Here is a 275380-nt window from a genome sequence, read left to right as displayed (position 1 = left end):
CAAGATTCTGGCTCCAAGGCTCCCTAAAGGGGAACACATTCTATAAAGTTCTGAGAGTCAGTCCTGAAAGTCCAGACTAGTGCTCACTCCTCCAACCCTCCTAATTATTGTGTGAGCACCTAGTTTCCTGTATTAAATATCTTTCCACTTAAGATACCTAAAGTGGTTTTGTTTCCTGCACCAAACTCTGACCGATATAAATCCTTTGTCTGAGATCCATTTGGTTTGAGGTTTCTTTTTGTTTGTTTGTTTTTGTTTTTTGTATTTTTAGTAGAGACAGGGTTTTCACCATGTTGGCCAGGCTGGTCTCAAACTCCTGACCTCAGATGATCTGCCCATCTCAGCCTCCCAAAGTGCTGGGATTATAGGTGTGAACCTAGTCTGAGTTTAATAATGTATTTGATCTTTCCTCACTTATTCTCATTTTTATCTCTTGACTTGTTTTTGATGTTCTCTTCTTATGCTGCTTCTCATTTTATTTACCCCTCTTTAGCATATAACTGCAGCCATAATAATCTAGAGGAAAAGGCATACATTTTAGAGTCAAATAGATCTCATTTTAAAGTCCTGCTTTTTCACTTACAATCTGTGTCACTACAGATAAAGTTTTTAAAGTCTGCAGCCTCTGTTTTCTGATCTCTTAAACATGTCCAGGAATATCTTATCAGGTGTGATGCAGTTTAGGTGAGAGGTCCTGGGGGCCCCCAGCAGGACACACAGCAGGACTGAACAAATCTCAGTTTATTCCCCTCCTCCTCCTCCCTACACAAAGAATTCTTAGAGTGATCTTCACGCATCATTGATAATCAGTTCCAGTGCTGGGGACGGCCACTCTCCAGACCAAGGAGACAAGCCCAAGCCCCTCTCCATAGCTGGGATGAGTGAGAGCTCAGTGGAGGGTCCTTCCCATCCCCATGACCATGGACTGAACAACACACAAGTCAGCCCCAGAGTCTTCTCCCCCAGAGCTTCAAGGTCAAACAGCATTTACTGTGTGCCCTTTAGAAATATAAACCCCCATCCCTGAGGATCTGGACTCAAAGGCTTGACCACTCCTAGTCTTCCTGGAGTCCATGTGTACAGTGCCCAAGTCATCTCTCTCCCTCTCTGTCTCTCCTTAGATATCTCTTTCCTTCTCTCTTTCTTTTTTATCCATTTCTGCATTTTCTCACTCTCCATGTCTGCTCATTAATTTGTTTCTAATATCTCTCTTTTCCTCCACCTACAGGGTGTTTGGCCCTATTCTATTTGCAACCTCTCTGTTTCACTTCCTGTCATTCTTTCTCCCCAAATTTTGACTGTCCCCTAACTGCATGTATTCCTGCATCTTTCTCCCCATCTCTGTCCCCCCGTTCCCCCCCCCCCACTGACTCTCCCTGTCACAACCCCCTTCCTGAACTATGGCTCCTTCCACTTACTAAGTCCCTTCCCTGTCACATTGCTCTTTTTCCCTCCTGGCACCAAGTCTTTCTGCCTTTCGTGGTCCCAGTTCTTTTATTCCCCTCACTCTATCTGATGTATCTCCCTTTTCCACACCACTTCTGCTACCCCTGGTCAAGGTACCCCCTCCCTGCTTTGCTCCAAGTCGTCTCTGGAGAGCCCTTTTCAATCCATGTCCTCTTCTGCTGCATCTCCTGCTAATTCACCCTTTTTCTCTACTGTTAGTCTCTAAGTCCAACCTGTCCTCTATTTGTATCTCATTCTTCTCCCTCCAGACTTTCTAGTTGTCCCTCGGTCTGTCGGTTTCTGTCCCCAACCCAGCCCCGTGCACATTCACAGATATGGGGGAAAAGAGGCCCCTGCCTGGAAGCACAGTTCCAGTGGTGCTGGGAAGGCAAACGCACCGCAGCCAGCCCAGCCAGGGGAAGCGATCTGTGCAAAAGAAACACCGAGGTCACAAAACAGGTGCAGGTCACCTCCTCCAGCACGAGGGTTGGGGGGTCTCCCAAGGCAGTGAGTGCTGTGGGGAGAACTGGGGAGGAGCACGGGTTGACCTGGGAGGTCACGAGGAGCAGGGAGTCTCAAGAGATGGCGCGGTCCCCAGAATTCCAGGGTCAGGATGAAGACGCAGCATCCGGGGCTGCAATGGGTTGGGGGAGGTGGAGGGAGCGCAAAACACTTGAACCCACCGCCGACTTTACCCCACGCAGTTATGTGAGGTGATGGAGGGGGACGGGAGTCACCCAGAAGGAAAACGACGCGGCAGGCGGTGTCTACCTGGACCTCCCTCAGACAGGCTGGGGTAGCAGAATGGCTCAGAGCGATTTTAACCCAAAATAAACGCAGACCAGGCGGGGCGACCGGGCCTTGGAAAACCTCATAGCCACGCAGGACTCCCCGCGGGCCGGGTGAGCGGGCCAAAAAACTTCAACACCCGCGCTGGCTCCTGAACCCCGGCTGCGACGGATCAGGGGCCTGAGGAGTCGCAAAGCACAGATTTCAACCAGAAAGACGGAGCCTTACTCTCTCCACTCTGCCGTTGCTCTGCTTGACATCTGCCCAGTTCATTCTGAGCCTCCTGCGAACAGCGGCGATAATAAATCTTTAATTCTTTATCCCCAAGCTCCCGGTGGAATCTGGAACATAGTAAGGCCTCAGCATGAAATAAAGCCACCTCCCTGAGCCCTTTACCCCGAGGACAGGCACACCCACTCAGAGTTTGCAGATTCTGAAGACTTGGAGCCCAGGCACCTTTACCTACAAGCTGATGGCTCCATTTGCATGTCATCTCCAAGAAAATTTCCTTACAGTGCTTTTCCAAAAGCAGCTTTTACACATCCTGATCGTGTTCCTGAAACACCCCTGTTATTGCTTCTGTCACCGTGGTCAGTGGATCCTTTGAAGCAAAAATCTGCTTAAAATCAAATTACTCCATATCTTAGGAAATAAAAATGTAGAGAGAAATGACTAAAGAAAAATGTTATATTCAATAGTCAATGTTAAATTATATGTTTTATGCTTCTGACATATAAACCCCTATCTCAAGAAAATTTCTATCACACAGCTAATTTGTGTGACTACTATTGGGGGTGAGACACAGGGAGGAAAGATTATGTAGAAGTTAATATGCTTTTGGCGCAAGTAATAGGATGTTTGTCTCAAGAGAGCTTAAACTATAAAAGATTTTTGCTGGCTCATGTAAGTGGAGACTCGGAAGTTCAGGCTTTTTTATTTCCTCACTCTGTCCTCCATTTGAGAGCTCTATTCTTACAGAGGCAAGCAGCTGCCAACTGGGACAATATTCTTGACAAGTAGGAGAGAGAGTCTCTTATCTAACTGTGGAATTAAACTCCCCCCTCCTTCAGTCTGATTGGAATAATTTAGTGAATGTACTTGCTCCTGAACCGAGAACTGTCACCAGGGAAATGCCATGCACTGATTGGCTTAAACCTGTTTCCTAAAATGATTCTTGGCAGAGGAATGGAATTATCACGACTGACTCAGGCTGGATCTGGAGTCAATGCCCAAAACCACATTGTTTCTACTCTGCAGGGGAAGGATGAACCTGATGTTCACACGAGAGAGAGCTAAAGAGAGTGGGTCCGTCCCTCGTTTGGATCGAATTACGATGAAAGACTGAAGAACATTTACAAGACAAAAAAAGTCAAAATGGACATTACAGCACAAGTGAGAAGTCCACACCAGAAACCCTGAGGAGGTCTCTGAACTTCCCATAGGATATGGGAAGGGGAGTTGAAGCTGATTTTATCAAAGTCATAAAGGCAGAACAGACTGACCCAGCTTTATCTGGGTAACACCTACAAAATTTGTCTAACAATAAGTAGGCAAGGGGAAGGGGAACAGTGAGGTGGAAGCACAGTTGCACAAAAGAAAGTACTAGACTAAAAATGCCAAAATGTGCCAGTGTGGTTGTGTGTGCCTACAATCCCAGCTACTCAGGAAGCTGAGGTGGAAGGATTGCTTGAAGCCAGGAGTTCAAGGCCGTAGTGAACTTTAGACATATGCCTGTGAATAACCACTGCACTCCAGCCTGGGCAACATAGTGAGACCCTGTCTCAAAAGGAAATCAAATTTTTTTTAAAATGCAAAATATAATAGCATCTGCTATTAGGTGATGAAACTATGATTGCTTTTCTCTCTTTTTCAAGTTTTTCTGTTTTTCTAATAATCTTAAAATGAGAATATATTTATTTTATAACTAGAAAGTATTAATATAAGTAGTTAATGGTGGCTTCTAAATGTAACTTCTTCCTAAAATTCCTGTGATTCATTCTTTATTCACCATCCACAAAAGCCACATGCACAGTAATAATTTTTCCAATATTTGTTAAGCATCGAATTGTCAAGCTCTTCAGAGGCTTGGCAAGATAAAAGTCCCTAATTAACAAATACTTAAGGACCGACACATCTTTGCCATAATCATGTTGTTGTTTAAATTGTGGAATATTTGTGGTTGGAGGCTATGCTTAATTGTTAAAAAGTTAATTGTTTTTGAGTCAATAAGTGATCACTCTGGCTCCCCAAGAGAGACTAATTAACTTGGGAAATCCCAGTGAGAACCCCAACTCCAAGGGGAAGCACATTTATCTCTAGATGACTTTCCATATGCGACAGAGTAAATACTTGAAGGGCAAGGATTCTGTGCACTGATTATCACATTGGCATGCACAGATAGGTGCATCACAAATGCTTTTCTTGATAGAGATAACAACAATCTCACATGGCCCATACCCTCTTTAATCAGCTTCATTATTTTCTCTGTTTTGTACTATGTGAATCCTTTTTTCTTTTTTTTCTTTTTCATATTAACCAGGTTTTGATTAGTGAAGATTCCACTCACTGAACTCCTTGTGTATCAGAAAGTGAGAGATTTTCTGTCTTCCTGGAAAACCCTTTATTTATCAAGGACTCTGCCGTCCTCTTAAGCTCCAAAGCTGCCTCTTCCTTCCCAGTCTCGGCACAGACACTGCTGACATGCCTCTGACCACGAGCACGTGGCCAGGTCTCCAGATCCATGCCTAGCCCAAGGATCTCAGGACATAATTTTCTCTACTTGGAGTTTAGTGAGAACTACGAATTTCTTAACGTCATATTGACTGCTTAAAATGAAAAATCCGAAACCTGTGGAGGTCAAGGGTGAAAAGAATTTTAATTTTCTTAAAATAATGGAGAAAAGGAACAGTAGAGATTTCATGACTTTAGCTCCTGGTAAGGTTGAAAAAATTAAAGGCCAAAGAAATTAAACTTATCCTGTAAATGTATAGAGCTGGTCAGTGACAAGGACAGGATGAGGATCCTGGCTTCCTGGGGTCCTGGTGACACTGGACGGTCCTCTTAGTTCTGTGCCATGCAGCCTGTCCTGGTGTCATTGCGCACATGCTGCCCCACAGCAGTCACTCTCATCTAAATCCCAAATGTGGGCATATTACAAATTGCATGCAAGACAAAAGCAAACTGATGTCTCAAAAATGTGGACAGACAGGGCATGTCAGAAGAGCAGTATCAGTCAAAATCAGATGGTGTCATATAGCACCCTGTTGCACAACTACCCATGAAAATGCCTTGGTCAGGGAGAGGGGCAGTGTAGAGAATAAAACCACCTTCTGTAAACCAATTCTACTACTTTGGGAGATGACTATGTAACAGATGGTGGAGGGTAGTTTCAGTTCTGTATGGAACACAACTACTGAGAATCATGCTGATAATCATAGTAATTTTAATACACATTTTTTAAAAGGGCTTCCTATATCCTGGGTGCTATGTTGTTCCAGTTGTCCAAATGAAAGCTGAATTCTGTCCATTCTACAATGTAGGTCTGCCATCTAAAGAAACATCCAACCTCTATCTCAGCCAGCTGCCTCTGCTCATTCAGCAGGATACCAATTTTCCTTCACTGTAAGCATGCACTCTCCCCCTAGAGGAGCAAGATTCAGCAGTTTAGACAACAAGTTTTCTCACCCTTTGAATAGTCAGACACTGACTAAAAGAATAAAGGTGAGCAATACACCTTTTACCACCAAAAGCCCTGACTTCTAAACCAATTGTATTCTCCACCTGCGTCATAATATATATGATCCACCTCTCTTGACCCAAGATAGACATGAGCAATGGAGTGCACCAGCCCTAGCAGCCATTGCCTCCCTTTCCCACATTAATCCACTTGGCAGGCCAAAGCAAACATACCGCCCAGGGCTCATGTACCTGCGCAACTTCTTCCCCCACCCCCACACACATTGTCTCTGGGCTTGGTTTTAGGTCTTGCTTTGACCCATGAACATTAACAAGCAGGATGTAAACAGAGGCTTGGTAAACCCTTGCGCACTGGAGCTGCCTCTCGTGGTACACTCCGTCGCGAAGTCAGTCTCGTCTCCATGCTATAAAGAAACTCGAGCTAGACTACTGAAGATGAGAGGGCACAGGCAGGGAGCTCTGAAGGTGGGAGCCTTTAGATGGTCCACCCCAGCTGAGCTGCACGTTATCTCCCAACCACACAGGTACACCTGAGGCCAAAGAAGTGCTTGGCTGAGCCCCGTCCATCCACAAGATCATGAGAAAGAATAAGTAGCTGTTGCTCTAAGCTACTAAGTATTGGGGTGGCTTGTTACACAGCGATAGATAACTAAACTGGTGTATCTCTACTGGAGGTTTTAAAGAGTCCCTCTATATCCTCTCTATACAAGAGCAGAAAGAGAGAAGGGAAATTAAGGTTTAAAATATCCTCAATGAGTAATACTTCTACCTAACTCAGGCAAAGTCCCTTAGCAAATTAGTCTTTTTGTTTCTCTCTCTAATAATTAAGGATAATAGCAACCAATCCTATGTATGTCCACACATATAGTGTGAGGTTAGAAGAGATGATATATTATTTATTTATTCATTTACATCACAACTTGGTCAAGAGGAGATTTAGACAGGCTAGGGAAATTGGTGAAATATTTTTCATGCCCAATAAATGAATGTGGTTCATTTCAGGTATTATAATATTTATTGAAACATTTCTTCACTTATAAACCCTCACTGTTTTCCTGGTCTCCTCTATCACATTTTTATAAGAAAAAATGTTCATTGCTTTACCTAAATAATTATTAGCTTGATTAATAATTGATCCCCTTCTATTGTTTCCATTTGGAAATAGAAACACTTGGCTTTCAGCAGTACCTGATCGGTTTTGGGGGTGACGGTGAAGTGATTTAGAAAAGGAGCCAGTGTAAAGAAAGGGGCACTGAGTAGGACAACTGGGCCAATTAACCATGTGGCTGGTGACATGGAGGACTGTCTAACTTTGGGTAGGCTCTCAGCCACACAAGGGCCAACCATAAAAATCATTTAAGGTTGTCACAAAGGCAATAATTACTCATATAATGACTTCGCTTCATTCTCATCCCTTAGGCTGAAATAAGATAACAAAGGAGGTAAATTGTGTAGATAAATTAAATGCATTGCACATCCACTCATCAGTTACTGTGTCTTGTTTTAGATCATTAATGCACTATAATAGCCTATGTGCAGCCCTCCTAGCTTCATGGTCTGTTCTGAGATTTTATCTCAGAGTAAACATAGGAACCCAGGAAGGGCCAGGAGAGAGAAGGGACACAGGGGGAGGACAGTCAGAGTAGGGAGAAATTAGGGAATTCCAGATGACTTTTCTGTATGTTTTTTAACCAATAAAACCTTTGATAAATACATGAGTTAAGCCAATCTAACTATTTCAATTGATATTGCTGTGGTTGGTGACACTTTAGATATATCTGTTCTAAGTTCCTATTGAGTATCTCTTAGTAGAGATACTTGAGCAGATCCAAATTAGAATTCTGACTCAGCCAGCTGGGTCTGGTATAGTCTAAGTCCATGACAACTGGAGCGTAAAGAGTGGTCAATCTTTCTGATTTTCATGGTAAGATCAGTTCTTATATTTACTCCTGAAGCACATGAATTGTTTTTGCAACAGCCACTTACAATACTGGTACTTGTCTTAAAGTGAAACTCTGAACCAGCTATTATCTAGCAACTGTCAAAGAGTGATCAATGCAAGTGACATTTCCAAAAGCTTGTGTACTAAGGGATATACTAGAATGTCTAAGTTCTGTTTGTGCTTTAAGTTTGGACTGTAAGAATACACCCAAAACAGCATGCTTGGACTGTAAGAATACATGCCCTCATGGGAATGTTTTCTAAAATGACAATCGGCATATGCCACATTGATGTTATACCTCTTGCTGTTAGATTGAGAGGAAATGCTAGAAGCTGCTATATGGGGAATGTTTCTCCATCTTGTGCAAAGCCAGGTAAAAATGTAAAATATTCACATCAACATTTTTGGTACCCAAATTCAAGGGAAGAAAGCCAATTCCCCTCTAGAGCCTCCAGAAAGCAACACAGCCCTGCCAACCCCTTGGTTTTAGTCCAATGAGACCCATGTCAGATTTCTCACCTCCAGACCATAATGTAATAAGTCTGTGTTGCTTTAAGCCACTTACAGCAGCTGAAGGAAGCTAATACAATGAGTTAAGTTTGAAGTACCTGTGGGACATTTAGGCGGAAAGTAGCAAAGGGCAATGGGATCTTCTGCTCCAGAATGTGTTCTGTTTTTAAAGTTAAATACTGGGTTCCCAACCACATGCATCTTTCATGTGCAAGCTGTGCCTCTTCAAGACTTGGTTTTACTGTTAGTATTGCACATTGTACCAGATAACAGGGGAAACTGTGGTTGGGTGACTCGGGTTGTTAAATAATGACTGTAAAACTGTAAGAATGTGCCAGTCTGCAGCAAAAGCTTCTTGCATGACAAGAGTCGAGGGACAGCCCAGCATACGGCTGGGGAACACAGCAGATCCGTGACTTCCACATGATGCCTGTGTCGCAACCTTGCCTACTGACTCCCTAAACTACCTTTGTACACCAAATTCAGACTTCCCTGCTTCACTATCTGCAGGATTCACTTGTCAGTTTTCAGAGAGGTGGCCCACCCCCCACAGTTCCACGAGGCCAGCAGCAGCAGCTGCGGCAGCTTTCTTCCACAGAGCCAGCCTGTGCAACAAGGAGTGTGATCTGTATAATGTTGCTCTGATTTTATAAAAATGAGTGGAAATGAAAAAAATGATTGCGGTGTTATCCATTAAAAGTGTAAGCCTCATAAAATTTAATAGAAATGAAGATGGAAACCCTTAGGAGTCAATTGTCATCTCAGTGGGATGCCCACAGGGACCTGAGCTGATGGACTGAGGGTCCTGCTGTGAAGGAAATTAAAGGAATCATTGAAAGGGGTCTATTAGGAAGACCATGCAGAGTGAGCATTTACTGAGTGCTTACTGTGTGCCAGTGCTTTACATCCATAAACTCATTTGATCAGAGGATGAAAGCATCAGCTGATTGGGTAGGTGCCATGCTTATCCACTTGAGAGGTTAGAAAGTTGTTTAGACTCAGAAGGGGTAAAAGGTTAAGTAGCTTAAGGAATCAGAACCAGTAAGCGGCAGAGCCAGAATTCAAGCCCAAGCAGCCTGACTCCTCCCCATGTCCCTGGTTGCCACCATCACCTCCCATTATCACCATCCTGACATCATCTCCCTATCTCTCTCTGCACTCCTTTTATCTTTTTCAGACTGGCCTCTGGGACATACCAGGTGTCCTTCTGCCTTGGAGCCTTTGAACCTTCTTTCTTTTTAGAACACTTTTCTCCCAGATGCTTCTCATTCCTTCACTCCCTTCGAATCCATAAATGCCTTGGTGAAGCACATGGTCACCTCCCCTACAGTGGCTGGATGCTCATTCCATGTGTCCCAGGAAGGCCCGGCCAGGACATGGGAGACAGACTGGGACTGGGTGTGGAGAAACCTCTGAGTCCCTCTGGGCTGGGGTCAGCTGCCTTGTGGAGGCCAGGAAACCAGTGCCTGGGGTGCTTTTGGCACTCCCCAGCCATGTGTGGAATTAGGTGGTACAGTAGTTTCAGTTGCATGCCATGCAGTCTTCTCATTCATTGTGGCTGAACATCTGGTGGGTACTCATAAAAGTTATATCATGGCCTATGCAGTGCCATGTGGAGCAAAGTGGATGGCTCCATCCTTCATGGGATGACCTTGAGGCTGGAGGGTGAAAGCAAGAAGACTTCCAGCCCCTCAGAATAGTCGTCTCCCCAGGGTCCCATTTCCCGACACCCTCAGTAAAAGGACTGATCCTCACAGCATGATGGGAAGACTGACTGACTTCAAGAACCTGAAGAAATCACACAGAACACAGCAGCACCTCTCGGCACCCTCAGGACCTGGGAACCCTGGTCTTCAGCTCTACAGCTGGTAAGGGCTCACGGTGCCTTTGACTCTAACCTCTTTCATGGTGATTTACAGATCTTGGATGTCTCCTCTGCACATTCAGGATTCAGATAGCCTGATGAGAAAGGCAGTACTGTTTCCAGGTGAGGAAACTGAGGCTCAGATCGCTGGCTGTCTCAGCTTCATCTCACACTAGTGCTTCTCTGAGCCTGGACTCTTGGCTCCAAGAATAGTGCTCCCTCCAACACACTGGGACATCAGCACACAATCTGTGAGGAACATGTAGTCAGCGGGTGCTTATTGTCAGACGGTGGCTCCAGAATTCGAAAACCCCATGCTGAATGAATAAGCGCTTCAAATTGGTTGGAGATGCATTCCCAAAACACCTCTCAGTATAAGCCACGATGCTTCCCAACTAGTGCTGCTTCAAGATGTGGCTAAACACCTCCAACAAAATTCTTTGATAGAAAAGGCAAGAGCCATTATATCCATAAGTCAGGATTTATTTCATACCATCTCATTTATAGCATTTTCAAGCACAACATTCTGCTCAACATCATTTACACTTGAAAACAGAAAAGCACAACTTGGTAAGGCACCAGGTTACGATAGTCTGGAGAGAAGGCCTTGCTCCCATTTTGGCTTGTGTAATACCTGGGTAGTTTCTCTTGAGTCTGTCAAGCAGAGAACAAGGTTATAAAAGGTCCATTTATACATACATGGTAACAAGAGATAACAAACAGTTTTGAAGTATGCCGTATTTTTAAATTATAATGGTGGCCTACACTTGTAGTTCAGCCAAAGTGGCATTCTCTAAAGCAAAATTCTTATAAAATCTTCTCTGCAATACCAAGCTGCAAGTTTAACAATTTTTTAGCTTTGAAGTGAATCAACTTTATATTTAACTCAAACACATACTTTAAAAACATTTTCGGCCCCAAACTCTATGTTCACGAAGAAATAAAAATGGAGGAAAATCTCAAGTATAATCGTACCTTTACTATTCTATAAAATGCAGCAATATATTTTAAAAACTGTTGCATTTAAAGGTCAACCCACTAGATTTTTAACACTAACAGTCCAAGGTGTTATCAACCCCAGTTAAAATTCAACTGTATAAAGCTTTCAGAACTGGGCCACACAGGTGTACTTCACTAAGCACTTTCTACCCGTGGCCTAAAGGCAGGAGGTGTGGAAGTCCCCTCCAGGGAGACCAACTGCAGCCCCATACACTGTCACATGCATAAAACTTCTTTCAAGTTTTGTGTTCTATCTTAAAAATGAATTTGCACTATACTCCATGCCATTTACTTTAATATAAAAATAGTGTTTCAAATCGCTTACCAGTTAAATAACTCATGTTCCCTCCCACACCTCCAGACACCAGACAGGCAGCGCCCAGCCTGGGAAGCCTAGCTTTCCACAGATAGGTAAGCCAGGCACGGCAAGATGAGACTGTATTCAATTAGGTCTATTTTAAGCATTTCCACAAATCATTTTATTCCTTCAGGTTGTAACTAAATGCTTCAGGAAACTATGACCGACATCAATTCCAATGTGTTGAATAATCAATAGTTAACAGTCTATGTATTTTAGTGGTTTAAAGACTAATCTTTTGTTAAACAAAGAAATTTGTTAATTTTATTTACTAACAGGAATAAATAGAACCCCTAACCTAAAGTATAACCTGATCTTTTACTTTTTCTATAGAAAAACACAAAGTGGATTTCTTTTTAATATAAAAAAGACAACACAAAACCCACAGAAAAATAAAACTCTTCTATCTAAGTGGCTTTACAGACTTCCCTCGTTAGTCGTGGATGTGACTTTGGTGGCTCTGGGTCACCCACCGCAAGCCCGACACTGCAACTGAGTGTTTAGGCTGCCTTGTGGTGTCTCAGAAGCATCCCTACCAGAGTAAAGACTATTCTCCTGAGACGGCACTTTTTTCTCCAGAAGATTCAGCCCTAACAGCTGCCACCTTGAAGGATGTATTTCACTGTCACAGGAAGCAGCCAAGCATGGGGGCCATGGTCCCGGCATGCACCTGGCTGGCTACATGCCCCGCCCCTCAGGAGTCCTCAGAGTCCACTGCTGCTACTGCCCTGAAAGCCATCTGTGGCTTTAACTGGTTGTTTTAACAGGTTTCAAGAGATTTTTTTTAATTTTTTGTTTAGATTTAAGATGTCCTCAAAAATGTATATATTAAGATACACTTAAAAACATGCTCTGAATATAATAAAACAGATGTTGGTTCAAAAAAGGGTCAACAAGAAGAGGAAGCCAAGCTTCCTAGCATCTGTTTTTGTGGCCATGCTTTTCCCCATTAACTGTGTGAAATTCTGAATCAACAGCAAATACAGCCATACAGACCTATGTATCTGTGTGCATGAGTGTGCATGGGTGTGCACACAGAGAAGTACATCTTGGCTGACTTAAGAAAAAATGATCTCTGTTGTGTCCCACAAACACTTGCTGTTGGCCTTTCAAGAGTATTCACCTCCCTGCCGAAGAGACAGCTTGAGTATGGAAGTTTAAAAATAATCCAGATAGGTGCTCCCTGTTGCCCTCGTTACCTAGGATTGAGGCAGCTTGGTGCACGTATTACAGTACCGAAAGCAAATGTCACTTTCTGATCTCCACAGGAATCACTCCCTAAAACATGAGGACTACTGACCAACACTTGCTTTCCTCCGCATAGCACTTTGTCTATGTTCATATGTGTCAACACAACTGGTCTAGGAAAGAAAAGTCCCAATAAGCAAGTTTCCTTTTTTGTCTACAGAGTGCCATACAGTCAGTGGGATGTTTTCTGTTGGTTGTTTTTAAATCATAAGCAACTGGGTATTAGCAATTGACAAAAGTGACTGGTTTGAGGTTTTGTAGGCAGAGCTCTCTCATTTTTTTTCTCAGATTTTCGCTCCTTAAAAAAAAAAGGCATGGTTTGCATGGAGTTTCAAAGCTAAGAACTGTTGTTACCATGGTTGACCTGTGTACATAATGCAATGTGCATTAAGTAGCCCTTAATCAAGAGAGGGTTAACCATAGCATTCCTCCCTTTTGCTCTTCTGTACATTATAATGTAGCAGAACTTCATTCTTGACATCCAGATTAGAGGTGTCTTCCTCATATCAGATATAAATTAACCAGAGGTCTAGAACTCTAAATTTCCAGAGATGTGAAAAATGTTTAATTTACTTCAAAAATATCTTGCATAAGTATCTCATCCCTAAGCTCAAACAAGAAGGAAATTAAAGGCAAGAAAGAATACATAAAATTGAGGGCTCCTCCTATAATACATATACACACACTCTTGATATAGGCTCTGCGCAGTAAAAGTTGTTTCAGCTAATATAGCTTCTAATATCGATTTCATCTGAAAATAGCCTTTCTGGGTGTCTTGCCAGCATCATACGAAACAGCAGTACTTCTTCCACCAGGACTTGGAGAGGTTTTTCATTTTATCTGGAGTCCTGCTTTTAGACTTCTTTGGCTGTTGCTGAGTGTCCGAGTATTGAATGCCAGCGACGATGGCTGCATCAAAGACCTCTTTGAGGTTTTTTTGAGTCAAGGCTGAACACTCGATGTAGGAGGCGGCTTTGATTTCCTCAGCGCACAGCTTAGCCGCCTCTTCAGGCACTGGCTTTTCTTTGCATTTGTCCAACTCAATGAGGACTTTGACGTCTTCTCTGAGATCTGACTGCGTTCCAACTAGGATGATGGGGGCTTTAGGACAGTGGCATCGAATCTCCGGCACCCATTTCTCACTGACATTCTGGAAGGATGAGGGGCTCACGACACTGAAGCAGAGCAGGAAGATGTCTGTGTTGGTGTAGCAGAGAGGCCTCAGCTTGTCAAATTCATCCTGCGACCAAGCAAAGTACCCAAAAGTTATGTTTTCATGAATTCTCCTCAGTAAAAAGATCATCTTCACATTTTTCATGAAAGGGTCTGGCAGGTGATAGAAGACCCACTGGTTCTAGAAGGAAGAGCCAGCATCCTTGAAACGATCCTACTGTTTACCCAAGCGGGGCCAGCGCACCAGCGAAGGTGTGGCAGCCGTCTGCTTTCAGGGCCAGCTATGGTCTGAACACTGCCAAACACGTTCAACGTGTTCATCAACACTCAAGACCTACTTACAGCTTAACACAGAAAAAGTGCTCAAAGCAGGTGGGTTCTAGAAATAAAATGGACTTAAGCCTTCAGCTAAGTGTAACCCAAACTTACTCTCAACTCTTGGTACTTAGCTACTTTTCTAAAATTCAGACCACACCCTATTGATCCTCAACACTCCCACTCAACCCCAGTCTATGAACACAGCTCGTCTCTTTACCAATCCAGCCCTGCCTTTCTCCACAACAGCTCTGAGTGATGCCGATTTCATCCCATCTGCACGGTGCACATGCTCTGCCCACACTATACACAGCAACGCAGAGTAATGCTAATCAGACTCAAGGCCAGACCAGAAATGGAGTTGAGGACCTTTGTCAGTCCACTGTCATCAGTGACTCAGAAAACTTGTGCTTCTCAATGCCACTTATAGACACTGGTTAATACATCCTCATTTTGGCTGTATCTTCTCCTCCTCCCTCCTTCCTTCATTTTCTCCTACTTCCTTTATCCTTGCCAATACCCATGGCCTCCAGGTACAGTGCTTTGAACAGGTAAGAACTGGAGACTAGGCACACCCACCTTACCCTTAAAGTATAGAGAAGTGGATAGGATAAGTTAGAGTTGATTACAAATAAACCAACGGTTGTGCTGCCAATGCTCTCCCACGGTCATCCACTTAACAGACACACTGAACATCACCTACACTCAAGGCACAGTGGCAGACGAGGGGATTTGGTTGTGAACAGACAGATGTTGGTCTCCAAATTGCCATTTCTTTATAGAAAACATCCTATAGTTTCCTGTAGCACCATATTCAGCTAAGTGAAAACTTTTGCTCAAGTCTTTTGTAGAAAAATATTTACTCTTTCCTATTTAAAATGTTTATCTTTTGGTGCCAACCATCCTCAGGTGCAAATAATTTCCCAATGACAAGAAAAAGTTCAATGCCATTCATGTTTTTCATTACTCAATTGACACACTCCGATTATTTACCAAGTACTATTTGCATCTACATTATACTCCATCCGTGGCTTTTTTCTCTTGGTATAAAAGAAACCTGTAACTTATTTGAATGCACTTTCTTAATTTGAGGCTCCATGTTTCAATTACGGGAGGACAACCAACGAACTAATCACATTAAAGTCAACCAGCTAAAATGCTCAGCAATCAATATGGTATTTCAGAATGTCACTTGTGAGGCTTCTGTAAGCGAAAGTTGAAAAAGAATGACTTAGCCAAATGTGGTGGCACGTGCCTATAGTCAACAGTTACTTGGGAAGCTGAGGCAGGCAGATCACTTGAGCCCTGGAGTTTGAGACTAGCCTGGGTGACATAGCAAGACCCCTCTCTCTAAAAAAAATTTTTAAAAAGAAAAAGAATGACTTAAGTTTCTTCATGCCAACTTTGTGATGAATAAATAAACACAGAAACACAGCCAGGTAGACTATGGCTCAGTCATGAAGATCTTTTAATGGAATGCTCCCTCTGTTCTTAGAGGGCCTCAAAGAAAGAAGCATAAAACTGAGACCAGTATTAAGGCAGCCCCCTCAGGTAGCTGCACCCCTGGCTGTGCCCTGGTATCTGGGGTTGCATTACTGAGAAAAATAAAGGCAAGCACAAGGGCTGGGCCTTCTGAGTGGGCTTTGGAAAGCTATCTCCCCAGATCTCTTGGGATTCTGGCTAAGGGGCTTGAGAAATAAAACAGAAATTAGACCCTCCTGCTCAGCGCCTGAACAGAAACCTTAGATATCTGATGAAATAACGCAATACACACGTGCAATGAGGACAACTGGAATGCACCCTTAAGAAAAGGCATTCTGAGGCCAAGCAATTTGCATGTGCTTGCCAGGTCTGTGGTACAGACACTGCACAGGAGTCTGATCAGGGTGGGCGGGGCAGAGAAACGAGACTGGATTCTACATCCCTCTGGTCTAGCTGCAACTTGATTTTTTTTTTTTTCAGTGTAAGATTTTTCCAAGTACCTTATGGGTCAAAAGGCTGAAGAATTTTCAGCTTCTATTGGCAATTCTCCAGTGAACTACTCCTATTTCAGCAATACTTTTTTCTCTTATGCCAAAGTATGTTTTTTCAAGTCTCCAGTCTGTCTCTGATCAATCTGCCCTTGAGTGAGACTGTAAGACCAGTGTTAAAAACTCCTTTTGACATCTTATAGACTCGCCTACCCTCCCTAACAAGAAAAGCCAAAAGTACAAGAAGTGATTTCTTCAGCATGTAGAGCCATCCATACTCTGCTCCCAACAACTTCTGTGGGAAACCCACACTCCAGCTCCACAGCCCCAAGTTCCAGCCTATCTGTGCTCACATTGACTCTCCAGGCATCTGAAGCGGAGGTCAGTGGAGTCACTTAACCCTCAAGGCTCTTATGTCAACTGCCTAGAAGAGGTATGTGTTCCTTCCTCCATAAGGAAACTTGGCAGGTATCACAGCAAGTCCCCTAAAATGTATTTTATCAGATCAGGACTAGGGAGAGTAGAAAAGAACTATCACTTTGACCACCTTGGCTAGTAGTCTAAACGAAGACTAATTTATAAACGGGGGATCAGGAAAACAAAAACAAAAACAACTGACTTATCTTACCAGCAGTGTATTTTTCATAGTTTTTGAAGTTGGTTTTCTATAAATTTTTAGACAGTGGTCTTATTCATTATTTAATTGGGTATACTCTTCTAACCAGTACACAAAGGTTAAGAAATAGTAAATCTCATTGAAAATATTGCTGAGAGGCCAGAAGAATAATTTCCAAATAAACTGAAACTTACAAATGTAGCACCAAAACCTTCGTTTTTCCCTAATTATAAACTTTTTTGTGCAAAAATACTTTTAAAGTGATGCTTGTGCTTCCCTGATTTTTAAACAGGAACAATTTAACTCTTCCTTGATGATTCAGGGTCATTTTTGCAAAGTTTTTCTGGTAAAATTCCTATTTGCCTTTCAAAACTGTGCTCAGGGTTTTTCTGCCAGGCCCAATCAGCCTGCACCTCTAAGCCTGAGCCTCTTTTCTTCCCTTTGCTTGCTCCTTCACAAGCTTCCATTTGTCTTCCCTCTACACTGTAAGTCTATTAAGGGGCAGGCCCACGACTTATGTTTGTACCCCCACCACCTGGTCCTCCTCTGGTTCATCCATTCTAAAACCACGAGATTAAGCCCTGCTATCTGCCAGGCACTATGCTGGGCACTGGGCATAAAACCCCAGCTCAAGAAGCTGCATCCTGCTCGAAGAGCCAACACTTATGGGGAGCCCAGAGGACAGTGATATTTGAGTGACATCCTGGGGCAGGTAGGTGCACCGAGCTTCTGCTCCACCCCGTAAGGCTCCCTGCTAACTGTGCCTTTGGACTTCCTGTATTTTCCTGACTTCCGTCTTACCCTCAGGGTCTGACTTCAGCAAGTCAGATGGCTATGTTTACTGAAATGTTGCTCTGCCCGTGTTTTATTTTTTTTGAGACAGAATCTCACTCTGTCACCCAGGCTGCAGGGCAGTGATGCAATCTCGGCTCACTGCAACCTCCACCTCCCGGGTTCAAGCAACTCTCTGCCTCAGGCTCCTGAGTAGCTGGGATTACAGGTGCCCGCCACCACACCCAGCTAATTTTTGTATTTTTAGTAGAGACGGGGTTTCACCATCTTGGCCAGGCTGGTCTTGAACTCCTGACCTCGTGATCCACCCATCTCAGCCTCCCAAAGTGCTGGGATTACAGGCGTGAGTCATCGCACCCGGCCACCCATGTTTTAAAACTCAGAAAACCTGACCCCCTGGTAGGCAAAGCATTCTCACTTCATACAAAGAAAAGAAGCTCGAATTATAAATACCACCATGGCATTCAGAAAGATTCAGTGCTAGAAGTGCCTGACTGTATTCTTTGATTTTTCTTTTTTTTTTTTTTTTTCCCAAGAGACAGGATCTTGCTCTGTCGCCCAGGCTGGAGTGCAGTGGCACCATCATAGCTCACTACAGCCTCAAACTCCTGGGTTCAAGCGATCGTCTCACCTCAGCCTCCTGAGTGGCTGGTGGCTGGGACTACAGGCAGTGCCACCACACCAGGCTAATTTTTTTATTTTGTAGAGATGATGTCTTGCTATGCTACCCAGGCTGGTCTCAAATTCCTGGCCTCATGCAATCCTCCCACCTCAGCCTCCCAAACAGCACGAGCCACCACACCCAGCCTGACTTTTGTTTTCTACAGACAATACAATACAGACAGTGCTTGGTTTTTCCAAGCTGAAGTGCTCCCAAGCTATGGCCTGCACCAGCCCGGTGTTCCTTGGAGATCAAGGCTTCCCGGTCTTATGTCATCTTGAGGTTTAAAAAATAAGATCTGTCCTCAGCTCTGAATCTGCTATCCCAGAGTAGGTGAGCAACTTGGAAGCTCTGGCTTAGATGAGGCTCCGGGGGGCAGTGGAAAGCCAATGCCTTCATAAACACAGATAGTCATGCGATGGCACCTCAGAAAGTGAAGGGGGCACTTTCACCTGCCTATAAAGTACCCCCGGAACTTTGCTGAACTCTAGAACACACTAGAGAGACAAGCTCATTAACTATCACTTTGCCAAAATCAAGTACCCCTGGGTGTTTCCAAGGCACAGCCTGACTTCAATGACTCTAGTACCTACCAAGGGGGTTTCTTCTGGGGAACACAAAGAGGGAACCCTACACTCCCTGGCTATTTCCTCCAAGTACCCGGCCCTCGAAACAAGAACCAGCGTTCACAATTTGGATAGAATAAGCCCAGTTAGTTCATCCCTCCAGCTTAAGTCTGCTCTGACAAATGTATCTGTGCTTCAAGGGATGGGGCTGGTCCTAGCGAGTCAAACCATAGCTCAGGAAGGGAAATATTAACCCTTAATGATGTAAATTCCATCTTTCTCTTGAGCAAATTTCTTAAATATCTGACTCACTGGCCTTTAATAAAACGATCATAAGATATCACTAACTTAGTTTGGGAAATGACAACAAAGCATCACTGACATTTTTTCATAAAAACCAGGGAGCAAGCAATAGAAACTCCTACAAGAGCTGTTCTTGACACTGCTTCCTCCCTTGCCTGGCTACGCAGCTGGGCCAAACCCTGCTTTATTAGTTTGGAGGCATCTTCCTCTGCTTCCTGCCCGCCAACACCTGGCCCCTGCCCACCCTCAGAGAGGGGCCAACAGCAGGGGTGGGTCCACTTCATGAGGCTTTAGAATGACCCAGTTACTGACTGAGAGAATCAAAGGTTATTTGGAAATCTTTAAAAGGCTGTTTCCTTTCCCAGCACTGAGCTGTAACATGATACTGACCTGTCCGGCAGTGTCACAGAGTTGGAGTCTCACAGGCCGCCCATCCACAGACACCACCGCTTAAAAACAAAACCAAAATGACAATCAGCAGATGTCTTTTAACCCCTTTCGGAATACTAATAGTTTTAGCTTTCACTATCATTCTCACTCCAAACCCCTCTGCTCCTATTCTAGGTCCTCTAATGAATTAAAGGCTAGCCGAAAACAAGGAGGCCCTGTGGAGGCATTTTTGTATACAAACCCAGGCCTGGCAAGTCACTCCATTGCCATGAACCAGGCAACAAATCCCCGAACCCTTTGATGGTGCCCCTAGAAAGGCCTATGCTTTTCTCCCAGTCCTAGAAGATTTATTTTCCTGTCACATTTGTTTCAAAGGACCTACAAACAACACTGGGGGTAAATGGGAAACAACCCTGCAGTTTTAAATCAGTGGAAAACCTCACAAATAATTCTGTTTTCCCTTGGGAAAGGTTCCCCAACTTCAGGATTTATCATAAAATTCTAGTGTGTTTTGAGAACATGTGCAAACACAGGCTGCCCACATTGTCCTGTTTAAAAAATGAGGGCACTCCTTATCTCTATGTCAGGTCAAAAGGAGGATTAAAAAAGAAAAAAGAAAGCCATGCCCACCTTTCCACTAGGATCCGGGGACTCGGGGAGTGTGGAGATGCCTGCAGCAGGACATGTTGTCGAGGTTTCTATTTTTTTTTTTTTTTTTTATTATACTTTAGGGTTTTAGGGTACATGTGCACAATGTGCAGATTTGTTACATATGTATCCATGTGCCATGTTGATTTCCTGCACCCATTAACTCGTCATTTAGCATTAGGTGTATCTCCTAATGCTGTCCTTCCCCCCTCCCTCCACCCCACAACAGTCCCCGGAGCGTGATGTTCCCCTTCCTGTGTCCATGAGTTCTCATTGTTCAATTCCCACCTATGAGTGAGAACATGGGGTGTTTGGTTTTTTGTCCTTGCGATAGTTTACTGAGAATGATGTTTTCCAGTTTTATCCATGTCCCTACAAAGGACACGAACTCATCATTTTTTATGGCTGCATAGTATTCCATGGTGTATATGTGCCACATTTTCTTAATCCAGTCTATCGTTGTTGGACATTTGGGTTGGTTCCAACTCTTTGCTATTGTGAATAGTGCCGCAATAAACATACGTGTGCATGTGTCTTTATAGCAGCATGATTTATAGTCCTTTGGGTATATACCCAGTAATGGGATGGCTGGGTCAAATGGTATTTCTAGTTCTAGATCCCTGAGGAATCACCACACTGACTTCCACAATGGTTGAACTAGTTTACAGTCCCACCAACAGTGTAAAAGTGTTCCTATTTCTCCACATCCTCTCCAGCACCTGTTGTTTCCTGATTTTTTAATGATGGCCATTCTAACTGGTGTGAGATGGTATCTCACTGTGGTTTTGATTTGCATTTCTCTGATGGCCAGTGATGAGGAGCATTTCTTCATGTGTTTTTTGGCTGCATAAATGTCTTCTTTTGAGAAGTGTCTGTTCATGTCCTAGGCAATACCATTCAGGACATAGGCGTGGGCAAGGACTTCATGTCTAAAACACCAAAAGCAATGGCAACAAAAGCCAAAATTGACAAATGGGATCTCATTAAACTAAAGAGCTTCTGCACAGCAAAAGAAACTATCATCAGAGTGAACAGGCAACCTACACAATGGGAGAAAATTTTTGCAACCTACTCATCTGACAAAGGGCTAATATCCAGAATCTACAATGAACTCAAACAAATTTACAAGAAAAAAACAAACAACCCCATCAAAAAGAGGTTTCTATTTTAATTAAGCAGTCAGTCTTGTCTCTTTCTACACAACTTTCTAATTGTTTCTAAATATTTATACTAGTCAGCTGCAGGGGTAGGGTGGGGGGAGGGGAAGAAACAATACCCTGCGGTGGGAACCCACCAGTACAGCACCCATTTCTCTAGGGTACCTTTGGGATGAAAGGAAGGTCAGAGAAGCAACTTTTTTTTAAGAAGCAAGACAGTTAAGTGTTTCATACTAGCTTCTGTGAATTTTAACTTTTTCTTAAATTTCAAAAAGACCTGAATACCAAGATAGAGAATTCCTTTCTCTTTGTATCTACCAAGGGAAATGACATCCCACCCGGTACATAGGAGCTTTAAGTAGCTTAAAGGGATCCTGAAAAGATACCAACAATCAGAATCCGAGTCCAAGTGGGCAGGGAAGGTAGTGGGGCTCAGAAGAAAGAAATGGTGTTTACTCTCCAGGTTTCATCCAAACCTAAGCCTTCACGAGGGCCGCTCGCGCTTTTTCACTAAATCAAGTGTTTTCCCGGCGTCTCCGCGGCTCTTTAAAGTGGAGACGCCCCTTGTGAGCTGAGCCGCCTTTTAAAAGGAAAGGAGCGACGCTCAGGTAAAGGCACCTGCGCGTCACCTTCTGATTGAAACTCTGCAGCGGCGCCAGCGACGTCGCCCTCAGGAAACTTTGCTCTATGCAGCAAACTGACCGGGCACCCTGAACTCAACCTGTTTCACTCATGCTTATCTGTTGCTTAAATTGTGAGATTTTTTTTTCTTTTGGCAACGGCTCTGACTGCCCCTCCGCCCTCCTCTCTCCAAGCCCATTCCGCCGTGGTCCTTACGTGTTAGCTCTGTGCTTGCCCAGTCCCTGAGACTCAGGAAACGTCCTGCACTCCTCATTTGTCCGGCTTCCCAGCTGGAGCCGCGCCCGGGGCCCTGCAGCCCCCTTGGGAACCCCGCGACCCTCACGCCACCCTCCTTCCCCTGGGCGGACCGCGGCCACGCGCCCCCGGCCCCGGCCCCCCGGCCCGCTCACCGGAGAAGTTGTCGAAGGCAGTGGGGATGTACTCGGTGGGGTAGCCGTTGGTGGTGTAGCTCACCACCAGGCTCGTCTTGCCCACCGCGCCGTCGCCGACCAGCACGCACTTGACGCCGCGCCCCTCAGCACCCCCCGCGCGCCCCCGACCGCCCGGCTCCCCAGGCCCCCGTCCACCGCGTCCACCGCGCTCCCGACGCGGCGGCACCGGAGGCGCCTCGCAGCGGTCGGGGAACGCGGGGTCCCCCTGCTGCGGGGGCATCGATCCGCGAGCGCGGGCTTGCGGTCGCGGGCTAGCAGGGCCCGGCCCGACCGCTCCTCCGCCCCGGAGGGTTGCGGTAGGGAGAAGCTGTCACCGACAGCTGCGGGCGCGTCCCCGGCCCCGGAGAGTGGCGGTTCCGGGCCGCACGGCTGATAGACAAAGGCGGCCGGGGAGGGTCGTGGCTCCGCGCTCCGGCGGCGCCAGCCGCTCTGCCCTGCGCGATTGGAGGACAGCGGTCCGAGCGCCGTGGATCCCAAGCGCTCTGTCTCCGCCCGGCTTGCCGGCGACACGACGCGTGGGGGCCGGGCGGGCGGGCGGGGAGGGAAAAGAGGCGGGTCTGGCCGAGCGGCTAGATCCCCGCTCCAAGGCCACAGCGCCCCCCGCCTGCGCGCCGCGAGCCTGCACCCGCGCCCGAGGCGGCGCCGCGACCAGGCAGGCGGGGACTGCGAACACTGGCGCGGGAGGACCTGAAACACACGTTCCGGGGAACCCCGCGCACCCGGTCTGGGGAGCGGCGCCCGAAGGAGCCGGGCCAGCCTCGGCAGCCTCCTCCCCAGCTCCCGAGAGGGTGACCACCGCGCGACTGGCCCGGGAGGTTCCGCTTTCTGGCGCCCACGCGAGCCAGGAAGGCTGAGCCGCCTCCTATTCCTCTCCGTGGAGCCCCCGGCTGGCCACGGCTCCACCCAGGGGGAAAAATGAAGTGTCCTGGAGGTCTGTCCTGCAAATGAGATTGAATTAACAGACAGCTTTTTTCCTTAAGTCTAACTGCAGCTGATCGTGTGATTTTTCTCATTTTGAAGCAAAAGGATGCCAGCTCCATTGTGAATGCTCCTTTGACTTTCTCCTTCGGCATGCCGTGAACCTTTATACATGTATGCTCCAGAAAATTTTTTATAGCCCCAATTCCTTCATTTACTTAAAGGTAATTCGGAGACATTAATATGTCTAAAAAAATATTCCGTTTCCTTTTGATTCATTTCTCTCTCTGCCTTCCTTCTACATGTGATCAACAGTCCATTCAGAAAAAGGATGCCTTTTCTGGGCCAAGTCAGAATACCAACAGTCCTGGGGGTGTACAGTGTGGTGTGAGAAGGGCCACATATTATTAATACACATATTGATACTAGTGCTAGTAAAAATAACAATAAAAAGTACTGAACTTTCATAATGTGTCAGATACTGTTGTAAGCACTCTTCAAGAACTAATTCTTTTAATCTTAACATTATTTACATATGAGAACACCTGAGGCACAGAGATATTAAGTAACGTTTTGGGATTCCACAAGCTAGTAAGTGGCAGTGCCAGGATCCAAACCCAAATAGTCTAGCCCCAGAGCCTGAGTTTCTAACCAAAATCCTGGAGGCAAAAATAAGTCAGTATCATAAACGTAATCTCGAGCATATGGCCATGGTCAGAATGCAGAGATGGATTTATCAAGAAGTTAGAAGCTTGAATCCAGGACCCCTGACTTGCAAAGGACACTTTCACATTGCTGGGAGACCTACCAATGTGAACACATGGTAATATGTTTCTGTAAATTTTGAAAAAAAAAAAAGTATTTTGATCACCACCAGTTATGTTCACTGTCTTTTTTAACTCTAACATCCTCATATTGAGTGACTTTGAAGAGGCCATGAAGATTTTGGGGATCAGCCAAAGAAAGTGAAGTTGGGGAGACCCAAACAGGTTGTTTGAGTGTAATGGGATACAGAATCAGGATGAAGGTGAGATAAGGGGAATGTCAAGGATGCAAAATTTATGAAAAATTGAGCATTCAGAGGCAATAAAAAACAACAAATTTAGAGGACCCTTACTTTCAGGGTCAGGCAAGTGCCAATGTTAAGTTTTGAGCCTCAGGTACCTGCCTTGCCTCTTCCTAGCCCTGGCCGTGATGACAGGATATATTTTTTATGTGGTTTACAGTTCTCCTATGTAGATGTGTTGTTGCTAGCCATTCAGGTATAGGAATGGCTAACACTGACATACCTACGACCCTCTGTGAGAGTCACATTGGTGTCCTTAACTGTCTTACTTTCCCCAACACTAGAAGGGTTCCAGTAGCAAAAAAGTAGCAGAGCTTGAGATGGGCAGAGCTGGAAGCTAGTCTGGCAATTCTTTCCATCATAAAGCACCTAATATCGGCTGGTGCGGTGGCTCACGCCTGTAATCCCAACACTTTGGGAGGCTGAAGCAGTCAGACCGGTTGAGGCCACAAGTTCGAGACCAGCCTGACCAACATGGCAAAACCCTGTCCCTACCAAAAATAAAAAAATTAGCTGGGTGTGGTGGCTCACACCTGTAATCCAGATACTCCAGAGGCTGAGGTGGGAGGATCACTTGAGCCTGGGAAGTCGAGATCAGCCAGTGTACTCTAGCCTGGGTGAGAGTGAGACACTGTCTCAAAAAGAAACAAACAGAAAAAAACACAACATTGTTAGAGAAGGTTTGGCTCTCTCTACTATACCTGATCAAAACAGAAGTTCTCTCTTGTCAGAAATGTACCTGTACTCTAAATGCAGCAGATACAGTTATAAATGCATCATACATTTTTGGAGAAAAATCACATGAAATGAATGATCTGAATTCCCATGTTTGTAAGGACATGAGGCTGTAGTAGTACAACAAAAAGCAAGTTCACCTGTGTGTGAAATCACTTCCTATTGTTCCTACAGAAAATATCTTACAAAACTGAAGAAGTGATCAAAGGGTATACAACTGAAAAATGTAAATAGTGTCATAGAAGTGTGTCAAGCAGTGTATTAAAATGTCATGTCTTATGTATTTTGTTTAAGTTTATGGTGTTTGTTAGCCTTTTAAAATTTGTAACTTTTCGTGATGCATTTCTCACTTTAAACATTTGTTTTTGTATCTAATTTTCTATTCCTAATTTTGCATTTTTTTTCTTAATGAAGTCTCACAAATGTGATAAGCCTCAGGCCCTACAAAACTTGGCTTTGCCCCTCCATCTGGCCAGCTGTCAGTTTTTGTGTCCTATGCCTCCCCCTCTTGCTTTTCCCCCTCTCATGCTGAATATCATCCCACGCCCACTCATTTGGGCCCGTTTTCTGGACACAACTTAGTCAGCTCCCTGCATCCTTATCTAAAATGTCAGGAACTAATGTTTGCCCTATTCATGAGACTCTTCTGTAGGCAACATAGGAAATCAGACCCCACGCCAAACAGTTCGGTATTTCATCTAAGTCCAAAAGCAGAGAGATGACAGAATGCCTACCACTTTACCCCTTTACAGAATGTCTTTACTTTACCCCTTTTTATGTTGAACTGTCCCACACCCACTCATTTGGGTCCATGTTTCTGGGCTCGACTTAATCAGCCCGCTATAGCCTTATCTAAAATCTCGGAACTAATGCTACAAGAAGCCCTCCAAGGTGTGTGGGCTCAAGTTGTATGATATATTTGTTTGTTTATTTGCTTATTGTCTGTCTCCACTTACAAGCTCCATGAAATCAGAAACTTAATGTTGCTCATTCCTATATCCCACACTTAGAAGCACATGGGGCAAGTAGTAGGTGCTTAATAAAAACTTAAGCAGTGGTAAATATGTAAGTGAAAGTAAAACATGTTTTGAACTTGACGGCTCTGTAAAAAAAAAAAGAAGAAGAAAAGGAGAAGAATGTAAAACATGGACTCTCAAAACATGGACAGTTGTATTTTTATGCTTTTATAAAATATTTTTAGAATGAATGAAAGAAATTTGACCACTTCTTGCAAGTATTAATATAAAACCATGTCTTCGCTCAGTTTTAAGACAAAAAATGCATTACACCTCATGTATTCCCATTTGTTTTTCACCAAGACAGTGCAACACCGTCATTGTGCAGTGGGCCTAGAAAATTCTGAAAACCGGGTGCAGAATTTCCGTTCTTAAGATCTTGTCTCTCTGAGGCCCTCCAGCCCAGCTGTGAGCATTCATCCCCCCTACCTACCCCCAACACCTCCTCCAGGACTTCCAGCAACCCACCCCTGGGCCCCCAACAACATGTCAGAGAAGGTGTCTTCTCCTTGAACTACAGGTCTGTAACCCCTTCTTCCTTCTTCCATGAACTTGCTCTTTCTCCGCTTAGGTGTCACCTCCTCCAAGAATGTTTATTTTTGTGCCTAATTTTCTATACTTAATTTTGTGTTCTTTTTCTTAAGGAAGTCCTCAAAATGTGATAAGCTTCAGGCCCAACAAAACTTGGCTTTGCTTCTCCATCTGGCCATCTGTCCGTTTTTGTGTTCCATAGCCTCCCTCTCTTGCTTTACCCCTTTTTATGTTGAACTGTCCCACATCCACTCATTTGGGCCCATCTTTCTGGGCCCAACTTAATCAGCCCCCTACAGCCTTAACTAAAATGCTCGGAACTAACGCTTGCCCTATTCATAAGAACCTTCTACAGGCAACGTAGGAAAGCAGACCTCCACACCAAACAAATTGGTGTTTCATCCAAGTCCAGAAATGTTCCCTGACCCCTTATGTGGATATATTTGTGCTTGTCCCTCTCACAGCCCTTATCTAGTGAAATCATCTACTGATTATACAGCACCTGCCCTTGCTCATAATCCCCTAAAAGGGAGGATCCCCAGTTTACAAAACTCTTCCCCCAGCACAGTATTAATACATTTTCTAGGATTTTTTCCATCAAGTTATTTTAACTGTTCCACTAGCAAATAATTAATAGTGAATTTGTAGTTTTTTACTAAAATGGTAAAAAAAAAAAAAGGTCCTAATAGACTTTCCACTCTGTACATGTCACTTTTGTATCTTTTGATATATTTAAGAAATAAATTTTTATCTGCTCAACATATTCCTTGCCAGGTGTCATTGTCATCATCATATTAAATATAAAGCTGTTTTTCCTGCTATTGATAACATTTCACCGTTTACTGAGTACCAAATCAGAACAGCACGGTTTTTTTGGATCTTTCATTTTAGCAGGTCATATAACTCTGTGTGTTCATTCACTCTTTAAACGGTAACCCTTTGCCTTGGACACATTAATCTGATTTCTTTCCTTCAGCAGTGCCCTAGTTTTTTTAATACCCTATAAGAGGACATCAGAATAGTACTTCTCTAAAACTGGAGATTCTAAGCTGGGTTGTCTATTGCCAGCATGCCTGTCTGCTCCCAGAATTCCCTTCTTGGTATGGTTCTGGGCTAAAGTTGTCCAGCGACATGATTCTCAGAATTGAGAAGACTGAAGGGAAGTGGAGGAGGGTCATATGGTCAAACATGCCAGTGGATGGACACAGCAGTGCCCAGCACGTCCTCACTAGCCTCCCGCTTTGCAGTGATATCATCTCACTGCTGGCTCTGCTGACCCAGAGCAGCCTTCAGCCCTCGCCCAGATCCCTGGGTGCCAAAGAGGCTGCAGTCCCTACACCTCATGCCTCAAGCTTCCCTTCCAAAGCCTCCAAGGGCCACATCTGCATAACTTACTACTGGCTTTTCTCCAAGTTCCCATCAGTATCCTGCACAAGGGTTTCAGCTGGACAAGGTTGGGCACTGTTTCCCTCTGAACTTCCCCAGCAATTCCTGAACTTGTGAAAGCTCTCCTTCCTTAACCCTGTACCTTGGAGTGGCTCTGATTTCCTGACTGGGCCCTGACCAATAGTTTCTTGTCTTCCACTGGGGATGTCATCCTAGGAAAAAAAAACGACAAGGAAAATGTCTTGACATGTTTCACTAGAGAAGATGGGGAAATCATATAAATGTCACCAAACCACCAAATGGGCCACCAGTGGCTCCTTTCAGGAATCACAAACATCAGCTAGTGTCATGGTAAGGGCTCAGACCACATGGTTGTTTGGATATGCTGATACTAGTTTCCCTGCCTCCAGAAGTCCTTTTATCACCTACCATCACCTTGTTGGTAACTAGAATGGATAAATTAAGCTCTCCCATTGGTATCATGAAAGTTTAAGATGTAAAAATCAATCCTTAATTTTGATTGTAAAAATTATTTCTGAAACTGTTTATGTTGTTTTATACTAGTCAGATTAGGCTATACTATGCTGCAATAATAAGTGAACTCAAAATTTCAATGTCTAGAAACATAGGAGTTAATTTTTTGGTCATGCAAAATTCACAGCAGATTTAGTAGCTCTCCAAGGCAGCTCCATTTCAAGCGGAGACTCAGGGATGCAGTCTTCTTGCATCTTGTAACTATGCCACCTGTGACACTCATTTCTGTGTGTGCATACCCTGCATTTCTATACATGAACATGTGCATTCCTGTCTGTATATGTACCCATGCATTTGTATGAGTGAATACATGGATTTCTGTGGGTGACCAAATGCATATAATGGCAATTTTATAAGAGCTCAAAACTAAAAACCATATAAATGTCTAAAACAGTAAAATGGATGAGTTAGTTTGGAAATTCATGATATATTACTATTCAGTCAAGAAAATGAGTGAACATACAAGAATGAATCTCATCAACTAAACGAGAAGTGAAAGAAGCCAGACACAAAGGAGTATAAACTATCTTATTTGATTTATATAAAGTTTAGAAATGGACAAAACTTGGCCAGGCACGGTGGCTCACGCCTGTAATCCCAGCACTTTGAGAGGTCCAGGCGGGTGGATCATGAGGTCAGGAGTTCGAGCACAGCCTGGCCAATATGGTGAAACCCCGACTCTACTGAAAATATAAAAATTAGCCCAGCATGGTGGTGCATACCTGTAGCCCCAGCTACTTGGGAGACTAAGGCAGAAGAATCACTTGAACCCAGGAGGCAGAGTTTGCAGTGAGGTGAAATTGCGCCACTGTACTCCAGCCTGGGTGACAGAGCGAAGACTCCGTCTCCAAAAAAAAGAAAAGAAAAGAAATTGACAAAACCCATCAGTGCTAGATGTCAGAGTAATTGGGGGCAATTGTTACATTCAGGAAGGAAAGGGGTCATGGGAAGCTTCTGATGTTCAGGCGATTTCTTGATCTGAGTGGTGATTTTATAGGTGTGCACTATATAGTAATTATTGGCCATATATTCGTTTCATTCACTTTTGTGAATCATGTTATATTTTTAAATTTTAAAGATTAAACAAATTCAAACATATAAATCATATTAAATAGAACTCATGGTTATTTGCATTCCAAAGAACTGTTTGCTTTAGCTTAGCACAGTGCTAATCACATATTGTACACTTTTTGAATTAAATAACACTCTAATAAAATTTAAATGTGATTTGAGTACCAAAATCTTATTTATACAAAGCTTTCCTAGGAACATGAAGTACTGCACATCATTTACATCTCTAATATTTATTTTTAATGGGGGTATCATCTTCCACCAGGGCTATGTATAAGTGTTTTAATATTTTTAACTAACTGAACTGGTTCGGCAGAATTATCACAACAGATAAATGGCAATTTATATGCATCAGTTCTGGAAGAGAAATGAAAGCACCAGGGAGGGCGCTTAGAGGGATGGCAGGTAAATTTGCCTAGAGGAGAAAGGCTAGACTTGCTGCTAACGTGGAAAATAGACGCTGTTCTAGGCAGGCTGAGCTATACCAGTGGCACATTTCCCGCATTAGTCTTGGTTTATTTTCCTCTGTTAAATCCCCTTCTCTGGGTCTTCTCAGCTGTTGCAACCCTGCCTTTCGTCCTTGATGAGAAAGGCCATCTCCATTCCCTGGGACCTGGAGCTGCTATAGCAATCCCAATTGGTCTTCCCAGCTGTCTGACCCTCCCTTTGGATAGAAAAGCCTCCTTCCCAGACCTTCAGAGAAACTGATATGTTTCCAACTTCCCTCCCCAAACACGCATCACAGAAATTTTCCCAAACGTTCCCCAGCTGCCCAAATTCTCAAAGATGATAAGAACTCATTAGAAACCCCTCCTAGCTATTGCAAAACTGTGATCTCCCCTAATTTTTCAGTCACCCTGAAGATAAGAACTAGCCATGTAATCATTTCTCAACCACCATAATCACCCTGGCCAGCAATTCTAGAATCATGAGACTGTCCTACTTCCCTCCAGAAACTGCAGCCCTCTCCCTTTTCTAGCTCTTCCAAGCTGAGCACATGAGCACTCCTCCAGTCCTACGATGGGAAGAAGAAAGGTATTTTCATATATTCTAGTAGTTGTCAAAATTCATCGCTAGGTTTGCAATAACAATATAAGACTCAGAATGAATGTGTGGATTTCCAAATGCCATATAAATCTGCTTGTCAGTCTGAGAAGAAACGAGCCTGGGCAACATGGTAAAACCTCGTCTCTACAAAAAAATACAAAAATTAGCTGGGCATGAGGTCATGTGCCTGTGGTCCCGCTACTCAGGAGGCTGAGGTGGGAGGATTACCTTAATTCAGGAGACACAGAGGTTGCAGTGAGCTGAGATCGTGCCACTGTACTTCAGCCTGGGCAACAGAGCGAAACACTGTCCCAGAAAAAAAAGAGAGAGAGAGAGAAGAAATGAGTATCTACTGTATCAAAAGGACTGTTTTCTCTATCATATGCATCCCAGAAGAATGTATTGAAAGGTACATACTTATTCTACCATTGAAATCATTAAAGGAATTTGATTTTAAAAGAGCAGAGGTATAGTCGTTAGCTACATTATTTAATGGACCCATCTGACTCATGAACTTAGTGTGAACAATAGTCATCAACACAGACATGCTTAGAGTGTCAAGGAGTTGACAATTCTAGTAAAAAAGAAGATACCTGTAAAACATCTGTAATGCAAGACAGTGTATGGTGAGGGCAAGGGGATGTGCAAAGTGCAATAGAAATTCAGAAGATGCCTCAGCACAGACTTCTGGATGGGGATGCAATCAACCCTACTCTGACACAGGTGAGAAGACTTTAGCACAATCTTGGGTCCAAAAAGACCCTCCTCCCCCTCATCTTCCAGGTGATCACAAATCTACAACAAATTATAACCACATTGATTGTACATGCATTGTCATATTTAATCCTCACAAAATCTAAACATGTGCTATTATTTCCCCAATTTTATAGAGTAGAAGATGGCAGCTCAGAGAAATTGAGTTTCCTAACAGAATCAGGACTCAATCTCTAGAGCAGAGATTTTTTTTTTTTTTTTCTTTTTTGAGATGGAGTCTCACTCTCTTGGCCAGGCCGGATTGCAGTGGCACGATCTTAGCTCACTGCAACTTCTAGCTCTCAAGCAATTCTCCTGCCTGAGTAGCTGCGATTACAGGTGTGTGCCACCATGCCTGGCTAATTTTTGTATTTTTAGTAGAGATGGGGTTTCACCATGTTGATCAGGCTGAGTCTCAAACTCCTGACCTCATGATCCACCTGCCTCGGCCTCCCAAAGTGCTTGGATTATGGGCTTGAGCCACTGCGCCCAGCCTTAGAGCAGAGATTTTCACCATACCATATAACCTTCCCATCAAACCATTAGACTTACACAAGACAACAGAGCAATGAAGTTGTTTTAATAAGTTTGTACTGATAGGCTTTAGCAGCATGGTCACTGGACAGAACAACAGTGTAGTACCCTTGATCACTAATTCAGTCTGAGGTACACAGTACACATGAGTACGTACGGACTGGTAGTGAAAGACAAAGGAAAGACTCCAAGGTTTTCCCGTGTATATTAGGAGAGGGGAGAAAAATAACAGTGTGCATAAATAATAAAACATAAGGAGGAAGGAGAAAAAAAGAGAGAAGAAACCCATGATAATTTGGAAGTTTTTAAAAGTTTTTTAAACTCCTCCTATGAGCTATTATTTATATTTATTAAGATAGTAAGAAGATTGTAAAGAGGACCTTAAGTAATTAAGAAGTAGAACATTTATCATACCCCATTGAAACATCATTTTTATGCATGTCTCTGCTGATTTGAAATCATTTTTTTATCTACTCACAAAGTAATTCTGTGAACATTGATTGAGTCCCTTTATTAACTCCAAGACTCGTTAAACAATCAACTACTTTATGTTTAAAATTTGTTTTCTCCAATTCTAAAATTTTATTAATTCAAATAGCTTTCTAATTGGTCAAAATTTGAAAGTCTTCAATTGCATTAAAAATATTTTATAGTTGTGGCTGTCTATAGTCATGGACAGCAGCATCCTTAGGATTTCATTAGGCAAAGACCATGGAAAGGCCTGTCTAGATCTGAAGGTGCTGCCATTGTTCTGCCCATGGTGCTCAGCCCCTGGGGAAGTGCTCTGTTCTTTGGCACTCTCACAGCCTTTGGATGGCGTCCCTTGTTGCTGCTCTAATGGGCTCTGTGGGCCACAGAGGCTCAAGGGAGATGCTCAGGGTTGCTCATGACTAGTCCCTTTGAGAGGCTACAGAAGCCCAGGGGGAGGGTGCTGTGGTCACAGCCCCCAGGATTGCAGCATCCACACAGCCATCCGTGTTCTGGAACTGAATCCCAGACCTCTGTACCTCTAAAGGACAGCAGGGAATGAGCTTTGGGAACCGCTGGGTAAAAAATTCCTCTGGGCTATTCCTTCCTAGGACTATAGAGGAACCCCAAATATTCCTGGGCTCAAGTTCCTGTAAATTTTGAAACTCTGCCCTTTGGGACTCCAGGGTGCAGAGTGAATTTCTGCACATATTCCAAGAAGACACCTTCGAATTAATTAATCTGAAATAACTCAGAAGATGAGTATGAACAACAGGAAGGATTTTGTTGAATAAAAAATACCAGTTTTCTTTTCTTTTTGTTCCTATTACTGTAGTCTTGACAGAAAAATAAAATAAAATACATAAATGTCAGAGAAAGACTGCCAGGCAAGAAAGAAGTCAAGGACAAATAAGTGACTTTGTTCTGTTCTGGGAAAGAAAATGAAGCAGATCAATTTGTGTTGAAGGCCTTCTGTGTATCAATGGGTGTCTTTACTACCTATAAGGGTGGAGACCCGCATAATGAAAGAGCACCCATGCCACACCTATTTAGCATAAGGAAAACCTTCACCTTACTATAGGCCAGAACTTGAAAAGCAACACTTACTGGATACAACGTTTTCAGGGTACAAAATTTCAATTAGGCAGGAGGAATAAGTTTTAGAGATCTATCATACAGCTTGGTGACTATAGTTAATAATCATGTATTGTATACTTGAAAATGCCTAAAGGAGTAGCTCTTAAATGTTCTCACCTTGCTGGGCCTGGTGACTCATGCCTGTAATTCCAGCACTTTGGGAGACTGAGGTGGGAGGATCACTTGAGCCCATGAGTTGGGGACTAGCCAAGGCAACATAGCAAGACTCCATCTCTACAAAAAAAAATTCTTACCAAAAAGAAAGATAAGTATGTGAGGTGATGAATATGTTAATTAGCTTGACAATAATGATTGTGGTAATCATGTCATTTGTAAACATATATCAAGCCATTGCATTGTATATTATAAATAGATATGATTTTTTATTTATCAGTTATACCTTAATAACACTGGGGGAACACAAGATCTTTTTCAAGCCACTATGGGTTTACCCTTTCTTCTCAGACAGTAGGACTTTTCCATCTAACTAAGATAGTGTAGCAGGAATTGCATTAATTTGCTCATTCAGCAAATATTTATTAAGCACCCACTACATGTGAGGCCGAGAGTAGTTGGGGATACATCAATGAGCACACAGACGCTCCATGAAGCTGCTGTTTCAGTGCAACATTCAAAATAAATAAATGATGTAACATGTTCCAAGATGACTGTCACAGAGACGAAAAAAGGCAGGCAGGAAGGGGCTCATGGAAGGCCTCATGCAGGCCATATTTGAGCAAAAACTTTGAAAGATGTAAGAGAGCAAGTCCCGTGGATGTCCAAGAAAGAGTGTTCCAGGCAAATGGAACATCGAGGGCAAAAAGAGCAATTGACTGCGTTTTGGAGAAGCAGCAAGGAGGCTAGTGAACCTAACAATGCAGGAGGTGAGGACATAGGAGAAAGGAAAAAAGGCAAAAATGCATGTAGGTCAAGGTAAAGATGGTGTAAATTCTGCAGAAGCCTGGGAGCTATTGGAATATGTGGTAGGAGTTATTAAGAAATTATTTCAAGCAGAAAGAGAGGAAAAGTTTTCATTTCTTTTAAAGCAGCTCCAAAGACCTTCCTTGTAAAGGCCCCACTCGTAAAGCCCGCGCTGTTAGAGCCTGACGGCAGCCTTTGATATGCAAATGCAGGCCATTAGAAACTGGGTCCACCCAAACATGGCGATTCCCACAACCTCCTTGCCCTCGCCCCACATTTGTCTGGCAACATGGCCACCCCCACATATCCTCACGTGTGTAGAACATCATGGTGCCCTGCATTTGCATATTAAAAGACTAGGGGAGGAGGGTCAGTTTCTTCAGGGGCTACATGAATGACATGCCGGGTCAAACCAACCCTGAGCCCTATGCAAATCAGACACTGCTTCCTCCAGCCTCTATATATACCCGGCTGGTTTCCACCCCACTTGGGGTCTCCTCTCCCGGCTTTGGAGCCCCCTCCCTCTGTTTCTATACTTCTTCCTTCTGTCTTCCGTCTTTCTTGCCTATTAAACCCTCCACTCCTTAAAATCACTCCATAAGTGTCTGTGTCATTTTATTGAAACTGGCATGAGGACCAAGAACACTGGTGTTCCTCCACTTATCGGAGTGGTATCAAATAGAGCTGAGTAGTAGCATCATCTAACTCAGGCTGCCACATAGAAAGAGATAACTAGGGAAAGGGGAATGGGGAGAGGGGCTGGGACCAGGAGTAGCAGAGGTGGTGGTGCAAAGAGGTTGGGTTTTGAATATGCCTTGAAGGTAGATGCAGCATGATCTACATGGATCGTTGGGTCTTGAGTTTACATGTATAAGAGAAGGCCAGGGGCCGGGCATGGTGGCTCATGCCTGTAATCCCAGCACTTTGGGAGGCCGAGATGGGCAGATCACAAAGTCAGGAGATCAAGACCATCCTGGCCAACATGGTGAAACCCCACCTCTACTAAAAATAGAAAAATTAGCCAGGAGTGGTGGCAGGCACCTGTAGTCAGCTGCTGGGGAGGCTGAGGCAGGAGAATCGCTTGAACCCGTGAGGCAGAGGTTGCAGTGAGCTGAGATTGTGCCACTGCACTCCAGCCTGCTGACAGAGTGAGACTCCATCTCAAAAAAAGGGAGGTCAGGATAACTCCATGGATGGCCTGACAAACCGAACTTATCATTGACTGAGAAAAGGAAGATTCCAGCAAATGGCAGGTTTGGGGAAAAAGATTAGGAATTCAGTTTGTACATATGAAGTTTGAGTTGCCTAGGAGATGTCCAAGAGGAAATATTGGGCCAGCAATTGAACGTACAACTCTGGAGTTCCAAGGGAGGTGCTGGTGAGAGGTGTGAGTTCAGAGTTTCATCAGCATATGGACGAAGGATGAGAGGGCCTAGGAGGGGGTGAAGACCAAGGAAAGAAGAGACCCAAGGACTGAGCTCTGAGGACTCCCTTGTTAAAGGAAAAGAACGACATTTTAAGAGCTAGAAAGTATTAAGTAAAGCCAAATATCAGACACTGGGAAGGAAGAAATAGAAAAGCTATCTGCCAAAAACTCTGCCTGTGGGAATAAGAGCTTATCTATACAGGTACCTAGTAACTTACCGCAGTTAGCCATTTAGTCCATCTGAACTTGAAACAATTCTTGTTTCCTTTGTTTACAGTGTGGCCAGTAAAAAATCTGACATGGCACTATAGCCACCCTATTGTAAGGGCACCGGGCTCTGCCTATTTGCCAACTAATTGTTTCGTTAGTTTCTGGTGCTGGGTTGGATTTCAGTGAAAGAAGTCACAACCACAGTGGAAAACAAAGGCCAGGTGTGGTGGCTTACGCCTGTAATTCCAGCACTTTGGGAGGCTGAGGCGGGTGGGTCACCTGAGGTCAAAGTTCGAGGCCAGCCTGGCCAACATGGAGAAGCCCCGTCTCTACTAAAAATACAAAATACAAAATTAGTGCATGCCTGTAATCCCAGCTACTTAGGAGGCTGAGGGAGGAGAATCTCTCGAACCCAGGTGGCAGAAGTTGCAGTGAGCCAAGATCCCACCATTGCCCTTCAGCTTGGGCAACCAGAGCGAAACTCTGTCTCAAAACAAAACAAAACAAAAGTCTGGGTAGTCATGGGGTTGTGCCCTCAGGACACAGCTCTGAACCAAACAGTCCGGTTTTCTTTGTCCAGCACACCCACTGGATCTGGTTGTGTCGGTAAACAGACCTGCCCAGAGTTAGTTTTGCCTGATAAGGCGCACGTGTGTTCCAAGCTTACTAGAACCAAAGGGACAAGGGCTTGGCTTTGACTAATAATGAAACTGTAGTCATCTATTTCCTTTTAAAAAGTATTAAAATGTCTTGTTTCTGCTTTAGAAAGAAAAATATTCTCTTGAGTCCTCTAAATCATGAGTGAAGCTCTTGTAGTTACTGTTTCAAAAGACAAGGTGACGAATTCTATTTTTTATTTTTTTGCGATGGAGTCTCTGTTGCCCAGGCTGGAGTGCGGTGGAACCATCTATGCTCACTGCAACCTTCGCCTCCCAGGTTCAAGTGATTCTCCTGCTTCAGCCTCCCGAGCAGCTGGGATTACAGGCACCTGCCACCATGCCGGGCTAATTTTTGTATTTTTAGTTGAGACGGGGTTTCACCATGTTGGCCAGGCTGGTCTCAAACTCCTGACCTCAAGTGATCCACTCTCCCAAAGTGCTGGGATTACAGGCGTGAGCAACCGTGCTGCCCCCAAGGCGATAAATTCTAAGCCAACAGTGGGAGTTCAGAGGCCAGACATGACCAGGGAGGCAACTGCTGTGCAAACGTGGGAAGGCTGTGGAGATTTCTTTAGAGGAAAGCGCTGGTTAATATTTATTATTTCCCTGGAACATCTGGTAGGGGTGTAGGGCCAGGGGTGGGAGATGACTTCGTGGTCAGAGGAGCCTACATGTGATCCTGATAGTGCCACCTGCCTGTGCAAGTCATTTTATTTATCTGACCTCAAATCCCTTCATCTGTAAAATTAGTTTGCTAGGGCCACTGTAACAAAGCACTGGTGGTTTTTAAACCACAGAAATTTATTTTCTCACAGTTTTGGAGACCAGAATTCTGAGATCAGTATTTCGGCAGGGCTGGTTTCTCCTGAGGCCCCTGTCCTTGTCTCCATCTTCTTCTCATGTCTTCACAGGGTCCTTCCTTTGTGTGTGTCTGTGTGCTAGTTTCCTCTTCTCATGAGGACACCAGTCATATTGGATCAGGGCCCACCCTAATGACCGTTTTAACTGCCTCTTTAAAAACCCTGTTTCCAAATAAAGTCACATTCTGAGGTACCGGGGGTTAGGACTTCAACATATGAATTTTGGGGAGACAAAATTTATATATTTTGGATATGTGAATTCAAAATTCAGCTCATAACCATGTAGATAATCTTACTTGTACTTCTTCTATGCTTATGCTATGATGGTATGTATTACGTATTGAAAATTACATCTGATAATCAATTTTCTGTTGTTTTAAAATGTTTGTTGTTTGTACACACACAAAAAACAGTGCTGAAGTGCCCGTAATCCAATAGGAGTCCTTTTTTTTCTTTTAATTTTCTGTAGAGATGGGGTCTTGCTATGTTGCCCAGGCTGGTCTCAGACTCCTGGCCGCAAGTGATCCTCCTGCTTTAGCCTCCAAAGTTGCTGGGATTATGGACATGAGCCACCTTGCCTGGCTTCTAATAGGAATTCTTATGATTATACTGTGAGACCAAATATAAATGTTCATAAAAGGGTGCTTATGTCTAACTTTTTAAAAAGATATGGTGATATTTTAATGTAATTTTCTTGAATTATTTTAGGTCTGCTTGGGAGCAATGATAGTATTCTCAAAAGAAGCAATAACCAGTGCAGGTCAGGATAGAAAGCTACTGAATTAAGATAAATTACGTAAAGGTAAATCAAAAGAACTGGCCAACCTGAATTCAGTTGCAGTTTTATCATTTTTGTTGTTGTTGTTGTTGTTTGTTTTATGTTTTTTGTTTTGTTTTAAGACAGAGTCATGTTCTGTCGCCCAGGTTGGAGTGCAGTGGTGTGATCTCAGCTCACTGCAAACTCCACCCCCAAGGTTCAAGCGATCCTCCCTCCTCAGCCTCCCAAGTAGCTGGGATTACAAGTGTGCACCACCGTGCCTGGCTAATTTTTATATTTTTAGTAGAGATAGGGTTTCACCATGTTGGCCAGGCTGGTCTCGAACTCCAGACCTCAAGTGATTCACCAACTTCAGCCTTCCAAAGTGCTGGGACTACAGGTGTGAGCCACCACACCCAGCCCAATTATTAATTGTGTGATTTTGAGCCTCAGTAAGTATTAGTTCCCTTTTCCTTGATTACTGTGATAATATAGTCCAGAAACAGAATATTGTGCTAATGACTTTTGGAAAACACACGATTTTATAAATCGAAAATCCAACAGTTTTTGTTGTTTCTTTAGAGAATCAAGGCACAAAGTAAATGATCAATAAACATTGGATGAATGCATGGATTGACGAATACATGAATTGATCAACCAATGGATAGATAGGAAGGCAAAATGATACAGGAATATATAAGGATGTTTTTCTAAATCTCACTTGATCTGAACTGTAACCAAATATCGACATGGCTGGTGAAGCCATCAGGATACTCCACTCCTCCTCCTTCTACTCTCATATACCCCCTCCAATGTAAGTGCTGTAGAATAGATGCCATTAAAGGGCTTTATAAAATTAAATCTCAAACCTTTTAGACGATATATTCTGTTTTAAAGCCATACTTCCTTTTGATCTCTCAACTGGCTGATTTGGGTTGGCGCTGACACTAGATTTAGTTCACTCCCTCTCAAAACCTGCTTCCCTGCCTAGTAATGTGTCCAGAATTGGTGGGTTCTTGATCTCACTGACTTCAAGAATGAAGCCACGGCCCCTCGCGGTGAGTGTTACAGTTCTTAAAGGCGGAGTGTCGGGAGTTTGTTCCTTCTGATGTTCGGCTGTGTTCGGAGTTTCTTCCTTCTGGTGGGTTCGTGGTCTCGCTGGCTCAGGAGTGAAGCTGCAGACCTTTGCGGTGGGTGTTACAGCTCTTAAAAGCATTGTGGACCCAAAGAGTGAGCAGCAGCAAGATTTATTGCAAAGAGCAAAAGAACAAAGCTTCCACAGTGGGGAAGGGGACCCCAGGGGGTTGCCACTGCTGGCTCTGGCAGCCTGCTTTTATTCTCTTATCTGGCCCCACCCACATCCTGCTGATTGGTAGAGTCGAGTGGTCTGTTTTGACAGGGCGCTGATTGGTGCGTTTATAATCCCTGAGCTAGACACAAAGGTTCTCCACGTCCCCACCAGATTAGCTAGATACAGTGTCGACATAAAGGTTCTCCAAGGCCCCACCAGGTTAGCTAGATACAGAGTGTCGATTGGTGCATTCACAAACCCTGAGCTAGACATAAATGTTCTCCGAGGCCCCACCAGAGTAGCTAGATACAAAGTGTTGATTGGTGCACTCACAAACCCTGAGCTAGACACAAGGTGCTGATTGGTGTGTTTACAATCCGTGAGCTAGACACAAAGGTTCTCCACATCCCCACTAGATTAGCTAAATACAGAGTGTCGATTGGTGCATTCACAAACCCTGAGCTAGACACAGGGTGCTGATTGGTGTGTTTACAAAGCTTGAGCTAGATACAGAGTGCCAATTGGTGTATTTACAATCCCTGAGCTAGACATAAAGGTTCTCCAAGGCCCCACCAGAGTAGCTAGATACAGAGTGTCAATTGGTGCACTCACAAACCCTGAGCTAGACACAGGGTGATGATTGGTGTGTTTACAAACCTTGAGCTAGATACAGAGTGCTGATTGGTGTATTTACAATCCCTGAGCTAGACATACAGGTTCTCCACATCCCCACCAGACTCAGGAGCCCAGCTGGCTTCACCCAGTGGATCCCACACCGGCGCTGCAGGTGGAGCTGCCTGCCAGTCCTGCGACGTGCGCCCGCACTCCTCAGCTCTTGGGTGGTCAATGGGACTGGGTGCCGTGGAGCAGGGGGTGGCGCTCGTGGGGGAGGCCCTGGCCGCACAGGAGCCCACGGAGGGGGTGGGAGGCTCAGGCATGGCGGGCTGCAGGTCCCAAGCCCTGCCCCGCGAGCTAAGGCCTGGTGAGAAATCGAGCACAGTGCCAGTGGGCTGGCACTGCTGGGGGACCCAGTACACCCTCCGCAGCTGCTGGCCCAGGTGCTAAGCCCCTCATTGCCCGGGGCCGGTAGTGCCGGCTGGCTGCTCCGAGTGCAGGGCCCACCAAGCCCACGCCCACCCGGAACTCCAGCTGGCCTGCAAGCACCGCACGAAGCCCTGGTTCCCACTCTTGCTTCTCCCTCCACACCTCCCTGCAAGCTGAGGGAGCTGGCTCTGGCCTTGGTCAGCCCAGAAAGGGGCTCCCACAGTTCAGCAGTGGGCTGAATGGCTCCTCAAATGCCGCCAAAGTGGGAGCCCAGGCAGAGGAGGCACCGAGAGCGAGCGAGGGCTGTGAGGACTGCCAGCACGCTGTCACCTCTCAGTAAGAGATGCACTCCCTCCTGCAGTGAGCATCCAGGGTCACCTGTAGTGGACATTCCCAGTTCGTGTTCTGGCGGAAGTGTTTATAGCAGTCTACAACCAACCTGGTCCTCCTGGTTCACACCTTAGACTCTAGGCTTCTGGATGAGAAAGACAGTTTTCTAACTTCTGTCACATAGTCTGCTTCTGAGCTTTAAACCACCTTGTACTTATTCTGCATATGCTTCCCTACTTTCAGAAAGTTCCCTAAGACTCTGGGCCTCTACTTGTCTAATACTTGTTTCAACTCGTTTCTTTATCCAGTTGATAAAGGCAGTTTTGATGCTTATTGAAGCTCAGCTTTTTCTACACTCTTCTAGGCTGGCAATGGGCATATCTAAGACAGCCCCAATAATCCTGCCTCCTGGAGTTCATACCTTTGGGTAGTCCCCACCCACACTGAGTAGGTATGACCTGGGTAAAGAATGGGGTATTACAGAAATCACAGAATGTGACTTCTTACTCTGTCTTATGAAGCCAACTACCATGACAAGAGGACACTCAATCAGACCTGTGGAGAGGCCCACATGGCAAGGAACTGAGGCCTCCTGCCAAGAGCCATATGAGTGAGCCATCTTCAAGTCAAACCTTCAGAAGACTGCTGCTCCAGCTGACATCTTGACTGCAGTCTCATGAGTCAGAACCACCCAATTAAACTGCTCCCTAATTCCTAACTCACATAAACCTGTTGTTTTCAGCCATTACATTCTGGGCTAATTTGTTAGGAGGCAATAGATAACTAATATATTTTCCAAGCTGTTCAAACCTTAATTGTAGATTCCATCTGTCCTTGAAACATATTTGCATCATCCTACCATCTTCCCAGCATGGCTACAAGCAAACTTCTTGATTCTCCCTGTTTCAAAGCTGTTCTTTCTCCTAAGCCCCTTCACTAGAAACGAATGGATGCATCTTTTTTGCAGGACATGGGGGAACTCAGGGTATCACCACTTCCTGTCACCTCTCCAGGTTCTTATTATGATCTCTAATTTAAGTGTCCCCAAGGGAATGGTCTTCTGGAATCCTATTTTTAAATACTAAGTTATCTATCTTTACTATGTAGAATAAGAACAGACATAATGTTCTCAAAGGAAGTCAGCCCAGATGAAATGATTGATACATATGTCCTATCCCTTATATTCAGACATGACACTACCCAGCTGGTCCAATGTGCTTAATGGAGGGCATGGAATTACCCCAATTTTTTATTGTATCCAGTTCTTCTGATCTTGAATGAACTTTTTAAATGACTGGCTGGATTCATGGGAGCTGTCCATGGAACAGTTCCTGTGTCCAGAAACACATAACTGGATTAGGTTGAGAAGGAAGTAGGGCGCTACTCTCATTAACTGAAATGACTGGCCACCAATAAGGTATCTGTTTATGATAAGATCATTCCACTAAAGCTGATTCTCAACTTTTTCCTACATCAAGATGTCAGAGAGCATGCCTCCAGCATAACTCAGTAACAGTAGCTCACCTTGGCATTGATGTTTTGTAATGATGAGGTAAGTTGGAGTGGTAAGTGGTAAATATGGCTTTCTCCTCCCCATCCTACCTATCCCTCTCCAGAGTAGAACTAAACATATTCTAAGGAAGTGTGTGTAGATCACAAATTACTTAGATATTCTCCCTAACATCTGAGAATGTTTACACAAAAGTGATACTAACATACCACAGGGCCCAAGAGGACGAGAGGTCATTTCAGTTCTAGAGAATCTGTTGCTTATGAATAGTTTGTGTTCTAAGACTTTCTGGCTTTATCCTTGTAAAATGCTTTGTACTTCTTGGTAGCCAGGAGATTGACGCACAATGTTATTACAGAAGCAAACAGAGCAGTTCCAGGCATCCATTCAAAGTAGATATATCGAATAGGCATTTTGAACAGTTTAAAAGATCTCAAATTCTTTGTTCTTCCAAAAATCCTCCCAGTGAAAGGAAATGCTTTTGTTTCAGTGGCCCCAAAAGACTAACTCTTGACTTCAGTTCCTTCCAGCCCTGTCATCCCCACTGATAGCAAGGCCTCACCACAGCCTTCCTAATGGACAGCAGCCAGTGTCATTTCAGGATGCCCACAAGAGTGCCACCTGGTTCCAAACTTTCTAATCCCTGGAGAGGAAAATAAAAATGAACTCTCTTTGTCAAAGGTGAAAATGAGAACTAGAATTTTTCCTGAATAGAAAATGAAGCGCTCTCTATTTCTTAGTGACAGTTTGTCATGATGGATTTCAGACTGTGCCTAGGTGAGAAAAAATTCATAGTCAAACTGAAAAATACATATTTTTTGATGCATGATTGTGACCAGTTTCCAATAATCTGGAATATATATACATATACACATATATATAATATGTATATATATACACACATATATATAATATGTATATATATACACACATATATATAATATGTATATATATACACACATATATAATATGTATATATATACACATATATAATATGTATATATATACACACACATATATACACGTATATATGTACACACATATATACACGTATATATGTACACATGTATACACGTATATATATGTACACATGTATACATGTATATATATACACATGTATACACGTATATCTATATACATATATATACACGTCTATATATACATACATATATACACGTCTATATATACATACATATATACACTATATATATACACATATATACACGTATATATACACATATACGTATATATACACATATACGTATATATATACACATATATACACGTATATATACACATATATACATATATGTGTATATGTATACACACACACACACACACAAAATACATAAAATAAAATAATAGAGACATGTAGATTCATTTAATATGTACTTACTGAATGTCAACTATGTTGTGACCACTGTAATAAATGCTGGGATTTGAACAGTACAAAGTGCTGGGATTTGAACAAAACAAACACTGTCCATTTTCTCACGAAGCTTATAGGTGATAAGCAGACAATATTAAACTATAATGTGTGTAAAATGTTAGGAAAGGACAATAAATGGTGATGGTGAGCTGCCTGAGGGAAGTCCCTTGCTTTATTTTCACAATTTCTTCCTCAGTACTTGGAATCATGCCTGGCACATCATAGGAACTTAACGTATCTGGAATGATTTAATGAAAGTATATATTCATTATGAGAAAGATAAGACAGAGACAAACTGAGTTGTGGGAAGCCACAGTGGACCCCAGTGGGAAAGATAAGCAGGAATTATCCACAGGAAGGGGACAAGGTGTGGGGAAGCATTCCAGAGAGAAAGTAAAACGGGCTTTTTTAAAAAAATGTCCACCTGGAGTGGTGGCTGACTCCTGTAATCCCAACACTTTGGAAGACCAATGCAGGAGGATTGCTTGAGCCTAGGAGTTCAAGACCAGCCTGGGCAACAAAGCAAGGCCCCCATATTTACAGAAAAGATTTTTGTTAATGAGCTGAGTGTGGTGGTGCACACCTGTAGTCCCAGCTACTTGGGAGTCTGCTGTGGGAAGATTGCTTGAGCCTAAGATGTTGACTGCGGTGAATCAGGATTGTGCCACTGCACTCCAGGCTGAGTGACAAGAGTGAGACCTTGTCTCAAAAAAAAAAAAAAATTCATACTTTTTAAAACTAAAAGTCACAAATCACAATGAAGCTATTTCTATCATGAATCACATCAAGTAATGCAAAAAAAAATCCACCACACTTATAAAATAATAATCACAAGAGATCCCAAGAAACAGATAAAAACACATTACTAATGGGAAATTTTAGCACACCACTGGGAATAAGACAGAGCTAGTGAACTAAAATGAAGATATAGAAGAACTAAACAATATAATCAATAAGGTATATCTTAAGAATGTATATGAAAGTTTTCAGCCTGACAATAGAAAATACAATTTCTTCTCAAGGTACAAGGATCATTCCCAAAATTGATTAAATATCAGGTCACAAAGAAAATATCAGTAAGTTCCATAAAGTAGAAATATTACCAAATATTCTACCAATATTATCAAATATTCCATCAAAACGAATCTTTGTTCACAGTGTAATGAAACTAGAAATTATTGACAACAAAAGCAAGCAAAAAAAGCCCATTTCACCTAGAAATGTAAAAGCTTTCTCTAAGGACTCTTGGATGAAAAGGGAAATATAAAATGAAATTACAAAATTTCTAAAACATATTGATAATTGAAACACAATGTATCAGAATATATGAGATATTTGAAATATGATTATTTAAAGCAATAACCATAGGGAAATTCATAGCCTTAATCACATTTACTTATAAAAATTAAAGATTTTAAATAAATGAATTAAATTCCCAGCTCAGAAAGCCAGAAAAAAAAAGAAAACACAACAAAAGAAAAATTGAAGCTAAAAGAAAATAGTGTGACAGGAAAAAAAAATAGACCTAGTTAGATCTATTTCAAATCAAATTCCTGGTGTTTAAAATTAATTGGCCAGGCGCGGTGGCTCACACCTGTACTCCTAGCACTTTGGGAGGCCGAGGCAGGCAGATCACGAGGTCAGGAGTTTGAGACCAGCTTGGCCAACATAGTGAAATCCCGTCTCTACTGAAAATACAAAAATTAGCCAAGTGTGGTGGCATGTGCCTGTAGTCTCAGCTACTCGGGGGGCTGAGGCAGAAGAATCGCTTGAACCCGGGAGGCGGAAGTTGCAGTGAGCTGAGACCACGCCATTGCACTCCAGCCTGGGTGACAGTGAGACACCATCTCAAAAAAAAAAAAAAAAAAAAAAAAGATAATTAACAAAATAAGCCATTAGCTAACTTAAGAAAAAAAGAAGGAATTCAAAAATACAAAATAAGAAATAAGGAGAAATAACTATTGAGACAAGAGAAAATAAATCACAAGAGGCTATTTTGAAAACTCTGTGCAAATAAATTTGAAAAATTAGTTGAAATGGACAATGTCCTAAGGAAACACAGTTAGCCAAAATTGACTTGTTGAGATTTACGTAGCTTAAACAGATTAGTATGTCTAGAATATGTGGAGGAAGTTATCAAGGAACTATCCTCCAAAATGCATGAGACCTAGATCATTTCAGAGGGAAATTCTATGAAAACTTCAAAGATAAGGTAATCTCTACATTGTTCCAGAGCAAATGAAGGATATTTTCCTAATTATTTTAGTGAAGCAAGTATAATATTGATTCCTGAACTTGTTACAGAGCAGAAAAAATTAAAATTACAAACCAATATTATGTATGAAAATTGAGGCAAAATTTTAAAGTAAACTATTTATAAACAGAATTCAACACCGCATTAAGAAAATAATACACCATGGCCAAGTGGCAATTATTCCAGCAATTCAAAGTTGATTTGCTGAAAACCCAGCAAATTAGGAATAATTAGGAAACCCATTAATGTAATTAATACACCATGTTAGTCGATCTGAGGAGAAAAATCATGTGATTGTCTCCATAGAGGCTATAAAACATTTTATAATATTTAACATCTTCTGAGAGTACAAAAAACTCAAACTGGTCTTCCTCTACTTTCATACTACAATCAACACAGAAGACTTCCATGACCAAAGGGGAACATCACACTCCGGGGACTGTTGTGGGGTGGGGGGAAGGGGGAGGGACAGCATTAGGAGATACACCTAATGCTAAATGACGAGTTAATGGGTGCAGGAAATCAACATGGCACATGGATACATATGTAACAAACCTGCACATTGTGCACATGTACCCTAAAACCCTAAAGTATAATAAAAAAAAAAAAAAAAAAAGAAGACTTCCATGACCAAATGTGTGGGGATTTCTCCACACAGCAAGCAAGCAATCAAATCTGCAGCAGACACAAGCTGAGTATCCTTCAGTTCAGTTCTAACAGCATCTACCTGGAGATAGGGTCAGATCCCACAGCTGGGTCAGTTCTATAAGACTGCTCCCACTTCCAGTGCCAGTAGCAAGCCCCAGGTTGTTTTTCCTGTGCTTCTGACTGACTGGCTATAAAACAGGCATCCTACAACCTCTCCTTGGGTTTGATTAATTTGCTAGAGTGGCTCATAGAACTTACTTATGTTTTTCCAGTTTATTATAAAGAATATTACAGGCTGGGCATGGTGGCGCACACCTGTAAATCCCAGCACTTTGGGAGGCCGAGGTGGGAGGATTACTTGAGGCCAACAGTTTGAGATCAGCCTAGGCAACATAGTGAGACCCCCTATCTCCACAAAAAATAGAAATAAAAAAATTAGCCAAGCGTGTTGGTGCATGCCAAAAACAAAAAAAGGATAGTACAAAGAATTACAGAATGGCAAGGGGAGCAGAGCTTCCATGCCTTCCCTGGGCACCAAAACCGCCATATGTTCAGCTATCCACAAGCTATCTGAACCCAGTCCCTTTGGAGTTTTATGGAGGCTTTATTACATAGGTGTGATTGATTAAACCATTGGCCACTGGTGATCAACTCAACCTTCAGCATCTCCCCTCCCTGGAGATTGGGCAGTGGGGCTGAAAATCCCAACTCTCTAATCCCGCATTGGTCCTTTTGGTGACCAGCCCCCACCTGAAGCTACCTAGGAGTTGCCTGCCATCGGTCAACCCAATAGCATAAAAAAGACATCACTTTGGAAATTCCAAGAATTTTACAAGTTGTATGCCAGGAAATGGGTCAAACACCAAATATGTACTTTAAAATATTACAACATCACAACATCCATCATCCATATATTTTTTGTAAATATATATGTGTGTGTGTGTGTGTGTGTGTGTGTGTGTATATATATATATATATATATATATATATATATATATATATATATATATGTCCTAAAGCTCCCAAAGCCAGGATCTTGCTTAATGGAAAAACACTAAAGCACTAGAAGCATTTCTAATAGGATTAGAAACGAGGCAAGGATGCCCATTATCACCACCACGTTCAACAGCATACTGGAGATATTAAATAATGACATAATAGGAAGAAATAACAGATTGTACAGATAAGAATTGAAAAGAAGCTAAACCATTTCTATTTGCAGATGATTTGATCATGTACCAGTAAAATTCTTGATAGTCAATGATAAAACTAATTCAAACAATAAAATAATTCAGTAAAGTAATAGGCTATAATGCTAACATATAGAAATTATTAGCTTTCATATAAACAAATGATAACTAGTTAGCTAATAAGATGATAGAGAAAATCCATTTACAATAGCAACAAAAAGGATAAAATACCTAGAAAGGAATTAAACCAAAAAACACATAAAATATTGCATAATTAAGTTCAGCCTAAAGCTGCCTCCTTGTAAGTTTGGCCTAAAGGTTTCTCCATATGTAATGAACTGTAACCTAATGAGATGTAGCTATGTAAACAGACCGTAACCTACCCTGTACCAATCACTGAGTTCCAGCCAATCATAGGCAGGTAACTGTTCAAATAAGGCAGATGCCAAGCTGTAATCAATCTAGCTGTTTCTGCATCTCACCCATTTTCTGTACATCACTTTCCTTTTTCTGTCCATAAATCCTCATTGACCACAAAGTAGTGCCAGAGTCCCTCTGAAGCTATTCTGGTTCAGGGGGCGAACCAATTCATGAATCATTCTTTGCTCAATTAAACTCTATTAAATTTAATATCTCTAAAGTATTTTTTTAACAGACGGTGTCAAAAGTGGAATCTGAAGTAGAGGCTCCAGTGACCAACAAGAGCATCAAGTGACCAAGTAAAGTACCCCACCCCGGCCATTGAATCCATTGCTCTCTCTCAGCAGCTGGGGATCATGGGTGAATTCTCTCTCAGATTCTGAAGTTCCACAGATTTGTGTTTTGAGTTATCTGAGTTAGAGGAAAAATTTCTTTGTTTTTTTTTTTTTTGTGAGACAGAGTTTTGCTCTTCTCGTCCAAGCTGAAGTTCAATGGTGCAATCTCGACTCACTGCAACCTCCGCCTCCTGGGTTCAAGCAATTCTCCTGCCTCAGCCTCCTGAGTAGCTGGCATTACAGGCATGTGCCATTATGCCCGGCTAATTTTTTGTATTTTTAGTAGAGACGGGGTTTCACTATGTTGGCCAGGCTGGTCTCGAACCCCTGACCTCAGGTGATCTGCCCGTCTCGGCCTCCCGAAGTGCTGGGATTACAGGCGTGAGCCACCGTGCCCGGCCCTTGAGCAAATTTTTGATCCAAACTGGGTTTGGAAGCCACGACAGAAACTGGACTGGGTCCAGGATCAGATTGGATCTTATAATTAACTGACTTGGATCCAGTTAGAGGCCTCAGATGTCTGACTAGATCAGGCAGAAACGGGCAGTAAATGGCAGTACTGCAGGGAGTGTGAACTCCAGCTTTGAGAAATTTGCAGGGACTTTTGCATTTTAGCCACTTTGTTTCTTTTTCTTACATACCTAGGCAGGGGAAAAAAATCATTAGCTAAATCAATCAAGGGGATCTGAGAGCCAAAGGCAGTCAATGTAAAAATGAGAGGCTTAATTGCTTAATTTCTGAAGAATTGAATACACCAGCTTTTGGCTACACCTACACTTATATGTGTAGGAATTAGGCCCCCAAGAGCCCCCAAAGCAGCAAATGCTTACAGAAATGGCAAAATTTACCAAAAGTAATTTAAAATTACAGTGGAACATTCCAAATAAATAATACTGTACTTTTAAAAGTGTGTTATTGTAGCAGATTTCATACACACACAAAGTGCATTTTAAAATGAGGGCTCCTAAAGAAGGCTCTTCCAGGGATGCCTACTGATGTGCAGAAACTTCTAAAAAGATTTCAATACTTTTATTCCCTTATTAAAAAAACTCTTGGCCGGGTGTGGTGGCTCATGCCTATAATGCCAGCATTTTGGGAGGCCAAGGTGGGTAGATCACTTGAGGTCAGGAGTTCAAGACCAGTCTGGCCAACATGGTGAAACCCCATCTATAGTAAAAACACAAAAAATTAGGCGGACATGGTGGCATGTGCCTGCAGTCTCAGCTACTTGGGAGGCTGAGGCAGGAGAATCACTTGAACCCAGGAGGTGAAGGTTGCAGTGAACTGAGATCATTCCATTGCACTCCAGTCTGGGGAACAGAGTGAGACTCCATCTCAAAACAAACAAACAAGCAAACAAAAAACTCTTTATAAAAGGCAAATAAAAAGCTTAAGTGACTGACCAGAAACAGTGGCTCACCCCTGTTATCCTAGCACTCTGGGAGGCCAAGGCAGGTGGTAACTTGAGGTCAAGTTCAACATGAGCCTGGCCAATATGGGGACACCCCATCGCTACTAAAAAAAAAAAAAAAAAAAAAAAATTAGCTGAGTGTGGTGGTGCGCACCTATAATCCCAGCTACTTGGGAGGCTGAGGCAGGAGGATCGCTTGAACCCAGGAGGCAGAGGTTGCAGTGAGCCAAGATCACACCACTGCACTCCAGCCTGGGTGACAGGGCAAGACTCTATCTAAAAAAAAAAAAAAAAAAAAAACTGAAGTGACTAATTGGTAAGAAAATTTACCAACTTTTTGGCTTACTTACTGTTAGTGAACCCCAAATATCTGAGACAGGTCTCAATCAATTTAGAGAGTTTTTTTTGCCAAGATTAAGGGCATGACCATGACACAACCTTAGGGGGTCCTGACATGTGCCCAGGGTGGTTGGGGTACAGCTTGCCTTTATACATTTTAGAGAGACACAAGACATCAGTCTATATGTGTAAGATGTACATTGGTTTGGTCTGGTAAGGCGGGACAACTTGAGATGGGGGCTTCCAGGTCATAAAACAAAAGGTTGCATTATTTTGAGTCCTTGATGAGCCTTCCACTGAATACACAATATAGTCTGGCTCAGTGAATCTTCATTTTTACATAAACAATAGGGCAGAGGAAGCAATCAGATATGCATTTGTCTGAGGTGAGCCTCAGAAGGAGACTTGGAGTTCTCTTTCCTTTGTCCACCAGGAATTTCCTTGTGGGCAAATTGTGAGGGAGGTATGTTGCTTTTTATCTTTGTAGCTATCTTATTTAGGAATGAAATGGGAGGCAGGGGTGCCTGACATAGGTCCCAGCTTGACTTTTCCCTTGGCTCAGTGATTTGGGGTCCTAAGATTTATTTTCCTTACACATATCCCAACCAAAGGCAAAAAGAAAGCTATCCTGGATAGAGGGTTTATAAAATGTAGGCCCTCAGGTTAAATGGCCTTGATTCTTTTTCAAAGCTATCCATGCTGAGTCCAGGTATAGAGAATGCTTTAATTGCCCTGTTTCTTAATGAGCTCCATCCTGAACTCAGTAATTTTAGCTAAGAAAAAGTAGCTAAGTTAAGAAGACCACCTATTAAACTAAAACAGTCTCTAAAATACACCTTTCTGGCATTTAACTGGCTATCTTAAAACACTTTTTTTTTTTTTGTCTGAGATGGAGTCTCGCCCTGTTGCCTGGGCTGGAGTGCAGTGGCGTGATCTCAGCTCACTGCAAGCTCTGCCTCCCGGGTTCACGCCATTCTCCTGCCTCAGCCTCTCGAGTAGCTGGGACTACAGGTGCCCACCACCACGCCCAGCTAATTTTTTGTATTTTTAGTAGAGACAGGTTTCACCATGTTAGCCAGGATAGTCTCGATCTCCTGACCTCATGATCCCCCCGCTTGGCCTTCCCAAGTGCTAGGATTACTGGCGTGAGCCAACGTGCCCGGCCCTAAAACACTTTTATAGAAGAAATTTATATCTCTAAAAGAAATTTCCATTTGAAAGGATGTCTGAGAGGGAGGACTGGGTCACTAGAAACTCTTACTGTTGTTTTAAATGTACATACACTGTCTTGCCTTTAAGGTAATTTTCCGGGCCATGCTGCCTTAACCGGATCTTTATGTACAACCTTTTCCCTTGGTTTGAGCAACTGATAGTACAATATTTAGGCCTAAAATCTCAGCTCTGTGCTTTTGAGAATTTTCTACCTTGTTTCACCTAAGAGTCATCCCTTTAGAAGGCAGATTGTGGAGTAGCTAACAACTACTTAGAGCAATAAAACAGATAGTTCTAAGACTGATAGTATGAATGGGGAAAAGAAAAACTATTTGAAAGCTGACAAATGAGAATTCTTCATGGAAGCTATAAGACCTGCTTGTGTCTATATGTCTATATGTGTATGTGATACTATTTGGTGAAGAAAGCTAGTTTTTAAATTGTTGGTAAAATAAAAAATGACTTCAGAATTGTCATTTAAATATAATATAGACATTTATGCCTGAGTCTACTGGTCAGACAGGTTTATGCTATCTCTGCTTCAAGCTTTAAGGTCATAAAACTGTTTCTGTTATGTTTTTGATATTTGCTTGATTTGACTGTGAGCTTATTATTTTTTTTTTTTTCTGAGCCTCTGGATTCTGGGGTCCAGACAGGTGACCTTGGTAACATATGGGGACATGTCCTCAGCATCTATATCACCACCTACAGGGCACAGTCAAGCTCAAAATGACCCCTTTCTCCCTGGCCCAGCTTTGCCTCCTGGCCATTCTGTGAAGGGTTGAATGCTCCAGGCATCATCTTCATAGCTGTCTTCTGTCCTGAATTCTATACCTAGTATGTAAATTTAGGACCCAGATGGGACCTCCCCTTATAGCCATCCTAGGTGTCATGTGGCTACTTGAGACCCAGGATGACTGAGAAAAACATTAGAAAGGGTACCTGTGTCATAGTATTAATATTCTTTTCAGTAATTTAAAATCTTAAAGTCATATTATTTTAAATTCAGTACCAGATAATCATAAAACGTCTGAGTTTTTTACAAGTATGTTAAAATACTAAAACATTAATTATTAAATATAAATTTAAGTTTATATACTTTGGCATCTTATTTTTCTGTGATATAAAAAAGCTAAATATATATAGATCTGTTAATGAACAAAAATTTGAACAAACATATCTTTGTAAAAATTATAAAATGGTTTTCATCTATAAATACTGATATAAAACAATTCAGAATTACTTTTTAGACTTTTACTGAAAATTAGGGTGACTAAGAGTTAAAATTATAGTTAACATATGTAATTAAAACTACATATATAAGAGAATTCTATATACAAAGTGTACTAACAAAAAAGATATGTTTTGATGAAAAAAGCTGTAAAAGAATACAAATACATAGCTGTTGAGAAAAAATTATTTTGTCCAGTTTAGAAGTTACTTAAATATTATTTTACAATAAAAGAATTTTAAAAGATATAAATAAATCTAAATAATATAAAAAGTCAGGAAGAAAAAGAATTTTTTAAATTTTGTAAGATATTATAAAACATTTATGAAATCTTTGCATGGTCAAAAACTGACTGAGATTAGTTTGTTTATAAGTGTTTATTAACATCAGCTTTAATACTGATAATTCATTAATACAAAAGTAAACTTTGGTTTTCTCTCTTAAGCAAGATTTTTGTAAAGTAATAATAAGATATAATAAAAAATTTTTGTTCACTTTTAGAGACATCTCAAAAAAAAATGAGACAGCAAGAGGAGAAAAGGAGAGACAGATTCTGTCTAATGCTGTCTTTATTAGATATTTTAATCTTTTGGAAGACTGGGTCTCCTTTTATCAAAGAGTAAAAGTTTTTGCTTTTTAAAACCTTTTAATTATCACTAACAAATGGCTATTATTTTACAGTGACCTGTGGTCATACTTTGATTAAATGTTTTAAACCTTTGACATATTTGATAGCCTTCCCGAAATCAAATTTAAAATTCAAAATTAACTCTCTTTAAACCTCAAACTAAATTTGGGATGCTACAGAGGGCCCATACAGCATCCAAAAGACAAATAAACATGCTTATTTAATATATTTTAATTTTTTTTGAAACAGACTCTCACTCTGTTGCCCAGGCTAGAGTGCAGTGGCACAGTCACAGCTCACTGCAGCCTCAACTTCCCAGGCTCATGCAATCCTCCTACCTCAGCCTCCCAGGTAGCTGGGATTACAGATGAACACCACCCTACCTAGGTCATTCTTTTGTGTTTTTTGTAAAGATGGGGTCCTACTCTGTTGCCCAGGCTGATCTTGAACTCCTGGGCTCAAGCAATCCACCGGCCTCGGTCTTCCAAAGTGCTAGGATTACAGGCATAAGCCACCATGCCAAGCCTACCTAATATGTTAGATTATATGAAAAGCATTGTCAAATAAGAAATGATTTGCAGTTAACTTTCTTTGAGTTATATTTTTATGAATATATTATTTTAATATATGTTTGAAAATTGTATAATATTCCTAAAATTCTGATATGTCTTGGTATATTTTATCAGTCATAATTATGGTTATTATGTCCTTAGAAATAACTAAATTTTCTTGTCAATTGAAACCTTAATCATGCTCACAGTTAATGGCTTAATTCTGATAGAGTTTCTAAAAGCTCTTTACAAGCAAATAAACTCCTAAAGTACTGTGCCTTCAAGGAAGTTTGTGAAAAAGATAAAAAGGACTCTGACAAAAATTCTTAAATACAGAGTTGTTATGACTAGAATCGTATCATTTAGACTGGGTAAGAAATTCCCAGAACTCTAACAAAGGGGTTGACTGGTTTATGAAACTGCTAACACAAGCAAGACAAAAATTAATTGAATACCAAGAAAATACTTTGCCAGATTTTCATGCTAACTCAGCCAGTACTAAAATTGTTTAGATATGCAATTTAAATGAACTCCATTGTTCAAGTCAAATTACCTATGATAACTTATCTAATAAACAGTGCTTTGCACCTAAATTACAGAAACAAAATTGGTAGTTAAGAGGATATAAATCAAATGTTAAGCATAGACTCATGGAGAACCTGGATGGCTACCTGGTTCTTCCTGAGTCCTTAAAACTTCCATTATATAAAGCTCTATATCCATGACTCACTATAAAAAAAGATAAAGCTATCCAAATTATATACATAACTTTAGTGTCTGTTGTAGATTACTAAAACGGTTTTAAGAGTAATATTTGGTTTGTTAAACCTGTAATTCTAGAAAGATAATAAAAACTTTAGGTATATTCTGCTATCTGATAGGCCAACTGAACATTTATAGAGAGATTTTATTCAACTGTCATTTTCAATGCCTGTTTTCTGGTAGTATGGAAGCTTTCCCATGCAAGAAAACTGATGCTATAATAGTAACTAAAAGGTTATTAGGACATGTTTTTTCTTCATGGGACATTCCTAGAAAAATCTCCACCAATAAAGGTACTTGTTTCACTAGACATGTTATAAAACAGTTAAGGCACTACAGATACAATTGCATTAGCCAAAGCTAACTTAATTGACTGGATTGCCTTGATCAAAGGTTTTACAGATTAATGACAATCAGATCCTCTTCTCATAATCACTTGAAGGCCTATGCTTCTAATAACAGAATCTCATGTATCTTCTGCTCCTAAACTCTAATATGACTAAATGCTACAAGCTTTTTTTTTTTTTTCTTTTTTTTTGAGACAGGGTCTCTCTCGGTCACCCAGGCTGGAATGCAGTGGTGGAATCATGGCTCACTGCAGTCTCAACCTCCTGGGCTTGAGTGATCCTCCCACCTCAGCCTCCCAAGAAGCTGAGACCACATGCACATACTACCACCCCGACTAATTTTTTTAATTTTCTGTAGAAATTGGGTCTCACCCTTGTTGCCCAGGTTGGTCTTGAACTCCTGGCCTCAAGCAATCCTCCCACCTCAGCCTCCTGCCTCAGTTTCCCAAAGTGCTGAGGTTACAGGTGTGAGCCACCATACCCAGCCCAGTAAGGCTTTAATACATTATGCCAGAGTATATTTTCACCAGGTTAAAAAAAAAAAAAAACTTTTCATAGTCCACCGACTGATGATAACCAAACTCTTCATGATTTACAACCCTGAGATTGGGTCTTCTGGAAAACAAAATCAGAGAAAGACTACTCTTGCCACCCACACTACAACAAAACTTTTCTACTATCATAACACTCTTTTCTCTTAATTTTTTCCTTACTTATGCCTCTATAAACAATAAAACAAGAAAGGGGGTCTTGGATACACTCATGTGGTATACTTTTACTTGTGAAAGATTTTACAGTCAACTTTATACATGGACAAATTTATGCCTTAATAAAGGAAAGATAAAGGGCCAATGTGGGAGAAAAAATTTAATGGTACTTTCATTACTTCATGATCAGACAAAAACAAAACATTGGTCCACTCCTCTTAACCTTCGTCTACGAGAACATTGCCAGGAGGCCTTCACTCTCCTGGATGGGCATGATTTGTTAGTTCTTTTCTTCCATGGTTTAGAGTAAATGAGACAAAAGTTAGAAATATATCCCTCATAAATTTCTACAAGGCTGTATAATAGATTCTTCTGCAAAGACTATGGTTACACAACAGACTTCTTTAAATTCTCATACTAAAATGGTGGTAAATAATAGAATTGCTCTAGGCTACTTGCTGGCTAAACAGAAAAGTATCTGCACAGTTACTGACACTTCTGGTTACACATAGATAAATACATCAGGTATTATAGAGATTTAGTTCTAAGGTATTAACAGACAGACTGCTTGGTTAAAACAAGTAGACTTTGTATTTAACTCATTCTTTGATCTATTTAATTTTAGTTGGTTTTGTTCATGGGGATCTTGGCTAAGGAACATACTTCAAACTCTTGGTATTATCTTCCTAATAGTCATAATAGTAGTCTCTCTGGTACACTGTATTCTCTCAAAAGTTTTAAATGTTTTCATACAACCATTCATAAAATGTCAAATGGTCTCCCTTTGACTAGAATGACAAAAACTCAAAGAAATGCATGATCTGTAAAACTGTGTACTTAAAAATGTTACAACAGTCGGTTTATGTTATGCGTGTTTTACCAAATAAAAAAGAAAACAAACCACCCACAGAATGTCTGAGATTACAATTAATCATCGTTTCAACCTCCTAAGTTTTGAGATGATAGATAACTGGAACAAAACTTAAATGATTGCTGTTAAATAGATCAAGCATAGGCTGCCCACCTATTTCATTCCTAAGGATACAGTGACAAACCAGTCACCCCAAAAATCTTGTGGTACAAAACACTCAGATTACTACTTAGTTCTAACTACTCATGAAAATCATTTGCCCACCTGGCCTTTGGTGGTTTTACTGTCCCTGGGATTTCATTGTCCTCTAAAATCAGGGAGCACATTTCAATGGCAACATCTTCCACCAATACCAGGCCTGAGAACAGTGACTACAGAGCTCTTCAAGGATGTGGGTCTTCCCTCATCGGTGCATTTCTTAGCATCTTAGAGAAGGGGATGCCCTCTGGATTTGGGGACAAGGAGGCTGCCAGTCAGCATGATAAGCCTTTTTCAGCATTTTAATCTCTCTGTCCTTCAAATTCCTTCCTCTGCACTGCCCTAGAGAAGTCCTGGCAACTTGACCTTACTGATTGTTGGCCAACACTATTGGTCAACCAAGCAAGCAGATGCTGAAAACTCTCTCTAAAAATCCAAACCACACATCACATCTGAATCCTGTGCTGGCTCCAGGCCAAGCTTTCCTCTGGGTCTCTGTGCCTGTCTCTTTGCAGAAAAGAAAACAAAAGGAACGAATATTAAGGGCATTTGTGCCTTACACAAGATAACATTTCATTACAGGATATACAACTTGCCATTCCTGGGGGAGCTCTGAATCCTAAAGTAAATATGAAAGTGTTGACACGTCTCTGTGTTTCCAGCAGTTGCCATGTCTCTTGAAAGACAGGAACATAGCATATTCAGCATGCAGAAGGCTGTGAAAACGTTTGTTTTTATTACACCTAACTGTCCTGTGTTTTCAGTAATACTGGTGGCCAGGCAATGTGATCCTGAGCCAACTAGGATCATCAAACCATCTAGTCAGATCTGGTGGGAGCACTGACACCAGGAATATGTAGACCTCGGAATTCAAACTTCAGGGGAACTTTTACTCTCTCATGTCTTAAGGTTCATTATTTCTTATATGCCAACTTTCTTTACTTGTTAATCTCATCAATAATGTCAGTCATTGCTTTTGGCAAACTATGGGAATGATCAAAGATATACCTATGGCCTGGCATGGTGGCTCATGCCTGTAATCTGAGCACTTTGGTAGGTCAAGGCGGGTGGATCGCTTGAGCCTAGGAGTTCGGGACCAGCCTGAGCACACAGTGAAACCTCACCTCTACAAAATACACAAAAATTAGCCAGGCATGGTGGTGCATGCCTATAGTCCCAGCTACTAGGGAGGCTGAGATGGGAGGAATGCTTGAGCTCTGAGAGGTCAAGGCTGCACTGAGCCGTGATAGCACCACTGCACTCCAGCCTGGGTGACAGAGCAAGACTCTGTCTCAAGAAACAAAAAGAAAGATATCTAAAAGCACTTGGTTAGACAATAAACTACTAAGAGGAGAAATTAATAAGTTCTTAAACATAAACAAATACCTTACAAAGCACCTTCCTTCCAAGGAGAAAAAAAAAGCAATAGAAATTTTATCAGTTATCTCAACCATCATGATTCAGCTGTTCTGCTAATGAATAAGAAATGGAAAAAAACCCTCAAGATTTAATATTTGGAAATCTCTACTGAGTGTGAGTAAATTTCTTCTACTTCTCCTTGGATGTAAAGCAGCCTCAGAGTAAATGTTTCTAAGGGACTTCGTTTTTGTGTTTTTTTTTTAATTGTATACCTTTCATATACATAAAATAATGCAGAAAAAATAGGGGGGAAAGAGAAAAGCAGGGAAAACATTTATCCAAATTCTAACAAAACTACTATTAGTTTGTTCAAAACAGGCTTTCTTTACACTCTATTTTCCTAAATTTCAAATTGTGATACTGTTAAATATTAACATATATTTGGTTTATATGCCATCTCTTGGCATATAATTCCTAAAATCCTTAGAATCTCCAGAGTGATGTGTCTTTTTATGCTAATGAGTTGACTGATGGCTGGCAGCCCCTAGGTAGCTTCAGGACTGCTCACCTGAAAGATCAAGGCAGGATTAGAGGGCTGGTACTCTCAGCTCCATCCCCCAATCTCCAGGGAGGGAAGAGGGGCTGAAGTTTGAGTTGGTCATCATTGGCCGAGGGTTTAATCAATCATGCCCACATAATGAATCCTCCATAAAAACCCAAAGGACTGGGTTCAGAGAGTTCCCGGATAGCTGAACAAATACATGGAGGGTGACTCACCCTGGAAGTACATGAAAGCTCTGACCCTTCCCTCATACCTGCACCCTCTTCACTCCCTTTCATTTGTATCCTTTGTAATATTCTTTATAATGAACCTGTAAACCGAGTTCTGTGAGCCACGCTAGCAAATTGACCAAACTCAAGGAGGTGGTGGAACCCCAAGTCACAGAAACACAGGTGAAACAACCTGGGGCTTGTGGCTGACATTGAAAGTGGGGGGCAGTCTTGTGTGACTGAGCCCTCAATCTGAGGTTGAGGGATTTCATGCTATCTCCAGGTAGTACCAGAATTGAATTGGAGGATACCCAGATGGTGTCCACTGCAGGATTGATTGTTTACTGGTATATGAGAGATTGGTCCCAGAAGTCTTCCGTGTTGATTATTGTCAGATGAGATCAGAGAAAAAAACAGTTTGTGTTTTTTCTAGGCACAAATGTTTATTCTTAGCTGGGCACAGTGACTCACATCTGTAATCCCGGCACTTTGAAAAGCCAAGGTGGGTGGATCGCTTGAGCTCAGGAGTTTGAGACCAGCCTGGGCAACATAGCAAAACCCCATCTCTACCAAAAACACAAAAATTAGTCAGGTGTGTTAGTGCATGCCTGTGGTTTCAGCTACACGGGAGGCTGATGTGGGAGGATCACTTGAGCCTGGGAGGTGGAGGTTGCAGAGAGCAGAGATCCCACCACTGCACTCCAGCCTGGATGATAAAGTGATACCTCGTCTCAAAATAAATAAATAAACAAAGCCTATTCATTACCATTTATATTCCTCCTATTGTTTCACATGATCTTGAAACGGAGGTGTAAAATAATTATCATAATGTTGTACTTAATAAGTAAGACACCTGGAGGCAGAAATACCATTTGACCCAGCAATCCCATTACTAGGTATATACCCAAAAGAATATAAATCAAAGATAAATGCATGCGTATATTCACTGCAGCACTGTTCACAATAGCGAAGACATGGACTCAACCTAACTGCCCATCAATGATAGACTGGATAAAGAAAATGTGGTACATATATACTGTAGAATACTATGCAGCCATAAAAAGGAATGAGATCATGTCCTTTGCAGGGATGTGAATGGAGTTGGAAGCCATTATACTCAGCAAACTAATGCAGGAACAGAAAACCAAACACTGCATGTTCTCACTTATAAGTGGGAGCCGAATGAGAACACATGGACTCCTGTGGGGGAACAACACAAGCTGGGGCCTATTGAGGGGAGGGGAGGGAGAGCATCAGGAAGAATAGCTAATGGATTCAGGGCAAAATACCTAAGTGATAGGATGACCTGTGCAGCAAACCACCATGGCACACATTTACCTATGTAACAAACCTGCATATCCTGCACATGTACCCCAGAATTAAAATAAAAGTTGAAGAAAAAAATAAGCAAGACAGAAAACAGGCCACTATTCTAACTATAACACAGATTATTGTAATCCCAGCACTTTGGGAGGCCGAGGCGGGCGGATCACGAGGTCAGGAGATCGAGACCACGGTGAAACCCCGTCTCTACTAAAAAATACAAAAAATTAGCCGGGCGCGGTGGCGGGCGCCTGTAGTCCCAGCTACTCGGAGGCTGAGGCAGGAGAATGGCGTGAACCCGGGAGGCGGAGCTTGCAGTGAGCCGCGATTGCGCCACTGCACTCCAGCCCGGGCGACAGAGCGAGACTCTGTCTCAAAAAAAAAAAAAAAAAAAAAAGAAATAAAAAGAGCTCTGTACCTGCGTATTATGTCTGGAAATCTTAGTTTCATTATTAAATGTAACCATATCCGCTCCAATTGCTGAAAAACAATGTGTACAATAGCTACAAAGAAATAATATTGCTCCGAGCTGTAACAATAGCTGATTAAATACTTTACAGAAAGAAATATCTGTCCTGGACAACTCCATACCCAACAAATGGGTATGGAGTCATGGAAAAAAACACTGAACTGCAAATTTTGAGATCTGGTTCTGGCACTGTCTAGAATAAAGATCTTATTTAAGCCAATTTGTAGAACACGGACAATCTCTATAAAAGTCAAATCTTTGATAGAAAAGTTTGTTCCTTCTAGCTCTAAAATATACTAATGCTTTAATTTCATTCATCACCTGTTATTGGGTAAAAAAGAATACTACCTTGGTAATAGTTAATGTTAACTTTAAAAATCATCTTCTTTTAGCTTCACAATTGTCAATTAGCTTAAAATTATTAACATAAGGTGCCGGGCCCGGTGGCTCATGTCTGCAATCCCAGCACTTTGGGAGGCCAAGGCGGGCTGATCACGAGGTCAGGAGTTGGAGACCAGCCTGGCCAATTTGGTGAAAGCCCGTCTCTACTAAAAATACAAAAACTTAGCCGGCCGTGGTGGCGCATGCCTGTAGTCCCAGCTACTCGGGAGACTGAGGCAGAAGAATCGCTTGAACCCAGGAGGCGGAGGTTGCAGTGCACTGAGATCGCGCCACTGCACTCCAGCCTAGGCAATAGAGGGAAACTCTGTGTCAAAAAATATATATATATATTAACATGAGGTAATGATGGGACTTCTATATTTCAGCTGGGTATCAATGTCTTTTTCCTTGAATGTGTGTTAATATCTTCCTTTGCCACACTTCAAATGGTTTGAATCCTATCCGAGGATCAAAGATAAAACTTTGAAGTGCTTTATCAGCCTGGAAACCCATTGTGAGGGCACATAGGCAGCAGTCAGTTCATGCTGTAACTCTGCTACGTCACCTCAAGTGGCTGGAATCAGGTGTCAGCAACACAAATTGCAAATAAAAAACACCTTGCCTTGTACCTATTTTCACAATGTTTATTCTTATTGAAAAGCCTTTATTTATTGTTTTCTCTTTTTAAGTTATAGGTTAATAACCCATAGGATTATTACCGAAGAGAATACTTGTTTATCTTGTTAAACTTTCCCTTTGAAAAGGCCCTGTTGTACCCTTCTTAATGAAAACCAAGACTCACACTACAGTTTTGGGCATCTGCTCAGTGTATATGGTGGGTGTCCCTGCAAAGCAATATATAAATCTAATTTTCATAAATGCAATTATATATAATAATATATTGGGGAGGTTGATAGTTTAAAGAAGGTCCTTGGTAACAACTTTATCAACAACTATTTTGTTATGTAAATCTCCATTTCCTAATTGTTTTATTTGAAGTTTTGATTTTTAATGATACTAGATTTTCTTAAATCAGGGCACATCCATAAATATTGTAAAAAATGATTTCAGGGCTAGACTTGGTGGCTCACGTCTGTAATCCCAACACTTTGGGAGGCCAAGGTGGGAGGATGGCTTGAGCACAGGAGTTCAAGACCAGCCTGGGTAACATAGCAAGATCCTGTCTTAATTTTAAAATATTAAAAAATATATATTTTAGAATCACTAGAAAAGAAAAACAAACAAAAGAACAGAAAAGTAGCATCTGAAACACAAGAAAGTAAAGTCCATCGATCTCTAATCTCTGTGGCAAAGTAAGTTCTTCACTCAGCACAGAGCAGGGACAGGTGGGTGGCAAGTGTCAAGGCAGAGGGTCTTCTGTTATACTTTGATGACAATACAGTTGGGCCAGGGCATGGTGGCAAATAAGAATAATATGAAGAAAACTAGAAAATAAAAGATTTCATAAAGCCTTTGGGCCATTTTAAAATATTTAACCTGTAATAATGATCATTGAAAGATGATATTTTAGAAGAATGTATACATTTCATTAAAACACACATTGGATTTTCTGCTCCAAGTATCTGTTGGCTCTAATTCTACTCATTTACCAGTCTTGGGTTTTCAGTGCTCACCTGTCACCAGGATCTGAATTTAAAATATCTTGGGCACCACCTTGTGGTCCAATTGTTCTACCCTTTGCAAAAGTGCTTATGCAAGCTATTTACTCATTACTTCGTACATAATTACAGCTTAAAGTATTTATGGTTAAAAGCAACCACAGCATTTTTGAAGGTCTCATGCAGTCAAAGAGGAAGTTCATGATTGCATTTAGTCTGTACTTAACGGATACTCTTAGTCTAATCATTCCCAAGTACAATAAACTTTGGATAATATGATTAAATACTTCTGCCACGATTCTTTTAACCTTTATATTGACTTTGCTAACATTTGAAACGGTTACCTTGGTGAGAGGGGATAGCAGAAACTAGATTTATAGCTGTACTGCTTGGGTCAAATTTTACCCACTGTTCTTAGATACTGATGATTAAGGATGAAAAATTATAGCCTGCAAAACTTATGTCCACACAAAATCTGTACATAGATATTCATAGAAGCTTTATTCATAATAGCCAAAACTTGGAAATAACTAAGATGTCCCTCAGTAGGTGAATGGATAAGTAAACTTATGAATGATATCCAGAATATCATTCATCCCTAAAAAGAAATAAGCTATGGAGTCTCTAAAAGACATGAAGAACCTTAAATGCATGAAAGAAGCCAATCTGAAAAGGCCACACACTATAAGATTCCAATTATGTGCTATTCTGAAAAAGACAAAACTATGGAAACAATAAAAAGATCAGTGGTTGCCAGGAGTTGGAGGGAGGGAGGGAGGGATGAGTAAGTGGAGCACAGAGGACTTTTAGGCCAGTGAAACTCCTCTGTGTGATACTGTAGTGGTGGAAACATGTCCTTACACATTTGCCAAAACCCATAAAATGTACAACACTAAGAGTGAACCTTAATGTAAACTACAGACTGGTGATAATGATGTGTCAACATAGATTTATTGATTGTAACAAACGTACCACTCTGTAGGAAATGCTGATAGTGAGGGAGGCCTGGAAAGAGAGGATATGGGAACTCTCTGCACTTTCTGTTCAATTTTCTGGGAACCTAAAGAGGTTCTGAAAAACAAAGTCTATTTAAAAAAAGAATTATAAGCTGAATCCTCACAGTTAATTTAGCTTCCTTTCACAGCCAAACGTTTACAAGGAAGAGTTAAGTCGTTTCTTCCCTAATTTGAAGGCACTATTAAATGACAACATAAAAGCACAAAACACAGTACTTAAGCACTATGTGATACACTCTTTTAAAACTAAACTTCCGCCGTGTGCGGTGGCTCACGCCTGTAATCCCAGCACTTTGAGGCTGAGGAGGTCAGATCATGAGGTCAAGAGTTCGAGACTAGCCCGGCCAACATGGTGAAACCGCGTCTCTACTAAAAGTAAAAAAATTAGTCAGGCAATGTGGTGGACGCCTGTAATCCCAGCTACTCCGGACACTGAGGCAGAAGAATCGCATGAAATCAGAAGGCAGAGGTTGCAGTGAGCCGAGATCACGCCATTGCACTCCAGCCTGGGCAAAAGAGCAAAACTCCCTCTCAAAAACAAACAAACAAACTAATCTTCAGCATTTGGTCTCTCAAGTTGCCCACTTGGCCCTCTTTCAAGTGTACCTTCCTTCCTTTTCTTCCTTTCCTTACTTCTCTAAAGCTTTTTAATAAACTTTCACTCCTGCTCTGAAAAACAGAAACAAAAAAAACTAATCTTTTAAATAAAAATCAGTCTGATCAAAGAAAATACAGCAAGTAGTACAGAGAGGTAGCTCTTTAATGCTTAGTAGCCGGGCGCGGTGGCTCACGCTTGTAATCCCAGCACTTTGGGAGGCTGAGGCGGGCGGATCACGAGGTCAGAAGATCGAGACCACGGTGAAACCCCGTCTCTACTAAAAATACAAAAAATTAGCTGGGCATGGTGGCCTGTAGTCCCAGCTACTCGAAGAGGCTGAGGCAGGAGAATGGCGTGAACCCGGGAGGCGGAGCTTGCAGTGAGCCAAGACTGCGCCACTGCACTCCAGCCTGGGTGACAGAGCGAGACTCCGTCTCAAAAAAAAAAAAAAAAAAATTATGCCGGGCGTGGTGGCTCAAGCCTGTAATCCCAGCACTTTGGGAGGACGAGGCGGGCGGATCACAAGGTCAGGAGATCAAGACCATCCTGGCTAACACAGTGAAACCCCGTCTCTACTAAAAATACAAAAAATTGGCCGGGCGTGTTGGCGGGCGCCTGTAGTCCCAGCTACTCGGGAGGCTGAGGCAGGAGAATGGCATGAACCCAGGAGGCGGAGCTTGCAGTGAGCCAAGATCGCGCCACTGCACTTCAGCCTGGGGGAAGAGCAAGACTCCGTCTCAAAAAAAAAAAAAAAAAAAATGCGGATCATGAGGTCAGGAGATCGAGACCACAGTGAAACCCCGTCTCTACTAAAAATACAAAAAATTAGCCGGGCGTGGTGGCGGGCGCCTGTAGTCCCAGCTACTCGGAGAGGCTGAGGCAGGAGAATGGCGTGAACCCGGGAGGCGGCGCTTGCAGTGAGCCGAGATCGCGCCACTGCACTCCAGCCTGGGTGAGAGAGCGAGACTCCATCTCAAAAAAAAAAAAAAAAAAATGCTTAGTAAACGTCTTAAGTGTATTATTTGGGGGAAAGGACACATTGAAACAGCATTAAGAATTGATTCTGCGTGCTCCAATTATATATTTTTTTTAATTCTTGTTTTATGCACACTGGAAAGTGTGGGAAGAGAAAGTTCTTGCTGAAATCTTGATTAAATTTTCAGTTTCAAGAGACTGACCCAAACATTTCATGGTTCACAGATGGCTTATAACAGCGGTTCCCAACATTTTTGGTGCCAGGGACCAGTTTCGTGGAAGACAATTTTTCCACAAACTGGGGGTGGTAGGGATGGTTTCGGTATGAAACTGTTCCATCTCAGATCATCAGGCATTAGTTAGATTATCATTAAGAGCCAGCAACCTAGATCTCTCACACGCACAGTTCACAATAGGGTTCGAGCTCCTATGAGATTAATATCACTGCTGATCTGACAGGAGGCAGAGCTCAGGTGGTAATGCTCACCCACTGCTCACCTCTGGCTATGCAGCCTGGTTCCTAACAGACCACAGACCAGCACCTGTCTGCAGCCCAGGAGTTGGGGACTCCTGGCTTATAACAAAGTAGTCAAGTGATTGTATATTCATTTGTAGCCCTGAAATGACAACAAAATAGAGCAGCACTACAGTCAGCAGACAGTTTCCATAGGGACCAACAGGCAGATTCAGTCTGGCCATCATGGTGAAACCCTATCTCTACTAAAAATACAAAAATTAGACCATCATGGTGGCGCACACTTGTAATCCCAGCTATCAGGAGGCTGAGGCAGGAGAATTGCTTGAACCTGGGAGGTGGAGGTTGCAGTGAGCTGAGATCATGCCACTGCACTCCAGTGTGGGCAACAGAGCAAGACTCCAGCTCAAAAAGAAAGAAACAAACAAACAAAAACTAGTCTTCAACCACAGGTATACACTGGGATTCTATGCTCTCCTAGTCCATAGATCCTCAGTTTTCTCCATGTCCATAGTTTCTGGCCCATCATTCCAACTGTCTTCTAAGGATCTGGTTCTCATGGAGGCAAACCTACCCTGACCCCTCTTCCTCCTATGCTGCACAGGCAGCCAGACACTGGCATCATTTCAAAATGTCAACCTGGGGAAATCCGTCTTGCCCACCCCCACCACACAGTTCCTTAGGACCTCCTGAAACGGTGCAACTCTGGCTGCCATCACTCATATTGGCTCAGAATAAACCTCTTTAAAAATACTTTGGAAAAATTTGGATTTTGCCATCATCAATTACAATTTGTTAAAGAGTGTCCTTGTTATAGAAGTTTTTTAAATGATGCTGTCAGCAAATTTGTCTATTTTTTCCTTTATGGATTTTGTGGGGTTTTTTTTCTTTAAGTAGACATTCATTAAAGAACTCAAAAACATTTTCCTCTATCATTTTAGTATATTTCCCAAATGGAAAATTTGTTGTTCCAACATCACTGATTGGATAATTTATCCCACATATATGTAAAATTTCAATATCTACCTGATCCTGTCTCCTAAGTAAGCTGCATCGACGTATTTGGCTATTCCTATAATAGTACCACCAAATATACTTCATATTTCTCCTTCTCCCTTTTCAGAACACAAACAGGATGCTAGGGGTGAAATGCCTGTCTTGTGACCAGAAGACAATAGGGCGGCAGACAGGTGGACCGGTTGCCTCTGTGGCTATCAGAGAATGCCTCCTTCAAACCATGATTTGTTCAGTGGCTGCCTATGGGGTTTTCGGTGACTCAGAACCGAGTTAAAATCTTAACTGATACAAGGTCCGTCAGGTGTAGTTGACTCCAGCCCAGATCCCAAGGGTGGCAATTTCTTCTGGGCATTCAACAAGGATTGAATCACTCACTGAAATTAGTGGTTGAGAAACAGTTAACATCCTCTCCTAATGAGCTTAATCAGAAGATGTACAGTATGGGGCTCGTGGGGCTGCCTTTTGCCTTTGAGAAAAGTCAAAGCACCATGGGGCTGCTTCACTCCACTCACCCCCACATCTCCATTGCTCTGACTCAACCTCTCTGTGTCTCATCTGAGATTTCAGTGTCAGATTTTAGTGACATCCAACTCCTTTCCCATAATCCCTTTAGAATTACAAGTAAGTTTACTGATATTTATATAAGTGGCAATGACAATGGATGGTGGTGGGTCTGGTTTTCTGTTTCTATGTTGTGAGGTTTTTATTTGTGTTTCTATTGATCTGTCTTTTCCTCTTTACTCAACCTTTTCCCCTTTGATTCACTTTTCTTGCTAGAGTATGTCATCTAGAAATTATTTGGGGGTTTGGGGGACAGCAGTCTGTGGATATTATACTCCGTCCTTGAACATTTGAAAATGTCTTTTTGTTTTCATTCTGTCACTTGAATAACACTTTCATTAGATATTTGAAAAGTTATAGAACTCTAAGTCTAGATTACTTCCAGTTAAAATTTTGAAAAATTTGATCCCATTTTCTGGTTTCTAGTGTTGCTGTTAAGAAGTCTCATTTCCATCCTATTCTTCAGCCTTTATAGTTAGTATGCTGTTTCTCTCCGGAATATTTTAAGGTGTTCTCTTTGGTGGTGGTGTTCCAAACTTCCCCTTGCTATGCAGAAGTGTCAGTGCACACAGTGACCTAGAAGAGTGGTCATTCATGGAGTTTCCCTTCAGACACATGGTAGGGTTTCTCAGCCCATTACCTATTCACAGAGGATTATATGGGGGTTTCTTTTTTCCAGGCTGGTAGCCCCTTTAGTAGTGAAGCTCTCTCAACACGTGGATTTTATCAATTTGATTTTAGCCAGTGACCTGTGCCAATAGTCACACTCTGATAGATAGCCTTCTAAGATGGCCCTCGTGATCCCACATATTCACACCTGCATGGGTTTGCTAGGGTTACCATAACAAAATACCACAGGCTGGGTGGCTTAAACAGCAGAAATTCATTTTGTCACAGTTTTGAAAGCTAGATCAAGGGGGCAGTGGCTAGGCAAATCCAAGATCAAGGTGTTGGCAGGGTTGGTTTCTTCCACAGCCTCTCTCCTAGGCTTGCAGATGGCCACCTTCTCTCTTTGTCTTCACATGGTCTTTACTCTGTGCACATACATCCCTGGTGTTTGCATGTCCAAATTTCCTCTTACGAGGACCCCAGTCCAGTTGAATTGGATCCCACCAGATAGTCCTAGGGCTCCTTATACATTTTATTCTACCTAAAGTTAGGTATTTTAATTGTGAGATAAAGTCACCTCATTAAAATTGCAACATTTCTGAAACATGGATTTCATATTTATGTGATGGGAAGTTGACTCCCCATCTACCCAGAAAAACTCCATTGGTCCAGAACTACAGGAAGACAGCTCACAACCGCTGCTAACATGTGGTGCCCAAGCACAGAGTGGGCCCAAAAACGAAGAGCAATGGGGTTAAACTTCTGAAACAACAAGCAACTTCTTACTTTCTACATTATGAGAATATAGAAGAAAAGCATCATTTTCCTTTTAGTCCCTTTATTTATGTGTTTTTGCCTCCACCCAAGTTGCTGCATACCAAGCAGCTACGTAACTGCCCAGTGGGTTCATCTTGCTTGCTGCCCAGATAGAGTTCATTTATCAGGGGAAGGGGGGGAATCGCAAGAGAAAGAACTTCACACACGTAGAGTCGGCTAAATGGGATACCGGACTTCTATTACTCAAATCAGTCTCCCAGATAATTTGGAGGCTAGGGTTTCTCAAAGATAGTTTGGGGGAAAGGGGTGGTGGCTAGGCAATGGATGCTGTTGATTGGCTGGGGATGGTTCTCATGCCTGCTGAGTTGTTCCTGTCTCCAACAGGAGCAGTTGGCGGGTCCAGGTGGAACCATCGGTCATTAGACCTGCATAAAAACCAAAAAGACACCTTAAAAGGTCAATGTTAGGTTCTACAATAGTGATGTGATCTGCAGGAGTAATTGGGGAATTTACATATCTCATGACCTGGGTTTATGTCTGCCTTTTAGCAGAATTCAGGCTCCTCTCATCCTCCTAGACTGGTGGCCTCTCATTAGCTTTACAAAGGCAAGTGATTTGGGGGGAAGGGCTATTATCATTTAAACTATAAACCAAAAGTCTCCTAAAGTTAATCTGGCCCAGGCCCAGGGATGATTAAGGGCAGTTTGGAGGTTAAAGACAAGATGAAGGTTTGTTAGATCAGATCTCTTTCACTGCCATAATTTTCTCACTGTTATAATTTTCACAAAGGCAGTTTTGTCAGAGGTGTTGGAACCAGAGTAATTCCATCTTGAATAGGGGCTGGGTAAAATGAGGATGAGACTTGCTGGGCTGCATTCCCAGGTTAGGCATTCTTAGTCATAGGATGAGATAGGAGGTGGGCAGGACTGGTATCACAAGATACAGGTCATAAATACCCTGCTGATAAAACAGGATGTGGTAAAGAAACTGCCAAAACCCACCAAAATCAAGATGGCAATGAAAGTGACCCCTAGGAAAGGGACCATACCCAGGAGATCTCAAATATTGTAACACCACACTTGTAATTGCTGAAAGCTCAGAGCTTTGGAGAAGAAAACACAGTAGGGATGATCTAAGAAAACTGGAAGCCCTATGTGGGGGGCTTTCAGAATCTAGCCTTTCCTCCTCATTGGAAGTCCCAATGGGAATGGCAAGCTCTATGTAACCACCTTGACACATGGTACTGTAATGTAAAAAATAACACATAGGCCTTCCCAAACATTCCCCCTCATGGAATTCCAAACCCCTGTATGATGCTTGCTAATAGTAGTGGCCTACAAATCTGTGGGCAAACAGGAGACATGTGGATCGACAGCCTCTGCTTCAAGTGTTATCTGAGATACTGGCCAGAACATACTGTGGCCCTGATCTTTCAAGACCCCATTTGTCAGGTGGACGCTTCTCATTTAGCATGTAAAATTCCAAACAGCATCGTGGGTGGCTATCCTGAGTATGTATAATCCTATCCCAAAAATACGTCTATTATATGTAAGAAGGGAAAGCTCCTAAGATATGAGAAAGAACTGCTTGTGTCTCTCACAAGCCACAGCTTAGAAACACAGGCCAGGTGCAGTGGCTCACGCCTGTCATCGGAGATGGAGGGATAACCTGAGGTCCAGGGTTCGAGACCAGCCTAACATGGTGAAACCCTGTCTCTACTAAAAATACAAAAGTTAGCCAGGTGTGGCAGCCCACACTTATAACCCCAGCTACTTAGGAGGCTGAAGTAGGAGAATCACTTGAACCCGGGAAGCAGAGTTTGCAGTGAGCTGAGATCGCACCATTGTAGTCCAGCCTGGGTGACAAGAGTGGACCTCCATCTCAAGAAAACAAAAAAGAACTATCCCTTCAAGGGAGAGGGCTGTATTCCCTTTGTGGCTGCTGGCTACACTTAATCCTCCCCAGGCACTGGAAGGGAACCTGCACCATAGTGGCAGTGGCCCCTGACCTATTATTTTTAAATTCCACTGACACAGCAGCATCATCTGGGAACATCCCTAACTTAGTCTCTCTTCTAGAGAGTGCACTATCTTGGATAAACCAAACAAAGAGATCTATCATTTCCATGATCTCATATGGAGATTTAACTGAAAGAGGACTGGGGAGGAAATGCACACGACAATCTTATCTTAGAAAAACCATGGATAGGGGATTCTGTAGCCAGAGGCATATTCTGGTTTGCTGGTATTCCTCTCCTTGAAAGATCAATACTGAATATTTCCATTATGATGCAATAAGGGTGGAAGGCAACAGTAGGAGCCATAGAAGCACAACAAAAATCCATAGACTCTTTAGCCTCAGTAGTAGTGCAAAATAGACAAGCCCTTAGGTGTTCTTATGGCTAAAGTAGGGGGTACCTGTGCACTTTTAAATGAAACATGCTGCTTCTAAATCAACACCTCTAGTCAAGTAGAAGAGAGCCTACAGATGCTTAAAGATCAAATTAGAATCATTGACAGATTAAGAGAAAGTGCAGGCTCTAGTCCCTGGTGGCTACAATCCCTCCTTAATGGATTCCAGTCTTCTTTGCGGAATTCGTTAGCTCTTTTATTAGGCCCCTTTTTGCATGTGTGTTTTGTACTAATGTTTGGACCTTGTAAACTCAATACCATAATTCGAATTGTTTCCTCTCACCTAGAGACTATTAAGCTCCAAATGGTGCTGCAGATGGAACCATGCATGGGCACACCATTCTTCTGGGGACCCTTAGACTGACCTCAGGAAGAGCTCTAGCTTCTGGAACCTCAGCAACACCCTCTTTCAGCAGGAAGCAGCCAGGAGTGGTCATCTTCCACCTTCCCCAACAGCAGTTGGGGTCCCCACTCCCAAGATGGGGAATGAGAGAGGAGGAAGGCAGAAACTGGTCAGGCAGGCAGTTAGGATGGGTCCTCAGTTGAGTTCTTTCAAACAAAAAAATAGCCTGCAGGCACAGATAAGGGAACTTGCACAGGGGAGCTTGCCTAAGACATGCCCACAGATGCATAGAAAAGAAAGGCTACACAGGACACTTGTCCAGACATGCCCACAGTGGAAAATTCCCTCCCCTGACACATGCATAGTAAGGGGAACAAAGCAATATGGAGTAACTCAAGCTAGGGGCCTGCGTGTGCACCAGGAGGATAGGATGGAGCTACCAGAAATTCAGATAAGACACCCAGCAAATAAGATGCCTAGCCCTCATTGGTTTCTTATAAAAGCCTCTGTATTCAACTGTAAAATGGCAAATCTTTTTGGCTGAGTCCGAAAAGAGAGTCAGCAAAGGGTTGTGGCAGAGAGCTTTCTCTCTTTCTTTTGCTTATTAAAACTTCTACTCTAACCTCACCCTTAGAGCATCTGCACCCTTGATTTCTTCGGCTGTGAGACAAAGAACTTCAGGTGTCACCCCAGACAATAAGGCCATTATACCTGGTTGTCCTCACTGCTCATCACATGTTAATTATAATAAATTACCATGCTAAGGGATGGAGCCAAGATGGCTGAATAGGAACAGCTCTGGTCTACAGCTCCCAGCCTGAGCGACACAGAAGACGGGTGATTTCTGCATTTCCATTTGAGGTACCGGGTTCATCTCACTAGGGAGTGCCAAACAGTGGGTGCAGGACAGTCGGTGAAGCGCACTGTGCACGAGCCGAAGCAGAGCGAGGCATTGCCTCACTCAGGAAGTGCAAGGGGTCAGGGAGTTCCTTTTCCTAGTCAAAGAAAGGGGTAACAGACAGCACCTGGAAAATCGGGTCAGTCCCACCCTAATACTGTGCTTTTCCAATGGGCTTGGAAAATGGCACACCAGGAGATTGGGTCCCGCACCTGGCTAGGAGGGTCCTATGCCCACAGAGTCTCGCTGATTGCTAGCACAGCAGTCTGAGATCAAACTGCAAGGCGGCAGCGAGGCTGGGGGAGGGGTGCCCGCCATTGCCCAGGCTTGCTTAGGTAAACAAAGAGCCAGGAAGCTCGAACTGGGTGGAGCCCACCACAGCTCAAGGAGGCCTGCCTGCCTCTGTAGGCTCCACCTCTGGGGGGCAGGGCACAGACAAACAAAAATTCAGCAGGAACCTCTGCAGACTTAAATGTCCCTGTCTGACTGACAGCTTTGAAGAGAGTAGTGGTTCTCCCAGCACGCAGCTGGAGATCTGAGAACGGACAGACTGCCTCCTAAAGTGGGTCCCTGACCCCCGAGCAGCCTAACTGGGAGGCACCCCCCAGTAGGGACAGACTGACACCTCACTCGGCCAGGTACTCCTCTGAGACAAAACTTCCAGAGGAACTATCAAACAGCTGAATTTGTGGTCTCACGAAAATCCACTGTTCTGCAGCCACCACTGCTGACAACCAGCCAAACAAGGTCTGGAGTGGACCTCTAGCAAACTCCAACAGACCTGCAGCTGAGGGTCCTGTCTGGTAGAAGGAAAACTAACAAACAGAAAGGACATCCACACCAAAAACCCATCTGTACATCACCGTCATCAAAGACCAAAAGTAGATAAAACCACAAAGATGGGGAAAAAACAGAGCAGAAAAACTGGAAACTCTAAAAAGCAGAGCACCTCTCCTCCTCCAAAGGAACACAGTTCCTCACCAGCAACGGAACAAAGCTGGACGGAGAATGACTTTGACGAGCTGAGAGAAGAAGGCTTCAGACGATCAAACTACTCTGAGCTACAGGAAGAAATTCAAAACAATAGCAAAGAAGTTAAAAACTTTGAAAAAAAATTAGACGAATGGATAACTAGAATAACCAATGGAGAGAAGGGCTTAAAGGAGCTGATGGAGCTGAAAGCCAAGTATCAAGAACTATGCGAAGATTGCAGAAGCCTCGGTAGCCGATGCAATGAACTGGAAGAAAGGGTATCAGTGATGGAAGATTAAATGAATGAAATGAGGCGAGAAGGGAAGTTTAGAGAAAAAAGAACAAAAAGAAATGAACAAAGCCTCCAAGAAATTTGGGACTACGTGAAAAGACCAAACCTACGTCTGATTGGTGTACCTGAAAATGACGGGGAGAATGGAACCAAGTTGGAAAACACTCTGCAAGCTATTATCCAGGAGAACTTCCCCAATCTAGCAAGGCAGGGCAACATTCAGATTCAGGAAATACAGAGAACGCCACAAAGATACTCCTCGAGAAGAGCAACTCCAAGACACATAATTATCAGATTCACCAAAGTTGAAAGGAAGGAAAAAATGTTAAGGGCAGCCAGAGAGAAAGGTTGGGTTACCCACAGAGGGAAGCCCATCAGACTAACAGCTGATCTCTCAGCAGAAACTCTACAAGCCAGAAGACAGTGGGGGCCAATATTCAACATTCTTAAAGAAAAGAATTTTCAACCCAGAATTTCATATCCAGCCAAACTAAGCTTCATAAGTGAAGGAGAAATAAAATACTTTACAGACAAGCAAATGCTGAGTGATTCTGTCACCACCAGGCCTGCCCTAAAAGAGCTCCTGAAGGAAGCACTAAACGGAAAGGAACAACCAGTACCAGCCACTGCAAAAACATGCCAAATTGTAAAGACCATCAAGGCTAGGAAGAAACTGCATCAACTAACAAGCAAAATAACCAACTAACATCACAATGACAGGATCAAATTCACACATAACAATATTAACTTTAAATGTAAATGGGCTAAATGCTCCAATTAAAAGACACAGACTGGCAAACTGGATAAGGAGTCAAGACCCATCAGTATGCTGTATTCAGGAAACCCATCTCACGTGCAGAGACACACATAGACTCAAAATAAAGGGATGGAGGAAGATCTATCAAGCAAATGGAAAACAAAAAAAGGCAGGGGTTGCAATCCTAGTCTCTGATAAAATAGACTTTAAACCAACAAAGTTCAAAAGAGACAAAGAAGGCCATTACATAATGGTAAAGGGATCAATTCAACAAGAAGAGCTAACTATCCTAAATATATATGCACCCAACACAGGAACACCCAGATTCATAAAGCAAGCCCTGAGTGACCTACAAAGGGACTTAAACTCCGACACAATAATAATAGGAGATTTTAACACCCCACTGTCAACATTAGACAGATCAACAAGACAGAAAGTTAACAAGGATATCCAGGAATTGAACTCAGCTCTGCACAAAGTGGACCTAATAGACATCTACAGAACTCTCCACCCCAAATCAACAGAATATACATTTTTTTCAGCACCACACCACACCTATTCCAAAATTGACCACATAGTTGGAAGTAAAGCTCTCCTCAGCAAATGTAAAAGAACAGAAATTATAACAAACTGTCTCTCAGACCACAGTGCAATCAAACTAGAACTCAGGATTAAGAAACTCACTCAAAACTGCTCAACTACATGGAAACTGAACAACCTGCTCCTGAATGACTATTGGGTACATAATGAGATGAAGGCAGAAATAAAGATGTTTTTTGAAACCAACGAGAACAAAGACACAACATACCAGAATCTCTGGGACACATTCAAAGCAGTGTGTAGAGGGAAATTTATAGCACTAAATGCCCACAAGAGAAAGCAGGAAAGATCCAAAATTGACACCCTAACATCACAATTAAAAGAACTAGAGAAGCAAGAGCAAACATATTCAAAAGTTAGCAGAAGGCTAGAAATAACTAAAATCAGAGCAGAACTGAAGGAAATAGAGACACAAAAAACCCTTCAAAAAATTAATGAATCCAGGAGCTGGTTTTTTGAAAAGATCAACAAAATTGATAGACCACTAGCAAGACTAATAAAGAAGAAAAGAGAGAAGAATCAAATAGATGCAATAAAAAATGAAAAAGGGGATATCACCACCAATCCCACAGAAATACAATCTACCATCAGAGAATACTACAAACACCTCTACACAAATAAACTAGAAAATCTAGAAGAAATGGATAAATTCCTCGACAAATACACCCTCCCAAGACTAAACCAGGAAGAAGTTGAATCTCTGAATAGACCAATAACAGACTCTGAAATTGTGGCAATAATCAATAGCTTACCAACCAAAAAGAGTCCAGGACCTGATGGATTCACAGCCGAATTCTACCAGAGGTAAAAGGAGGAACTGGTACCATTCCTTCTGAAACCATTCCAATCGATAAAAAAAGAGGGAATCCTCCCTGACACATTTTATGAGGCCAGCATCGTCCTGATACCAAAGCCTGGCAGAGACATAACCAAAAAAGAGAATTTCAGACCAATATCCTTGATGAACATTGATGCAAACATCCTCAATAAAATACTGGCAAACCTAATCCAGCAGCACATCAAAAAGCTTATACACCATGATCAAGTGGGCTTCATCCCTGGGATGCAAGGCTGGTTCAACATATGCAAATCAATAAACGTAATCCAGCATATAAACAGAACCAAAGACAAAAACCACATGAGTATCTCAATAGATGCAGAAAAGGCCTTTGGCAAAATTCAACAACACTTCATGCTAAAAACTCTCAATAAATTAGGTATTGATGGGACGTATCTCAAAATAATAAGAGCTATCTATGACAAACCCACAGCCAATATCATACCGAATGAGAAAAAACTGGAAGCATTCCCTTTGAAAACTGGCACAAGACAGGGATGCCCTCTCTCACCACTCCTATTCAACATAGTGCTGGAAGTTCTGGCCAGGGCAATCAGGCAGGAGAAGGAAATAAAGGGTATTCAATTAGGAAAAGAGGAAGTCAAATTGTCCCTGTTTGCAGATGACATGATTGTATATCTAGAAAAACCCATTGTCTCAGCCCAAAATCTCCTTAAGTTGATAGGCAAATTCAGCAAAGTCTCAGGATACAAAATCAATGTACAAAAATCACAAGCATTCTTGTACACCAATCACAGACAAACAGAAAGCCAAATCATGAGTGAACTCCCATTCACAATTGCTTCAAAGAGAATAAAATACCTAGGAATCCAACTTACAAGGAATGTGAAGGATCTTTTCAAGGAGAACTACAAACCACTGCTCAATGAAATAAAAGAGGATATAAACAAATGGAATAACATTCCATGCTCATGGGTAGGAAGAATCAATATCATGAAAATGGCCATACTGCCCAAGGTAATTTATAGATTCAATGCCATCCCCATCAAGCTACCAATGACTTTCTTCACAGAATTGGAAAAAACTACTTTAAAGTTCATATGGAACCAAAAAAGAGCCCACATCACCAAGTCAATCCTAAGCCAAAAGAACAAAGCTGGAGGCATCATGCTACCTGACTTCAAACTATACTACAAGGCTACAGTAACCAAAACAGCATGGTACTGGTACCACAACAGAGACATAGATCAATGGAACAGAACAGAGCCCTCAGAAATAATGCCACATATCTACAACTATCTGATCTTTGACAAACCTGACAAAAACAAGCAACGGGGAAAGGATTCCCTATTTAATAAATGGTGCTGGGAAAACTGGCTAGCCATATGTAGAAAGCTGAAACTGGATCCCTTCCTTGCACCTTATACAAAAATTAATTCAAGATGGATTAGAGACTTACATGTTAGACCTAAAACCATAAAAATCCTAGAAGAAAACCTAGGCAATACCATTCAGGACATAGGCGTGGGCAAGGACTTCATGTCTAAAACACCAAAAGCAATGGCAACAAAACCCAAAATTGACAAATAGGATCTAATTAAACTAAAGAGCTTCTGCACAGCAAAAGAAACCACCATCAGAGTGAACAGGCAACCTACAGAATGGGAGAAAATTTTTGCAACCTACTCATCTGACAAAGGGCTAATATCCTGAATCTACAATGAACTCAAACAAATTTACAAGAAAAAAACAAACAACCCCATCAAAAAGTGGGCGAAGGACATGAACAGACACTTCTCAAAAGAAGACATTTATGCAGCCAAAAAACACATGAAGAAATGCTCCTCATCACTGGCCATCAGAGAAATGCAAATCAAAACCACAATGAGATACCATCTCACACCAGTTAGAATGGCCATCATTAAAAAGTCAGGAAACAACAGGTGCTGGAGAGGATGTGGAGAAATAGGAACACTTTTACACTGTTGGTGGGACTGTAAACTAGTTCAACCATTGTGGAAGTCAGTGTGGCGATTCCTCAGGGATCTAAAGCTAGAAATACCATTTGACCCAGCCATCCCATTACTGGGTATATACCCAAAGGACTATAAATCATGCTGCTATAAAGACACATGCACACGTTATGTTTATTGCGGCACTATTCACAATAGCAAAGACTTGGAACCAACCCAAATGTCCAACAACGATAGACTGGATTAAGAAAATGTGGCACATATACACCATGGAATACTATGCAGCCATAAAAAAGGATGAGTTCATATCCTTTGTAGGGACATGGATGAAACTGGAAAACATCATTCTCAGTAAACTATCGCAAGGACAAAAAACCAAACACTGCATGTTCTCACTCATAGGTGGGAATTGAACAATGAGAACTCATGGACACAGGAAGGGGAACATCACACTCCAGGGACTGTTGTGGGGTTGGGGGAGGGGGGAGGGACAGCATTACGAGATATACCTAATGCTAAATGATGAGTTAATGGGTGCAGGAAATCAACGTGGCACATGGATACATATGTAACAAACCTGCACATTGTGCACATGTACCCTAAAACCTAAAGTATAATTTAAAAAAAAAAAAAAAGAAAGAAAACATTTCCATCAATCCTTTTCACTTAGTTCTTTTTTTTTTTTTTTGAGATGGAGTCTTGCTCTGCCACCCAGGCTGGAGTGCAGTGGCCCTCAGCTCACTGCAACCTCTGCCTCCTAGGTTCAAGCGATTCTCCTGCCTCAGCCTCCCAAGTAGCTGGGATTTCAGGCACCCACCACCATGCCTGGCTAATTTTTGTACTTTTAGTAGAGACGGGGTTTCACCGCATTGGCCAGGCTGATCTCAAACTCCCGACCTAAGGTAATCCACTTGCCTCGGCCTCCCAAAGTGCTTGGATTACAGGCATGACCCACTGCCCCCGGCCAATTGTCATATTTTTAAATTCACATTTTCCATACTTAAAAATAATAAAAATTACCACCTTATTTCTTAAGAAATAGACTGTAAGACATCTGTATTAGTCTGTTTTCACATTGCTATAAAGAATTACTTGAGGCTAGGCATGGTGGCTCACACCTGTAATCCTAGAACTTTGGGAGGTCAAGGCGAGTGGATCACCTGACGTCAGGAGTTTGAGACCAGCCTTGCCAACATGGCGAAAACCTGTCTCTACTTAAAATACAAAAATTAGCTGGGCATGGTGATGCATTCCTGTAATCCCAGCTACTCGGGAGGCTGAGGAAGGAGAATCACTTGAACGCGGGAGGTGGAGGTTGCAGCGAGCCAAGATCACACCACTGCACTCCAGCCTGCACAACAGGAGTGAGACTACATCTGAAAAAACAACAACAACAACTTGAGACTGGGTAATTTATGAAGAAAGGTTTAATCAACTCACAGTTCTGTAGACTGTACAGGAGGCATGGCTAGGGAGGCCTCAGGAAACTTACAATCATGGCAGAAGGTGAAGAGAAAGCAAGCATTTCTTCCCACGGTAGAGCAAGAGACAGAGAGTAAAGGGGGCAGTGCCACACACTTTTTAAACCACCAGAGCTTGTGAGAACTCGCTCACTATCATGAGATTGGCAAAGGAGAAGTCCACCCCCATGATCCAGTCACCTCCTACCAGACCTCTGCTCCAACACTGAGAATCACAACTCAACGTGAGATTTGAGTGGGGACACAGAGCCAAACAATATCAACACCTATGCTGGGAATGAGGAAGTAGGAGGATCTCATCCAAGTAAGTCATCATAGAATGTTCCAGAAGAATGTAGAACTGGTCTGTTAAGTGGCTACTCTTCTTATCCTTTTTAGGTTGGCTTTTCCTAACACTTGACCCATCCTAAAGGAGAGACCTTGAGAGGTAAGAGATGGTATTCACTCTTCAGTTTTCTCTTTTCCATTGGGTCATTCTCATCATTTGTTGGAAGGACTGATTTACATTTTGCTGAATTCCTCCAGTTGATGTTTTTGTTCTCCTTAATTATTAGTGCTCTGGGCAACTGCCCAGCTAGTGGAGAGGCCCCTAATCTAGCTCTGCTGAGGAAAGGGGATGGTGTTAATGATTATCTGGGCTGGGCCATGTTTTTGACAAGGATCTGTTCTCAGGTTTTAACTGACACTCAAGTTAAAATAAATGGATCTGTTCTCACTTCTTCAGAGAGGTCTTTCCTGACCCCCAACCCCATCTAAATCAGCCCCACAAGATTCTATTTCATCCTCTTTACTGCCCTCACCAGTACTGCCATTAACTTATCTAGTTACTATTCTGCATGAAATTCTTAGTAGCAGCAACTTTATTTATCCCATTGCCAAGAGCAAGGCCAGGCCCACCATAAGGGCTTGGTGTTTAATCCACTTGACTGGCTACTGTGTATGAGCCTGGAGGTTTTCAAAAGCAACTAGTTACCTGAACTTCATGTTTATATTCTGGTGGTCATTCTTTAATCACTATCTCAGCACCCTTATGATTTTCAGTTTGAAGTGCACCAAAGAGCAAACGGCATCCTTTAAGCATCAGTATGACTTTGAGAGAATTCTGGGCAGAAATGCACTTCACAATGAAGTAGCTAAAATGCCATTAATTTTTAGGAAATTATACTCTTCTCCATACTGACTGGTCATGCCATTATTATCAGGTTCAGAAAAAGTACCCGTAAGGTAGACATGACACACCATAAGTCTAAGAATTAGGAGACTACATCTAAGTTAAAATTTTACTCAAGCAAGTTAAGGCCTTTTAGTTCTATTCCGATAACATTTCATAAGTTCTTAACCAGAGACATGCCTTAATAAAAGCTCATGGATTACCTCAGTCCTTCAGTTATAGCCTGCAGAAAGAACATTCTTAGGGTTAGCTGTGCTGGCTCTCAGAAGAAAAAATTAGGAGGTGAGAGCTTTTATTTTCCAAGTTAAACATTCCATCCAAAAAAGCACAGAGGCTGTAATGCAAGAAACATGAACCACCAAGACTGTGTTGCTGGCCCAGGCTCAGCATCACTCAGGCAATGCCTGAGGCCTGGAGGAAGCTGAGAAGTGATGACAAGTGGAGGGAGGAATCTGCTTGTCCAACTCCTGTGATGAAACCACCAGTAAGAACCACACTGCAAATGTTTCAGCAGCCCTAGGACCCTACTAGCAGGAACAGCCAGGGGTTGGAGGACTGGGTTCTTGTGGTGTTCCTTGTAGAAGTTCAAGTCCAGTGTACTACCTAACTCCTGCTTTTTACAAGCTTAGAGAAAACACCTGTTGCCTGTCCAATCCCTGCTGTCAAGTTTCACACAAACATGGCATTGCCCTGCTTAGTGCCCTCCAGGGACACCCACTTCCTACATCGGGGGATCTCAGACACCATCAAACCCCATCCTGCCCCTTTTCATTCAGGCCACCATCTGTCCCTGACTTGCCTGATTCTGCAGCTGGCCTGGGTTCCTGGGGCTCCCCAACTTTGTCATGTCTGCGATAGGACAGAAAGTCAGAAGAGGAGAAAAGTGACACTATGCCAGAACAGGCAGCTAGTCTGCTGGCTCAAGGCTTCCGGGTAGGCCTGAAAGGACAGCAGGGAGGTCAAAGTTAGATCAGAAATGAGCAACCTAGAGGCCTGCAGGTGGTAGCAGGGCTGGGTGAGCAGCCAGACACAGCTGTTGAGATGGTGTATTTTATCAATTCCAAAACAAAGCTCTTTTTATAATTTAGTGCCTGTGAAATCAGGATGTGTCTCACAACCAATGACATCTTAGCACTGTGTTATTGCTACTATGATCTGTTTCTGCCCACAGAACACTTCTGATGCCAAATGTGCGTGGTGGTTTGCCCTCACCGACCATTTCTCCGACACCAGCTAAGTGTTCTATCTACAATTGAACTCTGGCACTATCTACCCAGAGTTAGCTTGAAACTCATAGGTTAAATGCTCAGTCCCACAAGACTGTCCCCACTTCACATGCCAGTCGCAATTTGGGGCCATCCATCCTTCTCATCAACTGGCTATAAATTGGGGGTTTCCACAACCCTCTTTTTAGGTTGGATATTTGCTAGAAGAGCTCACAGAACTCAGCATTTTACTTACATTTACCAGTCCATCACAAAGTATACACATGAACAGCCATGTGCAAAGGTATATACAGCAAGGCCCAGAAGATGCTCAAGCACAGATGCTTCTGTGCCAGTGGAGCTGGGGTGTGGCATCCTCCCAGCAACTGGATGCGTCCACTAACCTGGAAGCTGTTCAACCCCATTGCTTTGGGGTCTTATGGAGTTTCCATTACATAGACATGATTGATTAAATCATCAGCCATTGGTGAGTAACCCTCTAATCACTCTGGCAACCAGGTCCCATCCTAAAGCTATCTTGGCAACCACCAGGAGTTATCTCATCAGCATAAATGCATATACAGTTGAAGAGGCTTACTATAAATAACAAAAGACTATCTATCACTCAGGAAATTCCACCAGTTTTAGAAGCTCTGGTCCAGGAACCTGGACCAAAGACCAAACCTTTATTTTTTATTATATGACAATATCACAATTATGGTTTTTATTGTATCATTTTTAAATAATACAATTAAAAAATCTTGGTGAGTCAAGTATGACTCTAGTTCTACTCCAGTAACTTTTCATAAGTTCTTAACCAGAGATATGGCTGTATTTATCACTTTATTGCTTTATTTAAAAATAGTATTGATCAAAGGTAACATCAAATGTAGTCATTGAAAACATGGGTTAGTTTCCCAGGATCAAGTCCAACATGGAGGGATAAATGGAGGTACAGGCCAGAGAGAGGCCTGGAGTCAGAAACTAGAAGAACAAGGTGAGAGAGGGGCTCCCACGGGCCAAACAACTGTGAAGTTCCCAGCATCCTACATCCCTGACTGCTTCTGGCATGGATGCAAGTGTGTTTAAGATTCAATGCCTCTGCACATTTTCCCCTCCAGCATCTGCCTCCTTGCGTCTATTTGCCTTTCAAAACTCTGTCAACATGTTAGTTCCTTGAGCTCTTCCTGGATGCCACCAGGCAGTTACTGATCCCTTCCTCTGGGCTTCCACTGTTCTTTAAACATCTGTAACGTGTTTTGTGATTATTGATTTATTTTTATGTCTTCTGTTATTTAACCACTTGCTCCAAGGATGGGGTCAGTCTCTGAATCCCAGCATCTGGAGCAGTGTCCAGAAAAGAAGAAGCACTTCCATGTTGGTTAAATGAACCTATTTAGGTGTTAAAACATATCTCTCAGGTGAACTGATAGCAAGCTCATGACAGAAGTTTATTTCACCCTGACTACAAGGAAAGCTATTTCCAACAGAGCCAGCTCAGATTTCCTTCTGTCAGAGAGCTTTCAATAGTTAAAAAATAATAACAGACAAGTGAGGCTAAATTGCCTTGCTAGATGAGGCAAAAGAAAGGAAAGTTTTGCGCTAAAAGTCACTATGCAAATCTCAGACCCAGGGTCAGCCACCTGAGTTACATTCCACAAAACTAGGTGGGGAAATCTCCGGGAGGGCTATTCTAGTCTCATTACATTCCATGAGGGAATTGCTGTAATGTTTTACTGGAAATGCTGGGTATTTATCCAAAAGCACAATAAATTTTGCTCCAGCCTACTTTTTCTCTGGTTTTAGTCCTACTTAGTACCCAAGTAGCCTGAGTCTTGTGGAATGGGGACTTTCAGGTCTTCAGTCACAGGGGTGCACATTCCCTGCTGGCTTCCAAACAGGGGCTGCCACACCACCCTGAGCAAGAATACTTTTACACTGGAGGTTGGGAAGGATAGGAAGGGAGGGATGGGGAGAGATTTGTTAAAGGATACAAAAAAACAGATACGTAAGAGGAATTAGTTCTAGTGTTCTATATCACTGTAGGATTACTATAGTTAACAATAATATATTATATAGTTTCAAACAGTGAGAAAGAGGATATTGAATGTTCCCAACACAAAGAAATGATAAAAGTTTGAAATGATGAATACACTGATTACCATGATCTGATCACCAGATATTATTTGTATCAAAACATCACTAGGTACCTCATGACTATGTACAACAACTATTTGTCAATTAGGAAAAAATAAAATAAATTTTTAACAAAGAATGCTCTTAGGCCAGGCACGGTGGCTCACACCTGTAATCCTAGCACTTGGAAAGGCCAAGGTGGCTGGATCACTTGAAGTCAGGAGTTTGAGACCAGACTAGCCAACATGGTGAAACCCTGTTTCTACTAAAAGTACAAAAAAATTAGCCAGGCATGGTAGTGCACACCTGGAATCCTAGCTACTTGGGAGGCTGATGTGGGAGGATCACTTGAACCTGGGAGGCGGAGGTTGCAGTGAGCCGAGATCGCACCACTACACTCCAGCCTTGGTGAGAGCAAAGTTCTTTCAAAAAAAAAAAAAGAATGCTTCTAGATGTTGGGGTGAAGAAGGCTTTTGTCCATCTTGTGTTAATTATGACCTTTTTATTCTGTATTTTTGATGCTTTGACATCTTGGGGCCTTGCTGACCCTGGAGGGACTGCTTCCCGTCCAGGGTAGAAGGTATTACTATTTGAACCACTAGACTGAGTCAAAATGATCTGTCCTCACCAATGTGGATAGGCATTATTCTTCCAATTCCTTGAAGGTCTCAACAGAACAAAAAGACAGGGGAAGGGCAAATTTGCTCTTTCTTCTGGAGCTAGGATATCAACTTCTGCTCTCTGACATCAGAACTGCAGGCTCTCAATCCTGGGACTCTGGGACTTATATTACTGTTCCCCACCCCACTCTACCAAAGATAACTGACTTGAGTCACTCAGAAGACTAGCTAGGGATTTATTGAGGGAGCTGGCAACCCATCCCCAACATGTGTGACCCAGCCAGAACCAGAGCAGTAGGAGCCTCACTGCCTTCACCCTAGTTCTGCCACGTAGAGCAGCTAGAGCGTCTCGTGTGGACTCAAGCCTGACCGTGGGAGTTCCCTCGGGAAGGTAGGATCACCTTCACCTCTTTCTCTTGGTTTCTTTATCAGTACAGTGCAGATGGTAATAATAGTACCTAAATCTTGGGGTTATCATAAAGATTAAAGTAATTAAAACATGTGAAGTGCTTAGACCATGCCTGGTGCATAGCAGGCACTTTATAATCATTTACTTCAATAAAAACACAGGTCCTGGAGCCAAAGGCTTGACCTTAATTGATATGTGAACCAGGTAAAAGTCACTTAGCCATTCTGAGTTTCAGTTTTCTTATTTGTAAAATGAAAATAAACTAGTACCTATCTTGAAGGGTTTTCATGAAGATTAAATAAGCTAATAGGAAGAAATCACCGTAACAGCCTGGCACCATAAATGTTAGTTAATAAATCTTGGCAAGCCGGGCACGGTGGCTCACACCTGTAATCCCAGCACTTTGGGAGGCTGAGGCGGGTGGATCACCTGAGGTCAGGAGTTCGAGACCAAAATGGCCAACATGGTGAAACCCCATCTCTACCAAAATACAAAAAATTAGCCGGGCATGGTGGCAGGCGCCTGTAAACCCAGCTACTCAAGAGGCTGAAGCAGGAGAATTGTTTGAACCTGGGAGATGGAGGTTGCAATGAGCTGAGATTGCGCCATTGCACTCCAGCCCGGGCAACAAGAACAAACCTCTGTCTCAAAATCAATCTTGGCAATGAACATGGGTTCCTCCTGGCAAAGGTTTTGGCTCTGTGGGGTAATGCTGCCCTCTGCCGGACAATTTGGTTTCTTGCTTTGTTTGTTTTAATAAACTGTTGGGTTTGTTCCCAAAGTCCCACCCCACCTAGCAAAAAGGCTAACATTCTTCAAAAAGATTATTTTCTCAGAATATGTTTCTGAGAAAATCAGTACAAACATGATTTGTTGACTCGCTATCCGCAAATGGCTTTCCTCATTTGAGGAACAAATGAGCCACTTGGAAACTTACTTGGGCTGCAATTTTATTTCCAATTTTATCTTTATGAAGAAATCCAGGCCAAGGGCAGTAGCTCACACCTGTAATCCCAACACTTTGGGAGGCCGAGGCGGGCAGATCGCTTGAGCCCAGGAGTTCAAAACCAGCCTAGGAAATATGGAGAAACCTTGCCTCTACAAAAAATACAAAAAATTAGCCGAGCGTGGTGGCTCACATCTGTAGTCCCAGCCACTCGGTAGGCTGAAGTGGGAGATCATGCGAGCCCGAGAGGTCAAGACTGCAGTGAGCCGTGATAGTGCCACTGCTCTCCAGCCTGGGCAACAGAAGATAAGAAAAGAAGAGAAGGGAAGAGAAGAGAAGGAGAGGGGAGGGGAGGGGAGAAGAAAAAGAAATCCAGCTGTGTTGGCCAGGCGTGGCAGCTCACGCCTGTAATCCCAGCACTTTCAGAGGCCAAGGCAGGCGGATCACTTGAGGTCAGGAGTTCGGGACCAGCCTGGCCAACAAGGTGAAGCCCCGTCTCTACTAAAAATACAAAAATTAGCCAGGTGTGGTGTTGCGCGCGTGTAATCCCAGCTACATGGGAGGATGCGGCAAGAGAATCGCTTGATCTCGGGAGGCGGAGGTTGCAGTGAGTTGAGATCATGCCACTGCACCCCAGCCTGGGGGACAGAGTGAGACTCCCTCTCAAAAAAAAAAAAGGGAAAGAAAAGAAAAGAAAAGAAAGAAAATAAATAAAAATAATATCAGCTATGTTGAGATATTGCTGCTTAATTTTTTTAACTTTTCTTTTTTCTTCTTAAACTCAATAGTAAGAATATGCTTAAATTTTCCGATTTTCCTTATTATTGCTTTCCTATGAGTTGAGAATATTGTGATAAGTGCCTAGTCTGGTAATTTGCACACACATTGTATTCTCTTGGCACAGTTACAGTGTGATAAAATAAATAAATGAAATGTCATAGCATGGCAAAAAGTATAGCACTTGAAACACTGTAGTGCTGTAGTGCGCTAGTCGCCTCACTGTGGTTTGTGATGTGCCCAAAGCAAGGGGAAATAATGAGAATACCACACAAGGTCTCTGTCCAGACTATTCGACTCTGATCTTTGGACCACAAAAGCAGCCGTAAGATACATAAATGAATGAGTGCAACTGCGCTGTCATAAAACTTTATTCATAAATGTTGAAATTTGAATTTCACATAATTTTCAAATACTACAAAATATTCTTTTTTTCTCAATTGTTTACAAAAGTTAAAACCATATACAAAAACAGGCAGCTGACAATTTGGGCACAGAATCTGTAGTTGTGGACCTCTGGTCTAGAGTCATCCACCAAGAGCAGCCAGATCCCGAGGGGACAGAATGGTGATTTAAACAGAAATATTATGGGGACACTATTGCTGCATTCTTTAGACCCTTGAGGGTGTCACTTATCTCTGCCATTCCCCTTGATGCAGCATTTTGTCTTATTCTCTCCTGACTAGGGATATAGTTTTTTTAATGTGCAGAACATGCAGGTTGGTTACATAGGTATGCATGTGCCATGTTGGTTTGCTGCACCCATTAAGTCGTCATTTACATTAGGTATTTCTCCTAATGCTACCCCTCCACCAGCCCCCCACCCTACAGCAGGACCCAGTGTGTGATGTTCCCTGCCCCGTGTCCAAGCGTTCTCATTGTTCATTTCCCACCTATGAGTGAGAACATGCAGTGTTTGGTTTTCTGTCCTTGTGATAGTTTGCTCAGAATGGTGGTTTACAGCTTCATCCATGTCCCTGCAAAAGACATGAACTCATCCTTTTTTATGGCAGCATAGTATTCCATGGTGTATGTGTGCCACATTTTCTTAATCCAGTCTATCATTGATGGACATTTGGGTTGGTTCTAAGTCTTTGCTATTGTGAATAGTGCTGTAATAAACATTCGCGTGCATTTGTCTTTATAGTAGCATGATTTATAATCCTTTGGGTATATGCCCAGTAATGGGATCGCTGGGTCAAATGGTATTTCTAGTTCTAGATCCCTGAGGAATCACCATACTGTCTTCCACAATGGTTGAGCTAGTTTACACTCCCACCAACAGTGTAAAAGTGTTCCTATTTCTCCACATCCTCTCTAGCACCTGTTGTTTCCTGACTTTTTAATGATCGACATTCTAACTGGTGTGAGATGGTATCTCATTGTGGTTTTGATTTGCATCTCTCTGATGACCAGTGATGATGAGCATTTTTTCACGTGTCTTTTGGCTGCATAGATGTCTTCTTTTGAGAAGTGTCTGTTCATATACTTTGTCCACTTTTTGATGGGGTTGTTTTTTTCTTGTAAATTTGTTTAAGTTCTTCGTAGATTCTGGATATTAGTCCTTTGTCAGATGGGTAGATTGCAAAAATTTTCTCCCATTCTGTAGATTACCTCTTCACTCTGATGGTAGTTTCTTTTGCTGTGCAGAAGCTCTTTAGTTTAATTAGACCTCATTTGTCAATTTTGGCTTTTGTTGCCATTGCTTTTGGTGTTTTAGCCATGAAGTCCTTGCCCATGCCTATGTCCTGAATGGTATTGCCTAAGTTTTCTTCTACGGTTTTTATGGTTTTAGGCCTAATGTTTAAGTCTTGAATCCATCTTGAATTAATTTTTGTATAAGGTGTAAGGAAGTGATCCAGTTTCAGCTTTCTACATATGGCTAGCCAGTTTTCCCAGTACTATTTATTAAATAGGGAATCCTTTTCCCAATTATTGTTTTTGCCAGGTTTGTCAAAGATCAGATGGTTGTAGATGTGTGGTGTTATTTCTGAGGCCTCTGTTCTGTTCCATTGGTCTATATCTCTGTTTTGGTACCAGGACCATGCTGTTTTGGTTACCATAGCCTTGTAGTATAGTTTGAAGTCAGGTAGCATGATGCCTCCAGCTTTGTTCTTTTTGCTTAGGATTGTCTTGGCAATGAGGGATCTTTTTTGGTTCCATGAACTTTAAAGTAGTTTTTTCCAATTCTCTTAAATCATTGGTAGCTTGATGGGGATGGCATTGAATCTATAAATTACCTTGGGCAGTATGGCCATTTTCATGATATTGATTCTTCCTATCCATGAGCATGGAATGTTCTTCCATTTGTTTGTTTCCTCCTTTATTTTGTTGAGTAGTGGTTTGTAGTTCTCCTTGAAGAGGTCCTCACATCCCTTGTAAGTTGGATTCCTAGGTATTTTATTCTCTTTGTAGCAATTGTGAATGGGAGTTCGCTCATGATTTGGCTCTCTGTTTGTCTGTTATTGGTGTATAGGAATGCTTGTGATTTTTTGCACATTGATTTTGTATCCTGAGACTTTGCTGAAGTTGCTTATCAGCTTAAGGAGATTTTTTTTTTTTTTTTTTTGAGACAGAGTTTCGCTCTTGTTGCCCAGGCTGGAGTGCAATGGCGCAATATCAGCTCATTGCAACCTCCGCCTCCTGGGTTCAAGCAATTCTCCTGCCTCAGCCTCCTGACAAGCTGGGATTACAGGCGTGCACCACCACACCCAGCTAATTTTGTATTTTTAGTAGAGACGGGGTTTCTCCATGTTGGTTAGGTTGGTCTTGAAACCCCAACCTCAGATGATCCACACACCTCGGCCTCCCAAAGTGCTAGGATTACAGGCATGAGCCACCACGCCCGGTCAGACTAGGGGTATAGTTTTAGGCTTCTGCATGGCTTTCCTTTTCTATGATGAATTTCACCTCACAGTCCTAGGATATGGTGAGGATTTTTATACATCAATCTTCATATGGGATATTATTCTACAGTTTTTTTCATGTAAAATCTTTATCTTGCTTTGGTATCAGGGCAATTGTAGCCTCATAGAATGAGTTAGGGAGTACTCCCTCCTCTTCAAGTTTTTGGAAGGGATTAAGAAGGATTAATATTAGTTCTCTAAATATTTGATAGAAAAGTCAAGTCCAAGGCTTTTTTTTTTTTTTTTTGGTCAGGAGATTTTTGGTTACTGATTCAGTCTCCTTACTAGTTACGTTACTAGTCTATTCAGATTTTCAATTTCTTCATGATTCAGTCTTGGTAGGGTTCATATTCCTAGGAATTTTTCCATTTCATCCAGGTTATCCAATATGTTGGTGTACAGTTGTTCTTAGCACTATCTTACAATCCTATTCATTTATTTATTTGAGACAGGGTCTCATCTGTCACCCATGCTGGAGTGCAGTGGTGTGATCTAGGCTCACTACAACCTCCACTTCCCAGGTTGAAGTGATCCTCCTACCTCAGCCTCCTGAGTAGCTGGGACAACAGGCTTTTGCCACCAAGATGGGCTGATTTCTCTTTTTCTTTCTTTCTTGTTTTTTTTTTTTTTGTTTTTTGTTTTTTGTTTTTTTTGGTAGAGACCGGGTTTTACCATGTTTCCCAGGCTAGTCTTGAACTCCTGAGCTCAAATGATCCACCTGCCTGAGCCTCCCGAGTAGCTGGGATTACAGGCGCCTGCCACCACACCCGGCTACTTTTTTTGTATTTTTAGTAGAGACGGTTTCACCGTGTTGGTCAGGCTAGCCTCGAACTCCTGACCTCAAGTGATCTGCCTGCCTTGGCCTCCCAAAGTGCTGGGATTACAGGTGTGAGCCACTTCACCCTGTCAATCTTTTTCATTTTGACTGGATCAGATAGTAATGTCCCCAATTCCATTTCTGATTTTAGTAATTTGAGTCTTCTCTCTTTTTCTCTTAGTCAGTCTATACAGTTTGTCAATTTTATCTTTAAAAAAAAAAACCAACTTTTGGTTTTGTTGATTTTCTCCAATTTTTTTAATGTTCTGTTTTATTTCTGAAATAATCTTTATTTCCTTCCTTCTGCTAGTGTTGGGTTTAATTTGTTCTTTTCTAGTTGCCTAAATTGTAAATTTAGGTTGTTAATTTGATATCTTTTTGGTGTTTTTTGCTTTGTTTTGTTTTGTTTTGTTTTGTTTTTGAGACAGAGTTTCACTCTTGTTGCCCAGGCTGGAGTGCAATGGTGCGATCTCAGCTCACTGCAACCTCTCCCTCCCGGGTTTAAGCGATTCTCCTGCCTCAGCCTCCCAAGTAGCTGAGATTACAGGCACCTGCCACCACGCCCAGCTAATTTTTTATTTTTAGTAGAGACAGGGTTTCTCCATGTTGGTTAGGCTAGTCTTGAACTCCTCACCTCAAGTGATCCGCCCACCTCAGCCTCCCAAAGTGCTGGGATTACAGGCGTGAGCCATGACACTCAGCTTTCTTTTTCTTTTTCTTTTTTCTTTTTATGTAAGCATTTCACGCTATAAATTTCCCTGTTAGCACTACTTTTACTGTATCCCAAAGTTTTGGTATGCTGTGTTTTCATTTTCATTCATTTCTGAGTACAATTGAGCCTTGAACAACATGGATCTGAACTGCAAGGGTGCATTTATACAGGAATTGTTCTCAATAAATACAGTTGGTCCTCTGATTTCATGAATTCTGCATCTGTAACCAAAGGCAGATTGAAAATACAGTATTCACAGAGTGCAAAATCTGAGGATACAGAGGCCTAACTTTTTTAATACCCAAGTTTTACAGGACCAACTGCAGGACTTGACTCTGTGTGGATTTTGGCCTACTTATGGGGTCCTGGAACCAATCCCCTGTGGATGCTGACAGCCAACTGTATTTTCTGATTTCTCTTGTGGTTTCACCTTTAACCCATTGGTTGTTTAAGAATATATCTTAATCTGTTCATGTTGCTGTAACAAAATACCTGAGATTGGATAATTTATAAAAAACAGACATTTATTTCTCTCAGTTCTAAAGGCTGGGATCTCCAAGATCAAGGCATCAGCCCATTCAGTGTCTAGCGAGGGCCCAGTCTCTGCTTCCAAGATGACACAACGTTGCTGCATCTTTCAGAGGGGAGGAACATTGTGTCCCCACATGGAGGAGACAGGAGTGAATGAACCCATTCCTTCAAGTCCTTTTATAAGGGCTCTAATTTCATCCATAAGGACTTCTATCCTCATGAGATAATCACCTCCTAAAGAATCCACCTTTTTACCCTTTTTTTTTTTTTTTTTGAGACATGGTCTCATTCTATTGCCCATGTTGGAGTGCAGTAGCCCGTAGCCTGATCAAGGCTCACTGCAGCCTTGACCTCCCAGGCTCAACCAGTCCTCCTGCTTCAGCCTCCTGAGTAGCTGGGACTAGAGGCCTGCACCACCATGCCCACCTAATTTTTGTATTTTTTGTAGAGACAAGGTTTTCCCATGTTGCCCTGGCTGGTCTTGAACTCCTGGGCTCAAACAATCTGCCTGTCTCCTGCTCCCAAAGTGCTGGGATTACAGCATGAGCCACCACCCCAGGCCAGTGCCCACCTCTTACTACTATAATATTGGCAGTTAAATTTCAACATATAAATTTTGGGGGACATTCAGACCATAGCAGTGTGTTGTTTAATTTCCAAAAAGAAAAAAGGTCAGTTTATCACTTTTACTTCTGATATTGATTTTTTAACTCTATTCTGTTGAGGTCAGAGAAGATATGTGATATGCTATCTATCTTTAAAAATTTACTGAGATGAAAATTGTGGCCTGAAATATGGTCTATACTGGAGAATGTCCTGTGTGCACTTGAGAAAAAAGTGTATATTGCTGCTGCTGGATAAAGAGTCCTATACATGTCTGCCAGTTTCGCTGATTTATTGTGTTGTTCAAGTCCTTGTTTTCTTATGCTCTATCTGATCATCCTATCCATTATTACAAGTAGGGTATTGAACTCTCCATTTGACTTTTATAGAACTGTCTGTTTCCCCCTTCAGTCCATCAGGTTTGGCATCATATATTTTAATGGTCTGTTACTAGGTGCATGAATGTTTAAAATTGTTATATTTTCTTGTTATTTTAAAACTTTTATTAACATATATGCCCTTCTTTGTCTTATGTAAACCATTTGACTTTGAAGTCTGTTTTGTCTGATATTAGTACAGCCACTACAGTTTTCTTACGGTCCCTATTTGCACGGAATATCTTTTTTCTTTTTTTTTTATTCTTATTCTTTTTTTTTTTTTTTTTTTTTTGAAATGGAGTTTTTTGCTCTTCTTGCCCAGGCTGGAGGGCAATGGTGTGATCTCGGGTCACTACAACCTCCACCTCCTCGGTTGAAGCGATTCTCCTGCCTTAGCCTCCGAATAGCTGGGATTACAGGCACCTGCATCCACGCCCAGTTAATTTTTTGAATTTTTAGTACAGACAGGGTTTCATCATGTTGATGAGACTGCTCTTGAATTCCTGACCTCAGGTAATCCACCTGCCTAGGCTTCCAAAAGTGCTAGGATTAGAGGCGTGAGCCAACAAGCCTAGCCACTTTTTTCAATTGCTTCATCTTCGTTTTTTTTTTCTGTTTTTTTTTTTTTTGAGACAGAGTCTCGTTCTGTCGCCCAGGCTGGAGTGCAGTGGCGCCATCTCGGCTCGCTGCAAGCTCCGCCTCCCGGGTTCACTCCATTCTCCTGCCTCAGCCTCCCGAGTAGCTGGGACTGCAGGCGCCCGCCACCACGCCCGGCTCATTTTTGGTAGTTTCCGTAGAGACGGGGTTTCACCCCGTTAGCCGGGATGGTCTCCATCTCCTGACCTCGTGATCCACCCGCCTCGGCCTCCCAGAGTGCTGGGAATACTGGCGGGAGCCACCGTGCCCGCCCGGCCTGCTGTAGGCTTGTTTGGCTTCCCCGTGGCCTCCCTTCCCATTACAGTCGCCATGCTTCCCAACCTCCCCTGACTCTGCTCAACCTTCATCGCCCTCCTACACCCCCGCCGCCGCCGGGGACCTCCCGCAGGGGGTCCGCCCCTACTGCACGCCGGGCAGCAGCATCCCACCGCTTGCGCCTCGCCGCCGCCCCGCCAGGAGCCCGGCTCCAGCCTGGGAGGGCAGGGGGCCGGACCCCAAAGGCGCAGACGCGGGTTCCCTGCCCTTCGCGGTGCCTTCCCGCTCCCGGAACGCCCAGGCGATTCGATTCACTCATCGAGCGCCAGCGCCGTCGTCGCAACCTTCCGAACCGGGGGAAGGGGCGGCCAGGGGCAGCGGGTGCCACAGACGCCAGCCGAGACCTCGGCTCCAGAACGCATGGGCTGCTTTCTCCGGGGGAAGGACATTCCTTGGCCAGCCACCAGGACAACCGTCCCTGTGCACCCGGATTCCCAATGCCCCCCACTTCGTGTCAACTCCAGTCCCGAGGACACGCCAGAGCCCCAGGCCTCCGGCCGCGCCCGGTGCCAGGGCTCCCGCCAAACGGGCGGGCGCACTCTGCAAATCTCGGGGCGCCCCCGCAAGGCAGCGAGAGCACGGGGAGGTGCCAAGAAAGGAAGGAGCCTACGAAACCCACCTGCAAAGCAAGCAGTTCATCCAGGAAGCAGCCCGTCTCAGCGCTCCGTTGGTCCTCTCGCATGGACCTCCTGGCCCCCATGTTCTGGCGCAGCCCAAGCCCCCTCCACCCTCTCCCGGCCTGCTCAAAAGGGCGCCGCCTACTACGGGAGCCCGGCGCCTCCCCTCTAAGGCTCTATCGCGCTCTCTCGCTCTCTAGCTCCCTCCGCCTCTATCTTCTAGGTTTCCCCCTGGACCTCGCGCTACTTCTGTCGTCTTCCCTCGGCCTCTCTGTCTCTCGCTCTTTCTCCGTCCCTCTCTCTCAGCCTCTCCGTCTGTCTCTTACCGCCTCCCCTGAGGGCGGCAAGCCACCCAGGCGCCGAGGCAAGAGATCGACGACACGAACTGTTCCAGGGTAATAACATACAAAACAAGAAGAGTTATACCAGATACAGATCTCCGATACGAGGAGATGTGAATAGCAGTCATCATTAGTTTGTAGCAATTACTCTTTATTCCAATATTCTAATAATCCTCGCTGTATACTCATAACCTAGGAAAAACCAGGCCATGCAGAGTTAGGAGCTGAGAGGGCACAGTGAGGCGTGACCAGAAGACAAGTGTGAGAGCCTTCTGTGATGCCCAGACAGGGCCACCAGAAGGGCTCCTTGCTCTAGCGGTGACGCCGGCGTCTGGGAAGACGCCCGTTGCCAGGCGGACCGTGGTCTACCGGTAGCGAAAAGTGTCAAGGAACAACACGCGCTGCTTAGCAGACCGGGAAAGGGAGTCTCCTTTCCCCCGGGGGAGTATAGAGAAGACTCTGCCCCTCCACCTCTGCTGCAGGGCCTGACAGCAGTCACTTATCCAGATGCGTAACCGTCTCCCGGTGATGTTCTGCTTCAGTGGTCACGCTCCTAGTCCGCCTTCACGTTCCGTCCTCTACACCTGGCTCTGCCTTCTACGTAGCAGTAGAGACTTAGTGAAATTACTAAAAGTCTGTAATATGCATAAATCATGGCGTAAGCTGTCTTTCTCTTTGTCTCCTCTCTCTCTCTCTCTGCCTCAGTTCCCCGGCAGGGAAGGGCCCCCCCGTCCAGTGGACACGTGACCCACGTGATCTTACCTATCATTGGAGATGACTCACACTCTTTACCCCGCTCCTTTTCTTTGGATCCAATAAATAACAGCGCAGCCAGACATTCGGGGACACTACCGGTCTCCGCGCATTGGTAGTGGTGGAACCCCGGGGCCAGCTGTCTTTTCTTTGATCTCTTTGTCTTGTGTCTTTATTTCTACAACCTCTGGTCTCCACACACGGGGAGAGACCCTGTGGGGCTGGACCCTACACTCCCCCTCCACTGTCTTTCTCGATGGCTGTCTCTCTCATGCCCTCGGTTTCTATCTCTCCATCCATCTCGTCCATGCTCTCCTTCAAGCCGTGTGTGTGTGTGTGTGTGTGTGTGTGTGTGTGTGTGTGTGTGTGCGTGTGTGCGGGCGTGTGTGGGTGTCTCTGTGTCTTTGTGTGTGTGTCTGTGCCTGTGTCTCTGTGTGTGTGTGTGTGTGTGTGTGTGTGCGTGTGTGTGTGTGTGTGCCGGTGCGCGAGCCCGCGTGCGAGGGCCCCCGTGTGTGTCTGTGTGTGGGCGAGTGGATTTGAGCCTGGTGGTGGTGGGGTGTGTCTGGGTTTCTCTCAGCCCCTCTCACCCAGGATCAGGCCGCCGCCTCTAGTGCCAGCCCGGGGCAAAGCAGGGCAACCCACCGACCCGCTACGCCCCACGCCCTCTTGTCCACCGGCCGGGTCTTGGTCGGGACAAGCGAGCGCGGTCGGGGCGTTGTGAGAGAAAGGCCCCGCGCGGCTGGGCCGGCTGTTCGACCTTGGCCAGCCCTGACGGCTCTGGGTGGGTGGGGCAAGAGGGGACCTCGCAGGAGCCCCTGAGCGGCGAGGGATCCAAAACGCTACCTCCGCGGCAGGGCGGAGGACCGGAGCGTGTCGCAGGATCGTGGGCCCTGGGCCCTGACGCCTCGGAGCACTCCCTGTTCGGAGCGGGCCCGATGTGGTGGAAGCGCGGGAGCCTGGGGTAGGCCGCGAGCGAGCGGCCCTCGGGTTCCGCGATCCTAGCCCCGCGGCCCCGGGCTGGCGGTGACGGCTGGCATCCGGCGGGCGTGGCTGGGCCGGGCTCTTGGGGCAGCCGGGCGCCTCTCTCGGCGTCTACGGCCATACCACCCTGAACGCGCCCGATCTCGTCTGATCTCGGAAGCTAAGCAGGGTCGGGCCTGGTTAGTACTTGGATGGGAGACCGCCTGGGAATACCGGGTGCTGTAGGCCTTTTCCTTGGCTTTTTGCTTTTTCTTTCCTTTTCTTCCAGACGGGGAGTCTCGCTCTGTCGCCCAGGCTGGAGTGCAGTGGCGCCATCTCGGCTCGCTGCAAGCTCCGCCTCCCGGGTTCACGCCATTCTCCTGCCTCAGCCTCCCGAGTAGCTGGGACTGCAGGCGCCCGCCACCACGCCCGGCTCATTTTTGGTAGTTTCCGTAGAGACGGGGTTTCACCCCGTTAGCCGGGATGGTCTCCATCTCCTGACCTCGTGATCCACCCGCCTCGGCCTCCCAGAGTGCTGGGAATACTGGCGGGAGCCACCGTGCCCGCCCGGCCTGCTGTAGGCTTGTTTGGCTTCCCCGTGGCCTCCCTTCCCATTACAGTCGCCATGCTTCCCAACCTCCCCTGACTCTGCTCAACCTTCATCGCCCTCCTACACCCCCGCCGCCGCCGGGGACCTCCCGCAGGGGGTCCGCCCCTACTGCACGCCGGGCAGCAGCATCCCACCGCTTGCGCCTCGCCGCCGCCCCGCCAGGAGCCCGGCTCCAGCCTGGGAGGGCAGGGGGCCGGACCCCAAAGGCGCAGACGCGGGTTCCCTGCCCTTCGCGGTGCCTTCCCGCTCCCGGAACGCCCAGGCGATTCGATTCACTCATCGAGCGCCAGCGCCGTCGTCGCAACCTTCCGAACCGGGGGAAGGGGCGGCCAGGGGCAGCGGGTGCCACAGACGCCAGCCGAGACCTCGGCTCCAGAACGCATGGGCTGCTTTCTCCGGGGGAAGGACATTCCTTGGCCAGCCACCAGGACAACCGTCCCTGTGCACCCGGATTCCCAATGCCCCCCACTTCGTGTCAACTCCAGTCCCGAGGACACGCCAGAGCCCCAGGCCTCCGGCCGCGCCCGGTGCCAGGGCTCCCGCCAAACGGGCGGGCGCACTCTGCAAATCTCGGGGCGCCCCCGCAAGGCAGCGAGAGCACGGGGAGGTGCCAAGAAAGGAAGGAGCCTACGAAACCCACCTGCAAAGCAAGCAGTTCATCCAGGAAGCAGCCCGTCTCAGCGCTCCGTTGGTCCTCTCGCATGGACCTCCTGGCCCCCATGTTCTGGCGCAGCCCAAGCCCCCTCCACCCTCTCCCGGCCTGCTCAAAAGGGCGCCGCCTACTACGGGAGCCCGGCGCCTCCCCTCTAAGGCTCTATCGCGCTCTCTCGCTCTCTAGCTCCCTCCGCCTCTATCTTCTAGGTTTCCCCCTGGACCTCGCGCTACTTCTGTCGTCTTCCCTCGGCCTCTCTGTCTCTCGCTCTTTCTCCGTCCCTCTCTCTCAGCCTCTCCGTCTGTCTCTTACCGCCTCCCCTGAGGGCGGCAAGCCACCCAGGCGCCGAGGCAAGAGATCGACGACACGAACTGTTCCAGGGTAATAACATACAAAACAAGAAGAGTTATACCAGATACAGATCTCCGATACGAGGAGATGTGAATAGCAGTCATCATTAGTTTGTAGCAATTACTCTTTATTCCAATATTCTAATAATCCTCGCTGTATACTCATAACCTAGGAAAAACCAGGCCATGCAGAGTTAGGAGCTGAGAGGGCACAGTGAGGCGTGACCAGAAGACAAGTGTGAGAGCCTTCTGTGATGCCCAGACAGGGCCACCAGAAGGGCTCCTTGCTCTAGCGGTGACGCCGGCGTCTGGGAAGACGCCCGTTGCCAGGCGGACCGTGGTCTACCGGTAGCGAAAAGTGTCAAGGAACAACACGCGCTGCTTAGCAGACCGGGAAAGGGAGTCTCCTTTCCCCCGGGGGAGTATAGAGAAGACTCTGCCCCTCCACCTCTGCTGCAGGGCCTGACAGCAGTCACTTATCCAGATGCGTAACCGTCTCCCGGTGATGTTCTGCTTCAGTGGTCACGCTCCTAGTCCGCCTTCACGTTCCGTCCTCTACACCTGGCTCTGCCTTCTACGTAGCAGTAGAGACTTAGTGAAATTACTAAAAGTCTGTAATATGCATAAATCATGGCGTAAGCTGTCTTTCTCTTTGTCTCCTCTCTCTCTCTCTCTGCCTCAGTTCCCCGGCAGGGAAGGGCCCCCCCGTCCAGTGGACACGTGACCCACGTGATCTTACCTATCATTGGAGATGACTCACACTCTTTACCCCGCTCCTTTTCTTTGGATCCAATAAATAACAGCGCAGCCAGACATTCGGGGACACTACCGGTCTCCGCGCATTGGTAGTGGTGGAACCCCGGGGCCAGCTGTCTTTTCTTTGATCTCTTTGTCTTGTGTCTTTATTTCTACAACCTCTGGTCTCCACACACGGGGAGAGACCCTGTGGGGCTGGACCCTACACTCCCCCTCCACTGTCTTTCTCGATGGCTGTCTCTCTCATGCCCTCGGTTTCTATCTCTCCATCCATCTCGTCCATGCTCTCCTTCAAGCCGTGTGTGTGTGTGTGTGTGTGTGTGTGTGTGTGTGTGTGTGTGCGGGCGTGTGTGGGTGTCTCTGTGTCTTTGTGTGTGTGTCTGTGCCTGTGTCTCTGTGTGTGTGTGTGTGTGTGTGTGTGCGTGTGTGTGTGTGTGTGCCGGTGCGCGAGCCCGCGTGCGAGGGCCCCCGTGTGTGTCTGTGTGTGGGCGAGTGGATTTGAGCCTGGTGGTGGTGGGGTGTGTCTGGGTTTCTCTCAGCCCCTCTCACCCAGGATCAGGCCGCCGCCTCTAGTGCCAGCCCGGGGCAAAGCAGGGCAACCCACCGACCCGCTACGCCCCACGCCCTCTTGTCCACCGGCCGGGTCTTGGTCGGGACAAGCGAGCGCGGTCGGGGCGTTGTGAGAGAAAGGCCCCGCGCGGCTGGGCCGGCTGTTCGACCTTGGCCAGCCCTGACGGCTCTGGGTGGGTGGGGCAAGAGGGGACCTCGCAGGAGCCCCTGAGCGGCGAGGGATCCAAAACGCTACCTCCGCGGCAGGGCGGAGGACCGGAGCGTGTCGCAGGATCGTGGGCCCTGGGCCCTGACGCCTCGGAGCACTCCCTGTTCGGAGCGGGCCCGATGTGGTGGAAGCGCGGGAGCCTGGGGTAGGCCGCGAGCGAGCGGCCCTCGGGTTCCGCGATCCTAGCCCCGCGGCCCCGGGCTGGCGGTGACGGCTGGCATCCGGCGGGCGTGGCTGGGCCGGGCTCTTGGGGCAGCCGGGCGCCTCTCTCGGCGTCTACGGCCATACCACCCTGAACGCGCCCGGTCTCGTCTGCTCTCGGAAGCTAAGCAGGGTCGGGCCTGGTTAGTACTTGGATGGGAGACCGCCTGGGAATACCGGGTGCTGTAGGCCTTTTCCTTGGCTTTTTGCTTTTTCTTTCCTTTTCTTCCAGACGGGGAGTCTCGCTCTGTCGCCCAGGCTGGAGTGCAGTGGCGCCATCTCGGCTCGCTGCAAGCTCCGCCTCCCGGGTTCACGCCATTCTCCTGCCTCAGCCTCCCGAGTAGCTGGGACTGCAGGCGCCCGCCACCACGCCCGGCTCATTTTTGGTAGTTTCCGTAGAGACGGGGTTTCACCCCGTTAGCCGGGATGGTCTCCATCTCCTGACCTCGTGATCCACCCGCCTCGGCCTCCCAGAGTGCTGGGAATACTGGCGGGAGCCACCGTGCCCGCCCGGCCTGCTGTAGGCTTGTTTGGCTTCCCCGTGGCCTCCCTTCCCATTACAGTCGCCATGCTTCCCAACCTCCCCTGACTCTGCTCAACCTTCATCGCCCTCCTACACCCCCGCCGCCGCCGGGGACCTCCCGCAGGGGGTCCGCCCCTACTGCACGCCGGGCAGCAGCATCCCACCGCTTGCGCCTCGCCGCCGCCCCGCCAGGAGCCCGGCTCCAGCCTGGGAGGGCAGGGGGCCGGACCCCAAAGGCGCAGACGCGGGTTCCCTGCCCTTCGCGGTGCCTTCCCGCTCCCGGAACGCCCAGGCGATTCGATTCACTCATCGAGCGCCAGCGCCGTCGTCGCAACCTTCCGAACCGGGGGAAGGGGCGGCCAGGGGCAGCGGGTGCCACAGACGCCAGCCGAGACCTCGGCTCCAGAACGCATGGGCTGCTTTCTCCGGGGGAAGGACATTCCTTGGCCAGCCACCAGGACAACCGTCCCTGTGCACCCGGATTCCCAATGCCCCCCACTTCGTGTCAACTCCAGTCCCGAGGACACGCCAGAGCCCCAGGCCTCCGGCCGCGCCCGGTGCCAGGGCTCCCGCCAAACGGGCGGGCGCACTCTGCAAATCTCGGGGCGCCCCCGCAAGGCAGCGAGAGCACGGGGAGGTGCCAAGAAAGGAAGGAGCCTACGAAACCCACCTGCAAAGCAAGCAGTTCATCCAGGAAGCAGCCCGTCTCAGCGCTCCGTTGGTCCTCTCGCATGGACCTCCTGGCCCCCATGTTCTGGCGCAGCCCAAGCCCCCTCCACCCTCTCCCGGCCTGCTCAAAAGGGCGCCGCCTACTACGGGAGCCCGGCGCCTCCCCTCTAAGGCTCTATCGCGCTCTCTCGCTCTCTAGCTCCCTCCGCCTCTATCTTCTAGGTTTCCCCCTGGACCTCGCGCTACTTCTGTCGTCTTCCCTCGGCCTCTCTGTCTCTCGCTCTTTCTCCGTCCCTCTCTCTCAGCCTCTCCGTCTGTCTCTTACCGCCTCCCCTGAGGGCGGCAAGCCACCCAGGCGCCGAGGCAAGAGATCGACGACACGAACTGTTCCAGGGTAATAACATACAAAACAAGAAGAGTTATACCAGATACAGATCTCCGATACGAGGAGATGTGAATAGCAGTCATCATTAGTTTGTAGCAATTACTCTTTATTCCAATATTCTAATAATCCTCGCTGTATACTCATAACCTAGGAAAAACCAGGCCATGCAGAGTTAGGAGCTGAGAGGGCACAGTGAGGCGTGACCAGAAGACAAGTGTGAGAGCCTTCTGTGATGCCCAGACAGGGCCACCAGAAGGGCTCCTTGCTCTAGCGGTGACGCCGGCGTCTGGGAAGACGCCCGTTGCCAGGCGGACCGTGGTCTACCGGTAGCGAAAAGTGTCAAGGAACAACACGCGCTGCTTAGCAGACCGGGAAAGGGAGTCTCCTTTCCCCCGGGGGAGTATAGAGAAGACTCTGCCCCTCCACCTCTGCTGCAGGGCCTGACAGCAGTCACTTATCCAGATGCGTAACCGTCTCCCGGTGATGTTCTGCTTCAGTGGTCACGCTCCTAGTCCGCCTTCACGTTCCGTCCTCTACACCTGGCTCTGCCTTCTACGTAGCAGTAGAGACTTAGTGAAATTACTAAAAGTCTGTAATATGCATAAATCATGGCGTAAGCTGTCTTTCTCTTTGTCTCCTCTCTCTCTCTCTCTGCCTCAGTTCCCCGGCAGGGAAGGGCCCCCCCGTCCAGTGGACACGTGACCCACGTGATCTTACCTATCATTGGAGATGACTCACACTCTTTACCCCGCTCCTTTTCTTTGGATCCAATAAATAACAGCGCAGCCAGACATTCGGGGACACTACCGGTCTCCGCGCATTGGTAGTGGTGGAACCCCGGGGCCAGCTGTCTTTTCTTTGATCTCTTTGTCTTGTGTCTTTATTTCTACAACCTCTGGTCTCCACACACGGGGAGAGACCCTGTGGGGCTGGACCCTACACTCCCCCTCCACTGTCTTTCTCGCTGGCTGTCTCTCTCATGCCCTCGGTTTCTATCTCTCCATCCATCTCGTCCATGCTCTCCTTCAAGCCGTGTGTGTGTGTGTGTGTGTGTGTGTGTGTGTGTGTGTGTGCGGGCGTGTGTGGGTGTCTCTGTGTCTTTGTGTGTGTGTCTGTGCCTGTGTCTCTGTGTGTGTGTGTGTGTGTGTGTGTGCGTGTGTGTGTGTGTGTGCCGGTGCGCGAGCCCGCGTGCGAGGGCCCCCGTGTGTGTCTGTGTGTGGGCGAGTGGATTTGAGCCTGGTGGTGGTGGGGTGTGTCTGGGTTTCTCTCAGCCCCTCTCACCCAGGATCAGGCCGCCGCCTCTAGTGCCAGCCCGGGGCAAAGCAGGGCAACCCACCGACCCGCTACGCCCCACGCCCTCTTGTCCACCGGCCGGGTCTTGGTCGGGACAAGCGAGCGCGGTCGGGGCGTTGTGAGAGAAAGGCCCCGCGCGGCTGGGCCGGCTGTTCGACCTTGGCCAGCCCTGACGGCTCTGGGTGGGTGGGGCAAGAGGGGACCTCGCAGGAGCCCCTGAGCGGCGAGGGATCCAAAACGCTACCTCCGCGGCAGGGCGGAGGACCGGAGCGTGTCGCAGGATCGTGGGCCCTGGGCCCTGACGCCTCGGAGCACTCCCTGTTCGGAGCGGGCCCGATGTGGTGGAAGCGCGGGAGCCTGGGGTAGGCCGCGAGCGAGCGGCCCTCGGGTTCCGCGATCCTAGCCCCGCGGCCCCGGGCTGGCGGTGACGGCTGGCATCCGGCGGGCGTGGCTGGGCCGGGCTCTTGGGGCAGCCGGGCGCCTCTCTCGGCGTCTACGGCCATACCACCCTGAACGCGCCCGGTCTCGTCTGCTCTCGGAAGCTAAGCAGGGTCGGGCCTGGTTAGTACTTGGATGGGAGACCGCCTGGGAATACCGGGTGCTGTAGGCCTTTTCCTTGGCTTTTTGCTTTTTCTTTCCTTTTCTTCCAGACGGGGAGTCTCGCTCTGTCGCCCAGGCTGGAGTGCAGTGGCGCCATCTCGGCTCGCTGCAAGCTCCGCCTCCCGGGTTCACGCCATTCTCCTGCCTCAGCCTCCCGAGTAGCTGGGACTGCAGGCGCCCGCCACCACGCCCGGCTCATTTTTGGTAGTTTCCGTAGAGACGGGGTTTCACCCCGTTAGCCGGGATGGTCTCCATCTCCTGACCTCGTGATCCACCCGCCTCGGCCTCCCAGAGTGCTGGGAATACTGGCGGGAGCCACCGTGCCCGCCCGGCCTGCTGTAGGCTTGTTTGGCTTCCCCGTGGCCTCCCTTCCCATTACAGTCGCCATGCTTCCCAACCTCCCCTGACTCTGCTCAACCTTCATCGCCCTCCTACACCCCCGCCGCCGCCGGGGACCTCCCGCAGGGGGTCCGCCCCTACTGCACGCCGGGCAGCAGCATCCCACCGCTTGCGCCTCGCCGCCGCCCCGCCAGGAGCCCGGCTCCAGCCTGGGAGGGCAGGGGGCCGGACCCCAAAGGCGCAGACGCGGGTTCCCTGCCCTTCGCGGTGCCTTCCCGCTCCCGGAACGCCCAGGCGATTCGATTCACTCATCGAGCGCCAGCGCCGTCGTCGCAACCTTCCGAACCGGGGGAAGGGGCGGCCAGGGGCAGCGGGTGCCACAGACGCCAGCCGAGACCTCGGCTCCAGAACGCATGGGCTGCTTTCTCCGGGGGAAGGACATTCCTTGGCCAGCCACCAGGACAACCGTCCCTGTGCACCCGGATTCCCAATGCCCCCCACTTCGTGTCAACTCCAGTCCCGAGGACACGCCAGAGCCCCAGGCCTCCGGCCGCGCCCGGTGCCAGGGCTCCCGCCAAACGGGCGGGCGCACTCTGCAAATCTCGGGGCGCCCCCGCAAGGCAGCGAGAGCACGGGGAGGTGCCAAGAAAGGAAGGAGCCTACGAAACCCACCTGCAAAGCAAGCAGTTCATCCAGGAAGCAGCCCGTCTCAGCGCTCCGTTGGTCCTCTCGCATGGACCTCCTGGCCCCCATGTTCTGGCGCAGCCCAAGCCCCCTCCACCCTCTCCCGGCCTGCTCAAAAGGGCGCCGCCTACTACGGGAGCCCGGCGCCTCCCCTCTAAGGCTCTATCGCGCTCTCTCGCTCTCTAGCTCCCTCCGCCTCTATCTTCTAGGTTTCCCCCTGGACCTCGCGCTACTTCTGTCGTCTTCCCTCGGCCTCTCTGTCTCTCGCTCTTTCTCCGTCCCTCTCTCTCAGCCTCTCCGTCTGTCTCTTACCGCCTCCCCTGAGGGCGGCAAGCCACCCAGGCGCCGAGGCAAGAGATCGACGACACGAACTGTTCCAGGGTAATAACATACAAAACAAGAAGAGTTATACCAGATACAGATCTCCGATACGAGGAGATGTGAATAGCAGTCATCATTAGTTTGTAGCAATTACTCTTTATTCCAATATTCTAATAATCCTCGCTGTATACTCATAACCTAGGAAAAACCAGGCCATGCAGAGTTAGGAGCTGAGAGGGCACAGTGAGGCGTGACCAGAAGACAAGTGTGAGAGCCTTCTGTGATGCCCAGACAGGGCCACCAGAAGGGCTCCTTGCTCTAGCGGTGACGCCGGCGTCTGGGAAGACGCCCGTTGCCAGGCGGACCGTGGTCTACCGGTAGCGAAAAGTGTCAAGGAACAACACGCGCTGCTTAGCAGACCGGGAAAGGGAGTCTCCTTTCCCCCGGGGGAGTATAGAGAAGACTCTGCCCCTCCACCTCTGCTGCAGGGCCTGACAGCAGTCACTTATCCAGATGCGTAACCGTCTCCCGGTGATGTTCTGCTTCAGTGGTCACGCTCCTAGTCCGCCTTCACGTTCCGTCCTCTACACCTGGCTCTGCCTTCTACGTAGCAGTAGAGACTTAGTGAAATTACTAAAAGTCTGTAATATGCATAAATCATGGCGTAAGCTGTCTTTCTCTTTGTCTCCTCTCTCTCTCTCTCTGCCTCAGTTCCCCGGCAGGGAAGGGCCCCCCCGTCCAGTGGACACGTGACCCACGTGATCTTACCTATCATTGGAGATGACTCACACTCTTTACCCCGCTCCTTTTCTTTGGATCCAATAAATAACAGCGCAGCCAGACATTCGGGGACACTACCGGTCTCCGCGCATTGGTAGTGGTGGAACCCCGGGGCCAGCTGTCTTTTCTTTGATCTCTTTGTCTTGTGTCTTTATTTCTACAACCTCTGGTCTCCACACACGGGGAGAGACCCTGTGGGGCTGGACCCTACACTCCCCCTCCACTGTCTTTCTCGATGGCTGTCTCTCTCATGCCCTCGGTTTCTATCTCTCCATCCATCTCGTCCATGCTCTCCTTCAAGCCGTGTGTGTGTGTGTGTGTGTGTGTGTGTGCGTGTGTGCGGGCGTGTGTGGGTGTCTCTGTGTCTTTGTGTGTGTGTCTGTGCCTGTGTCTCTGTGTGTGTGTGTGTGTGTGTGTGTGTGCGTGTGTGTGTGTGTGTGCCGGTGCGCGAGCCCGCGTGCGAGGGCCCCCGTGTGTGTCTGTGTGTGGGCGAGTGGATTTGAGCCTGGTGGTGGTGGGGTGTGTCTGGGTTTCTCTCAGCCCCTCTCACCCAGGATCAGGCCGCCGCCTCTAGTGCCAGCCCGGGGCAAAGCAGGGCAACCCACCGACCCGCTACGCCCCACGCCCTCTTGTCCACCGGCCGGGTCTTGGTCGGGACAAGCGAGCGCGGTCGGGGCGTTGTGAGAGAAAGGCCCCGCGCGGCTGGGCCGGCTGTTCGACCTTGGCCAGCCCTGACGGCTCTGGGTGGGTGGGGCAAGAGGGGACCTCGCAGGAGCCCCTGAGCGGCGAGGGATCCAAAACGCTACCTCCGCGGCAGGGCGGAGGACCGGAGCGTGTCGCAGGATCGTGGGCCCTGGGCCCTGACGCCTCGGAGCACTCCCTGTTCGGAGCGGGCCCGATGTGGTGGAAGCGCGGGAGCCTGGGGTAGGCCGCGAGCGAGCGGCCCTCGGGTTCCGCGATCCTAGCCCCGCGGCCCCGGGCTGGCGGTGACGGCTGGCATCCGGCGGGCGTGGCTGGGCCGGGCTCTTGGGGCAGCCGGGCGCCTCTCTCGGCGTCTACGGCCATACCACCCTGAACGCGCCCGATCTCGTCTGATCTCGGAAGCTAAGCAGGGTCGGGCCTGGTTAGTACTTGGATGGGAGACCGCCTGGGAATACCGGGTGCTGTAGGCCTTTTCCTTGGCTTTTTGCTTTTTCTTTCCTTTTCTTCCAGACGGGGAGTCTCGCTCTGTCGCCCAGGCTGGAGTGCAGTGGCGCCATCTCGGCTCGCTGCAAGCTCCGCCTCCCGGGTTCACGCCATTCTCCTGCCTCAGCCTCCCGAGTAGCTGGGACTGCAGGCGCCCGCCACCACGCCCGGCTCATTTTTGGTAGTTTCCGTAGAGACGGGGTTTCACCCCGTTAGCCGGGATGGTCTCCATCTCCTGACCTCGTGATCCACCCGCCTCGGCCTCCCAGAGTGCTGGGAATACTGGCGGGAGCCACCGTGCCCGCCCGGCCTGCTGTAGGCTTGTTTGGCTTCCCCGTGGCCTCCCTTCCCATTACAGTCGCCATGCTTCCCAACCTCCCCTGACTCTGCTCAACCTTCATCGCCCTCCTACACCCCCGCCGCCGCCGGGGACCTCCCGCAGGGGGTCCGCCCCTACTGCACGCCGGGCAGCAGCATCCCACCGCTTGCGCCTCGCCGCCGCCCCGCCAGGAGCCCGGCTCCAGCCTGGGAGGGCAGGGGGCCGGACCCCAAAGGCGCAGACGCGGGTTCCCTGCCCTTCGCGGTGCCTTCCCGCTCCCGGAACGCCCAGGCGATTCGATTCACTCATCGAGCGCCAGCGCCGTCGTCGCAACCTTCCGAACCGGGGGAAGGGGCGGCCAGGGGCAGCGGGTGCCACAGACGCCAGCCGAGACCTCGGCTCCAGAACGCATGGGCTGCTTTCTCCGGGGGAAGGACATTCCTTGGCCAGCCACCAGGACAACCGTCCCTGTGCACCCGGATTCCCAATGCCCCCCACTTCGTGTCAACTCCAGTCCCGAGGACACGCCAGAGCCCCAGGCCTCCGGCCGCGCCCGGTGCCAGGGCTCCCGCCAAACGGGCGGGCGCACTCTGCAAATCTCGGGGCGCCCCCGCAAGGCAGCGAGAGCACGGGGAGGTGCCAAGAAAGGAAGGAGCCTACGAAACCCACCTGCAAAGCAAGCAGTTCATCCAGGAAGCAGCCCGTCTCAGCGCTCCGTTGGTCCTCTCGCATGGACCTCCTGGCCCCCATGTTCTGGCGCAGCCCAAGCCCCCTCCACCCTCTCCCGGCCTGCTCAAAAGGGCGCCGCCTACTACGGGAGCCCGGCGCCTCCCCTCTAAGGCTCTATCGCGCTCTCTCGCTCTCTAGCTCCCTCCGCCTCTATCTTCTAGGTTTCCCCCTGGACCTCGCGCTACTTCTGTCGTCTTCCCTCGGCCTCTCTGTCTCTCGCTCTTTCTCCGTCCCTCTCTCTCAGCCTCTCCGTCTGTCTCTTACCGCCTCCCCTGAGGGCGGCAAGCCACCCAGGCGCCGAGGCAAGAGATCGACGACACGAACTGTTCCAGGGTAATAACATACAAAACAAGAAGAGTTATACCAGATACAGATCTCCGATACGAGGAGATGTGAATAGCAGTCATCATTAGTTTGTAGCAATTACTCTTTATTCCAATATTCTAATAATCCTCGCTGTATACTCATAACCTAGGAAAAACCAGGCCATGCAGAGTTAGGAGCTGAGAGGGCACAGTGAGGCGTGACCAGAAGACAAGTGTGAGAGCCTTCTGTGATGCCCAGACAGGGCCACCAGAAGGGCTCCTTGCTCTAGCGGTGACGCCGGCGTCTGGGAAGACGCCCGTTGCCAGGCGGACCGTGGTCTACCGGTAGCGAAAAGTGTCAAGGAACAACACGCGCTGCTTAGCAGACCGGGAAAGGGAGTCTCCTTTCCCCCGGGGGAGTATAGAGAAGACTCTGCCCCTCCACCTCTGCTGCAGGGCCTGACAGCAGTCACTTATCCAGATGCGTAACCGTCTCCCGGTGATGTTCTGCTTCAGTGGTCACGCTCCTAGTCCGCCTTCACGTTCCGTCCTCTACACCTGGCTCTGCCTTCTACGTAGCAGTAGAGACTTAGTGAAATTACTAAAAGTCTGTAATATGCATAAATCATGGCGTAAGCTGTCTTTCTCTTTGTCTCCTCTCTCTCTCTCTCTGCCTCAGTTCCCCGGCAGGGAAGGGCCCCCCCGTCCAGTGGACACGTGACCCACGTGATCTTACCTATCATTGGAGATGACTCACACTCTTTACCCCGCTCCTTTTCTTTGGATCCAATAAATAACAGCGCAGCCAGACATTCGGGGACACTACCGGTCTCCGCGCATTGGTAGTGGTGGAACCCCGGGGCCAGCTGTCTTTTCTTTGATCTCTTTGTCTTGTGTCTTTATTTCTACAACCTCTGGTCTCCACACACGGGGAGAGACCCTGTGGGGCTGGACCCTACACTCCCCCTCCACTGTCTTTCTCGATGGCTGTCTCTCTCATGCCCTCGGTTTCTATCTCTCCATCCATCTCGTCCATGCTCTCCTTCAAGCCGTGTGTGTGTGTGTGTGTGTGTGTGTGTGTGTGTGTGTGTGTGCGGGCGTGTGTGGGTGTCTCTGTGTCTTTGTGTGTGTGTCTGTGCCTGTGTCTCTGTGTGTGTGTGTGTGTGTGTGTGTGTGCGTGTGTGTGTGTGTGTGCCGGTGCGCGAGCCCGCGTGCGAGGGCCCCCGTGTGTGTCTGTGTGTGGGCGAGTGGATTTGAGCCTGGTGGTGGTGGGGTGTGTCTGGGTTTCTCTCAGCCCCTCTCACCCAGGATCAGGCCGCCGCCTCTAGTGCCAGCCCGGGGCAAAGCAGGGCAACCCACCGACCCGCTACGCCCCACGCCCTCTTGTCCACCGGCCGGGTCTTGGTCGGGACAAGCGAGCGCGGTCGGGGCGTTGTGAGAGAAAGGCCCCGCGCGGCTGGGCCGGCTGTTCGACCTTGGCCAGCCCTGACGGCTCTGGGTGGGTGGGGCAAGAGGGGACCTCGCAGGAGCCCCTGAGCGGCGAGGGATCCAAAACGCTACCTCCGCGGCAGGGCGGAGGACCGGAGCGTGTCGCAGGATCGTGGGCCCTGGGCCCTGACGCCTCGGAGCACTCCCTGTTCGGAGCGGGCCCGATGTGGTGGAAGCGCGGGAGCCTGGGGTAGGCCGCGAGCGAGCGGCCCTCGGGTTCCGCGATCCTAGCCCCGCGGCCCCGGGCTGGCGGTGACGGCTGGCATCCGGCGGGCGTGGCTGGGCCGGGCTCTTGGGGCAGCCGGGCGCCTCTCTCGGCGTCTACGGCCATACCACCCTGAACGCGCCCGGTCTCGTCTGCTCTCGGAAGCTAAGCAGGGTCGGGCCTGGTTAGTACTTGGATGGGAGACCGCCTGGGAATACCGGGTGCTGTAGGCCTTTTCCTTGGCTTTTTGCTTTTTCTTTCCTTTTCTTCCAGACGGGGAGTCTCGCTCTGTCGCCCAGGCTGGAGTGCAGTGGCGCCATCTCGGCTCGCTGCAAGCTCCGCCTCCCGGGTTCACGCCATTCTCCTGCCTCAGCCTCCCGAGTAGCTGGGACTGCAGGCGCCCGCCACCACGCCCGGCTCATTTTTGGTAGTTTCCGTAGAGACGGGGTTTCACCCCGTTAGCCGGGATGGTCTCCATCTCCTGACCTCGTGATCCACCCGCCTCGGCCTCCCAGAGTGCTGGGAATACTGGCGGGAGCCACCGTGCCCGCCCGGCCTGCTGTAGGCTTGTTTGGCTTCCCCGTGGCCTCCCTTCCCATTACAGTCGCCATGCTTCCCAACCTCCCCTGACTCTGCTCAACCTTCATCGCCCTCCTACACCCCCGCCGCCGCCGGGGACCTCCCGCAGGGGGTCCGCCCCTACTGCACGCCGGGCAGCAGCATCCCACCGCTTGCGCCTCGCCGCCGCCCCGCCAGGAGCCCGGCTCCAGCCTGGGAGGGCAGGGGGCCGGACCCCAAAGGCGCAGACGCGGGTTCCCTGCCCTTCGCGGTGCCTTCCCGCTCCCGGAACGCCCAGGCGATTCGATTCACTCATCGAGCGCCAGCGCCGTCGTCGCAACCTTCCGAACCGGGGGAAGGGGCGGCCAGGGGCAGCGGGTGCCACAGACGCCAGCCGAGACCTCGGCTCCAGAACGCATGGGCTGCTTTCTCCGGGGGAAGGACATTCCTTGGCCAGCCACCAGGACAACCGTCCCTGTGCACCCGGATTCCCAATGCCCCCCACTTCGTGTCAACTCCAGTCCCGAGGACACGCCAGAGCCCCAGGCCTCCGGCCGCGCCCGGTGCCAGGGCTCCCGCCAAACGGGCGGGCGCACTCTGCAAATCTCGGGGCGCCCCCGCAAGGCAGCGAGAGCACGGGGAGGTGCCAAGAAAGGAAGGAGCCTACGAAACCCACCTGCAAAGCAAGCAGTTCATCCAGGAAGCAGCCCGTCTCAGCGCTCCGTTGGTCCTCTCGCATGGACCTCCTGGCCCCCATGTTCTGGCGCAGCCCAAGCCCCCTCCACCCTCTCCCGGCCTGCTCAAAAGGGCGCCGCCTACTACGGGAGCCCGGCGCCTCCCCTCTAAGGCTCTATCGCGCTCTCTCGCTCTCTAGCTCCCTCCGCCTCTATCTTCTAGGTTTCCCCCTGGACCTCGCGCTACTTCTGTCGTCTTCCCTCGGCCTCTCTGTCTCTCGCTCTTTCTCCGTCCCTCTCTCTCAGCCTCTCCGTCTGTCTCTTACCGCCTCCCCTGAGGGCGGCAAGCCACCCAGGCGCCGAGGCAAGAGATCGACGACACGAACTGTTCCAGGGTAATAACATACAAAACAAGAAGAGTTATACCAGATACAGATCTCCGATACGAGGAGATGTGAATAGCAGTCATCATTAGTTTGTAGCAATTACTCTTTATTCCAATATTCTAATAATCCTCGCTGTATACTCATAACCTAGGAAAAACCAGGCCATGCAGAGTTAGGAGCTGAGAGGGCACAGTGAGGCGTGACCAGAAGACAAGTGTGAGAGCCTTCTGTGATGCCCAGACAGGGCCACCAGAAGGGCTCCTTGCTCTAGCGGTGACGCCGGCGTCTGGGAAGACGCCCGTTGCCAGGCGGACCGTGGTCTACCGGTAGCGAAAAGTGTCAAGGAACAACACGCGCTGCTTAGCAGACCGGGAAAGGGAGTCTCCTTTCCCCCGGGGGAGTATAGAGAAGACTCTGCCCCTCCACCTCTGCTGCAGGGCCTGACAGCAGTCACTTATCCAGATGCGTAACCGTCTCCCGGTGATGTTCTGCTTCAGTGGTCACGCTCCTAGTCCGCCTTCACGTTCCGTCCTCTACACCTGGCTCTGCCTTCTACGTAGCAGTAGAGACTTAGTGAAATTACTAAAAGTCTGTAATATGCATAAATCATGGCGTAAGCTGTCTTTCTCTTTGTCTCCTCTCTCTCTCTCTCTGCCTCAGTTCCCCGGCAGGGAAGGGCCCCCCCGTCCAGTGGACACGTGACCCACGTGATCTTACCTATCATTGGAGATGACTCACACTCTTTACCCCGCTCCTTTTCTTTGGATCCAATAAATAACAGCGCAGCCAGACATTCGGGGACACTACCGGTCTCCGCGCATTGGTAGTGGTGGAACCCCGGGGCCAGCTGTCTTTTCTTTGATCTCTTTGTCTTGTGTCTTTATTTCTACAACCTCTGGTCTCCACACACGGGGAGAGACCCTGTGGGGCTGGACCCTACACTCCCCCTCCACTGTCTTTCTCGATGGCTGTCTCTCTCATGCCCTCGGTTTCTATCTCTCCATCCATCTCGTCCATGCTCTCCTTCAAGCCGTGTGTGTGTGTGTGTGTGTGTGTGTGTGTGTGTGTGTGCGTGTGTGCGGGCGTGTGTGGGTGTCTCTGTGTCTTTGTGTGTGTGTCTGTGCCTGTGTCTCTGTGTGTGTGTGTGTGTGTGTGTGTGTGCGTGTGTGTGTGTGTGCCGGTGCGCGAGCCCGCGTGCGAGGGACCCCGTGTGTGTCTGTGTGTGGGCGAGTGGATTTGAGCCTGGTGGTGGTGGGGTGTGTCTGGGTTTCTCTCAGCCCCTCTCACCCAGGATCAGGCCGCCGCCTCTAGTGCCAGCCCGGGGCAAAGCAGGGCAACCCACCGACCCGCTACGCCCCACGCCCTCTTGTCCACCGGCCGGGTCTTGGTCGGGACAAGCGAGCGCGGTCGGGGCGTTGTGAGAGAAAGGCCCCGCGCGGCTGGGCCGGCTGTTCGACCTTGGCCAGCCCTGACGGCTCTGGGTGGGTGGGGCAAGAGGGGACCTCGCAGGAGCCCCTGAGCGGCGAGGGATCCAAAACGCTACCTCCGCGGCAGGGCGGAGGACCGGAGCGTGTCGCAGGATCGTGGGCCCTGGGCCCTGACGCCTCGGAGCACTCCCTGTTCGGAGCGGGCCCGATGTGGTGGAAGCGCGGGAGCCTGGGGTAGGCCGCGAGCGAGCGGCCCTCGGGTTCCGCGATCCTAGCCCCGCGGCCCCGGGCTGGCGGTGACGGCTGGCATCCGGCGGGCGTGGCTGGGCCGGGCTCTTGGGGCAGCCGGGCGCCTCTCTCGGCGTCTACGGCCATACCACCCTGAACGCGCCCGATCTCGTCTGATCTCGGAAGCTAAGCAGGGTCGGGCCTGGTTAGTACTTGGATGGGAGACCGCCTGGGAATACCGGGTGCTGTAGGCCTTTTCCTTGGCTTTTTGCTTTTTCTTTCCTTTTCTTCCAGACGGGGAGTCTCGCTCTGTCGCCCAGGCTGGAGTGCAGTGGCGCCATCTCGGCTCGCTGCAAGCTCCGCCTCCCGGGTTCACGCCATTCTCCTGCCTCAGCCTCCCGAGTAGCTGGGACTGCAGGCGCCCGCCACCACGCCCGGCTCATTTTTGGTAGTTTCCGTAGAGACGGGGTTTCACCCCGTTAGCCGGGATGGTCTCCATCTCCTGACCTCGTGATCCACCCGCCTCGGCCTCCCAGAGTGCTGGGAATACTGGCGGGAGCCACCGTGCCCGCCCGGCCTGCTGTAGGCTTGTTTGGCTTCCCCGTGGCCTCCCTTCCCATTACAGTCGCCATGCTTCCCAACCTCCCCTGACTCTGCTCAACCTTCATCGCCCTCCTACACCCCCGCCGCCGCCGGGGACCTCCCGCAGGGGGTCCGCCCCTACTGCACGCCGGGCAGCAGCATCCCACCGCTTGCGCCTCGCCGCCGCCCCGCCAGGAGCCCGGCTCCAGCCTGGGAGGGCAGGGGGCCGGACCCCAAAGGCGCAGACGCGGGTTCCCTGCCCTTCGCGGTGCCTTCCCGCTCCCGGAACGCCCAGGCGATTCGATTCACTCATCGAGCGCCAGCGCCGTCGTCGCAACCTTCCGAACCGGGGGAAGGGGCGGCCAGGGGCAGCGGGTGCCACAGACGCCAGCCGAGACCTCGGCTCCAGAACGCATGGGCTGCTTTCTCCGGGGGAAGGACATTCCTTGGCCAGCCACCAGGACAACCGTCCCTGTGCACCCGGATTCCCAATGCCCCCCACTTCGTGTCAACTCCAGTCCCGAGGACACGCCAGAGCCCCAGGCCTCCGGCCGCGCCCGGTGCCAGGGCTCCCGCCAAACGGGCGGGCGCACTCTGCAAATCTCGGGGCGCCCCCGCAAGGCAGCGAGAGCACGGGGAGGTGCCAAGAAAGGAAGGAGCCTACGAAACCCACCTGCAAAGCAAGCAGTTCATCCAGGAAGCAGCCCGTCTCAGCGCTCCGTTGGTCCTCTCGCATGGACCTCCTGGCCCCCATGTTCTGGCGCAGCCCAAGCCCCCTCCACCCTCTCCCGGCCTGCTCAAAAGGGCGCCGCCTACTACGGGAGCCCGGCGCCTCCCCTCTAAGGCTCTATCGCGCTCTCTCGCTCTCTAGCTCCCTCCGCCTCTATCTTCTAGGTTTCCCCCTGGACCTCGCGCTACTTCTGTCGTCTTCCCTCGGCCTCTCTGTCTCTCGCTCTTTCTCCGTCCCTCTCTCTCAGCCTCTCCGTCTGTCTCTTACCGCCTCCCCTGAGGGCGGCAAGCCACCCAGGCGCCGAGGCAAGAGATCGACGACACGAACTGTTCCAGGGTAATAACATACAAAACAAGAAGAGTTATACCAGATACAGATCTCCGATACGAGGAGATGTGAATAGCAGTCATCATTAGTTTGTAGCAATTACTCTTTATTCCAATATTCTAATAATCCTCGCTGTATACTCATAACCTAGGAAAAACCAGGCCATGCAGAGTTAGGAGCTGAGAGGGCACAGTGAGGCGTGACCAGAAGACAAGTGTGAGAGCCTTCTGTGATGCCCAGACAGGGCCACCAGAAGGGCTCCTTGCTCTAGCGGTGACGCCGGCGTCTGGGAAGACGCCCGTTGCCAGGCGGACCGTGGTCTACCGGTAGCGAAAAGTGTCAAGGAACAACACGCGCTGCTTAGCAGACCGGGAAAGGGAGTCTCCTTTCCCCCGGGGGAGTATAGAGAAGACTCTGCCCCTCCACCTCTGCTGCAGGGCCTGACAGCAGTCACTTATCCAGATGCGTAACCGTCTCCCGGTGATGTTCTGCTTCAGTGGTCACGCTCCTAGTCCGCCTTCACGTTCCGTCCTCTACACCTGGCTCTGCCTTCTACGTAGCAGTAGAGACTTAGTGAAATTACTAAAAGTCTGTAATATGCATAAATCATGGCGTAAGCTGTCTTTCTCTTTGTCTCCTCTCTCTCTCTCTCTGCCTCAGTTCCCCGGCAGGGAAGGGCCCCCCCGTCCAGTGGACACGTGACCCACGTGATCTTACCTATCATTGGAGATGACTCACACTCTTTACCCCGCTCCTTTTCTTTGGATCCAATAAATAACAGCGCAGCCAGACATTCGGGGACACTACCGGTCTCCGCGCATTGGTAGTGGTGGAACCCCGGGGCCAGCTGTCTTTTCTTTGATCTCTTTGTCTTGTGTCTTTATTTCTACAACCTCTGGTCTCCACACACGGGGAGAGACCCTGTGGGGCTGGACCCTACACTCCCCCTCCACTGTCTTTCTCGATGGCTGTCTCTCTCATGCCCTCGGTTTCTATCTCTCCATCCATCTCGTCCATGCTCTCCTTCAAGCCGTGTGTGTGTGTGTGTGTGTGTGTGTGTGTGTGTGCGTGTGTGCGGGCGTGTGTGGGTGTCTCTGTGTCTTTGTGTGTGTGTCTGTGCCTGTGTCTCTGTGTGTGTGTGTGTGTGTGTGTGTGCGTGTGTGTGTGTGTGTGTGCCGGTGCGCGAGCCCGCGTGCGAGGGCCCCCGTGTGTGTCTGTGTGTGGGCGAGTGGATTTGAGCCTGGTGGTGGTGGGGTGTGTCTGGGTTTCTCTCAGCCCCTCTCACCCAGGATCAGGCCGCCGCCTCTAGTGCCAGCCCGGGGCAAAGCAGGGCAACCCACCGACCCGCTACGCCCCACGCCCTCTTGTCCACCGGCCGGGTCTTGGTCGGGACAAGCGAGCGCGGTCGGGGCGTTGTGAGAGAAAGGCCCCGCGCGGCTGGGCCGGCTGTTCGACCTTGGCCAGCCCTGACGGCTCTGGGTGGGTGGGGCAAGAGGGGACCTCGCAGGAGCCCCTGAGCGGCGAGGGATCCAAAACGCTACCTCCGCGGCAGGGCGGAGGACCGGAGCGTGTCGCAGGATCGTGGGCCCTGGGCCCTGACGCCTCGGAGCACTCCCTGTTCGGAGCGGGCCCGATGTGGTGGAAGCGCGGGAGCCTGGGGTAGGCCGCGAGCGAGCGGCCCTCGGGTTCCGCGATCCTAGCCCCGCGGCCCCGGGCTGGCGGTGACGGCTGGCATCCGGCGGGCGTGGCTGGGCCGGGCTCTTGGGGCAGCCGGGCGCCTCTCTCGGCGTCTACGGCCATACCACCCTGAACGCGCCCGATCTCGTCTGCTCTCGGAAGCTAAGCAGGGTCGGGCCTGGTTAGTACTTGGATGGGAGACCGCCTGGGAATACCGGGTGCTGTAGGCCTTTTCCTTGGCTTTTTGCTTTTTCTTTCCTTTTCTTCCAGACGGGGAGTCTCGCTCTGTCGCCCAGGCTGGAGTGCAGTGGCGCCATCTCGGCTCGCTGCAAGCTCCGCCTCCCGGGTTCACGCCATTCTCCTGCCTCAGCCTCCCGAGTAGCTGGGACTGCAGGCGCCCGCCACCACGCCCGGCTCATTTTTGGTAGTTTCCGTAGAGACGGGGTTTCACCCCGTTAGCCGGGATGGTCTCCATCTCCTGACCTCGTGATCCACCCGCCTCGGCCTCCCAGAGTGCTGGGAATACTGGCGGGAGCCACCGTGCCCGCCCGGCCTGCTGTAGGCTTGTTTGGCTTCCCCGTGGCCTCCCTTCCCATTACAGTCGCCATGCTTCCCAACCTCCCCTGACTCTGCTCAACCTTCATCGCCCTCCTACACCCCCGCCGCCGCCGGGGACCTCCCGCAGGGGGTCCGCCCCTACTGCACGCCGGGCAGCAGCATCCCACCGCTTGCGCCTCGCCGCCGCCCCGCCAGGAGCCCGGCTCCAGCCTGGGAGGGCAGGGGGCCGGACCCCAAAGGCGCAGACGCGGGTTCCCTGCCCTTCGCGGTGCCTTCCCGCTCCCGGAACGCCCAGGCGATTCGATTCACTCATCGAGCGCCAGCGCCGTCGTCGCAACCTTCCGAACCGGGGGAAGGGGCGGCCAGGGGCAGCGGGTGCCACAGACGCCAGCCGAGACCTCGGCTCCAGAACGCATGGGCTGCTTTCTCCGGGGGAAGGACATTCCTTGGCCAGCCACCAGGACAACCGTCCCTGTGCACCCGGATTCCCAATGCCCCCCACTTCGTGTCAACTCCAGTCCCGAGGACACGCCAGAGCCCCAGGCCTCCGGCCGCGCCCGGTGCCAGGGCTCCCGCCAAACGGGCGGGCGCACTCTGCAAATCTCGGGGCGCCCCCGCAAGGCAGCGAGAGCACGGGGAGGTGCCAAGAAAGGAAGGAGCCTACGAAACCCACCTGCAAAGCAAGCAGTTCATCCAGGAAGCAGCCCGTCTCAGCGCTCCGTTGGTCCTCTCGCATGGACCTCCTGGCCCCCATGTTCTGGCGCAGCCCAAGCCCCCTCCACCCTCTCCCGGCCTGCTCAAAAGGGCGCCGCCTACTACGGGAGCCCGGCGCCTCCCCTCTAAGGCTCTATCGCGCTCTCTCGCTCTCTAGCTCCCTCCGCCTCTATCTTCTAGGTTTCCCCCTGGACCTCGCGCTACTTCTGTCGTCTTCCCTCGGCCTCTCTGTCTCTCGCTCTTTCTCCGTCCCTCTCTCTCAGCCTCTCCGTCTGTCTCTTACCGCCTCCCCTGAGGGCGGCAAGCCACCCAGGCGCCGAGGCAAGAGATCGACGACACGAACTGTTCCAGGGTAATAACATACAAAACAAGAAGAGTTATACCAGATACAGATCTCCGATACGAGGAGATGTGAATAGCAGTCATCATTAGTTTGTAGCAATTACTCTTTATTCCAATATTCTAATAATCCTCGCTGTATACTCATAACCTAGGAAAAACCAGGCCATGCAGAGTTAGGAGCTGAGAGGGCACAGTGAGGCGTGACCAGAAGACAAGTGTGAGAGCCTTCTGTGATGCCCAGACAGGGCCACCAGAAGGGCTCCTTGCTCTAGCGGTGACGCCGGCGTCTGGGAAGACGCCCGTTGCCAGGCGGACCGTGGTCTACCGGTAGCGAAAAGTGTCAAGGAACAACACGCGCTGCTTAGCAGACCGGGAAAGGGAGTCTCCTTTCCCCCGGGGGAGTATAGAGAAGACTCTGCCCCTCCACCTCTGCTGCAGGGCCTGACAGCAGTCACTTATCCAGATGCGTAACCGTCTCCCGGTGATGTTCTGCTTCAGTGGTCACGCTCCTAGTCCGCCTTCACGTTCCGTCCTCTACACCTGGCTCTGCCTTCTACGTAGCAGTAGAGACTTAGTGAAATTACTAAAAGTCTGTAATATGCATAAATCATGGCGTAAGCTGTCTTTCTCTTTGTCTCCTCTCTCTCTCTCTCTGCCTCAGTTCCCCGGCAGGGAAGGGCCCCCCCGTCCAGTGGACACGTGACCCACGTGATCTTACCTATCATTGGAGATGACTCACACTCTTTACCCCGCTCCTTTTCTTTGGATCCAATAAATAACAGCGCAGCCAGACATTCGGGGACACTACCGGTCTCCGCGCATTGGTAGTGGTGGAACCCCGGGGCCAGCTGTCTTTTCTTTGATCTCTTTGTCTTGTGTCTTTATTTCTACAACCTCTGGTCTCCACACACGGGGAGAGACCCTGTGGGGCTGGACCCTACACTCCCCCTCCACTGTCTTTCTCGATGGCTGTCTCTCTCATGCCCTCGGTTTCTATCTCTCCATCCATCTCGTCCATGCTCTCCTTCAAGCCGTGTGTGTGTGTGTGTGTGTGTGTGTGTGTGTGTGTGTGTGCGTGTGTGCGGGCGTGTGTGGGTGTCTCTGTGTCTTTGTGTGTGTGTCTGTGCCTGTGTCTCTGTGTGTGTGTGTGTGTGTGTGTGTGTGCGTGTGTGTGTGTGTGTGCCGGTGCGCGAGCCCGCGTGCGAGGGCCCCCGTGTGTGTCTGTGTGTGGGCGAGTGGATTTGAGCCTGGTGGTGGTGGGGTGTGTCTGGGTTTCTCTCAGCCCCTCTCACCCAGGATCAGGCCGCCGCCTCTAGTGCCAGCCCGGGGCAAAGCAGGGCAACCCACCGACCCGCTACGCCCCACGCCCTCTTGTCCACCGGCCGGGTCTTGGTCGGGACAAGCGAGCGCGGTCGGGGCGTTGTGAGAGAAAGGCCCCGCGCGGCTGGGCCGGCTGTTCGACCTTGGCCAGCCCTGACGGCTCTGGGTGGGTGGGGCAAGAGGGGACCTCGCAGGAGCCCCTGAGCGGCGAGGGATCCAAAACGCTACCTCCGCGGCAGGGCGGAGGACCGGAGCGTGTCGCAGGATCGTGGGCCCTGGGCCCTGACGCCTCGGAGCACTCCCTGTTCGGAGCGGGCCCGATGTGGTGGAAGCGCGGGAGCCTGGGGTAGGCCGCGAGCGAGCGGCCCTCGGGTTCCGCGATCCTAGCCCCGCGGCCCCGGGCTGGCGGTGACGGCTGGCATCCGGCGGGCGTGGCTGGGCCGGGCTCTTGGGGCAGCCGGGCGCCTCTCTCGGCGTCTACGGCCATACCACCCTGAACGCGCCCGGTCTCGTCTGCTCTCGGAAGCTAAGCAGGGTCGGGCCTGGTTAGTACTTGGATGGGAGACCGCCTGGGAATACCGGGTGCTGTAGGCCTTTTCCTTGGCTTTTTGCTTTTTCTTTCCTTTTCTTCCAGACGGGGAGTCTCGCTCTGTCGCCCAGGCTGGAGTGCAGTGGCGCCATCTCGGCTCGCTGCAAGCTCCGCCTCCCGGGTTCACGCCATTCTCCTGCCTCAGCCTCCCGAGTAGCTGGGACTGCAGGCGCCCGCCACCACGCCCGGCTCATTTTTGGTAGTTTCCGTAGAGACGGGGTTTCACCCCGTTAGCCGGGATGGTCTCCATCTCCTGACCTCGTGATCCACCCGCCTCGGCCTCCCAGAGTGCTGGGAATACTGGCGGGAGCCACCGTGCCCGCCCGGCCTGCTGTAGGCTTGTTTGGCTTCCCCGTGGCCTCCCTTCCCATTACAGTCGCCATGCTTCCCAACCTCCCCTGACTCTGCTCAACCTTCATCGCCCTCCTACACCCCCGCCGCCGCCGGGGACCTCCCGCAGGGGGTCCGCCCCTACTGCACGCCGGGCAGCAGCATCCCACCGCTTGCGCCTCGCCGCCGCCCCGCCAGGAGCCCGGCTCCAGCCTGGGAGGGCAGGGGGCCGGACCCCAAAGGCGCAGACGCGGGTTCCCTGCCCTTCGCGGTGCCTTCCCGCTCCCGGAACGCCCAGGCGATTCGATTCACTCATCGAGCGCCAGCGCCGTCGTCGCAACCTTCCGAACCGGGGGAAGGGGCGGCCAGGGGCAGCGGGTGCCACAGACGCCAGCCGAGACCTCGGCTCCAGAACGCATGGGCTGCTTTCTCCGGGGGAAGGACATTCCTTGGCCAGCCACCAGGACAACCGTCCCTGTGCACCCGGATTCCCAATGCCCCCCACTTCGTGTCAACTCCAGTCCCGAGGACACGCCAGAGCCCCAGGCCTCCGGCCGCGCCCGGTGCCAGGGCTCCCGCCAAACGGGCGGGCGCACTCTGCAAATCTCGGGGCGCCCCCGCAAGGCAGCGAGAGCACGGGGAGGTGCCAAGAAAGGAAGGAGCCTACGAAACCCACCTGCAAAGCAAGCAGTTCATCCAGGAAGCAGCCCGTCTCAGCGCTCCGTTGGTCCTCTCGCATGGACCTCCTGGCCCCCATGTTCTGGCGCAGCCCAAGCCCCCTCCACCCTCTCCCGGCCTGCTCAAAAGGGCGCCGCCTACTACGGGAGCCCGGCGCCTCCCCTCTAAGGCTCTATCGCGCTCTCTCGCTCTCTAGCTCCCTCCGCCTCTATCTTCTAGGTTTCCCCCTGGACCTCGCGCTACTTCTGTCGTCTTCCCTCGGCCTCTCTGTCTCTCGCTCTTTCTCCGTCCCTCTCTCTCAGCCTCTCCGTCTGTCTCTTACCGCCTCCCCTGAGGGCGGCAAGCCACCCAGGCGCCGAGGCAAGAGATCGACGACACGAACTGTTCCAGGGTAATAACATACAAAACAAGAAGAGTTATACCAGATACAGATCTCCGATACGAGGAGATGTGAATAGCAGTCATCATTAGTTTGTAGCAATTACTCTTTATTCCAATATTCTAATAATCCTCGCTGTATACTCATAACCTAGGAAAAACCAGGCCATGCAGAGTTAGGAGCTGAGAGGGCACAGTGAGGCGTGACCAGAAGACAAGTGTGAGAGCCTTCTGTGATGCCCAGACAGGGCCACCAGAAGGGCTCCTTGCTCTAGCGGTGACGCCGGCGTCTGGGAAGACGCCCGTTGCCAGGCGGACCGTGGTCTACCGGTAGCGAAAAGTGTCAAGGAACAACACGCGCTGCTTAGCAGACCGGGAAAGGGAGTCTCCTTTCCCCCGGGGGAGTATAGAGAAGACTCTGCCCCTCCACCTCTGCTGCAGGGCCTGACAGCAGTCACTTATCCAGATGCGTAACCGTCTCCCGGTGATGTTCTGCTTCAGTGGTCACGCTCCTAGTCCGCCTTCACGTTCCGTCCTCTACACCTGGCTCTGCCTTCTACGTAGCAGTAGAGACTTAGTGAAATTACTAAAAGTCTGTAATATGCATAAATCATGGCGTAAGCTGTCTTTCTCTTTGTCTCCTCTCTCTCTCTCTCTGCCTCAGTTCCCCGGCAGGGAAGGGCCCCCCCGTCCAGTGGACACGTGACCCACGTGATCTTACCTATCATTGGAGATGACTCACACTCTTTACCCCGCTCCTTTTCTTTGGATCCAATAAATAACAGCGCAGCCAGACATTCGGGGACACTACCGGTCTCCGCGCATTGGTAGTGGTGGAACCCCGGGGCCAGCTGTCTTTTCTTTGATCTCTTTGTCTTGTGTCTTTATTTCTACAACCTCTGGTCTCCACACACGGGGAGAGACCCTGTGGGGCTGGACCCTACACTCCCCCTCCACTGTCTTTCTCGATGGCTGTCTCTCTCATGCCCTCGGTTTCTATCTCTCCATCCATCTCGTCCATGCTCTCCTTCAAGCCGTGTGTGTGTGTGTGTGTGTGTGTGTGTGTGTGTGTGTGTGTGCGGGCGTGTGTGGGTGTCTCTGTGTCTTTGTGTGTGTGTCTGTGCCTGTGTCTCTGTGTGTGTGTGTGTGTGTGTGTGTGCGTGTGTGTGTGTGTGTGCCGGTGCGCGAGCCCGCGTGCGAGGGCCCCCGTGTGTGTCTGTGTGTGGGCGAGTGGATTTGAGCCTGGTGGTGGTGGGGTGTGTCTGGGTTTCTCTCAGCCCCTCTCACCCAGGATCAGGCCGCCGCCTCTAGTGCCAGCCCGGGGCAAAGCAGGGCAACCCACCGACCCGCTACGCCCCACGCCCTCTTGTCCACCGGCCGGGTCTTGGTCGGGACAAGCGAGCGCGGTCGGGGCGTTGTGAGAGAAAGGCCCCGCGCGGCTGGGCCGGCTGTTCGACCTTGGCCAGCCCTGACGGCTCTGGGTGGGTGGGGCAAGAGGGGACCTCGCAGGAGCCCCTGAGCGGCGAGGGATCCAAAACGCTACCTCCGCGGCAGGGCGGAGGACCGGAGCGTGTCGCAGGATCGTGGGCCCTGGGCCCTGACGCCTCGGAGCACTCCCTGTTCGGAGCGGGCCCGATGTGGTGGAAGCGCGGGAGCCTGGGGTAGGCCGCGAGCGAGCGGCCCTCGGGTTCCGCGATCCTAGCCCCGCGGCCCCGGGCTGGCGGTGACGGCTGGCATCCGGCGGGCGTGGCTGGGCCGGGCTCTTGGGGCAGCCGGGCGCCTCTCTCGGCGTCTACGGCCATACCACCCTGAACGCGCCCGGTCTCGTCTGCTCTCGGAAGCTAAGCAGGGTCGGGCCTGGTTAGTACTTGGATGGGAGACCGCCTGGGAATACCGGGTGCTGTAGGCCTTTTCCTTGGCTTTTTGCTTTTTCTTTCCTTTTCTTCCAGACGGGGAGTCTCGCTCTGTCGCCCAGGCTGGAGTGCAGTGGCGCCATCTCGGCTCGCTGCAAGCTCCGCCTCCCGGGTTCACGCCATTCTCCTGCCTCAGCCTCCCGAGTAGCTGGGACTGCAGGCGCCCGCCACCACGCCCGGCTCATTTTTGGTAGTTTCCGTAGAGACGGGGTTTCACCCCGTTAGCCGGGATGGTCTCCATCTCCTGACCTCGTGATCCACCCGCCTCGGCCTCCCAGAGTGCTGGGAATACTGGCGGGAGCCACCGTGCCCGCCCGGCCTGCTGTAGGCTTGTTTGGCTTCCCCGTGGCCTCCCTTCCCATTACAGTCGCCATGCTTCCCAACCTCCCCTGACTCTGCTCAACCTTCATCGCCCTCCTACACCCCCGCCGCCGCCGGGGACCTCCCGCAGGGGGTCCGCCCCTACTGCACGCCGGGCAGCAGCATCCCACCGCTTGCGCCTCGCCGCCGCCCCGCCAGGAGCCCGGCTCCAGCCTGGGAGGGCAGGGGGCCGGACCCCAAAGGCGCAGACGCGGGTTCCCTGCCCTTCGCGGTGCCTTCCCGCTCCCGGAACGCCCAGGCGATTCGATTCACTCATCGAGCGCCAGCGCCGTCGTCGCAACCTTCCGAACCGGGGGAAGGGGCGGCCAGGGGCAGCGGGTGCCACAGACGCCAGCCGAGACCTCGGCTCCAGAACGCATGGGCTGCTTTCTCCGGGGGAAGGACATTCCTTGGCCAGCCACCAGGACAACCGTCCCTGTGCACCCGGATTCCCAATGCCCCCCACTTCGTGTCAACTCCAGTCCCGAGGACACGCCAGAGCCCCAGGCCTCCGGCCGCGCCCGGTGCCAGGGCTCCCGCCAAACGGGCGGGCGCACTCTGCAAATCTCGGGGCGCCCCCGCAAGGCAGCGAGAGCACGGGGAGGTGCCAAGAAAGGAAGGAGCCTACGAAACCCACCTGCAAAGCAAGCAGTTCATCCAGGAAGCAGCCCGTCTCAGCGCTCCGTTGGTCCTCTCGCATGGACCTCCTGGCCCCCATGTTCTGGCGCAGCCCAAGCCCCCTCCACCCTCTCCCGGCCTGCTCAAAAGGGCGCCGCCTACTACGGGAGCCCGGCGCCTCCCCTCTAAGGCTCTATCGCGCTCTCTCGCTCTCTAGCTCCCTCCGCCTCTATCTTCTAGGTTTCCCCCTGGACCTCGCGCTACTTCTGTCGTCTTCCCTCGGCCTCTCTGTCTCTCGCTCTTTCTCCGTCCCTCTCTCTCAGCCTCTCCGTCTGTCTCTTACCGCCTCCCCTGAGGGCGGCAAGCCACCCAGGCGCCGAGGCAAGAGATCGACGACACGAACTGTTCCAGGGTAATAACATACAAAACAAGAAGAGTTATACCAGATACAGATCTCCGATACGAGGAGATGTGAATAGCAGTCATCATTAGTTTGTAGCAATTACTCTTTATTCCAATATTCTAATAATCCTCGCTGTATACTCATAACCTAGGAAAAACCAGGCCATGCAGAGTTAGGAGCTGAGAGGGCACAGTGAGGCGTGACCAGAAGACAAGTGTGAGAGCCTTCTGTGATGCCCAGACAGGGCCACCAGAAGGGCTCCTTGCTCTAGCGGTGACGCCGGCGTCTGGGAAGACGCCCGTTGCCAGGCGGACCGTGGTCTACCGGTAGCGAAAAGTGTCAAGGAACAACACGCGCTGCTTAGCAGACCGGGAAAGGGAGTCTCCTTTCCCCCGGGGGAGTATAGAGAAGACTCTGCCCCTCCACCTCTGCTGCAGGGCCTGACAGCAGTCACTTATCCAGATGCGTAACCGTCTCCCGGTGATGTTCTGCTTCAGTGGTCACGCTCCTAGTCCGCCTTCACGTTCCGTCCTCTACACCTGGCTCTGCCTTCTACGTAGCAGTAGAGACTTAGTGAAATTACTAAAAGTCTGTAATATGCATAAATCATGGCGTAAGCTGTCTTTCTCTTTGTCTCCTCTCTCTCTCTCTCTGCCTCAGTTCCCCGGCAGGGAAGGGCCCCCCCGTCCAGTGGACACGTGACCCACGTGATCTTACCTATCATTGGAGATGACTCACACTCTTTACCCCGCTCCTTTTCTTTGGATCCAATAAATAACAGCGCAGCCAGACATTCGGGGACACTACCGGTCTCCGCGCATTGGTAGTGGTGGAACCCCGGGGCCAGCTGTCTTTTCTTTGATCTCTTTGTCTTGTGTCTTTATTTCTACAACCTCTGGTCTCCACACACGGGGAGAGACCCTGTGGGGCTGGACCCTACACTCCCCCTCCACTGTCTTTCTCGATGGCTGTCTCTCTCATGCCCTCGGTTTCTATCTCTCCATCCATCTCGTCCATGCTCTCCTTCAAGCCGTGTGTGTGTGTGTGTGTGTGTGTGTGTGTGTGTGTGTGCGTGTGTGCGGGCGTGTGTGGGTGTCTCTGTGTCTTTGTGTGTGTGTCTGTGCCTGTGTCTCTGTGTGTGTGTGTGTGTGTGTGTGTGCGTGTGTGTGTGTGTGTGTGCCGGTGCGCGAGCCCGCGTGCGAGGGCCCCCGTGTGTGTCTGTGTGTGGGCGAGTGGATTTGAGCCTGGTGGTGGTGGGGTGTGTCTGGGTTTCTCTCAGCCCCTCTCACCCAGGATCAGGCCGCCGCCTCTAGTGCCAGCCCGGGGCAAAGCAGGGCAACCCACCGACCCGCTACGCCCCACGCCCTCTTGTCCACCGGCCGGGTCTTGGTCGGGACAAGCGAGCGCGGTCGGGGCGTTGTGAGAGAAAGGCCCCGCGCGGCTGGGCCGGCTGTTCGACCTTGGCCAGCCCTGACGGCTCTGGGTGGGTGGGGCAAGAGGGGACCTCGCAGGAGCCCCTGAGCGGCGAGGGATCCAAAACGCTACCTCCGCGGCAGGGCGGAGGACCGGAGCGTGTCGCAGGATCGTGGGCCCTGGGCCCTGACGCCTCGGAGCACTCCCTGTTCGGAGCGGGCCCGATGTGGTGGAAGCGCGGGAGCCTGGGGTAGGCCGCGAGCGAGCGGCCCTCGGGTTCCGCGATCCTAGCCCCGCGGCCCCGGGCTGGCGGTGACGGCTGGCATCCGGCGGGCGTGGCTGGGCCGGGCTCTTGGGGCAGCCGGGCGCCTCTCTCGGCGTCTACGGCCATACCACCCTGAACGCGCCCGATCTCGTCTGCTCTCGGAAGCTAAGCAGGGTCGGGCCTGGTTAGTACTTGGATGGGAGACCGCCTGGGAATACCGGGTGCTGTAGGCCTTTTCCTTGGCTTTTTGCTTTTTCTTTCCTTTTCTTCCAGACGGGGAGTCTCGCTCTGTCGCCCAGGCTGGAGTGCAGTGGCGCCATCTCGGCTCGCTGCAAGCTCCGCCTCCCGGGTTCACGCCATTCTCCTGCCTCAGCCTCCCGAGTAGCTGGGACTGCAGGCGCCCGCCACCACGCCCGGCTCATTTTTGGTAGTTTCCGTAGAGACGGGGTTTCACCCCGTTAGCCGGGATGGTCTCCATCTCCTGACCTCGTGATCCACCCGCCTCGGCCTCCCAGAGTGCTGGGAATACTGGCGGGAGCCACCGTGCCCGCCCGGCCTGCTGTAGGCTTGTTTGGCTTCCCCGTGGCCTCCCTTCCCATTACAGTCGCCATGCTTCCCAACCTCCCCTGACTCTGCTCAACCTTCATCGCCCTCCTACACCCCCGCCGCCGCCGGGGACCTCCCGCAGGGGGTCCGCCCCTACTGCACGCCGGGCAGCAGCATCCCACCGCTTGCGCCTCGCCGCCGCCCCGCCAGGAGCCCGGCTCCAGCCTGGGAGGGCAGGGGGCCGGACCCCAAAGGCGCAGACGCGGGTTCCCTGCCCTTCGCGGTGCCTTCCCGCTCCCGGAACGCCCAGGCGATTCGATTCACTCATCGAGCGCCAGCGCCGTCGTCGCAACCTTCCGAACCGGGGGAAGGGGCGGCCAGGGGCAGCGGGTGCCACAGACGCCAGCCGAGACCTCGGCTCCAGAACGCATGGGCTGCTTTCTCCGGGGGAAGGACATTCCTTGGCCAGCCACCAGGACAACCGTCCCTGTGCACCCGGATTCCCAATGCCCCCCACTTCGTGTCAACTCCAGTCCCGAGGACACGCCAGAGCCCCAGGCCTCCGGCCGCGCCCGGTGCCAGGGCTCCCGCCAAACGGGCGGGCGCACTCTGCAAATCTCGGGGCGCCCCCGCAAGGCAGCGAGAGCACGGGGAGCTGCCAAGAAAGGAAGGAGCCTACGAAACCCACCTGCAAAGCAAGCAGTTCATCCAGGAAGCAGCCCGTCTCAGCGCTCCGTTGGTCCTCTCGCATGGACCTCCTGGCCCCCATGTTCTGGCGCAGCCCAAGCCCCCTCCACCCTCTCCCGGCCTGCTCAAAAGGGCGCCGCCTACTACGGGAGCCCGGCGCCTCCCCTCTAAGGCTCTATCGCGCTCTCTCGCTCTCTAGCTCCCTCCGCCTCTATCTTCTAGGTTTCCCCCTGGACCTCGCGCTACTTCTGTCGTCTTCCCTCGGCCTCTCTGTCTCTCGCTCTTTCTCCGTCCCTCTCTCTCAGCCTCTCCGTCTGTCTCTTACCGCCTCCCCTGAGGGCGGCAAGCCACCCAGGCGCCGAGGCAAGAGATCGACGACACGAACTGTTCCAGGGTAATAACATACAAAACAAGAAGAGTTATACCAGATACAGATCTCCGATACGAGGAGATGTGAATAGCAGTCATCATTAGTTTGTAGCAATTACTCTTTATTCCAATATTCTAATAATCCTCGCTGTATACTCATAACCTAGGAAAAACCAGGCCATGCAGAGTTAGGAGCTGAGAGGGCACAGTGAGGCGTGACCAGAAGACAAGTGTGAGAGCCTTCTGTGATGCCCAGACAGGGCCACCAGAAGGGCTCCTTGCTCTAGCGGTGACGCCGGCGTCTGGGAAGACGCCCGTTGCCAGGCGGACCGTGGTCTACCGGTAGCGAAAAGTGTCAAGGAACAACACGCGCTGCTTAGCAGACCGGGAAAGGGAGTCTCCTTTCCCCCGGGGGAGTATAGAGAAGACTCTGCCCCTCCACCTCTGCTGCAGGGCCTGACAGCAGTCACTTATCCAGATGCGTAACCGTCTCCCGGTGATGTTCTGCTTCAGTGGTCACGCTCCTAGTCCGCCTTCACGTTCCGTCCTCTACACCTGGCTCTGCCTTCTACGTAGCAGTAGAGACTTAGTGAAATTACTAAAAGTCTGTAATATGCATAAATCATGGCGTAAGCTGTCTTTCTCTTTGTCTCCTCTCTCTCTCTCTCTGCCTCAGTTCCCCGGCAGGGAAGGGCCCCCCCGTCCAGTGGACACGTGACCCACGTGATCTTACCTATCATTGGAGATGACTCACACTCTTTACCCCGCTCCTTTTCTTTGGATCCAATAAATAACAGCGCAGCCAGACATTCGGGGACACTACCGGTCTCCGCGCATTGGTAGTGGTGGAACCCCGGGGCCAGCTGTCTTTTCTTTGATCTCTTTGTCTTGTGTCTTTATTTCTACAACCTCTGGTCTCCACACACGGGGAGAGACCCTGTGGGGCTGGACCCTACACTCCCCCTCCACTGTCTTTCTCGATGGCTGTCTCTCTCATGCCCTCGGTTTCTATCTCTCCATCCATCTCGTCCATGCTCTCCTTCAAGCCGTGTGTGTGTGTGTGTGTGTGTGTGTGTGCGTGTGTGCGGGCGTGTGTGGGTGTCTCTGTGTCTTTGTGTGTGTGTCTGTGCCTGTGTCTCTGTGTGTGTGTGTGTGTGTGTGTGTGTGCGTGTGTGTGTGTGTGTGCCGGTGCGCGAGCCCGCGTGCGAGGGCCCCCGTGTGTGTCTGTGTGTGGGCGAGTGGATTTGAGCCTGGTGGTGGTGGGGTGTGTCTGGGTTTCTCTCAGCCCCTCTCACCCAGGATCAGGCCGCCGCCTCTAGTGCCAGCCCGGGGCAAAGCAGGGCAACCCACCGACCCGCTACGCCCCACGCCCTCTTGTCCACCGGCCGGGTCTTGGTCGGGACAAGCGAGCGCGGTCGGGGCGTTGTGAGAGAAAGGCCCCGCGCGGCTGGGCCGGCTGTTCGACCTTGGCCAGCCCTGACGGCTCTGGGTGGGTGGGGCAAGAGGGGACCTCGCAGGAGCCCCTGAGCGGCGAGGGATCCAAAACGCTACCTCCGCGGCAGGGCGGAGGACCGGAGCGTGTCGCAGGATCGTGGGCCCTGGGCCCTGACGCCTCGGAGCACTCCCTGTTCGGAGCGGGCCCGATGTGGTGGAAGCGCGGGAGCCTGGGGTAGGCCGCGAGCGAGCGGCCCTCGGGTTCCGCGATCCTAGCCCCGCGGCCCCGGGCTGGCGGTGACGGCTGGCATCCGGCGGGCGTGGCTGGGCCGGGCTCTTGGGGCAGCCGGGCGCCTCTCTCGGCGTCTACGGCCATACCACCCTGAACGCGCCCGATCTCGTCTGCTCTCGGAAGCTAAGCAGGGTCGGGCCTGGTTAGTACTTGGATGGGAGACCGCCTGGGAATACCGGGTGCTGTAGGCCTTTTCCTTGGCTTTTTGCTTTTTCTTTCCTTTTCTTCCAGACGGGGAGTCTCGCTCTGTCGCCCAGGCTGGAGTGCAGTGGCGCCATCTCGGCTCGCTGCAAGCTCCGCCTCCCGGGTTCACGCCATTCTCCTGCCTCAGCCTCCCGAGTAGCTGGGACTGCAGGCGCCCGCCACCACGCCCGGCTCATTTTTGGTAGTTTCCGTAGAGACGGGGTTTCACCCCGTTAGCCGGGATGGTCTCCATCTCCTGACCTCGTGATCCACCCGCCTCGGCCTCCCAGAGTGCTGGGAATACTGGCGGGAGCCACCGTGCCCGCCCGGCCTGCTGTAGGCTTGTTTGGCTTCCCCGTGGCCTCCCTTCCCATTACAGTCGCCATGCTTCCCAACCTCCCCTGACTCTGCTCAACCTTCATCGCCCTCCTACACCCCCGCCGCCGCCGGGGACCTCCCGCAGGGGGTCCGCCCCTACTGCACGCCGGGCAGCAGCATCCCACCGCTTGCGCCTCGCCGCCGCCCCGCCAGGAGCCCGGCTCCAGCCTGGGAGGGCAGGGGGCCGGACCCCAAAGGCGCAGACGCGGGTTCCCTGCCCTTCGCGGTGCCTTCCCGCTCCCGGAACGCCCAGGCGATTCGATTCACTCATCGAGCGCCAGCGCCGTCGTCGCAACCTTCCGAACCGGGGGAAGGGGCGGCCAGGGGCAGCGGGTGCCACAGACGCCAGCCGAGACCTCGGCTCCAGAACGCATGGGCTGCTTTCTCCGGGGGAAGGACATTCCTTGGCCAGCCACCAGGACAACCGTCCCTGTGCACCCGGATTCCCAATGCCCCCCACTTCGTGTCAACTCCAGTCCCGAGGACACGCCAGAGCCCCAGGCCTCCGGCCGCGCCCGGTGCCAGGGCTCCCGCCAAACGGGCGGGCGCACTCTGCAAATCTCGGGGCGCCCCCGCAAGGCAGCGAGAGCACGGGGAGGTGCCAAGAAAGGAAGGAGCCTACGAAACCCACCTGCAAAGCAAGCAGTTCATCCAGGAAGCAGCCCGTCTCAGCGCTCCGTTGGTCCTCTCGCATGGACCTCCTGGCCCCCATGTTCTGGCGCAGCCCAAGCCCCCTCCACCCTCTCCCGGCCTGCTCAAAAGGGCGCCGCCTACTACGGGAGCCCGGCGCCTCCCCTCTAAGGCTCTATCGCGCTCTCTCGCTCTCTAGCTCCCTCCGCCTCTATCTTCTAGGTTTCCCCCTGGACCTCGCGCTACTTCTGTCGTCTTCCCTCGGCCTCTCTGTCTCTCGCTCTTTCTCCGTCCCTCTCTCTCAGCCTCTCCGTCTGTCTCTTACCGCCTCCCCTGAGGGCGGCAAGCCACCCAGGCGCCGAGGCAAGAGATCGACGACACGAACTGTTCCAGGGTAATAACATACAAAACAAGAAGAGTTATACCAGATACAGATCTCCGATACGAGGAGATGTGAATAGCAGTCATCATTAGTTTGTAGCAATTACTCTTTATTCCAATATTCTAATAATCCTCGCTGTATACTCATAACCTAGGAAAAACCAGGCCATGCAGAGTTAGGAGCTGAGAGGGCACAGTGAGGCGTGACCAGAAGACAAGTGTGAGAGCCTTCTGTGATGCCCAGACAGGGCCACCAGAAGGGCTCCTTGCTCTAGCGGTGACGCCGGCGTCTGGGAAGACGCCCGTTGCCAGGCGGACCGTGGTCTACCGGTAGCGAAAAGTGTCAAGGAACAACACGCGCTGCTTAGCAGACCGGGAAAGGGAGTCTCCTTTCCCCCGGGGGAGTATAGAGAAGACTCTGCCCCTCCACCTCTGCTGCAGGGCCTGACAGCAGTCACTTATCCAGATGCGTAACCGTCTCCCGGTGATGTTCTGCTTCAGTGGTCACGCTCCTAGTCCGCCTTCACGTTCCGTCCTCTACACCTGGCTCTGCCTTCTACGTAGCAGTAGAGACTTAGTGAAATTACTAAAAGTCTGTAATATGCATAAATCATGGCGTAAGCTGTCTTTCTCTTTGTCTCCTCTCTCTCTCTCTCTGCCTCAGTTCCCCGGCAGGGAAGGGCCCCCCCGTCCAGTGGACACGTGACCCACGTGATCTTACCTATCATTGGAGATGACTCACACTCTTTACCCCGCTCCTTTTCTTTGGATCCAATAAATAACAGCGCAGCCAGACATTCGGGGACACTACCGGTCTCCGCGCATTGGTAGTGGTGGAACCCCGGGGCCAGCTGTCTTTTCTTTGATCTCTTTGTCTTGTGTCTTTATTTCTACAACCTCTGGTCTCCACACACGGGGAGAGACCCTGTGGGGCTGGACCCTACACTCCCCCTCCACTGTCTTTCTCGATGGCTGTCTCTCTCATGCCCTCGGTTTCTATCTCTCCATCCATCTCGTCCATGCTCTCCTTCAAGCCGTGTGTGTGTGTGTGTGTGTGTGTGTGTGTGTGTGTGTGTGTGCGGGCGTGTGTGGGTGTCTCTGTGTCTTTGTGTGTGTGTCTGTGCCTGTGTCTCTGTGTGTGTGTGTGTGTGTGTGTGTGTGCGTGTGTGTGTGTGTGTGCCGGTGCGCGAGCCCGCGTGCGAGGGCCCCCGTGTGTGTCTGTGTGTGGGCGAGTGGATTTGAGCCTGGTGGTGGTGGGGTGTGTCTGGGTTTCTCTCAGCCCCTCTCACCCAGGATCAGGCCGCCGCCTCTAGTGCCAGCCCGGGGCAAAGCAGGGCAACCCACCGACCCGCTACGCCCCACGCCCTCTTGTCCACCGGCCGGGTCTTGGTCGGGACAAGCGAGCGCGGTCGGGGCGTTGTGAGAGAAAGGCCCCGCGCGGCTGGGCCGGCTGTTCGACCTTGGCCAGCCCTGACGGCTCTGGGTGGGTGGGGCAAGAGGGGACCTCGCAGGAGCCCCTGAGCGGCGAGGGATCCAAAACGCTACCTCCGCGGCAGGGCGGAGGACCGGAGCGTGTCGCAGGATCGTGGGCCCTGGGCCCTGACGCCTCGGAGCACTCCCTGTTCGGAGCGGGCCCGATGTGGTGGAAGCGCGGGAGCCTGGGGTAGGCCGCGAGCGAGCGGCCCTCGGGTTCCGCGATCCTAGCCCCGCGGCCCCGGGCTGGCGGTGACGGCTGGCATCCGGCGGGCGTGGCTGGGCCGGGCTCTTGGGGCAGCCGGGCGCCTCTCTCGGCGTCTACGGCCATACCACCCTGAACGCGCCCGGTCTCGTCTGCTCTCGGAAGCTAAGCAGGGTCGGGCCTGGTTAGTACTTGGATGGGAGACCGCCTGGGAATACCGGGTGCTGTAGGCCTTTTCCTTGGCTTTTTGCTTTTTCTTTCCTTTTCTTCCAGACGGGGAGTCTCGCTCTGTCGCCCAGGCTGGAGTGCAGTGGCGCCATCTCGGCTCGCTGCAAGCTCCGCCTCCCGGGTTCACGCCATTCTCCTGCCTCAGCCTCCCGAGTAGCTGGGACTGCAGGCGCCCGCCACCACGCCCGGCTCATTTTTGGTAGTTTCCGTAGAGACGGGGTTTCACCCCGTTAGCCGGGATGGTCTCCATCTCCTGACCTCGTGATCCACCCGCCTCGGCCTCCCAGAGTGCTGGGAATACTGGCGGGAGCCACCGTGCCCGCCCGGCCTGCTGTAGGCTTGTTTGGCTTCCCCGTGGCCTCCCTTCCCATTACAGTCGCCATGCTTCCCAACCTCCCCTGACTCTGCTCAACCTTCATCGCCCTCCTACACCCCCGCCGCCGCCGGGGACCTCCCGCAGGGGGTCCGCCCCTACTGCACGCCGGGCAGCAGCATCCCACCGCTTGCGCCTCGCCGCCGCCCCGCCAGGAGCCCGGCTCCAGCCTGGGAGGGCAGGGGGCCGGACCCCAAAGGCGCAGACGCGGGTTCCCTGCCCTTCGCGGTGCCTTCCCGCTCCCGGAACGCCCAGGCGATTCGATTCACTCATCGAGCGCCAGCGCCGTCGTCGCAACCTTCCGAACCGGGGGAAGGGGCGGCCAGGGGCAGCGGGTGCCACAGACGCCAGCCGAGACCTCGGCTCCAGAACGCATGGGCTGCTTTCTCCGGGGGAAGGACATTCCTTGGCCAGCCACCAGGACAACCGTCCCTGTGCACCCGGATTCCCAATGCCCCCCACTTCGTGTCAACTCCAGTCCCGAGGACACGCCAGAGCCCCAGGCCTCCGGCCGCGCCCGGTGCCAGGGCTCCCGCCAAACGGGCGGGCGCACTCTGCAAATCTCGGGGCGCCCCCGCAAGGCAGCGAGAGCACGGGGAGGTGCCAAGAAAGGAAGGAGCCTACGAAACCCACCTGCAAAGCAAGCAGTTCATCCAGGAAGCAGCCCGTCTCAGCGCTCCGTTGGTCCTCTCGCATGGACCTCCTGGCCCCCATGTTCTGGCGCAGCCCAAGCCCCCTCCACCCTCTCCCGGCCTGCTCAAAAGGGCGCCGCCTACTACGGGAGCCCGGCGCCTCCCCTCTAAGGCTCTATCGCGCTCTCTCGCTCTCTAGCTCCCTCCGCCTCTATCTTCTAGGTTTCCCCCTGGACCTCGCGCTACTTCTGTCGTCTTCCCTCGGCCTCTCTGTCTCTCGCTCTTTCTCCGTCCCTCTCTCTCAGCCTCTCCGTCTGTCTCTTACCGCCTCCCCTGAGGGCGGCAAGCCACCCAGGCGCCGAGGCAAGAGATCGACGACACGAACTGTTCCAGGGTAATAACATACAAAACAAGAAGAGTTATACCAGATACAGATCTCCGATACGAGGAGATGTGAATAGCAGTCATCATTAGTTTGTAGCAATTACTCTTTATTCCAATATTCTAATAATCCTCGCTGTATACTCATAACCTAGGAAAAACCAGGCCATGCAGAGTTAGGAGCTGAGAGGGCACAGTGAGGCGTGACCAGAAGACAAGTGTGAGAGCCTTCTGTGATGCCCAGACAGGGCCACCAGAAGGGCTCCTTGCTCTAGCGGTGACGCCGGCGTCTGGGAAGACGCCCGTTGCCAGGCGGACCGTGGTCTACCGGTAGCGAAAAGTGTCAAGGAACAACACGCGCTGCTTAGCAGACCGGGAAAGGGAGTCTCCTTTCCCCCGGGGGAGTATAGAGAAGACTCTGCCCCTCCACCTCTGCTGCAGGGCCTGACAGCAGTCACTTATCCAGATGCGTAACCGTCTCCCGGTGATGTTCTGCTTCAGTGGTCACGCTCCTAGTCCGCCTTCACGTTCCGTCCTCTACACCTGGCTCTGCCTTCTACGTAGCAGTAGAGACTTAGTGAAATTACTAAAAGTCTGTAATATGCATAAATCATGGCGTAAGCTGTCTTTCTCTTTGTCTCCTCTCTCTCTCTCTCTGCCTCAGTTCCCCGGCAGGGAAGGGCCCCCCCGTCCAGTGGACACGTGACCCACGTGATCTTACCTATCATTGGAGATGACTCACACTCTTTACCCCGCTCCTTTTCTTTGGATCCAATAAATAACAGCGCAGCCAGACATTCGGGGACACTACCGGTCTCCGCGCATTGGTAGTGGTGGAACCCCGGGGCCAGCTGTCTTTTCTTTGATCTCTTTGTCTTGTGTCTTTATTTCTACAACCTCTGGTCTCCACACACGGGGAGAGACCCTGTGGGGCTGGACCCTACACTCCCCCTCCACTGTCTTTCTCGATGGCTGTCTCTCTCATGCCCTCGGTTTCTATCTCTCCATCCATCTCGTCCATGCTCTCCTTCAAGCCGTGTGTGTGTGTGTGTGTGTGTGTGTGTGTGTGTGCGTGTGTGCGGGCGTGTGTGGGTGTCTCTGTGTCTTTGTGTGTGTGTCTGTGCCTGTGTCTCTGTGTGTGTGTGTGTGTGTGTGTGTGTGTGCGTGTGTGTGTGTGTGCCGGTGCGCGAGCCCGCGTGCGAGGGACCCCGTGTGTGTCTGTGTGTGGGCGAGTGGATTTGAGCCTGGTGGTGGTGGGGTGTGTCTGGGTTTCTCTCAGCCCCTCTCACCCAGGATCAGGCCGCCGCCTCTAGTGCCAGCCCGGGGCAAAGCAGGGCAACCCACCGACCCGCTACGCCCCACGCCCTCTTGTCCACCGGCCGGGTCTTGGTCGGGACAAGCGAGCGCGGTCGGGGCGTTGTGAGAGAAAGGCCCCGCGCGGCTGGGCCGGCTGTTCGACCTTGGCCAGCCCTGACGGCTCTGGGTGGGTGGGGCAAGAGGGGACCTCGCAGGAGCCCCTGAGCGGCGAGGGATCCAAAACGCTACCTCCGCGGCAGGGCGGAGGACCGGAGCGTGTCGCAGGATCGTGGGCCCTGGGCCCTGACGCCTCGGAGCACTCCCTGTTCGGAGCGGGCCCGATGTGGTGGAAGCGCGGGAGCCTGGGGTAGGCCGCGAGCGAGCGGCCCTCGGGTTCCGCGATCCTAGCCCCGCGGCCCCGGGCTGGCGGTGACGGCTGGCATCCGGCGGGCGTGGCTGGGCCGGGCTCTTGGGGCAGCCGGGCGCCTCTCTCGGCGTCTACGGCCATACCACCCTGAACGCGCCCGATCTCGTCTGATCTCGGAAGCTAAGCAGGGTCGGGCCTGGTTAGTACTTGGATGGGAGACCGCCTGGGAATACCGGGTGCTGTAGGCCTTTTCCTTGGCTTTTTGCTTTTTCTTTCCTTTTCTTCCAGACGGGGAGTCTCGCTCTGTCGCCCAGGCTGGAGTGCAGTGGCGCCATCTCGGCTCGCTGCAAGCTCCGCCTCCCGGGTTCACGCCATTCTCCTGCCTCAGCCTCCCGAGTAGCTGGGACTGCAGGCGCCCGCCACCACGCCCGGCTCATTTTTGGTAGTTTCCGTAGAGACGGGGTTTCACCCCGTTAGCCGGGATGGTCTCCATCTCCTGACCTCGTGATCCACCCGCCTCGGCCTCCCAGAGTGCTGGGAATACTGGCGGGAGCCACCGTGCCCGCCCGGCCTGCTGTAGGCTTGTTTGGCTTCCCCGTGGCCTCCCTTCCCATTACAGTCGCCATGCTTCCCAACCTCCCCTGACTCTGCTCAACCTTCATCGCCCTCCTACACCCCCGCCGCCGCCGGGGACCTCCCGCAGGGGGTCCGCCCCTACTGCACGCCGGGCAGCAGCATCCCACCGCTTGCGCCTCGCCGCCGCCCCGCCAGGAGCCCGGCTCCAGCCTGGGAGGGCAGGGGGCCGGACCCCAAAGGCGCAGACGCGGGTTCCCTGCCCTTCGCGGTGCCTTCCCGCTCCCGGAACGCCCAGGCGATTCGATTCACTCATCGAGCGCCAGCGCCGTCGTCGCAACCTTCCGAACCGGGGGAAGGGGCGGCCAGGGGCAGCGGGTGCCACAGACGCCAGCCGAGACCTCGGCTCCAGAACGCATGGGCTGCTTTCTCCGGGGGAAGGACATTCCTTGGCCAGCCACCAGGACAACCGTCCCTGTGCACCCGGATTCCCAATGCCCCCCACTTCGTGTCAACTCCAGTCCCGAGGACACGCCAGAGCCCCAGGCCTCCGGCCGCGCCCGGTGCCAGGGCTCCCGCCAAACGGGCGGGCGCACTCTGCAAATCTCGGGGCGCCCCCGCAAGGCAGCGAGAGCACGGGGAGGTGCCAAGAAAGGAAGGAGCCTACGAAACCCACCTGCAAAGCAAGCAGTTCATCCAGGAAGCAGCCCGTCTCAGCGCTCCGTTGGTCCTCTCGCATGGACCTCCTGGCCCCCATGTTCTGGCGCAGCCCAAGCCCCCTCCACCCTCTCCCGGCCTGCTCAAAAGGGCGCCGCCTACTACGGGAGCCCGGCGCCTCCCCTCTAAGGCTCTATCGCGCTCTCTCGCTCTCTAGCTCCCTCCGCCTCTATCTTCTAGGTTTCCCCCTGGACCTCGCGCTACTTCTGTCGTCTTCCCTCGGCCTCTCTGTCTCTCGCTCTTTCTCCGTCCCTCTCTCTCAGCCTCTCCGTCTGTCTCTTACCGCCTCCCCTGAGGGCGGCAAGCCACCCAGGCGCCGAGGCAAGAGATCGACGACACGAACTGTTCCAGGGTAATAACATACAAAACAAGAAGAGTTATACCAGATACAGATCTCCGATACGAGGAGATGTGAATAGCAGTCATCATTAGTTTGTAGCAATTACTCTTTATTCCAATATTCTAATAATCCTCGCTGTATACTCATAACCTAGGAAAAACCAGGCCATGCAGAGTTAGGAGCTGAGAGGGCACAGTGAGGCGTGACCAGAAGACAAGTGTGAGAGCCTTCTGTGATGCCCAGACAGGGCCACCAGAAGGGCTCCTTGCTCTAGCGGTGACGCCGGCGTCTGGGAAGACGCCCGTTGCCAGGCGGACCGTGGTCTACCGGTAGCGAAAAGTGTCAAGGAACAACACGCGCTGCTTAGCAGACCGGGAAAGGGAGTCTCCTTTCCCCCGGGGGAGTATAGAGAAGACTCTGCCCCTCCACCTCTGCTGCAGGGCCTGACAGCAGTCACTTATCCAGATGCGTAACCGTCTCCCGGTGATGTTCTGCTTCAGTGGTCACGCTCCTAGTCCGCCTTCACGTTCCGTCCTCTACACCTGGCTCTGCCTTCTACGTAGCAGTAGAGACTTAGTGAAATTACTAAAAGTCTGTAATATGCATAAATCATGGCGTAAGCTGTCTTTCTCTTTGTCTCCTCTCTCTCTCTCTCTGCCTCAGTTCCCCGGCAGGGAAGGGCCCCCCCGTCCAGTGGACACGTGACCCACGTGATCTTACCTATCATTGGAGATGACTCACACTCTTTACCCCGCTCCTTTTCTTTGGATCCAATAAATAACAGCGCAGCCAGACATTCGGGGACACTACCGGTCTCCGCGCATTGGTAGTGGTGGAACCCCGGGGCCAGCTGTCTTTTCTTTGATCTCTTTGTCTTGTGTCTTTATTTCTACAACCTCTGGTCTCCACACACGGGGAGAGACCCTGTGGGGCTGGACCCTACACTCCCCCTCCACTGTCTTTCTCGATGGCTGTCTCTCTCATGCCCTCGGTTTCTATCTCTCCATCCATCTCGTCCATGCTCTCCTTCAAGCCGTGTGTGTGTGTGTGTGTGTGTGTGTGTGTGTGTGTGTGCGTGTGTGCGGGCGTGTGTGGGTGTCTCTGTGTCTTTGTGTGTGTGTCTGTGCCTGTGTCTCTGTGTGTGTGTGTGTGTGTGTGTGTGCGTGTGTGTGTGTGTGTGTGCCGGTGCGCGAGCCCGCGTGCGAGGGCCCCCGTGTGTGTCTGTGTGTGGGCGAGTGGATTTGAGCCTGGTGGTGGTGGGGTGTGTCTGGGTTTCTCTCAGCCCCTCTCACCCAGGATCAGGCCGCCGCCTCTAGTGCCAGCCCGGGGCAAAGCAGGGCAACCCACCGACCCGCTACGCCCCACGCCCTCTTGTCCACCGGCCGGGTCTTGGTCGGGACAAGCGAGCGCGGTCGGGGCGTTGTGAGAGAAAGGCCCCGCGCGGCTGGGCCGGCTGTTCGACCTTGGCCAGCCCTGACGGCTCTGGGTGGGTGGGGCAAGAGGGGACCTCGCAGGAGCCCCTGAGCGGCGAGGGATCCAAAACGCTACCTCCGCGGCAGGGCGGAGGACCGGAGCGTGTCGCAGGATCGTGGGCCCTGGGCCCTGACGCCTCGGAGCACTCCCTGTTCGGAGCGGGCCCGATGTGGTGGAAGCGCGGGAGCCTGGGGTAGGCCGCGAGCGAGCGGCCCTCGGGTTCCGCGATCCTAGCCCCGCGGCCCCGGGCTGGCGGTGACGGCTGGCATCCGGCGGGCGTGGCTGGGCCGGGCTCTTGGGGCAGCCGGGCGCCTCTCTCGGCGTCTACGGCCATACCACCCTGAACGCGCCCGATCTCGTCTGCTCTCGGAAGCTAAGCAGGGTCGGGCCTGGTTAGTACTTGGATGGGAGACCGCCTGGGAATACCGGGTGCTGTAGGCCTTTTCCTTGGCTTTTTGCTTTTTCTTTCCTTTTCTTCCAGACGGGGAGTCTCGCTCTGTCGCCCAGGCTGGAGTGCAGTGGCGCCATCTCGGCTCGCTGCAAGCTCCGCCTCCCGGGTTCACGCCATTCTCCTGCCTCAGCCTCCCGAGTAGCTGGGACTGCAGGCGCCCGCCACCACGCCCGGCTCATTTTTGGTAGTTTCCGTAGAGACGGGGTTTCACCCCGTTAGCCGGGATGGTCTCCATCTCCTGACCTCGTGATCCACCCGCCTCGGCCTCCCAGAGTGCTGGGAATACTGGCGGGAGCCACCGTGCCCGCCCGGCCTGCTGTAGGCTTGTTTGGCTTCCCCGTGGCCTCCCTTCCCATTACAGTCGCCATGCTTCCCAACCTCCCCTGACTCTGCTCAACCTTCATCGCCCTCCTACACCCCCGCCGCCGCCGGGGACCTCCCGCAGGGGGTCCGCCCCTACTGCACGCCGGGCAGCAGCATCCCACCGCTTGCGCCTCGCCGCCGCCCCGCCAGGAGCCCGGCTCCAGCCTGGGAGGGCAGGGGGCCGGACCCCAAAGGCGCAGACGCGGGTTCCCTGCCCTTCGCGGTGCCTTCCCGCTCCCGGAACGCCCAGGCGATTCGATTCACTCATCGAGCGCCAGCGCCGTCGTCGCAACCTTCCGAACCGGGGGAAGGGGCGGCCAGGGGCAGCGGGTGCCACAGACGCCAGCCGAGACCTCGGCTCCAGAACGCATGGGCTGCTTTCTCCGGGGGAAGGACATTCCTTGGCCAGCCACCAGGACAACCGTCCCTGTGCACCCGGATTCCCAATGCCCCCCACTTCGTGTCAACTCCAGTCCCGAGGACACGCCAGAGCCCCAGGCCTCCGGCCGCGCCCGGTGCCAGGGCTCCCGCCAAACGGGCGGGCGCACTCTGCAAATCTCGGGGCGCCCCCGCAAGGCAGCGAGAGCACGGGGAGGTGCCAAGAAAGGAAGGAGCCTACGAAACCCACCTGCAAAGCAAGCAGTTCATCCAGGAAGCAGCCCGTCTCAGCGCTCCGTTGGTCCTCTCGCATGGACCTCCTGGCCCCCATGTTCTGGCGCAGCCCAAGCCCCCTCCACCCTCTCCCGGCCTGCTCAAAAGGGCGCCGCCTACTACGGGAGCCCGGCGCCTCCCCTCTAAGGCTCTATCGCGCTCTCTCGCTCTCTAGCTCCCTCCGCCTCTATCTTCTAGGTTTCCCCCTGGACCTCGCGCTACTTCTGTCGTCTTCCCTCGGCCTCTCTGTCTCTCGCTCTTTCTCCGTCCCTCTCTCTCAGCCTCTCCGTCTGTCTCTTACCGCCTCCCCTGAGGGCGGCAAGCCACCCAGGCGCCGAGGCAAGAGATCGACGACACGAACTGTTCCAGGGTAATAACATACAAAACAAGAAGAGTTATACCAGATACAGATCTCCGATACGAGGAGATGTGAATAGCAGTCATCATTAGTTTGTAGCAATTACTCTTTATTCCAATATTCTAATAATCCTCGCTGTATACTCATAACCTAGGAAAAACCAGGCCATGCAGAGTTAGGAGCTGAGAGGGCACAGTGAGGCGTGACCAGAAGACAAGTGTGAGAGCCTTCTGTGATGCCCAGACAGGGCCACCAGAAGGGCTCCTTGCTCTAGCGGTGACGCCGGCGTCTGGGAAGACGCCCGTTGCCAGGCGGACCGTGGTCTACCGGTAGCGAAAAGTGTCAAGGAACAACACGCGCTGCTTAGCAGACCGGGAAAGGGAGTCTCCTTTCCCCCGGGGGAGTATAGAGAAGACTCTGCCCCTCCACCTCTGCTGCAGGGCCTGACAGCAGTCACTTATCCAGATGCGTAACCGTCTCCCGGTGATGTTCTGCTTCAGTGGTCACGCTCCTAGTCCGCCTTCACGTTCCGTCCTCTACACCTGGCTCTGCCTTCTACGTAGCAGTAGAGACTTAGTGAAATTACTAAAAGTCTGTAATATGCATAAATCATGGCGTAAGCTGTCTTTCTCTTTGTCTCCTCTCTCTCTCTCTCTGCCTCAGTTCCCCGGCAGGGAAGGGCCCCCCCGTCCAGTGGACACGTGACCCACGTGATCTTACCTATCATTGGAGATGACTCACACTCTTTACCCCGCTCCTTTTCTTTGGATCCAATAAATAACAGCGCAGCCAGACATTCGGGGACACTACCGGTCTCCGCGCATTGGTAGTGGTGGAACCCCGGGGCCAGCTGTCTTTTCTTTGATCTCTTTGTCTTGTGTCTTTATTTCTACAACCTCTGGTCTCCACACACGGGGAGAGACCCTGTGGGGCTGGACCCTACACTCCCCCTCCACTGTCTTTCTCGATGGCTGTCTCTCTCATGCCCTCGGTTTCTATCTCTCCATCCATCTCGTCCATGCTCTCCTTCAAGCCGTGTGTGTGTGTGTGTGTGTGTGTGTGTGTGTGTGTGTGTGCGGGCGTGTGTGGGTGTCTCTGTGTCTTTGTGTGTGTGTCTGTGCCTGTGTCTCTGTGTGTGTGTGTGTGTGTGTGTGTGTGCGTGTGTGTGTGTGTGTGCCGGTGCGCGAGCCCGCGTGCGAGGGCCCCCGTGTGTGTCTGTGTGTGGGCGAGTGGATTTGAGCCTGGTGGTGGTGGGGTGTGTCTGGGTTTCTCTCAGCCCCTCTCACCCAGGATCAGGCCGCCGCCTCTAGTGCCAGCCCGGGGCAAAGCAGGGCAACCCACCGACCCGCTACGCCCCACGCCCTCTTGTCCACCGGCCGGGTCTTGGTCGGGACAAGCGAGCGCGGTCGGGGCGTTGTGAGAGAAAGGCCCCGCGCGGCTGGGCCGGCTGTTCGACCTTGGCCAGCCCTGACGGCTCTGGGTGGGTGGGGCAAGAGGGGACCTCGCAGGAGCCCCTGAGCGGCGAGGGATCCAAAACGCTACCTCCGCGGCAGGGCGGAGGACCGGAGCGTGTCGCAGGATCGTGGGCCCTGGGCCCTGACGCCTCGGAGCACTCCCTGTTCGGAGCGGGCCCGATGTGGTGGAAGCGCGGGAGCCTGGGGTAGGCCGCGAGCGAGCGGCCCTCGGGTTCCGCGATCCTAGCCCCGCGGCCCCGGGCTGGCGGTGACGGCTGGCATCCGGCGGGCGTGGCTGGGCCGGGCTCTTGGGGCAGCCGGGCGCCTCTCTCGGCGTCTACGGCCATACCACCCTGAACGCGCCCGGTCTCGTCTGCTCTCGGAAGCTAAGCAGGGTCGGGCCTGGTTAGTACTTGGATGGGAGACCGCCTGGGAATACCGGGTGCTGTAGGCCTTTTCCTTGGCTTTTTGCTTTTTCTTTCCTTTTCTTCCAGACGGGGAGTCTCGCTCTGTCGCCCAGGCTGGAGTGCAGTGGCGCCATCTCGGCTCGCTGCAAGCTCCGCCTCCCGGGTTCACGCCATTCTCCTGCCTCAGCCTCCCGAGTAGCTGGGACTGCAGGCGCCCGCCACCACGCCCGGCTCATTTTTGGTAGTTTCCGTAGAGACGGGGTTTCACCCCGTTAGCCGGGATGGTCTCCATCTCCTGACCTCGTGATCCACCCGCCTCGGCCTCCCAGAGTGCTGGGAATACTGGCGGGAGCCACCGTGCCCGCCCGGCCTGCTGTAGGCTTGTTTGGCTTCCCCGTGGCCTCCCTTCCCATTACAGTCGCCATGCTTCCCAACCTCCCCTGACTCTGCTCAACCTTCATCGCCCTCCTACACCCCCGCCGCCGCCGGGGACCTCCCGCAGGGGGTCCGCCCCTACTGCACGCCGGGCAGCAGCATCCCACCGCTTGCGCCTCGCCGCCGCCCCGCCAGGAGCCCGGCTCCAGCCTGGGAGGGCAGGGGGCCGGACCCCAAAGGCGCAGACGCGGGTTCCCTGCCCTTCGCGGTGCCTTCCCGCTCCCGGAACGCCCAGGCGATTCGATTCACTCATCGAGCGCCAGCGCCGTCGTCGCAACCTTCCGAACCGGGGGAAGGGGCGGCCAGGGGCAGCGGGTGCCACAGACGCCAGCCGAGACCTCGGCTCCAGAACGCATGGGCTGCTTTCTCCGGGGGAAGGACATTCCTTGGCCAGCCACCAGGACAACCGTCCCTGTGCACCCGGATTCCCAATGCCCCCCACTTCGTGTCAACTCCAGTCCCGAGGACACGCCAGAGCCCCAGGCCTCCGGCCGCGCCCGGTGCCAGGGCTCCCGCCAAACGGGCGGGCGCACTCTGCAAATCTCGGGGCGCCCCCGCAAGGCAGCGAGAGCACGGGGAGGTGCCAAGAAAGGAAGGAGCCTACGAAACCCACCTGCAAAGCAAGCAGTTCATCCAGGAAGCAGCCCGTCTCAGCGCTCCGTTGGTCCTCTCGCATGGACCTCCTGGCCCCCATGTTCTGGCGCAGCCCAAGCCCCCTCCACCCTCTCCCGGCCTGCTCAAAAGGGCGCCGCCTACTACGGGAGCCCGGCGCCTCCCCTCTAAGGCTCTATCGCGCTCTCTCGCTCTCTAGCTCCCTCCGCCTCTATCTTCTAGGTTTCCCCCTGGACCTCGCGCTACTTCTGTCGTCTTCCCTCGGCCTCTCTGTCTCTCGCTCTTTCTCCGTCCCTCTCTCTCAGCCTCTCCGTCTGTCTCTTACCGCCTCCCCTGAGGGCGGCAAGCCACCCAGGCGCCGAGGCAAGAGATCGACGACACGAACTGTTCCAGGGTAATAACATACAAAACAAGAAGAGTTATACCAGATACAGATCTCCGATACGAGGAGATGTGAATAGCAGTCATCATTAGTTTGTAGCAATTACTCTTTATTCCAATATTCTAATAATCCTCGCTGTATACTCATAACCTAGGAAAAACCAGGCCATGCAGAGTTAGGAGCTGAGAGGGCACAGTGAGGCGTGACCAGAAGACAAGTGTGAGAGCCTTCTGTGATGCCCAGACAGGGCCACCAGAAGGGCTCCTTGCTCTAGCGGTGACGCCGGCGTCTGGGAAGACGCCCGTTGCCAGGCGGACCGTGGTCTACCGGTAGCGAAAAGTGTCAAGGAACAACACGCGCTGCTTAGCAGACCGGGAAAGGGAGTCTCCTTTCCCCCGGGGGAGTATAGAGAAGACTCTGCCCCTCCACCTCTGCTGCAGGGCCTGACAGCAGTCACTTATCCAGATGCGTAACCGTCTCCCGGTGATGTTCTGCTTCAGTGGTCACGCTCCTAGTCCGCCTTCACGTTCCGTCCTCTACACCTGGCTCTGCCTTCTACGTAGCAGTAGAGACTTAGTGAAATTACTAAAAGTCTGTAATATGCATAAATCATGGCGTAAGCTGTCTTTCTCTTTGTCTCCTCTCTCTCTCTCTCTGCCTCAGTTCCCCGGCAGGGAAGGGCCCCCCCGTCCAGTGGACACGTGACCCACGTGATCTTACCTATCATTGGAGATGACTCACACTCTTTACCCCGCTCCTTTTCTTTGGATCCAATAAATAACAGCGCAGCCAGACATTCGGGGACACTACCGGTCTCCGCGCATTGGTAGTGGTGGAACCCCGGGGCCAGCTGTCTTTTCTTTGATCTCTTTGTCTTGTGTCTTTATTTCTACAACCTCTGGTCTCCACACACGGGGAGAGACCCTGTGGGGCTGGACCCTACACTCCCCCTCCACTGTCTTTCTCGATGGCTGTCTCTCTCATGCCCTCGGTTTCTATCTCTCCATCCATCTCGTCCATGCTCTCCTTCAAGCCGTGTGTGTGTGTGTGTGTGTGTGTGTGTGTGTGTGCGTGTGTGCGGGCGTGTGTGGGTGTCTCTGTGTCTTTGTGTGTGTGTCTGTGCCTGTGTCTCTGTGTGTGTGTGTGTGTGTGTGTGTGTGCGTGTGTGTGTGTGTGCCGGTGCGCGAGCCCGCGTGCGAGGGACCCCGTGTGTGTCTGTGTGTGGGCGAGTGGATTTGAGCCTGGTGGTGGTGGGGTGTGTCTGGGTTTCTCTCAGCCCCTCTCACCCAGGATCAGGCCGCCGCCTCTAGTGCCAGCCCGGGGCAAAGCAGGGCAACCCACCGACCCGCTACGCCCCACGCCCTCTTGTCCACCGGCCGGGTCTTGGTCGGGACAAGCGAGCGCGGTCGGGGCGTTGTGAGAGAAAGGCCCCGCGCGGCTGGGCCGGCTGTTCGACCTTGGCCAGCCCTGACGGCTCTGGGTGGGTGGGGCAAGAGGGGACCTCGCAGGAGCCCCTGAGCGGCGAGGGATCCAAAACGCTACCTCCGCGGCAGGGCGGAGGACCGGAGCGTGTCGCAGGATCGTGGGCCCTGGGCCCTGACGCCTCGGAGCACTCCCTGTTCGGAGCGGGCCCGATGTGGTGGAAGCGCGGGAGCCTGGGGTAGGCCGCGAGCGAGCGGCCCTCGGGTTCCGCGATCCTAGCCCCGCGGCCCCGGGCTGGCGGTGACGGCTGGCATCCGGCGGGCGTGGCTGGGCCGGGCTCTTGGGGCAGCCGGGCGCCTCTCTCGGCGTCTACGGCCATACCACCCTGAACGCGCCCGATCTCGTCTGCTCTCGGAAGCTAAGCAGGGTCGGGCCTGGTTAGTACTTGGATGGGAGACCGCCTGGGAATACCGGGTGCTGTAGGCCTTTTCCTTGGCTTTTTGCTTTTTCTTTCCTTTTCTTCCAGACGGGGAGTCTCGCTCTGTCGCCCAGGCTGGAGTGCAGTGGCGCCATCTCGGCTCGCTGCAAGCTCCGCCTCCCGGGTTCACGCCATTCTCCTGCCTCAGCCTCCCGAGTAGCTGGGACTGCAGGCGCCCGCCACCACGCCCGGCTCATTTTTGGTAGTTTCCGTAGAGACGGGGTTTCACCCCGTTAGCCGGGATGGTCTCCATCTCCTGACCTCGTGATCCACCCGCCTCGGCCTCCCAGAGTGCTGGGAATACTGGCGGGAGCCACCGTGCCCGCCCGGCCTGCTGTAGGCTTGTTTGGCTTCCCCGTGGCCTCCCTTCCCATTACAGTCGCCATGCTTCCCAACCTCCCCTGACTCTGCTCAACCTTCATCGCCCTCCTACACCCCCGCCGCCGCCGGGGACCTCCCGCAGGGGGTCCGCCCCTACTGCACGCCGGGCAGCAGCATCCCACCGCTTGCGCCTCGCCGCCGCCCCGCCAGGAGCCCGGCTCCAGCCTGGGAGGGCAGGGGGCCGGACCCCAAAGGCGCAGACGCGGGTTCCCTGCCCTTCGCGGTGCCTTCCCGCTCCCGGAACGCCCAGGCGATTCGATTCACTCATCGAGCGCCAGCGCCGTCGTCGCAACCTTCCGAACCGGGGGAAGGGGCGGCCAGGGGCAGCGGGTGCCACAGACGCCAGCCGAGACCTCGGCTCCAGAACGCATGGGCTGCTTTCTCCGGGGGAAGGACATTCCTTGGCCAGCCACCAGGACAACCGTCCCTGTGCACCCGGATTCCCAATGCCCCCCACTTCGTGTCAACTCCAGTCCCGAGGACACGCCAGAGCCCCAGGCCTCCGGCCGCGCCCGGTGCCAGGGCTCCCGCCAAACGGGCGGGCGCACTCTGCAAATCTCGGGGCGCCCCCGCAAGGCAGCGAGAGCACGGGGAGGTGCCAAGAAAGGAAGGAGCCTACGAAACCCACCTGCAAAGCAAGCAGTTCATCCAGGAAGCAGCCCGTCTCAGCGCTCCGTTGGTCCTCTCGCATGGACCTCCTGGCCCCCATGTTCTGGCGCAGCCCAAGCCCCCTCCACCCTCTCCCGGCCTGCTCAAAAGGGCGCCGCCTACTACGGGAGCCCGGCGCCTCCCCTCTAAGGCTCTATCGCGCTCTCTCGCTCTCTAGCTCCCTCCGCCTCTATCTTCTAGGTTTCCCCCTGGACCTCGCGCTACTTCTGTCGTCTTCCCTCGGCCTCTCTGTCTCTCGCTCTTTCTCCGTCCCTCTCTCTCAGCCTCTCCGTCTGTCTCTTACCGCCTCCCCTGAGGGCGGCAAGCCACCCAGGCGCCGAGGCAAGAGATCGACGACACGAACTGTTCCAGGGTAATAACATACAAAACAAGAAGAGTTATACCAGATACAGATCTCCGATACGAGGAGATGTGAATAGCAGTCATCATTAGTTTGTAGCAATTACTCTTTATTCCAATATTCTAATAATCCTCGCTGTATACTCATAACCTAGGAAAAACCAGGCCATGCAGAGTTAGGAGCTGAGAGGGCACAGTGAGGCGTGACCAGAAGACAAGTGTGAGAGCCTTCTGTGATGCCCAGACAGGGCCACCAGAAGGGCTCCTTGCTCTAGCGGTGACGCCGGCGTCTGGGAAGACGCCCGTTGCCAGGCGGACCGTGGTCTACCGGTAGCGAAAAGTGTCAAGGAACAACACGCGCTGCTTAGCAGACCGGGAAAGGGAGTCTCCTTTCCCCCGGGGGAGTATAGAGAAGACTCTGCCCCTCCACCTCTGCTGCAGGGCCTGACAGCAGTCACTTATCCAGATGCGTAACCGTCTCCCGGTGATGTTCTGCTTCAGTGGTCACGCTCCTAGTCCGCCTTCACGTTCCGTCCTCTACACCTGGCTCTGCCTTCTACGTAGCAGTAGAGACTTAGTGAAATTACTAAAAGTCTGTAATATGCATAAATCATGGCGTAAGCTGTCTTTCTCTTTGTCTCCTCTCTCTCTCTCTCTGCCTCAGTTCCCCGGCAGGGAAGGGCCCCCCCGTCCAGTGGACACGTGACCCACGTGATCTTACCTATCATTGGAGATGACTCACACTCTTTACCCCGCTCCTTTTCTTTGGATCCAATAAATAACAGCGCAGCCAGACATTCGGGGACACTACCGGTCTCCGCGCATTGGTAGTGGTGGAACCCCGGGGCCAGCTGTCTTTTCTTTGATCTCTTTGTCTTGTGTCTTTATTTCTACAACCTCTGGTCTCCACACACGGGGAGAGACCCTGTGGGGCTGGACCCTACACTCCCCCTCCACTGTCTTTCTCGATGGCTGTCTCTCTCATGCCCTCGGTTTCTATCTCTCCATCCATCTCGTCCATGCTCTCCTTCAAGCCGTGTGTGTGTGTGTGTGTGTGTGTGTGTGTGTGTGTGTGCGTGTGTGCGGGCGTGTGTGGGTGTCTCTGTGTCTTTGTGTGTGTGTCTGTGCCTGTGTCTCTGTGTGTGTGTGTGTGTGTGTGTGTGCGTGTGTGTGTGTGTGTGTGCCGGTGCGCGAGCCCGCGTGCGAGGGCCCCCGTGTGTGTCTGTGTGTGGGCGAGTGGATTTGAGCCTGGTGGTGGTGGGGTGTGTCTGGGTTTCTCTCAGCCCCTCTCACCCAGGATCAGGCCGCCGCCTCTAGTGCCAGCCCGGGGCAAAGCAGGGCAACCCACCGACCCGCTACGCCCCACGCCCTCTTGTCCACCGGCCGGGTCTTGGTCGGGACAAGCGAGCGCGGTCGGGGCGTTGTGAGAGAAAGGCCCCGCGCGGCTGGGCCGGCTGTTCGACCTTGGCCAGCCCTGACGGCTCTGGGTGGGTGGGGCAAGAGGGGACCTCGCAGGAGCCCCTGAGCGGCGAGGGATCCAAAACGCTACCTCCGCGGCAGGGCGGAGGACCGGAGCGTGTCGCAGGATCGTGGGCCCTGGGCCCTGACGCCTCGGAGCACTCCCTGTTCGGAGCGGGCCCGATGTGGTGGAAGCGCGGGAGCCTGGGGTAGGCCGCGAGCGAGCGGCCCTCGGGTTCCGCGATCCTAGCCCCGCGGCCCCGGGCTGGCGGTGACGGCTGGCATCCGGCGGGCGTGGCTGGGCCGGGCTCTTGGGGCAGCCGGGCGCCTCTCTCGGCGTCTACGGCCATACCACCCTGAACGCGCCCGATCTCGTCTGCTCTCGGAAGCTAAGCAGGGTCGGGCCTGGTTAGTACTTGGATGGGAGACCGCCTGGGAATACCGGGTGCTGTAGGCCTTTTCCTTGGCTTTTTGCTTTTTCTTTCCTTTTCTTCCAGACGGGGAGTCTCGCTCTGTCGCCCAGGCTGGAGTGCAGTGGCGCCATCTCGGCTCGCTGCAAGCTCCGCCTCCCGGGTTCACGCCATTCTCCTGCCTCAGCCTCCCGAGTAGCTGGGACTGCAGGCGCCCGCCACCACGCCCGGCTCATTTTTGGTAGTTTCCGTAGAGACGGGGTTTCACCCCGTTAGCCGGGATGGTCTCCATCTCCTGACCTCGTGATCCACCCGCCTCGGCCTCCCAGAGTGCTGGGAATACTGGCGGGAGCCACCGTGCCCGCCCGGCCTGCTGTAGGCTTGTTTGGCTTCCCCGTGGCCTCCCTTCCCATTACAGTCGCCATGCTTCCCAACCTCCCCTGACTCTGCTCAACCTTCATCGCCCTCCTACACCCCCGCCGCCGCCGGGGACCTCCCGCAGGGGGTCCGCCCCTACTGCACGCCGGGCAGCAGCATCCCACCGCTTGCGCCTCGCCGCCGCCCCGCCAGGAGCCCGGCTCCAGCCTGGGAGGGCAGGGGGCCGGACCCCAAAGGCGCAGACGCGGGTTCCCTGCCCTTCGCGGTGCCTTCCCGCTCCCGGAACGCCCAGGCGATTCGATTCACTCATCGAGCGCCAGCGCCGTCGTCGCAACCTTCCGAACCGGGGGAAGGGGCGGCCAGGGGCAGCGGGTGCCACAGACGCCAGCCGAGACCTCGGCTCCAGAACGCATGGGCTGCTTTCTCCGGGGGAAGGACATTCCTTGGCCAGCCACCAGGACAACCGTCCCTGTGCACCCGGATTCCCAATGCCCCCCACTTCGTGTCAACTCCAGTCCCGAGGACACGCCAGAGCCCCAGGCCTCCGGCCGCGCCCGGTGCCAGGGCTCCCGCCAAACGGGCGGGCGCACTCTGCAAATCTCGGGGCGCCCCCGCAAGGCAGCGAGAGCACGGGGAGCTGCCAAGAAAGGAAGGAGCCTACGAAACCCACCTGCAAAGCAAGCAGTTCATCCAGGAAGCAGCCCGTCTCAGCGCTCCGTTGGTCCTCTCGCATGGACCTCCTGGCCCCCATGTTCTGGCGCAGCCCAAGCCCCCTCCACCCTCTCCCGGCCTGCTCAAAAGGGCGCCGCCTACTACGGGAGCCCGGCGCCTCCCCTCTAAGGCTCTATCGCGCTCTCTCGCTCTCTAGCTCCCTCCGCCTCTATCTTCTAGGTTTCCCCCTGGACCTCGCGCTACTTCTGTCGTCTTCCCTCGGCCTCTCTGTCTCTCGCTCTTTCTCCGTCCCTCTCTCTCAGCCTCTCCGTCTGTCTCTTACCGCCTCCCCTGAGGGCGGCAAGCCACCCAGGCGCCGAGGCAAGAGATCGACGACACGAACTGTTCCAGGGTAATAACATACAAAACAAGAAGAGTTATACCAGATACAGATCTCCGATACGAGGAGATGTGAATAGCAGTCATCATTAGTTTGTAGCAATTACTCTTTATTCCAATATTCTAATAATCCTCGCTGTATACTCATAACCTAGGAAAAACCAGGCCATGCAGAGTTAGGAGCTGAGAGGGCACAGTGAGGCGTGACCAGAAGACAAGTGTGAGAGCCTTCTGTGATGCCCAGACAGGGCCACCAGAAGGGCTCCTTGCTCTAGCGGTGACGCCGGCGTCTGGGAAGACGCCCGTTGCCAGGCGGACCGTGGTCTACCGGTAGCGAAAAGTGTCAAGGAACAACACGCGCTGCTTAGCAGACCGGGAAAGGGAGTCTCCTTTCCCCCGGGGGAGTATAGAGAAGACTCTGCCCCTCCACCTCTGCTGCAGGGCCTGACAGCAGTCACTTATCCAGATGCGTAACCGTCTCCCGGTGATGTTCTGCTTCAGTGGTCACGCTCCTAGTCCGCCTTCACGTTCCGTCCTCTACACCTGGCTCTGCCTTCTACGTAGCAGTAGAGACTTAGTGAAATTACTAAAAGTCTGTAATATGCATAAATCATGGCGTAAGCTGTCTTTCTCTTTGTCTCCTCTCTCTCTCTCTCTGCCTCAGTTCCCCGGCAGGGAAGGGCCCCCCCGTCCAGTGGACACGTGACCCACGTGATCTTACCTATCATTGGAGATGACTCACACTCTTTACCCCGCTCCTTTTCTTTGGATCCAATAAATAACAGCGCAGCCAGACATTCGGGGACACTACCGGTCTCCGCGCATTGGTAGTGGTGGAACCCCGGGGCCAGCTGTCTTTTCTTTGATCTCTTTGTCTTGTGTCTTTATTTCTACAACCTCTGGTCTCCACACACGGGGAGAGACCCTGTGGGGCTGGACCCTACACTCCCCCTCCACTGTCTTTCTCGATGGCTGTCTCTCTCATGCCCTCGGTTTCTATCTCTCCATCCATCTCGTCCATGCTCTCCTTCAAGCCGTGTGTGTGTGTGTGTGTGTGTGTGTGTGTGTGTGCGTGTGTGCGGGCGTGTGTGGGTGTCTCTGTGTCTTTGTGTGTGTGTCTGTGCCTGTGTCTCTGTGTGTGTGTGTGTGTGTGTGTGTGTGCGTGTGTGTGTGTGTGCCGGTGCGCGAGCCCGCGTGCGAGGGACCCCGTGTGTGTCTGTGTGTGGGCGAGTGGATTTGAGCCTGGTGGTGGTGGGGTGTGTCTGGGTTTCTCTCAGCCCCTCTCACCCAGGATCAGGCCGCCGCCTCTAGTGCCAGCCCGGGGCAAAGCAGGGCAACCCACCGACCCGCTACGCCCCACGCCCTCTTGTCCACCGGCCGGGTCTTGGTCGGGACAAGCGAGCGCGGTCGGGGCGTTGTGAGAGAAAGGCCCCGCGCGGCTGGGCCGGCTGTTCGACCTTGGCCAGCCCTGACGGCTCTGGGTGGGTGGGGCAAGAGGGGACCTCGCAGGAGCCCCTGAGCGGCGAGGGATCCAAAACGCTACCTCCGCGGCAGGGCGGAGGACCGGAGCGTGTCGCAGGATCGTGGGCCCTGGGCCCTGACGCCTCGGAGCACTCCCTGTTCGGAGCGGGCCCGATGTGGTGGAAGCGCGGGAGCCTGGGGTAGGCCGCGAGCGAGCGGCCCTCGGGTTCCGCGATCCTAGCCCCGCGGCCCCGGGCTGGCGGTGACGGCTGGCATCCGGCGGGCGTGGCTGGGCCGGGCTCTTGGGGCAGCCGGGCGCCTCTCTCGGCGTCTACGGCCATACCACCCTGAACGCGCCCGATCTCGTCTGCTCTCGGAAGCTAAGCAGGGTCGGGCCTGGTTAGTACTTGGATGGGAGACCGCCTGGGAATACCGGGTGCTGTAGGCCTTTTCCTTGGCTTTTTGCTTTTTCTTTCCTTTTCTTCCAGACGGGGAGTCTCGCTCTGTCGCCCAGGCTGGAGTGCAGTGGCGCCATCTCGGCTCGCTGCAAGCTCCGCCTCCCGGGTTCACGCCATTCTCCTGCCTCAGCCTCCCGAGTAGCTGGGACTGCAGGCGCCCGCCACCACGCCCGGCTCATTTTTGGTAGTTTCCGTAGAGACGGGGTTTCACCCCGTTAGCCGGGATGGTCTCCATCTCCTGACCTCGTGATCCACCCGCCTCGGCCTCCCAGAGTGCTGGGAATACTGGCGGGAGCCACCGTGCCCGCCCGGCCTGCTGTAGGCTTGTTTGGCTTCCCCGTGGCCTCCCTTCCCATTACAGTCGCCATGCTTCCCAACCTCCCCTGACTCTGCTCAACCTTCATCGCCCTCCTACACCCCCGCCGCCGCCGGGGACCTCCCGCAGGGGGTCCGCCCCTACTGCACGCCGGGCAGCAGCATCCCACCGCTTGCGCCTCGCCGCCGCCCCGCCAGGAGCCCGGCTCCAGCCTGGGAGGGCAGGGGGCCGGACCCCAAAGGCGCAGACGCGGGTTCCCTGCCCTTCGCGGTGCCTTCCCGCTCCCGGAACGCCCAGGCGATTCGATTCACTCATCGAGCGCCAGCGCCGTCGTCGCAACCTTCCGAACCGGGGGAAGGGGCGGCCAGGGGCAGCGGGTGCCACAGACGCCAGCCGAGACCTCGGCTCCAGAACGCATGGGCTGCTTTCTCCGGGGGAAGGACATTCCTTGGCCAGCCACCAGGACAACCGTCCCTGTGCACCCGGATTCCCAATGCCCCCCACTTCGTGTCAACTCCAGTCCCGAGGACACGCCAGAGCCCCAGGCCTCCGGCCGCGCCCGGTGCCAGGGCTCCCGCCAAACGGGCGGGCGCACTCTGCAAATCTCGGGGCGCCCCCGCAAGGCAGCGAGAGCACGGGGAGGTGCCAAGAAAGGAAGGAGCCTACGAAACCCACCTGCAAAGCAAGCAGTTCATCCAGGAAGCAGCCCGTCTCAGCGCTCCGTTGGTCCTCTCGCATGGACCTCCTGGCCCCCATGTTCTGGCGCAGCCCAAGCCCCCTCCACCCTCTCCCGGCCTGCTCAAAAGGGCGCCGCCTACTACGGGAGCCCGGCGCCTCCCCTCTAAGGCTCTATCGCGCTCTCTCGCTCTCTAGCTCCCTCCGCCTCTATCTTCTAGGTTTCCCCCTGGACCTCGCGCTACTTCTGTCGTCTTCCCTCGGCCTCTCTGTCTCTCGCTCTTTCTCCGTCCCTCTCTCTCAGCCTCTCCGTCTGTCTCTTACCGCCTCCCCTGAGGGCGGCAAGCCACCCAGGCGCCGAGGCAAGAGATCGACGACACGAACTGTTCCAGGGTAATAACATACAAAACAAGAAGAGTTATACCAGATACAGATCTCCGATACGAGGAGATGTGAATAGCAGTCATCATTAGTTTGTAGCAATTACTCTTTATTCCAATATTCTAATAATCCTCGCTGTATACTCATAACCTAGGAAAAACCAGGCCATGCAGAGTTAGGAGCTGAGAGGGCACAGTGAGGCGTGACCAGAAGACAAGTGTGAGAGCCTTCTGTGATGCCCAGACAGGGCCACCAGAAGGGCTCCTTGCTCTAGCGGTGACGCCGGCGTCTGGGAAGACGCCCGTTGCCAGGCGGACCGTGGTCTACCGGTAGCGAAAAGTGTCAAGGAACAACACGCGCTGCTTAGCAGACCGGGAAAGGGAGTCTCCTTTCCCCCGGGGGAGTATAGAGAAGACTCTGCCCCTCCACCTCTGCTGCAGGGCCTGACAGCAGTCACTTATCCAGATGCGTAACCGTCTCCCGGTGATGTTCTGCTTCAGTGGTCACGCTCCTAGTCCGCCTTCACGTTCCGTCCTCTACACCTGGCTCTGCCTTCTACGTAGCAGTAGAGACTTAGTGAAATTACTAAAAGTCTGTAATATGCATAAATCATGGCGTAAGCTGTCTTTCTCTTTGTCTCCTCTCTCTCTCTCTCTGCCTCAGTTCCCCGGCAGGGAAGGGCCCCCCCGTCCAGTGGACACGTGACCCACGTGATCTTACCTATCATTGGAGATGACTCACACTCTTTACCCCGCTCCTTTTCTTTGGATCCAATAAATAACAGCGCAGCCAGACATTCGGGGACACTACCGGTCTCCGCGCATTGGTAGTGGTGGAACCCCGGGGCCAGCTGTCTTTTCTTTGATCTCTTTGTCTTGTGTCTTTATTTCTACAACCTCTGGTCTCCACACACGGGGAGAGACCCTGTGGGGCTGGACCCTACACTCCCCCTCCACTGTCTTTCTCGATGGCTGTCTCTCTCATGCCCTCGGTTTCTATCTCTCCATCCATCTCGTCCATGCTCTCCTTCAAGCCGTGTGTGTGTGTGTGTGTGTGTGTGTGTGTGTGTGTGTGCGTGTGTGCGGGCGTGTGTGGGTGTCTCTGTGTCTTTGTGTGTGTGTCTGTGCCTGTGTCTCTGTGTGTGTGTGTGTGTGTGTGTGTGCGTGTGTGTGTGTGTGTGTGCCGGTGCGCGAGCCCGCGTGCGAGGGCCCCCGTGTGTGTCTGTGTGTGGGCGAGTGGATTTGAGCCTGGTGGTGGTGGGGTGTGTCTGGGTTTCTCTCAGCCCCTCTCACCCAGGATCAGGCCGCCGCCTCTAGTGCCAGCCCGGGGCAAAGCAGGGCAACCCACCGACCCGCTACGCCCCACGCCCTCTTGTCCACCGGCCGGGTCTTGGTCGGGACAAGCGAGCGCGGTCGGGGCGTTGTGAGAGAAAGGCCCCGCGCGGCTGGGCCGGCTGTTCGACCTTGGCCAGCCCTGACGGCTCTGGGTGGGTGGGGCAAGAGGGGACCTCGCAGGAGCCCCTGAGCGGCGAGGGATCCAAAACGCTACCTCCGCGGCAGGGCGGAGGACCGGAGCGTGTCGCAGGATCGTGGGCCCTGGGCCCTGACGCCTCGGAGCACTCCCTGTTCGGAGCGGGCCCGATGTGGTGGAAGCGCGGGAGCCTGGGGTAGGCCGCGAGCGAGCGGCCCTCGGGTTCCGCGATCCTAGCCCCGCGGCCCCGGGCTGGCGGTGACGGCTGGCATCCGGCGGGCGTGGCTGGGCCGGGCTCTTGGGGCAGCCGGGCGCCTCTCTCGGCGTCTACGGCCATACCACCCTGAACGCGCCCGATCTCGTCTGCTCTCGGAAGCTAAGCAGGGTCGGGCCTGGTTAGTACTTGGATGGGAGACCGCCTGGGAATACCGGGTGCTGTAGGCCTTTTCCTTGGCTTTTTGCTTTTTCTTTCCTTTTCTTCCAGACGGGGAGTCTCGCTCTGTCGCCCAGGCTGGAGTGCAGTGGCGCCATCTCGGCTCGCTGCAAGCTCCGCCTCCCGGGTTCACGCCATTCTCCTGCCTCAGCCTCCCGAGTAGCTGGGACTGCAGGCGCCCGCCACCACGCCCGGCTCATTTTTGGTAGTTTCCGTAGAGACGGGGTTTCACCCCGTTAGCCGGGATGGTCTCCATCTCCTGACCTCGTGATCCACCCGCCTCGGCCTCCCAGAGTGCTGGGAATACTGGCGGGAGCCACCGTGCCCGCCCGGCCTGCTGTAGGCTTGTTTGGCTTCCCCGTGGCCTCCCTTCCCATTACAGTCGCCATGCTTCCCAACCTCCCCTGACTCTGCTCAACCTTCATCGCCCTCCTACACCCCCGCCGCCGCCGGGGACCTCCCGCAGGGGGTCCGCCCCTACTGCACGCCGGGCAGCAGCATCCCACCGCTTGCGCCTCGCCGCCGCCCCGCCAGGAGCCCGGCTCCAGCCTGGGAGGGCAGGGGGCCGGACCCCAAAGGCGCAGACGCGGGTTCCCTGCCCTTCGCGGTGCCTTCCCGCTCCCGGAACGCCCAGGCGATTCGATTCACTCATCGAGCGCCAGCGCCGTCGTCGCAACCTTCCGAACCGGGGGAAGGGGCGGCCAGGGGCAGCGGGTGCCACAGACGCCAGCCGAGACCTCGGCTCCAGAACGCATGGGCTGCTTTCTCCGGGGGAAGGACATTCCTTGGCCAGCCACCAGGACAACCGTCCCTGTGCACCCGGATTCCCAATGCCCCCCACTTCGTGTCAACTCCAGTCCCGAGGACACGCCAGAGCCCCAGGCCTCCGGCCGCGCCCGGTGCCAGGGCTCCCGCCAAACGGGCGGGCGCACTCTGCAAATCTCGGGGCGCCCCCGCAAGGCAGCGAGAGCACGGGGAGCTGCCAAGAAAGGAAGGAGCCTACGAAACCCACCTGCAAAGCAAGCAGTTCATCCAGGAAGCAGCCCGTCTCAGCGCTCCGTTGGTCCTCTCGCATGGACCTCCTGGCCCCCATGTTCTGGCGCAGCCCAAGCCCCCTCCACCCTCTCCCGGCCTGCTCAAAAGGGCGCCGCCTACTACGGGAGCCCGGCGCCTCCCCTCTAAGGCTCTATCGCGCTCTCTCGCTCTCTAGCTCCCTCCGCCTCTATCTTCTAGGTTTCCCCCTGGACCTCGCGCTACTTCTGTCGTCTTCCCTCGGCCTCTCTGTCTCTCGCTCTTTCTCCGTCCCTCTCTCTCAGCCTCTCCGTCTGTCTCTTACCGCCTCCCCTGAGGGCGGCAAGCCACCCAGGCGCCGAGGCAAGAGATCGACGACACGAACTGTTCCAGGGTAATAACATACAAAACAAGAAGAGTTATACCAGATACAGATCTCCGATACGAGGAGATGTGAATAGCAGTCATCATTAGTTTGTAGCAATTACTCTTTATTCCAATATTCTAATAATCCTCGCTGTATACTCATAACCTAGGAAAAACCAGGCCATGCAGAGTTAGGAGCTGAGAGGGCACAGTGAGGCGTGACCAGAAGACAAGTGTGAGAGCCTTCTGTGATGCCCAGACAGGGCCACCAGAAGGGCTCCTTGCTCTAGCGGTGACGCCGGCGTCTGGGAAGACGCCCGTTGCCAGGCGGACCGTGGTCTACCGGTAGCGAAAAGTGTCAAGGAACAACACGCGCTGCTTAGCAGACCGGGAAAGGGAGTCTCCTTTCCCCCGGGGGAGTATAGAGAAGACTCTGCCCCTCCACCTCTGCTGCAGGGCCTGACAGCAGTCACTTATCCAGATGCGTAACCGTCTCCCGGTGATGTTCTGCTTCAGTGGTCACGCTCCTAGTCCGCCTTCACGTTCCGTCCTCTACACCTGGCTCTGCCTTCTACGTAGCAGTAGAGACTTAGTGAAATTACTAAAAGTCTGTAATATGCATAAATCATGGCGTAAGCTGTCTTTCTCTTTGTCTCCTCTCTCTCTCTCTCTGCCTCAGTTCCCCGGCAGGGAAGGGCCCCCCCGTCCAGTGGACACGTGACCCACGTGATCTTACCTATCATTGGAGATGACTCACACTCTTTACCCCGCTCCTTTTCTTTGGATCCAATAAATAACAGCGCAGCCAGACATTCGGGGACACTACCGGTCTCCGCGCATTGGTAGTGGTGGAACCCCGGGGCCAGCTGTCTTTTCTTTGATCTCTTTGTCTTGTGTCTTTATTTCTACAACCTCTGGTCTCCACACACGGGGAGAGACCCTGTGGGGCTGGACCCTACACTCCCCCTCCACTGTCTTTCTCGATGGCTGTCTCTCTCATGCCCTCGGTTTCTATCTCTCCATCCATCTCGTCCATGCTCTCCTTCAAGCCGTGTGTGTGTGTGTGTGTGTGTGTGTGTGTGCGTGTGTGCGGGCGTGTGTGGGTGTCTCTGTGTCTTTGTGTGTGTGTCTGTGCCTGTGTCTCTGTGTGTGTGTGTGTGTGTGTGTGTGTGCGTGTGTGTGTGTGTGCCGGTGCGCGAGCCCGCGTGCGAGGGACCCCGTGTGTGTCTGTGTGTGGGCGAGTGGATTTGAGCCTGGTGGTGGTGGGGTGTGTCTGGGTTTCTCTCAGCCCCTCTCACCCAGGATCAGGCCGCCGCCTCTAGTGCCAGCCCGGGGCAAAGCAGGGCAACCCACCGACCCGCTACGCCCCACGCCCTCTTGTCCACCGGCCGGGTCTTGGTCGGGACAAGCGAGCGCGGTCGGGGCGTTGTGAGAGAAAGGCCCCGCGCGGCTGGGCCGGCTGTTCGACCTTGGCCAGCCCTGACGGCTCTGGGTGGGTGGGGCAAGAGGGGACCTCGCAGGAGCCCCTGAGCGGCGAGGGATCCAAAACGCTACCTCCGCGGCAGGGCGGAGGACCGGAGCGTGTCGCAGGATCGTGGGCCCTGGGCCCTGACGCCTCGGAGCACTCCCTGTTCGGAGCGGGCCCGATGTGGTGGAAGCGCGGGAGCCTGGGGTAGGCCGCGAGCGAGCGGCCCTCGGGTTCCGCGATCCTAGCCCCGCGGCCCCGGGCTGGCGGTGACGGCTGGCATCCGGCGGGCGTGGCTGGGCCGGGCTCTTGGGGCAGCCGGGCGCCTCTCTCGGCGTCTACGGCCATACCACCCTGAACGCGCCCGATCTCGTCTGCTCTCGGAAGCTAAGCAGGGTCGGGCCTGGTTAGTACTTGGATGGGAGACCGCCTGGGAATACCGGGTGCTGTAGGCCTTTTCCTTGGCTTTTTGCTTTTTCTTTCCTTTTCTTCCAGACGGGGAGTCTCGCTCTGTCGCCCAGGCTGGAGTGCAGTGGCGCCATCTCGGCTCGCTGCAAGCTCCGCCTCCCGGGTTCACGCCATTCTCCTGCCTCAGCCTCCCGAGTAGCTGGGACTGCAGGCGCCCGCCACCACGCCCGGCTCATTTTTGGTAGTTTCCGTAGAGACGGGGTTTCACCCCGTTAGCCGGGATGGTCTCCATCTCCTGACCTCGTGATCCACCCGCCTCGGCCTCCCAGAGTGCTGGGAATACTGGCGGGAGCCACCGTGCCCGCCCGGCCTGCTGTAGGCTTGTTTGGCTTCCCCGTGGCCTCCCTTCCCATTACAGTCGCCATGCTTCCCAACCTCCCCTGACTCTGCTCAACCTTCATCGCCCTCCTACACCCCCGCCGCCGCCGGGGACCTCCCGCAGGGGGTCCGCCCCTACTGCACGCCGGGCAGCAGCATCCCACCGCTTGCGCCTCGCCGCCGCCCCGCCAGGAGCCCGGCTCCAGCCTGGGAGGGCAGGGGGCCGGACCCCAAAGGCGCAGACGCGGGTTCCCTGCCCTTCGCGGTGCCTTCCCGCTCCCGGAACGCCCAGGCGATTCGATTCACTCATCGAGCGCCAGCGCCGTCGTCGCAACCTTCCGAACCGGGGGAAGGGGCGGCCAGGGGCAGCGGGTGCCACAGACGCCAGCCGAGACCTCGGCTCCAGAACGCATGGGCTGCTTTCTCCGGGGGAAGGACATTCCTTGGCCAGCCACCAGGACAACCGTCCCTGTGCACCCGGATTCCCAATGCCCCCCACTTCGTGTCAACTCCAGTCCCGAGGACACGCCAGAGCCCCAGGCCTCCGGCCGCGCCCGGTGCCAGGGCTCCCGCCAAACGGGCGGGCGCACTCTGCAAATCTCGGGGCGCCCCCGCAAGGCAGCGAGAGCACGGGGAGCTGCCAAGAAAGGAAGGAGCCTACGAAACCCACCTGCAAAGCAAGCAGTTCATCCAGGAAGCAGCCCGTCTCAGCGCTCCGTTGGTCCTCTCGCATGGACCTCCTGGCCCCCATGTTCTGGCGCAGCCCAAGCCCCCTCCACCCTCTCCCGGCCTGCTCAAAAGGGCGCCGCCTACTACGGGAGCCCGGCGCCTCCCCTCTAAGGCTCTATCGCGCTCTCTCGCTCTCTAGCTCCCTCCGCCTCTATCTTCTAGGTTTCCCCCTGGACCTCGCGCTACTTCTGTCGTCTTCCCTCGGCCTCTCTGTCTCTCGCTCTTTCTCCGTCCCTCTCTCTCAGCCTCTCCGTCTGTCTCTTACCGCCTCCCCTGAGGGCGGCAAGCCACCCAGGCGCCGAGGCAAGAGATCGACGACACGAACTGTTCCAGGGTAATAACATACAAAACAAGAAGAGTTATACCAGATACAGATCTCCGATACGAGGAGATGTGAATAGCAGTCATCATTAGTTTGTAGCAATTACTCTTTATTCCAATATTCTAATAATCCTCGCTGTATACTCATAACCTAGGAAAAACCAGGCCATGCAGAGTTAGGAGCTGAGAGGGCACAGTGAGGCGTGACCAGAAGACAAGTGTGAGAGCCTTCTGTGATGCCCAGACAGGGCCACCAGAAGGGCTCCTTGCTCTAGCGGTGACGCCGGCGTCTGGGAAGACGCCCGTTGCCAGGCGGACCGTGGTCTACCGGTAGCGAAAAGTGTCAAGGAACAACACGCGCTGCTTAGCAGACCGGGAAAGGGAGTCTCCTTTCCCCCGGGGGAGTATAGAGAAGACTCTGCCCCTCCACCTCTGCTGCAGGGCCTGACAGCAGTCACTTATCCAGATGCGTAACCGTCTCCCGGTGATGTTCTGCTTCAGTGGTCACGCTCCTAGTCCGCCTTCACGTTCCGTCCTCTACACCTGGCTCTGCCTTCTACGTAGCAGTAGAGACTTAGTGAAATTACTAAAAGTCTGTAATATGCATAAATCATGGCGTAAGCTGTCTTTCTCTTTGTCTCCTCTCTCTCTCTCTCTGCCTCAGTTCCCCGGCAGGGAAGGGCCCCCCCGTCCAGTGGACACGTGACCCACGTGATCTTACCTATCATTGGAGATGACTCACACTCTTTACCCCGCTCCTTTTCTTTGGATCCAATAAATAACAGCGCAGCCAGACATTCGGGGACACTACCGGTCTCCGCGCATTGGTAGTGGTGGAACCCCGGGGCCAGCTGTCTTTTCTTTGATCTCTTTGTCTTGTGTCTTTATTTCTACAACCTCTGGTCTCCACACACGGGGAGAGACCCTGTGGGGCTGGACCCTACACTCCCCCTCCACTGTCTTTCTCGATGGCTGTCTCTCTCATGCCCTCGGTTTCTATCTCTCCATCCATCTCGTCCATGCTCTCCTTCAAGCCGTGTGTGTGTGTGTGTGTGTGTGTGTGTGTGCGTGTGTGCGGGCGTGTGTGGGTGTCTCTGTGTCTTTGTGTGTGTGTCTGTGCCTGTGTCTCTGTGTGTGTGTGTGTGTGTGTGTGTGTGCGTGTGTGTGTGTGTGCCGGTGCGCGAGCCCGCGTGCGAGGGACCCCGTGTGTGTCTGTGTGTGGGCGAGTGGATTTGAGCCTGGTGGTGGTGGGGTGTGTCTGGGTTTCTCTCAGCCCCTCTCACCCAGGATCAGGCCGCCGCCTCTAGTGCCAGCCCGGGGCAAAGCAGGGCAACCCACCGACCCGCTACGCCCCACGCCCTCTTGTCCACCGGCCGGGTCTTGGTCGGGACAAGCGAGCGCGGTCGGGGCGTTGTGAGAGAAAGGCCCCGCGCGGCTGGGCCGGCTGTTCGACCTTGGCCAGCCCTGACGGCTCTGGGTGGGTGGGGCAAGAGGGGACCTCGCAGGAGCCCCTGAGCGGCGAGGGATCCAAAACGCTACCTCCGCGGCAGGGCGGAGGACCGGAGCGTGTCGCAGGATCGTGGGCCCTGGGCCCTGACGCCTCGGAGCACTCCCTGTTCGGAGCGGGCCCGATGTGGTGGAAGCGCGGGAGCCTGGGGTAGGCCGCGAGCGAGCGGCCCTCGGGTTCCGCGATCCTAGCCCCGCGGCCCCGGGCTGGCGGTGACGGCTGGCATCCGGCGGGCGTGGCTGGGCCGGGCTCTTGGGGCAGCCGGGCGCCTCTCTCGGCGTCTACGGCCATACCACCCTGAACGCGCCCGATCTCGTCTGCTCTCGGAAGCTAAGCAGGGTCGGGCCTGGTTAGTACTTGGATGGGAGACCGCCTGGGAATACCGGGTGCTGTAGGCCTTTTCCTTGGCTTTTTGCTTTTTCTTTCCTTTTCTTCCAGACGGGGAGTCTCGCTCTGTCGCCCAGGCTGGAGTGCAGTGGCGCCATCTCGGCTCGCTGCAAGCTCCGCCTCCCGGGTTCACGCCATTCTCCTGCCTCAGCCTCCCGAGTAGCTGGGACTGCAGGCGCCCGCCACCACGCCCGGCTCATTTTTGGTAGTTTCCGTAGAGACGGGGTTTCACCCCGTTAGCCGGGATGGTCTCCATCTCCTGACCTCGTGATCCACCCGCCTCGGCCTCCCAGAGTGCTGGGAATACTGGCGGGAGCCACCGTGCCCGCCCGGCCTGCTGTAGGCTTGTTTGGCTTCCCCGTGGCCTCCCTTCCCATTACAGTCGCCATGCTTCCCAACCTCCCCTGACTCTGCTCAACCTTCATCGCCCTCCTACACCCCCGCCGCCGCCGGGGACCTCCCGCAGGGGGTCCGCCCCTACTGCACGCCGGGCAGCAGCATCCCACCGCTTGCGCCTCGCCGCCGCCCCGCCAGGAGCCCGGCTCCAGCCTGGGAGGGCAGGGGGCCGGACCCCAAAGGCGCAGACGCGGGTTCCCTGCCCTTCGCGGTGCCTTCCCGCTCCCGGAACGCCCAGGCGATTCGATTCACTCATCGAGCGCCAGCGCCGTCGTCGCAACCTTCCGAACCGGGGGAAGGGGCGGCCAGGGGCAGCGGGTGCCACAGACGCCAGCCGAGACCTCGGCTCCAGAACGCATGGGCTGCTTTCTCCGGGGGAAGGACATTCCTTGGCCAGCCACCAGGACAACCGTCCCTGTGCACCCGGATTCCCAATGCCCCCCACTTCGTGTCAACTCCAGTCCCGAGGACACGCCAGAGCCCCAGGCCTCCGGCCGCGCCCGGTGCCAGGGCTCCCGCCAAACGGGCGGGCGCACTCTGCAAATCTCGGGGCGCCCCCGCAAGGCAGCGAGAGCACGGGGAGCTGCCAAGAAAGGAAGGAGCCTACGAAACCCACCTGCAAAGCAAGCAGTTCATCCAGGAAGCAGCCCGTCTCAGCGCTCCGTTGGTCCTCTCGCATGGACCTCCTGGCCCCCATGTTCTGGCGCAGCCCAAGCCCCCTCCACCCTCTCCCGGCCTGCTCAAAAGGGCGCCGCCTACTACGGGAGCCCGGCGCCTCCCCTCTAAGGCTCTATCGCGCTCTCTCGCTCTCTAGCTCCCTCCGCCTCTATCTTCTAGGTTTCCCCCTGGACCTCGCGCTACTTCTGTCGTCTTCCCTCGGCCTCTCTGTCTCTCGCTCTTTCTCCGTCCCTCTCTCTCAGCCTCTCCGTCTGTCTCTTACCGCCTCCCCTGAGGGCGGCAAGCCACCCAGGCGCCGAGGCAAGAGATCGACGACACGAACTGTTCCAGGGTAATAACATACAAAACAAGAAGAGTTATACCAGATACAGATCTCCGATACGAGGAGATGTGAATAGCAGTCATCATTAGTTTGTAGCAATTACTCTTTATTCCAATATTCTAATAATCCTCGCTGTATACTCATAACCTAGGAAAAACCAGGCCATGCAGAGTTAGGAGCTGAGAGGGCACAGTGAGGCGTGACCAGAAGACAAGTGTGAGAGCCTTCTGTGATGCCCAGACAGGGCCACCAGAAGGGCTCCTTGCTCTAGCGGTGACGCCGGCGTCTGGGAAGACGCCCGTTGCCAGGCGGACCGTGGTCTACCGGTAGCGAAAAGTGTCAAGGAACAACACGCGCTGCTTAGCAGACCGGGAAAGGGAGTCTCCTTTCCCCCGGGGGAGTATAGAGAAGACTCTGCCCCTCCACCTCTGCTGCAGGGCCTGACAGCAGTCACTTATCCAGATGCGTAACCGTCTCCCGGTGATGTTCTGCTTCAGTGGTCACGCTCCTAGTCCGCCTTCACGTTCCGTCCTCTACACCTGGCTCTGCCTTCTACGTAGCAGTAGAGACTTAGTGAAATTACTAAAAGTCTGTAATATGCATAAATCATGGCGTAAGCTGTCTTTCTCTTTGTCTCCTCTCTCTCTCTCTCTGCCTCAGTTCCCCGGCAGGGAAGGGCCCCCCCGTCCAGTGGACACGTGACCCACGTGATCTTACCTATCATTGGAGATGACTCACACTCTTTACCCCGCTCCTTTTCTTTGGATCCAATAAATAACAGCGCAGCCAGACATTCGGGGACACTACCGGTCTCCGCGCATTGGTAGTGGTGGAACCCCGGGGCCAGCTGTCTTTTCTTTGATCTCTTTGTCTTGTGTCTTTATTTCTACAACCTCTGGTCTCCACACACGGGGAGAGACCCTGTGGGGCTGGACCCTACACTCCCCCTCCACTGTCTTTCTCGCTGGCTGTCTCTCTCATGCCCTCGGTTTCTATCTCTCCATCCATCTCGTCCATGCTCTCCTTCAAGCCGTGTGTGTGTGTGTGTGTGTGTGTGTGTGTGTGTGCGTGTGTGCGGGCGTGTGTGGGTGTCTCTGTGTCTTTGTGTGTGTGTCTGTGCCTGTGTCTCTGTGTGTGTGTGTGTGTGTGTGTGTGCGTGTGTGTGTGTGTGCCGGTGCGCGAGCCCGCGTGCGAGGGCCCCCGTGTGTGTCTGTGTGTGGGCGAGTGGATTTGAGCCTGGTGGTGGTGGGGTGTGTCTGGGTTTCTCTCAGCCCCTCTCACCCAGGATCAGGCCGCCGCCTCTAGTGCCAGCCCGGGGCAAAGCAGGGCAACCCACCGACCCGCTACGCCCCACGCCCTCTTGTCCACCGGCCGGGTCTTGGTCGGGACAAGCGAGCGCGGTCGGGGCGTTGTGAGAGAAAGGCCCCGCGCGGCTGGGCCGGCTGTTCGACCTTGGCCAGCCCTGACGGCTCTGGGTGGGTGGGGCAAGAGGGGACCTCGCAGGAGCCCCTGAGCGGCGAGGGATCCAAAACGCTACCTCCGCGGCAGGGCGGAGGACCGGAGCGTGTCGCAGGATCGTGGGCCCTGGGCCCTGACGCCTCGGAGCACTCCCTGTTCGGAGCGGGCCCGATGTGGTGGAAGCGCGGGAGCCTGGGGTAGGCCGCGAGCGAGCGGCCCTCGGGTTCCGCGATCCTAGCCCCGCGGCCCCGGGCTGGCGGTGACGGCTGGCATCCGGCGGGCGTGGCTGGGCCGGGCTCTTGGGGCAGCCGGGCGCCTCTCTCGGCGTCTACGGCCATACCACCCTGAACGCGCCCGATCTCGTCTGATCTCGGAAGCTAAGCAGGGTCGGGCCTGGTTAGTACTTGGATGGGAGACCGCCTGGGAATACCGGGTGCTGTAGGCCTTTTCCTTGGCTTTTTGCTTTTTCTTTCCTTTTCTTCCAGACGGGGAGTCTCGCTCTGTCGCCCAGGCTGGAGTGCAGTGGCGCCATCTCGGCTCGCTGCAAGCTCCGCCTCCCGGGTTCACGCCATTCTCCTGCCTCAGCCTCCCGAGTAGCTGGGACTGCAGGCGCCCGCCACCACGCCCGGCTCATTTTTGGTAGTTTCCGTAGAGACGGGGTTTCACCCCGTTAGCCGGGATGGTCTCCATCTCCTGACCTCGTGATCCACCCGCCTCGGCCTCCCAGAGTGCTGGGAATACTGGCGGGAGCCACCGTGCCCGCCCGGCCTGCTGTAGGCTTGTTTGGCTTCCCCGTGGCCTCCCTTCCCATTACAGTCGCCATGCTTCCCAACCTCCCCTGACTCTGCTCAACCTTCATCGCCCTCCTACACCCCCGCCGCCGCCGGGGACCTCCCGCAGGGGGTCCGCCCCTACTGCACGCCGGGCAGCAGCATCCCACCGCTTGCGCCTCGCCGCCGCCCCGCCAGGAGCCCGGCTCCAGCCTGGGAGGGCAGGGGGCCGGACCCCAAAGGCGCAGACGCGGGTTCCCTGCCCTTCGCGGTGCCTTCCCGCTCCCGGAACGCCCAGGCGATTCGATTCACTCATCGAGCGCCAGCGCCGTCGTCGCAACCTTCCGAACCGGGGGAAGGGGCGGCCAGGGGCAGCGGGTGCCACAGACGCCAGCCGAGACCTCGGCTCCAGAACGCATGGGCTGCTTTCTCCGGGGGAAGGACATTCCTTGGCCAGCCACCAGGACAACCGTCCCTGTGCACCCGGATTCCCAATGCCCCCCACTTCGTGTCAACTCCAGTCCCGAGGACACGCCAGAGCCCCAGGCCTCCGGCCGCGCCCGGTGCCAGGGCTCCCGCCAAACGGGCGGGCGCACTCTGCAAATCTCGGGGCGCCCCCGCAAGGCAGCGAGAGCACGGGGAGCTGCCAAGAAAGGAAGGAGCCTACGAAACCCACCTGCAAAGCAAGCAGTTCATCCAGGAAGCAGCCCGTCTCAGCGCTCCGTTGGTCCTCTCGCATGGACCTCCTGGCCCCCATGTTCTGGCGCAGCCCAAGCCCCCTCCACCCTCTCCCGGCCTGCTCAAAAGGGCGCCGCCTACTACGGGAGCCCGGCGCCTCCCCTCTAAGGCTCTATCGCGCTCTCTCGCTCTCTAGCTCCCTCCGCCTCTATCTTCTAGGTTTCCCCCTGGACCTCGCGCTACTTCTGTCGTCTTCCCTCGGCCTCTCTGTCTCTCGCTCTTTCTCCGTCCCTCTCTCTCAGCCTCTCCGTCTGTCTCTTACCGCCTCCCCTGAGGGCGGCAAGCCACCCAGGCGCCGAGGCAAGAGATCGACGACACGAACTGTTCCAGGGTAATAACATACAAAACAAGAAGAGTTATACCAGATACAGATCTCCGATACGAGGAGATGTGAATAGCAGTCATCATTAGTTTGTAGCAATTACTCTTTATTCCAATATTCTAATAATCCTCGCTGTATACTCATAACCTAGGAAAAACCAGGCCATGCAGAGTTAGGAGCTGAGAGGGCACAGTGAGGCGTGACCAGAAGACAAGTGTGAGAGCCTTCTGTGATGCCCAGACAGGGCCACCAGAAGGGCTCCTTGCTCTAGCGGTGACGCCGGCGTCTGGGAAGACGCCCGTTGCCAGGCGGACCGTGGTCTACCGGTAGCGAAAAGTGTCAAGGAACAACACGCGCTGCTTAGCAGACCGGGAAAGGGAGTCTCCTTTCCCCCGGGGGAGTATAGAGAAGACTCTGCCCCTCCACCTCTGCTGCAGGGCCTGACAGCAGTCACTTATCCAGATGCGTAACCGTCTCCCGGTGATGTTCTGCTTCAGTGGTCACGCTCCTAGTCCGCCTTCACGTTCCGTCCTCTACACCTGGCTCTGCCTTCTACGTAGCAGTAGAGACTTAGTGAAATTACTAAAAGTCTGTAATATGCATAAATCATGGCGTAAGCTGTCTTTCTCTTTGTCTCCTCTCTCTCTCTCTCTGCCTCAGTTCCCCGGCAGGGAAGGGCCCCCCCGTCCAGTGGACACGTGACCCACGTGATCTTACCTATCATTGGAGATGACTCACACTCTTTACCCCGCTCCTTTTCTTTGGATCCAATAAATAACAGCGCAGCCAGACATTCGGGGACACTACCGGTCTCCGCGCATTGGTAGTGGTGGAACCCCGGGGCCAGCTGTCTTTTCTTTGATCTCTTTGTCTTGTGTCTTTATTTCTACAACCTCTGGTCTCCACACACGGGGAGAGACCCTGTGGGGCTGGACCCTACACTCCCCCTCCACTGTCTTTCTCGATGGCTGTCTCTCTCATGCCCTCGGTTTCTATCTCTCCATCCATCTCGTCCATGCTCTCCTTCAAGCCGTGTGTGTGTGTGTGTGTGTGTGTGTGTGTGTGTGTGTGCGTGTGTGCGGGCGTGTGTGGGTGTCTCTGTGTCTTTGTGTGTGTGTCTGTGCCTGTGTCTCTGTGTGTGTGTGTGTGTGTGTGTGTGCGTGTGTGTGTGTGTGTGTGCCGGTGCGCGAGCCCGCGTGCGAGGGCCCCCGTGTGTGTCTGTGTGTGGGCGAGTGGATTTGAGCCTGGTGGTGGTGGGGTGTGTCTGGGTTTCTCTCAGCCCCTCTCACCCAGGATCAGGCCGCCGCCTCTAGTGCCAGCCCGGGGCAAAGCAGGGCAACCCACCGACCCGCTACGCCCCACGCCCTCTTGTCCACCGGCCGGGTCTTGGTCGGGACAAGCGAGCGCGGTCGGGGCGTTGTGAGAGAAAGGCCCCGCGCGGCTGGGCCGGCTGTTCGACCTTGGCCAGCCCTGACGGCTCTGGGTGGGTGGGGCAAGAGGGGACCTCGCAGGAGCCCCTGAGCGGCGAGGGATCCAAAACGCTACCTCCGCGGCAGGGCGGAGGACCGGAGCGTGTCGCAGGATCGTGGGCCCTGGGCCCTGACGCCTCGGAGCACTCCCTGTTCGGAGCGGGCCCGATGTGGTGGAAGCGCGGGAGCCTGGGGTAGGCCGCGAGCGAGCGGCCCTCGGGTTCCGCGATCCTAGCCCCGCGGCCCCGGGCTGGCGGTGACGGCTGGCATCCGGCGGGCGTGGCTGGGCCGGGCTCTTGGGGCAGCCGGGCGCCTCTCTCGGCGTCTACGGCCATACCACCCTGAACGCGCCCGATCTCGTCTGCTCTCGGAAGCTAAGCAGGGTCGGGCCTGGTTAGTACTTGGATGGGAGACCGCCTGGGAATACCGGGTGCTGTAGGCCTTTTCCTTGGCTTTTTGCTTTTTCTTTCCTTTTCTTCCAGACGGGGAGTCTCGCTCTGTCGCCCAGGCTGGAGTGCAGTGGCGCCATCTCGGCTCGCTGCAAGCTCCGCCTCCCGGGTTCACGCCATTCTCCTGCCTCAGCCTCCCGAGTAGCTGGGACTGCAGGCGCCCGCCACCACGCCCGGCTCATTTTTGGTAGTTTCCGTAGAGACGGGGTTTCACCCCGTTAGCCGGGATGGTCTCCATCTCCTGACCTCGTGATCCACCCGCCTCGGCCTCCCAGAGTGCTGGGAATACTGGCGGGAGCCACCGTGCCCGCCCGGCCTGCTGTAGGCTTGTTTGGCTTCCCCGTGGCCTCCCTTCCCATTACAGTCGCCATGCTTCCCAACCTCCCCTGACTCTGCTCAACCTTCATCGCCCTCCTACACCCCCGCCGCCGCCGGGGACCTCCCGCAGGGGGTCCGCCCCTACTGCACGCCGGGCAGCAGCATCCCACCGCTTGCGCCTCGCCGCCGCCCCGCCAGGAGCCCGGCTCCAGCCTGGGAGGGCAGGGGGCCGGACCCCAAAGGCGCAGACGCGGGTTCCCTGCCCTTCGCGGTGCCTTCCCGCTCCCGGAACGCCCAGGCGATTCGATTCACTCATCGAGCGCCAGCGCCGTCGTCGCAACCTTCCGAACCGGGGGAAGGGGCGGCCAGGGGCAGCGGGTGCCACAGACGCCAGCCGAGACCTCGGCTCCAGAACGCATGGGCTGCTTTCTCCGGGGGAAGGACATTCCTTGGCCAGCCACCAGGACAACCGTCCCTGTGCACCCGGATTCCCAATGCCCCCCACTTCGTGTCAACTCCAGTCCCGAGGACACGCCAGAGCCCCAGGCCTCCGGCCGCGCCCGGTGCCAGGGCTCCCGCCAAACGGGCGGGCGCACTCTGCAAATCTCGGGGCGCCCCCGCAAGGCAGCGAGAGCACGGGGAGCTGCCAAGAAAGGAAGGAGCCTACGAAACCCACCTGCAAAGCAAGCAGTTCATCCAGGAAGCAGCCCGTCTCAGCGCTCCGTTGGTCCTCTCGCATGGACCTCCTGGCCCCCATGTTCTGGCGCAGCCCAAGCCCCCTCCACCCTCTCCCGGCCTGCTCAAAAGGGCGCCGCCTACTACGGGAGCCCGGCGCCTCCCCTCTAAGGCTCTATCGCGCTCTCTCGCTCTCTAGCTCCCTCCGCCTCTATCTTCTAGGTTTCCCCCTGGACCTCGCGCTACTTCTGTCGTCTTCCCTCGGCCTCTCTGTCTCTCGCTCTTTCTCCGTCCCTCTCTCTCAGCCTCTCCGTCTGTCTCTTACCGCCTCCCCTGAGGGCGGCAAGCCACCCAGGCGCCGAGGCAAGAGATCGACGACACGAACTGTTCCAGGGTAATAACATACAAAACAAGAAGAGTTATACCAGATACAGATCTCCGATACGAGGAGATGTGAATAGCAGTCATCATTAGTTTGTAGCAATTACTCTTTATTCCAATATTCTAATAATCCTCGCTGTATACTCATAACCTAGGAAAAACCAGGCCATGCAGAGTTAGGAGCTGAGAGGGCACAGTGAGGCGTGACCAGAAGACAAGTGTGAGAGCCTTCTGTGATGCCCAGACAGGGCCACCAGAAGGGCTCCTTGCTCTAGCGGTGACGCCGGCGTCTGGGAAGACGCCCGTTGCCAGGCGGACCGTGGTCTACCGGTAGCGAAAAGTGTCAAGGAACAACACGCGCTGCTTAGCAGACCGGGAAAGGGAGTCTCCTTTCCCCCGGGGGAGTATAGAGAAGACTCTGCCCCTCCACCTCTGCTGCAGGGCCTGACAGCAGTCACTTATCCAGATGCGTAACCGTCTCCCGGTGATGTTCTGCTTCAGTGGTCACGCTCCTAGTCCGCCTTCACGTTCCGTCCTCTACACCTGGCTCTGCCTTCTACGTAGCAGTAGAGACTTAGTGAAATTACTAAAAGTCTGTAATATGCATAAATCATGGCGTAAGCTGTCTTTCTCTTTGTCTCCTCTCTCTCTCTCTCTGCCTCAGTTCCCCGGCAGGGAAGGGCCCCCCCGTCCAGTGGACACGTGACCCACGTGATCTTACCTATCATTGGAGATGACTCACACTCTTTACCCCGCTCCTTTTCTTTGGATCCAATAAATAACAGCGCAGCCAGACATTCGGGGACACTACCGGTCTCCGCGCATTGGTAGTGGTGGAACCCCGGGGCCAGCTGTCTTTTCTTTGATCTCTTTGTCTTGTGTCTTTATTTCTACAACCTCTGGTCTCCACACACGGGGAGAGACCCTGTGGGGCTGGACCCTACACTCCCCCTCCACTGTCTTTCTCGATGGCTGTCTCTCTCATGCCCTCGGTTTCTATCTCTCCATCCATCTCGTCCATGCTCTCCTTCAAGCCGTGTGTGTGTGTGTGTGTGTGTGTGTGTGTGTGTGTGCGTGTGTGCGGGCGTGTGTGGGTGTCTCTGTGTCTTTGTGTGTGTGTCTGTGCCTGTGTCTCTGTGTGTGTGTGTGTGTGTGTGTGTGCGTGTGTGTGTGTGTGTGTGCCGGTGCGCGAGCCCGCGTGCGAGGGCCCCCGTGTGTGTCTGTGTGTGGGCGAGTGGATTTGAGCCTGGTGGTGGTGGGGTGTGTCTGGGTTTCTCTCAGCCCCTCTCACCCAGGATCAGGCCGCCGCCTCTAGTGCCAGCCCGGGGCAAAGCAGGGCAACCCACCGACCCGCTACGCCCCACGCCCTCTTGTCCACCGGCCGGGTCTTGGTCGGGACAAGCGAGCGCGGTCGGGGCGTTGTGAGAGAAAGGCCCCGCGCGGCTGGGCCGGCTGTTCGACCTTGGCCAGCCCTGACGGCTCTGGGTGGGTGGGGCAAGAGGGGACCTCGCAGGAGCCCCTGAGCGGCGAGGGATCCAAAACGCTACCTCCGCGGCAGGGCGGAGGACCGGAGCGTGTCGCAGGATCGTGGGCCCTGGGCCCTGACGCCTCGGAGCACTCCCTGTTCGGAGCGGGCCCGATGTGGTGGAAGCGCGGGAGCCTGGGGTAGGCCGCGAGCGAGCGGCCCTCGGGTTCCGCGATCCTAGCCCCGCGGCCCCGGGCTGGCGGTGACGGCTGGCATCCGGCGGGCGTGGCTGGGCCGGGCTCTTGGGGCAGCCGGGCGCCTCTCTCGGCGTCTACGGCCATACCACCCTGAACGCGCCCGATCTCGTCTGCTCTCGGAAGCTAAGCAGGGTCGGGCCTGGTTAGTACTTGGATGGGAGACCGCCTGGGAATACCGGGTGCTGTAGGCCTTTTCCTTGGCTTTTTGCTTTTTCTTTCCTTTTCTTCCAGACGGGGAGTCTCGCTCTGTCGCCCAGGCTGGAGTGCAGTGGCGCCATCTCGGCTCGCTGCAAGCTCCGCCTCCCGGGTTCACGCCATTCTCCTGCCTCAGCCTCCCGAGTAGCTGGGACTGCAGGCGCCCGCCACCACGCCCGGCTCATTTTTGGTAGTTTCCGTAGAGACGGGGTTTCACCCCGTTAGCCGGGATGGTCTCCATCTCCTGACCTCGTGATCCACCCGCCTCGGCCTCCCAGAGTGCTGGGAATACTGGCGGGAGCCACCGTGCCCGCCCGGCCTGCTGTAGGCTTGTTTGGCTTCCCCGTGGCCTCCCTTCCCATTACAGTCGCCATGCTTCCCAACCTCCCCTGACTCTGCTCAACCTTCATCGCCCTCCTACACCCCCGCCGCCGCCGGGGACCTCCCGCAGGGGGTCCGCCCCTACTGCACGCCGGGCAGCAGCATCCCACCGCTTGCGCCTCGCCGCCGCCCCGCCAGGAGCCCGGCTCCAGCCTGGGAGGGCAGGGGGCCGGACCCCAAAGGCGCAGACGCGGGTTCCCTGCCCTTCGCGGTGCCTTCCCGCTCCCGGAACGCCCAGGCGATTCGATTCACTCATCGAGCGCCAGCGCCGTCGTCGCAACCTTCCGAACCGGGGGAAGGGGCGGCCAGGGGCAGCGGGTGCCACAGACGCCAGCCGAGACCTCGGCTCCAGAACGCATGGGCTGCTTTCTCCGGGGGAAGGACATTCCTTGGCCAGCCACCAGGACAACCGTCCCTGTGCACCCGGATTCCCAATGCCCCCCACTTCGTGTCAACTCCAGTCCCGAGGACACGCCAGAGCCCCAGGCCTCCGGCCGCGCCCGGTGCCAGGGCTCCCGCCAAACGGGCGGGCGCACTCTGCAAATCTCGGGGCGCCCCCGCAAGGCAGCGAGAGCACGGGGAGCTGCCAAGAAAGGAAGGAGCCTACGAAACCCACCTGCAAAGCAAGCAGTTCATCCAGGAAGCAGCCCGTCTCAGCGCTCCGTTGGTCCTCTCGCATGGACCTCCTGGCCCCCATGTTCTGGCGCAGCCCAAGCCCCCTCCACCCTCTCCCGGCCTGCTCAAAAGGGCGCCGCCTACTACGGGAGCCCGGCGCCTCCCCTCTAAGGCTCTATCGCGCTCTCTCGCTCTCTAGCTCCCTCCGCCTCTATCTTCTAGGTTTCCCCCTGGACCTCGCGCTACTTCTGTCGTCTTCCCTCGGCCTCTCTGTCTCTCGCTCTTTCTCCGTCCCTCTCTCTCAGCCTCTCCGTCTGTCTCTTACCGCCTCCCCTGAGGGCGGCAAGCCACCCAGGCGCCGAGGCAAGAGATCGACGACACGAACTGTTCCAGGGTAATAACATACAAAACAAGAAGAGTTATACCAGATACAGATCTCCGATACGAGGAGATGTGAATAGCAGTCATCATTAGTTTGTAGCAATTACTCTTTATTCCAATATTCTAATAATCCTCGCTGTATACTCATAACCTAGGAAAAACCAGGCCATGCAGAGTTAGGAGCTGAGAGGGCACAGTGAGGCGTGACCAGAAGACAAGTGTGAGAGCCTTCTGTGATGCCCAGACAGGGCCACCAGAAGGGCTCCTTGCTCTAGCGGTGACGCCGGCGTCTGGGAAGACGCCCGTTGCCAGGCGGACCGTGGTCTACCGGTAGCGAAAAGTGTCAAGGAACAACACGCGCTGCTTAGCAGACCGGGAAAGGGAGTCTCCTTTCCCCCGGGGGAGTATAGAGAAGACTCTGCCCCTCCACCTCTGCTGCAGGGCCTGACAGCAGTCACTTATCCAGATGCGTAACCGTCTCCCGGTGATGTTCTGCTTCAGTGGTCACGCTCCTAGTCCGCCTTCACGTTCCGTCCTCTACACCTGGCTCTGCCTTCTACGTAGCAGTAGAGACTTAGTGAAATTACTAAAAGTCTGTAATATGCATAAATCATGGCGTAAGCTGTCTTTCTCTTTGTCTCCTCTCTCTCTCTCTCTGCCTCAGTTCCCCGGCAGGGAAGGGCCCCCCCGTCCAGTGGACACGTGACCCACGTGATCTTACCTATCATTGGAGATGACTCACACTCTTTACCCCGCTCCTTTTCTTTGGATCCAATAAATAACAGCGCAGCCAGACATTCGGGGACACTACCGGTCTCCGCGCATTGGTAGTGGTGGAACCCCGGGGCCAGCTGTCTTTTCTTTGATCTCTTTGTCTTGTGTCTTTATTTCTACAACCTCTGGTCTCCACACACGGGGAGAGACCCTGTGGGGCTGGACCCTACACTCCCCCTCCACTGTCTTTCTCGCTGGCTGTCTCTCTCATGCCCTCGGTTTCTATCTCTCCATCCATCTCGTCCATGCTCTCCTTCAAGCCGTGTGTGTGTGTGTGTGTGTGTGTGTGTGTGTGTGCGTGTGTGCGGGCGTGTGTGGGTGTCTCTGTGTCTTTGTGTGTGTGTCTGTGCCTGTGTCTCTGTGTGTGTGTGTGTGTGTGTGTGTGCGTGTGTGTGTGTGTGTGCCGGTGCGCGAGCCCGCGTGCGAGGGCCCCCGTGTGTGTCTGTGTGTGGGCGAGTGGATTTGAGCCTGGTGGTGGTGGGGTGTGTCTGGGTTTCTCTCAGCCCCTCTCACCCAGGATCAGGCCGCCGCCTCTAGTGCCAGCCCGGGGCAAAGCAGGGCAACCCACCGACCCGCTACGCCCCACGCCCTCTTGTCCACCGGCCGGGTCTTGGTCGGGACAAGCGAGCGCGGTCGGGGCGTTGTGAGAGAAAGGCCCCGCGCGGCTGGGCCGGCTGTTCGACCTTGGCCAGCCCTGACGGCTCTGGGTGGGTGGGGCAAGAGGGGACCTCGCAGGAGCCCCTGAGCGGCGAGGGATCCAAAACGCTACCTCCGCGGCAGGGCGGAGGACCGGAGCGTGTCGCAGGATCGTGGGCCCTGGGCCCTGACGCCTCGGAGCACTCCCTGTTCGGAGCGGGCCCGATGTGGTGGAAGCGCGGGAGCCTGGGGTAGGCCGCGAGCGAGCGGCCCTCGGGTTCCGCGATCCTAGCCCCGCGGCCCCGGGCTGGCGGTGACGGCTGGCATCCGGCGGGCGTGGCTGGGCCGGGCTCTTGGGGCAGCCGGGCGCCTCTCTCGGCGTCTACGGCCATACCACCCTGAACGCGCCCGATCTCGTCTGATCTCGGAAGCTAAGCAGGGTCGGGCCTGGTTAGTACTTGGATGGGAGACCGCCTGGGAATACCGGGTGCTGTAGGCCTTTTCCTTGGCTTTTTGCTTTTTCTTTCCTTTTCTTCCAGACGGGGAGTCTCGCTCTGTCGCCCAGGCTGGAGTGCAGTGGCGCCATCTCGGCTCGCTGCAAGCTCCGCCTCCCGGGTTCACGCCATTCTCCTGCCTCAGCCTCCCGAGTAGCTGGGACTGCAGGCGCCCGCCACCACGCCCGGCTCATTTTTGGTAGTTTCCGTAGAGACGGGGTTTCACCCCGTTAGCCGGGATGGTCTCCATCTCCTGACCTCGTGATCCACCCGCCTCGGCCTCCCAGAGTGCTGGGAATACTGGCGGGAGCCACCGTGCCCGCCCGGCCTGCTGTAGGCTTGTTTGGCTTCCCCGTGGCCTCCCTTCCCATTACAGTCGCCATGCTTCCCAACCTCCCCTGACTCTGCTCAACCTTCATCGCCCTCCTACACCCCCGCCGCCGCCGGGGACCTCCCGCAGGGGGTCCGCCCCTACTGCACGCCGGGCAGCAGCATCCCACCGCTTGCGCCTCGCCGCCGCCCCGCCAGGAGCCCGGCTCCAGCCTGGGAGGGCAGGGGGCCGGACCCCAAAGGCGCAGACGCGGGTTCCCTGCCCTTCGCGGTGCCTTCCCGCTCCCGGAACGCCCAGGCGATTCGATTCACTCATCGAGCGCCAGCGCCGTCGTCGCAACCTTCCGAACCGGGGGAAGGGGCGGCCAGGGGCAGCGGGTGCCACAGACGCCAGCCGAGACCTCGGCTCCAGAACGCATGGGCTGCTTTCTCCGGGGGAAGGACATTCCTTGGCCAGCCACCAGGACAACCGTCCCTGTGCACCCGGATTCCCAATGCCCCCCACTTCGTGTCAACTCCAGTCCCGAGGACACGCCAGAGCCCCAGGCCTCCGGCCGCGCCCGGTGCCAGGGCTCCCGCCAAACGGGCGGGCGCACTCTGCAAATCTCGGGGCGCCCCCGCAAGGCAGCGAGAGCACGGGGAGCTGCCAAGAAAGGAAGGAGCCTACGAAACCCACCTGCAAAGCAAGCAGTTCATCCAGGAAGCAGCCCGTCTCAGCGCTCCGTTGGTCCTCTCGCATGGACCTCCTGGCCCCCATGTTCTGGCGCAGCCCAAGCCCCCTCCACCCTCTCCCGGCCTGCTCAAAAGGGCGCCGCCTACTACGGGAGCCCGGCGCCTCCCCTCTAAGGCTCTATCGCGCTCTCTCGCTCTCTAGCTCCCTCCGCCTCTATCTTCTAGGTTTCCCCCTGGACCTCGCGCTACTTCTGTCGTCTTCCCTCGGCCTCTCTGTCTCTCGCTCTTTCTCCGTCCCTCTCTCTCAGCCTCTCCGTCTGTCTCTTACCGCCTCCCCTGAGGGCGGCAAGCCACCCAGGCGCCGAGGCAAGAGATCGACGACACGAACTGTTCCAGGGTAATAACATACAAAACAAGAAGAGTTATACCAGATACAGATCTCCGATACGAGGAGATGTGAATAGCAGTCATCATTAGTTTGTAGCAATTACTCTTTATTCCAATATTCTAATAATCCTCGCTGTATACTCATAACCTAGGAAAAACCAGGCCATGCAGAGTTAGGAGCTGAGAGGGCACAGTGAGGCGTGACCAGAAGACAAGTGTGAGAGCCTTCTGTGATGCCCAGACAGGGCCACCAGAAGGGCTCCTTGCTCTAGCGGTGACGCCGGCGTCTGGGAAGACGCCCGTTGCCAGGCGGACCGTGGTCTACCGGTAGCGAAAAGTGTCAAGGAACAACACGCGCTGCTTAGCAGACCGGGAAAGGGAGTCTCCTTTCCCCCGGGGGAGTATAGAGAAGACTCTGCCCCTCCACCTCTGCTGCAGGGCCTGACAGCAGTCACTTATCCAGATGCGTAACCGTCTCCCGGTGATGTTCTGCTTCAGTGGTCACGCTCCTAGTCCGCCTTCACGTTCCGTCCTCTACACCTGGCTCTGCCTTCTACGTAGCAGTAGAGACTTAGTGAAATTACTAAAAGTCTGTAATATGCATAAATCATGGCGTAAGCTGTCTTTCTCTTTGTCTCCTCTCTCTCTCTCTCTGCCTCAGTTCCCCGGCAGGGAAGGGCCCCCCCGTCCAGTGGACACGTGACCCACGTGATCTTACCTATCATTGGAGATGACTCACACTCTTTACCCCGCTCCTTTTCTTTGGATCCAATAAATAACAGCGCAGCCAGACATTCGGGGACACTACCGGTCTCCGCGCATTGGTAGTGGTGGAACCCCGGGGCCAGCTGTCTTTTCTTTGATCTCTTTGTCTTGTGTCTTTATTTCTACAACCTCTGGTCTCCACACACGGGGAGAGACCCTGTGGGGCTGGACCCTACACTCCCCCTCCACTGTCTTTCTCGATGGCTGTCTCTCTCATGCCCTCGGTTTCTATCTCTCCATCCATCTCGTCCATGCTCTCCTTCAAGCCGTGTGTGTGTGTGTGTGTGTGTGTGTGTGTGTGTGTGTGCGTGTGTGCGGGCGTGTGTGGGTGTCTCTGTGTCTTTGTGTGTGTGTCTGTGCCTGTGTCTCTGTGTGTGTGTGTGTGTGTGTGTGTGCGTGTGTGTGTGTGTGTGCCGGTGCGCGAGCCCGCGTGCGAGGGCCCCCGTGTGTGTCTGTGTGTGGGCGAGTGGATTTGAGCCTGGTGGTGGTGGGGTGTGTCTGGGTTTCTCTCAGCCCCTCTCACCCAGGATCAGGCCGCCGCCTCTAGTGCCAGCCCGGGGCAAAGCAGGGCAACCCACCGACCCGCTACGCCCCACGCCCTCTTGTCCACCGGCCGGGTCTTGGTCGGGACAAGCGAGCGCGGTCGGGGCGTTGTGAGAGAAAGGCCCCGCGCGGCTGGGCCGGCTGTTCGACCTTGGCCAGCCCTGACGGCTCTGGGTGGGTGGGGCAAGAGGGGACCTCGCAGGAGCCCCTGAGCGGCGAGGGATCCAAAACGCTACCTCCGCGGCAGGGCGGAGGACCGGAGCGTGTCGCAGGATCGTGGGCCCTGGGCCCTGACGCCTCGGAGCACTCCCTGTTCGGAGCGGGCCCGATGTGGTGGAAGCGCGGGAGCCTGGGGTAGGCCGCGAGCGAGCGGCCCTCGGGTTCCGCGATCCTAGCCCCGCGGCCCCGGGCTGGCGGTGACGGCTGGCATCCGGCGGGCGTGGCTGGGCCGGGCTCTTGGGGCAGCCGGGCGCCTCTCTCGGCGTCTACGGCCATACCACCCTGAACGCGCCCGATCTCGTCTGATCTCGGAAGCTAAGCAGGGTCGGGCCTGGTTAGTACTTGGATGGGAGACCGCCTGGGAATACCGGGTGCTGTAGGCCTTTTCCTTGGCTTTTTGCTTTTTCTTTCCTTTTCTTCCAGACGGGGAGTCTCGCTCTGTCGCCCAGGCTGGAGTGCAGTGGCGCCATCTCGGCTCGCTGCAAGCTCCGCCTCCCGGGTTCACGCCATTCTCCTGCCTCAGCCTCCCGAGTAGCTGGGACTGCAGGCGCCCGCCACCACGCCCGGCTCATTTTTGGTAGTTTCCGTAGAGACGGGGTTTCACCCCGTTAGCCGGGATGGTCTCCATCTCCTGACCTCGTGATCCACCCGCCTCGGCCTCCCAGAGTGCTGGGAATACTGGCGGGAGCCACCGTGCCCGCCCGGCCTGCTGTAGGCTTGTTTGGCTTCCCCGTGGCCTCCCTTCCCATTACAGTCGCCATGCTTCCCAACCTCCCCTGACTCTGCTCAACCTTCATCGCCCTCCTACACCCCCGCCGCCGCCGGGGACCTCCCGCAGGGGGTCCGCCCCTACTGCACGCCGGGCAGCAGCATCCCACCGCTTGCGCCTCGCCGCCGCCCCGCCAGGAGCCCGGCTCCAGCCTGGGAGGGCAGGGGGCCGGACCCCAAAGGCGCAGACGCGGGTTCCCTGCCCTTCGCGGTGCCTTCCCGCTCCCGGAACGCCCAGGCGATTCGATTCACTCATCGAGCGCCAGCGCCGTCGTCGCAACCTTCCGAACCGGGGGAAGGGGCGGCCAGGGGCAGCGGGTGCCACAGACGCCAGCCGAGACCTCGGCTCCAGAACGCATGGGCTGCTTTCTCCGGGGGAAGGACATTCCTTGGCCAGCCACCAGGACAACCGTCCCTGTGCACCCGGATTCCCAATGCCCCCCACTTCGTGTCAACTCCAGTCCCGAGGACACGCCAGAGCCCCAGGCCTCCGGCCGCGCCCGGTGCCAGGGCTCCCGCCAAACGGGCGGGCGCACTCTGCAAATCTCGGGGCGCCCCCGCAAGGCAGCGAGAGCACGGGGAGGTGCCAAGAAAGGAAGGAGCCTACGAAACCCACCTGCAAAGCAAGCAGTTCATCCAGGAAGCAGCCCGTCTCAGCGCTCCGTTGGTCCTCTCGCATGGACCTCCTGGCCCCCATGTTCTGGCGCAGCCCAAGCCCCCTCCACCCTCTCCCGGCCTGCTCAAAAGGGCGCCGCCTACTACGGGAGCCCGGCGCCTCCCCTCTAAGGCTCTATCGCGCTCTCTCGCTCTCTAGCTCCCTCCGCCTCTATCTTCTAGGTTTCCCCCTGGACCTCGCGCTACTTCTGTCGTCTTCCCTCGGCCTCTCTGTCTCTCGCTCTTTCTCCGTCCCTCTCTCTCAGCCTCTCCGTCTGTCTCTTACCGCCTCCCCTGAGGGCGGCAAGCCACCCAGGCGCCGAGGCAAGAGATCGACGACACGAACTGTTCCAGGGTAATAACATACAAAACAAGAAGAGTTATACCAGATACAGATCTCCGATACGAGGAGATGTGAATAGCAGTCATCATTAGTTTGTAGCAATTACTCTTTATTCCAATATTCTAATAATCCTCGCTGTATACTCATAACCTAGGAAAAACCAGGCCATGCAGAGTTAGGAGCTGAGAGGGCACAGTGAGGCGTGACCAGAAGACAAGTGTGAGAGCCTTCTGTGATGCCCAGACAGGGCCACCAGAAGGGCTCCTTGCTCTAGCGGTGACGCCGGCGTCTGGGAAGACGCCCGTTGCCAGGCGGACCGTGGTCTACCGGTAGCGAAAAGTGTCAAGGAACAACACGCGCTGCTTAGCAGACCGGGAAAGGGAGTCTCCTTTCCCCCGGGGGAGTATAGAGAAGACTCTGCCCCTCCACCTCTGCTGCAGGGCCTGACAGCAGTCACTTATCCAGATGCGTAACCGTCTCCCGGTGATGTTCTGCTTCAGTGGTCACGCTCCTAGTCCGCCTTCACGTTCCGTCCTCTACACCTGGCTCTGCCTTCTACGTAGCAGTAGAGACTTAGTGAAATTACTAAAAGTCTGTAATATGCATAAATCATGGCGTAAGCTGTCTTTCTCTTTGTCTCCTCTCTCTCTCTCTCTGCCTCAGTTCCCCGGCAGGGAAGGGCCCCCCCGTCCAGTGGACACGTGACCCACGTGATCTTACCTATCATTGGAGATGACTCACACTCTTTACCCCGCTCCTTTTCTTTGGATCCAATAAATAACAGCGCAGCCAGACATTCGGGGACACTACCGGTCTCCGCGCATTGGTAGTGGTGGAACCCCGGGGCCAGCTGTCTTTTCTTTGATCTCTTTGTCTTGTGTCTTTATTTCTACAACCTCTGGTCTCCACACACGGGGAGAGACCCTGTGGGGCTGGACCCTACACTCCCCCTCCACTGTCTTTCTCGATGGCTGTCTCTCTCATGCCCTCGGTTTCTATCTCTCCATCCATCTCGTCCATGCTCTCCTTCAAGCCGTGTGTGTGTGTGTGTGTGTGTGTGTGTGTGTGTGTGCGTGTGTGCGGGCGTGTGTGGGTGTCTCTGTGTCTTTGTGTGTGTGTCTGTGCCTGTGTCTCTGTGTGTGTGTGTGTGTGTGTGTGTGCGTGTGTGTGTGTGTGTGTGCCGGTGCGCGAGCCCGCGTGCGAGGGCCCCCGTGTGTGTCTGTGTGTGGGCGAGTGGATTTGAGCCTGGTGGTGGTGGGGTGTGTCTGGGTTTCTCTCAGCCCCTCTCACCCAGGATCAGGCCGCCGCCTCTAGTGCCAGCCCGGGGCAAAGCAGGGCAACCCACCGACCCGCTACGCCCCACGCCCTCTTGTCCACCGGCCGGGTCTTGGTCGGGACAAGCGAGCGCGGTCGGGGCGTTGTGAGAGAAAGGCCCCGCGCGGCTGGGCCGGCTGTTCGACCTTGGCCAGCCCTGACGGCTCTGGGTGGGTGGGGCAAGAGGGGACCTCGCAGGAGCCCCTGAGCGGCGAGGGATCCAAAACGCTACCTCCGCGGCAGGGCGGAGGACCGGAGCGTGTCGCAGGATCGTGGGCCCTGGGCCCTGACGCCTCGGAGCACTCCCTGTTCGGAGCGGGCCCGATGTGGTGGAAGCGCGGGAGCCTGGGGTAGGCCGCGAGCGAGCGGCCCTCGGGTTCCGCGATCCTAGCCCCGCGGCCCCGGGCTGGCGGTGACGGCTGGCATCCGGCGGGCGTGGCTGGGCCGGGCTCTTGGGGCAGCCGGGCGCCTCTCTCGGCGTCTACGGCCATACCACCCTGAACGCGCCCGATCTCGTCTGCTCTCGGAAGCTAAGCAGGGTCGGGCCTGGTTAGTACTTGGATGGGAGACCGCCTGGGAATACCGGGTGCTGTAGGCCTTTTCCTTGGCTTTTTGCTTTTTCTTTCCTTTTCTTCCAGACGGGGAGTCTCGCTCTGTCGCCCAGGCTGGAGTGCAGTGGCGCCATCTCGGCTCGCTGCAAGCTCCGCCTCCCGGGTTCACGCCATTCTCCTGCCTCAGCCTCCCGAGTAGCTGGGACTGCAGGCGCCCGCCACCACGCCCGGCTCATTTTTGGTAGTTTCCGTAGAGACGGGGTTTCACCCCGTTAGCCGGGATGGTCTCCATCTCCTGACCTCGTGATCCACCCGCCTCGGCCTCCCAGAGTGCTGGGAATACTGGCGGGAGCCACCGTGCCCGCCCGGCCTGCTGTAGGCTTGTTTGGCTTCCCCGTGGCCTCCCTTCCCATTACAGTCGCCATGCTTCCCAACCTCCCCTGACTCTGCTCAACCTTCATCGCCCTCCTACACCCCCGCCGCCGCCGGGGACCTCCCGCAGGGGGTCCGCCCCTACTGCACGCCGGGCAGCAGCATCCCACCGCTTGCGCCTCGCCGCCGCCCCGCCAGGAGCCCGGCTCCAGCCTGGGAGGGCAGGGGGCCGGACCCCAAAGGCGCAGACGCGGGTTCCCTGCCCTTCGCGGTGCCTTCCCGCTCCCGGAACGCCCAGGCGATTCGATTCACTCATCGAGCGCCAGCGCCGTCGTCGCAACCTTCCGAACCGGGGGAAGGGGCGGCCAGGGGCAGCGGGTGCCACAGACGCCAGCCGAGACCTCGGCTCCAGAACGCATGGGCTGCTTTCTCCGGGGGAAGGACATTCCTTGGCCAGCCACCAGGACAACCGTCCCTGTGCACCCGGATTCCCAATGCCCCCCACTTCGTGTCAACTCCAGTCCCGAGGACACGCCAGAGCCCCAGGCCTCCGGCCGCGCCCGGTGCCAGGGCTCCCGCCAAACGGGCGGGCGCACTCTGCAAATCTCGGGGCGCCCCCGCAAGGCAGCGAGAGCACGGGGAGCTGCCAAGAAAGGAAGGAGCCTACGAAACCCACCTGCAAAGCAAGCAGTTCATCCAGGAAGCAGCCCGTCTCAGCGCTCCGTTGGTCCTCTCGCATGGACCTCCTGGCCCCCATGTTCTGGCGCAGCCCAAGCCCCCTCCACCCTCTCCCGGCCTGCTCAAAAGGGCGTCGCCTACTACGGGAGCCCGGCGCCTCCCCTCTAAGGCTCTATCGCGCTCTCTCGCTCTCTAGCTCCCTCCGCCTCTATCTTCTAGGTTTCCCCCTGGACCTCGCGCTACTTCTGTCGTCTTCCCTCGGCCTCTCTGTCTCTCGCTCTTTCTCCGTCCCTCTCTCTCAGCCTCTCCGTCTGTCTCTTACCGCCTCCCCTGAGGGCGGCAAGCCACCCAGGCGCCGAGGCAAGAGATCGACGACACGAACTGTTCCAGGGTAATAACATACAAAACAAGAAGAGTTATACCAGATACAGATCTCCGATACGAGGAGATGTGAATAGCAGTCATCATTAGTTTGTAGCAATTACTCTTTATTCCAATATTCTAATAATCCTCGCTGTATACTCATAACCTAGGAAAAACCAGGCCATGCAGAGTTAGGAGCTGAGAGGGCACAGTGAGGCGTGACCAGAAGACAAGTGTGAGAGCCTTCTGTGATGCCCAGACAGGGCCACCAGAAGGGCTCCTTGCTCTAGCGGTGACGCCGGCGTCTGGGAAGACGCCCGTTGCCAGGCGGACCGTGGTCTACCGGTAGCGAAAAGTGTCAAGGAACAACACGCGCTGCTTAGCAGACCGGGAAAGGGAGTCTCCTTTCCCCCGGGGGAGTATAGAGAAGACTCTGCCCCTCCACCTCTGCTGCAGGGCCTGACAGCAGTCACTTATCCAGATGCGTAACCGTCTCCCGGTGATGTTCTGCTTCAGTGGTCACGCTCCTAGTCCGCCTTCACGTTCCGTCCTCTACACCTGGCTCTGCCTTCTACGTAGCAGTAGAGACTTAGTGAAATTACTAAAAGTCTGTAATATGCATAAATCATGGCGTAAGCTGTCTTTCTCTTTGTCTCCTCTCTCTCTCTCTCTGCCTCAGTTCCCCGGCAGGGAAGGGCCCCCCCGTCCAGTGGACACGTGACCCACGTGATCTTACCTATCATTGGAGATGACTCACACTCTTTACCCCGCTCCTTTTCTTTGGATCCAATAAATAACAGCGCAGCCAGACATTCGGGGACACTACCGGTCTCCGCGCATTGGTAGTGGTGGAACCCCGGGGCCAGCTGTCTTTTCTTTGATCTCTTTGTCTTGTGTCTTTATTTCTACAACCTCTGGTCTCCACACACGGGGAGAGACCCTGTGGGGCTGGACCCTACACTCCCCCTCCACTGTCTTTCTCGATGGCTGTCTCTCTCATGCCCTCGGTTTCTATCTCTCCATCCATCTCGTCCATGCTCTCCTTCAAGCCGTGTGTGTGTGTGTGTGTGTGTGTGTGTGTGTGTGTGTGTGCGTGTGTGCGGGCGTGTGTGGGTGTCTCTGTGTCTTTGTGTGTGTGTCTGTGCCTGTGTCTCTGTGTGTGTGTGTGTGTGTGTGTGTGCGTGTGTGTGTGTGTGTGCCGGTGCGCGAGCCCGCGTGCGAGGGCCCCCGTGTGTGTCTGTGTGTGGGCGAGTGGATTTGAGCCTGGTGGTGGTGGGGTGTGTCTGGGTTTCTCTCAGCCCCTCTCACCCAGGATCAGGCCGCCGCCTCTAGTGCCAGCCCGGGGCAAAGCAGGGCAACCCACCGACCCGCTACGCCCCACGCCCTCTTGTCCACCGGCCGGGTCTTGGTCGGGACAAGCGAGCGCGGTCGGGGCGTTGTGAGAGAAAGGCCCCGCGCGGCTGGGCCGGCTGTTCGACCTTGGCCAGCCCTGACGGCTCTGGGTGGGTGGGGCAAGAGGGGACCTCGCAGGAGCCCCTGAGCGGCGAGGGATCCAAAACGCTACCTCCGCGGCAGGGCGGAGGACCGGAGCGTGTCGCAGGATCGTGGGCCCTGGGCCCTGACGCCTCGGAGCACTCCCTGTTCGGAGCGGGCCCGATGTGGTGGAAGCGCGGGAGCCTGGGGTAGGCCGCGAGCGAGCGGCCCTCGGGTTCCGCGATCCTAGCCCCGCGGCCCCGGGCTGGCGGTGACGGCTGGCATCCGGCGGGCGTGGCTGGGCCGGGCTCTTGGGGCAGCCGGGCGCCTCTCTCGGCGTCTACGGCCATACCACCCTGAACGCGCCCGATCTCGTCTGCTCTCGGAAGCTAAGCAGGGTCGGGCCTGGTTAGTACTTGGATGGGAGACCGCCTGGGAATACCGGGTGCTGTAGGCCTTTTCCTTGGCTTTTTGCTTTTTCTTTCCTTTTCTTCCAGACGGGGAGTCTCGCTCTGTCGCCCAGGCTGGAGTGCAGTGGCGCCATCTCGGCTCGCTGCAAGCTCCGCCTCCCGGGTTCACGCCATTCTCCTGCCTCAGCCTCCCGAGTAGCTGGGACTGCAGGCGCCCGCCACCACGCCCGGCTCATTTTTGGTAGTTTCCGTAGAGACGGGGTTTCACCCCGTTAGCCGGGATGGTCTCCATCTCCTGACCTCGTGATCCACCCGCCTCGGCCTCCCAGAGTGCTGGGAATACTGGCGGGAGCCACCGTGCCCGCCCGGCCTGCTGTAGGCTTGTTTGGCTTCCCCGTGGCCTCCCTTCCCATTACAGTCGCCATGCTTCCCAACCTCCCCTGACTCTGCTCAACCTTCATCGCCCTCCTACACCCCCGCCGCCGCCGGGGACCTCCCGCAGGGGGTCCGCCCCTACTGCACGCCGGGCAGCAGCATCCCACCGCTTGCGCCTCGCCGCCGCCCCGCCAGGAGCCCGGCTCCAGCCTGGGAGGGCAGGGGGCCGGACCCCAAAGGCGCAGACGCGGGTTCCCTGCCCTTCGCGGTGCCTTCCCGCTCCCGGAACGCCCAGGCGATTCGATTCACTCATCGAGCGCCAGCGCCGTCGTCGCAACCTTCCGAACCGGGGGAAGGGGCGGCCAGGGGCAGCGGGTGCCACAGACGCCAGCCGAGACCTCGGCTCCAGAACGCATGGGCTGCTTTCTCCGGGGGAAGGACATTCCTTGGCCAGCCACCAGGACAACCGTCCCTGTGCACCCGGATTCCCAATGCCCCCCACTTCGTGTCAACTCCAGTCCCGAGGACACGCCAGAGCCCCAGGCCTCCGGCCGCGCCCGGTGCCAGGGCTCCCGCCAAACGGGCGGGCGCACTCTGCAAATCTCGGGGCGCCCCCGCAAGGCAGCGAGAGCACGGGGAGGTGCCAAGAAAGGAAGGAGCCTACGAAACCCACCTGCAAAGCAAGCAGTTCATCCAGGAAGCAGCCCGTCTCAGCGCTCCGTTGGTCCTCTCGCATGGACCTCCTGGCCCCCATGTTCTGGCGCAGCCCAAGCCCCCTCCACCCTCTCCCGGCCTGCTCAAAAGGGCGCCGCCTACTACGGGAGCCCGGCGCCTCCCCTCTAAGGCTCTATCGCGCTCTCTCGCTCTCTAGCTCCCTCCGCCTCTATCTTCTAGGTTTCCCCCTGGACCTCGCGCTACTTCTGTCGTCTTCCCTCGGCCTCTCTGTCTCTCGCTCTTTCTCCGTCCCTCTCTCTCAGCCTCTCCGTCTGTCTCTTACCGCCTCCCCTGAGGGCGGCAAGCCACCCAGGCGCCGAGGCAAGAGATCGACGACACGAACTGTTCCAGGGTAATAACATACAAAACAAGAAGAGTTATACCAGATACAGATCTCCGATACGAGGAGATGTGAATAGCAGTCATCATTAGTTTGTAGCAATTACTCTTTATTCCAATATTCTAATAATCCTCGCTGTATACTCATAACCTAGGAAAAACCAGGCCATGCAGAGTTAGGAGCTGAGAGGGCACAGTGAGGCGTGACCAGAAGACAAGTGTGAGAGCCTTCTGTGATGCCCAGACAGGGCCACCAGAAGGGCTCCTTGCTCTAGCGGTGACGCCGGCGTCTGGGAAGACGCCCGTTGCCAGGCGGACCGTGGTCTACCGGTAGCGAAAAGTGTCAAGGAACAACACGCGCTGCTTAGCAGACCGGGAAAGGGAGTCTCCTTTCCCCCGGGGGAGTATAGAGAAGACTCTGCCCCTCCACCTCTGCTGCAGGGCCTGACAGCAGTCACTTATCCAGATGCGTAACCGTCTCCCGGTGATGTTCTGCTTCAGTGGTCACGCTCCTAGTCCGCCTTCACGTTCCGTCCTCTACACCTGGCTCTGCCTTCTACGTAGCAGTAGAGACTTAGTGAAATTACTAAAAGTCTGTAATATGCATAAATCATGGCGTAAGCTGTCTTTCTCTTTGTCTCCTCTCTCTCTCTCTCTGCCTCAGTTCCCCGGCAGGGAAGGGCCCCCCCGTCCAGTGGACACGTGACCCACGTGATCTTACCTATCATTGGAGATGACTCACACTCTTTACCCCGCTCCTTTTCTTTGGATCCAATAAATAACAGCGCAGCCAGACATTCGGGGACACTACCGGTCTCCGCGCATTGGTAGTGGTGGAACCCCGGGGCCAGCTGTCTTTTCTTTGATCTCTTTGTCTTGTGTCTTTATTTCTACAACCTCTGGTCTCCACACACGGGGAGAGACCCTGTGGGGCTGGACCCTACACTCCCCCTCCACTGTCTTTCTCGATGGCTGTCTCTCTCATGCCCTCGGTTTCTATCTCTCCATCCATCTCGTCCATGCTCTCCTTCAAGCCGTGTGTGTGTGTGTGTGTGTGTGTGTGTGTGCGTGTGTGCGGGCGTGTGTGGGTGTCTCTGTGTCTTTGTGTGTGTGTCTGTGCCTGTGTCTCTGTGTGTGTGTGTGTGTGTGTGTGTGCGTGTGTGTGTGTGTGTGCCGGTGCGCGAGCCCGCGTGCGAGGGCCCCCGTGTGTGTCTGTGTGTGGGCGAGTGGATTTGAGCCTGGTGGTGGTGGGGTGTGTCTGGGTTTCTCTCAGCCCCTCTCACCCAGGATCAGGCCGCCGCCTCTAGTGCCAGCCCGGGGCAAAGCAGGGCAACCCACCGACCCGCTACGCCCCACGCCCTCTTGTCCACCGGCCGGGTCTTGGTCGGGACAAGCGAGCGCGGTCGGGGCGTTGTGAGAGAAAGGCCCCGCGCGGCTGGGCCGGCTGTTCGACCTTGGCCAGCCCTGACGGCTCTGGGTGGGTGGGGCAAGAGGGGACCTCGCAGGAGCCCCTGAGCGGCGAGGGATCCAAAACGCTACCTCCGCGGCAGGGCGGAGGACCGGAGCGTGTCGCAGGATCGTGGGCCCTGGGCCCTGACGCCTCGGAGCACTCCCTGTTCGGAGCGGGCCCGATGTGGTGGAAGCGCGGGAGCCTGGGGTAGGCCGCGAGCGAGCGGCCCTCGGGTTCCGCGATCCTAGCCCCGCGGCCCCGGGCTGGCGGTGACGGCTGGCATCCGGCGGGCGTGGCTGGGCCGGGCTCTTGGGGCAGCCGGGCGCCTCTCTCGGCGTCTACGGCCATACCACCCTGAACGCGCCCGATCTCGTCTGATCTCGGAAGCTAAGCAGGGTCGGGCCTGGTTAGTACTTGGATGGGAGACCGCCTGGGAATACCGGGTGCTGTAGGCCTTTTCCTTGGCTTTTTGCTTTTTCTTTCCTTTTCTTCCAGACGGGGAGTCTCGCTCTGTCGCCCAGGCTGGAGTGCAGTGGCGCCATCTCGGCTCGCTGCAAGCTCCGCCTCCCGGGTTCACGCCATTCTCCTGCCTCAGCCTCCCGAGTAGCTGGGACTGCAGGCGCCCGCCACCACGCCCGGCTCATTTTTGGTAGTTTCCGTAGAGACGGGGTTTCACCCCGTTAGCCGGGATGGTCTCCATCTCCTGACCTCGTGATCCACCCGCCTCGGCCTCCCAGAGTGCTGGGAATACTGGCGGGAGCCACCGTGCCCGCCCGGCCTGCTGTAGGCTTGTTTGGCTTCCCCGTGGCCTCCCTTCCCATTACAGTCGCCATGCTTCCCAACCTCCCCTGACTCTGCTCAACCTTCATCGCCCTCCTACACCCCCGCCGCCGCCGGGGACCTCCCGCAGGGGGTCCGCCCCTACTGCACGCCGGGCAGCAGCATCCCACCGCTTGCGCCTCGCCGCCGCCCCGCCAGGAGCCCGGCTCCAGCCTGGGAGGGCAGGGGGCCGGACCCCAAAGGCGCAGACGCGGGTTCCCTGCCCTTCGCGGTGCCTTCCCGCTCCCGGAACGCCCAGGCGATTCGATTCACTCATCGAGCGCCAGCGCCGTCGTCGCAACCTTCCGAACCGGGGGAAGGGGCGGCCAGGGGCAGCGGGTGCCACAGACGCCAGCCGAGACCTCGGCTCCAGAACGCATGGGCTGCTTTCTCCGGGGGAAGGACATTCCTTGGCCAGCCACCAGGACAACCGTCCCTGTGCACCCGGATTCCCAATGCCCCCCACTTCGTGTCAACTCCAGTCCCGAGGACACGCCAGAGCCCCAGGCCTCCGGCCGCGCCCGGTGCCAGGGCTCCCGCCAAACGGGCGGGCGCACTCTGCAAATCTCGGGGCGCCCCCGCAAGGCAGCGAGAGCACGGGGAGGTGCCAAGAAAGGAAGGAGCCTACGAAACCCACCTGCAAAGCAAGCAGTTCATCCAGGAAGCAGCCCGTCTCAGCGCTCCGTTGGTCCTCTCGCATGGACCTCCTGGCCCCCATGTTCTGGCGCAGCCCAAGCCCCCTCCACCCTCTCCCGGCCTGCTCAAAAGGGCGCCGCCTACTACGGGAGCCCGGCGCCTCCCCTCTAAGGCTCTATCGCGCTCTCTCGCTCTCTAGCTCCCTCCGCCTCTATCTTCTAGGTTTCCCCCTGGACCTCGCGCTACTTCTGTCGTCTTCCCTCGGCCTCTCTGTCTCTCGCTCTTTCTCCGTCCCTCTCTCTCAGCCTCTCCGTCTGTCTCTTACCGCCTCCCCTGAGGGCGGCAAGCCACCCAGGCGCCGAGGCAAGAGATCGACGACACGAACTGTTCCAGGGTAATAACATACAAAACAAGAAGAGTTATACCAGATACAGATCTCCGATACGAGGAGATGTGAATAGCAGTCATCATTAGTTTGTAGCAATTACTCTTTATTCCAATATTCTAATAATCCTCGCTGTATACTCATAACCTAGGAAAAACCAGGCCATGCAGAGTTAGGAGCTGAGAGGGCACAGTGAGGCGTGACCAGAAGACAAGTGTGAGAGCCTTCTGTGATGCCCAGACAGGGCCACCAGAAGGGCTCCTTGCTCTAGCGGTGACGCCGGCGTCTGGGAAGACGCCCGTTGCCAGGCGGACCGTGGTCTACCGGTAGCGAAAAGTGTCAAGGAACAACACGCGCTGCTTAGCAGACCGGGAAAGGGAGTCTCCTTTCCCCCGGGGGAGTATAGAGAAGACTCTGCCCCTCCACCTCTGCTGCAGGGCCTGACAGCAGTCACTTATCCAGATGCGTAACCGTCTCCCGGTGATGTTCTGCTTCAGTGGTCACGCTCCTAGTCCGCCTTCACGTTCCGTCCTCTACACCTGGCTCTGCCTTCTACGTAGCAGTAGAGACTTAGTGAAATTACTAAAAGTCTGTAATATGCATAAATCATGGCGTAAGCTGTCTTTCTCTTTGTCTCCTCTCTCTCTCTCTCTGCCTCAGTTCCCCGGCAGGGAAGGGCCCCCCCGTCCAGTGGACACGTGACCCACGTGATCTTACCTATCATTGGAGATGACTCACACTCTTTACCCCGCTCCTTTTCTTTGGATCCAATAAATAACAGCGCAGCCAGACATTCGGGGACACTACCGGTCTCCGCGCATTGGTAGTGGTGGAACCCCGGGGCCAGCTGTCTTTTCTTTGATCTCTTTGTCTTGTGTCTTTATTTCTACAACCTCTGGTCTCCACACACGGGGAGAGACCCTGTGGGGCTGGACCCTACACTCCCCCTCCACTGTCTTTCTCGCTGGCTGTCTCTCTCATGCCCTCGGTTTCTATCTCTCCATCCATCTCGTCCATGCTCTCCTTCAAGCCGTGTGTGTGTGTGTGTGTGTGTGTGTGTGTGCGTGTGTGCGGGCGTGTGTGGGTGTCTCTGTGTCTTTGTGTGTGTGTCTGTGCCTGTGTCTCTGTGTGTGTGTGTGTGTGTGTGTGTGCGTGTGTGTGTGTGTGTGCCGGTGCGCGAGCCCGCGTGCGAGGGCCCCCGTGTGTGTCTGTGTGTGGGCGAGTGGATTTGAGCCTGGTGGTGGTGGGGTGTGTCTGGGTTTCTCTCAGCCCCTCTCACCCAGGATCAGGCCGCCGCCTCTAGTGCCAGCCCGGGGCAAAGCAGGGCAACCCACCGACCCGCTACGCCCCACGCCCTCTTGTCCACCGGCCGGGTCTTGGTCGGGACAAGCGAGCGCGGTCGGGGCGTTGTGAGAGAAAGGCCCCGCGCGGCTGGGCCGGCTGTTCGACCTTGGCCAGCCCTGACGGCTCTGGGTGGGTGGGGCAAGAGGGGACCTCGCAGGAGCCCCTGAGCGGCGAGGGATCCAAAACGCTACCTCCGCGGCAGGGCGGAGGACCGGAGCGTGTCGCAGGATCGTGGGCCCTGGGCCCTGACGCCTCGGAGCACTCCCTGTTCGGAGCGGGCCCGATGTGGTGGAAGCGCGGGAGCCTGGGGTAGGCCGCGAGCGAGCGGCCCTCGGGTTCCGCGATCCTAGCCCCGCGGCCCCGGGCTGGCGGTGACGGCTGGCATCCGGCGGGCGTGGCTGGGCCGGGCTCTTGGGGCAGCCGGGCGCCTCTCTCGGCGTCTACGGCCATACCACCCTGAACGCGCCCGATCTCGTCTGATCTCGGAAGCTAAGCAGGGTCGGGCCTGGTTAGTACTTGGATGGGAGACCGCCTGGGAATACCGGGTGCTGTAGGCCTTTTCCTTGGCTTTTTGCTTTTTCTTTCCTTTTCTTCCAGACGGGGAGTCTCGCTCTGTCGCCCAGGCTGGAGTGCAGTGGCGCCATCTCGGCTCGCTGCAAGCTCCGCCTCCCGGGTTCACGCCATTCTCCTGCCTCAGCCTCCCGAGTAGCTGGGACTGCAGGCGCCCGCCACCACGCCCGGCTCATTTTTGGTAGTTTCCGTAGAGACGGGGTTTCACCCCGTTAGCCGGGATGGTCTCCATCTCCTGACCTCGTGATCCACCCGCCTCGGCCTCCCAGAGTGCTGGGAATACTGGCGGGAGCCACCGTGCCCGCCCGGCCTGCTGTAGGCTTGTTTGGCTTCCCCGTGGCCTCCCTTCCCATTACAGTCGCCATGCTTCCCAACCTCCCCTGACTCTGCTCAACCTTCATCGCCCTCCTACACCCCCGCCGCCGCCGGGGACCTCCCGCAGGGGGTCCGCCCCTACTGCACGCCGGGCAGCAGCATCCCACCGCTTGCGCCTCGCCGCCGCCCCGCCAGGAGCCCGGCTCCAGCCTGGGAGGGCAGGGGGCCGGACCCCAAAGGCGCAGACGCGGGTTCCCTGCCCTTCGCGGTGCCTTCCCGCTCCCGGAACGCCCAGGCGATTCGATTCACTCATCGAGCGCCAGCGCCGTCGTCGCAACCTTCCGAACCGGGGGAAGGGGCGGCCAGGGGCAGCGGGTGCCACAGACGCCAGCCGAGACCTCGGCTCCAGAACGCATGGGCTGCTTTCTCCGGGGGAAGGACATTCCTTGGCCAGCCACCAGGACAACCGTCCCTGTGCACCCGGATTCCCAATGCCCCCCACTTCGTGTCAACTCCAGTCCCGAGGACACGCCAGAGCCCCAGGCCTCCGGCCGCGCCCGGTGCCAGGGCTCCCGCCAAACGGGCGGGCGCACTCTGCAAATCTCGGGGCGCCCCCGCAAGGCAGCGAGAGCACGGGGAGGTGCCAAGAAAGGAAGGAGCCTACGAAACCCACCTGCAAAGCAAGCAGTTCATCCAGGAAGCAGCCCGTCTCAGCGCTCCGTTGGTCCTCTCGCATGGACCTCCTGGCCCCCATGTTCTGGCGCAGCCCAAGCCCCCTCCACCCTCTCCCGGCCTGCTCAAAAGGGCGCCGCCTACTACGGGAGCCCGGCGCCTCCCCTCTAAGGCTCTATCGCGCTCTCTCGCTCTCTAGCTCCCTCCGCCTCTATCTTCTAGGTTTCCCCCTGGACCTCGCGCTACTTCTGTCGTCTTCCCTCGGCCTCTCTGTCTCTCGCTCTTTCTCCGTCCCTCTCTCTCAGCCTCTCCGTCTGTCTCTTACCGCCTCCCCTGAGGGCGGCAAGCCACCCAGGCGCCGAGGCAAGAGATCGACGACACGAACTGTTCCAGGGTAATAACATACAAAACAAGAAGAGTTATACCAGATACAGATCTCCGATACGAGGAGATGTGAATAGCAGTCATCATTAGTTTGTAGCAATTACTCTTTATTCCAATATTCTAATAATCCTCGCTGTATACTCATAACCTAGGAAAAACCAGGCCATGCAGAGTTAGGAGCTGAGAGGGCACAGTGAGGCGTGACCAGAAGACAAGTGTGAGAGCCTTCTGTGATGCCCAGACAGGGCCACCAGAAGGGCTCCTTGCTCTAGCGGTGACGCCGGCGTCTGGGAAGACGCCCATTGCCAGGCGGACCGTGGTCTACCGGTAGCGAGAAGCGTCAAGGAACAACACGCGCTGCTTAGCAGACCGGGAAAGGGAGTCTCCTTTCCCCCGGGGGAGTATAGAGAAGACTCTGCCCCTCCACCTCTGCTGCAGGGCCTGACAGCAGTCACTTATCCAGATGCGTAACCGTCTCCCGGTGATGTTCTGCTTCAGTGGTCACGCTCCTAGTCCGCCTTCACGTTCCGTCCTCTACACCTGGCTCTGCCTTCTACGTAGCAGTAGAGACTTAGTGAAATTACTAAAAGTCTGTAATATGCATAAATCATGGCGTAAGCTGTCTTTCTCTTTGTCTCCTCTCTCTCTCTCTCTGCCTCAGTTCCCCGGCAGGGAAGGGCCCCCCCGTCCAGTGGACACGTGACCCACGTGATCTTACCTATCATTGGAGATGACTCACACTCTTTACCCCGCTCCTTTTCTTTGGATCCAATAAATAACAGCGCAGCCAGACATTCGGGGACACTACCGGTCTCCGCGCATTGGTAGTGGTGGAACCCCGGGGCCAGCTGTCTTTTCTTTGATCTCTTTGTCTTGTGTCTTTATTTCTACAACCTCTGGTCTCCACACACGGGGAGAGACCCTGTGGGGCTGGACCCTACACTCCCCCTCCACTGTCTTTCTCGCTGGCTGTCTCTCTCATGCCCTCGGTTTCTATCTCTCCATCCATCTCGTCCATGCTCTCCTTCAAGCCGTGTGTGTGTGTGTGTGTGTGTGTGTGTGTGTGTGTGTGCGTGTGTGCGGGCGTGTGTGGGTGTCTCTGTGTCTTTGTGTGTGTGTCTGTGCCTGTGTCTCTGTGTGTGTGTGTGTGTGTGTGTGTGCGTGTGTGTGTGTGTGTGCCGGTGCGCGAGCCCGCGTGCGAGGGCCCCCGTGTGTGTCTGTGTGTGGGCGAGTGGATTTGAGCCTGGTGGTGGTGGGGTGTGTCTGGGTTTCTCTCAGCCCCTCTCACCCAGGATCAGGCCGCCGCCTCTAGTGCCAGCCCGGGGCAAAGCAGGGCAACCCACCGACCCGCTACGCCCCACGCCCTCTTGTCCACCGGCCGGGTCTTGGTCGGGACAAGCGAGCGCGGTCGGGGCGTTGTGAGAGAAAGGCCCCGCGCGGCTGGGCCGGCTGTTCGACCTTGGCCAGCCCTGACGGCTCTGGGTGGGTGGGGCAAGAGGGGACCTCGCAGGAGCCCCTGAGCGGCGAGGGATCCAAAACGCTACCTCCGCGGCAGGGCGGAGGACCGGAGCGTGTCGCAGGATCGTGGGCCCTGGGCCCTGACGCCTCGGAGCACTCCCTGTTCGGAGCGGGCCCGATGTGGTGGAAGCGCGGGAGCCTGGGGTAGGCCGCGAGCGAGCGGCCCTCGGGTTCCGCGATCCTAGCCCCGCGGCCCCGGGCTGGCGGTGACGGCTGGCATCCGGCGGGCGTGGCTGGGCCGGGCTCTTGGGGCAGCCGGGCGCCTCTCTCGGCGTCTACGGCCATACCACCCTGAACGCGCCCGATCTCGTCTGATCTCGGAAGCTAAGCAGGGTCGGGCCTGGTTAGTACTTGGATGGGAGACCGCCTGGGAATACCGGGTGCTGTAGGCCTTTTCCTTGGCTTTTTGCTTTTTCTTTCCTTTTCTTCCAGACGGGGAGTCTCGCTCTGTCGCCCAGGCTGGAGTGCAGTGGCGCCATCTCGGCTCGCTGCAAGCTCCGCCTCCCGGGTTCACGCCATTCTCCTGCCTCAGCCTCCCGAGTAGCTGGGACTGCAGGCGCCCGCCACCACGCCCGGCTCATTTTTGGTAGTTTCCGTAGAGACGGGGTTTCACCCCGTTAGCCGGGATGGTCTCCATCTCCTGACCTCGTGATCCACCCGCCTCGGCCTCCCAGAGTGCTGGGAATACTGGCGGGAGCCACCGTGCCCGCCCGGCCTGCTGTAGGCTTGTTTGGCTTCCCCGTGGCCTCCCTTCCCATTACAGTCGCCATGCTTCCCAACCTCCCCTGACTCTGCTCAACCTTCATCGCCCTCCTACACCCCCGCCGCCGCCGGGGACCTCCCGCAGGGGGTCCGCCCCTACTGCACGCCGGGCAGCAGCATCCCACCGCTTGCGCCTCGCCGCCGCCCCGCCAGGAGCCCGGCTCCAGCCTGGGAGGGCAGGGGGCCGGACCCCAAAGGCGCAGACGCGGGTTCCCTGCCCTTCGCGGTGCCTTCCCGCTCCCGGAACGCCCAGGCGATTCGATTCACTCATCGAGCGCCAGCGCCGTCGTCGCAACCTTCCGAACCGGGGGAAGGGGCGGCCAGGGGCAGCGGGTGCCACAGACGCCAGCCGAGACCTCGGCTCCAGAACGCATGGGCTGCTTTCTCCGGGGGAAGGACATTCCTTGGCCAGCCACCAGGACAACCGTCCCTGTGCACCCGGATTCCCAATGCCCCCCACTTCGTGTCAACTCCAGTCCCGAGGACACGCCAGAGCCCCAGGCCTCCGGCCGCGCCCGGTGCCAGGGCTCCCGCCAAACGGGCGGGCGCACTCTGCAAATCTCGGGGCGCCCCCGCAAGGCAGCGAGAGCACGGGGAGCTGCCAAGAAAGGAAGGAGCCTACGAAACCCACCTGCAAAGCAAGCAGTTCATCCAGGAAGCAGCCCGTCTCAGCGCTCCGTTGGTCCTCTCGCATGGACCTCCTGGCCCCCATGTTCTGGCGCAGCCCAAGCCCCCTCCACCCTCTCCCGGCCTGCTCAAAAGGGCGCCGCCTACTACGGGAGCCCGGCGCCTCCCCTCTAAGGCTCTATCGCGCTCTCTCGCTCTCTAGCTCCCTCCGCCTCTATCTTCTAGGTTTCCCCCTGGACCTCGCGCTACTTCTGTCGTCTTCCCTCGGCCTCTCTGTCTCTCGCTCTTTCTCCGTCCCTCTCTCTCAGCCTCTCCGTCTGTCTCTTACCGCCTCCCCTGAGGGCGGCAAGCCACCCAGGCGCCGAGGCAAGAGATCGACGACACGAACTGTTCCAGGGTAATAACATACAAAACAAGAAGAGTTATACCAGATACAGATCTCCGATACGAGGAGATGTGAATAGCAGTCATCATTAGTTTGTAGCAATTACTCTTTATTCCAATATTCTAATAATCCTCGCTGTATACTCATAACCTAGGAAAAACCAGGCCATGCAGAGTTAGGAGCTGAGAGGGCACAGTGAGGCGTGACCAGAAGACAAGTGTGAGAGCCTTCTGTGATGCCCAGACAGGGCCACCAGAAGGGCTCCTTGCTCTAGCGGTGACGCCGGCGTCTGGGAAGACGCCCGTTGCCAGGCGGACCGTGGTCTACCGGTAGCGAAAAGTGTCAAGGAACAACACGCGCTGCTTAGCAGACCGGGAAAGGGAGTCTCCTTTCCCCCGGGGGAGTATAGAGAAGACTCTGCCCCTCCACCTCTGCTGCAGGGCCTGACAGCAGTCACTTATCCAGATGCGTAACCGTCTCCCGGTGATGTTCTGCTTCAGTGGTCACGCTCCTAGTCCGCCTTCACGTTCCGTCCTCTACACCTGGCTCTGCCTTCTACGTAGCAGTAGAGACTTAGTGAAATTACTAAAAGTCTGTAATATGCATAAATCATGGCGTAAGCTGTCTTTCTCTTTGTCTCCTCTCTCTCTCTCTCTGCCTCAGTTCCCCGGCAGGGAAGGGCCCCCCCGTCCAGTGGACACGTGACCCACGTGATCTTACCTATCATTGGAGATGACTCACACTCTTTACCCCGCTCCTTTTCTTTGGATCCAATAAATAACAGCGCAGCCAGACATTCGGGGACACTACCGGTCTCCGCGCATTGGTAGTGGTGGAACCCCGGGGCCAGCTGTCTTTTCTTTGATCTCTTTGTCTTGTGTCTTTATTTCTACAACCTCTGGTCTCCACACACGGGGAGAGACCCTGTGGGGCTGGACCCTACACTCCCCCTCCACTGTCTTTCTCGATGGCTGTCTCTCTCATGCCCTCGGTTTCTATCTCTCCATCCATCTCGTCCATGCTCTCCTTCAAGCCGTGTGTGTGTGTGTGTGTGTGTGTGTGTGTGCGTGTGTGCGGGCGTGTGTGGGTGTCTCTGTGTCTTTGTGTGTGTGTCTGTGCCTGTGTCTCTGTGTGTGTGTGTGTGTGTGTGTGTGCGTGTGTGTGTGTGTGTGCCGGTGCGCGAGCCCGCGTGCGAGGGCCCCCGTGTGTGTCTGTGTGTGGGCGAGTGGATTTGAGCCTGGTGGTGGTGGGGTGTGTCTGGGTTTCTCTCAGCCCCTCTCACCCAGGATCAGGCCGCCGCCTCTAGTGCCAGCCCGGGGCAAAGCAGGGCAACCCACCGACCCGCTACGCCCCACGCCCTCTTGTCCACCGGCCGGGTCTTGGTCGGGACAAGCGAGCGCGGTCGGGGCGTTGTGAGAGAAAGGCCCCGCGCGGCTGGGCCGGCTGTTCGACCTTGGCCAGCCCTGACGGCTCTGGGTGGGTGGGGCAAGAGGGGACCTCGCAGGAGCCCCTGAGCGGCGAGGGATCCAAAACGCTACCTCCGCGGCAGGGCGGAGGACCGGAGCGTGTCGCAGGATCGTGGGCCCTGGGCCCTGACGCCTCGGAGCACTCCCTGTTCGGAGCGGGCCCGATGTGGTGGAAGCGCGGGAGCCTGGGGTAGGCCGCGAGCGAGCGGCCCTCGGGTTCCGCGATCCTAGCCCCGCGGCCCCGGGCTGGCGGTGACGGCTGGCATCCGGCGGGCGTGGCTGGGCCGGGCTCTTGGGGCAGCCGGGCGCCTCTCTCGGCGTCTACGGCCATACCACCCTGAACGCGCCCGATCTCGTCTGATCTCGGAAGCTAAGCAGGGTCGGGCCTGGTTAGTACTTGGATGGGAGACCGCCTGGGAATACCGGGTGCTGTAGGCCTTTTCCTTGGCTTTTTGCTTTTTCTTTCCTTTTCTTCCAGACGGGGAGTCTCGCTCTGTCGCCCAGGCTGGAGTGCAGTGGCGCCATCTCGGCTCGCTGCAAGCTCCGCCTCCCGGGTTCACGCCATTCTCCTGCCTCAGCCTCCCGAGTAGCTGGGACTGCAGGCGCCCGCCACCACGCCCGGCTCATTTTTGGTAGTTTCCGTAGAGACGGGGTTTCACCCCGTTAGCCGGGATGGTCTCCATCTCCTGACCTCGTGATCCACCCGCCTCGGCCTCCCAGAGTGCTGGGAATACTGGCGGGAGCCACCGTGCCCGCCCGGCCTGCTGTAGGCTTGTTTGGCTTCCCCGTGGCCTCCCTTCCCATTACAGTCGCCATGCTTCCCAACCTCCCCTGACTCTGCTCAACCTTCATCGCCCTCCTACACCCCCGCCGCCGCCGGGGACCTCCCGCAGGGGGTCCGCCCCTACTGCACGCCGGGCAGCAGCATCCCACCGCTTGCGCCTCGCCGCCGCCCCGCCAGGAGCCCGGCTCCAGCCTGGGAGGGCAGGGGGCCGGACCCCAAAGGCGCAGACGCGGGTTCCCTGCCCTTCGCGGTGCCTTCCCGCTCCCGGAACGCCCAGGCGATTCGATTCACTCATCGAGCGCCAGCGCCGTCGTCGCAACCTTCCGAACCGGGGGAAGGGGCGGCCAGGGGCAGCGGGTGCCACAGACGCCAGCCGAGACCTCGGCTCCAGAACGCATGGGCTGCTTTCTCCGGGGGAAGGACATTCCTTGGCCAGCCACCAGGACAACCGTCCCTGTGCACCCGGATTCCCAATGCCCCCCACTTCGTGTCAACTCCAGTCCCGAGGACACGCCAGAGCCCCAGGCCTCCGGCCGCGCCCGGTGCCAGGGCTCCCGCCAAACGGGCGGGCGCACTCTGCAAATCTCGGGGCGCCCCCGCAAGGCAGCGAGAGCACGGGGAGGTGCCAAGAAAGGAAGGAGCCTACGAAACCCACCTGCAAAGCAAGCAGTTCATCCAGGAAGCAGCCCGTCTCAGCGCTCCGTTGGTCCTCTCGCATGGACCTCCTGGCCCCCATGTTCTGGCGCAGCCCAAGCCCCCTCCACCCTCTCCCGGCCTGCTCAAAAGGGCGCCGCCTACTACGGGAGCCCGGCGCCTCCCCTCTAAGGCTCTATCGCGCTCTCTCGCTCTCTAGCTCCCTCCGCCTCTATCTTCTAGGTTTCCCCCTGGACCTCGCGCTACTTCTGTCGTCTTCCCTCGGCCTCTCTGTCTCTCGCTCTTTCTCCGTCCCTCTCTCTCAGCCTCTCCGTCTGTCTCTTACCGCCTCCCCTGAGGGCGGCAAGCCACCCAGGCGCCGAGGCAAGAGATCGACGACACGAACTGTTCCAGGGTAATAACATACAAAACAAGAAGAGTTATACCAGATACAGATCTCCGATACGAGGAGATGTGAATAGCAGTCATCATTAGTTTGTAGCAATTACTCTTTATTCCAATATTCTAATAATCCTCGCTGTATACTCATAACCTAGGAAAAACCAGGCCATGCAGAGTTAGGAGCTGAGAGGGCACAGTGAGGCGTGACCAGAAGACAAGTGTGAGAGCCTTCTGTGATGCCCAGACAGGGCCACCAGAAGGGCTCCTTGCTCTAGCGGTGACGCCGGCGTCTGGGAAGACGCCCGTTGCCAGGCGGACCGTGGTCTACCGGTAGCGAAAAGTGTCAAGGAACAACACGCGCTGCTTAGCAGACCGGGAAAGGGAGTCTCCTTTCCCCCGGGGGAGTATAGAGAAGACTCTGCCCCTCCACCTCTGCTGCAGGGCCTGACAGCAGTCACTTATCCAGATGCGTAACCGTCTCCCGGTGATGTTCTGCTTCAGTGGTCACGCTCCTAGTCCGCCTTCACGTTCCGTCCTCTACACCTGGCTCTGCCTTCTACGTAGCAGTAGAGACTTAGTGAAATTACTAAAAGTCTGTAATATGCATAAATCATGGCGTAAGCTGTCTTTCTCTTTGTCTCCTCTCTCTCTCTCTCTGCCTCAGTTCCCCGGCAGGGAAGGGCCCCCCCGTCCAGTGGACACGTGACCCACGTGATCTTACCTATCATTGGAGATGACTCACACTCTTTACCCCGCTCCTTTTCTTTGGATCCAATAAATAACAGCGCAGCCAGACATTCGGGGACACTACCGGTCTCCGCGCATTGGTAGTGGTGGAACCCCGGGGCCAGCTGTCTTTTCTTTGATCTCTTTGTCTTGTGTCTTTATTTCTACAACCTCTGGTCTCCACACACGGGGAGAGACCCTGTGGGGCTGGACCCTACACTCCCCCTCCACTGTCTTTCTCGATGGCTGTCTCTCTCATGCCCTCGGTTTCTATCTCTCCATCCATCTCGTCCATGCTCTCCTTCAAGCCGTGTGTGTGTGTGTGTGTGTGTGTGTGTGTGTGCGTGTGTGCGGGCGTGTGTGGGTGTCTCTGTGTCTTTGTGTGTGTGTCTGTGCCTGTGTCTCTGTGTGTGTGTGTGTGTGTGTGTGTGCGTGTGTGTGTGTGTGTGCCGGTGCGCGAGCCCGCGTGCGAGGGCCCCCGTGTGTGTCTGTGTGTGGGCGAGTGGATTTGAGCCTGGTGGTGGTGGGGTGTGTCTGGGTTTCTCTCAGCCCCTCTCACCCAGGATCAGGCCGCCGCCTCTAGTGCCAGCCCGGGGCAAAGCAGGGCAACCCACCGACCCGCTACGCCCCACGCCCTCTTGTCCACCGGCCGGGTCTTGGTCGGGACAAGCGAGCGCGGTCGGGGCGTTGTGAGAGAAAGGCCCCGCGCGGCTGGGCCGGCTGTTCGACCTTGGCCAGCCCTGACGGCTCTGGGTGGGTGGGGCAAGAGGGGACCTCGCAGGAGCCCCTGAGCGGCGAGGGATCCAAAACGCTACCTCCGCGGCAGGGCGGAGGACCGGAGCGTGTCGCAGGATCGTGGGCCCTGGGCCCTGACGCCTCGGAGCACTCCCTGTTCGGAGCGGGCCCGATGTGGTGGAAGCGCGGGAGCCTGGGGTAGGCCGCGAGCGAGCGGCCCTCGGGTTCCGCGATCCTAGCCCCGCGGCCCCGGGCTGGCGGTGACGGCTGGCATCCGGCGGGCGTGGCTGGGCCGGGCTCTTGGGGCAGCCGGGCGCCTCTCTCGGCGTCTACGGCCATACCACCCTGAACGCGCCCGATCTCGTCTGATCTCGGAAGCTAAGCAGGGTCGGGCCTGGTTAGTACTTGGATGGGAGACCGCCTGGGAATACCGGGTGCTGTAGGCCTTTTCCTTGGCTTTTTGCTTTTTCTTTCCTTTTCTTCCAGACGGGGAGTCTCGCTCTGTCGCCCAGGCTGGAGTGCAGTGGCGCCATCTCGGCTCGCTGCAAGCTCCGCCTCCCGGGTTCACGCCATTCTCCTGCCTCAGCCTCCCGAGTAGCTGGGACTGCAGGCGCCCGCCACCACGCCCGGCTCATTTTTGGTAGTTTCCGTAGAGACGGGGTTTCACCCCGTTAGCCGGGATGGTCTCCATCTCCTGACCTCGTGATCCACCCGCCTCGGCCTCCCAGAGTGCTGGGAATACTGGCGGGAGCCACCGTGCCCGCCCGGCCTGCTGTAGGCTTGTTTGGCTTCCCCGTGGCCTCCCTTCCCATTACAGTCGCCATGCTTCCCAACCTCCCCTGACTCTGCTCAACCTTCATCGCCCTCCTACACCCCCGCCGCCGCCGGGGACCTCCCGCAGGGGGTCCGCCCCTACTGCACGCCGGGCAGCAGCATCCCACCGCTTGCGCCTCGCCGCCGCCCCGCCAGGAGCCCGGCTCCAGCCTGGGAGGGCAGGGGGCCGGACCCCAAAGGCGCAGACGCGGGTTCCCTGCCCTTCGCGGTGCCTTCCCGCTCCCGGAACGCCCAGGCGATTCGATTCACTCATCGAGCGCCAGCGCCGTCGTCGCAACCTTCCGAACCGGGGGAAGGGGCGGCCAGGGGCAGCGGGTGCCACAGACGCCAGCCGAGACCTCGGCTCCAGAACACATGGGCTGCTTTCTCCGGGGGAAGGACATTCCTTGGCCAGCCACCAGGACAACCGTCCCTGTGCACCCGGATTCCCAATGCCCCCCACTTCGTGTCAACTCCAGTCCCGAGGACACGCCAGAGCCCCAGGCCTCCGGCCGCGCCCGGTGCCAGGGCTCCCGCCAAACGGGCGGGCGCACTCTGCAAATCTCGGGGCGCCCCCGCAAGGCAGCGAGAGCACGGGGAGGTGCCAAGAAAGGAAGGAGCCTACGAAACCCACCTGCAAAGCAAGCAGTTCATCCAGGAAGCAGCCCGTCTCAGCGCTCCGTTGGTCCTCTCGCATGGACCTCCTGGCCCCCATGTTCTGGCGCAGCCCAAGCCCCCTCCACCCTCTCCCGGCCTGCTCAAAAGGGCGCCGCCTACTACGGGAGCCCGGCGCCTCCCCTCTAAGGCTCTATCGCGCTCTCTCGCTCTCTAGCTCCCTCCGCCTCTATCTTCTAGGTTTCCCCCTGGACCTCGCGCTACTTCTGTCGTCTTCCCTCGGCCTCTCTGTCTCTCGCTCTTTCTCCGTCCCTCTCTCTCAGCCTCTCCGTCTGTCTCTTACCGCCTCCCCTGAGGGCGGCAAGCCACCCAGGCGCCGAGGCAAGAGATCGACGACACGAACTGTTCCAGGGTAATAACATACAAAACAAGAAGAGTTATACCAGATACAGATCTCCGATACGAGGAGATGTGAATAGCAGTCATCATTAGTTTGTAGCAATTACTCTTTATTCCAATATTCTAATAATCCTCGCTGTATACTCATAACCTAGGAAAAACCAGGCCATGCAGAGTTAGGAGCTGAGAGGGCACAGTGAGGCGTGACCAGAAGACAAGTGTGAGAGCCTTCTGTGATGCCCAGACAGGGCCACCAGAAGGGCTCCTTGCTCTAGCGGTGACGCCGGCGTCTGGGAAGACGCCCGTTGCCAGGCGGACCGTGGTCTACCGGTAGCGAAAAGTGTCAAGGAACAACACGCGCTGCTTAGCAGACCGGGAAAGGGAGTCTCCTTTCCCCCGGGGGAGTATAGAGAAGACTCTGCCCCTCCACCTCTGCTGCAGGGCCTGACAGCAGTCACTTATCCAGATGCGTAACCGTCTCCCGGTGATGTTCTGCTTCAGTGGTCACGCTCCTAGTCCGCCTTCACGTTCCGTCCTCTACACCTGGCTCTGCCTTCTACGTAGCAGTAGAGACTTAGTGAAATTACTAAAAGTCTGTAATATGCATAAATCATGGCGTAAGCTGTCTTTCTCTTTGTCTCCTCTCTCTCTCTCTCTGCCTCAGTTCCCCGGCAGGGAAGGGCCCCCCCGTCCAGTGGACACGTGACCCACGTGATCTTACCTATCATTGGAGATGACTCACACTCTTTACCCCGCTCCTTTTCTTTGGATCCAATAAATAACAGCGCAGCCAGACATTCGGGGACACTACCGGTCTCCGCGCATTGGTAGTGGTGGAACCCCGGGGCCAGCTGTCTTTTCTTTGATCTCTTTGTCTTGTGTCTTTATTTCTACAACCTCTGGTCTCCACACACGGGGAGAGACCCTGTGGGGCTGGACCCTACACTCCCCCTCCACTGTCTTTCTCGATGGCTGTCTCTCTCATGCCCTCGGTTTCTATCTCTCCATCCATCTCGTCCATGCTCTCCTTCAAGCCGTGTGTGTGTGTGTGTGTGTGTGTGTGTGTGTGTGTGTGTGTGCGTGTGTGCGGGCGTGTGTGGGTGTCTCTGTGTCTTTGTGTGTGTGTCTGTGCCTGTGTCTCTGTGTGTGTGTGTGTGTGTGTGCGTGTGTGTGTGTGTGTGCCGGTGCGCGAGCCCGCGTGCGAGGGCCCCCGTGTGTGTCTGTGTGTGGGCGAGTGGATTTGAGCCTGGTGGTGGTGGGGTGTGTCTGGGTTTCTCTCAGCCCCTCTCACCCAGGATCAGGCCGCCGCCTCTAGTGCCAGCCCGGGGCAAAGCAGGGCAACCCACCGACCCGCTACGCCCCACGCCCTCTTGTCCACCGGCCGGGTCTTGGTCGGGACAAGCGAGCGCGGTCGGGGCGTTGTGAGAGAAAGGCCCCGCGCGGCTGGGCCGGCTGTTCGACCTTGGCCAGCCCTGACGGCTCTGGGTGGGTGGGGCAAGAGGGGACCTCGCAGGAGCCCCTGAGCGGCGAGGGATCCAAAACGCTACCTCCGCGGCAGGGCGGAGGACCGGAGCGTGTCGCAGGATCGTGGGCCCTGGGCCCTGACGCCTCGGAGCACTCCCTGTTCGGAGCGGGCCCGATGTGGTGGAAGCGCGGGAGCCTGGGGTAGGCCGCGAGCGAGCGGCCCTCGGGTTCCGCGATCCTAGCCCCGCGGCCCCGGGCTGGCGGTGACGGCTGGCATCCGGCGGGCGTGGCTGGGCCGGGCTCTTGGGGCAGCCGGGCGCCTCTCTCGGCGTCTACGGCCATACCACCCTGAACGCGCCCGATCTCGTCTGATCTCGGAAGCTAAGCAGGGTCGGGCCTGGTTAGTACTTGGATGGGAGACCGCCTGGGAATACCGGGTGCTGTAGGCCTTTTCCTTGGCTTTTTGCTTTTTCTTTCCTTTTCTTCCAGACGGGGAGTCTCGCTCTGTCGCCCAGGCTGGAGTGCAGTGGCGCCATCTCGGCTCGCTGCAAGCTCCGCCTCCCGGGTTCACGCCATTCTCCTGCCTCAGCCTCCCGAGTAGCTGGGACTGCAGGCGCCCGCCACCACGCCCGGCTCATTTTTGGTAGTTTCCGTAGAGACGGGGTTTCACCCCGTTAGCCGGGATGGTCTCCATCTCCTGACCTCGTGATCCACCCGCCTCGGCCTCCCAGAGTGCTGGGAATACTGGCGGGAGCCACCGTGCCCGCCCGGCCTGCTGTAGGCTTGTTTGGCTTCCCCGTGGCCTCCCTTCCCATTACAGTCGCCATGCTTCCCAACCTCCCCTGACTCTGCTCAACCTTCATCGCCCTCCTACACCCCCGCCGCCGCCGGGGACCTCCCGCAGGGGGTCCGCCCCTACTGCACGCCGGGCAGCAGCATCCCACCGCTTGCGCCTCGCCGCCGCCCCGCCAGGAGCCCGGCTCCAGCCTGGGAGGGCAGGGGGCCGGACCCCAAAGGCGCAGACGCGGGTTCCCTGCCCTTCGCGGTGCCTTCCCGCTCCCGGAACGCCCAGGCGATTCGATTCACTCATCGAGCGCCAGCGCCGTCGTCGCAACCTTCCGAACCGGGGGAAGGGGCGGCCAGGGGCAGCGGGTGCCACAGACGCCAGCCGAGACCTCGGCTCCAGAACGCATGGGCTGCTTTCTCCGGGGGAAGGACATTCCTTGGCCAGCCACCAGGACAACCGTCCCTGTGCACCCGGATTCCCAATGCCCCCCACTTCGTGTCAACTCCAGTCCCGAGGACACGCCAGAGCCCCAGGCCTCCGGCCGCGCCCGGTGCCAGGGCTCCCACCAAACGGGCGGGCGCACTCTGCAAATCTCGGGGCGCCCCCGCAAGGCAGCGAGAGCACGGGGAGGTGCCAAGAAAGGAAGGAGCCTACGAAACCCACCTGCAAAGCAAGCAGTTCATCCAGGAAGCAGCCCGTCTCAGCGCTCCGTTGGTCCTCTCGCATGGACCTCCTGGCCCCCATGTTCTGGCGCAGCCCAAGCCCCCTCCACCCTCTCCCGGCCTGCTCAAAAGGGCGCCGCCTACTACGGGAGCCCGGCGCCTCCCCTCTAAGGCTCTATCGCGCTCTCTCGCTCTCTAGCTCCCTCCGCCTCTATCTTCTAGGTTTCCCCCTGGACCTCGCGCTACTTCTGTCGTCTTCCCTCGGCCTCTCTGTCTCTCGCTCTTTCTCCGTCCCTCTCTCTCAGCCTCTCCGTCTGTCTCTTACCGCCTCCCCTGAGGGCGGCAAGCCACCCAGGCGCCGAGGCAAGAGATCGACGACACGAACTGTTCCAGGGTAATAACATACAAAACAAGAAGAGTTATACCAGATACAGATCTCCGATACGAGGAGATGTGAATAGCAGTCATCATTAGTTTGTAGCAATTACTCTTTATTCCAATATTCTAATAATCCTCGCTGTATACTCATAACCTAGGAAAAACCAGGCCATGCAGAGTTAGGAGCTGAGAGGGCACAGTGAGGCGTGACCAGAAGACAAGTGTGAGAGCCTTCTGTGATGCCCAGACAGGGCCACCAGAAGGGCTCCTTGCTCTAGCGGTGACGCCGGCGTCTGGGAAGACGCCCGTTGCCAGGCGGACCGTGGTCTACCGGTAGCGAAAAGTGTCAAGGAACAACACGCGCTGCTTAGCAGACCGGGAAAGGGAGTCTCCTTTCCCCCGGGGGAGTATAGAGAAGACTCTGCCCCTCCACCTCTGCTGCAGGGCCTGACAGCAGTCACTTATCCAGATGCGTAACCGTCTCCCGGTGATGTTCTGCTTCAGTGGTCACGCTCCTAGTCCGCCTTCACGTTCCGTCCTCTACACCTGGCTCTGCCTTCTACGTAGCAGTAGAGACTTAGTGAAATTACTAAAAGTCTGTAATATGCATAAATCATGGCGTAAGCTGTCTTTCTCTTTGTCTCCTCTCTCTCTCTCTCTGCCTCAGTTCCCCGGCAGGGAAGGGCCCCCCCGTCCAGTGGACACGTGACCCACGTGATCTTACCTATCATTGGAGATGACTCACACTCTTTACCCCGCTCCTTTTCTTTGGATCCAATAAATAACAGCGCAGCCAGACATTCGGGGACACTACCGGTCTCCGCGCATTGGTAGTGGTGGAACCCCGGGGCCAGCTGTCTTTTCTTTGATCTCTTTGTCTTGTGTCTTTATTTCTACAACCTCTGGTCTCCACACACGGGGAGAGACCCTGTGGGGCTGGACCCTACACTCCCCCTCCACTGTCTTTCTCGATGGCTGTCTCTCTCATGCCCTCGGTTTCTATCTCTCCATCCATCTCGTCCATGCTCTCCTTCAAGCCGTGTGTGTGTGTGTGTGTGTGTGTGTGTGTGTGTGTGTGTGCGTGTGTGCGGGCGTGTGTGGGTGTCTCTGTGTCTTTGTGTGTGTGTCTGTGCCTGTGTCTCTGTGTGTGTGTGTGTGTGTGTGTGTGCGTGTGTGTGTGTGTGTGCCGGTGCGCGAGCCCGCGTGCGAGGGCCCCCGTGTGTGTCTGTGTGTGGGCGAGTGGATTTGAGCCTGGTGGTGGTGGGGTGTGTCTGGGTTTCTCTCAGCCCCTCTCACCCAGGATCAGGCCGCCGCCTCTAGTGCCAGCCCGGGGCAAAGCAGGGCAACCCACCGACCCGCTACGCCCCACGCCCTCTTGTCCACCGGCCGGGTCTTGGTCGGGACAAGCGAGCGCGGTCGGGGCGTTGTGAGAGAAAGGCCCCGCGCGGCTGGGCCGGCTGTTCGACCTTGGCCAGCCCTGACGGCTCTGGGTGGGTGGGGCAAGAGGGGACCTCGCAGGAGCCCCTGAGCGGCGAGGGATCCAAAACGCTACCTCCGCGGCAGGGCGGAGGACCGGAGCGTGTCGCAGGATCGTGGGCCCTGGGCCCTGACGCCTCGGAGCACTCCCTGTTCGGAGCGGGCCCGATGTGGTGGAAGCGCGGGAGCCTGGGGTAGGCCGCGAGCGAGCGGCCCTCGGGTTCCGCGATCCTAGCCCCGCGGCCCCGGGCTGGCGGTGACGGCTGGCATCCGGCGGGCGTGGCTGGGCCGGGCTCTTGGGGCAGCCGGGCGCCTCTCTCGGCGTCTACGGCCATACCACCCTGAACGCGCCCGATCTCGTCTGATCTCGGAAGCTAAGCAGGGTCGGGCCTGGTTAGTACTTGGATGGGAGACCGCCTGGGAATACCGGGTGCTGTAGGCCTTTTCCTTGGCTTTTTGCTTTTTCTTTCCTTTTCTTCCAGACGGGGAGTCTCGCTCTGTCGCCCAGGCTGGAGTGCAGTGGCGCCATCTCGGCTCGCTGCAAGCTCCGCCTCCCGGGTTCACGCCATTCTCCTGCCTCAGCCTCCCGAGTAGCTGGGACTGCAGGCGCCCGCCACCACGCCCGGCTCATTTTTGGTAGTTTCCGTAGAGACGGGGTTTCACCCCGTTAGCCGGGATGGTCTCCATCTCCTGACCTCGTGATCCACCCGCCTCGGCCTCCCAGAGTGCTGGGAATACTGGCGGGAGCCACCGTGCCCGCCCGGCCTGCTGTAGGCTTGTTTGGCTTCCCCGTGGCCTCCCTTCCCATTACAGTCGCCATGCTTCCCAACCTCCCCTGACTCTGCTCAACCTTCATCGCCCTCCTACACCCCCGCCGCCGCCGGGGACCTCCCGCAGGGGGTCCGCCCCTACTGCACGCCGGGCAGCAGCATCCCACCGCTTGCGCCTCGCCGCCGCCCCGCCAGGAGCCCGGCTCCAGCCTGGGAGGGCAGGGGGCCGGACCCCAAAGGCGCAGACGCGGGTTCCCTGCCCTTCGCGGTGCCTTCCCGCTCCCGGAACGCCCAGGCGATTCGATTCACTCATCGAGCGCCAGCGCCGTCGTCGCAACCTTCCGAACCGGGGGAAGGGGCGGCCAGGGGCAGCGGGTGCCACAGACGCCAGCCGAGACCTCGGCTCCAGAACGCATGGGCTGCTTTCTCCGGGGGAAGGACATTCCTTGGCCAGCCACCAGGACAACCGTCCCTGTGCACCCGGATTCCCAATGCCCCCCACTTCGTGTCAACTCCAGTCCCGAGGACACGCCAGAGCCCCAGGCCTCCGGCCGCGCCCGGTGCCAGGGCTCCCGCCAAACGGGCGGGCGCACTCTGCAAATCTCGGGGCGCCCCCGCAAGGCAGCGAGAGCACGGGGAGGTGCCAAGAAAGGAAGGAGCCTACGAAACCCACCTGCAAAGCAAGCAGTTCATCCAGGAAGCAGCCCGTCTCAGCGCTCCGTTGGTCCTCTCGCATGGACCTCCTGGCCCCCATGTTCTGGCGCAGCCCAAGCCCCCTCCACCCTCTCCCGGCCTGCTCAAAAGGGCGCCGCCTACTACGGGAGCCCGGCGCCTCCCCTCTAAGGCTCTATCGCGCTCTCTCGCTCTCTAGCTCCCTCCGCCTCTATCTTCTAGGTTTCCCCCTGGACCTCGCGCTACTTCTGTCGTCTTCCCTCGGCCTCTCTGTCTCTCGCTCTTTCTCCGTCCCTCTCTCTCAGCCTCTCCGTCTGTCTCTTACCGCCTCCCCTGAGGGCGGCAAGCCACCCAGGCGCCGAGGCAAGAGATCGACGACACGAACTGTTCCAGGGTAATAACATACAAAACAAGAAGAGTTATACCAGATACAGATCTCCGATACGAGGAGATGTGAATAGCAGTCATCATTAGTTTGTAGCAATTACTCTTTATTCCAATATTCTAATAATCCTCGCTGTATACTCATAACCTAGGAAAAACCAGGCCATGCAGAGTTAGGAGCTGAGAGGGCACAGTGAGGCGTGACCAGAAGACAAGTGTGAGAGCCTTCTGTGATGCCCAGACAGGGCCACCAGAAGGGCTCCTTGCTCTAGCGGTGACGCCGGCGTCTGGGAAGACGCCCGTTGCCAGGCGGACCGTGGTCTACCGGTAGCGAAAAGTGTCAAGGAACAACACGCGCTGCTTAGCAGACCGGGAAAGGGAGTCTCCTTTCCCCCGGGGGAGTATAGAGAAGACTCTGCCCCTCCACCTCTGCTGCAGGGCCTGACAGCAGTCACTTATCCAGATGCGTAACCGTCTCCCGGTGATGTTCTGCTTCAGTGGTCACGCTCCTAGTCCGCCTTCACGTTCCGTCCTCTACACCTGGCTCTGCCTTCTACGTAGCAGTAGAGACTTAGTGAAATTACTAAAAGTCTGTAATATGCATAAATCATGGCGTAAGCTGTCTTTCTCTTTGTCTCCTCTCTCTCTCTCTCTGCCTCAGTTCCCCGGCAGGGAAGGGCCCCCCCGTCCAGTGGACACGTGACCCACGTGATCTTACCTATCATTGGAGATGACTCACACTCTTTACCCCGCTCCTTTTCTTTGGATCCAATAAATAACAGCGCAGCCAGACATTCGGGGACACTACCGGTCTCCGCGCATTGGTAGTGGTGGAACCCCGGGGCCAGCTGTCTTTTCTTTGATCTCTTTGTCTTGTGTCTTTATTTCTACAACCTCTGGTCTCCACACACGGGGAGAGACCCTGTGGGGCTGGACCCTACACTCCCCCTCCACTGTCTTTCTCGATGGCTGTCTCTCTCATGCCCTCGGTTTCTATCTCTCCATCCATCTCGTCCATGCTCTCCTTCAAGCCGTGTGTGTGTGTGTGTGTGTGTGTGTGTGTGTGTGCGCGTGTGTGCGGGCGTGTGTGGGTGTCTCTGTGTCTTTGTGTGTGTGTCTGTGCCTGTGTCTCTGTGTGTGTGTGTGTGTGTGCGTGTGTGTGTGTGTGTGCCGGTGCGCGAGCCCGCGTGCGAGGGCCCCCGTGTGTGTCTGTGTGTGGGCGAGTGGATTTGAGCCTGGTGGTGGTGGGGTGTGTCTGGGTTTCTCTCAGCCCCTCTCACCCAGGATCAGGCCGCCGCCTCTAGTGCCAGCCCGGGGCAAAGCAGGGCAACCCACCGACCCGCTACGCCCCACGCCCTCTTGTCCACCGGCCGGGTCTTGGTCGGGACAAGCGAGCACGGTCGGGGCGTTGTGAGAGAAAGGCCCCGCGCGGCTGGGCCGGCTGTTCGACCTTGGCCAGCCCTGACGGCTCTGGGTGGGTGGGGCAAGAGGGGACCTCGCAGGAGCCCCTGAGCGGCGAGGGATCCAAAACGCTACCTCCGCGGCAGGGCGGAGGACCGGAGCGTGTCGCAGGATCGTGGGCCCTGGGCCCTGACGCCTCGGAGCACTCCCTGTTCGGAGCGGGCCCGATGTGGTGGAAGCGCGGGAGCCTGGGGTAGGCCGCGAGCGAGCGGCCCTCGGGTTCCGCGATCCTAGCCCCGCGGCCCCGGGCTGGCGGTGACGGCTGGCATCCGGCGGGCGTGGCTGGGCCGGGCTCTTGGGGCAGCCGGGCGCCTCTCTCGGCGTCTACGGCCATACCACCCTGAACGCGCCCGATCTCGTCTGATCTCGGAAGCTAAGCAGGGTCGGGCCTGGTTAGTACTTGGATGGGAGACCGCCTGGGAATACCGGGTGCTGTAGGCCTTTTCCTTGGCTTTTTGCTTTTTCTTTCCTTTTCTTCCAGACGGGGAGTCTCGCTCTGTCGCCCAGGCTGGAGTGCAGTGGCGCCATCTCGGCTCGCTGCAAGCTCCGCCTCCCGGGTTCACGCCATTCTCCTGCCTCAGCCTCCCGAGTAGCTGGGACTGCAGGCGCCCGCCACCACGCCCGGCTCATTTTTGGTAGTTTCCGTAGAGACGGGGTTTCACCCCGTTAGCCGGGATGGTCTCCATCTCCTGACCTCGTGATCCACCCGCCTCGGCCTCCCAGAGTGCTGGGAATACTGGCGGGAGCCACCGTGCCCGCCCGGCCTGCTGTAGGCTTGTTTGGCTTCCCCGTGGCCTCCCTTCCCATTACAGTCGCCATGCTTCCCAACCTCCCCTGACTCTGCTCAACCTTCATCGCCCTCCTACACCCCCGCCGCCGCCGGGGACCTCCCGCAGGGGGTCCGCCCCTACTGCACGCCGGGCAGCAGCATCCCACCGCTTGCGCCTCGCCGCCGCCCCGCCAGGAGCCCGGCTCCAGCCTGGGAGGGCAGGGGGCCGGACCCCAAAGGCGCAGACGCGGGTTCCCTGCCCTTCGCGGTGCCTTCCCGCTCCCGGAACGCCCAGGCGATTCGATTCACTCATCGAGCGCCAGCGCCGTCGTCGCAACCTTCCGAACCGGGGGAAGGGGCGGCCAGGGGCAGCGGGTGCCACAGACGCCAGCCGAGACCTCGGCTCCAGAACGCATGGGCTGCTTTCTCCGGGGGAAGGACATTCCTTGGCCAGCCACCAGGACAACCGTCCCTGTGCACCCGGATTCCCAATGCCCCCCACTTCGTGTCAACTCCAGTCCCGAGGACACGCCAGAGCCCCAGGCCTCCGGCCGCGCCCGGTGCCAGGGCTCCCGCCAAACGGGCGGGCGCACTCTGCAAATCTCGGGGCGCCCCCGCAAGGCAGCGAGAGCACGGGGAGGTGCCAAGAAAGGAAGGAGCCTACGAAACCCACCTGCAAAGCAAGCAGTTCATCCAGGAAGCAGCCCGTCTCAGCGCTCCGTTGGTCCTCTCGCATGGACCTCCTGGCCCCCATGTTCTGGCGCAGCCCAAGCCCCCTCCACCCTCTCCCGGCCTGCTCAAAAGGGCGCCGCCTACTACGGGAGCCCGGCGCCTCCCCTCTAAGGCTCTATCGCGCTCTCTCGCTCTCTAGCTCCCTCCGCCTCTATCTTCTAGGTTTCCCCCTGGACCTCGCGCTACTTCTGTCGTCTTCCCTCGGCCTCTCTGTCTCTCGCTCTTTCTCCGTCCCTCTCTCTCAGCCTCTCCGTCTGTCTCTTACCGCCTCCCCTGAGGGCGGCAAGCCACCCAGGCGCCGAGGCAAGAGATCGACGACACGAACTGTTCCAGGGTAATAACATACAAAACAAGAAGAGTTATACCAGATACAGATCTCCGATACGAGGAGATGTGAATAGCAGTCATCATTAGTTTGTAGCAATTACTCTTTATTCCAATATTCTAATAATCCTCGCTGTATACTCATAACCTAGGAAAAACCAGGCCATGCAGAGTTAGGAGCTGAGAGGGCACAGTGAGGCGTGACCAGAAGACAAGTGTGAGAGCCTTCTGTGATGCCCAGACAGGGCCACCAGAAGGGCTCCTTGCTCTAGCGGTGACGCCGGCGTCTGGGAAGACGCCCATTGCCAGGCGGACCGTGGTCTACCGGTAGCGAAAAGCGTCAAGGAACAACACGCGCTGCTTAGCAGACCGGGAAAGGGAGTCTCCTTTCCCCCGGGGGAGTATAGAGAAGACTCTGCCCCTCCACCTCTGCTGCAGGGCCTGACAGCAGTCACTTATCCAGATGCGTAACCGTCTCCCGGTGATGTTCTGCTTCAGTGGTCACGCTCCTAGTCCGCCTTCACGTTCCGTCCTCTACACCTGGCTCTGCCTTCTACGTAGCAGTAGAGACTTAGTGAAATTACTAAAAGTCTGTAATATGCATAAATCATGGCGTAAGCTGTCTTTCTCTTTGTCTCCTCTCTCTCTCTCTCTGCCTCAGTTCCCCGGCAGGGAAGGGCCCCCCCGTCCAGTGGACACGTGACCCACGTGATCTTACCTATCATTGGAGATGACTCACACTCTTTACCCCGCTCCTTTTCTTTGGATCCAATAAATAACAGCGCAGCCAGACATTCGGGGACACTACCGGTCTCCGCGCATTGGTAGTGGTGGAACCCCGGGGCCAGCTGTCTTTTCTTTGATCTCTTTGTCTTGTGTCTTTATTTCTACAACCTCTGGTCTCCACACACGGGGAGAGACCCTGTGGGGCTGGACCCTACACTCCCCCTCCACTGTCTTTCTCGCTGGCTGTCTCTCTCATGCCCTCGGTTTCTATCTCTCCATCCATCTCGTCCATGCTCTCCTTCAAGCCGTGTGTGTGTGTGTGTGTGTGTGTGTGTGTGTGTGTGTGTGCGTGTGTGCGGGCGTGTGTGGGTGTCTCTGTGTCTTTGTGTGTGTGTCTGTGCCTGTGTCTCTGTGTGTGTGTGTGTGTGTGTGTGTGCGTGTGTGTGTGTGTGTGCCGGTGCGCGAGCCCGCGTGCGAGGGCCCCCGTGTGTGTCTGTGTGTGGGCGAGTGGATTTGAGCCTGGTGGTGGTGGGGTGTGTCTGGGTTTCTCTCAGCCCCTCTCACCCAGGATCAGGCCGCCGCCTCTAGTGCCAGCCCGGGGCAAAGCAGGGCAACCCACCGACCCGCTACGCCCCACGCCCTCTTGTCCACCGGCCGGGTCTTGGTCGGGACAAGCGAGCGCGGTCGGGGCGTTGTGAGAGAAAGGCCCCGCGCGGCTGGGCCGGCTGTTCGACCTTGGCCAGCCCTGACGGCTCTGGGTGGGTGGGGCAAGAGGGGACCTCGCAGGAGCCCCTGAGCGGCGAGGGATCCAAAACGCTACCTCCGCGGCAGGGCGGAGGACCGGAGCGTGTCGCAGGATCGTGGGCCCTGGGCCCTGACGCCTCGGAGCACTCCCTGTTCGGAGCGGGCCCGATGTGGTGGAAGCGCGGGAGCCTGGGGTAGGCCGCGAGCGAGCGGCCCTCGGGTTCCGCGATCCTAGCCCCGCGGCCCCGGGCTGGCGGTGACGGCTGGCATCCGGCGGGCGTGGCTGGGCCGGGCTCTTGGGGCAGCCGGGCGCCTCTCTCGGCGTCTACGGCCATACCACCCTGAACGCGCCCGATCTCGTCTGATCTCGGAAGCTAAGCAGGGTCGGGCCTGGTTAGTACTTGGATGGGAGACCGCCTGGGAATACCGGGTGCTGTAGGCCTTTTCCTTGGCTTTTTGCTTTTTCTTTCCTTTTCTTCCAGACGGGGAGTCTCGCTCTGTCGCCCAGGCTGGAGTGCAGTGGCGCCATCTCGGCTCGCTGCAAGCTCCGCCTCCCGGGTTCACGCCATTCTCCTGCCTCAGCCTCCCGAGTAGCTGGGACTGCAGGCGCCCGCCACCACGCCCGGCTCATTTTTGGTAGTTTCCGTAGAGACGGGGTTTCACCCCGTTAGCCGGGATGGTCTCCATCTCCTGACCTCGTGATCCACCCGCCTCGGCCTCCCAGAGTGCTGGGAATACTGGCGGGAGCCACCGTGCCCGCCCGGCCTGCTGTAGGCTTGTTTGGCTTCCCCGTGGCCTCCCTTCCCATTACAGTCGCCATGCTTCCCAACCTCCCCTGACTCTGCTCAACCTTCATCGCCCTCCTACACCCCCGCCGCCGCCGGGGACCTCCCGCAGGGGGTCCGCCCCTACTGCACGCCGGGCAGCAGCATCCCACCGCTTGCGCCTCGCCGCCGCCCCGCCAGGAGCCCGGCTCCAGCCTGGGAGGGCAGGGGGCCGGACCCCAAAGGCGCAGACGCGGGTTCCCTGCCCTTCGCGGTGCCTTCCCGCTCCCGGAACGCCCAGGCGATTCGATTCACTCATCGAGCGCCAGCGCCGTCGTCGCAACCTTCCGAACCGGGGGAAGGGGCGGCCAGGGGCAGCGGGTGCCACAGACGCCAGCCGAGACCTCGGCTCCAGAACGCATGGGCTGCTTTCTCCGGGGGAAGGACATTCCTTGGCCAGCCACCAGGACAACCGTCCCTGTGCACCCGGATTCCCAATGCCCCCCACTTCGTGTCAACTCCAGTCCCGAGGACACGCCAGAGCCCCAGGCCTCCGGCCGCGCCCGGTGCCAGGGCTCCCGCCAAACGGGCGGGCGCACTCTGCAAATCTCGGGGCGCCCCCGCAAGGCAGCGAGAGCACGGGGAGGTGCCAAGAAAGGAAGGAGCCTACGAAACCCACCTGCAAAGCAAGCAGTTCATCCAGGAAGCAGCCCGTCTCAGCGCTCCGTTGGTCCTCTCGCATGGACCTCCTGGCCCCCATGTTCTGGCGCAGCCCAAGCCCCCTCCACCCTCTCCCGGCCTGCTCAAAAGGGCGCCGCCTACTACGGGAGCCCGGCGCCTCCCCTCTAAGGCTCTATCGCGCTCTCTCGCTCTCTAGCTCCCTCCGCCTCTATCTTCTAGGTTTCCCCCTGGACCTCGCGCTACTTCTGTCGTCTTCCCTCGGCCTCTCTGTCTCTCGCTCTTTCTCCGTCCCTCTCTCTCAGCCTCTCCGTCTGTCTCTTACCGCCTCCCCTGAGGGCGGCAAGCCACCCAGGCGCCGAGGCAAGAGATCGACGACACGAACTGTTCCAGGGTAATAACATACAAAACAAGAAGAGTTATACCAGATACAGATCTCCGATACGAGGAGATGTGAATAGCAGTCATCATTAGTTTGTAGCAATTACTCTTTATTCCAATATTCTAATAATCCTCGCTGTATACTCATAACCTAGGAAAAACCAGGCCATGCAGAGTTAGGAGCTGAGAGGGCACAGTGAGGCGTGACCAGAAGACAAGTGTGAGAGCCTTCTGTGATGCCCAGACAGGGCCACCAGAAGGGCTCCTTGCTCTAGCGGTGACGCCGGCGTCTGGGAAGACGCCCGTTGCCAGGCGGACCGTGGTCTACCGGTAGCGAAAAGTGTCAAGGAACAACACGCGCTGCTTAGCAGACCGGGAAAGGGAGTCTCCTTTCCCCCGGGGGAGTATAGAGAAGACTCTGCCCCTCCACCTCTGCTGCAGGGCCTGACAGCAGTCACTTATCCAGATGCGTAACCGTCTCCCGGTGATGTTCTGCTTCAGTGGTCACGCTCCTAGTCCGCCTTCACGTTCCGTCCTCTACACCTGGCTCTGCCTTCTACGTAGCAGTAGAGACTTAGTGAAATTACTAAAAGTCTGTAATATGCATAAATCATGGCGTAAGCTGTCTTTCTCTTTGTCTCCTCTCTCTCTCTCTCTGCCTCAGTTCCCCGGCAGGGAAGGGCCCCCCCGTCCAGTGGACACGTGACCCACGTGATCTTACCTATCATTGGAGATGACTCACACTCTTTACCCCGCTCCTTTTCTTTGGATCCAATAAATAACAGCGCAGCCAGACATTCGGGGACACTACCGGTCTCCGCGCATTGGTAGTGGTGGAACCCCGGGGCCAGCTGTCTTTTCTTTGATCTCTTTGTCTTGTGTCTTTATTTCTACAACCTCTGGTCTCCACACACGGGGAGAGACCCTGTGGGGCTGGACCCTACACTCCCCCTCCACTGTCTTTCTCGATGGCTGTCTCTCTCATGCCCTCGGTTTCTATCTCTCCATCCATCTCGTCCATGCTCTCCTTCAAGCCGTGTGTGTGTGTGTGTGTGTGTGTGTGTGTGCGTGTGTGCGGGCGTGTGTGGGTGTCTCTGTGTCTTTGTGTGTGTGTCTGTGCCTGTGTCTCTGTGTGTGTGTGTGTGTGTGTGTGTGCGTGTGTGTGTGTGTGTGTGCCGGTGCGCGAGCCCGCGTGCGAGGGCCCCCGTGTGTGTCTGTGTGTGGGCGAGTGGATTTGAGCCTGGTGGTGGTGGGGTGTGTCTGGGTTTCTCTCAGCCCCTCTCACCCAGGATCAGGCCGCCGCCTCTAGTGCCAGCCCGGGGCAAAGCAGGGCAACCCACCGACCCGCTACGCCCCACGCCCTCTTGTCCACCGGCCGGGTCTTGGTCGGGACAAGCGAGCGCGGTCGGGGCGTTGTGAGAGAAAGGCCCCGCGCGGCTGGGCCGGCTGTTCGACCTTGGCCAGCCCTGACGGCTCTGGGTGGGTGGGGCAAGAGGGGACCTCGCAGGAGCCCCTGAGCGGCGAGGGATCCAAAACGCTACCTCCGCGGCAGGGCGGAGGACCGGAGCGTGTCGCAGGATCGTGGGCCCTGGGCCCTGACGCCTCGGAGCACTCCCTGTTCGGAGCGGGCCCGATGTGGTGGAAGCGCGGGAGCCTGGGGTAGGCCGCGAGCGAGCGGCCCTCGGGTTCCGCGATCCTAGCCCCGCGGCCCCGGGCTGGCGGTGACGGCTGGCATCCGGCGGGCGTGGCTGGGCCGGGCTCTTGGGGCAGCCGGGCGCCTCTCTCGGCGTCTACGGCCATACCACCCTGAACGCGCCCGATCTCGTCTGATCTCGGAAGCTAAGCAGGGTCGGGCCTGGTTAGTACTTGGATGGGAGACCGCCTGGGAATACCGGGTGCTGTAGGCCTTTTCCTTGGCTTTTTGCTTTTTCTTTCCTTTTCTTCCAGACGGGGAGTCTCGCTCTGTCGCCCAGGCTGGAGTGCAGTGGCGCCATCTCGGCTCGCTGCAAGCTCCGCCTCCCGGGTTCACGCCATTCTCCTGCCTCAGCCTCCCGAGTAGCTGGGACTGCAGGCGCCCGCCACCACGCCCGGCTCATTTTTGGTAGTTTCCGTAGAGACGGGGTTTCACCCCGTTAGCCGGGATGGTCTCCATCTCCTGACCTCGTGATCCACCCGCCTCGGCCTCCCAGAGTGCTGGGAATACTGGCGGGAGCCACCGTGCCCGCCCGGCCTGCTGTAGGCTTGTTTGGCTTCCCCGTGGCCTCCCTTCCCATTACAGTCGCCATGCTTCCCAACCTCCCCTGACTCTGCTCAACCTTCATCGCCCTCCTACACCCCCGCCGCCGCCGGGGACCTCCCGCAGGGGGTCCGCCCCTACTGCACGCCGGGCAGCAGCATCCCACCGCTTGCGCCTCGCCGCCGCCCCGCCAGGAGCCCGGCTCCAGCCTGGGAGGGCAGGGGGCCGGACCCCAAAGGCGCAGACGCGGGTTCCCTGCCCTTCGCGGTGCCTTCCCGCTCCCGGAACGCCCAGGCGATTCGATTCACTCATCGAGCGCCAGCGCCGTCGTCGCAACCTTCCGAACCGGGGGAAGGGGCGGCCAGGGGCAGCGGGTGCCACAGACGCCAGCCGAGACCTCGGCTCCAGAACGCATGGGCTGCTTTCTCCGGGGGAAGGACATTCCTTGGCCAGCCACCAGGACAACCGTCCCTGTGCACCCGGATTCCCAATGCCCCCCACTTCGTGTCAACTCCAGTCCCGAGGACACGCCAGAGCCCCAGGCCTCCGGCCGCGCCCGGTGCCAGGGCTCCCGCCAAACGGGCGGGCGCACTCTGCAAATCTCGGGGCGCCCCCGCAAGGCAGCGAGAGCACGGGGAGGTGCCAAGAAAGGAAGGAGCCTACGAAACCCACCTGCAAAGCAAGCAGTTCATCCAGGAAGCAGCCCGTCTCAGCGCTCCGTTGGTCCTCTCGCATGGACCTCCTGGCCCCCATGTTCTGGCGCAGCCCAAGCCCCCTCCACCCTCTCCCGGCCTGCTCAAAAGGGCGCCGCCTACTACGGGAGCCCGGCGCCTCCCCTCTAAGGCTCTATCGCGCTCTCTCGCTCTCTAGCTCCCTCCGCCTCTATCTTCTAGGTTTCCCCCTGGACCTCGCGCTACTTCTGTCGTCTTCCCTCGGCCTCTCTGTCTCTCGCTCTTTCTCCGTCCCTCTCTCTCAGCCTCTCCGTCTGTCTCTTACCGCCTCCCCTGAGGGCGGCAAGCCACCCAGGCGCCGAGGCAAGAGATCGACGACACGAACTGTTCCAGGGTAATAACATACAAAACAAGAAGAGTTATACCAGATACAGATCTCCGATACGAGGAGATGTGAATAGCAGTCATCATTAGTTTGTAGCAATTACTCTTTATTCCAATATTCTAATAATCCTCGCTGTATACTCATAACCTAGGAAAAACCAGGCCATGCAGAGTTAGGAGCTGAGAGGGCACAGTGAGGCGTGACCAGAAGACAAGTGTGAGAGCCTTCTGTGATGCCCAGACAGGGCCACCAGAAGGGCTCCTTGCTCTAGCGGTGACGCCGGCGTCTGGGAAGACGCCCGTTGCCAGGCGGACCGTGGTCTACCGGTAGCGAAAAGTGTCAAGGAACAACACGCGCTGCTTAGCAGACCGGGAAAGGGAGTCTCCTTTCCCCCGGGGGAGTATAGAGAAGACTCTGCCCCTCCACCTCTGCTGCAGGGCCTGACAGCAGTCACTTATCCAGATGCGTAACCGTCTCCCGGTGATGTTCTGCTTCAGTGGTCACGCTCCTAGTCCGCCTTCACGTTCCGTCCTCTACACCTGGCTCTGCCTTCTACGTAGCAGTAGAGACTTAGTGAAATTACTAAAAGTCTGTAATATGCATAAATCATGGCGTAAGCTGTCTTTCTCTTTGTCTCCTCTCTCTCTCTCTCTGCCTCAGTTCCCCGGCAGGGAAGGGCCCCCCCGTCCAGTGGACACGTGACCCACGTGATCTTACCTATCATTGGAGATGACTCACACTCTTTACCCCGCTCCTTTTCTTTGGATCCAATAAATAACAGCGCAGCCAGACATTCGGGGACACTACCGGTCTCCGCGCATTGGTAGTGGTGGAACCCCGGGGCCAGCTGTCTTTTCTTTGATCTCTTTGTCTTGTGTCTTTATTTCTACAACCTCTGGTCTCCACACACGGGGAGAGACCCTGTGGGGCTGGACCCTACACTCCCCCTCCACTGTCTTTCTCGCTGGCTGTCTCTCTCATGCCCTCGGTTTCTATCTCTCCATCCATCTCGTCCATGCTCTCCTTCAAGCCGTGTGTGTGTGTGTGTGTGTGTGTGTGTGTGCGTGTGTGCGGGCGTGTGTGGGTGTCTCTGTGTCTTTGTGTGTGTGTCTGTGCCTGTGTCTCTGTGTGTGTGTGTGTGTGTGTGTGTGCGTGTGTGTGTGTGTGTGCCGGTGCGCGAGCCCGCGTGCGAGGGCCCCCGTGTGTGTCTGTGTGTGGGCGAGTGGATTTGAGCCTGGTGGTGGTGGGGTGTGTCTGGGTTTCTCTCAGCCCCTCTCACCCAGGATCAGGCCGCCGCCTCTAGTGCCAGCCCGGGGCAAAGCAGGGCAACCCACCGACCCGCTACGCCCCACGCCCTCTTGTCCACCGGCCGGGTCTTGGTCGGGACAAGCGAGCGCGGTCGGGGCGTTGTGAGAGAAAGGCCCCGCGCGGCTGGGCCGGCTGTTCGACCTTGGCCAGCCCTGACGGCTCTGGGTGGGTGGGGCAAGAGGGGACCTCGCAGGAGCCCCTGAGCGGCGAGGGATCCAAAACGCTACCTCCGCGGCAGGGCGGAGGACCGGAGCGTGTCGCAGGATCGTGGGCCCTGGGCCCTGACGCCTCGGAGCACTCCCTGTTCGGAGCGGGCCCGATGTGGTGGAAGCGCGGGAGCCTGGGGTAGGCCGCGAGCGAGCGGCCCTCGGGTTCCGCGATCCTAGCCCCGCGGCCCCGGGCTGGCGGTGACGGCTGGCATCCGGCGGGCGTGGCTGGGCCGGGCTCTTGGGGCAGCCGGGCGCCTCTCTCGGCGTCTACGGCCATACCACCCTGAACGCGCCCGATCTCGTCTGATCTCGGAAGCTAAGCAGGGTCGGGCCTGGTTAGTACTTGGATGGGAGACCGCCTGGGAATACCGGGTGCTGTAGGCCTTTTCCTTGGCTTTTTGCTTTTTCTTTCCTTTTCTTCCAGACGGGGAGTCTCGCTCTGTCGCCCAGGCTGGAGTGCAGTGGCGCCATCTCGGCTCGCTGCAAGCTCCGCCTCCCGGGTTCACGCCATTCTCCTGCCTCAGCCTCCCGAGTAGCTGGGACTGCAGGCGCCCGCCACCACGCCCGGCTCATTTTTGGTAGTTTCCGTAGAGACGGGGTTTCACCCCGTTAGCCGGGATGGTCTCCATCTCCTGACCTCGTGATCCACCCGCCTCGGCCTCCCAGAGTGCTGGGAATACTGGCGGGAGCCACCGTGCCCGCCCGGCCTGCTGTAGGCTTGTTTGGCTTCCCCGTGGCCTCCCTTCCCATTACAGTCGCCATGCTTCCCAACCTCCCCTGACTCTGCTCAACCTTCATCGCCCTCCTACACCCCCGCCGCCGCCGGGGACCTCCCGCAGGGGGTCCGCCCCTACTGCACGCCGGGCAGCAGCATCCCACCGCTTGCGCCTCGCCGCCGCCCCGCCAGGAGCCCGGCTCCAGCCTGGGAGGGCAGGGGGCCGGACCCCAAAGGCGCAGACGCGGGTTCCCTGCCCTTCGCGGTGCCTTCCCGCTCCCGGAACGCCCAGGCGATTCGATTCACTCATCGAGCGCCAGCGCCGTCGTCGCAACCTTCCGAACCGGGGGAAGGGGCGGCCAGGGGCAGCGGGTGCCACAGACGCCAGCCGAGACCTCGGCTCCAGAACGCATGGGCTGCTTTCTCCGGGGGAAGGACATTCCTTGGCCAGCCACCAGGACAACCGTCCCTGTGCACCCGGATTCCCAATGCCCCCCACTTCGTGTCAACTCCAGTCCCGAGGACACGCCAGAGCCCCAGGCCTCCGGCCGCGCCCGGTGCCAGGGCTCCCGCCAAACGGGCGGGCGCACTCTGCAAATCTCGGGGCGCCCCCGCAAGGCAGCGAGAGCACGGGGAGGTGCCAAGAAAGGAAGGAGCCTACGAAACCCACCTGCAAAGCAAGCAGTTCATCCAGGAAGCAGCCCGTCTCAGCGCTCCGTTGGTCCTCTCGCATGGACCTCCTGGCCCCCATGTTCTGGCGCAGCCCAAGCCCCCTCCACCCTCTCCCGGCCTGCTCAAAAGGGCGCCGCCTACTACGGGAGCCCGGCGCCTCCCCTCTAAGGCTCTATCGCGCTCTCTCGCTCTCTAGCTCCCTCCGCCTCTATCTTCTAGGTTTCCCCCTGGACCTCGCGCTACTTCTGTCGTCTTCCCTCGGCCTCTCTGTCTCTCGCTCTTTCTCCGTCCCTCTCTCTCAGCCTCTCCGTCTGTCTCTTACCGCCTCCCCTGAGGGCGGCAAGCCACCCAGGCGCCGAGGCAAGAGATCGACGACACGAACTGTTCCAGGGTAATAACATACAAAACAAGAAGAGTTATACCAGATACAGATCTCCGATACGAGGAGATGTGAATAGCAGTCATCATTAGTTTGTAGCAATTACTCTTTATTCCAATATTCTAATAATCCTCGCTGTATACTCATAACCTAGGAAAAACCAGGCCATGCAGAGTTAGGAGCTGAGAGGGCACAGTGAGGCGTGACCAGAAGACAAGTGTGAGAGCCTTCTGTGATGCCCAGACAGGGCCACCAGAAGGGCTCCTTGCTCTAGCGGTGACGCCGGCGTCTGGGAAGACGCCCATTGCCAGGCGGACCGTGGTCTACCGGTAGCGAAAAGCGTCAAGGAACAACACGCGCTGCTTAGCAGACCGGGAAAGGGAGTCTCCTTTCCCCCGGGGGAGTATAGAGAAGACTCTGCCCCTCCACCTCTGCTGCAGGGCCTGACAGCAGTCACTTATCCAGATGCGTAACCGTCTCCCGGTGATGTTCTGCTTCAGTGGTCACGCTCCTAGTCCGCCTTCACGTTCCGTCCTCTACACCTGGCTCTGCCTTCTACGTAGCAGTAGAGACTTAGTGAAATTACTAAAAGTCTGTAATATGCATAAATCATGGCGTAAGCTGTCTTTCTCTTTGTCTCCTCTCTCTCTCTCTCTGCCTCAGTTCCCCGGCAGGGAAGGGCCCCCCCGTCCAGTGGACACGTGACCCACGTGATCTTACCTATCATTGGAGATGACTCACACTCTTTACCCCGCTCCTTTTCTTTGGATCCAATAAATAACAGCGCAGCCAGACATTCGGGGACACTACCGGTCTCCGCGCATTGGTAGTGGTGGAACCCCGGGGCCAGCTGTCTTTTCTTTGATCTCTTTGTCTTGTGTCTTTATTTCTACAACCTCTGGTCTCCACACACGGGGAGAGACCCTGTGGGGCTGGACCCTACACTCCCCCTCCACTGTCTTTCTCGCTGGCTGTCTCTCTCATGCCCTCGGTTTCTATCTCTCCATCCATCTCGTCCATGCTCTCCTTCAAGCCGTGTGTGTGTGTGTGTGTGTGTGTGTGTGTGTGTGTGTGTGCGTGTGTGCGGGCGTGTGTGGGTGTCTCTGTGTCTTTGTGTGTGTGTCTGTGCCTGTGTCTCTGTGTGTGTGTGTGTGTGTGTGTGTGCGTGTGTGTGTGTGTGTGCCGGTGCGCGAGCCCGCGTGCGAGGGCCCCCGTGTGTGTCTGTGTGTGGGCGAGTGGATTTGAGCCTGGTGGTGGTGGGGTGTGTCTGGGTTTCTCTCAGCCCCTCTCACCCAGGATCAGGCCGCCGCCTCTAGTGCCAGCCCGGGGCAAAGCAGGGCAACCCACCGACCCGCTACGCCCCACGCCCTCTTGTCCACCGGCCGGGTCTTGGTCGGGACAAGCGAGCGCGGTCGGGGCGTTGTGAGAGAAAGGCCCCGCGCGGCTGGGCCGGCTGTTCGACCTTGGCCAGCCCTGACGGCTCTGGGTGGGTGGGGCAAGAGGGGACCTCGCAGGAGCCCCTGAGCGGCGAGGGATCCAAAACGCTACCTCCGCGGCAGGGCGGAGGACCGGAGCGTGTCGCAGGATCGTGGGCCCTGGGCCCTGACGCCTCGGAGCACTCCCTGTTCGGAGCGGGCCCGATGTGGTGGAAGCGCGGGAGCCTGGGGTAGGCCGCGAGCGAGCGGCCCTCGGGTTCCGCGATCCTAGCCCCGCGGCCCCGGGCTGGCGGTGACGGCTGGCATCCGGCGGGCGTGGCTGGGCCGGGCTCTTGGGGCAGCCGGGCGCCTCTCTCGGCGTCTACGGCCATACCACCCTGAACGCGCCCGATCTCGTCTGATCTCGGAAGCTAAGCAGGGTCGGGCCTGGTTAGTACTTGGATGGGAGACCGCCTGGGAATACCGGGTGCTGTAGGCCTTTTCCTTGGCTTTTTGCTTTTTCTTTCCTTTTCTTCCAGACGGGGAGTCTCGCTCTGTCGCCCAGGCTGGAGTGCAGTGGCGCCATCTCGGCTCGCTGCAAGCTCCGCCTCCCGGGTTCACGCCATTCTCCTGCCTCAGCCTCCCGAGTAGCTGGGACTGCAGGCGCCCGCCACCACGCCCGGCTCATTTTTGGTAGTTTCCGTAGAGACGGGGTTTCACCCCGTTAGCCGGGATGGTCTCCATCTCCTGACCTCGTGATCCACCCGCCTCGGCCTCCCAGAGTGCTGGGAATACTGGCGGGAGCCACCGTGCCCGCCCGGCCTGCTGTAGGCTTGTTTGGCTTCCCCGTGGCCTCCCTTCCCATTACAGTCGCCATGCTTCCCAACCTCCCCTGACTCTGCTCAACCTTCATCGCCCTCCTACACCCCCGCCGCCGCCGGGGACCTCCCGCAGGGGGTCCGCCCCTACTGCACGCCGGGCAGCAGCATCCCACCGCTTGCGCCTCGCCGCCGCCCCGCCAGGAGCCCGGCTCCAGCCTGGGAGGGCAGGGGGCCGGACCCCAAAGGCGCAGACGCGGGTTCCCTGCCCTTCGCGGTGCCTTCCCGCTCCCGGAACGCCCAGGCGATTCGATTCACTCATCGAGCGCCAGCGCCGTCGTCGCAACCTTCCGAACCGGGGGAAGGGGCGGCCAGGGGCAGCGGGTGCCACAGACGCCAGCCGAGACCTCGGCTCCAGAACGCATGGGCTGCTTTCTCCGGGGGAAGGACATTCCTTGGCCAGCCACCAGGACAACCGTCCCTGTGCACCCGGATTCCCAATGCCCCCCACTTCGTGTCAACTCCAGTCCCGAGGACACGCCAGAGCCCCAGGCCTCCGGCCGCGCCCGGTGCCAGGGCTCCCGCCAAACGGGCGGGCGCACTCTGCAAATCTCGGGGCGCCCCCGCAAGGCAGCGAGAGCACGGGGAGGTGCCAAGAAAGGAAGGAGCCTACGAAACCCACCTGCAAAGCAAGCAGTTCATCCAGGAAGCAGCCCGTCTCAGCGCTCCGTTGGTCCTCTCGCATGGACCTCCTGGCCCCCATGTTCTGGCGCAGCCCAAGCCCCCTCCACCCTCTCCCGGCCTGCTCAAAAGGGCGCCGCCTACTACGGGAGCCCGGCGCCTCCCCTCTAAGGCTCTATCGCGCTCTCTCGCTCTCTAGCTCCCTCCGCCTCTATCTTCTAGGTTTCCCCCTGGACCTCGCGCTACTTCTGTCGTCTTCCCTCGGCCTCTCTGTCTCTCGCTCTTTCTCCGTCCCTCTCTCTCAGCCTCTCCGTCTGTCTCTTACCGCCTCCCCTGAGGGCGGCAAGCCACCCAGGCGCCGAGGCAAGAGATCGACGACACGAACTGTTCCAGGGTAATAACATACAAAACAAGAAGAGTTATACCAGATACAGATCTCCGATACGAGGAGATGTGAATAGCAGTCATCATTAGTTTGTAGCAATTACTCTTTATTCCAATATTCTAATAATCCTCGCTGTATACTCATAACCTAGGAAAAACCAGGCCATGCAGAGTTAGGAGCTGAGAGGGCACAGTGAGGCGTGACCAGAAGACAAGTGTGAGAGCCTTCTGTGATGCCCAGACAGGGCCACCAGAAGGGCTCCTTGCTCTAGCGGTGACGCCGGCGTCTGGGAAGACGCCCGTTGCCAGGCGGACCGTGGTCTACCGGTAGCGAAAAGTGTCAAGGAACAACACGCGCTGCTTAGCAGACCGGGAAAGGGAGTCTCCTTTCCCCCGGGGGAGTATAGAGAAGACTCTGCCCCTCCACCTCTGCTGCAGGGCCTGACAGCAGTCACTTATCCAGATGCGTAACCGTCTCCCGGTGATGTTCTGCTTCAGTGGTCACGCTCCTAGTCCGCCTTCACGTTCCGTCCTCTACACCTGGCTCTGCCTTCTACGTAGCAGTAGAGACTTAGTGAAATTACTAAAAGTCTGTAATATGCATAAATCATGGCGTAAGCTGTCTTTCTCTTTGTCTCCTCTCTCTCTCTCTCTGCCTCAGTTCCCCGGCAGGGAAGGGCCCCCCCGTCCAGTGGACACGTGACCCACGTGATCTTACCTATCATTGGAGATGACTCACACTCTTTACCCCGCTCCTTTTCTTTGGATCCAATAAATAACAGCGCAGCCAGACATTCGGGGACACTACCGGTCTCCGCGCATTGGTAGTGGTGGAACCCCGGGGCCAGCTGTCTTTTCTTTGATCTCTTTGTCTTGTGTCTTTATTTCTACAACCTCTGGTCTCCACACACGGGGAGAGACCCTGTGGGGCTGGACCCTACACTCCCCCTCCACTGTCTTTCTCGATGGCTGTCTCTCTCATGCCCTCGGTTTCTATCTCTCCATCCATCTCGTCCATGCTCTCCTTCAAGCCGTGTGTGTGTGTGTGTGTGTGTGTGTGTGTGTGTGTGTGTGCGTGTGTGCGGGCGTGTGTGGGTGTCTCTGTGTCTTTGTGTGTGTGTCTGTGCCTGTGTCTCTGTGTGTGTGTGTGTGTGTGTGTGTGCGTGTGTGTGTGTGTGTGCCGGTGCGCGAGCCCGCGTGCGAGGGCCCCCGTGTGTGTCTGTGTGTGGGCGAGTGGATTTGAGCCTGGTGGTGGTGGGGTGTGTCTGGGTTTCTCTCAGCCCCTCTCACCCAGGATCAGGCCGCCGCCTCTAGTGCCAGCCCGGGGCAAAGCAGGGCAACCCACCGACCCGCTACGCCCCACGCCCTCTTGTCCACCGGCCGGGTCTTGGTCGGGACAAGCGAGCGCGGTCGGGGCGTTGTGAGAGAAAGGCCCCGCGCGGCTGGGCCGGCTGTTCGACCTTGGCCAGCCCTGACGGCTCTGGGTGGGTGGGGCAAGAGGGGACCTCGCAGGAGCCCCTGAGCGGCGAGGGATCCAAAACGCTACCTCCGCGGCAGGGCGGAGGACCGGAGCGTGTCGCAGGATCGTGGGCCCTGGGCCCTGACGCCTCGGAGCACTCCCTGTTCGGAGCGGGCCCGATGTGGTGGAAGCGCGGGAGCCTGGGGTAGGCCGCGAGCGAGCGGCCCTCGGGTTCCGCGATCCTAGCCCCGCGGCCCCGGGCTGGCGGTGACGGCTGGCATCCGGCGGGCGTGGCTGGGCCGGGCTCTTGGGGCAGCCGGGCGCCTCTCTCGGCGTCTACGGCCATACCACCCTGAACGCGCCCGATCTCGTCTGATCTCGGAAGCTAAGCAGGGTCGGGCCTGGTTAGTACTTGGATGGGAGACCGCCTGGGAATACCGGGTGCTGTAGGCCTTTTCCTTGGCTTTTTGCTTTTTCTTTCCTTTTCTTCCAGACGGGGAGTCTCGCTCTGTCGCCCAGGCTGGAGTGCAGTGGCGCCATCTCGGCTCGCTGCAAGCTCCGCCTCCCGGGTTCACGCCATTCTCCTGCCTCAGCCTCCCGAGTAGCTGGGACTGCAGGCGCCCGCCACCACGCCCGGCTCATTTTTGGTAGTTTCCGTAGAGACGGGGTTTCACCCCGTTAGCCGGGATGGTCTCCATCTCCTGACCTCGTGATCCACCCGCCTCGGCCTCCCAGAGTGCTGGGAATACTGGCGGGAGCCACCGTGCCCGCCCGGCCTGCTGTAGGCTTGTTTGGCTTCCCCGTGGCCTCCCTTCCCATTACAGTCGCCATGCTTCCCAACCTCCCCTGACTCTGCTCAACCTTCATCGCCCTCCTACACCCCCGCCGCCGCCGGGGACCTCCCGCAGGGGGTCCGCCCCTACTGCACGCCGGGCAGCAGCATCCCACCGCTTGCGCCTCGCCGCCGCCCCGCCAGGAGCCCGGCTCCAGCCTGGGAGGGCAGGGGGCCGGACCCCAAAGGCGCAGACGCGGGTTCCCTGCCCTTCGCGGTGCCTTCCCGCTCCCGGAACGCCCAGGCGATTCGATTCACTCATCGAGCGCCAGCGCCGTCGTCGCAACCTTCCGAACCGGGGGAAGGGGCGGCCAGGGGCAGCGGGTGCCACAGACGCCAGCCGAGACCTCGGCTCCAGAACGCATGGGCTGCTTTCTCCGGGGGAAGGACATTCCTTGGCCAGCCACCAGGACAACCGTCCCTGTGCACCCGGATTCCCAATGCCCCCCACTTCGTGTCAACTCCAGTCCCGAGGACACGCCAGAGCCCCAGGCCTCCGGCCGCGCCCGGTGCCAGGGCTCCCGCCAAACGGGCGGGCGCACTCTGCAAATCTCGGGGCGCCCCCGCAAGGCAGCGAGAGCACGGGGAGGTGCCAAGAAAGGAAGGAGCCTACGAAACCCACCTGCAAAGCAAGCAGTTCATCCAGGAAGCAGCCCGTCTCAGCGCTCCGTTGGTCCTCTCGCATGGACCTCCTGGCCCCCATGTTCTGGCGCAGCCCAAGCCCCCTCCACCCTCTCCCGGCCTGCTCAAAAGGGCGCCGCCTACTACGGGAGCCCGGCGCCTCCCCTCTAAGGCTCTATCGCGCTCTCTCGCTCTCTAGCTCCCTCCGCCTCTATCTTCTAGGTTTCCCCCTGGACCTCGCGCTACTTCTGTCGTCTTCCCTCGGCCTCTCTGTCTCTCGCTCTTTCTCCGTCCCTCTCTCTCAGCCTCTCCGTCTGTCTCTTACCGCCTCCCCTGAGGGCGGCAAGCCACCCAGGCGCCGAGGCAAGAGATCGACGACACGAACTGTTCCAGGGTAATAACATACAAAACAAGAAGAGTTATACCAGATACAGATCTCCGATACGAGGAGATGTGAATAGCAGTCATCATTAGTTTGTAGCAATTACTCTTTATTCCAATATTCTAATAATCCTCGCTGTATACTCATAACCTAGGAAAAACCAGGCCATGCAGAGTTAGGAGCTGAGAGGGCACAGTGAGGCGTGACCAGAAGACAAGTGTGAGAGCCTTCTGTGATGCCCAGACAGGGCCACCAGAAGGGCTCCTTGCTCTAGCGGTGACGCCGGCGTCTGGGAAGACGCCCGTTGCCAGGCGGACCGTGGTCTACCGGTAGCGAAAAGTGTCAAGGAACAACACGCGCTGCTTAGCAGACCGGGAAAGGGAGTCTCCTTTCCCCCGGGGGAGTATAGAGAAGACTCTGCCCCTCCACCTCTGCTGCAGGGCCTGACAGCAGTCACTTATCCAGATGCGTAACCGTCTCCCGGTGATGTTCTGCTTCAGTGGTCACGCTCCTAGTCCGCCTTCACGTTCCGTCCTCTACACCTGGCTCTGCCTTCTACGTAGCAGTAGAGACTTAGTGAAATTACTAAAAGTCTGTAATATGCATAAATCATGGCGTAAGCTGTCTTTCTCTTTGTCTCCTCTCTCTCTCTCTCTGCCTCAGTTCCCCGGCAGGGAAGGGCCCCCCCGTCCAGTGGACACGTGACCCACGTGATCTTACCTATCATTGGAGATGACTCACACTCTTTACCCCGCTCCTTTTCTTTGGATCCAATAAATAACAGCGCAGCCAGACATTCGGGGACACTACCGGTCTCCGCGCATTGGTAGTGGTGGAACCCCGGGGCCAGCTGTCTTTTCTTTGATCTCTTTGTCTTGTGTCTTTATTTCTACAACCTCTGGTCTCCACACACGGGGAGAGACCCTGTGGGGCTGGACCCTACACTCCCCCTCCACTGTCTTTCTCGATGGCTGTCTCTCTCATGCCCTCGGTTTCTATCTCTCCATCCATCTCGTCCATGCTCTCCTTCAAGCCGTGTGTGTGTGTGTGTGTGTGTGTGTGTGTGTGTGTGCGTGTGTGCGGGCGTGTGTGGGTGTCTCTGTGTCTTTGTGTGTGTGTCTGTGCCTGTGTCTCTGTGTGTGTGTGTGTGTGTGTGTGTGCGTGTGTGTGTGTGTGTGTGCCGGTGCGCGAGCCCGCGTGCGAGGGCCCCCGTGTGTGTCTGTGTGTGGGCGAGTGGATTTGAGCCTGGTGGTGGTGGGGTGTGTCTGGGTTTCTCTCAGCCCCTCTCACCCAGGATCAGGCCGCCGCCTCTAGTGCCAGCCCGGGGCAAAGCAGGGCAACCCACCGACCCGCTACGCCCCACGCCCTCTTGTCCACCGGCCGGGTCTTGGTCGGGACAAGCGAGCGCGGTCGGGGCGTTGTGAGAGAAAGGCCCCGCGCGGCTGGGCCGGCTGTTCGACCTTGGCCAGCCCTGACGGCTCTGGGTGGGTGGGGCAAGAGGGGACCTCGCAGGAGCCCCTGAGCGGCGAGGGATCCAAAACGCTACCTCCGCGGCAGGGCGGAGGACCGGAGCGTGTCGCAGGATCGTGGGCCCTGGGCCCTGACGCCTCGGAGCACTCCCTGTTCGGAGCGGGCCCGATGTGGTGGAAGCGCGGGAGCCTGGGGTAGGCCGCGAGCGAGCGGCCCTCGGGTTCCGCGATCCTAGCCCCGCGGCCCCGGGCTGGCGGTGACGGCTGGCATCCGGCGGGCGTGGCTGGGCCGGGCTCTTGGGGCAGCCGGGCGCCTCTCTCGGCGTCTACGGCCATACCACCCTGAACGCGCCCGATCTCGTCTGCTCTCGGAAGCTAAGCAGGGTCGGGCCTGGTTAGTACTTGGATGGGAGACCGCCTGGGAATACCGGGTGCTGTAGGCCTTTTCCTTGGCTTTTTGCTTTTTCTTTCCTTTTCTTCCAGACGGGGAGTCTCGCTCTGTCGCCCAGGCTGGAGTGCAGTGGCGCCATCTCGGCTCGCTGCAAGCTCCGCCTCCCGGGTTCACGCCATTCTCCTGCCTCAGCCTCCCGAGTAGCTGGGACTGCAGGCGCCCGCCACCACGCCCGGCTCATTTTTGGTAGTTTCCGTAGAGACGGGGTTTCACCCCGTTAGCCGGGATGGTCTCCATCTCCTGACCTCGTGATCCACCCGCCTCGGCCTCCCAGAGTGCTGGGAATACTGGCGGGAGCCACCGTGCCCGCCCGGCCTGCTGTAGGCTTGTTTGGCTTCCCCGTGGCCTCCCTTCCCATTACAGTCGCCATGCTTCCCAACCTCCCCTGACTCTGCTCAACCTTCATCGCCCTCCTACACCCCCGCCGCCGCCGGGGACCTCCCGCAGGGGGTCCGCCCCTACTGCACGCCGGGCAGCAGCATCCCACCGCTTGCGCCTCGCCGCCGCCCCGCCAGGAGCCCGGCTCCAGCCTGGGAGGGCAGGGGGCCGGACCCCAAAGGCGCAGACGCGGGTTCCCTGCCCTTCGCGGTGCCTTCCCGCTCCCGGAACGCCCAGGCGATTCGATTCACTCATCGAGCGCCAGCGCCGTCGTCGCAACCTTCCGAACCGGGGGAAGGGGCGGCCAGGGGCAGCGGGTGCCACAGACGCCAGCCGAGACCTCGGCTCCAGAACGCATGGGCTGCTTTCTCCGGGGGAAGGACATTCCTTGGCCAGCCACCAGGACAACCGTCCCTGTGCACCCGGATTCCCAATGCCCCCCACTTCGTGTCAACTCCAGTCCCGAGGACACGCCAGAGCCCCAGGCCTCCGGCCGCGCCCGGTGCCAGGGCTCCCGCCAAACGGGCGGGCGCACTCTGCAAATCTCGGGGCGCCCCCGCAAGGCAGCGAGAGCACGGGGAGCTGCCAAGAAAGGAAGGAGCCTACGAAACCCACCTGCAAAGCAAGCAGTTCATCCAGGAAGCAGCCCGTCTCAGCGCTCCGTTGGTCCTCTCGCATGGACCTCCTGGCCCCCATGTTCTGGCGCAGCCCAAGCCCCCTCCACCCTCTCCCGGCCTGCTCAAAAGGGCGTCGCCTACTACGGGAGCCCGGCGCCTCCCCTCTAAGGCTCTATCGCGCTCTCTCGCTCTCTAGCTCCCTCCGCCTCTATCTTCTAGGTTTCCCCCTGGACCTCGCGCTACTTCTGTCGTCTTCCCTCGGCCTCTCTGTCTCTCGCTCTTTCTCCGTCCCTCTCTCTCAGCCTCTCCGTCTGTCTCTTACCGCCTCCCCTGAGGGCGGCAAGCCACCCAGGCGCCGAGGCAAGAGATCGACGACACGAACTGTTCCAGGGTAATAACATACAAAACAAGAAGAGTTATACCAGATACAGATCTCCGATACGAGGAGATGTGAATAGCAGTCATCATTAGTTTGTAGCAATTACTCTTTATTCCAATATTCTAATAATCCTCGCTGTATACTCATAACCTAGGAAAAACCAGGCCATGCAGAGTTAGGAGCTGAGAGGGCACAGTGAGGCGTGACCAGAAGACAAGTGTGAGAGCCTTCTGTGATGCCCAGACAGGGCCACCAGAAGGGCTCCTTGCTCTAGCGGTGACGCCGGCGTCTGGGAAGACGCCCGTTGCCAGGCGGACCGTGGTCTACCGGTAGCGAAAAGTGTCAAGGAACAACACGCGCTGCTTAGCAGACCGGGAAAGGGAGTCTCCTTTCCCCCGGGGGAGTATAGAGAAGACTCTGCCCCTCCACCTCTGCTGCAGGGCCTGACAGCAGTCACTTATCCAGATGCGTAACCGTCTCCCGGTGATGTTCTGCTTCAGTGGTCACGCTCCTAGTCCGCCTTCACGTTCCGTCCTCTACACCTGGCTCTGCCTTCTACGTAGCAGTAGAGACTTAGTGAAATTACTAAAAGTCTGTAATATGCATAAATCATGGCGTAAGCTGTCTTTCTCTTTGTCTCCTCTCTCTCTCTCTCTGCCTCAGTTCCCCGGCAGGGAAGGGCCCCCCCGTCCAGTGGACACGTGACCCACGTGATCTTACCTATCATTGGAGATGACTCACACTCTTTACCCCGCTCCTTTTCTTTGGATCCAATAAATAACAGCGCAGCCAGACATTCGGGGACACTACCGGTCTCCGCGCATTGGTAGTGGTGGAACCCCGGGGCCAGCTGTCTTTTCTTTGATCTCTTTGTCTTGTGTCTTTATTTCTACAACCTCTGGTCTCCACACACGGGGAGAGACCCTGTGGGGCTGGACCCTACACTCCCCCTCCACTGTCTTTCTCGATGGCTGTCTCTCTCATGCCCTCGGTTTCTATCTCTCCATCCATCTCGTCCATGCTCTCCTTCAAGCCGTGTGTGTGTGTGTGTGTGTGTGTGTGTGTGTGTGTGTGTGCGTGTGTGCGGGCGTGTGTGGGTGTCTCTGTGTCTTTGTGTGTGTGTCTGTGCCTGTGTCTCTGTGTGTGTGTGTGTGTGTGTGTGTGCGTGTGTGTGTGTGTGTGCCGGTGCGCGAGCCCGCGTGCGAGGGCCCCCGTGTGTGTCTGTGTGTGGGCGAGTGGATTTGAGCCTGGTGGTGGTGGGGTGTGTCTGGGTTTCTCTCAGCCCCTCTCACCCAGGATCAGGCCGCCGCCTCTAGTGCCAGCCCGGGGCAAAGCAGGGCAACCCACCGACCCGCTACGCCCCACGCCCTCTTGTCCACCGGCCGGGTCTTGGTCGGGACAAGCGAGCGCGGTCGGGGCGTTGTGAGAGAAAGGCCCCGCGCGGCTGGGCCGGCTGTTCGACCTTGGCCAGCCCTGACGGCTCTGGGTGGGTGGGGCAAGAGGGGACCTCGCAGGAGCCCCTGAGCGGCGAGGGATCCAAAACGCTACCTCCGCGGCAGGGCGGAGGACCGGAGCGTGTCGCAGGATCGTGGGCCCTGGGCCCTGACGCCTCGGAGCACTCCCTGTTCGGAGCGGGCCCGATGTGGTGGAAGCGCGGGAGCCTGGGGTAGGCCGCGAGCGAGCGGCCCTCGGGTTCCGCGATCCTAGCCCCGCGGCCCCGGGCTGGCGGTGACGGCTGGCATCCGGCGGGCGTGGCTGGGCCGGGCTCTTGGGGCAGCCGGGCGCCTCTCTCGGCGTCTACGGCCATACCACCCTGAACGCGCCCGATCTCGTCTGCTCTCGGAAGCTAAGCAGGGTCGGGCCTGGTTAGTACTTGGATGGGAGACCGCCTGGGAATACCGGGTGCTGTAGGCCTTTTCCTTGGCTTTTTGCTTTTTCTTTCCTTTTCTTCCAGACGGGGAGTCTCGCTCTGTCGCCCAGGCTGGAGTGCAGTGGCGCCATCTCGGCTCGCTGCAAGCTCCGCCTCCCGGGTTCACGCCATTCTCCTGCCTCAGCCTCCCGAGTAGCTGGGACTGCAGGCGCCCGCCACCACGCCCGGCTCATTTTTGGTAGTTTCCGTAGAGACGGGGTTTCACCCCGTTAGCCGGGATGGTCTCCATCTCCTGACCTCGTGATCCACCCGCCTCGGCCTCCCAGAGTGCTGGGAATACTGGCGGGAGCCACCGTGCCCGCCCGGCCTGCTGTAGGCTTGTTTGGCTTCCCCGTGGCCTCCCTTCCCATTACAGTCGCCATGCTTCCCAACCTCCCCTGACTCTGCTCAACCTTCATCGCCCTCCTACACCCCCGCCGCCGCCGGGGACCTCCCGCAGGGGGTCCGCCCCTACTGCACGCCGGGCAGCAGCATCCCACCGCTTGCGCCTCGCCGCCGCCCCGCCAGGAGCCCGGCTCCAGCCTGGGAGGGCAGGGGGCCGGACCCCAAAGGCGCAGACGCGGGTTCCCTGCCCTTCGCGGTGCCTTCCCGCTCCCGGAACGCCCAGGCGATTCGATTCACTCATCGAGCGCCAGCGCCGTCGTCGCAACCTTCCGAACCGGGGGAAGGGGCGGCCAGGGGCAGCGGGTGCCACAGACGCCAGCCGAGACCTCGGCTCCAGAACGCATGGGCTGCTTTCTCCGGGGGAAGGACATTCCTTGGCCAGCCACCAGGACAACCGTCCCTGTGCACCCGGATTCCCAATGCCCCCCACTTCGTGTCAACTCCAGTCCCGAGGACACGCCAGAGCCCCAGGCCTCCGGCCGCGCCCGGTGCCAGGGCTCCCGCCAAACGGGCGGGCGCACTCTGCAAATCTCGGGGCGCCCCCGCAAGGCAGCGAGAGCACGGGGAGCTGCCAAGAAAGGAAGGAGCCTACGAAACCCACCTGCAAAGCAAGCAGTTCATCCAGGAAGCAGCCCGTCTCAGCGCTCCGTTGGTCCTCTCGCATGGACCTCCTGGCCCCCATGTTCTGGCGCAGCCCAAGCCCCCTCCACCCTCTCCCGGCCTGCTCAAAAGGGCGCCGCCTACTACGGGAGCCCGGCGCCTCCCCTCTAAGGCTCTATCGCGCTCTCTCGCTCTCTAGCTCCCTCCGCCTCTATCTTCTAGGTTTCCCCCTGGACCTCGCGCTACTTCTGTCGTCTTCCCTCGGCCTCTCTGTCTCTCGCTCTTTCTCCGTCCCTCTCTCTCAGCCTCTCCGTCTGTCTCTTACCGCCTCCCCTGAGGGCGGCAAGCCACCCAGGCGCCGAGGCAAGAGATCGACGACACGAACTGTTCCAGGGTAATAACATACAAAACAAGAAGAGTTATACCAGATACAGATCTCCGATACGAGGAGATGTGAATAGCAGTCATCATTAGTTTGTAGCAATTACTCTTTATTCCAATATTCTAATAATCCTCGCTGTATACTCATAACCTAGGAAAAACCAGGCCATGCAGAGTTAGGAGCTGAGAGGGCACAGTGAGGCGTGACCAGAAGACAAGTGTGAGAGCCTTCTGTGATGCCCAGACAGGGCCACCAGAAGGGCTCCTTGCTCTAGCGGTGACGCCGGCGTCTGGGAAGACGCCCGTTGCCAGGCGGACCGTGGTCTACCGGTAGCGAAAAGTGTCAAGGAACAACACGCGCTGCTTAGCAGACCGGGAAAGGGAGTCTCCTTTCCCCCGGGGGAGTATAGAGAAGACTCTGCCCCTCCACCTCTGCTGCAGGGCCTGACAGCAGTCACTTATCCAGATGCGTAACCGTCTCCCGGTGATGTTCTGCTTCAGTGGTCACACTCCTAGTCCGCCTTCACGTTCCGTCCTCTACACCTGGCTCTGCCTTCTACGTAGCAGTAGAGACTTAGTGAAATTACTAAAAGTCTGTAATATGCATAAATCATGGCGTAAGCTGTCTTTCTCTTTGTCTCCTCTCTCTCTCTCTCTGCCTCAGTTCCCCGGCAGGGAAGGGCCCCCCCGTCCAGTGGACACGTGACCCACGTGATCTTACCTATCATTGGAGATGACTCACACTCTTTACCCCGCTCCTTTTCTTTGGATCCAATAAATAACAGCGCAGCCAGACATTCGGGGACACTACCGGTCTCCGCGCATTGGTAGTGGTGGAACCCCGGGGCCAGCTGTCTTTTCTTTGATCTCTTTGTCTTGTGTCTTTATTTCTACAACCTCTGGTCTCCACACACGGGGAGAGACCCTGTGGGGCTGGACCCTACACTCCCCCTCCACTGTCTTTCTCGATGGCTGTCTCTCTCATGCCCTCGGTTTCTATCTCTCCATCCATCTCGTCCATGCTCTCCTTCAAGCCGTGTGTGTGTGTGTGTGTGTGTGTGTGTGTGTGTGTGCGTGTGTGCGGGCGTGTGTGGGTGTCTCTGTGTCTTTGTGTGTGTGTCTGTGCCTGTGTCTCTGTGTGTGTGTGTGTGTGTGTGTGTGCGTGTGTGTGTGTGTGTGCCGGTGCGCGAGCCCGCGTGCGAGGGCCCCCGTGTGTGTCTGTGTGTGGGCGAGTGGATTTGAGCCTGGTGGTGGTGGGGTGTGTCTGGGTTTCTCTCAGCCCCTCTCACCCAGGATCAGGCCGCCGCCTCTAGTGCCAGCCCGGGGCAAAGCAGGGCAACCCACCGACCCGCTACGCCCCACGCCCTCTTGTCCACCGGCCGGGTCTTGGTCGGGACAAGCGAGCGCGGTCGGGGCGTTGTGAGAGAAAGGCCCCGCGCGGCTGGGCCGGCTGTTCGACCTTGGCCAGCCCTGACGGCTCTGGGTGGGTGGGGCAAGAGGGGACCTCGCAGGAGCCCCTGAGCGGCGAGGGATCCAAAACGCTACCTCCGCGGCAGGGCGGAGGACCGGAGCGTGTCGCAGGATCGTGGGCCCTGGGCCCTGACGCCTCGGAGCACTCCCTGTTCGGAGCGGGCCCGATGTGGTGGAAGCGCGGGAGCCTGGGGTAGGCCGCGAGCGAGCGGCCCTCGGGTTCCGCGATCCTAGCCCCGCGGCCCCGGGCTGGCGGTGACGGCTGGCATCCGGCGGGCGTGGCTGGGCCGGGCTCTTGGGGCAGCCGGGCGCCTCTCTCGGCGTCTACGGCCATACCACCCTGAACGCGCCCGATCTCGTCTGATCTCGGAAGCTAAGCAGGGTCGGGCCTGGTTAGTACTTGGATGGGAGACCGCCTGGGAATACCGGGTGCTGTAGGCCTTTTCCTTGGCTTTTTGCTTTTTCTTTCCTTTTCTTCCAGACGGGGAGTCTCGCTCTGTCGCCCAGGCTGGAGTGCAGTGGCGCCATCTCGGCTCGCTGCAAGCTCCGCCTCCCGGGTTCACGCCATTCTCCTGCCTCAGCCTCCCGAGTAGCTGGGACTGCAGGCGCCCGCCACCACGCCCGGCTCATTTTTGGTAGTTTCCGTAGAGACGGGGTTTCACCCCGTTAGCCGGGATGGTCTCCATCTCCTGACCTCGTGATCCACCCGCCTCGGCCTCCCAGAGTGCTGGGAATACTGGCGGGAGCCACCGTGCCCGCCCGGCCTGCTGTAGGCTTGTTTGGCTTCCCCGTGGCCTCCCTTCCCATTACAGTCGCCATGCTTCCCAACCTCCCCTGACTCTGCTCAACCTTCATCGCCCTCCTACACCCCCGCCGCCGCCGGGGACCTCCCGCAGGGGGTCCGCCCCTACTGCACGCCGGGCAGCAGCATCCCACCGCTTGCGCCTCGCCGCCGCCCCGCCAGGAGCCCGGCTCCAGCCTGGGAGGGCAGGGGGCCGGACCCCAAAGGCGCAGACGCGGGTTCCCTGCCCTTCGCGGTGCCTTCCCGCTCCCGGAACGCCCAGGCGATTCGATTCACTCATCGAGCGCCAGCGCCGTCGTCGCAACCTTCCGAACCGGGGGAAGGGGCGGCCAGGGGCAGCGGGTGCCACAGACGCCAGCCGAGACCTCGGCTCCAGAACGCATGGGCTGCTTTCTCCGGGGGAAGGACATTCCTTGGCCAGCCACCAGGACAACCGTCCCTGTGCACCCGGATTCCCAATGCCCCCCACTTCGTGTCAACTCCAGTCCCGAGGACACGCCAGAGCCCCAGGCCTCCGGCCGCGCCCGGTGCCAGGGCTCCCGCCAAACGGGCGGGCGCACTCTGCAAATCTCGGGGCGCCCCCGCAAGGCAGCGAGAGCACGGGGAGCTGCCAAGAAAGGAAGGAGCCTACGAAACCCACCTGCAAAGCAAGCAGTTCATCCAGGAAGCAGCCCGTCTCAGCGCTCCGTTGGTCCTCTCGCATGGACCTCCTGGCCCCCATGTTCTGGCGCAGCCCAAGCCCCCTCCACCCTCTCCCGGCCTGCTCAAAAGGGCGCCGCCTACTACGGGAGCCCGGCGCCTCCCCTCTAAGGCTCTATCGCGCTCTCTCGCTCTCTAGCTCCCTCCGCCTCTATCTTCTAGGTTTCCCCCTGGACCTCGCGCTACTTCTGTCGTCTTCCCTCGGCCTCTCTGTCTCTCGCTCTTTCTCCGTCCCTCTCTCTCAGCCTCTCCGTCTGTCTCTTACCGCCTCCCCTGAGGGCGGCAAGCCACCCAGGCGCCGAGGCAAGAGATCGACGACACGAACTGTTCCAGGGTAATAACATACAAAACAAGAAGAGTTATACCAGATACAGATCTCCGATACGAGGAGATGTGAATAGCAGTCATCATTAGTTTGTAGCAATTACTCTTTATTCCAATATTCTAATAATCCTCGCTGTATACTCATAACCTAGGAAAAACCAGGCCATGCAGAGTTAGGAGCTGAGAGGGCACAGTGAGGCGTGACCAGAAGACAAGTGTGAGAGCCTTCTGTGATGCCCAGACAGGGCCACCAGAAGGGCTCCTTGCTCTAGCGGTGACGCCGGCGTCTGGGAAGACGCCCGTTGCCAGGCGGACCGTGGTCTACCGGTAGCGAAAAGTGTCAAGGAACAACACGCGCTGCTTAGCAGACCGGGAAAGGGAGTCTCCTTTCCCCCGGGGGAGTATAGAGAAGACTCTGCCCCTCCACCTCTGCTGCAGGGCCTGACAGCAGTCACTTATCCAGATGCGTAACCGTCTCCCGGTGATGTTCTGCTTCAGTGGTCACGCTCCTAGTCCGCCTTCACGTTCCGTCCTCTACACCTGGCTCTGCCTTCTACGTAGCAGTAGAGACTTAGTGAAATTACTAAAAGTCTGTAATATGCATAAATCATGGCGTAAGCTGTCTTTCTCTTTGTCTCCTCTCTCTCTCTCTCTGCCTCAGTTCCCCGGCAGGGAAGGGCCCCCCCGTCCAGTGGACACGTGACCCACGTGATCTTACCTATCATTGGAGATGACTCACACTCTTTACCCCGCTCCTTTTCTTTGGATCCAATAAATAACAGCGCAGCCAGACATTCGGGGACACTACCGGTCTCCGCGCATTGGTAGTGGTGGAACCCCGGGGCCAGCTGTCTTTTCTTTGATCTCTTTGTCTTGTGTCTTTATTTCTACAACCTCTGGTCTCCACACACGGGGAGAGACCCTGTGGGGCTGGACCCTACACTCCCCCTCCACTGTCTTTCTCGATGGCTGTCTCTCTCATGCCCTCGGTTTCTATCTCTCCATCCATCTCGTCCATGCTCTCCTTCAAGCCGTGTGTGTGTGTGTGTGTGTGTGTGTGTGTGTGTGTGTGCGTGTGTGCGGGCGTGTGTGGGTGTCTCTGTGTCTTTGTGTGTGTGTCTGTGCCTGTGTCTCTGTGTGTGTGTGTGTGTGTGTGTGTGCGTGTGTGTGTGTGTGTGCCGGTGCGCGAGCCCGCGTGCGAGGGCCCCCGTGTGTGTCTGTGTGTGGGCGAGTGGATTTGAGCCTGGTGGTGGTGGGGTGTGTCTGGGTTTCTCTCAGCCCCTCTCACCCAGGATCAGGCCGCCGCCTCTAGTGCCAGCCCGGGGCAAAGCAGGGCAACCCACCGACCCGCTACGCCCCACGCCCTCTTGTCCACCGGCCGGGTCTTGGTCGGGACAAGCGAGCGCGGTCGGGGCGTTGTGAGAGAAAGGCCCCGCGCGGCTGGGCCGGCTGTTCGACCTTGGCCAGCCCTGACGGCTCTGGGTGGGTGGGGCAAGAGGGGACCTCGCAGGAGCCCCTGAGCGGCGAGGGATCCAAAACGCTACCTCCGCGGCAGGGCGGAGGACCGGAGCGTGTCGCAGGATCGTGGGCCCTGGGCCCTGACGCCTCGGAGCACTCCCTGTTCGGAGCGGGCCCGATGTGGTGGAAGCGCGGGAGCCTGGGGTAGGCCGCGAGCGAGCGGCCCTCGGGTTCCGCGATCCTAGCCCCGCGGCCCCGGGCTGGCGGTGACGGCTGGCATCCGGCGGGCGTGGCTGGGCCGGGCTCTTGGGGCAGCCGGGCGCCTCTCTCGGCGTCTACGGCCATACCACCCTGAACGCGCCCGATCTCGTCTGATCTCGGAAGCTAAGCAGGGTCGGGCCTGGTTAGTACTTGGATGGGAGACCGCCTGGGAATACCGGGTGCTGTAGGCCTTTTCCTTGGCTTTTTGCTTTTTCTTTCCTTTTCTTCCAGACGGGGAGTCTCGCTCTGTCGCCCAGGCTGGAGTGCAGTGGCGCCATCTCGGCTCGCTGCAAGCTCCGCCTCCCGGGTTCACGCCATTCTCCTGCCTCAGCCTCCCGAGTAGCTGGGACTGCAGGCGCCCGCCACCACGCCCGGCTCATTTTTGGTAGTTTCCGTAGAGACGGGGTTTCACCCCGTTAGCCGGGATGGTCTCCATCTCCTGACCTCGTGATCCACCCGCCTCGGCCTCCCAGAGTGCTGGGAATACTGGCGGGAGCCACCGTGCCCGCCCGGCCTGCTGTAGGCTTGTTTGGCTTCCCCGTGGCCTCCCTTCCCATTACAGTCGCCATGCTTCCCAACCTCCCCTGACTCTGCTCAACCTTCATCGCCCTCCTACACCCCCGCCGCCGCCGGGGACCTCCCGCAGGGGGTCCGCCCCTACTGCACGCCGGGCAGCAGCATCCCACCGCTTGCGCCTCGCCGCCGCCCCGCCAGGAGCCCGGCTCCAGCCTGGGAGGGCAGGGGGCCGGACCCCAAAGGCGCAGACGCGGGTTCCCTGCCCTTCGCGGTGCCTTCCCGCTCCCGGAACGCCCAGGCGATTCGATTCACTCATCGAGCGCCAGCGCCGTCGTCGCAACCTTCCGAACCGGGGGAAGGGGCGGCCAGGGGCAGCGGGTGCCACAGACGCCAGCCGAGACCTCGGCTCCAGAACGCATGGGCTGCTTTCTCCGGGGGAAGGACATTCCTTGGCCAGCCACCAGGACAACCGTCCCTGTGCACCCGGATTCCCAATGCCCCCCACTTCGTGTCAACTCCAGTCCCGAGGACACGCCAGAGCCCCAGGCCTCCGGCCGCGCCCGGTGCCAGGGCTCCCGCCAAACGGGCGGGCGCACTCTGCAAATCTCGGGGCGCCCCCGCAAGGCAGCGAGAGCACGGGGAGCTGCCAAGAAAGGAAGGAGCCTACGAAACCCACCTGCAAAGCAAGCAGTTCATCCAGGAAGCAGCCCGTCTCAGCGCTCCGTTGGTCCTCTCGCATGGACCTCCTGGCCCCCATGTTCTGGCGCAGCCCAAGCCCCCTCCACCCTCTCCCGGCCTGCTCAAAAGGGCGCCGCCTACTACGGGAGCCCGGCGCCTCCCCTCTAAGGCTCTATCGCGCTCTCTCGCTCTCTAGCTCCCTCCGCCTCTATCTTCTAGGTTTCCCCCTGGACCTCGCGCTACTTCTGTCGTCTTCCCTCGGCCTCTCTGTCTCTCGCTCTTTCTCCGTCCCTCTCTCTCAGCCTCTCCGTCTGTCTCTTACCGCCTCCCCTGAGGGCGGCAAGCCACCCAGGCGCCGAGGCAAGAGATCGACGACACGAACTGTTCCAGGGTAATAACATACAAAACAAGAAGAGTTATACCAGATACAGATCTCCGATACGAGGAGATGTGAATAGCAGTCATCATTAGTTTGTAGCAATTACTCTTTATTCCAATATTCTAATAATCCTCGCTGTATACTCATAACCTAGGAAAAACCAGGCCATGCAGAGTTAGGAGCTGAGAGGGCACAGTGAGGCGTGACCAGAAGACAAGTGTGAGAGCCTTCTGTGATGCCCAGACAGGGCCACCAGAAGGGCTCCTTGCTCTAGCGGTGACGCCGGCGTCTGGGAAGACGCCCGTTGCCAGGCGGACCGTGGTCTACCGGTAGCGAAAAGTGTCAAGGAACAACACGCGCTGCTTAGCAGACCGGGAAAGGGAGTCTCCTTTCCCCCGGGGGAGTATAGAGAAGACTCTGCCCCTCCACCTCTGCTGCAGGGCCTGACAGCAGTCACTTATCCAGATGCGTAACCGTCTCCCGGTGATGTTCTGCTTCAGTGGTCACGCTCCTAGTCCGCCTTCACGTTCCGTCCTCTACACCTGGCTCTGCCTTCTACGTAGCAGTAGAGACTTAGTGAAATTACTAAAAGTCTGTAATATGCATAAATCATGGCGTAAGCTGTCTTTCTCTTTGTCTCCTCTCTCTCTCTCTCTGCCTCAGTTCCCCGGCAGGGAAGGGCCCCCCCGTCCAGTGGACACGTGACCCACGTGATCTTACCTATCATTGGAGATGACTCACACTCTTTACCCCGCTCCTTTTCTTTGGATCCAATAAATAACAGCGCAGCCAGACATTCGGGGACACTACCGGTCTCCGCGCATTGGTAGTGGTGGAACCCCGGGGCCAGCTGTCTTTTCTTTGATCTCTTTGTCTTGTGTCTTTATTTCTACAACCTCTGGTCTCCACACACGGGGAGAGACCCTGTGGGGCTGGACCCTACACTCCCCCTCCACTGTCTTTCTCGATGGCTGTCTCTCTCATGCCCTCGGTTTCTATCTCTCCATCCATCTCGTCCATGCTCTCCTTCAAGCCGTGTGTGTGTGTGTGTGTGTGTGTGTGTGTGTGTGTGTGTGCGTGTGTGCGGGCGTGTGTGGGTGTCTCTGTGTCTTTGTGTGTGTGTCTGTGCCTGTGTCTCTGTGTGTGTGTGTGTGTGTGTGTGTGCGTGTGTGTGTGTGTGTGCCGGTGCGCGAGCCCGCGTGCGAGGGCCCCCGTGTGTGTCTGTGTGTGGGCGAGTGGATTTGAGCCTGGTGGTGGTGGGGTGTGTCTGGGTTTCTCTCAGCCCCTCTCACCCAGGATCAGGCCGCCGCCTCTAGTGCCAGCCCGGGGCAAAGCAGGGCAACCCACCGACCCGCTACGCCCCACGCCCTCTTGTCCACCGGCCGGGTCTTGGTCGGGACAAGCGAGCGCGGTCGGGGCGTTGTGAGAGAAAGGCCCCGCGCGGCTGGGCCGGCTGTTCGACCTTGGCCAGCCCTGACGGCTCTGGGTGGGTGGGGCAAGAGGGGACCTCGCAGGAGCCCCTGAGCGGCGAGGGATCCAAAACGCTACCTCCGCGGCAGGGCGGAGGACCGGAGCGTGTCGCAGGATCGTGGGCCCTGGGCCCTGACGCCTCGGAGCACTCCCTGTTCGGAGCGGGCCCGATGTGGTGGAAGCGCGGGAGCCTGGGGTAGGCCGCGAGCGAGCGGCCCTCGGGTTCCGCGATCCTAGCCCCGCGGCCCCGGGCTGGCGGTGACGGCTGGCATCCGGCGGGCGTGGCTGGGCCGGGCTCTTGGGGCAGCCGGGCGCCTCTCTCGGCGTCTACGGCCATACCACCCTGAACGCGCCCGATCTCGTCTGATCTCGGAAGCTAAGCAGGGTCGGGCCTGGTTAGTACTTGGATGGGAGACCGCCTGGGAATACCGGGTGCTGTAGGCCTTTTCCTTGGCTTTTTGCTTTTTCTTTCCTTTTCTTCCAGACGGGGAGTCTCGCTCTGTCGCCCAGGCTGGAGTGCAGTGGCGCCATCTCGGCTCGCTGCAAGCTCCGCCTCCCGGGTTCACGCCATTCTCCTGCCTCAGCCTCCCGAGTAGCTGGGACTGCAGGCGCCCGCCACCACGCCCGGCTCATTTTTGGTAGTTTCCGTAGAGACGGGGTTTCACCCCGTTAGCCGGGATGGTCTCCATCTCCTGACCTCGTGATCCACCCGCCTCGGCCTCCCAGAGTGCTGGGAATACTGGCGGGAGCCACCGTGCCCGCCCGGCCTGCTGTAGGCTTGTTTGGCTTCCCCGTGGCCTCCCTTCCCATTACAGTCGCCATGCTTCCCAACCTCCCCTGACTCTGCTCAACCTTCATCGCCCTCCTACACCCCCGCCGCCGCCGGGGACCTCCCGCAGGGGGTCCGCCCCTACTGCACGCCGGGCAGCAGCATCCCACCGCTTGCGCCTCGCCGCCGCCCCGCCAGGAGCCCGGCTCCAGCCTGGGAGGGCAGGGGGCCGGACCCCAAAGGCGCAGACGCGGGTTCCCTGCCCTTCGCGGTGCCTTCCCGCTCCCGGAACGCCCAGGCGATTCGATTCACTCATCGAGCGCCAGCGCCGTCGTCGCAACCTTCCGAACCGGGGGAAGGGGCGGCCAGGGGCAGCGGGTGCCACAGACGCCAGCCGAGACCTCGGCTCCAGAACGCATGGGCTGCTTTCTCCGGGGGAAGGACATTCCTTGGCCAGCCACCAGGACAACCGTCCCTGTGCACCCGGATTCCCAATGCCCCCCACTTCGTGTCAACTCCAGTCCCGAGGACACGCCAGAGCCCCAGGCCTCCGGCCGCGCCCGGTGCCAGGGCTCCCGCCAAACGGGCGGGCGCACTCTGCAAATCTCGGGGCGCCCCCGCAAGGCAGCGAGAGCACGGGGAGCTGCCAAGAAAGGAAGGAGCCTACGAAACCCACCTGCAAAGCAAGCAGTTCATCCAGGAAGCAGCCCGTCTCAGCGCTCCGTTGGTCCTCTCGCATGGACCTCCTGGCCCCCATGTTCTGGCGCAGCCCAAGCCCCCTCCACCCTCTCCCGGCCTGCTCAAAAGGGCGCCGCCTACTACGGGAGCCCGGCGCCTCCCCTCTAAGGCTCTATCGCGCTCTCTCGCTCTCTAGCTCCCTCCGCCTCTATCTTCTAGGTTTCCCCCTGGACCTCGCGCTACTTCTGTCGTCTTCCCTCGGCCTCTCTGTCTCTCGCTCTTTCTCCGTCCCTCTCTCTCAGCCTCTCCGTCTGTCTCTTACCGCCTCCCCTGAGGGCGGCAAGCCACCCAGGCGCCGAGGCAAGAGATCGACGACACGAACTGTTCCAGGGTAATAACATACAAAACAAGAAGAGTTATACCAGATACAGATCTCCGATACGAGGAGATGTGAATAGCAGTCATCATTAGTTTGTAGCAATTACTCTTTATTCCAATATTCTAATAATCCTCGCTGTATACTCATAACCTAGGAAAAACCAGGCCATGCAGAGTTAGGAGCTGAGAGGGCACAGTGAGGCGTGACCAGAAGACAAGTGTGAGAGCCTTCTGTGATGCCCAGACAGGGCCACCAGAAGGGCTCCTTGCTCTAGCGGTGACGCCGGCGTCTGGGAAGACGCCCGTTGCCAGGCGGACCGTGGTCTACCGGTAGCGAAAAGTGTCAAGGAACAACACGCGCTGCTTAGCAGACCGGGAAAGGGAGTCTCCTTTCCCCCGGGGGAGTATAGAGAAGACTCTGCCCCTCCACCTCTGCTGCAGGGCCTGACAGCAGTCACTTATCCAGATGCGTAACCGTCTCCCGGTGATGTTCTGCTTCAGTGGTCACGCTCCTAGTCCGCCTTCACGTTCCGTCCTCTACACCTGGCTCTGCCTTCTACGTAGCAGTAGAGACTTAGTGAAATTACTAAAAGTCTGTAATATGCATAAATCATGGCGTAAGCTGTCTTTCTCTTTGTCTCCTCTCTCTCTCTCTCTGCCTCAGTTCCCCGGCAGGGAAGGGCCCCCCCGTCCAGTGGACACGTGACCCACGTGATCTTACCTATCATTGGAGATGACTCACACTCTTTACCCCGCTCCTTTTCTTTGGATCCAATAAATAACAGCGCAGCCAGACATTCGGGGACACTACCGGTCTCCGCGCATTGGTAGTGGTGGAACCCCGGGGCCAGCTGTCTTTTCTTTGATCTCTTTGTCTTGTGTCTTTATTTCTACAACCTCTGGTCTCCACACACGGGGAGAGACCCTGTGGGGCTGGACCCTACACTCCCCCTCCACTGTCTTTCTCGATGGCTGTCTCTCTCATGCCCTCGGTTTCTATCTCTCCATCCATCTCGTCCATGCTCTCCTTCAAGCCGTGTGTGTGTGTGTGTGTGTGTGTGTGTGTGTGTGTGTGCGTGTGTGCGGGCGTGTGTGGGTGTCTCTGTGTCTTTGTGTGTGTGTCTGTGCCTGTGTCTCTGTGTGTGTGTGTGTGTGTGTGTGTGCGTGTGTGTGTGTGTGTGCCGGTGCGCGAGCCCGCGTGCGAGGGCCCCCGTGTGTGTCTGTGTGTGGGCGAGTGGATTTGAGCCTGGTGGTGGTGGGGTGTGTCTGGGTTTCTCTCAGCCCCTCTCACCCAGGATCAGGCCGCCGCCTCTAGTGCCAGCCCGGGGCAAAGCAGGGCAACCCACCGACCCGCTACGCCCCACGCCCTCTTGTCCACCGGCCGGGTCTTGGTCGGGACAAGCGAGCGCGGTCGGGGCGTTGTGAGAGAAAGGCCCCGCGCGGCTGGGCCGGCTGTTCGACCTTGGCCAGCCCTGACGGCTCTGGGTGGGTGGGGCAAGAGGGGACCTCGCAGGAGCCCCTGAGCGGCGAGGGATCCAAAACGCTACCTCCGCGGCAGGGCGGAGGACCGGAGCGTGTCGCAGGATCGTGGGCCCTGGGCCCTGACGCCTCGGAGCACTCCCTGTTCGGAGCGGGCCCGATGTGGTGGAAGCGCGGGAGCCTGGGGTAGGCCGCGAGCGAGCGGCCCTCGGGTTCCGCGATCCTAGCCCCGCGGCCCCGGGCTGGCGGTGACGGCTGGCATCCGGCGGGCGTGGCTGGGCCGGGCTCTTGGGGCAGCCGGGCGCCTCTCTCGGCGTCTACGGCCATACCACCCTGAACGCGCCCGATCTCGTCTGATCTCGGAAGCTAAGCAGGGTCGGGCCTGGTTAGTACTTGGATGGGAGACCGCCTGGGAATACCGGGTGCTGTAGGCCTTTTCCTTGGCTTTTTGCTTTTTCTTTCCTTTTCTTCCAGACGGGGAGTCTCGCTCTGTCGCCCAGGCTGGAGTGCAGTGGCGCCATCTCGGCTCGCTGCAAGCTCCGCCTCCCGGGTTCACGCCATTCTCCTGCCTCAGCCTCCCGAGTAGCTGGGACTGCAGGCGCCCGCCACCACGCCCGGCTCATTTTTGGTAGTTTCCGTAGAGACGGGGTTTCACCCCGTTAGCCGGGATGGTCTCCATCTCCTGACCTCGTGATCCACCCGCCTCGGCCTCCCAGAGTGCTGGGAATACTGGCGGGAGCCACCGTGCCCGCCCGGCCTGCTGTAGGCTTGTTTGGCTTCCCCGTGGCCTCCCTTCCCATTACAGTCGCCATGCTTCCCAACCTCCCCTGACTCTGCTCAACCTTCATCGCCCTCCTACACCCCCGCCGCCGCCGGGGACCTCCCGCAGGGGGTCCGCCCCTACTGCACGCCGGGCAGCAGCATCCCACCGCTTGCGCCTCGCCGCCGCCCCGCCAGGAGCCCGGCTCCAGCCTGGGAGGGCAGGGGGCCGGACCCCAAAGGCGCAGACGCGGGTTCCCTGCCCTTCGCGGTGCCTTCCCGCTCCCGGAACGCCCAGGCGATTCGATTCACTCATCGAGCGCCAGCGCCGTCGTCGCAACCTTCCGAACCGGGGGAAGGGGCGGCCAGGGGCAGCGGGTGCCACAGACGCCAGCCGAGACCTCGGCTCCAGAACGCATGGGCTGCTTTCTCCGGGGGAAGGACATTCCTTGGCCAGCCACCAGGACAACCGTCCCTGTGCACCCGGATTCCCAATGCCCCCCACTTCGTGTCAACTCCAGTCCCGAGGACACGCCAGAGCCCCAGGCCTCCGGCCGCGCCCGGTGCCAGGGCTCCCGCCAAACGGGCGGGCGCACTCTGCAAATCTCGGGGCGCCCCCGCAAGGCAGCGAGAGCACGGGGAGCTGCCAAGAAAGGAAGGAGCCTACGAAACCCACCTGCAAAGCAAGCAGTTCATCCAGGAAGCAGCCCGTCTCAGCGCTCCGTTGGTCCTCTCGCATGGACCTCCTGGCCCCCATGTTCTGGCGCAGCCCAAGCCCCCTCCACCCTCTCCCGGCCTGCTCAAAAGGGCGCCGCCTACTACGGGAGCCCGGCGCCTCCCCTCTAAGGCTCTATCGCGCTCTCTCGCTCTCTAGCTCCCTCCGCCTCTATCTTCTAGGTTTCCCCCTGGACCTCGCGCTACTTCTGTCGTCTTCCCTCGGCCTCTCTGTCTCTCGCTCTTTCTCCGTCCCTCTCTCTCAGCCTCTCCGTCTGTCTCTTACCGCCTCCCCTGAGGGCGGCAAGCCACCCAGGCGCCGAGGCAAGAGATCGACGACACGAACTGTTCCAGGGTAATAACATACAAAACAAGAAGAGTTATACCAGATACAGATCTCCGATACGAGGAGATGTGAATAGCAGTCATCATTAGTTTGTAGCAATTACTCTTTATTCCAATATTCTAATAATCCTCGCTGTATACTCATAACCTAGGAAAAACCAGGCCATGCAGAGTTAGGAGCTGAGAGGGCACAGTGAGGCGTGACCAGAAGACAAGTGTGAGAGCCTTCTGTGATGCCCAGACAGGGCCACCAGAAGGGCTCCTTGCTCTAGCGGTGACGCCGGCGTCTGGGAAGACGCCCGTTGCCAGGCGGACCGTGGTCTACCGGTAGCGAAAAGTGTCAAGGAACAACACGCGCTGCTTAGCAGACCGGGAAAGGGAGTCTCCTTTCCCCCGGGGGAGTATAGAGAAGACTCTGCCCCTCCACCTCTGCTGCAGGGCCTGACAGCAGTCACTTATCCAGATGCGTAACTGTCTCCCGGTGATGTTCTGCTTCAGTGGTCACGCTCCTAGTCCGCCTTCACGTTCCGTCCTCTACACCTGGCTCTGCCTTCTACGTAGCAGTAGAGACTTAGTGAAATTACTAAAAGTCTGTAATATGCATAAATCATGGCGTAAGCTGTCTTTCTCTTTGTCTCCTCTCTCTCTCTCTCTGCCTCAGTTCCCCGGCAGGGAAGGGCCCCCCCGTCCAGTGGACACGTGACCCACGTGATCTTACCTATCATTGGAGATGACTCACACTCTTTACCCCGCTCCTTTTCTTTGGATCCAATAAATAACAGCGCAGCCAGACATTCGGGGACACTACCGGTCTCCGCGCATTGGTAGTGGTGGAACCCCGGGGCCAGCTGTCTTTTCTTTGATCTCTTTGTCTTGTGTCTTTATTTCTACAACCTCTGGTCTCCACACACGGGGAGAGACCCTGTGGGGCTGGACCCTACACTCCCCCTCCACTGTCTTTCTCGATGGCTGTCTCTCTCATGCCCTCGGTTTCTATCTCTCCATCCATCTCGTCCATGCTCTCCTTCAAGCCGTGTGTGTGTGTGTGTGTGTGTGTGTGTGTGTGTGTGTGTGCGTGTGTGCGGGCGTGTGTGGGTGTCTCTGTGTCTTTGTGTGTGTGTCTGTGCCTGTGTCTCTGTGTGTGTGTGTGTGTGTGTGTGTGCGTGTGTGTGTGTGTGTGCCGGTGCGCGAGCCCGCGTGCGAGGGCCCCCGTGTGTGTCTGTGTGTGGGCGAGTGGATTTGAGCCTGGTGGTGGTGGGGTGTGTCTGGGTTTCTCTCAGCCCCTCTCACCCAGGATCAGGCCGCCGCCTCTAGTGCCAGCCCGGGGCAAAGCAGGGCAACCCACCGACCCGCTACGCCCCACGCCCTCTTGTCCACCGGCCGGGTCTTGGTCGGGACAAGCGAGCGCGGTCGGGGCGTTGTGAGAGAAAGGCCCCGCGCGGCTGGGCCGGCTGTTCGACCTTGGCCAGCCCTGACGGCTCTGGGTGGGTGGGGCAAGAGGGGACCTCGCAGGAGCCCCTGAGCGGCGAGGGATCCAAAACGCTACCTCCGCGGCAGGGCGGAGGACCGGAGCGTGTCGCAGGATCGTGGGCCCTGGGCCCTGACGCCTCGGAGCACTCCCTGTTCGGAGCGGGCCCGATGTGGTGGAAGCGCGGGAGCCTGGGGTAGGCCGCGAGCGAGCGGCCCTCGGGTTCCGCGATCCTAGCCCCGCGGCCCCGGGCTGGCGGTGACGGCTGGCATCCGGCGGGCGTGGCTGGGCCGGGCTCTTGGGGCAGCCGGGCGCCTCTCTCGGCGTCTACGGCCATACCACCCTGAACGCGCCCGATCTCGTCTGATCTCGGAAGCTAAGCAGGGTCGGGCCTGGTTAGTACTTGGATGGGAGACCGCCTGGGAATACCGGGTGCTGTAGGCCTTTTCCTTGGCTTTTTGCTTTTTCTTTCCTTTTCTTCCAGACGGGGAGTCTCGCTCTGTCGCCCAGGCTGGAGTGCAGTGGCGCCATCTCGGCTCGCTGCAAGCTCCGCCTCCCGGGTTCACGCCATTCTCCTGCCTCAGCCTCCCGAGTAGCTGGGACTGCAGGCGCCCGCCACCACGCCCGGCTCATTTTTGGTAGTTTCCGTAGAGACGGGGTTTCACCCCGTTAGCCGGGATGGTCTCCATCTCCTGACCTCGTGATCCACCCGCCTCGGCCTCCCAGAGTGCTGGGAATACTGGCGGGAGCCACCGTGCCCGCCCGGCCTGCTGTAGGCTTGTTTGGCTTCCCCGTGGCCTCCCTTCCCATTACAGTCGCCATGCTTCCCAACCTCCCCTGACTCTGCTCAACCTTCATCGCCCTCCTACACCCCCGCCGCCGCCGGGGACCTCCCGCAGGGGGTCCGCCCCTACTGCACGCCGGGCAGCAGCATCCCACCGCTTGCGCCTCGCCGCCGCCCCGCCAGGAGCCCGGCTCCAGCCTGGGAGGGCAGGGGGCCGGACCCCAAAGGCGCAGACGCGGGTTCCCTGCCCTTCGCGGTGCCTTCCCGCTCCCGGAACGCCCAGGCGATTCGATTCACTCATCGAGCGCCAGCGCCGTCGTCGCAACCTTCCGAACCGGGGGAAGGGGCGGCCAGGGGCAGCGGGTGCCACAGACGCCAGCCGAGACCTCGGCTCCAGAACGCATGGGCTGCTTTCTCCGGGGGAAGGACATTCCTTGGCCAGCCACCAGGACAACCGTCCCTGTGCACCCGGATTCCCAATGCCCCCCACTTCGTGTCAACTCCAGTCCCGAGGACACGCCAGAGCCCCAGGCCTCCGGCCGCGCCCGGTGCCAGGGCTCCCGCCAAACGGGCGGGCGCACTCTGCAAATCTCGGGGCACCCCCGCAAGGCAGCGAGAGCACGGGGAGCTGCCAAGAAAGGAAGGAGCCTACGAAACCCACCTGCAAAGCAAGCAGTTCATCCAGGAAGCAGCCCGTCTCAGCGCTCCGTTGGTCCTCTCGCATGGACCTCCTGGCCCCCATGTTCTGGCGCAGCCCAAGCCCCCTCCACCCTCTCCCGGCCTGCTCAAAAGGGCGCCGCCTACTACGGGAGCCCGGCGCCTCCCCTCTAAGGCTCTATCGCGCTCTCTCGCTCTCTAGCTCCCTCCGCCTCTATCTTCTAGGTTTCCCCCTGGACCTCGCGCTACTTCTGTCGTCTTCCCTCGGCCTCTCTGTCTCTCGCTCTTTCTCCGTCCCTCTCTCTCAGCCTCTCCGTCTGTCTCTTACCGCCTCCCCTGAGGGCGGCAAGCCACCCAGGCGCCGAGGCAAGAGATCGACGACACGAACTGTTCCAGGGTAATAACATACAAAACAAGAAGAGTTATACCAGATACAGATCTCCGATACGAGGAGATGTGAATAGCAGTCATCATTAGTTTGTAGCAATTACTCTTTATTCCAATATTCTAATAATCCTCGCTGTATACTCATAACCTAGGAAAAACCAGGCCATGCAGAGTTAGGAGCTGAGAGGGCACAGTGAGGCGTGACCAGAAGACAAGTGTGAGAGCCTTCTGTGATGCCCAGACAGGGCCACCAGAAGGGCTCCTTGCTCTAGCGGTGACGCCGGCGTCTGGGAAGACGCCCGTTGCCAGGCGGACCGTGGTCTACCGGTAGCGAAAAGTGTCAAGGAACAACACGCGCTGCTTAGCAGACCGGGAAAGGGAGTCTCCTTTCCCCCGGGGGAGTATAGAGAAGACTCTGCCCCTCCACCTCTGCTGCAGGGCCTGACAGCAGTCACTTATCCAGATGCGTAACCGTCTCCCGGTGATGTTCTGCTTCAGTGGTCACACTCCTAGTCCGCCTTCACGTTCCGTCCTCTACACCTGGCTCTGCCTTCTACGTAGCAGTAGAGACTTAGTGAAATTACTAAAAGTCTGTAATATGCATAAATCATGGCGTAAGCTGTCTTTCTCTTTGTCTCCTCTCTCTCTCTCTCTGCCTCAGTTCCCCGGCAGGGAAGGGCCCCCCCGTCCAGTGGACACGTGACCCACGTGATCTTACCTATCATTGGAGATGACTCACACTCTTTACCCCGCTCCTTTTCTTTGGATCCAATAAATAACAGCGCAGCCAGACATTCGGGGACACTACCGGTCTCCGCGCATTGGTAGTGGTGGAACCCCGGGGCCAGCTGTCTTTTCTTTGATCTCTTTGTCTTGTGTCTTTATTTCTACAACCTCTGGTCTCCACACACGGGGAGAGACCCTGTGGGGCTGGACCCTACACTCCCCCTCCACTGTCTTTCTCGATGGCTGTCTCTCTCATGCCCTCGGTTTCTATCTCTCCATCCATCTCGTCCATGCTCTCCTTCAAGCCGTGTGTGTGTGTGTGTGTGTGTGTGTGTGTGTGTGTGTGCGTGTGTGCGGGCGTGTGTGGGTGTCTCTGTGTCTTTGTGTGTGTGTCTGTGCCTGTGTCTCTGTGTGTGTGTGTGTGTGTGTGCGTGTGTGTGTGTGTGTGCCGGTGCGCGAGCCCGCGTGCGAGGGCCCCCGTGTGTGTCTGTGTGTGGGCGAGTGGATTTGAGCCTGGTGGTGGTGGGGTGTGTCTGGGTTTCTCTCAGCCCCTCTCACCCAGGATCAGGCCGCCGCCTCTAGTGCCAGCCCGGGGCAAAGCAGGGCAACCCACCGACCCGCTACGCCCCACGCCCTCTTGTCCACCGGCCGGGTCTTGGTCGGGACAAGCGAGCGCGGTCGGGGCGTTGTGAGAGAAAGGCCCCGCGCGGCTGGGCCGGCTGTTCGACCTTGGCCAGCCCTGACGGCTCTGGGTGGGTGGGGCAAGAGGGGACCTCGCAGGAGCCCCTGAGCGGCGAGGGATCCAAAACGCTACCTCCGCGGCAGGGCGGAGGACCGGAGCGTGTCGCAGGATCGTGGGCCCTGGGCCCTGACGCCTCGGAGCACTCCCTGTTCGGAGCGGGCCCGATGTGGTGGAAGCGCGGGAGCCTGGGGTAGGCCGCGAGCGAGCGGCCCTCGGGTTCCGCGATCCTAGCCCCGCGGCCCCGGGCTGGCGGTGACGGCTGGCATCCGGCGGGCGTGGCTGGGCCGGGCTCTTGGGGCAGCCGGGCGCCTCTCTCGGCGTCTACGGCCATACCACCCTGAACGCGCCCGATCTCGTCTGATCTCGGAAGCTAAGCAGGGTCGGGCCTGGTTAGTACTTGGATGGGAGACCGCCTGGGAATACCGGGTGCTGTAGGCCTTTTCCTTGGCTTTTTGCTTTTTCTTTCCTTTTCTTCCAGACGGGGAGTCTCGCTCTGTCGCCCAGGCTGGAGTGCAGTGGCGCCATCTCGGCTCGCTGCAAGCTCCGCCTCCCGGGTTCACGCCATTCTCCTGCCTCAGCCTCCCGAGTAGCTGGGACTGCAGGCGCCCGCCACCACGCCCGGCTCATTTTTGGTAGTTTCCGTAGAGACGGGGTTTCACCCCGTTAGCCGGGATGGTCTCCATCTCCTGACCTCGTGATCCACCCGCCTCGGCCTCCCAGAGTGCTGGGAATACTGGCGGGAGCCACCGTGCCCGCCCGGCCTGCTGTAGGCTTGTTTGGCTTCCCCGTGGCCTCCCTTCCCATTACAGTCGCCATGCTTCCCAACCTCCCCTGACTCTGCTCAACCTTCATCGCCCTCCTACACCCCCGCCGCCGCCGGGGACCTCCCGCAGGGGGTCCGCCCCTACTGCACGCCGGGCAGCAGCATCCCACCGCTTGCGCCTCGCCGCCGCCCCGCCAGGAGCCCGGCTCCAGCCTGGGAGGGCAGGGGGCCGGACCCCAAAGGCGCAGACGCGGGTTCCCTGCCCTTCGCGGTGCCTTCCCGCTCCCGGAACGCCCAGGCGATTCGATTCACTCATCGAGCGCCAGCGCCGTCGTCGCAACCTTCCGAACCGGGGGAAGGGGCGGCCAGGGGCAGCGGGTGCCACAGACGCCAGCCGAGACCTCGGCTCCAGAACGCATGGGCTGCTTTCTCCGGGGGAAGGACATTCCTTGGCCAGCCACCAGGACAACCGTCCCTGTGCACCCGGATTCCCAATGCCCCCCACTTCGTGTCAACTCCAGTCCCGAGGACACGCCAGAGCCCCAGGCCTCCGGCCGCGCCCGGTGCCAGGGCTCCCGCCAAACGGGCGGGCGCACTCTGCAAATCTCGGGGCGCCCCCGCAAGGCAGCGAGAGCACGGGGAGCTGCCAAGAAAGGAAGGAGCCTACGAAACCCACCTGCAAAGCAAGCAGTTCATCCAGGAAGCAGCCCGTCTCAGCGCTCCGTTGGTCCTCTCGCATGGACCTCCTGGCCCCCATGTTCTGGCGCAGCCCAAGCCCCCTCCACCCTCTCCCGGCCTGCTCAAAAGGGCGCCGCCTACTACGGGAGCCCGGCGCCTCCCCTCTAAGGCTCTATCGCGCTCTCTCGCTCTCTAGCTCCCTCCGCCTCTATCTTCTAGGTTTCCCCCTGGACCTCGCGCTACTTCTGTCGTCTTCCCTCGGCCTCTCTGTCTCTCGCTCTTTCTCCGTCCCTCTCTCTCAGCCTCTCCGTCTGTCTCTTACCGCCTCCCCTGAGGGCGGCAAGCCACCCAGGCGCCGAGGCAAGAGATCGACGACACGAACTGTTCCAGGGTAATAACATACAAAACAAGAAGAGTTATACCAGATACAGATCTCCGATACGAGGAGATGTGAATAGCAGTCATCATTAGTTTGTAGCAATTACTCTTTATTCCAATATTCTAATAATCCTCGCTGTATACTCATAACCTAGGAAAAACCAGGCCATGCAGAGTTAGGAGCTGAGAGGGCACAGTGAGGCGTGACCAGAAGACAAGTGTGAGAGCCTTCTGTGATGCCCAGACAGGGCCACCAGAAGGGCTCCTTGCTCTAGCGGTGACGCCGGCGTCTGGGAAGACGCCCGTTGCCAGGCGGACCGTGGTCTACCGGTAGCGAAAAGTGTCAAGGAACAACACGCGCTGCTTAGCAGACCGGGAAAGGGAGTCTCCTTTCCCCCGGGGGAGTATAGAGAAGACTCTGCCCCTCCACCTCTGCTGCAGGGCCTGACAGCAGTCACTTATCCAGATGCGTAACCGTCTCCCGGTGATGTTCTGCTTCAGTGGTCACGCTCCTAGTCCGCCTTCACGTTCCGTCCTCTACACCTGGCTCTGCCTTCTACGTAGCAGTAGAGACTTAGTGAAATTACTAAAAGTCTGTAATATGCATAAATCATGGCGTAAGCTGTCTTTCTCTTTGTCTCCTCTCTCTCTCTCTCTGCCTCAGTTCCCCGGCAGGGAAGGGCCCCCCCGTCCAGTGGACACGTGACCCACGTGATCTTACCTATCATTGGAGATGACTCACACTCTTTACCCCGCTCCTTTTCTTTGGATCCAATAAATAACAGCGCAGCCAGACATTCGGGGACACTACCGGTCTCCGCGCATTGGTAGTGGTGGAACCCCGGGGCCAGCTGTCTTTTCTTTGATCTCTTTGTCTTGTGTCTTTATTTCTACAACCTCTGGTCTCCACACACGGGGAGAGACCCTGTGGGGCTGGACCCTACACTCCCCCTCCACTGTCTTTCTCGATGGCTGTCTCTCTCATGCCCTCGGTTTCTATCTCTCCATCCATCTCGTCCATGCTCTCCTTCAAGCCGTGTGTGTGTGTGTGTGTGTGTGTGTGTGTGTGTGTGTGTGCGTGTGTGCGGGCGTGTGTGGGTGTCTCTGTGTCTTTGTGTGTGTGTCTGTGCCTGTGTCTCTGTGTGTGTGTGTGTGTGTGTGTGTGCGTGTGTGTGTGTGTGTGTGCCGGTGCGCGAGCCCGCGTGCGAGGGCCCCCGTGTGTGTCTGTGTGTGGGCGAGTGGATTTGAGCCTGGTGGTGGTGGGGTGTGTCTGGGTTTCTCTCAGCCCCTCTCACCCAGGATCAGGCCGCCGCCTCTAGTGCCAGCCCGGGGCAAAGCAGGGCAACCCACCGACCCGCTACGCCCCACGCCCTCTTGTCCACCGGCCGGGTCTTGGTCGGGACAAGCGAGCGCGGTCGGGGCGTTGTGAGAGAAAGGCCCCGCGCGGCTGGGCCGGCTGTTCGACCTTGGCCAGCCCTGACGGCTCTGGGTGGGTGGGGCAAGAGGGGACCTCGCAGGAGCCCCTGAGCGGCGAGGGATCCAAAACGCTACCTCCGCGGCAGGGCAGAGGACCGGAGCGTGTCGCAGGATCGTGGGCCCTGGGCCCTGACGCCTCGGAGCACTCCCTGTTCGGAGCGGGCCCGATGTGGTGGAAGCGCGGGAGCCTGGGGTAGGCCGCGAGCGAGCGGCCCTCGGGTTCCGCGATCCTAGCCCCGCGGCCCCGGGCTGGCGGTGACGGCTGGCATCCGGCGGGCGTGGCTGGGCCGGGCTCTTGGGGCAGCCGGGCGCCTCTCTCGGCGTCTACGGCCATACCACCCTGAACGCGCCCGATCTCGTCTGATCTCGGAAGCTAAGCAGGGTCGGGCCTGGTTAGTACTTGGATGGGAGACCGCCTGGGAATACCGGGTGCTGTAGGCCTTTTCCTTGGCTTTTTGCTTTTTCTTTCCTTTTCTTCCAGACGGGGAGTCTCGCTCTGTCGCCCAGGCTGGAGTGCAGTGGCGCCATCTCGGCTCGCTGCAAGCTCCGCCTCCCGGGTTCACGCCATTCTCCTGCCTCAGCCTCCCGAGTAGCTGGGACTGCAGGCGCCCGCCACCACGCCCGGCTCATTTTTGGTAGTTTCCGTAGAGACGGGGTTTCACCCCGTTAGCCGGGATGGTCTCCATCTCCTGACCTCGTGATCCACCCGCCTCGGCCTCCCAGAGTGCTGGGAATACTGGCGGGAGCCACCGTGCCCGCCCGGCCTGCTGTAGGCTTGTTTGGCTTCCCCGTGGCCTCCCTTCCCATTACAGTCGCCATGCTTCCCAACCTCCCCTGACTCTGCTCAACCTTCATCGCCCTCCTACACCCCCGCCGCCGCCGGGGACCTCCCGCAGGGGGTCCGCCCCTACTGCACGCCGGGCAGCAGCATCCCACCGCTTGCGCCTCGCCGCCGCCCCGCCAGGAGCCCGGCTCCAGCCTGGGAGGGCAGGGGGCCGGACCCCAAAGGCGCAGACGCGGGTTCCCTGCCCTTCGCGGTGCCTTCCCGCTCCCGGAACGCCCAGGCGATTCGATTCACTCATCGAGCGCCAGCGCCGTCGTCGCAACCTTCCGAACCGGGGGAAGGGGCGGCCAGGGGCAGCGGGTGCCACAGACGCCAGCCGAGACCTCGGCTCCAGAACGCATGGGCTGCTTTCTCCGGGGGAAGGACATTCCTTGGCCAGCCACCAGGACAACCGTCCCTGTGCACCCGGATTCCCAATGCCCCCCACTTCGTGTCAACTCCAGTCCCGAGGACACGCCAGAGCCCCAGGCCTCCGGCCGCGCCCGGTGCCAGGGCTCCCGCCAAACGGGCGGGCGCACTCTGCAAATCTCGGGGCGCCCCCGCAAGGCAGCGAGAGCACGGGGAGCTGCCAAGAAAGGAAGGAGCCTACGAAACCCACCTGCAAAGCAAGCAGTTCATCCAGGAAGCAGCCCGTCTCAGCGCTCCGTTGGTCCTCTCGCATGGACCTCCTGGCCCCCATGTTCTGGCGCAGCCCAAGCCCCCTCCACCCTCTCCCGGCCTGCTCAAAAGGGCGCCGCCTACTACGGGAGCCCGGCGCCTCCCCTCTAAGGCTCTATCGCGCTCTCTCGCTCTCTAGCTCCCTCCGCCTCTATCTTCTAGGTTTCCCCCTGGACCTCGCGCTACTTCTGTCGTCTTCCCTCGGCCTCTCTGTCTCTCGCTCTTTCTCCGTCCCTCTCTCTCAGCCTCTCCGTCTGTCTCTTACCGCCTCCCCTGAGGGCGGCAAGCCACCCAGGCGCCGAGGCAAGAGATCGACGACACGAACTGTTCCAGGGTAATAACATACAAAACAAGAAGAGTTATACCAGATACAGATCTCCGATACGAGGAGATGTGAATAGCAGTCATCATTAGTTTGTAGCAATTACTCTTTATTCCAATATTCTAATAATCCTCGCTGTATACTCATAACCTAGGAAAAACCAGGCCATGCAGAGTTAGGAGCTGAGAGGGCACAGTGAGGCGTGACCAGAAGACAAGTGTGAGAGCCTTCTGTGATGCCCAGACAGGGCCACCAGAAGGGCTCCTTGCTCTAGCGGTGACGCCGGCGTCTGGGAAGACGCCCGTTGCCAGGCGGACCGTGGTCTACCGGTAGCGAAAAGTGTCAAGGAACAACACGCGCTGCTTAGCAGACCGGGAAAGGGAGTCTCCTTTCCCCCGGGGGAGTATAGAGAAGACTCTGCCCCTCCACCTCTGCTGCAGGGCCTGACAGCAGTCACTTATCCAGATGCGTAACCGTCTCCCGGTGATGTTCTGCTTCAGTGGTCACGCTCCTAGTCCGCCTTCACGTTCCGTCCTCTACACCTGGCTCTGCCTTCTACGTAGCAGTAGAGACTTAGTGAAATTACTAAAAGTCTGTAATATGCATAAATCATGGCGTAAGCTGTCTTTCTCTTTGTCTCCTCTCTCTCTCTCTCTGCCTCAGTTCCCCGGCAGGGAAGGGCCCCCCCGTCCAGTGGACACGTGACCCACGTGATCTTACCTATCATTGGAGATGACTCACACTCTTTACCCCGCTCCTTTTCTTTGGATCCAATAAATAACAGCGCAGCCAGACATTCGGGGACACTACCGGTCTCCGCGCATTGGTAGTGGTGGAACCCCGGGGCCAGCTGTCTTTTCTTTGATCTCTTTGTCTTGTGTCTTTATTTCTACAACCTCTGGTCTCCACACACGGGGAGAGACCCTGTGGGGCTGGACCCTACACTCCCCCTCCACTGTCTTTCTCGATGGCTGTCTCTCTCATGCCCTCGGTTTCTATCTCTCCATCCATCTCGTCCATGCTCTCCTTCAAGCCGTGTGTGTGTGTGTGTGTGTGTGTGTGTGTGCGTGTGTGCGGGCGTGTGTGGGTGTCTCTGTGTCTTTGTGTGTGTGTCTGTGCCTGTGTCTCTGTGTGTGTGTGTGTGTGTGTGTGTGCGTGTGTGTGTGTGTGTGTGCCGGTGCGCGAGCCCGCGTGCGAGGGCCCCCGTGTGTGTCTGTGTGTGGGCGAGTGGATTTGAGCCTGGTGGTGGTGGGGTGTGTCTGGGTTTCTCTCAGCCCCTCTCACCCAGGATCAGGCCGCCGCCTCTAGTGCCAGCCCGGGGCAAAGCAGGGCAACCCACCGACCCGCTACGCCCCACGCCCTCTTGTCCACCGGCCGGGTCTTGGTCGGGACAAGCGAGCGCGGTCGGGGCGTTGTGAGAGAAAGGCCCCGCGCGGCTGGGCCGGCTGTTCGACCTTGGCCAGCCCTGACGGCTCTGGGTGGGTGGGGCAAGAGGGGACCTCGCAGGAGCCCCTGAGCGGCGAGGGATCCAAAACGCTACCTCCGCGGCAGGGCGGAGGACCGGAGCGTGTCGCAGGATCGTGGGCCCTGGGCCCTGACGCCTCGGAGCACTCCCTGTTCGGAGCGGGCCCGATGTGGTGGAAGCGCGGGAGCCTGGGGTAGGCCGCGAGCGAGCGGCCCTCGGGTTCCGCGATCCTAGCCCCGCGGCCCCGGGCTGGCGGTGACGGCTGGCATCCGGCGGGCGTGGCTGGGCCGGGCTCTTGGGGCAGCCGGGCGCCTCTCTCGGCGTCTACGGCCATACCACCCTGAACGCGCCCGATCTCGTCTGATCTCGGAAGCTAAGCAGGGTCGGGCCTGGTTAGTACTTGGATGGGAGACCGCCTGGGAATACCGGGTGCTGTAGGCCTTTTCCTTGGCTTTTTGCTTTTTCTTTCCTTTTCTTCCAGACGGGGAGTCTCGCTCTGTCGCCCAGGCTGGAGTGCAGTGGCGCCATCTCGGCTCGCTGCAAGCTCCGCCTCCCGGGTTCACGCCATTCTCCTGCCTCAGCCTCCCGAGTAGCTGGGACTGCAGGCGCCCGCCACCACGCCCGGCTCATTTTTGGTAGTTTCCGTAGAGACGGGGTTTCACCCCGTTAGCCGGGATGGTCTCCATCTCCTGACCTCGTGATCCACCCGCCTCGGCCTCCCAGAGTGCTGGGAATACTGGCGGGAGCCACCGTGCCCGCCCGGCCTGCTGTAGGCTTGTTTGGCTTCCCCGTGGCCTCCCTTCCCATTACAGTCGCCATGCTTCCCAACCTCCCCTGACTCTGCTCAACCTTCATCGCCCTCCTACACCCCCGCCGCCGCCGGGGACCTCCCGCAGGGGGTCCGCCCCTACTGCACGCCGGGCAGCAGCATCCCACCGCTTGCGCCTCGCCGCCGCCCCGCCAGGAGCCCGGCTCCAGCCTGGGAGGGCAGGGGGCCGGACCCCAAAGGCGCAGACGCGGGTTCCCTGCCCTTCGCGGTGCCTTCCCGCTCCCGGAACGCCCAGGCGATTCGATTCACTCATCGAGCGCCAGCGCCGTCGTCGCAACCTTCCGAACCGGGGGAAGGGGCGGCCAGGGGCAGCGGGTGCCACAGACGCCAGCCGAGACCTCGGCTCCAGAACGCATGGGCTGCTTTCTCCGGGGGAAGGACATTCCTTGGCCAGCCACCAGGACAACCGTCCCTGTGCACCCGGATTCCCAATGCCCCCCACTTCGTGTCAACTCCAGTCCCGAGGACACGCCAGAGCCCCAGGCCTCCGGCCGCGCCCGGTGCCAGGGCTCCCGCCAAACGGGCGGGCGCACTCTGCAAATCTCGGGGCGCCCCCGCAAGGCAGCGAGAGCACGGGGAGCTGCCAAGAAAGGAAGGAGCCTACGAAACCCACCTGCAAAGCAAGCAGTTCATCCAGGAAGCAGCCCGTCTCAGCGCTCCGTTGGTCCTCTCGCATGGACCTCCTGGCCCCCATGTTCTGGCGCAGCCCAAGCCCCCTCCACCCTCTCCCGGCCTGCTCAAAAGGGCGCCGCCTACTACGGGAGCCCGGCGCCTCCCCTCTAAGGCTCTATCGCGCTCTCTCGCTCTCTAGCTCCCTCCGCCTCTATCTTCTAGGTTTCCCCCTGGACCTCGCGCTACTTCTGTCGTCTTCCCTCGGCCTCTCTGTCTCTCGCTCTTTCTCCGTCCCTCTCTCTCAGCCTCTCCGTCTGTCTCTTACCGCCTCCCCTGAGGGCGGCAAGCCACCCAGGCGCCGAGGCAAGAGATCGACGACACGAACTGTTCCAGGGTAATAACATACAAAACAAGAAGAGTTATACCAGATACAGATCTCCGATACGAGGAGATGTGAATAGCAGTCATCATTAGTTTGTAGCAATTACTCTTTATTCCAATATTCTAATAATCCTCGCTGTATACTCATAACCTAGGAAAAACCAGGCCATGCAGAGTTAGGAGCTGAGAGGGCACAGTGAGGCGTGACCAGAAGACAAGTGTGAGAGCCTTCTGTGATGCCCAGACAGGGCCACCAGAAGGGCTCCTTGCTCTAGCGGTGACGCCGGCGTCTGGGAAGACGCCCGTTGCCAGGCGGACCGTGGTCTACCGGTAGCGAAAAGTGTCAAGGAACAACACGCGCTGCTTAGCAGACCGGGAAAGGGAGTCTCCTTTCCCCCGGGGGAGTATAGAGAAGACTCTGCCCCTCCACCTCTGCTGCAGGGCCTGACAGCAGTCACTTATCCAGATGCGTAACCGTCTCCCGGTGATGTTCTGCTTCAGTGGTCACGCTCCTAGTCCGCCTTCACGTTCCGTCCTCTACACCTGGCTCTGCCTTCTACGTAGCAGTAGAGACTTAGTGAAATTACTAAAAGTCTGTAATATGCATAAATCATGGCGTAAGCTGTCTTTCTCTTTGTCTCCTCTCTCTCTCTCTCTGCCTCAGTTCCCCGGCAGGGAAGGGCCCCCCCGTCCAGTGGACACGTGACCCACGTGATCTTACCTATCATTGGAGATGACTCACACTCTTTACCCCGCTCCTTTTCTTTGGATCCAATAAATAACAGCGCAGCCAGACATTCGGGGACACTACCGGTCTCCGCGCATTGGTAGTGGTGGAACCCCGGGGCCAGCTGTCTTTTCTTTGATCTCTTTGTCTTGTGTCTTTATTTCTACAACCTCTGGTCTCCACACACGGGGAGAGACCCTGTGGGGCTGGACCCTACACTCCCCCTCCACTGTCTTTCTCGATGGCTGTCTCTCTCATGCCCTCGGTTTCTATCTCTCCATCCATCTCGTCCATGCTCTCCTTCAAGCCGTGTGTGTGTGTGTGTGTGTGTGTGTGTGTGCGTGTGTGCGGGCGTGTGTGGGTGTCTCTGTGTCTTTGTGTGTGTGTCTGTGCCTGTGTCTCTGTGTGTGTGTGTGTGTGTGTGTGTGTGCGTGTGTGTGTGTGTGCCGGTGCGCGAGCCCGCGTGCGAGGGACCCCGTGTGTGTCTGTGTGTGGGCGAGTGGATTTGAGCCTGGTGGTGGTGGGGTGTGTCTGGGTTTCTCTCAGCCCCTCTCACCCAGGATCAGGCCGCCGCCTCTAGTGCCAGCCCGGGGCAAAGCAGGGCAACCCACCGACCCGCTACGCCCCACGCCCTCTTGTCCACCGGCCGGGTCTTGGTCGGGACAAGCGAGCGCGGTCGGGGCGTTGTGAGAGAAAGGCCCCGCGCGGCTGGGCCGGCTGTTCGACCTTGGCCAGCCCTGACGGCTCTGGGTGGGTGGGGCAAGAGGGGACCTCGCAGGAGCCCCTGAGCGGCGAGGGATCCAAAACGCTACCTCCGCGGCAGGGCGGAGGACCGGAGCGTGTCGCAGGATCGTGGGCCCTGGGCCCTGACGCCTCGGAGCACTCCCTGTTCGGAGTGGGCCCGATGTGGTGGAAGCGCGGGAGCCTGGGGTAGGCCGCGAGCGAGCGGCCCTCGGGTTCCGCGATCCTAGCCCCGCGGCCCCGGGCTGGCGGTGACGGCTGGCATCCGGCGGGCGTGGCTGGGCCGGGCTCTTGGGGCAGCCGGGCGCCTCTCTCGGCGTCTACGGCCATACCACCCTGAACGCGCCCGATCTCGTCTGATCTCGGAAGCTAAGCAGGGTCGGGCCTGGTTAGTACTTGGATGGGAGACCGCCTGGGAATACCGGGTGCTGTAGGCCTTTTCCTTGGCTTTTTGCTTTTTCTTTCCTTTTCTTCCAGACGGGGAGTCTCGCTCTGTCGCCCAGGCTGGAGTGCAGTGGCGCCATCTCGGCTCGCTGCAAGCTCCGCCTCCCGGGTTCACGCCATTCTCCTGCCTCAGCCTCCCGAGTAGCTGGGACTGCAGGCGCCCGCCACCACGCCCGGCTCATTTTTGGTAGTTTCCGTAGAGACGGGGTTTCACCCCGTTAGCCGGGATGGTCTCCATCTCCTGACCTCGTGATCCACCCGCCTCGGCCTCCCAGAGTGCTGGGAATACTGGCGGGAGCCACCGTGCCCGCCCGGCCTGCTGTAGGCTTGTTTGGCTTCCCCGTGGCCTCCCTTCCCATTACAGTCGCCATGCTTCCCAACCTCCCCTGACTCTGCTCAACCTTCATCGCCCTCCTACACCCCCGCCGCCGCCGGGGACCTCCCGCAGGGGGTCCGCCCCTACTGCACGCCGGGCAGCAGCATCCCACCGCTTGCGCCTCGCCGCCGCCCCGCCAGGAGCCCGGCTCCAGCCTGGGAGGGCAGGGGGCCGGACCCCAAAGGCGCAGACGCGGGTTCCCTGCCCTTCGCGGTGCCTTCCCGCTCCCGGAACGCCCAGGCGATTCGATTCACTCATCGAGCGCCAGCGCCGTCGTCGCAACCTTCCGAACCGGGGGAAGGGGCGGCCAGGGGCAGCGGGTGCCACAGACGCCAGCCGAGACCTCGGCTCCAGAACGCATGGGCTGCTTTCTCCGGGGGAAGGACATTCCTTGGCCAGCCACCAGGACAACCGTCCCTGTGCACCCGGATTCCCAATGCCCCCCACTTCGTGTCAACTCCAGTCCCGAGGACACGCCAGAGCCCCAGGCCTCCGGCCGCGCCCGGTGCCAGGGCTCCCGCCAAACGGGCGGGCGCACTCTGCAAATCTCGGGGCGCCCCCGCAAGGCAGCGAGAGCACGGGGAGCTGCCAAGAAAGGAAGGAGCCTACGAAACCCACCTGCAAAGCAAGCAGTTCATCCAGGAAGCAGCCCGTCTCAGCGCTCCGTTGGTCCTCTCGCATGGACCTCCTGGCCCCCATGTTCTGGCGCAGCCCAAGCCCCCTCCACCCTCTCCCGGCCTGCTCAAAAGGGCGCCGCCTACTACGGGAGCCCGGCGCCTCCCCTCTAAGGCTCTATCGCGCTCTCTCGCTCTCTAGCTCCCTCCGCCTCTATCTTCTAGGTTTCCCCCTGGACCTCGCGCTACTTCTGTCGTCTTCCCTCGGCCTCTCTGTCTCTCGCTCTTTCTCCGTCCCTCTCTCTCAGCCTCTCCGTCTGTCTCTTACCGCCTCCCCTGAGGGCGGCAAGCCACCCAGGCGCCGAGGCAAGAGATCGACGACACGAACTGTTCCAGGGTAATAACATACAAAACAAGAAGAGTTATACCAGATACAGATCTCCGATACGAGGAGATGTGAATAGCAGTCATCATTAGTTTGTAGCAATTACTCTTTATTCCAATATTCTAATAATCCTCGCTGTATACTCATAACCTAGGAAAAACCAGGCCATGCAGAGTTAGGAGCTGAGAGGGCACAGTGAGGCGTGACCAGAAGACAAGTGTGAGAGCCTTCTGTGATGCCCAGACAGGGCCACCAGAAGGGCTCCTTGCTCTAGCGGTGACGCCGGCGTCTGGGAAGACGCCCGTTGCCAGGCGGACCGTGGTCTACCGGTAGCGAAAAGTGTCAAGGAACAACACGCGCTGCTTAGCAGACCGGGAAAGGGAGTCTCCTTTCCCCCGGGGGAGTATAGAGAAGACTCTGCCCCTCCACCTCTGCTGCAGGGCCTGACAGCAGTCACTTATCCAGATGCGTAACCGTCTCCCGGTGATGTTCTGCTTCAGTGGTCACGCTCCTAGTCCGCCTTCACGTTCCGTCCTCTACACCTGGCTCTGCCTTCTACGTAGCAGTAGAGACTTAGTGAAATTACTAAAAGTCTGTAATATGCATAAATCATGGCGTAAGCTGTCTTTCTCTTTGTCTCCTCTCTCTCTCTCTCTGCCTCAGTTCCCCGGCAGGGAAGGGCCCCCCCGTCCAGTGGACACGTGACCCACGTGATCTTACCTATCATTGGAGATGACTCACACTCTTTACCCCGCTCCTTTTCTTTGGATCCAATAAATAACAGCGCAGCCAGACATTCGGGGACACTACCGGTCTCCGCGCATTGGTAGTGGTGGAACCCCGGGGCCAGCTGTCTTTTCTTTGATCTCTTTGTCTTGTGTCTTTATTTCTACAACCTCTGGTCTCCACACACGGGGAGAGACCCTGTGGGGCTGGACCCTACACTCCCCCTCCACTGTCTTTCTCGATGGCTGTCTCTCTCATGCCCTCGGTTTCTATCTCTCCATCCATCTCGTCCATGCTCTCCTTCAAGCCGTGTGTGTGTGTGTGTGTGTGTGTGTGTGTGTGTGTGTGCGTGTGTGCGGGCGTGTGTGGGTGTCTCTGTGTCTTTGTGTGTGTGTCTGTGCCTGTGTCTCTGTGTGTGTGTGTGTGTGTGTGTGTGCGTGTGTGTGTGTGTGTGTGCCGGTGCGCGAGCCCGCGTGCGAGGGCCCCCGTGTGTGTCTGTGTGTGGGCGAGTGGATTTGAGCCTGGTGGTGGTGGGGTGTGTCTGGGTTTCTCTCAGCCCCTCTCACCCAGGATCAGGCCGCCGCCTCTAGTGCCAGCCCGGGGCAAAGCAGGGCAACCCACCGACCCGCTACGCCCCACGCCCTCTTGTCCACCGGCCGGGTCTTGGTCGGGACAAGCGAGCGCGGTCGGGGCGTTGTGAGAGAAAGGCCCCGCGCGGCTGGGCCGGCTGTTCGACCTTGGCCAGCCCTGACGGCTCTGGGTGGGTGGGGCAAGAGGGGACCTCGCAGGAGCCCCTGAGCGGCGAGGGATCCAAAACGCTACCTCCGCGGCAGGGCGGAGGACCGGAGCGTGTCGCAGGATCGTGGGCCCTGGGCCCTGACGCCTCGGAGCACTCCCTGTTCGGAGCGGGCCCGATGTGGTGGAAGCGCGGGAGCCTGGGGTAGGCCGCGAGCGAGCGGCCCTCGGGTTCCGCGATCCTAGCCCCGCGGCCCCGGGCTGGCGGTGACGGCTGGCATCCGGCGGGCGTGGCTGGGCCGGGCTCTTGGGGCAGCCGGGCGCCTCTCTCGGCGTCTACGGCCATACCACCCTGAACGCGCCCGATCTCGTCTGCTCTCGGAAGCTAAGCAGGGTCGGGCCTGGTTAGTACTTGGATGGGAGACCGCCTGGGAATACCGGGTGCTGTAGGCCTTTTCCTTGGCTTTTTGCTTTTTCTTTCCTTTTCTTCCAGACGGGGAGTCTCGCTCTGTCGCCCAGGCTGGAGTGCAGTGGCGCCATCTCGGCTCGCTGCAAGCTCCGCCTCCCGGGTTCACGCCATTCTCCTGCCTCAGCCTCCCGAGTAGCTGGGACTGCAGGCGCCCGCCACCACGCCCGGCTCATTTTTGGTAGTTTCCGTAGAGACGGGGTTTCACCCCGTTAGCCGGGATGGTCTCCATCTCCTGACCTCGTGATCCACCCGCCTCGGCCTCCCAGAGTGCTGGGAATACTGGCGGGAGCCACCGTGCCCGCCCGGCCTGCTGTAGGCTTGTTTGGCTTCCCCGTGGCCTCCCTTCCCATTACAGTCGCCATGCTTCCCAACCTCCCCTGACTCTGCTCAACCTTCATCGCCCTCCTACACCCCCGCCGCCGCCGGGGACCTCCCGCAGGGGGTCCGCCCCTACTGCACGCCGGGCAGCAGCATCCCACCGCTTGCGCCTCGCCGCCGCCCCGCCAGGAGCCCGGCTCCAGCCTGGGAGGGCAGGGGGCCGGACCCCAAAGGCGCAGACGCGGGTTCCCTGCCCTTCGCGGTGCCTTCCCGCTCCCGGAACGCCCAGGCGATTCGATTCACTCATCGAGCGCCAGCGCCGTCGTCGCAACCTTCCGAACCGGGGGAAGGGGCGGCCAGGGGCAGCGGGTGCCACAGACGCCAGCCGAGACCTCGGCTCCAGAACGCATGGGCTGCTTTCTCCGGGGGAAGGACATTCCTTGGCCAGCCACCAGGACAACCGTCCCTGTGCACCCGGATTCCCAATGCCCCCCACTTCGTGTCAACTCCAGTCCCGAGGACACGCCAGAGCCCCAGGCCTCCGGCCGCGCCCGGTGCCAGGGCTCCCGCCAAACGGGCGGGCGCACTCTGCAAATCTCGGGGCGCCCCCGCAAGGCAGCGAGAGCACGGGGAGCTGCCAAGAAAGGAAGGAGCCTACGAAACCCACCTGCAAAGCAAGCAGTTCATCCAGGAAGCAGCCCGTCTCAGCGCTCCGTTGGTCCTCTCGCATGGACCTCCTGGCCCCCATGTTCTGGCGCAGCCCAAGCCCCCTCCACCCTCTCCCGGCCTGCTCAAAAGGGCGCCGCCTACTACGGGAGCCCGGCGCCTCCCCTCTAAGGCTCTATCGCGCTCTCTCGCTCTCTAGCTCCCTCCGCCTCTATCTTCTAGGTTTCCCCCTGGACCTCGCGCTACTTCTGTCGTCTTCCCTCGGCCTCTCTGTCTCTCGCTCTTTCTCCGTCCCTCTCTCTCAGCCTCTCCGTCTGTCTCTTACCGCCTCCCCTGAGGGCGGCAAGCCACCCAGGCGCCGAGGCAAGAGATCGACGACACGAACTGTTCCAGGGTAATAACATACAAAACAAGAAGAGTTATACCAGATACAGATCTCCGATACGAGGAGATGTGAATAGCAGTCATCATTAGTTTGTAGCAATTACTCTTTATTCCAATATTCTAATAATCCTCGCTGTATACTCATAACCTAGGAAAAACCAGGCCATGCAGAGTTAGGAGCTGAGAGGGCACAGTGAGGCGTGACCAGAAGACAAGTGTGAGAGCCTTCTGTGATGCCCAGACAGGGCCACCAGAAGGGCTCCTTGCTCTAGCGGTGACGCCGGCGTCTGGGAAGACGCCCGTTGCCAGGCGGACCGTGGTCTACCGGTAGCGAAAAGTGTCAAGGAACAACACGCGCTGCTTAGCAGACCGGGAAAGGGAGTCTCCTTTCCCCCGGGGGAGTATAGAGAAGACTCTGCCCCTCCACCTCTGCTGCAGGGCCTGACAGCAGTCACTTATCCAGATGCGTAACCGTCTCCCGGTGATGTTCTGCTTCAGTGGTCACGCTCCTAGTCCGCCTTCACGTTCCGTCCTCTACACCTGGCTCTGCCTTCTACGTAGCAGTAGAGACTTAGTGAAATTACTAAAAGTCTGTAATATGCATAAATCATGGCGTAAGCTGTCTTTCTCTTTGTCTCCTCTCTCTCTCTCTCTGCCTCAGTTCCCCGGCAGGGAAGGGCCCCCCCGTCCAGTGGACACGTGACCCACGTGATCTTACCTATCATTGGAGATGACTCACACTCTTTACCCCGCTCCTTTTCTTTGGATCCAATAAATAACAGCGCAGCCAGACATTCGGGGACACTACCGGTCTCCGCGCATTGGTAGTGGTGGAACCCCGGGGCCAGCTGTCTTTTCTTTGATCTCTTTGTCTTGTGTCTTTATTTCTACAACCTCTGGTCTCCACACACGGGGAGAGACCCTGTGGGGCTGGACCCTACACTCCCCCTCCACTGTCTTTCTCGATGGCTGTCTCTCTCATGCCCTCGGTTTCTATCTCTCCATCCATCTCGTCCATGCTCTCCTTCAAGCCGTGTGTGTGTGTGTGTGTGTGTGTGTGTGTGTGTGTGCGTGTGTGCGGGCGTGTGTGGGTGTCTCTGTGTCTTTGTGTGTGTGTCTGTGCCTGTGTCTCTGTGTGTGTGTGTGTGTGTGTGTGTGCGTGTGTGTGTGTGTGTGTGCCGGTGCGCGAGCCCGCGTGCGAGGGCCCCCGTGTGTGTCTGTGTGTGGGCGAGTGGATTTGAGCCTGGTGGTGGTGGGGTGTGTCTGGGTTTCTCTCAGCCCCTCTCACCCAGGATCAGGCCGCCGCCTCTAGTGCCAGCCCGGGGCAAAGCAGGGCAACCCACCGACCCGCTACGCCCCACGCCCTCTTGTCCACCGGCCGGGTCTTGGTCGGGACAAGCGAGCGCGGTCGGGGCGTTGTGAGAGAAAGGCCCCGCGCGGCTGGGCCGGCTGTTCGACCTTGGCCAGCCCTGACGGCTCTGGGTGGGTGGGGCAAGAGGGGACCTCGCAGGAGCCCCTGAGCGGCGAGGGATCCAAAACGCTACCTCCGCGGCAGGGCGGAGGACCGGAGCGTGTCGCAGGATCGTGGGCCCTGGGCCCTGACGCCTCGGAGCACTCCCTGTTCGGAGCGGGCCCGATGTGGTGGAAGCGCGGGAGCCTGGGGTAGGCCGCGAGCGAGCGGCCCTCGGGTTCCGCGATCCTAGCCCCGCGGCCCCGGGCTGGCGGTGACGGCTGGCATCCGGCGGGCGTGGCTGGGCCGGGCTCTTGGGGCAGCCGGGCGCCTCTCTCGGCGTCTACGGCCATACCACCCTGAACGCGCCCGATCTCGTCTGCTCTCGGAAGCTAAGCAGGGTCGGGCCTGGTTAGTACTTGGATGGGAGACCGCCTGGGAATACCGGGTGCTGTAGGCCTTTTCCTTGGCTTTTTGCTTTTTCTTTCCTTTTCTTCCAGACGGGGAGTCTCGCTCTGTCGCCCAGGCTGGAGTGCAGTGGCGCCATCTCGGCTCGCTGCAAGCTCCGCCTCCCGGGTTCACGCCATTCTCCTGCCTCAGCCTCCCGAGTAGCTGGGACTGCAGGCGCCCGCCACCACGCCCGGCTCATTTTTGGTAGTTTCCGTAGAGACGGGGTTTCACCCCGTTAGCCGGGATGGTCTCCATCTCCTGACCTCGTGATCCACCCGCCTCGGCCTCCCAGAGTGCTGGGAATACTGGCGGGAGCCACCGTGCCCGCCCGGCCTGCTGTAGGCTTGTTTGGCTTCCCCATGGCCTCCCTTCCCATTACAGTCGCCATGCTTCCCAACCTCCCCTGACTCTGCTCAACCTTCATCGCCCTCCTACACCCCCGCCGCCGCCGGGGACCTCCCGCAGGGGGTCCGCCCCTACTGCACGCCGGGCAGCAGCATCCCACCGCTTGCGCCTCGCCGCCGCCCCGCCAGGAGCCCGGCTCCAGCCTGGGAGGGCAGGGGGCCGGACCCCAAAGGCGCAGACGCGGGTTCCCTGCCCTTCGCGGTGCCTTCCCGCTCCCGGAACGCCCAGGCGATTCGATTCACTCATCGAGCGCCAGCGCCGTCGTCGCAACCTTCCGAACCGGGGGAAGGGGCGGCCAGGGGCAGCGGGTGCCACAGACGCCAGCCGAGACCTCGGCTCCAGAACGCATGGGCTGCTTTCTCCGGGGGAAGGACATTCCTTGGCCAGCCACCAGGACAACCGTCCCTGTGCACCCGGATTCCCAATGCCCCCCACTTCGTGTCAACTCCAGTCCCGAGGACACGCCAGAGCCCCAGGCCTCCGGCCGCGCCCGGTGCCAGGGCTCCCGCCAAACGGGCGGGCGCACTCTGCAAATCTCGGGGCGCCCCCGCAAGGCAGCGAGAGCACGGGGAGCTGCCAAGAAAGGAAGGAGCCTACGAAACCCACCTGCAAAGCAAGCAGTTCATCCAGGAAGCAGCCCGTCTCAGCGCTCCGTTGGTCCTCTCGCATGGACCTCCTGGCCCCCATGTTCTGGCGCAGCCCAAGCCCCCTCCACCCTCTCCCGGCCTGCTCAAAAGGGCGCCGCCTACTACGGGAGCCCGGCGCCTCCCCTCTAAGGCTCTATCGCGCTCTCTCGCTCTCTAGCTCCCTCCGCCTCTATCTTCTAGGTTTCCCCCTGGACCTCGCGCTACTTCTGTCGTCTTCCCTCGGCCTCTCTGTCTCTCGCTCTTTCTCCGTCCCTCTCTCTCAGCCTCTCCGTCTGTCTCTTACCGCCTCCCCTGAGGGCGGCAAGCCACCCAGGCGCCGAGGCAAGAGATCGACGACACGAACTGTTCCAGGGTAATAACATACAAAACAAGAAGAGTTATACCAGATACAGATCTCCGATACGAGGAGATGTGAATAGCAGTCATCATTAGTTTGTAGCAATTACTCTTTATTCCAATATTCTAATAATCCTCGCTGTATACTCATAACCTAGGAAAAACCAGGCCATGCAGAGTTAGGAGCTGAGAGGGCACAGTGAGGCGTGACCAGAAGACAAGTGTGAGAGCCTTCTGTGATGCCCAGACAGGGCCACCAGAAGGGCTCCTTGCTCTAGCGGTGACGCCGGCGTCTGGGAAGACGCCCGTTGCCAGGCGGACCGTGGTCTACCGGTAGCGAAAAGTGTCAAGGAACAACACGCGCTGCTTAGCAGACCGGGAAAGGGAGTCTCCTTTCCCCCGGGGGAGTATAGAGAAGACTCTGCCCCTCCACCTCTGCTGCAGGGCCTGACAGCAGTCACTTATCCAGATGCGTAACCGTCTCCCGGTGATGTTCTGCTTCAGTGGTCACGCTCCTAGTCCGCCTTCACGTTCCGTCCTCTACACCTGGCTCTGCCTTCTACGTAGCAGTAGAGACTTAGTGAAATTACTAAAAGTCTGTAATATGCATAAATCATGGCGTAAGCTGTCTTTCTCTTTGTCTCCTCTCTCTCTCTCTCTGCCTCAGTTCCCCGGCAGGGAAGGGCCCCCCCGTCCAGTGGACACGTGACCCACGTGATCTTACCTATCATTGGAGATGACTCACACTCTTTACCCCGCTCCTTTTCTTTGGATCCAATAAATAACAGCGCAGCCAGACATTCGGGGACACTACCGGTCTCCGCGCATTGGTAGTGGTGGAACCCCGGGGCCAGCTGTCTTTTCTTTGATCTCTTTGTCTTGTGTCTTTATTTCTACAACCTCTGGTCTCCACACACGGGGAGAGACCCTGTGGGGCTGGACCCTACACTCCCCCTCCACTGTCTTTCTCGCTGGCTGTCTCTCTCATGCCCTCGGTTTCTATCTCTCCATCCATCTCGTCCATGCTCTCCTTCAAGCCGTGTGTGTGTGTGTGTGTGTGTGTGTGTGTGTGTGTGTGCGTGTGTGCGGGCGTGTGTGGGTGTCTCTGTGTCTTTGTGTGTGTGTCTGTGCCTGTGTCTCTGTGTGTGTGTGTGTGTGTGTGTGTGCGTGTGTGTGTGTGTGTGCCGGTGCGCGAGCCCGCGTGCGAGGGCCCCCGTGTGTGTCTGTGTGTGGGCGAGTGGATTTGAGCCTGGTGGTGGTGGGGTGTGTCTGGGTTTCTCTCAGCCCCTCTCACCCAGGATCAGGCCGCCGCCTCTAGTGCCAGCCCGGGGCAAAGCAGGGCAACCCACCGACCCGCTACGCCCCACGCCCTCTTGTCCACCGGCCGGGTCTTGGTCGGGACAAGCGAGCGCGGTCGGGGCGTTGTGAGAGAAAGGCCCCGCGCGGCTGGGCCGGCTGTTCGACCTTGGCCAGCCCTGACGGCTCTGGGTGGGTGGGGCAAGAGGGGACCTCGCAGGAGCCCCTGAGCGGCGAGGGATCCAAAACGCTACCTCCGCGGCAGGGCGGAGGACCGGAGCGTGTCGCAGGATCGTGGGCCCTGGGCCCTGACGCCTCGGAGCACTCCCTGTTCGGAGCGGGCCCGATGTGGTGGAAGCGCGGGAGCCTGGGGTAGGCCGCGAGCGAGCGGCCCTCGGGTTCCGCGATCCTAGCCCCGCGGCCCCGGGCTGGCGGTGACGGCTGGCATCCGGCGGGCGTGGCTGGGCCGGGCTCTTGGGGCAGCCGGGCGCCTCTCTCGGCGTCTACGGCCATACCACCCTGAACGCGCCCGATCTCGTCTGATCTCGGAAGCTAAGCAGGGTCGGGCCTGGTTAGTACTTGGATGGGAGACCGCCTGGGAATACCGGGTGCTGTAGGCCTTTTCCTTGGCTTTTTGCTTTTTCTTTCCTTTTCTTCCAGACGGGGAGTCTCGCTCTGTCGCCCAGGCTGGAGTGCAGTGGCGCCATCTCGGCTCGCTGCAAGCTCCGCCTCCCGGGTTCACGCCATTCTCCTGCCTCAGCCTCCCGAGTAGCTGGGACTGCAGGCGCCCGCCACCACGCCCGGCTCATTTTTGGTAGTTTCCGTAGAGACGGGGTTTCACCCCGTTAGCCGGGATGGTCTCCATCTCCTGACCTCGTGATCCACCCGCCTCGGCCTCCCAGAGTGCTGGGAATACTGGCGGGAGCCACCGTGCCCGCCCGGCCTGCTGTAGGCTTGTTTGGCTTCCCCGTGGCCTCCCTTCCCATTACAGTCGCCATGCTTCCCAACCTCCCCTGACTCTGCTCAACCTTCATCGCCCTCCTACACCCCCGCCGCCGCCGGGGACCTCCCGCAGGGGGTCCGCCCCTACTGCACGCCGGGCAGCAGCATCCCACCGCTTGCGCCTCGCCGCCGCCCCGCCAGGAGCCCGGCTCCAGCCTGGGAGGGCAGGGGGCCGGACCCCAAAGGCGCAGACGCGGGTTCCCTGCCCTTCGCGGTGCCTTCCCGCTCCCGGAACGCCCAGGCGATTCGATTCACTCATCGAGCGCCAGCGCCGTCGTCGCAACCTTCCGAACCGGGGGAAGGGGCGGCCAGGGGCAGCGGGTGCCACAGACGCCAGCCGAGACCTCGGCTCCAGAACGCATGGGCTGCTTTCTCCGGGGGAAGGACATTCCTTGGCCAGCCA

General features: G+C 55.7%; 1 protein-coding gene and 55 non-coding genes across 57 annotated transcripts; 55 read left to right on the top strand and 1 right to left on the bottom strand.

Moving 5' to 3' along the window:
• Positions 1-10709: 10709 nt before the first annotated feature.
• RHOU (ras homolog family member U) lies at positions 10710-23031 on the bottom strand. 2 transcript variants are annotated; one of them, XR_010114813.1, is made up of 4 exons: positions 22475-23031; positions 19639-19697; positions 12601-14092; positions 10710-10901 (listed from the first exon to the last, which is right to left on the bottom strand). XR_010114813.1 is itself a non-coding variant. In XM_055234394.2 (3 exons), exons 1-3 carry the CDS (start codon positions 22734-22736, stop codon positions 13637-13639), a joined length of 777 nt encoding a protein of 258 aa, XP_055090369.1. In that variant the 5' UTR covers positions 22737-23031; the 3' UTR covers positions 10710-13636. The 2 variants fall into 2 exon arrangements, 1 of the variants encoding a protein (XP_055090369.1); XM_055234394.2 differs by having other exon boundaries at positions 10710-14092.
• Positions 23032-96712: 73681 nt separating this feature from the next.
• Positions 96713-96831, top strand: LOC129458960 (5S ribosomal RNA). The gene has a single exon (XR_008649788.1). It is a non-coding gene; the product is annotated as a 5S ribosomal RNA (ribosomal RNA).
• Positions 96832-100002: 3171 nt separating this feature from the next.
• On the top strand, positions 100003-100121 carry LOC129478055 (5S ribosomal RNA). Its single transcript, XR_008649817.1, has one exon. It is a non-coding gene; the product is annotated as a 5S ribosomal RNA (ribosomal RNA).
• A 3169-nt stretch (positions 100122-103290) lies between these two features.
• Positions 103291-103409, top strand: LOC129478052 (5S ribosomal RNA). The gene has a single exon (XR_008656217.2). It is a non-coding gene; the product is annotated as a 5S ribosomal RNA (ribosomal RNA).
• Positions 103410-106576: 3167 nt separating this feature from the next.
• LOC129458959 (5S ribosomal RNA) lies at positions 106577-106695 on the top strand. The gene has a single exon (XR_008649787.1). It is a non-coding gene; the product is annotated as a 5S ribosomal RNA (ribosomal RNA).
• Positions 106696-109868: 3173 nt separating this feature from the next.
• On the top strand, positions 109869-109987 carry LOC129458986 (5S ribosomal RNA). The gene has a single exon (XR_008649815.1). It is a non-coding gene; the product is annotated as a 5S ribosomal RNA (ribosomal RNA).
• Positions 109988-113162: 3175 nt separating this feature from the next.
• LOC129458957 (5S ribosomal RNA) lies at positions 113163-113281 on the top strand. Its single transcript, XR_008649786.1, has one exon. It is a non-coding gene; the product is annotated as a 5S ribosomal RNA (ribosomal RNA).
• Positions 113282-116454: 3173 nt separating this feature from the next.
• Positions 116455-116573, top strand: LOC129458981 (5S ribosomal RNA). The gene has a single exon (XR_008649810.1). It is a non-coding gene; the product is annotated as a 5S ribosomal RNA (ribosomal RNA).
• Positions 116574-119752: 3179 nt separating this feature from the next.
• On the top strand, positions 119753-119871 carry LOC129458985 (5S ribosomal RNA). The gene has a single exon (XR_008649814.1). It is a non-coding gene; the product is annotated as a 5S ribosomal RNA (ribosomal RNA).
• A 3171-nt stretch (positions 119872-123042) lies between these two features.
• Positions 123043-123161, top strand: LOC129458984 (5S ribosomal RNA). The gene has a single exon (XR_008649813.1). It is a non-coding gene; the product is annotated as a 5S ribosomal RNA (ribosomal RNA).
• A 3177-nt stretch (positions 123162-126338) lies between these two features.
• On the top strand, positions 126339-126457 carry LOC129458980 (5S ribosomal RNA). Its single transcript, XR_008649809.1, has one exon. It is a non-coding gene; the product is annotated as a 5S ribosomal RNA (ribosomal RNA).
• A 3167-nt stretch (positions 126458-129624) lies between these two features.
• Positions 129625-129743, top strand: LOC129458978 (5S ribosomal RNA). The gene has a single exon (XR_008649807.1). It is a non-coding gene; the product is annotated as a 5S ribosomal RNA (ribosomal RNA).
• Positions 129744-132916: 3173 nt separating this feature from the next.
• LOC129458983 (5S ribosomal RNA) lies at positions 132917-133035 on the top strand. Its single transcript, XR_008649812.1, has one exon. It is a non-coding gene; the product is annotated as a 5S ribosomal RNA (ribosomal RNA).
• Positions 133036-136208: 3173 nt separating this feature from the next.
• Positions 136209-136327, top strand: LOC129458956 (5S ribosomal RNA). Its single transcript, XR_008649785.1, has one exon. It is a non-coding gene; the product is annotated as a 5S ribosomal RNA (ribosomal RNA).
• Positions 136328-139504: 3177 nt separating this feature from the next.
• LOC129458977 (5S ribosomal RNA) lies at positions 139505-139623 on the top strand. The gene has a single exon (XR_008649806.1). It is a non-coding gene; the product is annotated as a 5S ribosomal RNA (ribosomal RNA).
• Positions 139624-142794: 3171 nt separating this feature from the next.
• Positions 142795-142913, top strand: LOC129458982 (5S ribosomal RNA). The gene has a single exon (XR_008649811.1). It is a non-coding gene; the product is annotated as a 5S ribosomal RNA (ribosomal RNA).
• Positions 142914-146084: 3171 nt separating this feature from the next.
• Positions 146085-146203, top strand: LOC129458976 (5S ribosomal RNA). Its single transcript, XR_008649805.1, has one exon. It is a non-coding gene; the product is annotated as a 5S ribosomal RNA (ribosomal RNA).
• A 3177-nt stretch (positions 146204-149380) lies between these two features.
• LOC129458975 (5S ribosomal RNA) lies at positions 149381-149499 on the top strand. The gene has a single exon (XR_008649804.1). It is a non-coding gene; the product is annotated as a 5S ribosomal RNA (ribosomal RNA).
• Positions 149500-152670: 3171 nt separating this feature from the next.
• On the top strand, positions 152671-152789 carry LOC129458973 (5S ribosomal RNA). Its single transcript, XR_008649803.1, has one exon. It is a non-coding gene; the product is annotated as a 5S ribosomal RNA (ribosomal RNA).
• A 3177-nt stretch (positions 152790-155966) lies between these two features.
• Positions 155967-156085, top strand: LOC129458972 (5S ribosomal RNA). Its single transcript, XR_008649802.1, has one exon. It is a non-coding gene; the product is annotated as a 5S ribosomal RNA (ribosomal RNA).
• A 3167-nt stretch (positions 156086-159252) lies between these two features.
• On the top strand, positions 159253-159371 carry LOC129458971 (5S ribosomal RNA). Its single transcript, XR_008649801.1, has one exon. It is a non-coding gene; the product is annotated as a 5S ribosomal RNA (ribosomal RNA).
• A 3167-nt stretch (positions 159372-162538) lies between these two features.
• Positions 162539-162657, top strand: LOC129458970 (5S ribosomal RNA). The gene has a single exon (XR_008649800.1). It is a non-coding gene; the product is annotated as a 5S ribosomal RNA (ribosomal RNA).
• A 3169-nt stretch (positions 162658-165826) lies between these two features.
• LOC129458954 (5S ribosomal RNA) lies at positions 165827-165945 on the top strand. Its single transcript, XR_008649783.1, has one exon. It is a non-coding gene; the product is annotated as a 5S ribosomal RNA (ribosomal RNA).
• A 3177-nt stretch (positions 165946-169122) lies between these two features.
• LOC129458969 (5S ribosomal RNA) lies at positions 169123-169241 on the top strand. The gene has a single exon (XR_008649799.1). It is a non-coding gene; the product is annotated as a 5S ribosomal RNA (ribosomal RNA).
• Positions 169242-172416: 3175 nt separating this feature from the next.
• On the top strand, positions 172417-172535 carry LOC129458968 (5S ribosomal RNA). Its single transcript, XR_008649798.1, has one exon. It is a non-coding gene; the product is annotated as a 5S ribosomal RNA (ribosomal RNA).
• A 3171-nt stretch (positions 172536-175706) lies between these two features.
• Positions 175707-175825, top strand: LOC129458953 (5S ribosomal RNA). The gene has a single exon (XR_008649782.1). It is a non-coding gene; the product is annotated as a 5S ribosomal RNA (ribosomal RNA).
• A 3175-nt stretch (positions 175826-179000) lies between these two features.
• On the top strand, positions 179001-179119 carry LOC129458952 (5S ribosomal RNA). Its single transcript, XR_008649781.1, has one exon. It is a non-coding gene; the product is annotated as a 5S ribosomal RNA (ribosomal RNA).
• A 3175-nt stretch (positions 179120-182294) lies between these two features.
• LOC129458966 (5S ribosomal RNA) lies at positions 182295-182413 on the top strand. The gene has a single exon (XR_008649795.1). It is a non-coding gene; the product is annotated as a 5S ribosomal RNA (ribosomal RNA).
• Positions 182414-185590: 3177 nt separating this feature from the next.
• LOC129458965 (5S ribosomal RNA) lies at positions 185591-185709 on the top strand. Its single transcript, XR_008649794.1, has one exon. It is a non-coding gene; the product is annotated as a 5S ribosomal RNA (ribosomal RNA).
• A 3167-nt stretch (positions 185710-188876) lies between these two features.
• Positions 188877-188995, top strand: LOC129458951 (5S ribosomal RNA). Its single transcript, XR_008649779.1, has one exon. It is a non-coding gene; the product is annotated as a 5S ribosomal RNA (ribosomal RNA).
• A 3167-nt stretch (positions 188996-192162) lies between these two features.
• On the top strand, positions 192163-192281 carry LOC129458950 (5S ribosomal RNA). The gene has a single exon (XR_008649778.1). It is a non-coding gene; the product is annotated as a 5S ribosomal RNA (ribosomal RNA).
• A 3175-nt stretch (positions 192282-195456) lies between these two features.
• On the top strand, positions 195457-195575 carry LOC129459137 (5S ribosomal RNA). Its single transcript, XR_008649940.1, has one exon. It is a non-coding gene; the product is annotated as a 5S ribosomal RNA (ribosomal RNA).
• Positions 195576-198742: 3167 nt separating this feature from the next.
• LOC129459136 (5S ribosomal RNA) lies at positions 198743-198861 on the top strand. Its single transcript, XR_008649939.1, has one exon. It is a non-coding gene; the product is annotated as a 5S ribosomal RNA (ribosomal RNA).
• Positions 198862-202030: 3169 nt separating this feature from the next.
• On the top strand, positions 202031-202149 carry LOC129459135 (5S ribosomal RNA). The gene has a single exon (XR_008649938.1). It is a non-coding gene; the product is annotated as a 5S ribosomal RNA (ribosomal RNA).
• Positions 202150-205324: 3175 nt separating this feature from the next.
• On the top strand, positions 205325-205443 carry LOC129459134 (5S ribosomal RNA). Its single transcript, XR_008649937.1, has one exon. It is a non-coding gene; the product is annotated as a 5S ribosomal RNA (ribosomal RNA).
• A 3177-nt stretch (positions 205444-208620) lies between these two features.
• On the top strand, positions 208621-208739 carry LOC129459133 (5S ribosomal RNA). The gene has a single exon (XR_008649936.1). It is a non-coding gene; the product is annotated as a 5S ribosomal RNA (ribosomal RNA).
• A 3167-nt stretch (positions 208740-211906) lies between these two features.
• On the top strand, positions 211907-212025 carry LOC129459131 (5S ribosomal RNA). The gene has a single exon (XR_008649934.1). It is a non-coding gene; the product is annotated as a 5S ribosomal RNA (ribosomal RNA).
• Positions 212026-215202: 3177 nt separating this feature from the next.
• LOC129459130 (5S ribosomal RNA) lies at positions 215203-215321 on the top strand. The gene has a single exon (XR_008649933.1). It is a non-coding gene; the product is annotated as a 5S ribosomal RNA (ribosomal RNA).
• Positions 215322-218490: 3169 nt separating this feature from the next.
• Positions 218491-218609, top strand: LOC129459129 (5S ribosomal RNA). Its single transcript, XR_008649932.1, has one exon. It is a non-coding gene; the product is annotated as a 5S ribosomal RNA (ribosomal RNA).
• Positions 218610-221776: 3167 nt separating this feature from the next.
• On the top strand, positions 221777-221895 carry LOC129459128 (5S ribosomal RNA). Its single transcript, XR_008649931.1, has one exon. It is a non-coding gene; the product is annotated as a 5S ribosomal RNA (ribosomal RNA).
• A 3177-nt stretch (positions 221896-225072) lies between these two features.
• On the top strand, positions 225073-225191 carry LOC129459127 (5S ribosomal RNA). Its single transcript, XR_008649930.1, has one exon. It is a non-coding gene; the product is annotated as a 5S ribosomal RNA (ribosomal RNA).
• Positions 225192-228368: 3177 nt separating this feature from the next.
• On the top strand, positions 228369-228487 carry LOC129459126 (5S ribosomal RNA). Its single transcript, XR_008649929.1, has one exon. It is a non-coding gene; the product is annotated as a 5S ribosomal RNA (ribosomal RNA).
• Positions 228488-231662: 3175 nt separating this feature from the next.
• Positions 231663-231781, top strand: LOC129459125 (5S ribosomal RNA). The gene has a single exon (XR_008649928.2). It is a non-coding gene; the product is annotated as a 5S ribosomal RNA (ribosomal RNA).
• A 3177-nt stretch (positions 231782-234958) lies between these two features.
• Positions 234959-235077, top strand: LOC129459123 (5S ribosomal RNA). Its single transcript, XR_008649927.2, has one exon. It is a non-coding gene; the product is annotated as a 5S ribosomal RNA (ribosomal RNA).
• A 3173-nt stretch (positions 235078-238250) lies between these two features.
• On the top strand, positions 238251-238369 carry LOC129458964 (5S ribosomal RNA). Its single transcript, XR_008649793.2, has one exon. It is a non-coding gene; the product is annotated as a 5S ribosomal RNA (ribosomal RNA).
• A 3175-nt stretch (positions 238370-241544) lies between these two features.
• Positions 241545-241663, top strand: LOC129458963 (5S ribosomal RNA). The gene has a single exon (XR_008649792.2). It is a non-coding gene; the product is annotated as a 5S ribosomal RNA (ribosomal RNA).
• A 3177-nt stretch (positions 241664-244840) lies between these two features.
• On the top strand, positions 244841-244959 carry LOC129459122 (5S ribosomal RNA). Its single transcript, XR_008649926.1, has one exon. It is a non-coding gene; the product is annotated as a 5S ribosomal RNA (ribosomal RNA).
• Positions 244960-248134: 3175 nt separating this feature from the next.
• On the top strand, positions 248135-248253 carry LOC129459121 (5S ribosomal RNA). The gene has a single exon (XR_008649925.1). It is a non-coding gene; the product is annotated as a 5S ribosomal RNA (ribosomal RNA).
• Positions 248254-251430: 3177 nt separating this feature from the next.
• LOC129459119 (5S ribosomal RNA) lies at positions 251431-251549 on the top strand. The gene has a single exon (XR_008649923.1). It is a non-coding gene; the product is annotated as a 5S ribosomal RNA (ribosomal RNA).
• Positions 251550-254720: 3171 nt separating this feature from the next.
• On the top strand, positions 254721-254839 carry LOC129459118 (5S ribosomal RNA). Its single transcript, XR_008649922.1, has one exon. It is a non-coding gene; the product is annotated as a 5S ribosomal RNA (ribosomal RNA).
• A 3179-nt stretch (positions 254840-258018) lies between these two features.
• Positions 258019-258137, top strand: LOC129459117 (5S ribosomal RNA). The gene has a single exon (XR_008649921.1). It is a non-coding gene; the product is annotated as a 5S ribosomal RNA (ribosomal RNA).
• Positions 258138-261306: 3169 nt separating this feature from the next.
• LOC129459116 (5S ribosomal RNA) lies at positions 261307-261425 on the top strand. Its single transcript, XR_008649920.1, has one exon. It is a non-coding gene; the product is annotated as a 5S ribosomal RNA (ribosomal RNA).
• A 3167-nt stretch (positions 261426-264592) lies between these two features.
• On the top strand, positions 264593-264711 carry LOC129459115 (5S ribosomal RNA). Its single transcript, XR_008649919.1, has one exon. It is a non-coding gene; the product is annotated as a 5S ribosomal RNA (ribosomal RNA).
• A 3177-nt stretch (positions 264712-267888) lies between these two features.
• LOC129458962 (5S ribosomal RNA) lies at positions 267889-268007 on the top strand. The gene has a single exon (XR_008649790.1). It is a non-coding gene; the product is annotated as a 5S ribosomal RNA (ribosomal RNA).
• Positions 268008-271182: 3175 nt separating this feature from the next.
• LOC129458961 (5S ribosomal RNA) lies at positions 271183-271301 on the top strand. The gene has a single exon (XR_008649789.1). It is a non-coding gene; the product is annotated as a 5S ribosomal RNA (ribosomal RNA).
• A 3175-nt stretch (positions 271302-274476) lies between these two features.
• Positions 274477-274595, top strand: LOC129459114 (5S ribosomal RNA). Its single transcript, XR_008649918.1, has one exon. It is a non-coding gene; the product is annotated as a 5S ribosomal RNA (ribosomal RNA).
• The last annotated feature ends 785 nt before the right edge of the window (positions 274596-275380 follow it).

Source organism: Symphalangus syndactylus, chromosome 19 (genome assembly GCF_028878055.3).
Source record: "Symphalangus syndactylus isolate Jambi chromosome 19, NHGRI_mSymSyn1-v2.1_pri, whole genome shotgun sequence".
NCBI lineage: Eukaryota > Metazoa > Chordata > Mammalia > Primates > Hylobatidae > Symphalangus > Symphalangus syndactylus.
Note: the sequence above shows the minus strand (reverse complement) of the source record. Positions and strands in the feature narration are given on the sequence as shown.

Excerpts from the sequence above, each read along its gene's own strand:
- RHOU (XM_055234394.2), bottom strand. The coding sequence starts at position 22,736 with ATGCCCCCGCAGCAGGGGGACCCCGCGTTCCCCGACCGCTGCGAGGCG. Across the intron at positions 19,698-22,474 it reads TGCCTTCGACAACTTCTCCG|CGGTGGTGTCTGTGGATGGG; the intron begins GTGAGCGGGCCG and ends TTTGTTTTTAAG. Across the intron at positions 14,093-19,638 it reads TCTGTGACACTGCCGGACAG|GATGAATTTGACAAGCTGAG; the intron begins GTCAGTATCATG and ends GCTTGGTCGCAG.